Genomic DNA, 288358 nt, shown 5'->3' with positions numbered 1-288358 from the left:
CCCACGGCCACTCCTTGGCCTTGTTCCTGCACTTGTGCTCTGCTGTGCTGTGCAGTTCTCCAGGAATGTTTCCAAGGCTGATGGTTTAAAAACCAGGTGCGCTTTGGACACCTGTTAATTCTTCGAGCAGCCATTCTGAGAAGCTCAAGAGCATTTCTCAGCTCATTGTGAGGTGGTAGTGGTGGGGATGCACCTCCACAGCCCACCCTGTGCCTAAAGTCAACTTCTCTGGGCCACTACAAACCCATATCCCAACTCCAACCTGTAATCAAGTAGATAATTATCTGAAGAATTTAAATTTTTCATTCAAGTGTGGTGAGGAGCAGATGAATTAATTTAAGATGTACTATTATGTTTTCTAGAAAAATATGGATATACAATGCAAATGATTTGTAATGTGTGGATTTGTATTTCAGTAGGAGCCAGCGCAGTGACAAAGCAGCGGGACTGAAACTGGGGTATTATTTTCAGGAGACAGAGGCTGGGCAAGCATAAAATAGCTTTAGACAGTCCAACCAGTTTCTGTACAGTCTCTACTCGTGTGCTATTGGTGAAATGATTGACTTTTTCCCCTCTCCCCAGCCCCCACCCGGCTCTCACTGTATCACATTGACTTTGGGATGCACAAAACAGATTGAACAAAGCGAGTCATTAAGTTAAAATCCCCCCCGGGTAGGAGTGCAAGCAACTCAATTCCTGAAACCTGACTGAGGCAAGAGGAAGTAAATCAAAACAATCATGCAAATGTTTTATTCCAGAACATGTGCCCAGGGAACTGTCTGCTGGTGGTTGAAGGTCCCGTGTTTTATATAAAGGAAATCAGGTAAGCCTGAGTCTTGACTAAATAAAAAACATGAGAATAAGAATCACTGCCTGAAAAGTGGAAGGTAGTGAGGTAGTGATAGATGAGACATGTTTTTAGTGCCAGGCAACATTTTGAGGGGGTTGACATAGAATTATACAACCTGTCATTAAGATGATGAGGTGAGATAAGCTTTCATTAAAATTGGCACTTTAAGATACCACACAGCTTCTTCAGTTGTTTCCTATGCCAGTTAGGATACCTGATGACTTTGTTGTTACAGTACCTGCAAGCCATGAAACTGTTTCAGCAGACTCTCAGTTTAAGTTCCTGAGGAATAATATAGAACTTGTAAAAAAACCCCACCCCCCCATGCAAAATAACAACCAACTACACTGAAAAATCCTGTGATTTCTGGCTTATTTTTATTTGATTTGGAAATTCTCCCGATAATGCCATTAACAGGCCTTTTGCAATCATTGCCACTTTAGTTTTGGTTTCTTGGTTTGGTTTTTATTTTAATATTACTGGTTGTGGAAAGGGTGTTCATGCACAATACATGGCAGATTCAGGAACGCCAGTGCCTTAACTCTGATTTCAATGCACGAATTTCAATTCATGGCATGAATGAACTTTTAAAGACTTACAAAGCAGAGATTCCAAACTGGATGCAGTGTTTAAGCATTTCTCGGTGCTGGTGTGTGTGAGTGCTGGCTTTGTGGGTTTGTTTTGTTTTGTCAGTGCAGAGGGAGAGTTTTGTTACAAATATGAAACCTGGTAGAAATGCTGGGAGGAGTGATGTGACTGATTTCCCCACCTGCTTTGCTGCAGATGTGCTCCCAGTGATCTGAAAGTTGCTTCATCACTAATTATGGGAGACCTCAGTGCCACAACCCAGGGACAGCTTGGGGCCAGCACTTGAGTTCACATTTTTAATGATGCATCTGCCACTGCCTCCTCAGAGCTGATTTCATACTAATGTGGTAGGAAGGATGCTCACATTTGTGATCCCTGCTGCTGGACAGAATGAAAATATGCAATTTTGCGTGGAGGTAGAAACTACGTGTGTGTGTGTGTGTATATATATTTATTGTAAAACTGTGCCAGGATCTCTTTTTTTCCTTCTTTGGAAATCTGCACTACTCTCACTGATGTCACTCTTTCTACAGTTTTCCAGAGATAACAATTTGTACCTCCAAAGGCTTGTTTTTCACTTAGCACCACACTGACTCTTGCCAGGATTTAGTCAGGAAAAGAACTTCCCTGAAATATTGGAATTCTAACACGCTAGAGCTTCTTCTGAAATGCAGAAGGTAATTATTAATGTGTGTAGAATGTATCAAGGGATACAGAGCATGGAGGGAACTTGGGAAAACGGGCACCATTTCTGTTTATTCAGCTGTGCATTTTGGAGCCAGCTGGAACTGGCTCTGCTGAAGGTGGGGCAGCTCCTGCTGCCCTCTCACAAAAGTCACCCCTGCAGCCCCCACTGCAAAAACCTTGTCACATAAGCTAGACACACCAAGTTCCTTTGGAAACAGTGCAGCCAGTTATATTTCTGTAGACAGAATTTGTCTCTTCCCATCAGCATCAAACTGTGATGCTTTGTCATCACAATGACAGGACAGGAAGGGTTTGAGTCTCTGCAGAATTCGAAGTCAGGTTGTTGCCAGAAACATCCTCTTCCTTTGTACAGGACAAAATCTCAAATTGAGCATGAAAATGAAGGGAATAACAAGCAGGTGACAAAGTGGGTAGCAGATTTGGAGGAAGCAGTTTTCCTTGTCTGTTTTTGGACTGAGGTAAAGAGCTTTCTGTTGTAAAGAAATTCATTGTGAAATGAAAACCCCCTAAAAAACCCACAAACCTTATTGCTGTGGTTGGGTGTTGCTTTCCCCCTCCATTTGTTTTTTAGGATTCCAAAGGTAGAATTACTGAAAAACATTTTCTGTGCTGTTGAATTATTGGTAAGGAAAAACGAGGTTGCATCTGCATTAGAGTTGGCAAGACTTTCTTTTTTTGGTGCTGTTTTGTTGAGGGCTGAGGCTTTGCAAATAGTGATAACACATAATTACTTGGACACATTTGCCCTCTTGAGTGGGATGCTCACTGAGTGCTTCCTTCCTGTTGCAATTCTCTGTGGGGAAGAGGTCCACATTCTGCACAAAAAAATAATCTATCTGTTCTCTTAAGCTTGCAAACAACTCGGTGAAATGAACTGCTTTTTCTCCAGTAGTCCTGTGTTCTTTGAATAACATCTATTTTCAAGCTGCCATTAATTCTAGAAGGAAATGTATTGAATCAAATTTTTCTCACAAGAAAGCTTAGACTTTGTTTTTAGAGTTTAAGCAAATGGTGCTACAGCTTTTAGGCCAGTACATGTATGCAAGCCTTAATGTCAGGAGAATTGCAAATGCCAGAGATAATTTTGATGCTATTTCTCCACGGTATCTTAAATCACAGTACTGCTTAAATACAGTCCTTGAAGTTTTGGTTTTATTGAACCCAAACTGAGTTCTAAGATAACTTGATTTGCAGTCCACTTGAGAGCAAGGTATAAAAAGATCACATTTAGACAGAGTGTTTTTTAGTTCAATTATAAGAGATGAGGATTTCATTGGTAGTTTGGTAGCAGCAGAACACAGAATGGCACAATATTTAGGAGTGAAACCATTGTAAGTAACTGATCTGCCAAATAATTCTTTTTTATAAGCTGAAATGTAATTTCAATTCATACTTTTGTCAGAAGCTGAAATGTAATTTCATTTAAATATGGAGGGAGCTAGAATAGTATTGTTTGGATTTTAATTGGAGCCAGCCCTACAAGGTTTCTTCTTGCCTGTGATTAGACCATTCCTAGACCATTTTAGAAAGTGATCTGTCAGGAATCAATTTTACACTGCACTAATCAACTAATATTAAAGGTGATTCAGTAAAACACTGTGAATAACCTTGAAGAAATGGCAGCTGAGAACTTCACAGTGAAGTACATTTGCTATCATTATCAGCTGTTGAAAAATGTCTGAGATTAAACAGTGTTAAGAGTTAGAACAAGAAAGATGAAGAAGCAGATAGTCTTCTTTTTCTATAAATTGATGGCAGATTTGTCAACATTCCTTAGTTGGTGTATGCTGAATAGCTTCTATTTATGAAAAAAGATCCAAAGTTTAAAAAAAATCAGGAAATTTTTCCCATAAATCGTTGAGCTGAGTGATGCAATAAAGTCTCTGTATATAGTTCCATCAGTGACATACTCAGGAATGAGCTGAAAAGTTATTTCTGTGATGGAAAATGGTAGGCTTTTCATATGCTGTTTTTTGCTCAACAGGGTCTGTATACATATGAACTTATAGACAGTATGTAATATGTAGAAATTTTATGGCATTTAACCCTAAAATAAATATGAAGAGAAGACTGCCCAGTAAAACACTTTTGGTGGCCAAGGGGAGGTTATATCAGCAGAAATATGAATTGAGGAATGGAAGATGGAGCAAACATAGGGACAGTTGCTTAAATCACTTCTTTAAATCCTATGACATTTTAGATTAACTGAGCTGTTTGAAGCACTTTTACAATCCCAAATTTTCACTTGTTCCTTTCCATTCAAGTGCATATTATCTCCATTTCTGTAAATTTCTTCCCCCAAGATTCTTCCTTTTACAGTTTTTCACTTATTTTTCTGCTTGCCCTCTTTGCAGTCCATCCTGGCTGCATTCTCTGTATTTGCTGACCTGAAACACATAGATGCTGAAAAACTGTGCTGCTAGACCACAACTCTGTGCTCACTGCCAAACTCAAGGAAAGACAGCACTTCAGTGTCTGAAGTACAGCTTCCTCAAAGTGTAAATCTTTTTTTTACAGCTGTTTATTCACACCATAGATGGTGTGTGTGGGTATTCGTGCATAATCAGTCCAGGGGAACTATAACTGGCATATTTATTCCAATTAAAAATACGACTCCAGTTTCTGCTTGATTACTCTGGCCTTGCTGAAGAGATTATGAAAGCACAAAAGACCATAAGTTTGTCACTCAGGAGTGAGCCCTGCTCAGCATTATGTCGGAGCAGGGGTTTGCTGTGCAGGTTTTATATTTGACCTGACAGATGGTAGCGCTGCAAATGAGGCGGGTGGGACAAGTGGAGCAGCCAGGGTGCTGGTCCATCTGTGCTCACAGAACACCAGGATCCAGGCACCACCCCTCCAGTTTATCACTTCTACACTTGGTCTTTCCTAGGTGTGAACTTCAGGGCTGGCTCCTGGCTCAGGGCTCCTCACAGGCAAGGGAGCTGTGCTGAGAACGAGAAGGCAAACGGTGAGCAGCGGCTTGGGCTGAGCCTGGTACAAATCTGGTCACTTGCCTGCCAGAGTTGTTACTCTGAGGCACTCCAGTCTCAGCTATTTGCTATTCTGCACAGACTGTGGGAATCCAGGGCTTTCTGTGGGTGACACTTCCTCTAAACGAGCTTGTTGCAGCACTTGTCTTTGATATAAAAAGACTGATATCTCCTATGTTGGGTGGCTCTTTCTGAGCTGAGTCCTTTGCTGGGGGGACTGAACAGCCTGCCCTGCCTTGGTGGTCTTCTCAGGTATCATCCCCAGGGAAGAGCTGCCACCCTCCCTCACCCTTTTATGTATTTCCAGGTGTAGTGGATCATGGCTGAGTGATGCCAAGGGCTCTGCTCCCCAGCTGGTCCTCTGCTTTTATCACCAATGCTTTCTGTGTGCTTTAGTCTCCCTTCCTCTCTCCTTTAACTGAGATAGAGAATACGCAGACTGGTAAAAAGTCACTAAATCCCGTTTTTATCTTGACCTTGTATTAAACTCAAAGTTTTGTATAGCTTTTGGCAGAAAGTTGTGTGGAGTTTGCCTTTTTTTCTTTTTTTCTACATTTTAACTGAATTCTTTGGGATCTTTTCATACCTCAAACCTGGAGAGTGAAACTATATCAATCCTAAGCTTGAGAAGCATCGAGTCTCTGCACCGTCACTACATTTTATGCAGCTCCAAGTTTCAGCAGTTGGATTCAGATTTGTATATCACTAAATAAAGAGTTGGCCAAATTTATGGCAAACACGAGCCAGTTCAGTTCTGTAGGCAAGGAACTTTTGCTGATTTATTCTAACAGAATGGCAGGACCCAGCATTGTTTATGGGGTATCAGTGGACATAAAACACCTCATGAAAACATTGTTCAAGCTATGAGAACACTAAAGGTTAGTTCAGGCATGGGTATGAACAGAGGCTCTCCCTGAGGTGTTTCACATAGCGTTCTACAGAAAATAGGGTGAGATAGGGGGGGAAAAGAAAATCTAAAACTATGCAGGGGGAAAAACCCTAAAAAATGAAGTCTGTTGCCTACAAAGGAGTTTTTCCCAGTGCAGAGCTCAGTGATCAAGTAATATTTAAACTCCAACTTGAGGCCTCACATGGAAACTAAGAATGCCTCTTGCTGAATCTCTGCCTTGCTGTTCATCCCTTCTATCAAGGGTGAGAACTGTTTGAGGTTATTAATCATCTTAATCACGCTAATCTTAATAAATATACAAACCTGGACCATATAAAAAGAAATAATTCAAATTTGGTTTCAAAAAATCTAATAAAAGGAGGATAAACAGAAGGGAATTGGATTTTCAAGGAAAAAACATTTACAATGCTTTGTTGTCTGGTCCTGAAGTATAAATTGGAATTCTATAAGCAGCAGTGCAGTAGATGCATGAAGGTTTTCTTTGAAGGAAAATCTATATTGGAGACTTTAATTAATAGAACTGGAATGAGATGAGTTGCTTATTTGTAAAACAGAGCATGGTCTGGCTTTTAGAAGTGCAGTCTCAAGTATTTGTATCCATGTGGACTGGAGACTTTGGAAAGGAAGGTTTGTCTTCTACCTCTGCAGTGGGTGGGAGAAGATAGAACACCCACCACTGCTCTGTTTGAGTGTGGTTGTTTTCAGCTTCAGGGAAATGATACATCTTTCCACGTTACTTTTATAAATATCAAAAGAATTTTTAGTAAGTCTGATATGATCCAGAAATACTGAAGTGGAAAGGCAATATTCTTCCTTAAAAATTTAGGTATAATTTAGCTATAATTTAGAAAATAAAACCTATGTTTATGTGCAAAAATATGAAAAGATGTTTTTGGATTATTTTTGCCGTGCATGCTCAATCCAACAATCCAATTGAGAGGTTTGTGTCATGAATATTTTATTTCAATGCGTTTTTCTGAATTGATGAGTGAACAGACACATTGACTTGGCATAAATTTTATGTTGATAGACAAAAATGCTCACATTTTTAGTCCCTTAACCTTTAATAGCAGTTCAGCTAGTCTTTAATAATTCTTCACCTCTAAAAAATTAAAAATTAGAAAAAAAGTTGTTAAAAAGAATTCTTAAAACCAACTCTACACTAAAAGTGGGCACGAATCCTTTCCCTTACCTGCTGATGGTGTAGCCTTTGTACTTCGCAGAATTCCTTGGAGTGCTGTGTTGTTTCTTTAGTAGATATGAATGAAAGCGTACAATTCCATCTGGATTTTCTTTCTGCATGCTTTCCTTCAAGTCTCAGTTTAAAATCAAGCAACAAATCTAAAAAGTATGTGGTAGGAAAAGAATTCTTATCATTCATCAAACTTGAAGTAGAGTCTTTGCTAGCTGTTATATTTTTATGCCAGGTTTTGATCTGTGTGGTGGTGTGGTGTGATTTAACTGGATTTGAAAATGGACAAAAGTTAGACACGTTATAGATACAAAAACTCTGCAAGTAACATCTCTTTCATGGGTGGCTTACACAATTCACTTTCACAGAGGGCAGCAGATCAGCTATCACAGATTTCTGGAGACAAAGAATAAAAGCACCTTAACATCCTCTTCGCTGAGAGACGAGAGGTGTAAATCTTCAGTGACCCACAGCTGCTGGAGAACTGTGGGCAGAAGGCAGCACACTGGCACTCTGCACTCATCTGCTTGCCTCCTTCCTAAGTTGCCTTGCATCCCTGGAAATTGGCCACATGAGAATTGATGTTCTCGTGCCAAATGAGGATTCTCCTAATCTTGTGAGGGGTGGATAAACTTGCTTTAAGCTGATTTACGCCGGCAATATGCTCAAAACAGATGGAGAGCATCAGTGCCTGGATGTAAGTCTCCTAATGAACCCTGCCAAGCAAGGAACCCCCTGACACAAAATGCTGCAGAAGCTGCAGTTACACCAACCAGAACAGTGTTCAGTAGCAGCTGTACACCGAGGCAGGTTTTTATCTCTGCTACTTTCCTTGCAGCTGTTGTAAAAACTGGACAGAAGGTTCATTTCCCCCCGTGTGTTTTATTGCAGGAACACTCTTGCAAGGGTGTCATCCTTAGTTTACCTGATTTAGAGGAGTCTAAGAAAGACACTTGCTTTGGCATGTTCTAGATCAAGCAGATTGGCCTGTCTGCAGTTAGGAAGTATGAGAGAAGATCAGTTCAAGAGCTGTCATATTCTGATTTGTGATTAGATTTTATTTCTTAATATGGTTTCTGCAGCGCATACATATAACCTATCAAGTAATATAAATAGACATGCATTCCATTTCATACACAGCCAACTAATCATTTGAGACACTTGCATTTTATGCTTGATTTGAGTAGTAAACTGCTTTATTTCCTATGGTAAGACAACAGGGACATACTGGTTAATATAATTTTTAAAGTAGTTTTCTTATCAAGATGCAGGTAGAAGATTTTTTTTAAAATGCTAGCTTAATAATACTTGATTAGTTACCCTGACACCACACAGTGGCTGATGTCCTCTAAAAAGAGAAGAGTCAATTCAGTGTCTAACTATGCTTCAGCAGAGGTATTAAGAGTTGGAGTAACATTCTCCTTCTTATGCTATTTTACCTTAAGCTATTTGTGTGCAGTCTTTGACCTTCCAAAACAATATTGCAAATGAAATTAGCATTTGTGATGTTGGTCATTAGCTGCAAATTAATTTAAAAAAAAATTGTGAGGGGAAAAGATTCAAGGACAATGTTGGTTTTTAGATAGTTTTTCTGTGCTATCCTTGCCCAGGGTTTTGCATTGCGTCACTTAGCTCCTAGCTACTCTTGTTGCACCCTCATGGCTTTTAGATGATTATACACATGTAGTAAGCTTAAATATTTCAAAGACCCTAGCTTTTAGAGTCTCCTGGAACCTAGAACCTAAAACTGAAATTGTTACAGTGATTTTACTATTTTTTTTTTATTTAGAGAAAACAATGGCAGCATTGATCTTTTGGGGACCCTTTGTGTGTGTGTGTGTGTGTGTGTGCCCCCACCTCATGTTTCTCCCTGCACTCCCCCAAGGGAGGATTAATGTAAGATGTTGAGGACATTTCTTTTTTCTATGGCACAATAGCCTGTTGTTCACATGCAGAAGAGATGCCCGTTAATGACAAGTGGAATATTTGTCTTCCCACCAAGGCTGACACACAGTTTCAAAGGTCAAGCACTGTCTGATACTGCATTTACTGGCTTAAACTTTTCTTTTCCCACAGTGGATCAGTTTGTGTAACTACCCCAGCTGCTTTTCCATTTGCTGAAACGTGTCTGTAGCAGTTCTCCAGCTCCTTTGCTTCACTCAAATCTGAACACAGCACAGGCAGCTAATTAGTCTGTCCCGATAAATAAAGCAGTGCTTTATGGGAGACTGGGGCAGACCTGGGGAATCATGAATACATGCCTTGGCTTACAAGTTGATTTTTGTTCAAAGGCTTCAATTAAGTGTTTTGATCCTCACTTGGATTAATAGGTGAAAATGCAAAATGAGACCGAGCTGGGGAGTTGCGAGTGAGAATTTTTCCCCTTGTCTTACATTAGGTCAAATATTTCCACAATTCATAAATGTTTCTAGGATGTGCTTCAATTGAGGGACTTCAAGGAAAAGAATGTCCCATGGGAACAGCTGGGGGATGCTTGCCTATACCAAAAACCAAATCTTGTGCTGTGTTTTGAAGTGGTTGCCTCCACAGCAAGCACGAGCTGGTGAAAGGAGATTTGTCCTTTCCCTGTCCCCCTCATTAAGCAGCAGGTTCTGTCTGAGCACTTTGCACATCAGTCACACTGAGCCTTTTTCCCTTTCTGCATAGCTGTGGCAGCAGTGAGATAATGTCCTCTTGTATACAGGCAGGACAAAACTTGGTGAAGCATAAAATCTGTTATTTCCAACCAGCTTACTTTTGATGCAAAGAACAGCTTCCATTCTCACAGTAAGGGGACTAACTTGTCACTCACTGCAGCAATTTACCTGTTCCAAAAGGCACAGCAATTGTTCCCAAGCATGAAAGCAGGCACTGTTAAAACAGAAGTGACCAAAAGTGGATAAGATTAAATTAACACTATTTAGGAATAGGTCACCCAAATTGTTTTGAAGCTGTCATTGTTTAAATGTTTTGTCAAAAAAGCATTTACTTAGCAATAGAGAAGGAAAAATGTGGTATTAAAATTTAAGAAAAAAGGTTCAATCACAACTGTATTCAGAAGTACTTCAGGGTAAGATTTCAAGCAGTTAATGTCATGTCAGTGTGTTCCTTTATGCTTTTGAACAGTTCTTAAGTTGGGGGGTTGAAATTATGGTGTTTTAAAGAAAATGAATTATTTTTAGTTTATTTTTTTTTTATTGCACATAATTTTGCCAATGAAATGATGTGTCACTGACCCCCTTTTATAATATTGTTTGCTCAAGTGCAATAATGGCTTTTTCTTGCAGGCTGAGTGAGGCATCGACCTGTGAAGTATGAGTTAAAGTTCAAATTATGCAGCCTTTGTTCTTTGCTTCAGACTATCTGCTCTGAATATATAACACAGCCAGGAAGACATCAAATAAGATGTCTCAAAAACGTATTTTTCAGTTCTGAGGGTAGATCGGTATCTGGGCAGGAGAAAAGTGCAGTGTATTTTTTTTTTTCTTTAATCTACACAAGAACTTTACAGTGAGTTTTAGAAATGCATCTTACTTTATAGCCTATTTCTTTTCTCCTCTCTTTTTTAACAGATTAGCCTAAGTGTTAAACTGTACTAAGAGCAGTTAGAGGCATCAGTTGATTTATCTGTATAGACTATGTGGAAGTTCTTTCTGGTCAATAGGTTAAGACAGTAGAAAATTACAAGTAAGGATCTCCTAAGTATAAGAATGAACTATGGCAGGGAAAGGTCAGCACTGTGTCTACTCCAGCAGTGTGGTTTTTCCATCTATATGAGTTATATGTCTGTCATCAGAGCCAAGCCATGGAGCTTAAACAAATGTATAGCTGAGACTGGATATTAGAGAAGGGCTAGGAAGAAGGTAAATACTCTTCGTATTCTGACAATTCATTGCAGCTTCCACAGCAGGTTGATAATGTAGGCAGCCTCTCTCTCTTTCCTCTCCCATTGCCAGTAGGATCATGCAGGGTATTTGTTGGAAGATTGTATTTAAAACACCATAATCACATTACATATTCAGCAGCATCTTGATTTCCCTCAACAGCAGAACATTGCCATCCCTGGCACATTGATATGATCCACATGCAATCAGATGTATGGAGTAGCACCGTGTTCCTCAGAGGCCAGAACTGCTCTGAAGGCAAAGCCTCTGCACCCACCCTTGTCCATATGCAAATCTTGTCCCTATGGAGTTGTTATGCTGAGCCATTCTTGGCTCCAAGCTTTCCCAGTGCTGCTGAATGGAGATGCTCTTTCTTCACTGCCCAAAGCTGCCCACCAGTGAATTCCTCTGTATCTAGGTAGAAACTCCACTGCTGTTGAGGATCCTGGGAAACAGGATGCAAGGCTAAAACCCTTTCATGAAAATTAAGTGACCAAGCGGCTCAATACAGCCCTGTCTGTGAGGCTGCCAACTTGTGCCAGCTTTGGTCAACATTATTCTTTGCTCAGAGGTTCCTCAATTAGATCAGATTTTCTAAAACACTTTAGTCTTGTGGATCTATAAGAAAGGAGTGAAAACATTTTTAGGTGGTGTTGATGTGTTGTTATAGTAACTCCAAAAGTCTAGGAATCTGAGGCAAAACCCTTTAAACAGTTGGCCTCTTGCAATATCCCCATAGCCAAATGTTCCCATTGTGTTATTTCTACAGCACTATCTCCTTTGTTGGTGATTCAGTGATTTTTCAAATCCTCTATGCTTAGCACACATACTGAATGTAAATTATAAATAACTCTACTGGTCTGGCCAAAGGTTATCTCACCTGGTGTCTGCTGTCCAGCAGCATCCAAACAGAGGAGGCTAGGGAAGAATGGAAACCCTGATGATACTTCACCTGAGTCCTCTCCTTGTCTCCCAACCCCTCGTGTCTCAGAGCCTTCCTCATCCAGGAATGATTTCTAAGTATTAAGTCATCTTCATTGGATTCTGTTCCAGGAACATGGTCATTACTCTCTGAGCCCGTTAACTTTAATATCTAATATTAGATGAGATGAACTTAATCAGGAGATGGGTTAGAACTGGGTATACTGGATGAAGTAATGGAGTTATCTCACTAGGAGACTTTGGGAAATCATGTAATCTCTTTAAAGATTTAAAGTCCTTTCTTGTAAAATGTGACTAGTACTTACAAGTCTTGAAAGCATTTTCCCTCTCTGTACAATGAGCAAATAAAATATTATCCTTTTCCATCCTCATCTGTGTCTTCTATATCAAAGAAACTCTGTAAAAAGCATAAACATAAAAGGAGAAAATTTCTTCCATTTAGACAAATTGCTGAGAAAGGATGCAAGAAAGACTCCTGTGAGGTGGCATGCTTTTGCTTGAACTCCCTATTTTAAGTACCTAAATAACATTTCTACCCACACATTTGCGTCAGGTGTAGCCTAAGGCAAATTTGTAATTTCTGTATCCTTGTCCTAAAGAATCTATAAGTTGTGAAATTGGTTCTTCTCAGTATGCTTGGATAATTTACTCCATCCTGGAGCACATATTTTGAACTGTGAACAAAGGATATTTAAGAGCTGCTTTATGCTAGTGACAATATCTTAGAGAATAAGGCTGAAATTAGCCTTGTGCTGCAGAGTGTCGACTCTGCAAAAACTGCAGCAATGCTGCTGTTGAGTGAGGCACCTGCAGGAATCCTGAACACTCCTGAGTGCAGGCACTGGACATAAGGATACTGCTTCACAAGGATCCTATGAAAGCACTGAAATGGATTGCCTGGGAGGCTGTGTGGTCTCTGTCTCTGGAGTTTTTAAAAGTTCCAACAGGATAGTGCTGGACAGCCAGATCTGATCTCCTAGCTGACCTTACTCTGTAAGACCTCCTGAGATCCTTTCTAACTTGAATTACCCTTCAATACTATTCCACTTGGACAACAGAGACAACCAGATCATATCTCTCACATCTAGAATAGTCTCTGCTACTGCATTTAAAATAGAGAGTCAACAGATTTTTCACTGACAGTTCTTTTAGTAAAATAGTGACTCTGCTCTCACTTAATGATAGGTCTTGTCTATGGTGACCAGACTTAGGAGGGGTTTCCAGGATGTAGTCTGGGAATGTCAGAGAGGCCTTTGTCATCATTATGTAAAGTGCCTTAAGTGAGTTGGGATTGCAGAAATTATCTTCTTTCCGGTTAAACTACACTCTTGCTCAGAGTATTGATATTAGGAAAACTTCCACTCGGCATGTTAGTCTTTATTTTCCATTGCTGAAGGCTCACAGAATTTCACAGGCTCCAAACTATACTTGGAACAATTTTTCATTTCTGCTACTGAGCTGGATTCTGCTCTCTGAGCAGCCAAATTGCTGTTAACAGATTCTTTGAATGTTTCTAATCTGTTTTGATTCAAAACCAAAACAGATGAGCATAGCATAGCTTAAGTGTCAATTTAAAATAACCTGGCTGTCTTCAGTGTAATCTCCTGTGGTAGTTTAACTGCTGGTGGGGACTAACATCTTAATTTGCCGGGGCCGTCTCCAAAATAGCTGTGCAGATGTTTTGTGATGGGAAGAACAGCACTCAAACTTCCGCCTTAGAGGCCAAAATATTGACAGTACTGCTGCCCTCTCAGTTGCCAATCTTCTCCCTTCTTTTTCACAGTTTCTGGCTACCTTCCTCCTCACGTTCCTCTGTGAAAATATGACTACTCCTGTCTCTGTTACCAGGCATTTTGGGATAAGGAGTTCTATGTGTCAGCATTGCAGGCTGACTTGCTTCCCCAGAAGTGTAGTTAAAATAGTGTCTTGTCAACAGATCAAGTACATTGCTGAAATAAGTGGAAATAAGTATTCTTTGCTTTAAACCATCTGATCTGGATTAATTATCCATTGCAGTATCAAATCAAATAAAAGGCTCATGTTATTTTGCCAGTGTGGGCAGAATGAAACGTGATTGTTGCCCAGGGACAGCATAACCTCAAGACTAAATACATAAAGCAAAGAACTGACAAAGTGCTTTATTTCTTGAGTTTGCATTTTATAGGGGATAAAACCCTGAGGACCACATTACCTCTAAGAAGAATATTCCAAGCTTTGAGAGTGACTCTGAAACTTCATACTTCCGTTGCTGTGTGAAACATTTTTTAAGAAGGAACTACATGAGAAGCATACTCTATATTTTATTCATGCTGTCATCCTATGGAAGTCTAATATAGTTAATTAAAATTAAATTTGAAATGGTCACACAAGCATTACTTTGAGTTTGCTCTCTACTGTGTCTGACAGATCTATCATTCTGCATTGTTTGAAAAAAAATCAACAACAAAACAACAACAACAACAACAACTAACCCCCCAAGACTGTAATTTTAATGACAGAAATTGTATGCCCTGCTAGTCAGTCACCCAGCAAGTGAGAAGCAAGCCTTTTGCTTATCCCATCAGACAGCAGTTTAACAGATACTTCAGTAGTGGGAGGTAAAGGTTACATGGGCAGTTGAGTTTCAATTTACATTTTTAATAAAGGGCTGTGCCTATAAAGGCGGCTGGATTACTTTTTCTTTTCTTCAAGGGAATTGTCTTTTTGTCTGAGTTATGTATTGTGAGGAACAAAGGAAAAATGCTTGTCTCTTCTGGGCAGCATCCAGGTCTTCAGACCTGCACAAGTGCTTCAGTTGAAGTACAATTTCTTATTAATAACATTACTTTAAAACGCAATGACTGGCAATAAAATTAATCATGAACCTAACATTCAGAGTTGGTGACTTTCACTCCAAGTTGTTCTTAATGGCTTTGGGTGTGTTAAAATTGTCCCCAGAGTGGCAGCTCTGGAAGCTGCTCCCTGTCCATGTGCCCAGGGTTACAGAGCTGGGTGAGGCATTCCTGCCTTTCATTCCACCTCCTGCCTTTCAAAGCAGAGGGATAGTGGTCACTCTCCCTGGAATCAAATCAGGGCTAATGGAGTTATTAATTCATCCTTCAGAACAGGTATTTCTCTTGTCAATTTTAATTGCTGTACACTGTGACAGAAAACTAACTCCTGGATAGGTAGGAGCAGACATTTCAAACCTTGGCTAGCCCTGTCCTAAGTCTGCTGATAGAGATCAGTGGGAGCTTCAGCCCCAAATTCTAAAGCAAGATAAATGTTAATTGCTTTGAAATAATAAAGAGGAGTTATGTACTGCAATCTTATATAAAATATTGTTTAAACAGTTTTAAGGAAGCAAACTGAACAAAAGTAGGTACTTGAACAGTACCCTTAACATGGGTCTCCTTTTTGTGAGGGGAAAAAAATCGCAAACAGAATAAATAAAATGTAAGGCACTGCTTTTAACTAGAGCTCTCACAAATTCTCAGCATATCATTCTGAATATTGATTAAATTTCAATTTTTAAAAGACATAGATGTTAAAATGAAGTTTGTTCATGAGGGAGATTCATAGTTTACTCCTAGAAGCTGTGACTTTGTTGCCTTCCTGACAAACATGCTTTTTGTAAAAAAAAGCTAACAAAAAACCCCCCACAAAGACCTTTTGGAAGCCCTGCTGCCAGAACAGCAACATTTTCAAGCAATGTGTGAGATGGACACTTAAACAAGTCACACCTGAAAGCAGTGGGATGATCAGGTTATTTGGGGTCCCACTTCTGTGCAGGTAGAGAGCTCTCCTGCTCTTGTTAGCATCTCAGCTCTTTTCTGTTACATTTTATTGCTTCCCGTGGATTTAAGGTTCCTTTTTACCTGAAGCACAAGTGCAGTGTGTGTGTGGAGGGCATCCTTGGCTGCTCTCGCCATCCTCCTCAGCAGAACAGGCAGAGAGAAGATGGGGAAAAGCTTCTGGGTCAAAATAAGGACAGGGAGAGGATGCACCCATTTCTGTACTGGGCAAAACAGGCTCAGCTTGGGGAGGCTAAACATTTCCAGTGAAAATAGATTTGTATGGCATGAAAAATGAAGTTCATTTTTCCTGGCAGATTTTGAAAGGTTTGATAAAAGACAATAAGAGACAAACAATAAAGCAAAATATTATAATGGCTGGTGCTTGGCCTTCATCTAAGAGCACACCTGCTGTTTTGGAGACACCCCTTAAATTCATCACTCCTTGCATACTCATAGACCCATCATACATTTTTAAACTTTTTAATAAACTATTTTCTATATTCTAAGGACTGCTTTACATGGGTATTCCTTGAGTTTGTAGTTTTAAGAGTATGTGCGTTTTTTGTCTGTGGCTTTAATTTATTTTTAAAATCAGCTTTAATTTGGGCTGAAGTCTTCAATTTCTATAGCTGCTCGGTGGTGGTAGCTGGTATATCAATAGCAGGTGTTTTTAATGGGTATTATCCAACCAAGCAGGTCCTTCACTTACTACATTTATCAGCCTATGTTACTTCTGAAGAAAACTGTATCTCAAAAACCATTTCAACACCACACATATAGTACCCACCCTAACATTTGCGAAAAGCCAATACCGCAATATGTATTTATAACATACGGCGAAGTGAAAGCCAGATTAAAACATTAATTCCGAGCAGCGCAGGGGCCGGGCAGTGGGACCCATGACGCAGCTCCTCCTTCAGGCTGTCCGAGCGCTGTCGGCAGGGCGATCCCTGCTCAAACACGCCTTTGTCCCTTATCCCCCCGGCTCCTCCGATGTCACGGCCACTTGTCCCACTGCCCCTCACCCCCGGGTGCCCATTTTGAAATGTTTTTTTGGTGTTTTTTTGGGTTTTCCCGAGGCGCTGCCGTGGGGCCCGCGGGGCGGGCCGTGCCTCCCCTCACGCGGACTCGGCCTAGCGCCGGGCCCGATTATAAAAACTCGTCCCTCCGCCTGCTCGTTTAGGGACTTTCCACTCCACAGGTTCCAGAGAGAATTGTCTTTTTGTATCGCATATTCCTAGATAGTTTTGGATATATATTTTTAAGGCTCTATCCCTTAAAAGTGCTAAAATTTACAGCTTTTCCTATGAAAGGCAGCAATTGCTTGTGCTCCCGATTTTCTGTCTGCGCTGAGGCTGCGGGAAAAAGTTGTGATATCTTAAAAGCTGGGGAGCTGGAAATTTCAATTTTTGATTGAAAAGATGAGGCCTTGGTGTGCGTCACCTCTTCCCTGCTCCTGACAGAAACAACATCAGCACATTCACATAAAAGCAACATCGTTGTTGGGAGGGAAGACGTGCTTCCTTTTGCATCTTCCAAAAAACCAAAGCAAATACCGTGCAATCAAATAGAAACCCCAGAAACAATACCCGATTTAAATATGTGTTCCATTCCGCTCACCACCCCCCACAATTTTGGGGTATCTTAGCGTTGATATTCTGTGGGGAAACAAAACAAAACAAAACAAAAAAAACAACCAAAAAACCAACCAAAAAAAAAAAAAAAACAACACCGTTTCATGTTTTCATTAAAAAGGCTGACACAGGGAAAAAATTCTCTCATTTTTTCCAAAGCAGCATTTGTTCCTACGTCATTTACTTGATCAAAAAAGTTTTTTTCTTTTTAGTCTCATAGAAAATTCTCTGAACAGGGCCTTCTGTGAAGCAGTATTTATTTATGAATCGCACTTGCATCAACAAAATCAACATCTGCTGGAAATGCTTTGCAGATAGCTGCACCAGCGTCAATCATGTGAAAGTAGGTATCTTTTTATAGGCTGTCTTCTTGAACTTTCCTTTGAATTTTTGCATAAAATAAATTAGTACTTCCCTCAGTAAATGAGAAGATTGAAGCGGGTGGCTGTTCAAATCAACATGTTGTTATCATTAGGCACCTCAGATCCACGCTGCAGTGTGGATATGTTAGTAGTCTTTCCTCCTCACTCCCTCACACCTAATCATGAAGCTGTGTTAGGTGCATGATTTGCAGCTGAGCTGTAAAAGGGGCTTCAGTCTCCTCAGGCTGCCATGCAGGCACAGCTTCAGGCAGTCACTCTGGCCGTGGTGGGGCTGAACTAGGAGATGGAAAAATGCCCAATGAAATAATGTTCTGGTCAGACAAAGCAGCTCAGGGAAAGAAGTGTTTCCTTTTGTTCTGGATGTTGTTTAATCTTCTGGCACTTAGCTTACACAGAGCTTTGTGCAGTTTAGCTTTGATCAGCTTCAAATGTGGAAATAAAATCTGTGTTGGTTTCATGTCTCTCTCAGGGCGCTTTCCTGGTGTGCTTGGAATGAGGTGTTCACAACCTAATTTGAATCTGTTTTCCCTGCATTTGAATCCACCTATTCTTAACGTCTTTTTCTCTTTCATGCATTTATATCTGTGGCATGAAGAACCCATTCTTTAGAGTTTTGCTGAAAGAGAGTTGGAGAGTGTTTAAGGCAAGTTCATAACTCCTTTGAACTTAGTAGGATTTAACTGCTATGTTTTCATGTCAACTGTGATTGTTAGTGTGTCCTGGTTTTGGTTAAAAAGGCACCATCAATGGGTAATTGTTGTTTTTTAACAAGTCAGTCACATATATTTATACATATAGAGAGAGGTTATCTCTTGTCTTTGTAAATACGATGTTATTGAAGTATCCAGTGTCTTGAATCCTTGAGCCCAAATAGGAAACATAACAGGGAGGGGAAAAACTTGAGGCTCCCATTTACCAGATGCTCACAGATAACCTGCTTTCATGCTTCCCTGTTACATGTAGACCTTCTCAAATCCCCTGGGGCAAATAGCCTTTTCCTGCTATTAAATATTCAGAAAATTACAGGGATGCTATCAGGAATGTCAGAAGCACAAGTACAGCTGAAATAGCCTCTTGTCAAGTGTTTCATTGCCAGTGTTTTAGGAGTGGTCACACACGTGCTCCTGCAAGCCTGTCAGGGTGGAAGTGTACAGAGTAATAGATGCTGTTGTCCCAGGCAAGGCAAGAGAAATGATTTCATTCAGGCAGGGTTTGTTTTGCCTGGAGGGAGCAGTTCAGGACAAACAGTGATTTGGGGACATTATCAAGTCCCAAAGCTGGGAGTGTGATTTAATATGTTGTCTTTTCTTGAAACACCAAGGGAATGCATGCTGTTAGAATGCACAAGTTGCAGAAAGGAAGCACTAAAAACTTGCAGTTTGTGAGATAAGCAAGTTTCATCTTTAAGCATCTCCATAAACTTTGTGAAGAGAAACCACAGATCACTTCTGGAGTAGTACAGTTACAAAAGGGAAGAAAAAGGTAATGGAGTAGATAATTCTTAATATAGAAATATATTGAAACTGTTTAGACAAACTCCTTAATGAATAGGGTAGAGAAGATAAAAAGGAAATTGTGGTATTTTGTCACTGACTAGAGTTGGATGAGATTTACAGGTATTTCAGCCTAGCCTCATCAAGGTTGATACAAATGTGTATTGAAACTGACTTGCTGATATAAAAAAGCACTGAAATCAGTATTTTTCTGGAAGAAATAAAAGCCACTGATAATGATTTTAAAACAACAACAACAACTCTACATTGGAAAATGAGTATTTTTTTATCCAAGTGTTTTTTTTTTCAAATGTTTATAAAAGAAGGTTGTGTGAGGAAATTCCTCTTTTTTGTGCTGCCTGGATGGTTGGTGCAACTTGCATGAATGAATGTTACTTCAAGCCACTTCAGCTATAGAAAGGAAAAGCCCCAGAAGGCCTCAGTGTCTTTAAGTGATGTAAAGCTCTGTGTTGCTCTGAAAGCTATCTGTAAGGATAGATGATGCTGCATGTTAGGATGTACACTGGTGAAATTACTTTTTTATCTCTGTGCCTGTATCTCAGGCCTTATTCTGAGACTTATGGCCAGAGTTTGTGGTTTTGCCTCTTAAGTAGCAACGGCTTGTCCAAAAACTGCTGAAGTTGCTGAAAAAACTTATTTAAAATTGTGCTCAAGTGAGCCAGGTCTTGTAAAATCTTGAGTTGAAGCTGATGTCATGGAGCTTAGAGATATTAAATAGTTCACGGAAAACCTATCAACCTTCTTGCTATTTAGGACTGCAATCTACATATGGAACCCTTTTTAAAAATCTTTTTTTATCCTTTTCCTCAAGGGCCCTTCATTCAGAAGTGTGCTCCAGTGACTGATTTTAACACCTTCAGGTAAGAGAACCAATTCATTTTCTCTCTGAAAGGTAATTGTTGCCAAAAAAAAGAGAAAAAAATTATACCAGCTGCAATCACAACCCAAAAAGTAAAAAAAAAACCTTACAGCAATCACATTCATCAAGATCTTAAGGAGAGAGTATGATTGTCCCAAAAACTGCTTATGACTGGTAGAAAATGTGGAAATATTTGTCTAGTCTTTAGGTTTGCTTGTGTGTTGCTTTCAGTAGAACATTGTGGGCTTTTTATAACTCAGTTCCTTTACTGTGGGAGCAGCTCAGGAAAGCAGTGCCACGTGTGCCTCTCCCACAGCTGGATGAATGTCCCTCTCTCAGTAACACCTGCAGCAGCTCTGGCAGCCACATGTGTGTGTGACACACAAGAGGTGAGCCCCAAGTGTTCCAGAGGAGCATTTTGCATTTGGGATGCGTTTGGGATGTCAGTGAGGAATGCTTGTTGCAGTTCTCCATGTTTGGATGAGTTGGGAAGTGTGATTTGCCTTTCATAAACAGCTGGGTGGGATTATGTGTAAGTGCTAAAGTTGTTGCATGTAAACTCTTGTGACCCATCTGAAAATAAGAAAACTCCTGTAGAATGAAAATATGGTAATGTTTTCTGGAAAAGCAAATTTTAGAAGTTTTCTTCAGCTTTTGATAGCTCTGACTAGAGAATCTGCTGGGTTTTTAACCTATATGAAATTAGAATGCCAGGAAATAAGAATCCTTGAAAGATTCTGGGTTAAATAGATTTTGCCTCTTGGGTACAAAATGAAACAAGGACATGCAGGTTGTTTACCATGGTAACGCTTGGAACTGAAATCTTGGTTTAACTTGTGTTATTTCACAGTTGGATGAAAGAATACATTAAGAGAGATTCAAATCAGGATTTGGAGCACTGTGCTGCTTCTAGGGTAGCACAGGTCTAGGTGACTGGGCGGGGGGGGCACCAGAAGAAAAGTTCTTGCTAAACTTAACTTAGCCAGTACTGGTGTTGTTCAGCTCAGGGTGGCTGTGTGTGGTTGTGCAACCAATGGCTTTGCACCAAACCCATCTCTGATTAAGGCAACATCTGATCAGGCAAAATTAAGGTAGGGATTCATCCTGCTCTGCTATCAGCAATTCTAAACTACAATACAGCTGTGGTCTGTGAACCTATAAAATGCTGTAAAGCGAGGATAGGAGTGGACTGGAATGCCAAGTCAGGAGATGTATCCTACAAGGGATAGAATGCCACTATAAATCAATAATAATAATTCTAATACTGGAGAAGCGCAGTAGATATTGTCTGACCTCTGCTTTGTTAAAATTAATGGAAATTTCGTGATCAGATCCAATGAATAAACACTCCTGAAAGCCCTGTCCCTTGATGCCAGTTCCCTATCCACTTGGCATTGTTTAAATCTGCTGATGCTCTTATGAACTGCCTCAGGAGCTGGCTCTTCTGTTTTAATCCAATACACAATTGGACTGAGGTTTTCAAAGCAGATCATTGATTAAAACTGATGGGAAAAAGGGTTTCTAAGTTATCTGCATGTTTTGAAAATTTTAGCCTTTGGGTGTTAATGTGCAGTCTTTAATCTATCCTTAATCAAGTAGAATTCTCACAGGGACTTTTGCTTGACTAAAACTACACAGTTTGATCTTTTGGCAAGAAGGTTTTGCAGGAAACTGGTTGCAAGCAGAATTTGTGCAAGGAAACTTCTAAAGTGCACGAGAAAGGCACCTGTTCCCAGTTATAAGTAGCTAAATTCCTTTTGCTGATTGTGGTGGTGGGATTTTGGTGAGCAAGAATATAATAGCAGGTAATCTGAAGTGCAAATAAAATGGAATTAATTGCTTCACTTGACACTTTTGTGTGTTTCTGGTTGATGCTTTTTATTTCACAAAAAAATTTTCTTTCGTGTTTCATAATTTTAATTTTCAGTGACTGCTTCTTACAAAATAGAGACAATGTTTACAGGGTGGTGAACATAACTGTGTGTGCTGCTTCTGTTGCTGAAGAGGCATTCTCAGAAAGATGAGTGCCATCAGTAGTGGTGTATTCATCTGAATCTAAACTCCAGAATTCTGTGTGCCTGTATATTATTGCAAAGATAGTTGTGACTCAAACCAAAAGGCAACTCTACTGTTAAGAAAATGCAGTGTACAGGCTTGAAATAATGTTTTAAGTTTTCTTTTTGGCAGTTCAGATGATCCCTTATTTATTTTGAAGTGAGGCATTGCCACTCTTCAGATTTATGTTATGTAAAACAGTGAGAAAATTACATATATCAAGGGGGAAAAAAAGGCAACATGTTCTCCTGTGATTAGAATTCTGCAAGACAAGAATTTCCAAATTTATTCTCTTTTTCTGTGTGGAATAGTGGTGATTGGTGGCAACATCCCACTCTTGAACTCTGGAGAAAGTGTATAGGGACACTGTCTGACATAATGCAGTACTGTACTTAAAGTAGGCCTAACTCTTTTGTTATTTAAAGCACAGGGAAATTGCAATCCTGTAAATTCCAAAAAAATTCAAGAGATGCACTGCTTTCCTTACAGCTCCTGTGTACCAGTTGTGTGTTTGTTGGGGTTTTTTTGTTGTTTTGGTTTTTTTTTGTGTTCCATTGATACTTCTGGAGCCAGGCTCTAATTTTGCAAGTGCTTTGAACCATAGTTAACCTCATTTCTGTTGAGAAATGATTCTCAGTTAAAGGTACTTCTGAGAAGTGTCCACTGCCCTTTTGGATTCCTTCAGGACACTGAATGAGGGAAATCTCATAAAAGAAGTAAAAGAGCAGGAAACACTTGATTTAACAATGAAGTCTGTGCATGTGTAGCTCCCCTACAAAACTGTTTTTCCTAACAGCAGCACATCTTTTATTTCTAGAAGAGTTCCTTGTTTCTGGTGGTGATTTATCTGGGGAACTTCCCGAACAAATGTCCGGTGGGGAAGCGAAGAACCAGGTGGCATTTGTGATGAGATAGTTTTAAATTTTTCCTGCTGACAGCAGTGGCAAAGGTCTGTATCACACTTAAAATTTCCAGGGTTCTCCTGACCTGTGGCGTGATCCTGTCATACTTCTTGCTATGTCTTATCTGGCAAATCAGTGATAAAACCCAGCCACAAGATGGGGACTAGATTCAGCAGAATTCATCTCCATTTTTACCAAGTGCCGAAGTTGAGTCTTGATGAAGAAGTATTGAGGAAATTCATGCATTATTTATGTCTGTCTGTGTGGAGAATGATTTTCACAATATATTTGTGTACAGGAGTCCAAATGATGAATGGAAACAGAACAGTCACTTTATAAGGAAGAGACAAGGCTGGGAAAAAAGGCAGCTAGGAGATAATAAGGCTGAAAGTTGATATGATCAATGTTCACAGAATTGTGAAGGTTATGGGTAAAATTAATACAGAGTTGTTATTTCCCTATCCTGCAATGTTTGAGCTGCAGTGTATTGATGAAACTATTAGGAGTTTGGTTTAAAGCTTAGGAGAAAACACTTGGAATTCTGAGATTTATTGCCAGAGGAGGATGTGGAAGCAGATTCGAATTCATTGCCAACAAGTCCATGCAAAAACACCAAGGGAATATCAAGGGTGTACTTTCCAATATCTTTCACTTAATAAGATGCTAGTGAAACATCCCAACAGGGATATCCTTATGTTCCTGCATTTTTAATCTTCTGTATATTAAAAACTGTACCTATAGATAAACCCCAGGATTTGAAAGGAGATTTTCATTTCAGCTGGATTAATGCTTCAGTATTTCATGAGCAGAATAATAGGGAAGCCTTTCAAGAGGGGTGGTTTTAATCTGGAATGTGCAGCAGAAATCCACCATTCAATAATTCTTCAGCATATTGTATATGGATCAACAAAGGAATGCTAAGAAATTTTGAGGTGAATTTCTTGGTGAATCTAAATATGAGTGTGTTGGCATGGCAATCCTACCATCTTGCTGCTTTCCTCTTGCTGTCCCCAAAACAGGACACTAAAAATACAAAGCACATTGCAGCTGAGCTAGCTATGGGGCGTTTTGGTGGCTGGAGCATGGAGTCTTATTGTGGAACAGACATTTTTTCATAATCAAGCAGTAGCTGGTGTGTGTTTGGGAGCAGAACAATTGAGGAGACATCTTTGTCACCAGGAGCTTGTAACCCGCCTCTGTAGGACCACGGGCTGTTGTGTGATTGTAACAGAAGTTCAGTGTTCTCACCTGTCAAGCACCACTTCACAGAAAAGGTTAGTGTCTGGCTGTGTCTCATAATGGACATTCGTCTCTGGATCCCCTGAAATGGTGACAGCTCTGAAACAAGTGTTCTAGAGGGGGCTCTCAAGATATCAGAGATTAGATTTTCAAAAATCCTGTACGTTTTAATACTAATCGTTAATATCTGATTGTGTTAATTTTCTGTACAATGCATCCTTAGAGTTTGGCAGGTGATCTCAAAGCTGCTGTGGTCTTTTCTTCTGTAACTTTAACCTAAGCTCTATAAAGGTGAGGGCCTGTCCAGTCTTGGAAAACTTCAAGTGAACCTGATCAGCTTGTCATACTCATCTGATTTTCTTTGCTGTACTGCACTTTTATCTATCCCTGAGGCATCCTAATTTACAGCTCCTTTTTTTACAAGGCTATTAAAGAGATTTTGTTCAATGAGTTTGGTTTATGATCTGATGCTCTGAAACACTGGGTCAGACAGAACAGCACTACATCCACTGGAAATTGATTAGAGGTTTTTTGTTTGTTTTGGTTGTTTCAATATTTTTTTTTTCTGATTTGAAATTTGTCTGATAAATTAAGCAGTTGTTTTTTGGACTTTGCCACGTGATAAAGTGTGTAGATCAGGGGGGAACTGCAGCTTCCTGGGATTCACTGTATGCCACGGGTTTGGGTTTTCTTGCTGTTTCCTTTTATAGCAAAAAGAGGTGGGCCTCTGCCATTAAAAAGTGTATTAAGGATCAAAAATCCATGAAAGAAAAAGGTTGTTGAATTGAAGTTGAAAATATTTTTAATTAAATTGTCAGACTTTCATTAATGTGAGTAACAGAGATGATCCCTTACAGTGGGAGATTTTAATGAACCTTATTTATGGACTACATGAACACCCTGAAGTTTTTTTCCTTCATCCACCATTTGCTCATAGGACATAAGACTCCTGTTTCTCTAGTGGTGGTCAGATGGAATCTTTTTCAGCTCTGACAGAAAGATTTGTGACTTTGAATCAGTGATTCTGGCTGCAAGTAAAACCTGAATGAATTGCTTGGACCAGAGAACAATTGACAGCTGTAGCACAAATCTGAGCCAAATGAACACTGAATATCTTGTGGTTGAGATTTCTGGTTGCAAAAAGCAGACAGTCCATCACAAGTCTCATATGTTTTCCTGGCAAAGCGGGAAGTTTTTTATAAAACTTTAATTAAGAGGAAACTAAATTCTCTAATGAGGTAACGGATAGGGTAGTAAGGGGATAAATTCTTGGGCACTTGATTTCTTACAGGAAAAATTCTGGTTTCTAACAAAGAATTCTGTAATAGTCAGAAATATCAGAGAATGCATGAACTCTCTGACAAAGCAGAGTAACTAAGTAATACTTGCTTACATAAAATACTGTCCTGGACATACTGGCAAAGGCTACAGAAGACATCTATATGTCTCCTTAGAAGCATGCAAGAGTTTTAAGACAAAGAAAAGAAATGTGTAGGGCAAGAAAATCCGTAATTGTGGCTGAAGGTCTGTTCTTACACTCCTGCATTCTTGAAGTCTGTCATGACATGGAATGAGGGTAATTTCTCTTACTATTCTGTAGCATGTCTGTTGGTAGCATTTAGTAATTTTCTGTAATTGTTGTCTAATTTGTCTCAGGTTATACATAGTCTAGCTAAATAAGAGAGCTTGAATAGGTGGGTCACCACAAAAAAAGGAGTAGTTAAAAGTATGGACAACTTTCTGACCTCCAGAATTGTGGTAGCATGAGCATTGGGTCCAGGCTTCTAGAAGCCATTCCTGAGCAACAAAGAAAACTTGTTTGGTTAAAAAGAACATGTTGTACATGTCATTCAGTTCTTAAATGAAAAAAAAATGTTGTTGACAACTGACAACTTGGATCCTTGTGTGTTACAGCTATTTCCCACTAAGAAATGATGTTTCAAATAACCTGGTACTTCAGGCTAGAGTGCCTTGTAAAAGCAGAAATATTGCCTGTGGCTGCATAATGGATGTTGAAAACTGTGTGGTTCTGTGACTGCCAGTCCCATTAGAGGCTCTGTAGAGATCAATAATTGCTGTGGCAAATCATGGCTTTCATGCTGGAAAACAGATGCTTTATAGACAATTAAAAAATAAAAAGGCCCACTTTTTCTAAATCAGAAAAGATTTATAACAAGTAATATTTTTGGTCATACACATTTGAATTAAATAATTCATTTACTTATGTTGAGATCTAAGTAGTAAAGTAGTACCTGTGCTCTGTAGCCAATGTGCTTTTTTTGTCCTTTACAGCTTTCATGTTACTGAAGCATTCTGCTGACCAGCGTCCTGCCTGCGACGCTTTGTGTCAAAATTCCATTTGTGTTTTAAGGTAATCATTACCTGGAGGGCATTTGTGACTGAAGGAGTCAGTGGGACTTCCTTTGTTTTATGTCCTGCTCTGGACAGACTAACAAGAGTATGGAAAGATTAAGTATGGCTCCAGTGGCAGGTGATCCCAGGGCTTAGGTTGGGACAGGTATTAATTAATAAAAGAATTAATGCTTGCTTCGGCAATAATTTGGCATTTTATTAAATTGTGATTCATACCAACTGCTCAGAGTCCCTGGAAGCAGGAGGATGGCTGGGCCTGGGCTGTCATGGGAGTGCTGTGCTCAGCCCTTACACTGGAGCTCTGTAAAGGTTTAGTGATTATATGTGTCAAAGATGCTTTCAGGAGGATTAGGAGCACCTCTATGGTTTGACAGGGAAAATGTGGCTCTGAATCTGCCAGAGGCTTTTCCAAAGGAAGATGTAGGACCTCCTTCCTTGAAACCCTCAAAATTCACGGAATCACAGAGTAGCTGGGGTTGGAAGGGACCTCTGGTCTAACCCAAAATTTAATGAGACAAGACCATAATAAGCAAGTCATTCAAGTTATCCTTAACTTATGCTTGAAGTTATCCCTGCTCTGATGAAGAGTAACAATAAGCAAAAGCATAACTTCTGCTATGAATTTGTAAAATCATAATAATTTCAAAATTCTCACAAACATCTATGAGGTTTCTGTTTGCTGCTTCTTGGGAATTCCCTCCATAGGAACTAAAAATCCTCCTACCCCCTCTGTTTGCAGACTACTAATCCAAGTCTGGATGCTATTTTGCTGTTCCTGGGAGAAAGAACCAAGCTACTTTTGTGCATCCTAAATGCTTGAACATGTGACTTTTATAAAAGAAAACAATATTTATGTCCTTTCCCGATGTTTCAGAGGAATAGCTTGTAAGATTGAAGGGAAATCCTGTAGCATGTGGACCTATTTTCAAAATTAAACAGATTTATGAAAAAAAAGAAAGAGTTACGACACACATTAAAAAAATAAAGCCCTGAAGCAAAGTAATCCATTATGAAATCCTTCAGTAAAAATATTCCTTTGATGTTAATTTTTATGGAAATATTGGCTAAAGTTGCATGTGCTTCCAGAGAGGTAGGATATGATTTTATGTTAGTTGTTAAACAGGTCATTAATATTCAGTGCCAAAGCCATTATTTTTCAGCAAGTAATGTAATTCCAAGCTGTCCAGAGAGAAGGAGTGAGTCTGTGGTGCACATGCTGAGAAATGCATGTTTGTCAAGGTATTGGGAGTTCCTGGGCACTGAAAATCACCATCCTGAGCATGTTCTATTCTAGTGCATTTTAATGAGCACTGCTGAAGCTCTGAATGGTCTGTCAGCACTTTTATTAGGCATCTTATTATTAGGGAGTTTATAGCTTGGCTGTAGAGCCCTTGCTGTAGGCTAAAAGTAGTTAAGTAATACTTTCAGAGCGCTGTTTTGTGCCAAATTTAATTCAGATAGCTTTGGGCATTTTCCATGTTCATATCAGAAGGCAATATTCAACTTCTGATTGAAAACTTTTGAAGCAGGGCAAGGCAAAATACAAATGGCCTAGACCTGCAGTTTCACTCACATGAGGCAGTAAGGCAGCTTAGTACAGCAGAATGCATTTTTCATGGAATAACCATATACAGAGATTGCAGCAGTGGGACTCAGTGCTTCAGGGTGAACGATGAAGTCCTTATTGAAACAGAATCCTGGTTTGCCTGGGTAGGGTCTTCAGAACCAGATATCCTGAGGCGGGCTGGGGAAGCTCTAAATGGGACAGAAGTAGATGACATTGTTTCAAATGAAAACTATTAATTTGAGATGCTGTTGAAACGTCCTGTTGCTTTTTTTTTTTTTTTTTCCTGAGTAGTACCCAGAGAACAGCTCAGCAGAGTAGGGAGCTTGCAAGAGTCTGTCTTCCCTTTGTTTGTGGAACAAATGCTCTCATTTCATACCCCAGCAATCACAGTTTTGCTGGGGCTGTTCTGCCAAGTCAAAGCAAAGAATTTTCAGGAGGAGGTGACAAAAAATCATTTTTGTCATCATTTTATTTTAACTTCAAGACCTTGGACATGGAAGTGTATTGCTCTTAAACTTAACAAAGATTGTTGTCAGACAAGTTGCATAAACCTGTTGCTAAAGAATCTAAGCTTTACAGGAAAAAAAAAGATAAAATATAGCAAGTTCTGTGAAAATGAGTGCTTGTTTTATTTCAATGCAACATGAGGGGCCAGATTGCCACATGGAGTACACGTTACTTCAGTAATTCTCACAAAGTCTTTCATCAGCTGCCAGTCACAGGCAAGTTCCTGAGGGTGAAAAAGTTTCCCCATGTTCTTGTCAGCAGTGGTATGTCTGGAGAAATTTTTCTGAACTGATTGGCAGTGCCTTCTGAACCAGCATGCTGTGGAAATCTCTGGTTGGTTAAAAAAGTTCTGTCACGTAGCAATGTCACCCTGGCCATGAGTCCCAGTCCATGCAGGCTACTTGGTGTCAATGGACACAACTGTGGAGCAAGTTCAAATAGAATGAAATAGCAGTTGGTAGAGGTAGACAGATTTTATTCACCTCTTGGTGATTTTTTTTTTTTTTGTCCATAAGGATTGGTCCCTGAAAGCATGGAATTCAAGGAAGAAAATCAGAAAGGAGTTCTTGCTCTATACATCTCTTTAATTTGCCTTTCTTCTTCATTGCTTCACCTGTGTCCCACCAACGGCAGCTGCCAGTTTCAGTGCAAACCATCACCTGGTAAATAGTTTCAGGTAGCTTCTGTGAGAATCCAGCTGCAGTGGAACATGAGTTATATTGAAATCCAATTTATGCAATTTTTGGCCAAAAGCTAATTTGTAAGTTTTTGCAGGTTAAATAATTGTTTTTAAAATTGGCAGTGAGTGAATATTAAAGGTGAAACCCAAGCCCCTCTGAACACAGCCAGGAATCTAATTCTGAAAATGTGGATGTGATTAATGTCATCAGGCTATTAAACATTCCAGCTGTGCTAAATGTTGGAAAATGTGAGAGTATCAGCCTCTTCAGTTCTTCCACTCTATTACAGTGGAGAGTCCTCTCTGTGGTAGCTTTCAGTTTGAACCATGGGTTATTCCTGTTGTTGAGTTTTCAGCAAACCTATGGGAAAATGTAACAGATAAAGGGCTCTGAAAGATTATTTAGTAGTCTTCCTTCTCCATAAAAACTAGGTTGGTGATGTTCAGATTTTGGTAACACCTTCAAAGTAAAGGAACTGTCAGTTGCAATTTAAAATATGCCTTTCCCCCTGTCCTGCTAAAGAAACTTGTTTATCCCACATCGAAGGCAGCTGCACTTACCTTCAAGTGGTTGCCTCAGTATATTCCTGCACAGAAAATCTAATGCGTGGCTGCTGAGCTGCATGGTTTATGAGAGCTCATCTACAATATGGAGAGTTTTTCACTCCATTGATTTGTGGAAACAGGACTGGTTTTTTGCATGAAGGGTTATTTTTGTCATGCATAAAGTGGGTTGCCTTTTTCTGTACATGTTTAAGGTTTCAATTAAATATCCAGCAGAACAAATATGAAGGTAGCAGAGGCAAAGATTCTTCAGTACAAACAACTAGAGCTAAAAGGTACTTACATCACAGGGTGTGATTCAATCTACAGCATTAATCTCTGTTCTATACCTAGAAAACATTTTTTCAAACTTGAGGTAATACTGTTATTTTTGAGCATTTTTAATGCTTTCCTGTCTTTGAGGGAAACCAGTCAACAGTTTTGGAAATGTTAGGGCTGGAGGAGGGGGACTGGCATACAGGGTGGTCATGTTTTTTGTGCTTCCTTAGGCAGTCAAGCTCAAAACGAGCAGGGAGATCTGTACTTACACCAAGTTTGATTACCTATTTCAAAGCCCAACTTTGTGTGGAAGCGCTTTGATAAATTTTTAAACAGCCTCACAGAAATTCTGGAAAAACATTTTTACTGCCTGTTACTTCAAAAAAGTAGTGCTCAATTAAGGTGTTTTTTCTTAAGTTAGTAGTTTTTGGTTGATTTATTTTGAAAATCAGAATGCTAACTTTTCATAATTACATCCTTGTTTCAGACATGATGATTGAGCATAAGAAAATTAAGGTAGGTGTTTTAATAATATGTATACTCATAGAATATGTGTATGAAGTCCACTGGGATAAAAGAACTATTGCTGTCGTTTTAAATAAATTATTGAAGCATAAGATGAACACCTTATTTACATCACTGCCGATCCTTATCAAGTCTGTCTCGCCTTTATGGATGTGCAGAAACAAATTCTATGCCTGACAGACACTCTCCAGGTGGGGTGATGTGAGGACAGAAAGGAAAAATGACATTCTGGTGGATATATACCCCTGCAGCTGCTAAGGACTAGCCAGAGAATATCAGGAAGAGAAAATTGATGAGATTACAAAAATAAAATAAATATGCCAGAGAGGTTTTTTTAAGTGCTGGTGAGACAATTAAAAAGGGTATGAAGAGAGTGGTTGATGATCTATACACAAGTTTTCCTGCTTTCAGGTGATGACAGATCTGCCAGCATCTGCACTGCCTGTTTGAAAGGGTCTAGAATTCATTTGTGCTTCTGAACTTGTAGTATTTATTGTTAACTTATATCTTACCTTTAACACCTGTAACTTTTCTGTTAGTCTGAAGTATGGCAAACTGTTCTTATATAAGCCCTGTAAACAATGCTGATTAGACAATGCCTCTTTTTCTAGCTCAGAAGCAGAAAGAACCATTAGGTTTATCCAACGTGACTTTTTACATCTCACAGTCCATTACATTTCATCCGGATACTGAAGACTGCAGTAAACAAGTAAATTAAGCCAATTAATCTGGGAGTTATTACTTTGTTCAACACTCTTGAGTACCAGGGATCAAGATGCATTTGCTGTCAAGTATCTGCAGCAGCCAAAAAAAATGGAGTGAGATATGCCTAGGTGGTATCAACTGCTGCTTGATAGATATTTCTGCTGCATTCCAGCTTCCCCTTAATCTGGGATCTCTATTAAAGGGGGTACCTGACATCTGGAGATGTTCTTATTTTTTTGTTATCAGCTAGGATTTCTTGAAACAATAATGGATGTCTCCAAAGGCAAGAGTAGTGATAATTCTTTGAATCTTTTTACTGGTCTTGTGACTTGGAGTCTGTGTTTGCCCCTTTCATTTGTAAAACAAGGATTTTTCAAAATTTATTTCAAGTGGTTCTGTACCATTTTATTGTAAATCCCTTCTTCCTTAGGTCTTTAAAATAATTACAAATTGGTGTTTTGCTTGTGTTTACTTGAGTCAGATGGTGTTACAGCACTTAGCTGCATTCTCTTTTTCTCAGCCTCTTATTCTTTCAGCTTCCCTGACAACCCTCAAAGACCTGTCCTATGGTAAGGGATTTTCTGAGCTTAGTTTTGAGATACTGCTCTTAGAGGAAGAAGGCAAACTCCCCAAAGAGAAAAAATAAGAATGCTAAAAACGAATGCAAAATGCATCTTAAACCTTTCCTAAATGATTGAAGGCACTGTAACGTCAGTGCCAGTGCAGGATGTGACTATCCAGTGCAACCACGAGGAGGATCATCAGGACAAAAGAAACATGGCCTCAAGCTGCAGGTTCACATTAAAATCTGCATTTGATTGAGGTTTGCTGGCAAAAAGAAGGCAGACCCTTAGTTCAGTTCTGTCTTTAAGACTTAAAATTTCATAGGTTATTCTTCCTAAAGGTTAAATAGAAATCCACCATTCTTGTTTCTGAGCAGAAGAATTGCTTTCAGCAGAGGCAAGCAAACTGAGAGAAAATAGGAAATGTCAAATAATTTGGTTTATGAGAAATTTTGGCTATTTCTGCTGTGTTGCGAATGCTCATAGTTTGAGATGGTCTAATTCACAGGTTACACCAACCTCACACCTCCACAAGCTGCTCTGGATCTAGGGAGAAAGGGAATGTTGTCATAATACAATCCATCTCTGTGGCTTTGCATACTTCATATTTCAGGAACTAGCTAAGAACAGTGGTAGCCTTAGTGTATGGCAGGAGTTGAGCCATTTCCCTCTGCAAGAACAGACATTGATTTATTTGACCACATTTTTCCCACTGGTTCACTAGTAGGACGTTCTCAGTTTGTGGCACAGTGAATGAAATTTGGGATTATAGAACTTTCTTCAACTATCTTAGGTTCATGACTGTAATTTTTCAAGACTTTAAAGTACTTTTGACAATTGGCAGCTAGCTCTACAATTTACCAGAAAAAGACCAGCACACTATGAGGAGACATTTAAATGCATATTTTTTATGTTCAAAATAAGTCCAATTATCATTCTTTGTATCACAGCAGGCACTTTACAGAATACTAATTTGTGAAAACAGAGAAAAGTGTGTCCATCAAGGAATATATTTTAAAAATCAATATAGCAAGTAGATGTGTATAACTTCACTGCATCTATTCTCTTTTGCCGTATGTTTTTATGTCCCCATTCTGTCAGTCTGCAGTTTTAAACAAACAGTTCCAAATGGCACTGATATTTTTGCTGAAAAGACAGAATCTGTAACCCTTCAGAGATTATATTAATAGCTGCAGCACTTTGCTGTACGTGGTATTTCAGCATTTTTCCTTCCATGCACAATCTAGGAGCACTAAATCTGTAATCACTAAGCATTTTTTTACCTTACTAAAAAGCATTGTTAAATTAAATGATGCATTATTAATAAGCATTCTTGAAAATGGAACCTAGGAAAGTTAATGCACTTTATATTCTATTACAAAGAATAAGCTGCACTGAGTTTCTCTGTCCACCTGTTCTGGCACTACAGTGCTTCCCTGTTTATTGTTCACATGGCTGAATATTTTAGCTTAACATTTTGCTGTCTGTTTGCTTATTCCTTTGCAAAAATAGGCACGTAGGCAAAGGAGCTCAAGGCCAGGTTGGATGGAGCCCTGAGCAACCGGGTTTAATTTTTATTCATAAATGTATCCAGTAGGTGTCTTTAGTTTTCAATTCATACATTAAAGCATAATAATCAAGTAATATTATAATACCCAAAGGTACTTTTCCAATCCTCTTTATTTTTGGGGTTGGAGAGTGTATTTTGAGGAAGGAATATTGTGTAAATTTTCCATGTTCTTCAGTATTACCTGGATCTTTTAAAGCCACTGCTGGAGCTTTGTGGTGCCAAGCCAGAGGGATCTTTGGATATTTTATATCAAAGTTTGGACGCAAGTGATTTATCAACAAATCAGTGCTTTAATGTGCCATTGATCAGAGAATGTAGTACGTGGAAATCTGTTAGGAGTTTTGCATCTTCTTTCTTCTTTTTATATTATGAAAACACTGGCATGGTTGATTTTAGGTTGGTTTCTGTGCAAAGAGGAATAATCCCTCTCTAGAGAGCTGGTAATGAAAAGGAGAACTGCTTGGAACATTTGCAATTTATGCAGCCTCATGGGAATGCATTTTGTATTTTGTAGACCCACCTGGGCAAATAAAGTAATTGCTCACTGTGGCAAATGTCTCCCAAATCCCACAGCTCTCAGGAGCTAGCAGTTTTTCATCTCAGATGGGTAACTGTCCCGAGTTTTAAACAGTCTGCTTACCTGGACTTTAACTTATGTGTTCAGTTCTCATTTTGCAGAATATATATTGTATAATACATACTATAGCTTGCGTCTTGTGGACTCATTCGATGGCTATTACATGTAAAGAGGAGATCCAAGATAGGGTTAAGATAAAGTCAGTTTGTCTTGTAAATGGAGTAGGCTGATGCTTTGGGGGAGATAGAGGTGTGAAACATTTAAAAAATATCTTTAAAAAGAAAGCATCAAAAAAGGGAAAACATTCTTTGCAAGGCTTTTCTTGTGTTAAAGAACACAATGCTTGTGTTTGAAAAACTTATATATGCTTGGACAGCATCGAGATTGTCCTTGTGCATGGACTTTTTGAAATGGTACCAAAGGAAATGTTACACAGCTAAAATATGATGAAGATATTTTTCTGTTTACCGGTTCAGTGGAAACCTATGATGTGTTGCTGTTTTCCTTGACTCTTTTCTTTAATATAAAGTTCTGAGTCCACATTAAACATATTATCTTCCAGAAGCATTTATAAACAGAGCAGTGCTTGGTGGTAGAATGAATGATGTGGTGATTCAAGCTTCTCTTTAGAGCTGTGTCTGGAGATAATCCAGGAAAATCCAGGTGTGCTAACAGTGCCAGAAAAGCTGGAGCAGATTTGCTGGAAGTTTTGTAGGCACTCCAAAACCACGGCTGTATTCTAGGCACTGGCTTTGCTGACTGCCTAGTGGTGAGTCTGATTTGGAGGCAGTAGACTTCCACAGGTCACTAAATAACTCCATTTCTTGGGGAAAGCTGTTAGGAATCTCCCTCTGTACTAAGGTTTATATATTAAATTAGTTAACTTACTGGTGTCCAGTATGATGCATTTCTGCTTCCCAATTTCCAAACAAGCCTTTTCACATGCTTGTGTAATACCTAGCAGCAGTAACAGGCATTATCCATAAGCAAACACCAGGAACAGATTGGTGCATTTGTATTTGTGCATTTGTACTGAGCTTTAGTTTGGAAATTTTTCTTCTTGCTGTCACATCATGAACTCTGGAGCTGAAGAAGTTTTCTGATTTGACCAGAAGGCTTTGTTTCGTTTCAACCAAACAAGCAAATCTCGGCACTACTGCAGCCCTTCATTTGTTAAAGGCAGAATTTCAGGTCAAAACAAGGAAAGGTGTCATGGTGTGTTCCCTTACCCCACAGAAGTTACAGTAGGCTGGGGGCTAATGCTAATATTCCCCAAGAGTTGGATATTCTGGTCCAAAAGCCAGCCTCTTCCTAATCTAAACACAAATTTAAGTCCTTAAACCTCCCTTTCCTGAGAGCTCTAAACAAAATTATCTCAGTTATGAGAATATAAGTGGGCACAGACTTAGCAGGTTTTAAAAGTCTCAACTTGGCTCCTCTGTAACATCTGAGATGTTTGCAGAAGGCAGGAAAACTGTTTATCTTTCCATCTCATCATGACTGTCCCTGTATTATATCGAGCAGCATTTTGCTCGAGAAGGCCAGCTGTGTAAATCTCTTGCTTGAAAGAGTAAACTTCATATTTAATGATTCCACACTGAGCTTTTGAAAAGTAAATGACGTGATTATTGTAGCACCAATCTTTTCAAGTTATGTCAATCAATTTCTTTGATTAAATGACAAATAATTTTCTTTGGTACTAAGCTATCCATAGAGCTTCCACTTTGTACTTCCACACTTTCTTTCGGAACCTTTTGGTGCAATGATGAAAGACCTGCTTTTGAGTGTTTTTGATGCCTTTCGACACCTTCTTCCCATTTCCTGTGGCTGTGCTATGCAGTGCAATCTGTCAAGGATAAATACTTGGCTAGAATAATAGTGGATTTTATTTACATTATTCTGTATGTCCTATAAATACGTAAGCAATTTAAAGAAATCTTGAAGGGCAGTGCCATTTATAATTCCATTTAACATGTCACTCAAGTCAAAAATGTCCCAGATGGTTTAGTTTGCCATGCTAAATAAAAATTAGAAGAGTTGTCAGGCAAGAATTTCCAATTTAAAAAGCTCAGCAGAAATGGAAAGTTAGAAGTTAAAAGGGAGCAAACCTCTCCAGAGAAGTTGTCTAAACAGCAAGTGGGTGATTGGTGCCTCTCAGGGAGGAGTCTCAGTATCACAGAATATTTTGGATTGAAAAGGACCTCTAAAGAACACCTAGTCCAGCACTAACTGCTCCTTTATCTCTTGGCTGTTCTCATCTTTACTGCACAAGATAAGCAGAACAAACAAATAAACCAAAGCATCAGGAGCAAACAGATGTTTTTTATTAAGGGAAAAAAGGGCATTTGTGTATAGAAATTGGCCAGGAATATAGAGCACTAGCCATGTACCCATGGAAGAAATTAAATGCTCTGTTATATCCACTCAAGATAGAAGAAATATGCAGGGTGCCTGGATGCAGACCCTGAGCTATTTTTTTCACACAGGTTCTCTATTTCTCTGTTGCTTATATTTGGGCCTGTAAGAGGAGTGCACAGTGCAAGGACAATGCCAGAGGCAAAAAAGAAGAGGAAGTGATGTGGTTGCAAGCAAACAATTCTAAGTTTATTCCTTTGCTGGAATCTATCTTCATGAAACAAACCTAGAAGTCCTAATAATCAATACAGAGACTATTTCTGTCAATAGAGAGAGTGTAACTATCAATATAGATTATTTTTCAGAATTATCAATGGTTATTTTTAAGTGTTAATAGATTATTTCTAAGAATTTATAAAGAAAATATAAGAATGAATACCTATTATTTGTAAGAATCAATACAGAGAGTATAAAAAACTATACAGAGTATTGTTAACTATCAGTACAGAGGCTTTTTCTAACAATCAATACAGAGTATTTCTAAGAATCAATAGAGAGAATATAACAACTATACAAATTATTCATAGGAATCATTATAGAGCTTATTGAATCAATACAGAGACTATTTCTAACAATCAATACAGAGTACTTATTACAACCAATAGGGAGCATTTCTAGCAATCAATACAAAGAGTATACCCATTATACAGATAAATTGTAAGGATCATTACAGACCCTATTTAATCAATGCAGAGACTATTTCTAACAATCAATACAGAGTATATTTCTAACAATCTATGCAAAAATGAAATAATGAACCTACTAAAGCACAAAGTTTTTGTTAGTGGAACAAGGTAATTTCAAGGGCAATAGGAGCAGTCTAATTCCAACTACATGCATTATCCTACAGTTCTGCCCATGGAGATGGAAATGGTCCTGAGCAGCACAAAGGGCTTGCCCAGGAAGGCGACTCCTTTGCAGGCTTTGCCCAGGAGCCCTGGGTCAGTGTGTCCTAGTCCTGTGTGCTCTGCTGTGGCTCTGTGACAGCGCTGCCTGCAGAGCACGAGCAGTGCAGGGATGACCAAGAGGAGCACAGTGCTCGTGTGTCGCTGGATCTTCCTCTCCAGGTGCAATGCAGGTGGTGCTGGAGCCTCCTGGGTGGCTTCCAGGTCTGCAATTTCCTTCTCCAAATGCATCTGATGCAGCTGAAATCTCAGCTCGCACACCTTCATCCTCTGGAGGCCTTCTTCCCTGGCCTCGGGAACAATGCTGTGCTTTTCCGAGTGCCACAGCGGCTGCTTGATGCCCACCACGGCCATCAGCACCGGGCACATCCACAGGATTCCCTCGCCCATGGCTGATCCTTCCTTGAAAGAGAGAGAAGGGAGGAAAAGAGCCAAGATTCGGACTATATTGCCCCAGGAAGCGAAGGGAAAGCAGCTCTGCCCTGGAGGAAAACTCTGCTGTCCTGGCTAGCCCTGCACAAAGGCTGGAGGCCAGAGGTTCTCTTCAGGGCACGCCTGGTGCTGCACGTTCCAAAGGCAGCTGCCCAAAGAGGCTTCAGGAGCACATGGGCAGGAGGAAGGGGAGCAAGGTGAACACACAGCGACACCAGCCCTGAGCAGCCAGCTTTGAGGAGAGAGAAGCTCAGCATTGCAGATGGCAGCACAAACCAAGCCCAGTGCCCGAAGGATGGTGAGAAGAGGAAGGGCCACCCAAGGAAGCTGCAGAAAGCCAATGGAGACCTTGGCCAGATGTTGCCCATATGTGCTGGGGGGACGGAATGCACAGCCCTGCATCCCAGCCGCTCCCACCACTTCTGACCCTGTCACTGTCTTGAGACAAGGCCTGATGGAATCCTGCTCGGTGTGGGCTGAGCTAGGGCTGGCAGCTGGATCCTTGAAGGGCTGGGTGTGAGGTCTGGGCTCCCTTGCCCTCCCAAAGGCCTTCCCATGGCCTCCACGGGCAGGGGATTCATCCACCCTGCCTCCCTCCTTGCCCCAGACCTGCTCTGAGCACTGTGTCAGCACAGATTCCCTTCTCCGTGTCTGTCCTCAGCTGCAGTGCCAGGCTGGGTCAGTGGGCTCTGCCCTGAGCTCCGAGCACCTCACAGGCTGCAGGGCTGCAGCTGCCGCTGCTTGGCCACCCCACAGCACCACTGTTGCAGCAGCACCAGCAGCAACACTGCCTGCAGCAGCTCCAGCACCAGCACTGTCTGCAGCAGCACCAACACTGCCTGCAGCAGCTCCAGCACCAGCACTGCCTGCAGCAGCTCCAGCACCAGCACTGCCTGCAGCAGCTCCAGCACCAGCACTGTCTTCAGCAGCACCAACACTGCCTGCAGCAGCACCAACACTGCCTGCAGCAGCTCCAGCACCAGCACTGTCTTCAGCAGCACCAACACTGCCTGCAGCAGCTCCAGCACCAGCACTGCCTGCAGAAGCACCAACACTGCCTGCAGCAGCTCCAGCACCAACACTGTCTTCAGCAGCACCAACACTGCCTGCAGCAGCTCCAGCACCAGCACTGCCTGCAGCAGCACCAACACTGCCTGCAGCAGCTCCAGCACCAGCACTGCCTGCGGCAGCTCCAGCACCAGCACTGTCTTCAGCAGCACCAACACTGCCTGCAGCAGCACCAACACTGCCTGCAGCAGCTCCAGCACCAGCACTGCCTGCAGCAGCACCAACACTGCCTGCAGCAGCTCCAGCACCAGCACTGCCTGCAGCAGCACCAACACTGCCTGCAGCAGCACCAACACTGCCTGCAGCAGCTCCAGCACCAGCACTGCCTGCAGAAGCACCAACACTGCCTGCAGCAGCTCCAGCACCAGCACTGCCTGCAGCAGCACCAACACTGCCTGCAGCAGCTCCAGCACCAGCACTGCCTGCAGCAGCACCAACACTGCCTGCAGCAGCACCAACACTGCCTGCAGCAGCTCCAGCACCAGCACTGCCTGCAGAAGCACCAACACTGCCTGCAGCAGCTCCAGCACCAGCACTGCCTGCAGCAGCACCAACACTGCCTGCAGCAGCTCCAGCACCAGCACTGCCTGCGGCAGCTCCAGCACCAGCACTGTCTTCAGCAGCACCAACACTGCCTGCAGCAGCACCAACACTGCCTGCAGCAGCTCCAGCACCAGCACTGCCTGCAGCAGCACCAACACTGCCTGCAGCAGCTCCAGCACCAGCACTGCCTGCAGAAGCACCAACACTGCCTGCAGCAGCTCCAGCACCAGCACTGCCTGCGGCAGCTCCAGCACCAACACTGCCTGCAGCAGCTCCAGCACCAACACTGCCTGCAGCAGCACCAACACTGCCTGCAGCAGCTCCAGCACCAGCACTGCCTGCAGCAGCTCCAGCACCAGCACTGCCTGCGGCAGCTCCAGCACCAGCACTGCCTGCAGCAGCTCCAGCACCAGCACTGCCTGCGGCAGCTCCAGCACCAGCACTGTCTGCAGCAGCACCAACACTGCCTGCAGCAGCTCCAGCACCAGCACTGCCTGCAGCAGCTCCAGCACCAGCACTGCCTGCAGCAGCACCAACACTGCCTGCAGCAGCTCCAGCACCAGCACTGCCTGCGGCAGCTCCAGCACCAGCACTGTCTTCAGCAGCACCAACACTGCCTGCAGCAGCACCAACACTGCCTGCAGCAGCTCCAGCACCAGCACTGCCTGCAGCAGCACCAACACTGCCTGCAGCAGCTCCAGCACCAGCACTGCCTGCAGCAGCACCAACACTGCCTGCAGCAGCACCAACACTGCCTGCAGCAGCTCCAGCACCAGCACTGCCTGCAGAAGCACCAACACTGCCTGCAGCAGCTCCAGCACCAGCACTGCCTGCAGCAGCACCAACACTGCCTGCAGCAGCTCCAGCACCAGCACTGCCTGCGGCAGCTCCAGCACCAGCACTGTCTTCAGCAGCACCAACACTGCCTGCAGCAGCACCAACACTGCCTGCAGCAGCTCCAGCACCAGCACTGCCTGCGGCAGCACCAACACTGCCTGCAGCAGCTCCAGCACCAGCACTGCCTGCAGAAGCACCAACACTGCCTGCAGCAGCTCCAGCACCAGCACTGCCTGCGGCAGCTCCAGCACCAACACTGCCTGCAGCAGCTCCAGCACCAACACTGCCTGCAGCAGCACCAACACTGCCTGCAGCAGCTCCAGCACCAGCACTGCCTGCAGCAGCTCCAGCACCAGCACTGCCTGCGGCAGCTCCAGCACCAGCACTGCCTGCGGCAGCTCCAGCACCAGCACTGCCTGCAGCAGCTCCAGCACCAGCACTGCCTGCGGCAGCTCCAGCACCAGCACTGTCTGCAGCAGCACCAACACTGCCTGCAGCAGCTCCAGCACCAGCACTGCCTGCAGCAGCACCAACACTGCCTGCAGCAGCTCCAGCACCAGCACTGCCTGCAGAAGCACCAACACTGCCTGCAGCAGCTCCAGCACCAACACTGTCTGCAGCAGCACCAACACTGCCTGCAGCAGCTCCAGCACCAGCACTGTCTTCAGCAGCACCAACACTGCCTGCAGCAGCTCCAGCACCAGCACTGCCTGCGGCAGCTCCAGCACCAGCACTGTCTTCAGCAGCACCAACACTGCCTGCAGCAGCACCAACACTGCCTGCAGCAGCTCCAGCACCAGCACTGCCTGCGGCAGCTCCAGCACCAGCACTGCCTGCAGAAGCACCAACACTGCCTGCAGCAGCTCCAGCACCAGCACTGCCTGCGGCAGCTCCAGCACCAGCACTGTCTGCAGCAGCACCAACACTGCCTGCAGCAGCTCCAGCACCAGCACTGCCTGCAGCAGCACCAGCACTGCCTGCGGCAGCTCCAGCACCAGCACTGTCTTCAGCATCACCAGCACTGCCTGCAGCAGCACCAACACTGCCTGCAGCAGCTCCAGCACCAGCACTGCCTGCAGCAGCACCAACACTGCCTGCAGCAGCTCCAGCACCAGCACTGCCTGCAGCAGCACCAACACTGCCTGCAGCAGCTCCAGCTCCAGCACTGCCTGCAGCAGCTCCAGCACCAGCACTGCCTGCAGCAGCTCCAGCTCCAGCACTGCCTGCAGCAGCTCCAGCACCAACACTGCCTGCAGCAGCTCCAGCTCCAGCACTGCCTGCGGCAGCTCCAGCACCAACACTGCCTGCAGCAGCTCCAGCTCCAGCACTGCCTGCAGCAGCTCCAGCACCAGCACTGCCTGCAGCAGCACCAACACTGCCTGCAGCAGCTCCAGCACCAGCACTGTCTTCAGCAGCTCCAGCACTGCCTGCAGCAGCTCCAGCTCCAGCACTGCCTGCGGCAGCTCCAGCACCAGCACTGCCTGCAGCAGTTGCCTCTCAACTATCAGTGTGCCTGCCCTGCTGCCCCTCCTGCTGGCACCTATGTTCTCTGGCTGTCCTGGAGACAGCCCTCAAGTCCGTCCATGCGGTCACAGAGATGGATTCCACACATGCGTTTCTCGAGCCATGGAATTCTGGCAGGGGCCTGGGCACCCACAGATTCTGCCTTCCACCTTGGATGTGAAGAGAATGCAGTGCAATGAGGTTCCTGATGGTCTGCCCTTGAGAAATGGTCTGGACAGTTTCAGTCTATTGCCTGTCTGTTGTCAATTTGGATGTGTGCTTCTGTCACAGTGAGCAGTGGTGCTCAGAGCACTGCAACCTTCCCAGAGAAGCGTCCTTAAAACCACGTCCTGGTGGCACAGGCACATCTGCTACCAAGTGATTGCAGCTCAGTTGTGAGCTGCTGCTGCAGGCAACAGTGAAGAAAAGAGACAGGAGCCTTCATGTGGGGTTCCATGGAGATCTTTATTGTTCTTCTGCAAAGGGGTCCAGGGAAGAAGACTGGCCAAGGAGGGCTGAGGGAGCAGGGTTTATACAGGGAAAGCAGGGGGCTGGGGAGAGCAACAGGGCCAATGATCTGAGGGTTCAGGGATGGAACAAAGGGGAAAGGGCTAATGGGGTGCAAAGTACGAGCACAGAACTGAAAAGCATTTTGGGAGAGATTTTCTTTTGCCATGACCACAAGAGGAGCCTGCCTAAGGGTTACCTCTTCAAGGGAAAACTCTGAGCTTCCTGTCTTAAGGGCTTTCCCTCCAGGGCAGGTCCAGAGCTTCTATTGGGCCCTGTGCCTCCACAGGCTTCTCTTGTTCAATCCTTCAGGTTCTTGCTCCTTGATGGTTTCCCTGGGGGAAACATACTCCAAGTATGCTCCAAAGTGTCAGGAGTGCCACAGCCCTGTGCCTGTCCCACAGCCCACCAAAGCCAGAGGGGGAACTGGCTTTTGATTTCAAGGAGTGCTGGAACATCCTACACTTAATTATCCCACTTATATTGAGGGTTCTCATATCTTGTTTATGTTGCAAAGCTCAGGTATCCACAGTTATCTTTCAGAAGCCTGTGACATATTCCATTGCAGGTATTCCATAGAAATACATATTATATTCAGGTATCTCAGAATTCCCATTTTCAGCTGAAAAACACGGATCTATTTAGTGATTTTTTTTTTTGCCTGAGACATTTTACTATCAAACTCAGTAAGTGCATGTGCACAGCATTTTGTAGAATTTCCAGGTATCTGGTTCAAAATAAATTTCTTCAAGTTGTCCTAGTAAAGAATAAATTTATAATGAGAATGAGTAAATACCATGCACAGGTTATGCTTGGATATATAAATCTCTGAATTACTTTTATTCTAAGATAAAAAGATACAGAGATGCTAAGGGTTTGGGGTTTTTTCTAAGGCAAATAATTGCTGAGCAGTTTTCCTTTGTACATGACTGAAAAGGCTACAAGGTTAAAGGTGCTCTCTGAAGGGGAATAAATCCGTGCCTTTGGAGCAGGTGTTGACTTTTCAACAGGATTTCAGAAGCATTCAGAACCCTTCCATTCTCCCTCATGAAATGTTATTATATTACTTATTTTCACTTATTTTTGCTTTATTTTCACTTTATTTTCATCTTTCTTAGTGCCTAACTAATTACATACCAAAGGAGAAGAAATGGCTCTTTCCTTATTATTCAATTTATTGAGGAGGCCTGAAGGGTTAGGGAAATTTTAGAGCTCACTTTTGTAAATAATCTTTCAAACTAGGAGTGAAGTTCAAGGAGGAGCAGCTTGACATCTATGGCAGTGCTACCCAAACTAGTAGAGAGATGAGTGTTTGGAAGGGAAAAGGTTGAAATCCTTGAACTTAGTATCCAGTTGAGTTCAACAGGTCCAGTTTGTCAGGTTTACATGTGCTGAAGATCTAGTATCCCATTTCTTCATTTTGTGTGGAACAATGCACATTTGATGACTTCCAGTAAGACATGGAACCAAAACAAAGGAATTATAATCATGAGTCTGTACAGCTGTATGTGTGAGACAGAATCCATACTTTTCCACTCATAGGTTATTCAGAAGTTGGCTTAAATGTTTTATTTTGACTGATGTCCAGCTGTGGAATTTTTTGACATCTGTGTGTTTTAGACATTGATTTCTTGTGGCTTTCTAATGATTTTCAGTAGCTGAAAGTGAATTAGAATAGCAACTAGAAAGAAATTACTTCTGTGTTTCAGCCTTGTCTCCAGTCTGTGTTTGCAATGATTGCTGTAGATTTCAAGAATGCATAGTCAGAGATTTTATTAATCAGTGCTCTTTATCTGACTTACATTCAGAGATTAACACAGTTTTTTCACTGTTTGATACTTGACTGTTACCAATAACCTAATTAAATCTTCTGCATTTGTTCTTTGTGTTGCGTTAGAGGAACTCCTTCATTTGTCGCTTTTTGTTTGGTTTTGTTTGTTTACCAAATTGTAATAGAACTGTACAGACACATGGCACTGCAACATTTTAGCAAGTTACATCCCATTATATATAGAAATTTTGTAATAAACAATTAAATTGTAGCAAAAAGTTCTGCAGAATGAGTTGAGTGAGGTAGGCACTTAGAAAAGCTTATTTGCTAATGTTGGAAAGCTTTCAACTGATTCTCTGGAAATGAGATCTAGCTTCAACTTTTAGAGGAACCACTGTCAAAATTTAAATTTTATGAAGAAAATTTGTGATTTCATTCTGCTTTTGCGGGGAAAATAATCTTACTGTAGAAGTTTTTATTTAAAAGTATTATTTATCATCAAAGCCTTTTTTTGCTGGATCCTAAAATGTAGCATAGAAAACACATAGACAATTTTTAAGGCAGTAATTATTCATAAAATTGATATCAGGACCTGTCTAACATTTGTTCTCTTATTCTCTCCCTTCCAATAGCTGCTCCCCAACCTCCATCTCAGGTGATGGAAAAAATGTTCTGTTCAACCATTATCAATGAGCTCTCTGTCACTAGGCTTTATCCACATATCTTCTTTTAGGAATGTTTTTCTTTCTTCTTTTTCTTGTGTATTTCATGTCTTTTTTTCTCACATATTATTGCCTTAATGATTTTTTTTTTTTTAATTTCTGGGTGACTGTTAGGAATTGTTGTCTGCCATTAGACAACATCACACTTTCAATATTTAAAAACAAACACTTTCAATATTTGAAAACAAAAAACTTCTGATGTAAGTATTGTGAATTAATTAAATTATTAATTAAAAGTAAATCTGTATGTTGCTCATATTATTGCTTTGTAATAAATGAAGGAGTTGCTTCTTCCTTATGTGAGGAACACCCAGGTAAATTCAGTGTATTGCCCTCTTCAAAGGCTAATGAATGCTAAAATAAGCCCAGAAAAATTTGGGAAGCTGTGTACCAGGTTAATTTGTGTCAAAACATGACAACTGAGACACATCATTTTGTAGGAGGTCTTGCACATCTTCTTTTGGAAATTTATAGATCTTATGGAGGTGTTTTTGAGACTGCAATGAGGGCAGAAAGAGGTATAAAAATAAAACATATTTAGCAGTTCCCAGTATATTGCTCTTGTCACTACTTATTTTATTTATGAGCCTATTGGACCCAAATACATACTCACTCTTACCTATGACAAACTGACAAGTGGGATATAAAAATGAAAGGTTTTTCCCTTAGCTGGTGGGTAAGGAATCATTGATCTTCCCTAAACTAACATTAATCTTGGAAAGGCAGCAAGAGGCTTATAGGTCTTCCATGGAGTTTGAAAGTGGTAAATTGGAAAACAAAAAACTAAAAACAAAAAGCAAAAAGCTTTTTTGTCCATATTCCTTGTCGTTGGGAATATTTTATGACCCTGTGGTTGCGAGTTGGTCATAACTTACAGTTCATTAAAGTTTTATGCTTGGATCATAACTATACACTCTTTAAAATAATTAACTTAGGCAGTGCTCTATAACATAATTGATTAGAAAACTAAACTTCCTTTGCTGCCTGTGTCATTAATAGAAACTTTCAGGTGATAATCTCTTAGACCATACTCTGAAATATTCCATATAACAATAATTACTGAGAAATTCCAAAATAGCAAAAGACAGTATCTTATTTTCTTGGCAGATCAGGTAATTTAAAAAACCACAAATGTGCGTAGAGGCAATTATTTTTAGCTTTCTGAAATCAAAACAGCAGGGCTTGGGAGCATGATATACACACATTTGGGGGTGTAGGTTGTGTGTTTTGATTGCCATGTCATCTAAATTCTTCTTCTGCATTTCCCATCTTCACTTCTGCAGGAAAATTTTATGTAACCTGTGATGGCTTTTGTGTTGTTATGAAGAAGGACCTGAACTGGTAAAACTGAATTTAGATTCCAGCTAGGACACAGTCTTTTTTGAAGAAACTGATAGCATTTAAAGTGTTATAAAATGAGCTTCTACGTGTTTGATAAGTCCTTATTACACAGTAAACACACGGACTTTGCTTTTAGCTCAAAACTCCTCTAGAACCTGGCAGCAGCAAATGCAAGAATTTTGTATCTTCTTGTCTCTACAATAAAAACAAGCCCCGCTCCCAGCCCCCCCAGTCTATCACATGGGCATAAACAGACTTTGCAGTTTAGCAACTTCCTCTGATTAGTAAAATGTGTAGGAAGAAACAACTTGTTCTTATGCAACTTGAGAACAATTTCTAAACTCTCATGTTTTTTTCTGACAGATGAATGAAACATCTTCCTGTAATTTGTCCGCTGTTTTCTGTCCACTAATGCTTGGGGTAGCTCATGCCTGTGCATGTAAAAGGGGTTATTCACCATATATCTGTGCTCTTTCATCATTCACCTCACACAACAACACACAAACAGCTCTTGAGTAAAATCTGGACATGCTGGCTGTGTGTCAGAAGAGTGGGAAACAGCTGAGAGTGAATAAAATGTCTTTCACTGCCCATTTTTGGCCCTGCTTTTTGGAAATATGACCATTGGATTGTAGCTTCACCTCCATTACTGAAGTCTTGTCCATCTTTTATAAATATCCCTTTTTAAGGTACTTTTAGGTTCTGGAATTTGCCATTGACTAAGACTTGGCTATCTTTGCATTTTTGAGTACCAGTTCAGAATGGAACTAGGTTTTCTTTATGTGGTAGGCCCTGATTCAAATGGAGGGAGTGTCTCACCCTGAAGCTGCCACATTGAAGTTCTGTGGTTGTTGGCTAGAGGGGACCAAAGATTGAGCCATTCCTGAGTTTAGCTTTGCAAATGGAATCAAGTAGATCTGGGAGAAGTTCAGGCTCCCCTATTTACCCTGTTTTAAAAAAGGGAAAGCAGACACAGAACCCCATTGCTCTCTACAAATACGTGAAGGGAGATTGCAGCAAAGTGAAGCCTGGTCACCTCTCCTGGGTTACAAGAAACAGGACAGGAGGAAATGGCCTCAAGTTGTGCCAGGGAAGGCTAAAATTGAGGGTTAGGAAAAATTTCCCCACTGAAAAAGTGGTCAGGCATTGGAACGGGCTGCCCAGGGTGGAGTCACTGTCCCTGGAGGGATTTATAACACATGTAGGTGTGACACTTAGGGATGTACTTCAGTGGGATTTGGCAATGCTGGGTTAATGATTGGACTCAGTGATGTTAGAGGAGTTTTCCAACCTTTTTTACACATTCAAATTTTCCATTTTCCTCACTGTTGCGGTGTGAGGCGGTGGGGAGGTGCCGCAGCCCTCCGAAAGCATCTCCATTAAAGGAGAAGCTACTTCAGTGGCACAGGCTCACTCACAGGGGAAGACAAAACCACACGCTCGGAATAACTCCTGGGCAACGAACTGATGCCTAGAGGAGCTGGAACAGAGGCTAGGCAGAGTTAATAGGAATAAAATGGGTATTTATTGAGGGACCGTCAAAGCCACACCCTGGCAGTACCAGTGCCACAGTCATGGCCCTGCCCAGATGGCTCCAAGATGGAAGTAAAAGAGGGCTTGGTCACGAGATCTCACATTTTTTATAGGTTGTAGTCCATTTGCATGCAAAAGTCAACTGTGCAATTAATAGCCTCTAATCATGAAGTTTCATCCTCCTTGCTTGCTCTCTTCTTTTCAAATTGTTTATGCTTAGGGCCTGAAGTTTGAAGAGATTGTCCTTGAGTCCCCAGCTGGAATAGGACTGTTTTGTCTTCACCACCTTGTGAAAAGATCCTAGGAACCCTTAATATAAAACTAAAAGCTGCGTGCTCAAGCAGAACAGAAAAACTTAAGGCATCAGAATGAAGGAGAGGCGAGAAGGGTCCTTGTGTAGGGTTCCACAGGGCAGGTTTATTCCAAGCACAAGCAAAGGGTCCTGGGACAAAGGCTGGGAGCAGTGGAGGGTCCAGGTTTAAAAACAGGGAACAGGGGGTGGAGCAGAGCATCAGGGCCAGTGGGCTGAGGGCTCAGGGGCAAGGCAAAGGCAGGGCCAAGGGGGTATTTTACCAGTAGGGTAAGGGGGGGTGGGACACTGCAGCTAAATGGGACCAGTGGGTGACCGGAGAAGGGAGAACATTCTAGGGATGTACGTATAAAGGGAAAAGGGGAGGGGAGGCCAATGGAGGGAAACAGGGCTGGGGTATATTAGTCTGAAACTGCAACGAGCTCTGGGCAGGGTGTAGTTTTTTCTCTGTTTTTAATGTCCCTCCAGCAACTCAGGGGATGTGGTGGTTTCTGCCCCTTGGGCAGGCTCCAGGACTCCCACAGCTCATCTCTCAGGCTGTTCTCGTGATTAAATTGTACACTACAATGAGTTCAAGTTAAGAGTTTAAATTAAAATAATTCAGTGTTTGCAAGATTATACAGTAAGTTACATATAAAACAATGTATATAATGTATGCTGTAGGATACCAAGTCATCTAATCCTAATCATGAATGTATTTATTTGGCCATACAGTAATGACTGCATAAAGAAAGAAACGTTTATAATTACAGCATGCTTTTCTGTGATGAACAGGGGCTGTAATATAACTCTGGAAATGTACATATTAATGGTTCCCATTGTTCATACATGAACAAAATATTTTGATGCTGGGGAATGAAATTCTTTTGACTTGCTAATTTGCAGGAAAATTTTGAGAGTTGATAGCATTTTCTTTCAATTATGAAGCACATAAAATGTTCCAAATGTGAACTGTGACTTCTACAGGGAAAGAAAGATGAAGAGATCAGTTTTGTATGGCTGGAAATTTACTCAATACTAAAACTTAATGGATTAAGAAATTTATAACAGTATGATTTCTCATCTTTTATTCATGTACAATTTTACTGAAGTATTCCCATCAGTCTGCTTTTTTCATTTCCCATATATTTACCTATACTTTCTCAAATAATGTAAAAATCTGTGGAAAAAAAGATTGCTAAATTATTTTTTGGAGAGAAAGAAAATGAATGTGAAAAAAAAGAGTGTTGGTAGTTTTGCTCTCTTATAAAAATATCAAAGAAATTAAAAGCTGGGGAGGCTGCTAGGTTTTGTCTCTGTATTTTCAATGTCTTTGTATTTCACATCACGTATCTCAGAACACCTTTGATTCTCAGTGCATTAAAAGCAGAACTTCTCTCCATATACCTCATTATGGGCACATAGATTCCTATTTCTAAATATTTTGCACTCCTAGGACTATCTGTTAATTGATAGACTGTACAACAAGAGCAAACCAGCACCTTGTGGCAATACGTTGGCCAAAGGAAAAGAATCAATTGCATACTGTGTGTTGGGAAAGGATGTTCATGGTGTTCTTCTGAAAGGGAGGAGAGGCAAAGTTATTTCACTGAATTATGTGTTACAAGGGTGAGACAACAGAACCAATCATTAAAAAATACCTGAATTACATTCATGTGGTCATTTTGAGGGCCTGAGGGGGGGAGGGAAAGCTTCACAGCAGTTATTTGTCATTGTGCAGAGACACAAACACACTTGACAGAGAAAAACAATAACAGTGAGTGATCTTTGCCTTGAGGCAGACAAACACCTTGCATGTCCATCACCTGGTGACTTCTGGTGGGGCAGGACAAGGCCAAGTGCTCAGAAAGAACCCAGGAGATGGTTTTTTCTCAGAAATAAAATGCTTCTTTCTTCAGTCTGGAGTGAACATCCTAAGAACATTCTAAGAATCCTTCACTGCCCGAAGAAGAAGGAGGTGTGCAGTTCTAAGGTGCTAAGTAAGTGTTGGACCAGGGTTATTTTGAGTTCTATAAATAATTGGTGAAAGACATAGGTGTTGGAGAGGAAGTTTGGTGTAATTAACAGATCAGCAGATGTCTGCATTCAAAAAGGAAGCGTGTTCTGTGGGAAAGATTTGTTTTTTACAACTATTTTTATACCCTGGGAAGGAGGTGGAGATGGGTAGAAGAAGGTCCTTATATTAGAATAGATCTGCAGTCCCATAATGATCCCTTTGGTCCAGATATTATCAGAAAAAAAAAAGGTGAAGAAAAGGAGGAAGCAGTTCAGTATAAAAATATGGAACAAATATGTGTGTGTCAGACATCCTTTCCAATGACAATCATGAATGGAACATGTGTTGCATGATAATCCTTTCTTACTTTTGGCTTTCAGTTTGAGTACTTCTCGTGCACCACGTTTGACTTTTTGAGGAACAAGCAAAAAATCTGATTGCTGATGAGCATAAAATATTGTGCTGGAATTAGAGAAAACTTAGTGTGTTACAGTGTTAAGCACTCTGAAATTGTTCAGTTATATATAAACCACACAACATAATAAGTATGAGTTTTTATGCTACATATCAATTCTTGCTTCCTGGGCTGTAGCTGGGACTTTATATGAGTACAGCTTGTTATTTTGAAACAGTAATTGTCTATTTTGGAATATTGTAAATCAAGATTTTCAAGGGAAAAGGAAAAAAAGCATTCTTTAATGGATGAATTGCAAAACTTTTCCAGCTCCACCTGTGTTTCTTGAATGTTTTGGAAACAAATTTCTAATAATGAGAGGAATATTTGGGATATTGTATGTTGGAATTCACTAGCTGTATATCAGCAGGATGCAGAGAAGACAGAACAGGCCCCTAAGGTGACTTAGGGTGAACCTGAAGACCAAAGTTTGGCTGCCTCACTACGTGATAGTTCTGTTCTTGTCATAGATGAGTTACTAAAGTAACCTTGAGCTTATTGATGTCCTTTAAATGGTCCAGGTCAATAGAGCTCAGCTGGTAGTCCCACTTTTTTTTTTTTTTTTTTTTGCATCAAGTTTGTTTTCTTGCTTTTATAAATAGAATGTTTTCAAGGTAGATATTAAGGCATTTATTTGTGGCCCCATTTTTTACATGTTCATTATCTGGGCATGCTGCTCACAAATCAGTACAAAGGTAGGTCAGGTTTTGGCCCAACTAAACATGAGAGATTCTTTTACAAGAATTTAAAAAGAACAGTCTTTAAAAATTGCAGAAAAACATTCCTTTACATGATGTTGTAATTTAGAAGAAAATGAGAAATTAATACTAATCATTACATCGTCGCATTCTGTGAGACTTCTAATTGCAAAAATTTATGTTAAACATTTCCAAGAAATTCATGGAATGAACTGCCCTAGTTTGTCTTGGCTTTCTGTAATATTTTTGCAGGAGATTTAGACAGTAATCAAATCCAGATCTCCTTTGTCTCAGAGAAAATACCGATTTCTCTTCTAAACAAAGCTAATCATTTTGAGATACTATTTTCATAGCTGTCATGACATCTGATCATGGGCCAGGCATTTTGTCATGTGCTGGGCAGGCAGAACAAAACCTTTGCTCCTAAAAACAGAGAACCTGAAGGTGGGTGGAAGAGAAACCCCCATATAAGCAGGTCTGTGTTGTGGTTTGACCACAGGCAGCAGCCCAGCCCCAGGGAGCCACTCACTCACTCTCCCACCCGTGGGACTGGGGAAAGAACTGGGAGGGTAAAAGCTACAAAACTCATGGGCTGAGGTAAGAGAGTTCAATAGGGAAAGCAAAAGCTCTGCACACAAACAGAGCAAAACAAGGAATTGATTCCCTGCTTCCCCAAGGGCACGCAGTTCAGCCATCTCCAGGAGAGCAGGGTCCCATCACAGGTAATGGTGACTTGGGAAGACAAATGCCATCATTCCAAATATCCCCCTTTTCCTCCTTCTTCCCCCTACTTTCTGTGACATCCCACGGTCTGGAATTTCCCTTTGGTCAGCTGGGGTCACCTGTCCTGGCTGTGTCCCCTCCCAGGCACCCCCAAGTCCCTCACCAGCGTGGCTTTACCAAAAGCAGAGAAGATCCTGGCTCTGTGCAAGCCCTGCTCAGCAACAACAAAAACATCTCTGTGTTACCAACCCCGAGTTCAGCACAAATCCAAACACAGCCACAGCAAAGAAAATTAACCCAGCCAAAACCAGCACAGCCAAGATCATGAAACAAATGCAAGAACTGGAGGAGAGCAGATGAGAGACCTTTCTGTCTTGTGGTGGAAGGAAAAGGTGGGAGAAGGGAAGGAAGGAGAGCAGAAGAAAAGGAACTAGAATGTTTAATCAATTCTAGTTTTGAAGAAACATGCAAAATTCTGTTTGGGGTGATAAGTGGAAGGTTGTTGGGGGAAGTGGAAGGTTGTTGGGGGTTGGTTCTCTCCCTTTTTTCCCTCTGTGGAATTTCCCCCATTGTCATGCTAAGATACCTGTTGACTGGGCCCTGGTGACCAGGGGGAGGGGACGGGAGGGAAGAAGCCCCACGAGATTCAAACAGCCAGAAGAGGAAGCGGAAGGCTGGGTCTCGGCCCATTTCCCCCGCGGAGTTCGGACGAGAAGGACGATCGCCGTCTGTGTCCCATCCCAGCGTCGGGAAACCACCATCGGACCCTGCCCGGCTGTCTTCTCGCTGTGAACTACCACCATCCAGCACTCTGCTGAGCACCGGGACCCACAGCGTGAGCGGAGAGCTCTCTCTCCATCTCTCTCTCCCCCTGGGACAGCTCTGCCATCACCCCCAGCCCTCCTGCAGCTCTGCGGGACCCGCCCGCCCCCAGCACCGGGAACTGCAGCTCAGGGAAAAGGTGCCTGCAGCCAAAAAACACTGGGACTGAGTTACTGTTCTGTTTGTGGGTAATTTCATAGCTGTTGTTGTTCTAGTTTGTCTTGTTAAATATACTAGTAAAGAACTGTTATTCCTACCCCCATATATTTGCTCTCTTAATTCCAAAATTATAATAATCAGAAGAATCACATTTTTTTTTCAGTCCAAAGGGAAGCTTCTGCTTTCCTTGGCAAACACCTGTCTTTCAAACCAGGACAAAGGTGCATTTGAAGAGGTGGTTTTACAGGAGACCTTATAGATGTGGAGTCTGATTAAGCCAGGTGGAGCAGAACAACTCAATCCAAAGAGCTGAGGGATGACCACACAGTTGACATCTGGTAGAGGTAGAGATGCTGAACCTTGATGAGTACAGGTGTGGTTACCTGGACTTGCTCTCTCCAGGGTCTTCTTGCTTCCTGCTAGCTTGAAGAATGAATTTTATGAGCCACCACAATCTGCCCAGATCATGGAAACTCCTTCCTGTAAAGAGGAAGAATGATGGAGAGAGCTGAGTGTGTAGTTACTGACAGCACTACACAAGAATAAGAGAGAATAAGAGCTACAGAGTTTGAAAAAACATAGGAGAAATGAAAGAAGTATTAAAAGCTTTAAGTGACACCAGATTGTGTAGATAGCTACAGTCTGACGCCCTGGCATGAAGCAAGAGGAAATTGCTGCAAATTATGAATTAAATGAGATAATAATGCCTATCAACTAATGAACTTCATAAAGGTGGCTACATTTATTTTAGAAATTGTTTTTAAAGTAGATGATCAGATCTGAAATGTGCAGCTTTGTTTATGCAGTTATTTTATACAGCTATCTTCTAGAAAGTCCAGGTGTGAATTTCTTTTCTTGCTTATTTTCACCCATCTTTAGTTACTGAGCTGATTACAAAGGCTTTTGAGAAGTTTTCCTCCCCAAGAAAATATTTTAAATTAATTTCAATCCTTTTGAATACCAGATTGTTTTCCTGCAGTAAAATATTATATTGACTATAATTGAATTCTGATGGCTTACTGCATGGCTTGCTTTTGAATGTTTACAAGTTACTAATATTTCCTTCTACAAGTTCATACATAATAAAGTAGTTGTGATTTCTTTGGGCTTCTAGAGATGGAAATCAGCCTGCTTGCATGAACTGGGACCAAGATGCTCTGCAACTTAAGAGCAAAATCACCAGTTACTGTGGGGAAAAGATTCTCAGTGGCTGAGTTTTTGAATTCATCTGGACAAGTGGGCACACATTGCATGGGGTATGAAGCAAAAATTTTTCAGAGTGCTAATTTTTGTTTTGCCCTATGCCGACTTCCCAATTCTATCCATGCATCATGTGAGTTACACTGTTACTGATTCTTTTAGTGAGAAAATCAAGTGACTTTTGTTAAGTTCAAAGATCAGCTAGTCCAGCTCTCACTTTTCCTTTCTCTCTTGGCTGTTCTCAACCTTACTACCCCAAGGTAAGGACAACAAGCAAACACCAAAGCATCACAACACAATAGTGGTGTTTCTCTTTTTATCTAGGGAAAAATGGGTGCCTGTCCACTTATCCATAGATAATGGGTAGGAATATAAATAGCTAGCCATGCTAGCATGGAATTCTCAAATAAAATGGCCTGAAGAGACAGACCTGCTCTGCTACATTGTCCCCAGAGAGCAGAAACTTGTAGGGATGGTTCTGAAGGACAGACTTAGCCCTTTAAACTACTGCTGCAAGTCTCCTGAAGAAGGCATTTCTTTATAACTGCAGTTCCCTTTTGATTAATCTTCTTGTCTTGCACATGCCTTATATTGCTTCCATAAGGACCTACGCCATTATCTTCACAGAAGTGAGGTCTATATTTCCCCACATATTTCTTTCTTCCCTTGGTAAAAACCAGGAGTTTCTGGCCTGTCTTGCTTGATTTCTTATGCACCACAATGTAGAGTCCTTATGCTCCTAAGAAAAGTGCTCCTAAAACGTGGCCAGCTCTGGTCAGCTCTGCTGGCTCTGAGGAGAGCTTCCCAGGAGATCTCATCCATTCATTCTTTAAACAACTACAAATACCTTCTTCTGAAATTCATAGTCCTGACTTTGCTCTTTGCCAGACCCGTGTTCCTTGAGATCAGGAACTCAGCCAGGGCATGGTCTCTACAGCCCAGGCTGCCTCCAGTCCTCATTCCTCTGATGAGTTCATCCATACCGTGGGCACCAGGTCCAGTAATACTCCTAGTCTGGTTTGTCTCATGCCTGGACCTGAAAGTTTTTCTTCTCGTTCTGAACAGCTGTATCTCTCTGCCAGGAGCTGGGTTGAAATCCCACATCACCATGAGATCTTGGGAGCGTGATGCTTCCTGCAGCTGAAGCAAGACCTGATTGACAGCTCACCCTGATCAGGGGGCCCGCAGTGGTCCCCAGTCACAAGGTGTGCTGTGCCTGATCCTTATTTTTCACCCACAGGCTCTCAGCCTATTTGTGGCTGCTCTTCCCAGCTATCCATTCCTTAACACCACCTGCAACACCTCTGCCCCTCCTTCCCAGCCTCTCCTAAAAAGAGCAGGTTCAGAAGCAGAGTACCATTTCAGCAGCTTCCAAAATGAGATTATGTAAATGCACGGTGCTGAGTTCACACCAGGCGACAGAGAATGCCGTGTTGTTTTTTCCCCTGGCTCATATGCACTGTGTAAATTTGAACTCCAAGTTTGTTGTTGGGTTGACACGCTCTTAATAAACAAATACTGGGATTTAATGAGCAAGGACGGAATGTAGAATATTGTAGGAGAAGCAAAACACAGGTATCAAAATTATTCTAATGGACAGTGAAGTCTTTGCAGCATCAAGGTAATATCCTGCACAAAGAGTCTCTGTAGGTAGCAGGATAATGTTCTTTGATGGTCTAACAGTTTCTCCTCCTCAGGGAGACCTTGTAAAAGAATCTTTGAAATGTTTGTATCCACCTATTTTCATATCCCTTGTCAGTTTTAGATGGTTCTTTTCAGTTTAGTTAAATGAATTTCACTTTTGACATATACTCTGAAGTGTAGTTCTACTCCATAAAAATGACACTATTGGGTCCTATATTTACTTTACTTCAGCAACTAAATGTCAAGTATATTTACTGTTGAAAGTGTTGCTTGATAAATCCCATATCTGAAAACTTGGGCTAGATTGTAAGATGCAGTGGTTTTTGTTCTTTTTTTAAAATCCATTTTCACTGATGCTGAAAAAGTTCTGCAAGAGAAATCATGCTGCTGGACTTGCAGAAGTACAGCTAACTAGAACTCATTGGATAACTGTTCTGGTGATGCCCAAGAAGGCAAATAAATCTATTTTCTTGCCCTTGTCTGGGCAAATAATGCAATGCAATGCAATGCAATGCAATGCAATGCAATACTATAATATAATATAATATAATATAATAGTGCTGGAGCTGTCTGGCTACAAATTTGCTGCTGATGGTGCTTGCATTGCCTTGATTAAAGAATGAAACTAGTCACAATAATTAGTCACCTTTAAAGAAATCATATGTTCAAAGAAACGTTTCTAAGCATGCTGCATCTGCTAATAATTAAACCAAAATATTTTGCTTAGCAGTTATTATAATGAGTTGTAATAAGAACAGATGTTTTTTAATTAACATACCGTGTTTTAAAGGGTTGGAAAACAAAGCCATGCAACAAGTATTGGTTCTTCAGTGTTTTTTAAAAGGCCCTGCTCATTGGGATTTTATAGCATACTTCCTACAGACATGGATGAGTTTTAAGTGAGCTGCACTGTTCCTGGTTTCCCAAATTTTACTTCATTTCTCATCAAAAAGCCTGATTTCTTAAAGAATCTGCAATCCAGGCATTCTCGATCATTTATCTTCCTATGTTTTGAAAGTCTCTGTCATTATACAGCAACTGCTGCCTTGCTGGTGTCAATCTGAGTTTTAGACTGGAACCTTTTTCAGAGGGTGTGGCATTTTAATGCCTTAGTCTTCCTCTGTCAGATTATTTTGGTTCTTTATACAATGAAATATCCCTTTAAATTAATTCACTTTGTTGGGGACAATCTATCTGTGAATGAGTGGATTAAAAAAAAAATGGTTCTTACCTAAGGAATAACATGTCTGTAACCGGGAAAGGTTTATCTGAAAGTAGGTAAACAAACCTGCATGATGGAGTTTGAAATTAACATCTTAATCTAAGAAACTGATCTTGCTGCTTTTCTGGCAAAAACTGTGTCCTGAGGCTGCTCCGAAAATATGGATTTCAGTGCATGGCTGATGCTGATGAACATGCTGAAGTGGAATTTGCTTTGTCTGATGAACTTTCTGATTTCAGTGCTCCTCATGTCAAGCTGACTAGTGGGAGTGATCCTGGTGTCTCCAAAATCTAGAAATAGATGTATGCTTTTCCACATATCTGGAAGTTGTGCTGAAAGACAGGTTGAGTGCATCAGAAGGTGAATCCTGTAGATAAAAATCAGGCTGTTGAGGTGAAAGTCTGTTTTGACCAAATAACCAGAAATATGGGAATGTGTCTGAGGGTTTGGTGTTTTTTAATTTGCTTTGATTATTCAAGTGAAAAATTGTAAATAGATATTGATCTCAGTGTGATCCCGTGTGCAATTGGTTAGTTGATATTTTCTATATTTATTCCTTCTTGGGGTGCAAGGAAGAGATGGAAAGTGAGTTCAGCACCTCGTGAAGCTCAATATAGTTTCGTATCTCATATCCCCTTATCAAAAACCCTGAGAGAACAGTTTGTGATATGGCCAGGTAATATAATAAGCTATTCAAACAGAGGGTAGCAACTCTGCCTGTGAACAGTTTGGGGTGGATTTTAGCATTTAAGTGAAATGCTCACCCATAAATGGTGCTGGATTGTTGTATATATTTCTTTAAAAATATCTAGAGTAATGTAACACTAGATGCTGTGAAGGAAGACACCTACACTGTTTGTCAGTGTATTCCCTCATTTCGGTTTCTGTATTCATTGGCTTTTTTATGGTTTCATGTGGAAAGTGGGCCTCAAAGGGAAGGAGCTTGGGATGGAAAATGTTACTCAGTGACACAGGAAATACCAAGTGGTAGCCAGACAGACATTAAATGCTTAATTTCTGTCTTGGAAATTGCTAGATAAGATTTATGTAACCTATAAAAAAATGAGACTTTTTGTATTAGGAATGGATACTGTTTGCCACAGGACTGGAGGGATCACCAAGGTCACTGGGGAGAGGAGAGAGGGCTTTTCAGAGCAGAACATTCCTCTCAGTGGGTGAGGTTTCAGCTGCTTCTTGCCCACACAACTTCTACCCCATTTTATTCCTCCCCCCCCCCCCCTTTCAGTCTTGACTAATTGATTTCAGCCAAACTGAGAAAGATGCTACTGTTGAAAATATTCAGAGAGAGGCAGCAAAATCCTCACAGCAGCTGATTTATGCTTACATTGAATCTCGTGCTTGTAGGGGCTGAGTTCTGCCAGCACAGAAATGTGTTCTGAAAAGCTAGCATTTTGTGTAGTTTATGATCCTGGTCTTGACTTTTCTAGGTAGGAGTTTCTCTTCTTGTTTCTGTTGATAGTGATGAATTAAGAATGAGTATACTCCTACAGGTATGTAATAAAATATACAAGAAATGCTCTGCAATGTGTCCAGGCAATGTTTTTACAGTCTAGAGCCTTTGAAATTTCACAGCTTTGCATCTCAGTTCATTAGAGATTAGAGTTCATTAGCACTTTTCACTTACTTAAAGCATGAAGGGGCATGAAAATGGAAATGCAGAGCAGACTGTGGATTGCTGTGATTATTCTTCTGTCTGTGGGAGCTTTCAGATTCAGTGCTGCTCACGGTAAAACAAAAGTGGTTTCTCTCCTGTACAAGCTGGAAATTTCCTTCTGAACAAACATTTTAAAGATTTTATTTGACTAGCGTGTCTTCCTTTAGCACTTCAGCATCATCAACTGCTTCTATATTTACAATGATTTTGGCTACACTTTGGGTTTGAACTTGACCCCCATGTTTGGATATTCTAGTGTATATGGAGACTTTCCACAACATTGACTTTTTCTCTGTATTTAGTACTTAGAAATCTTAAATATTTTTCTTTTAGAACATGCTGTGAGCAGCTACAACAGACCATTCTCCAGTTGCTCTGTATTTGTTCCTGTGCATATCATGTTGGAAGGAGCCCTTGCTAAAGCTACTCTGCACAATCACTGTGTGATTAGGAAGCATTTGAGCTTTGGATTCTCTGCTTCCTTTTGGATGGTCTGTCCACACAAATCTTTCTCTCAGTCTGCTGTATGTAAACCATCTGCTTTTCCTCTGAATTACTTGGAATATTTTAAAGTGCCTACTGGAAAACTTGGTTCCCTTTACAGGCAGCACTTAAAAACCCAAAGGCTTTCCCTATGATTTCTCACTGAGGGAAAACATTAGGACACAAGGCTTCATTAGAAAGTGAATTTATTTTTATTTCATTTAAAGAGGATCAGATTTAAAAGCCGGAGAATGGATGAATGTGTTTGCTCTATAATTAAACCACGTGAAATTAATAAAATTAACTTTTTTTCTATCATGCCTTTCTCCATTTCTAATTTACTGTCGGTTTTGCTGAAATACAGAGATTAAACGGTATATCCCATGTGAGGAATTACCTGATTTTCATACAGAAATATTTTTAGCTAAATGTTGGTGTAACTTCAGTGGGAAATTTCCTCAGAAATTAAGCAAATGGAAGCAACCTTTTTTCTCTCATTCTTAAAACGAAATCAGCTTTAAGCATGTACCATTTTTTGTTAAGCCGATGTGTTCAGTGTTGCTTTTTGTGCACTTACAGAACCGCTTATTAAGGTTCAGAAGGCAAATCCTGCTGTAATTTTAATTACTTCATATTGCAGCTCCTTCCCAGGAAACTTTGCTGCAGTGAATTGTGCTACATATGATGTTAAGCTAGAGTTGGCATACAGGAAAATTATGCACATTACACCACCCATGATTTTAATGCCACATAATAAATGACATGGTTCTCATGGAGGTTAGGAGGAGAGCAGCCCATTGTTTTACAGCACCAAATCTTGATCCTGTTAAAACCACTTTTAAAACCACCTTGCATTGGCTTGGTTCATACCAAGACCTGGATTGTGAATATTGGTAACTGTTCAACTACAGAACAGTCGCTCTAGAAGTATTTTCAGAATTAAAAAAATAAAAATCAAACAAACCCCAAACCTATAAAATAATAACCCAATAAAATACCATTCCCTCCTCCCCCCCCCCAAAAAAAATCACCCCAAAAAAATCCTTCAGTCCTTCAAAGGCTTTTTACCAGATCAATGATCTTGTATTTAAGGCAGAAAACAGAGCTACCCATCTTCTCCTGCAGGCAAGGTGGGGATAACTTTATATAGCTAAAATACAAGCTCATCTAGGAAGTTAAGGAAAAGGTGGCATAAAGATTCTTGGTAGCCTGCACAGGTGAAGGTCACAGGCCCTGCCTTAACAAAAGCTTGGAAAAAAAATGAATTTCAACAAGTGAGAAATTCTGCAGGTTAAAAAAAGGGCAAATACATCTTTATGGTAGCAAACATTTGCATATATGTTGTAGCAAATCACTGTTCCCAGTGCAAATGTTTCTTACAAAAATCACTTAATATCTCATTTTCCCCTTTGGTTTTACACCTTTATTATTATTTTACACTTGTCAATTTGCAGTAGATTTAGCTCAGCTCTCCTGCTTCAGAAGCAGAGGTAGATTGGTATCAGTTGAAAGAGCTTCAAAAGCAAATGCTGAATTATTCTGAATGTGAATGTCCCCCATGTGATTTGGAAAATTAATTATATCAAAGTTTATATGGAAAAAAAAATCTATTAAAGATTTGAAACTTAGTGGGACTTTTCCACTGTGATGAACAATTAGAGTTCTTTGGTTTTTAAATGTAGAAATTAAGAGTGACTATGAAATTTTCTTCTAATTCAACATCAATGTGCAAAAATGCAGCATGGTGTCTTGTGTTGTGAATTTACCCAAACACAAAATATTTTATGGGAGTCCAAACATTTAATGAAACTTTTGTTTTCTTGTTTTTCAGCTAAGAGAGCTCTGCAGAAATATTTCTACAGTTCCCAAGGTTTCTAAGATTCCTCTGGTTTAAGTCTTGACTTAAATTTAAGATTTCTAAACTTCAGTTTCCAAGTTTTCTTTAGTGTTTTTGGTGACTCTTGTGTAATGTTGTGGGATTTCTAGCAATTATAAACAAATGTAAAATTGGGGATTTTTTGGGAGGGGGATGTTGTTTATTTGTTTTTTAAATTTTACCAAGCTTATCAAACTTATTGCCGTCATGATATTTTGTGTAGTGTTGTGAGGTAAAAAATAGTTGCTGATATTGCTGTGATTTTGCAAATTCTTTCTCTTTTAAGGCTGGAGTTTTCATAAACAGACAGCACTGGTTTCCGTGGAGTAAAAACTAGAAATAATTTTTCAGTGAGAAGTAAATTGCAGCCCATTAGAAGAATGAGATTCTTTTTTATGCAGTCATCACAGACTGATACTGAAACTTCTAGCAATGTGGGAAAAAATATTGAAGCCTGTATTAATTAATTTGGAGTAATTAACAATAATGCAAGTTATGTTTGCTGTAGACTATGTAAATAGAATTTTGCTTTAGAATAATGTTCACTATAACTTGATGACAGTAATTTAATTTCCAGAGAGTCCAATAAAGATTAATTTTTGGTATTAAATAATTTCAGCAGTTGTTTATAGTTTTTTTTACAGGCAAAAGTTTTTAAGTCTTTCACATGCGTGGAATACATGTGTGGAAACACATATTTATGCCTTTTAAACAAGGAAGTGGTTTTAGTACTTCTCATTGCCATTTCCTAATTTTATGTTTCTCCCTTTTTTTTTTTCCTCTTTGCTGATTATTCTTTTTGTACAGAGAATATCTAAGTGGGAGAGAAATACAAGAATTTGGGGCATCGTATCCATCCATGGTGGTTATAACAGTTTGACCAGGCAGTGTGAGCCAAATATGCCTGTTTTATCTGAAACCTCATGGCAGGCTGCTCAACAGAGCAGTTTTGACATGAATTTTACTGTTGGCCTTGAATAATTCAGAAGCAGATATGGAACATTCTAGTATTGGCTAGAAAAGGATGTTGGCTGTCAATGAAGTTCTAAAAATCTTTTCTAATTAGATCAGTACGAAGAGCAAAAACAGAAAAAAATGGGTGTTAATTTTTAAATGAATAATTTTGTCTAATATCATTTCTGTTTCATATGAATAGTTGAATAACTGGGTTGTTTGAGCTGAAGTGCTTCAGAAAATGAATGCAAAATGTAACTGTGGTCTGAGAAGATACATAAAAATTCAGAAGGAGAGAAAAGAACTGTGTTGGTTTTGATCTGCAATACTTTTTCTGCATCATCTCATTTACAGCTGGCATCAGCCTCTCCAGAAAGGTAAATCCCCTGAGTGGAGCCTGTGATTAGTGATAAGCAAATGTCAGCAGGTGTTATGAACTCTATTATTAGTTGCTTCAACTCCTGAACCATTTCCCAGCCTTCTGAGGCTTTTATCAAGCCACTGACAGGTTGCCTGAAAATTAGGAAATTTAGAAGGGCTTTTAAAAGATGCAGGGCTAAAAAGAAGAAAAGTCTTCCAAGACAGGTAACAAGGATGTACATGAGCATTTGTGGAGCAGCCTTGGATAAAAGTGTTTTGGGAAAGGACATTGAAATGCAATGAAAAATGGGCAGTTACCTTTCACAAGCACTTTTTCAATTCTTAACCACTGGAATAGGAAAAAGAAAAACAAAAAACAAACTGAAGGCTTCACAGCACTCCTAGAAGCACTTCTTTTCCTGTTCCTTTTAAAAGATCATATTTCTGCCTATTCCACGTAAGAAAATACTGGAAATGGCATCCCTTCCCTTGAAAAACCTTTCTTTGAGAATAATGTGCTTTAAAGTCATTATTTTTTGGTAGTTACATTTGTTTTTTTCAGAAGTGAAAGCTGTGATTTTTCATTTGTGCTGGTTGACAGGGTGTTCTTAGCACACCCCTCTATAATGAAATTTATTTTGCAATTTCCCTTTCTAGGCTGCATAACTTTCTGACCCTTTGTGTTTCTAGACCAGACTACTCTGTGGAAATTTTCTTAGGAGGTGTTTTGTTCTAGAGTTAATGTTTCCTTCTTAAAGAATAACTGAATGAAGCAAGGCAGGGGCACTATGGTCATTTCTATGGTCACATTTTAGTGCAAGCTTAAGCTATACTGGTCAACTGTAACTTTTTTTTTAATGACCAAGTGACTTTAATTGGGGTTGGTTTTTATTATCACTGTTAATGTAAGAAGGCTGTATGAGTAAAGCTTTATTCCTTTAAAGCTGATTAAAAAAAAAAATAAAATCTCTGTTCTGTTTCACAGAAAATGTGTTGCTCAGAGTAAATTATCTGAATGAACTCATACGAACAAAATGAGAATCAAATCAACTCATTCGCTAGGCATCTATAGGGAATAAACTAATTTTTGAGCTTTTAGGCCATGTATAACTTTTTCCATTGCTTTTTATTTTTCTGGTAACACACTACTACTTTCAAGTTTCCATTATAACTGTCAGGATCAAAACAAAGCTGAAGTCTTACTTTAAGATTTTTCTTCTCTTTCAATTGGAAAGACCAAGAAATCTCTTAGGTCCTGTTCCTGTCACAATCTAAGACCTCTTGTACAAAAAATTTGAAGGATCTGAAGTGGTGTGTAGTGTTTCTATGACTAGAACATCCAGTCTAAACTCACCAATGAATAAAAAAATCCTAAGTATCATGAAAACTGTCTCATGTACCTTGTATTTCTTCCTTTGTGGCTCAAGGCTGGAAGACCAGTCCTGACATTTATTGGTAAAACTTGAAAGGTTTTTCATGCCAGGTCATTCTCGTGGTCTGTTCTGTCTGCAGATCAGAAATGTAGCAATGGATGAAAAGATCTTAGGGTATGCTATGATTTTTCAAGGCCGTTCATACTTCTTTAGCAATTAATCTTCTGACAACAGTCAAGCTAAGCAAGAAATGGGCTTGGATAGTACATGGATAAACTTGGATTTGCAAGAATTCAAAATCCCATAAATGGATTAAGTAACTGACTGCATCCCACTAAGGATTTAATTGTGGTCCATCCTTTTATACATGCTTATATACTTGACCATTTTTGCTAATCTTGCTCATAGCACCTAAAATTTATCTAAAGACTAAGTGACTTTTTGAGGCAGAAACCAAGAATTTCTTAGCAACATAGAACAGAAATAGCCTTGAGGGTAGAAAAAGAAAGGCTGGATTTGGGATGGAATGGGGGCAGGCAGGAAGCTGATGACCCTCATGGGGTTGGGGCAGCAGTTCAGGACCTCTGGTTCTGCAAGTTATGGGTTTTACCCACTGATGCTGCAGAGACCGTCTGCTTTGGTGCAGGGAGGAAGTAATCTCCTTCAGCAATTTCTCCTTCTCCTTCCTCTCTGAAGGATAAATTAATGAAACTTAGGGACTGGGGGTAAAAAATTTTGAGGGCTACAAACCTTGCTTCTCAATGGAGTAGAAACTTGTCCCTCTTCACAATTAGTGAACTATTTTTTTCTGGATGCGGAGTCCCTTAAGGTTTGGCAATACCATGGCATCATCAGGTATTTAAATCTTACATTTCCAAAGGCAGAAAAGCAGGAGCTGTGGGTGTTTCTTCCCCCCTCTCTTTTACTCCCTAATAAACAGCCTTTATGGCCAGGTTTGTGCAAGATTGGGATAAATGCCATCCATTCCAAGCCTCTTGGGATTACTCAATAAAACTGGGATGTCTAAGCTGTGAGAATAGGTTGTCTGCTTTGGAAAGACTTATTCTTTTCTTTGTGGACAAACAAAAATTGAATCTTGTCCAAAAAAAAAAAAAAAAAACAAAAAAACCTAAGGGAGTTGTTCAACTTAAGGTAGTTTTAATTTGAAGAGTTTCACAGCTGTACTATTTGTTCAAGGTGTTTACCAGGGAACAAAGTAGGTTATGAAAATTTGGGATTTTACACCAATGTTGGTAAAAAATTTCCAGATCCAGCATGGTAATAAGCATAAGGTTGATTTTTTCAGGGTAAGAATGATAAAAACCTCTTCCAGAATACAGGGATAATATGTTTTAATCTAAGAGGTGGCTGGAAAAAAATTTTGGCAAAAATAGTTTTATGTCTTTCAGATTAATTACTTTGCACTTCTATCATCTGTCATCTGACCTTTGTCTAGGTGTAAAAGATAAAAAACACTGTCTCTTACTTGAAGAAGGTGCTCAATTTATAGAGCTCATAATAAGAATAAACAATTTATGTTTGATGGACATAAATCCTAAATTTTTTTGAGATGTGGAAATTTTGAGCAATTCTCCCATATTTAGTCATGAACTCTAATTCTGGTTGTTTTTATTTTCTTTTTTTATTTTCTTTTTTTTTTTAATCCAGATTTTTTGATCTGCCCCTTAGAAATGTATCAGAACTATTAACTCATATTTTTAAAAAGTCTCTGGATCTGGAGACAAAGGATGAAAATGGTAATCAAACTGTTGAAAACAAGATGAGTCTCACAGTTTTGATTTTGTTATGATAGACTTATTCAAATATCCCATTTCCAAATACTGCACCTGAACTGTAATTCAGCTTTCGCTATTTTGTGGGCAGATTTGTTGAAATGGTTCCCACTGAGTTGCTTATTTATCTCATTTTCTGGGTATAATGTGTTAGGACATCAAAGAGAAGAAAATTCCAAGTGCAAGTGACTGATTCCTGGTTGCTACATCACTAAAATATTTTTGAGTGCAGCAGATTCCTTTCATTTTTGTGTAGTGGATAACTGTTTATGTCTGTTAAGCAGAAAGCAGGAGCTTCTGGAGGCTGTCAGGTTCTGGCACAGAATTCTTTAGCCTTTGGAAGCACTGAATCCCTCAAACATTAGTGGACTTCATCCCTGTCAAAAGATTTGGGGCTGGTAGAAGTATCCCCTCTTCACACCATAAGTGATGTCTTAAAATTTGAGAATCCTTCTCATGTTCTGTTGGGCCCTGAGTTGTAAGAGAGAGATTAAAGACACTTGGGGAGTCTCTAGGGAGGTAGTATTTTTTTCTTTTTTTTTTCTTTTTTTTTCTTTTTTTCTTTTTTTCCTTTTTCTTATTTTTTCTTTTTTTTCTTTTTTCTTTTTTTCTTCCCCCCCCCTCCCCCCCCCCCGCTCTTTCTAAATTTTAGAAAAGGACAATAGTAAAACTTAAGTCTGAAATCGGATGAAGATCAGGTTGAATGATGTCAGGTCAAATAATGGTAGATATGACTATGGGGCTAAGGAAAAAAGCAGTAATAGGTTGTTATGTGTGACCTGCCTAAATATCTTTGAGCCGTGATTGAAACAGAAATATGCAAATATTCTGTCGGGTTTGTGTGTATGCATGACTTGCTGGTATTGCCTAAATGCTGTTGTCTCCAGACTTCTGTTATATTTTTCAATCCCAGCCCCTCAATTTGCAATGACAATTTTTCTACGTCAGTCTTAAGGAAGTATAAAATTTGGCACCAGAATTTAGGACAGAATTTATTCCTGTCCTAAATGTCTGCAGCAGAATTTCTGGCTTTTCAGTACTCCCTGGGGGATGCTTCATTTTCCCTGAGGAAGCCTTAATGATGGAGATCATCTTCCCATTGTGGGACAAGGGTATAGAACTGTATTGGTGCCTCACAAAACTCCTGGAAACTTCAGGCACTAAGACTTAACTGTTGCTAAAATATATTTCCTGACATTCACCTAAAAATGTAGATTTCCTGCTGCATCCACTCTGCAGAATTAGCTGAGATTGACTTGTGTTAGGCATGCATATTAATTGAGGTCTATCTGCTGAAACTTTCATACAGCCTGAGTGGTTTTTTCATTATGAGTAATTTTGGGGAGTTTAGTTTTGTTCAGTTGGCTTATAAATGCAATTAGAATTAGCATATATCCCAAGAGCTGTAATATTTCTTCAGGGAATTAATTTTTCAAGTAAATAGAAATGCTTTGATTGTGTTCAATATTTGCACATTTAAATCTGAGCCTGGCTTTTCATCCTGGGAATCTAAACAAAGCCCAGCGTTTTTATGCTTTAGGAACATTTGTGCTCTAGAGCTGTACTTGTTCTCCAGAATAAGTTATTTGCAAACCCAAATACTGGAAGTTGAAATCCAAACATTTTCCTTGGTTTTTCTTTGCTCCTTATGCTTTCCTCTGAAAGTGCTAAATAGATGCAGACGTTTCTCAGGCTGCAGCCTAGTCTTTGTTGAAAGCTTTGGGGGATTTAACACAGTTTTCAGCAGAGCAGCCTCCAGCTTTTGGTATGTAAATAAGCTGCTGCTTAGCTCTTGTGTTTTGTAGTTTTGATATAACAATTAAGGAAAAATTACTTAAACGCAGCCTCCTGAATAAATGCCCTTTCTAGGAACTGGGAAAGTCAGAGAAGTTAAATTCTAAGCCACTAGGCAATTTGTGCTAAATACTGAATCATAAAACCACTGTAGGAGCTTGGGTCCCTCCGTGTTCCATGATCAAAGGAAGAATAGTCAGAAGTGTAATTAAAGAAGTGTTTGCTCCTTGTAATTTCAGGATTATTTTGACAAGCAAAATAAAAGTAATATGGTTGTTAACACTAAATATCGACTGCTTTGAGTAATAACTCTCCCAAAATAATTTCCCTAAGAATTTTCTCAAAAAGTGACGTAACATTTTAGTAGTCAATCCAGGATTGACCTGGATTTATTAAAACTTGTTTAAATACCTCATACCTATCTACTTTACAGAGCTATTAATGGGAAATACAGTAGACTTTAGACTGCTTTTTCTTGCATTGAGCTAAACCCCTTGTTCTGCCGTTTGCTGATTGATGTTCTGTAGAGCATAAATCCTCGATAACTAGAAGTGATTATCAGGTAGAAGATTTGCTATCCATAAGAAATTACCTTATTCATATGACAAAATTAATCATTACTACATACTATGACAATGTAGCAGTGAAGGTCACTTTGAAGATGCTTTTAACAGTCCAGTGAGGAAAAATTTGTAGAGGTGCATAGGCTAAATATATAATTTAACATAAAATTAAAATACGTATGTTTTTACCTTTATTCCTTTCCTGACAGTTGGTCACGTTCTGTGGTTCAGTCTGGCAATAGAATTCTCTGAAAAAACCTACAGAATTTAGTCTTTTCCCAGTTCAGGATGCCATTTCTGCAGCTTGACGCATGTGGTCCTTGGCTCTTACGAACTGGGCTCTGCTTTTCTTAGGATCAAAGACTCCTAATCCAGCATGTCAGAAACTTTGGGGAATAGCTACTCTTGCAATGGAATCATCTTGCATTTATGCCTAAATATTTCAGGCCAATGCATGACAGCAACAACAAAAAATAAAGAGGATAAATGATGTATCCAGAAAATATAACTCAGTGGGACAAACTGGTGAAACAATATTTTATAAAGAGAATGATTCAGTTGATATTTATGGTGGAGGTGTATATATATGCAACATCGTTAACTTTATTTCAAATACGCAAGATACTTCAAGTCTATCGGTTTTTTGCTTTAGAAGTGGGGATTTTTTGTGATGCTTGATTGGTATCTGGAGTCCCTAGGTGCATGATCTTGGTTTCTATTTAATGTATCTATGCATAAAGCAGGGAGAGTAGTACTATGAGAAAAATTGTAAATCAATGCAGCCTACTCAACATTACAGCATGTAATAATTTATTGGTCTGGGTTTCACTGGAACCCAGGTAGTTTATTATACCATTATCCAGTTGCACTCCTGAGCTTCTGATTTTCCGGAGTAATTTCTTTTAAACTTTAATCTTGTTTCTAAAAATTGCTGTGAAATTCTAGATTTGAGGAACTGACGCAGAACAGACACTGCCATTGCTTTCCTTGTCAAGCAAAGCACATAAAAATCCGGAATGAACTCTGCAGAAATCTGCACAATTACCAGTGCCACCGACTGTCTCTTGCATTAGGGCGACCTTGGAGTGAGAACATGAAATGAGGATTTAAAATAAAAAGCTCTTTATTGTTTCTGGTATCATTTTCATCAGCTCCAGTAGGAGGTAGAACGGGCTTTGAAGCTGGACTGAACTTGTCTGAAGACTCATTTGTACTCTGAAAGTTTGGCTTTTCCTGATTGTTCCTGCATTGCCTACCTGTGGCTGAAAGCACAAATGTTGGAATGCTGTGCTAGGAGTTACTGCTGTGGGTGGTGGTTACTCCTGAACAAAAACTGTTGTTTAAAAGCAAATCCACATGAGTGGTGTGCTTAATTTTACAGGCTCCAGGGTGAGATGAGCTGGAGAATTGCTCTTTGTTGCATCTCACTTCTCTCCCTTGGCATCCCTCCATAATGTTGTGTATCTACTTATTACATTTTATATTCAGAATCTGAATGAGCCAAAGAATGCTCTTCTCCAGCATCTCCCTCTGAGCACAGACACCTGAAACACCATGCTGCAAACACCACTTCACTGAGCACATTTCTGTGATGGACAAATCAATGTGCAGGGGGTCCTTGTGCTCCCTTTCATGAGAAACGGAATCAGACCAAAGAAAAAACACTATGGTGACAATCTGTCAGTGGAGTGCTGTTTGCCTTTGAGTTAAATGTTCATGCATGTAGCTCATACTCATGGTTGAAATGAGTGATTATTGTCAAAGCAATTTCGATGAGCAGGAAAACATAAATTATGTTGTTCTTATAACATCACTAACCTACAAATTCTGACATTGAGAAGAGATGCAATTAAAAATAACAATAGACGTGCAAAAAAGAGAATTATTACTGTTGTAACAGATCATTTATTTGAAACTATGCCCACAGTCTTCTGTGGAAATACTGTCTTCTGAGATAAATATATAAAAACCTTGTCAAAAAGTATTTCTAAACATTGTAAATTGGCTTATTCATAATATTTCATCCTGCTGTTGGAAGAACTGAAATTCAAAGAAGCCTTAAGTGACTTGTCTATGCTTAAACTGTTATATTGGAAGAAACTAATACTATGTCCTGTGTAGGGACTCAAAATTCCTTTCTATAGCCTAAGACTTATAGAGCAAGTATGGGCTGTCACTTGGCTATCCTTAATATTGAGCACCTTCATCTGGAAAGGCCAAAGATTAGACAGAAAGTTTATTCTGGTTCTTAGAAATTAAAGCCCTGCCTCAAGCAAACCTTGTGTTTCTCGTGCTAAGCACAAGCTCCATCAGAGTGAAATAAAATCCCACTTTGCACATGACCTGCTGGCTTGCCCCAGCAGTGCTTTGAAATAAATTTGGGGTTGCCCAAAAAGAGATTGTGGACTGAAGCTTTTTGTATCTTTTTAAGAGTTTCTCTGGAATGAGGTGAATTCTGGAACTGAAACACAGTTTCTAGGTGATGTTTTATGAACCCTGTGTTTTCCTTGGTGTGTGCGATTGTGTGTGACAAATAATCACGTTTTACAAAGGGACTATTTGACCCAGTCACTGAGGGTCTAAAGCTGGGGGAAATCAGCATCAAGGGTTGATCATTGCTCTAAGTATTGTTATTTCCAGCATCTTCCAGCTTTGCCTGGAAATAAAATATTGGAGGATTTCTTAAAAAAAAAAAATAAAAATGAAAGGGACACAAAGAAAAATGCACAGATCTTGCAAATGTGTTTTTTTATGGAGCACATCCTTATTTACAAAGGTGAATTTATTCTTCCATTTTAAAACCAACTTGTATTAGAGTTGGAAGAAAAAACCTGGTAGAGACCATTTTTAACCACATTCATGATCTTTTTTTAAAACTGATGTGTATTAAAGATTCATGGGAGTTAAAAAAATAGCAACGCCCCCCTCAAACAGACCCTGTGGTATCCGTCAAGGGATGCTGCTTTTAATTCCCCCTGCTCAGCCTGGTTTGCTTTAATTATCCATCCAGCTAGGAGACTGTTGCCATATGCACTTAACAACATTAAACAGAAATATATTCTGATGAAACTGAGATATTCCTGGTATCTAGTAACTGTGCAAAGCATGTGGCATACGTATTCCAAGTGGCTCGGGAGACAAGTGCCAGCCTTTTTGATTAGGAGCTTTCCTGCATTAATTCCTTCTGGAATTGCCCTGTTTTAAGAAACTGTTGTGGTATTGAGCTTGTTTATTATTCTGTGTTGTTTCTCATAACTAGACATCTTTAAGCATCTGGTGGGTGGGTGGCATTGACTGAGGATTTTGAGACTCTGTGTAATTCTGGCACCAAAGTCACCCTGTGGATTTAGCACTGTTTTTGTATAGGAGCCTGAAGTGACAGAACCCATAAATAATGTACAAAGCTGTACATTACAACAGAAGGATACAAAGTTATGCCTCCTGTTAGCATACAGTGGTCTTCTATTAAAAAAAAAGAAAAAAAAAAGAGAGAAGGAGCCATCTGAAAACGTGCAGTTTTGATATTTAGAGATTGGCTCACGGATGCATGCACATTTCTGCTTAGCTGTGGCCCAATGTACACCTACCAAATGGTGTAATTAGATGTTTTTATTTAAACGTCTGATGATAGAAGGTAGATTTTTAAAAGAATAGGCAAGATCCCTCTTAATCTGATGATAATATTTCCCTTTGGACTGGAGATGTTTGGGTTCCAGCTTTTTCTGGTTAACCAGTCACTGCCGATGAACTTGTCAGGCCATTAAAAAATACCTTGGCATTTTTCTCTTGCAGGTGCCATGGTCATCATGATTCTAACTTTGACTAATTTTTTGCAATCCCTGCCACCTCTGGCTGAAATGATGGACAGCTCTGAGCTCAAGTGTTTTCCAAGTCACCTTAGCCAGGCATGAATGAGGTTTAAAACTCTGAGGAAGTTCCATTTTTAGCACTGCTATGCACAACAATTTTATTCTGTAGTTTAGCATAAATAGTTTGTTTAGTTTCTTGCACATACTCTTGGAATGAACATATCTGGTCCTTTCCAAAATTCTGTTGCCTCACTGTTTCTACAACATTCGGCGTTGTTTTCTGCCTTCACTAAACATTCAGTGTGCACTTCAAGTTCTCTTTGCAGCAAGACTAATGTTTTAAGAACTAACTTATGTAATGGAGCATTTGCCTGCCATTACAACTCAAAATACAGCTTCCCCACATTTGGCAGAACATATGTTCTGGGGGAGGGACAATGGCGAAGACCTAAGGAAGTCTAAACATCTAAACAAGGAGTGAAACAAAGCAGCACAGTTCATTAGTGGAAAACCACTTGGGGCACCAGCTAGTCTAATTCTCCAGTGCTGTAGACAATTAAAATCCCAGATGAAGGTTTCCCTGGCAGCATTTCAGGGGAAGGCTTATATTTTCATTATGAGGGAGTACTCTTGAAAAATATCCTTAATTAGGTCAGGGCTGATTGAGGTTTCTTTAGCACAAGTTACAAGTGTTTTCTTCTTTTTATTTTTACTATTGTCAGTCTGTTTATTGCAATCTGTTACGTAAAAATTAGAAGGAAACTGATAATATGCAAAGAGTGATGATTTGGACGCTGGTTTGTTGCTCCACCATCTCTACTGAGCCATAGTCATTTTTTGACATTTAATTTTCACCTTTTCTGAAATACATTATTTTCCTTAGCTTTGGGAAGAGTCAGTAGTATAAGATGTCTTGATATCTTTTGTAGCTCAAAAATGTGCAATTCTGCAACAGCTGAATCATCAGAACCTTTTAAAAAGGGAAGATGGAATTTTTGCTGGGCATATTTTACCACCTAAGACTTATGTCCCCACAAACCCAGGCTCCTAAACACAGTTCCTTAAAATGTCATCAAGGGTGTTTGGTTTGGTGTGGATTCACTGCCTTTGTGAAATGTTAACCTGTTGTCAGGGATGGTTTGCCTTCCTTCCATTTCCAGGGAAGCCTTCTGATCAAACACAAAATCATAGGAAAAAAAACCTTAAAATCAGTCTTTAAGTTACAAGAATGGATTGAGATGCCTCCTATTAAAGTGAAGGTGGTTTGGCCATAATCTTGGAATCATTTCTGGCTGCCCCACATCCCAGAATGAGACATACTCCAGTCAGAGGTCTGGCACTCTTCCTTCATAGTTTTCAGATTACTGTGTATTATTAATCTGTTCTTTCTCTAAGGGGCTCTGAGACCACAATGACCTAAAAATTAACACAAAGTAACTTTGACACAAACGTCTCTTTTCTGAGAGTCTTTTGCCTTCACACCTCTGATCACTGAAGCTGGATCTTCTAAAAACCGTGTCTTCCTTTATTTCATATCTGACTCACCCAAAAGACCACCAGAAACACTCAGATACTGCAAATGAGTCCTGGAACTGAATATTCAGGGCTGCTATATTTTTATTTTTGTTTTACTCACCTTGCCACTGGTTCCTCCAGGCTGCACTTAATTTTATTTGACTTTGACAATCATTTTGTAGATCAGTTATAAATATGCTTTGTCAAATTCTTGTTCTGTGCTTACTGGCTTGACATGAAGCTTTGAGAACCACACAGTAAGAAGGTGCTGCTTAAAAAATGTGTTTCCCCAACTCATAAGGGTTTCTAGTTTTTTTCCAGGGTGGTATTTTTGGGTTTTGAATTTTTAAATGGTTAATGTGTACCTGTAGTGGTACCGCCTTTTATTATTTGGCATGTTATTTGTTGTAAAATCAAAGCATGATATTTATTTCTGTCTTTGGAAAAAAAAAAGTTGAAATGATGAAACAAACATTCGGACTGTTTCTAAATGCTAAATGTATTGATTTTCTTGGTAATTAAATAAATGCTTAGGCATCGATGACCAGCTACTGTAATGTCCTGCACTTGCTGTAGTAAATGCTGGTGTCTTTACAAAGGGAAGGTAAATCATGTTGTTTATTTTCACAAAGCAGTTAAGACTTTGTGTGTGTAGGAGTGCATTATTTAGCATCTGTGTCAGGTTGCACGAAGAAAGCACTGAAAAAATGAGATTATATAAAAAAATGCAACACAGCTAGGTTGTTAATTCTTTCAGGGGATGCTACTGATGTCTTTGCAGCTTTAGGTGCTCAAGTCTTACCCTCATACCTTTCATGATGATGCTTACTGGTATTCTCTAAGCATCATCTGTAAATGGGCTTCCAAAAGCTGTAACTTTATTAATATGTACTTTTAAAGGCATTTTTGAGCCCTGGTTCCCTTAGGCCACTAAGTCCAGGTGCACAGGTGGGTGTTACCTGCTCTTAGCTGACAGTTCCTTATTTTGGATTGTCTGTTCCCCTAGGAATCACAAAGCGTGGGGTTTTCTCTGGTTCTAGAAAAACCTGCTCATATTTGTGTTTTCCTCAGTATGTTTCAACAGCTGTAATTCAAGCCTATTTTCTGTTTCCTATGAGCCCTCACACATTGCATAAATTAAATTGTGAGAGCCATAAATTCTGACAATCAGTAGAGCAAAGGAATACTCTAAGAATTTGCCACTCCAGCAGCAATTTTAAGTCTAGTTTTCTCACAGAAAAGCATTTATGAGTGACCCATTTGTTTCCAGCTGTTCCTCATGATGCACGGTACCTTCTCTCGTAAACAAAGATTTTTCTAAATATTCCACAGCAATTTTTAAAAAACGTCATATTTCATCAAATATAATTTAGATTTTTCTTGTGTGTGAGAAATTTCTGCTTTAATAACCTGTTGTTCTTTTAGAGACATCTTCCCTGTTTCAGTGGGAGAATTTGTAAGGTGCAGGAACGTTCTTGTACTTTCAGTTTGGGTGGAACAGACCCAGTCAAGGAAATCACAGGTCCTTTTGTTAATCTTTTCACTTCCCACTACTTATTAAGATGCCCAAATGAAGGTATTGAGTTGGCACAGTATGTGTGGCTCTGACCTTTCATCTTGAAATTTGAGGGAAGTAGGAATGAGTGTCTAGGGAGAGCTAAGTCAGGCAGCATTTTGAGTCCCAAAAAGCTTTCCCTGCACTTTCAGGGTGTGAGATAGTTTTTTGCTTCAGAGGTTGTGAGTAGTCTCCCTATATGGTGATTTGTCCTTTGATGAAATGTCCAGGTAAAGACGATTATTTCATTATTTCAGCTTATTTCATTATTTTTTTCTCTAAATTTCAGCAATCCCAGGCTTTGGCTTTTTTAAAAAGGATATTGTTTCCATAGTTACAAGTTTAAATCACCTTTGATGCCATTACCTTTGTGCACATACCTTACAAAAGTATCTTGCTATGTTTTTAGACAGCTTCGATTTTCAAATAATTTCTGATATTCAAATAATTTCTGTTACAGAATTCTGAGGACAAGCTAAAATGTATTTTCTTTTCCAAATGCTTTATGATTTTCAAAAGCTCTTACCTATATGTCTAGAACTATTAGTAAACAAATTGCATGTATTATTTTTTCCTTATCTAGCAGTGGAAAACAATAATGTCCTGCTAGTGTGGTTGTGATTTACTCAGAGATAGACCAAGAGAGGTACTCTTGTGCATGCTATTATAAACCTTAGCACTTCAAAACAATCTGTTGAAAGTTTTATAGGCTGAGCAGTGCATTCTTTGCTATGAAATTCCATGGGATTGTTCCTGTGGTCCAATCACAGTCATCAATAGCACTTTTATCAATAGTTGTTATGATTAATTTCTCGTAAATGGGTCTACTGTGGAACATGATTTATATCACTGAGTGAAAGAACATAAAGACTTTCTTTTTATAAAATATTAGAAGTTTCACCTTGTGGCTTCTGGATTACTATCTCAAGTCATTTGTGGTGTACAAAAGGAGCAGAGGATGATTGGGGGTCCTTAATAATGGATCTAAGGAGTAGATACAAAATAGGAGAGATGTATTTATGTACCTCTTAGAGAACTAGCAAAACTTTTCTGTGTGAAAATTCCTTTTTTCACACATTTTACTAATGAAATCATTTAACTGCCAAGGGGAGAAGGATGCACCAACCCAACTGTAGATGTATTTCATCCCTGTGATAACATAATAGTTTGTTGACCTGAAAGTCAATTTAGGATTTTCTAGATCTTCATTCAAATAATTTGGGAAGCTGCCATCTTATGAAGTTTATTTTAGCACAAATTTACATGACTGGTAATTTTGGATCAGATTTCTGACAATTACAAAGACTTTTGAAGAGCAGTCTCTACAATAACTCTTTTAGGTGCATTTCCCTTAAGTTTGTTCTGACTAAAATAATAAAATGAACCTCTTCCATTTTCAGTCTGCAGTAATTGTAACTGCAGGAATGTTTTCTAATTCTTTTTTGTAATTTACACAGCAGTTATTAATGTAATTTTGTAATTTTAACTGCAGTCATTACTTATTAATGATTTAAAATTAACTATTAGCCATTAATTATTTTAAATTGATGATTAGACATAACTTTATTAATTAAAATATACATTATTTTGTAATGTACAACTATAAACATTATTATATTACATAATAGCAAGTTATTTATTTCTGATAATTGTTACCTGTAAATTTATTAATTATTAAATATTTTAATGCTGTTATTAATGTAATTTTAAAATTTTAACTGCAGTCCTGCTGAAGACATCCAGGTGAATCTGTGAATTGTTTCTTTGGTAGAGAGAAGTCTGTTTTGTGCTGGAAATTCTAAAAATACTGCAATGCACCAATGTCATACCATTTTCAACGGTTTGTTCTGCAGGTCTCTGTAAAAATTAATGAGGTATAGAATAGTAAATAATATCATTATTATTTTTGACTGCTGGAGCTTTTCAAAGGTTATGCCACATCAGTCTCACAAAGAACACTCTTCTTATAATTGCCAGGTACATTTGATAAGAAATACAGTTGATCTGGTTTTGATCAACAGTAATTCATTCAGCTGGAAAACTTCTACCCTATTTGAGTCCCACTGAAAGTGCTAATATTGAATGGGAGACAAGTGGTAGGTGAGGCTGGATTTGAAATGGAACAGAGTTTGTACTGGAAAACACTATTTTTTGAGTGTGATACGAATTTTGTGTGCAGACACCTGAGATTAGCTCAGTTAGAGCGTGGTGCTAGTAACACCATGGTCATGGCTTTGATCCCTGGATGGACCAATCACTTCAGATTTGGACTCAATGATCCTTGTGGTCCCTCCCAGTTCAAAAAACTCTGTGGTGTATTGGTCCACGTGCACACTTTTAATCTTGTTTTCTGTGTTTTATAACCAAAATATACAGAATGCAATTACAACTGACTCTGTTTCTGTAAATACTGTGTACCATATTGGGGTAAGATATGATCAATATTTAAATACTTATTTTCATGCATAATGCAGGGTCCATACAGCACAAGAGTTAATGGCCAAGAATGGACATTTGTTCATTTTTTTTAAAGAACATTTCCATTGAATCAGCTGAAAAAAAATAATTTTGGCTGCTAAGCTTGTTCTGATAAGCTCAGTTCCACAATGCAATTACCTCATATCCTTACATTTGAGAGTAAAGGACTACTGATTTCTCATTGACTCTTTCACCATAACCTTCTTGTGGGATTGTTTTACTCTAAGAAAACCTTGACTTTAACCAAAAATATGAAAAAAAAATAAATTAAAAGGTGGTTGTACTTGTTCATAAGGGAGAATACAATGCTTATGAATTATATTCATTGCCATTATTTGAGAGATTAGAAGTGAAATGAAACAGATTATTTGGAAAGAGAGGTTAGAAGTGAAATGAAACAATGTTTTGAAGGACAAGAAGCAAATTAAGCATATCGTACTAACAGCAGAAACTTTTAATTGTCTGCATTAAAAAGAAAAGTTGTTAGTATAAAACTTGGCTTTTTGGACACTGGTATTTTACACTTGACTTTCTTATGTGGCAATGTAAAGTAATGAAAAAATCTGAATGACTGGAGGGGATTGATGAAATATGGTATTATGTGATACTTTGCTTTGGGCTGGAGAAGCCAGGACACTTGGTAGTTTGAGAAATCCATGCCCTATCATCGCTTCTGTGATTTAATTTCATAAAGGAAAAAAAAAAGGCCGATATGTTTTGTAAATGTGTTGGATTCTAGGCTTGTTTTGTACAGTGGGGTTAGAGCAGTATACATAATTCTGTGTCCAGAATTTCCCTTGATAATTCTTCTGATTCATCCATGTACTGGTTTGAAAAGCAAAACCAGTGAGACTTCAAGTCAGTAATACAATTTTTAATAGGGAAGAGGAAAAAAAGAGAAAAAAAAAAACAAAATACATGCAATAATAAAAATAAAACCACTGACAGAGTCAGAATACAACCTGATACCCTGTCAGTCAGGGTGCTGGTGCAGTTTTCCTCCAAAGGGTCCAGTAATGATGTGGATAAAAGCCTGGTTCTTCCTCTGGAATCCAGTGGGAAAAGTCTGCCTTTGGCGTTCTAAAACTCAGTTTTTATCTAGGTAGGAAAGGCTTGGCTCGTCCTCCTGCCTGGAGCATCTCCCAGTGGGATGATGTAATCTTATCAGTTCTACAGTAGGACTCAATGGCCCATTAACAGAAGACATTTCCCACAGAGATAAGGATGATCACCCTCCTCAGATGGTAATAGAATATGTATGTTGTATTGTAAACCAGGACAATCCAGAACCATTCCATGGGAATTTTTGTCACTTTTCAGAACCAAAATCGGGATGGAGCCTGTCAGACTTCATTGTCTGCTCAGGCAAAGATGCGACCAGGGAAGCAGATTCTGAAAAAAATATAAAAATATATATAAATAAAAATATAGAAGCAATTTGCTCACTGTGCTTGTGGTTACTGCTGGATTGTGTGTCAGGGGACAGGACATCCTCTCCCAGCGCACCAGAGAACCTCTGGGGAGATAGATCCATCAGGCACATGGCTCCCAGCTGCCATTCCCAAGCATTTCCCAGCAAAGTGCATTTCTGGCTCTCTCTGCTCGTATCATTAAGGAAAAGTTGGAAAATACCTTCCAAAGATGAGCCTGCAAACTAAACCTCAACAAAATTTGGGACACCAGGACCCAGGAGCTTGCTGGAGACATTGCTTTATGGCATCCTCCAGGATTGCTCTTGCACACAAATTTCCCTTTATTCTGCAGGCTATAAAATCTCTCACCAATTCATCACTGTCCTCCTCTTTCCCTGGTGACGCCTTGGGTTTTAGTTTTTTTTATTTTTCAAAATTTCTGCTGCTTAGTGTGTAACTCTGAAACATCATATTAGGTGTAAGTTCTCTTCACATGGCTGTAGGACAAAACAAAACAATTCCTTCCACCTCCCTCCTTCCTCCCCTTTAGCATCCTCTGTACTTCATGGGTACCAATTACCTCTCTCCTTCATTTGAGATTCATTAGAGATCTTCTAATGAGTGTGTAGCCAACTAAACTCTGAGAAATCATTGTGAACATGCATTTAGCTTTGTAAAATAACACATTTTCAGACCTGCAGAAGGGCTGCTGTGTTGGAAAGCTTGGAGATTTTTTTTCAGCCATACCAGCTGCTCTGGGAAAATATATTTCCGCCTCCCACAAACCCTGTTCTGCATTACCAGCTTGCAATTTTAGCCTTGTATGCTGATGACAATTAAAATATGTCCACAGAGCCCACAATGAAGTACATTGTTAACATACCTTGGCCTATTTGATCTTCCATCTGTTTACCAAGCAAAAAAATGATAACTTTTAATGTGTAATAATTTTTTCTCATGCATATCCATATCCATATTTGAAATGTCTTCATATATGTATTTTTTATCTGCGTGCTGTCAGATAGTTTAGATTCCTTTTGAAATTACAGACACAAAACTTCCTTTGATATAAAAAATATGTGGGTCTGCAAATCTTCAGAAGATTTCGGAAAGCTCCTTTAATATTTGAGCTGGAAATCTGAGATTTAAAAAACTTTCTTGGAAAACTGTTGTTTGGGGTTTTTTTTGTTTTGCTTTGTTTTGTTTTTTGCAATATCCCCAGCTGCAGAATCTCTCTGCAGGGATTCTCTGCGACTATTTGTTCTTCGTCAGAGCTCCTGGTGATCCCTGGAATGTCTGGCAATACTTGGCATAATTTGAATTTCACAAATAAACTGAAAGAAAACTTTCCAAAAACCTTTCATTGTGCAAAAGGTGCCTTGAAACCACATTCTAATACTTGTGGAGCTTTAGCCATTGCAGTAATAATAGGCATTGTCTGTTCTTAGGTGATGGTTTTACCTGGAAGTGTTCTGCCACCCTGCCTGGGAAGGAACTGAGCTGCGGAGAGACGTGGTGACCTCAGTGGCAGAACAAACTCTGGAATCAAGTCTCCTCTTGGTCCTGCATTCTCAGCTGGGCCTGCTCTCTCCCAGGTGGGACTGTGTCAGATGAACTCTTCCCCTTTCAGAAACCATTGTGCCTCCAAATATTTAAATTTGCATCGGGCTGGAAGTAGAAGAAGCTGGTTTAGATTCCCAGGGAAGGGAAGTGTCAGCAATCCATAAACCACAGGAGTGCTGCACTTGGCAGCCTGAACAAACCTGCCAGCTAATGATGAAAGAAGATGCAGTGGTCTGGGGATGGCATGGGACAGTAAATATTTCCTTTAAAAGGAATGGCTATTGAATACAGCAGGAGAACACGGGGAAAATAAATTCGTAATGCGTAGCAGGAGGTTGTGGTAAAGAGCTTGCTTTGGGAGACAGTTCTCTTCTGCATATATCAGAGTGCTTGAAGTACAGCCCCTGTTCCCTAAAGTGTCAGCGAGTTCACTGATGGCATCACCATATCTTTATGATTTATTCTTGTTTTTGTCTGTCTTGATTTCACGGTCAGTGCTGGAAATCCCAAAGAATATTTCATCTTTCCCTTATTTGCTTGGCTGTGAGTTTTTATTGTTTTAACCTTCTGGGGTGGTTATTTTTCTGTTTAGTTTTGGTTTTGAGGGTTTTTTTTTTTTTGTCTCTGAAGATGATGTCATTCTTTCTTTTGGGCCTGTTGTGTTCATGGGATGTGCTACTGCATATTTTCCTTCCACATTTACAGTCTAATTAAGACCTATTCTAACCAGAGTTGACTGAAAATTTAATTACTTACAATATTCCTATAAAAATGTTTTTTGAAAAAGAAGATGGCTTGATTGAATAAATAATGGCCATGTGTAAAACTTGGTGTCTTTTTAAAAATTATTTGTCTAGATAGAAACCATTTATTTTCTTGGACAGTATAAGTTGATTTTTATGTTCTTCCTGGAAAAACACCCATTCTGAAAATTGGTAAAGGAAGGTTTTTTTCTGTATGCAAAATTTTATTTATGTTATAACTTTGAGAGCTCAGCTACTGGAAAAAATAGGAACTTTATCACATACCTCACGTCTTCAAGAAATACAAATGCAGAGTGAGCAGGTGAAAGCAACAGCAAATCTGTAGGTCTTGAGCAAATCAAAGACCAAAATTTGGTGGTAAGAAAACACTGAATAGCTGACTCTGAATAGCAAAAATGCCAAAAAGCTGAATTCAGTTTGGTTATTGTTTATTAGTATTTAACCAGATAGAGTCATGTTAGAGACACTGAGGTCAAAGCAGATACAGAAGAACATGCAATCATGTAAAATCAGTGACAGGTTATTCAGTAAATTACCAAGATGCTGAGTTTTAAGTTGGTATTGAGGTTTTAAATATTAACACAAACTCATACAGAGTTATTGTGTGGCTTAGCTGGAAGGAGCAGAGATGGAATTTGTAGGGCGGATTATTTTTTTTTTTTTTTCTGCCCTGTCTGTGGGGACTGGGAAGTTCCTAAAGGCAGAGGCTGCTGAGGAAGAAATTTGGTTGTAATTGGAGGGGATGTGACCTAGAAATGGCTGGTGCTGCAGGTTTGCAGCAGTGAATTTCCTTAAGGGTATATGAGGCTCATCCTGGGCTTGGAGGAACCAGTTGTTTATTCTGCTCTTGGGAGTTTTCAGGATTCCTAAGATAGATCTTGAGTAGCTGTGTGATAAAGGGAGAGATTTTTTTTCATACTATATTTATTTTCTGATGTTGGAAGGAGCCCCGAGTTAAATATTCCAAGAAGCCTGGGTCTTTCCTTAGCAAACCTCCTCCCCAAAATGGACTCTGTGTGGAAGATAAGCTTCTGTCAGCTTTTGATCTTGAAAAATCCATTCAAGAGTGGCCTTAGTTTAAATCACATTCTTCCTGTGTTATCCAGAGTGCTGCATAGACTTCTCTAGATCTTTTGCAGCATCTGTGCTCTTTCAAAACATATGTTTTGTCCCACAGTTTCCCAGCTGCATTGAGGTTTTGGTCCAGTTAAGCCCAGGGGGAGGCTGAACAGAGCTGTTCTCTCTGCCTCTGTTTCTCTCAGCATTGCAGTACCCCTCCAGTAATATATATGATGCTATTCTCATCATGTCAGGGACAACATATTTCTACAAAATGCCCTGGAAAAGAAAGCTCTCTTCATTGTCAGTGTGAAAATATGCTGAAGGCATGCATGACTGGACATGCAAATATAACGAGCTGCTGGGAAGTTTAATTTTGGAGATCTGTGGTATTGACTGACAGTGGTGTAAATGGCACAAACACCTCTGCAAACATTTGCTGTCATTACTTGTCACTGCTCAGGTTCTTAAGAGAAAAGAAGTCGAGAAGAGTGCTACAGATAAGTAAGAAATCATTTTAAGTGTCTCCAAAGCTCTTTACTTTGTCTAACAGGACAGCAGATATCTCTGGATCCCATTCTAAACACACTTCAGACAGCATGAACTGTATTAGAAAAGCCTCATTCTTGCTGTAGATAGAGGGGGATTTTAATAGCAACAGGGTTATTATTCCAACTAAATCAATAGAGGGAGTTTCTATCTTGTTTAAGAAAAACTGTCTGTGACTGCTGGAGCAGTGGGAGAGGGGAAAGATGCAAATTAGACTAATAGCTAAAGCTATAGGAAGACACAAAGGTCTGAAAATGAGATAGGCACCTTTGAAAGTACAAATTCCCTTCTTGCCCTCCCAGGCACCAAAGGTTCTATTACAGATGGTGTTGCAGTGTTGTTTCCCAGTAAATGAGAGCACTCTGCCGGAACAGCAGCATCCTCTGCCCTGGCATCTGTGAGAAAGGGAATATCTAGCCCATGAGGAAAAGTCAAAAGTCACTTTTGGTGATGTTGCTCAACTTATGTCTCTTAATTTGGTAGAGGTATTCAGAATTCACTTACTTCAAACTTTTGTTGGTAAGTGACCAAGAGCTTTTGGAGAGCTTTTGATCCCAATACAATTAATGTCTGAGGAGGAGAAGGAAAAGGCACCCTAGATCTGTCTCCAGAAAATCCATTCTAATTGATGCATCATCCTCAATCTCCTTTCTCTCATTTCAGCAGCAGTTCAACTTTAGAAGTCTAAAATTTCCATGAGGGACTGAGAGTGCTTTGAGAAGATTTAAATTTTCACAATGAGCAGCTTCCTGAAAGATGAGGATCTGAGGACTTGCAAACCAAGCAAGGAGCTGAAACCCATTTGTCTCTGACATTCTACAGGAATATTTTAATCACTAGCTCTTGTGGAAGAGCGGGTAACATTCCTGCCAGACATCTTGTGAAAGAGATGTATTCCCTTGTTATTATTATTACTGTATTTATTTATTCATAGAAAACACCAAAGCTCCTGGGGTTAGGGAGGTGAATCCTACAGCCCGGGGAAGTTATCAAGCACCTGATTGTTGTCAGATTTAGGGTACCTGCCACCCTGATGTTTTATTTTGGCTGGTTTTTTGGCCTCTGCTCTGTGAACTGGCTCTTTTAAGGGGTCTAATATTCATGTAGTCAGTTTAGATATTTACCTGAGGCACTTGTTTACTTTGAGGTCTAGAGTGCCTAAAATCAGGCGGTGTGTAGCCAAGCATTGCATTGCACATGGTTGCTTTGTAGACAATTCCCAAGACTTCAAACAACTAATTGAAATCAGAGAAGCAGAAGGAAAAAAAAAAAAAACACAACTATTAAATTCCCCCTATCATATCTTGCAGTCAGTGCAGGGATATTCTGCAGTGGTTTTTGCAGTCTTATAGAATGCCCCTTGAAAAAAATAGGCTCCTGTACTGGGGAAGCAGAAAGCAAGAAAGACTGCTGACATTGTGGAATGGTTTTTGTTTGTTAGGAAATCCCACTTTGTGGAGGTGAGGGGGAGGGGAGAGAGAGTCTCCTCCATCATTACAGCTCCATCAGGTGCAATATTATCCCAGTAATGATTGTTATGCCTAATAGTCATGGACAGCAACTTTATTCACCCTAGAAAGTGCACAAAGGAAAGCTGTGCCTCAGTCTCTGGGATACGAGGCTTCCCCTGTTAAATTTGCCATGGATGGTTGGGCTCATCAGTTTGCATGCATCTCTGACTGATACATCATGCTGGAAGCTCTAGGCAAACACACACTAATTAGTAGAACAAATAGAAAACCCCGAGGATGCCCATGCTTAATGACATTGCCCATACTCTAAGCCATCTCTACAACAAATTACTCATTTCATGGCTGTAGGCAGTGCAGGTCAATTTGTCTACATCAGTTGCTAAGTTGAAGCATTCACTTTTAGCAAGACACTGTGTTATGCCTTTCTAGGAAACTTTACTATGCTTTTGAACAACAAAGTACCACAAGTAACAGACCAGGCCATTTCAGGGATTAAAAAGTGAGAGACAAAATCTACTAGAAGCTAAGAGTCAAGAGATGCTGATGAATTAGTTACCATATAAAAGGCAAAAAAAAAAATCTGAAAAGGACTAAAAACACTTTGAGGAGTGTTGAGTTCGAACACAGCACTGGCCCAAAACAAAGGTGGATTGTGCAGTTCCTGCCAGGAATGCTTTAGTCAGGTAATTGCTTTTCAATCAATCTCAGCAAAAGAAATGAGAAGTCAAATATGGAGAATTAATCAAATTCTCAGGCATCTTTGACTGAGGAACCCACATAAAGCAAAGCTTGTTCTCATAAATGAATGAGGTGAAGATCATGGTCAAATGAGTCCCAAGAGTTTATGACATTGCTGAACTGTAGTCACTTAATTACCCACATGAACATGGGTCTTTGGAACCACGAAACTAAATATTCTGCGTAACTGTTCCAATTCAAGGCTTCAGTAGCAAAAGCAGGCTGAATATTGTTGCCTTAAAGATGATGGATCGATCTGCCCTCATACTGGCAGGTTGGCTGGGATGCAAACAGGGAAGGGAGCAGACTGAGTGGAAGCAGAGGACCTGGAGTATGAGAATGGAGATTCAGGAGTGCTCATTCTCCTTCCTCCAGCAGGATGAGAGGAACAGAAAAGGGCCCATGCGCTGCAAAGACCTCTTATCCTTCTCTAATCAAACTCTTTTCTCAACAGTGGAAGTCTCTGCAGTCAGCCCCAGCCACTGCAGCAGGTGTCTAAGCAGGCATGTCCTCACAAATAGGATTTTACCACTCAGTTTGGTACCAAGGCTTGGCTGCCACCTCTTCACAGACGTGGAGGGACATTGCCAGCAGCTCTGTGTTTGCAGCAAAAGCTAAAATCCCACCCAACCAATCCCATCTTTTTTAACATAATCTTTAGTGAGTGAAGAGTTTGAGGCTGTGACAGTTTATGTTTTTATAAGCGTGTAACAGAGAATGAAATATAAACAGGCTCCCAGTAGCAAAGCTCTTGGCAAGTAACCCCTTTCAGAAAATAAAGGTCCTGCATCCTCACAGATGCCTTAAATAAACACCTTTATTTGGCACACAACGCTAGATTGCTGGTAATCAACTTCCAAAGGTAGGTTTGGAACCCAAAAATTTGCAAATCTGATGCTAACAAACGCCTTAGTGGGTCCAGAAGGACTTCAAACTGCTTGCTGTTTCCCATACTGCTTGGAAGTTATGCATACATGCAGTTGTATTCACCCATCTGCTACAGTCCTGTCCTGGAGGAAGGGTTTAGAAAGGGATTTGTACCCGCATCTGTCATCCTGAAAGGATTCAGGTCCTGCTTGACCTTTCTTGCTTTCTCCCCCACTTACAAAGAAGTGGAGGGAGAGAAAGGGAAGGGCAGCACTTTATAGGATAGAAACCCTGGAGTTAGGAGCTCCAGGGGTCTAGGCTCACTTTCTTTTCCCCACCGTTGTAATCTTCTTTAGTGGATTTAGATAAGTCGTTCAGCGTCGTTGCGCCTCAGCGTGCCTCGTGTAGAGGCAAAACGACGAGCCCCGCTTTCTCCGCTTGGGATTTTCCCGAGCGCCGGGGCAGACCTCCCACGCTCACCGGGGTGAGCGGAGCTGCGCCCGGTGCTGTGCAGACCCAGCTCGTGTTTGTGCCGCAGCCACCTCCCCGCGCCTCTCTCCCTGCTCCCCGGTCCCCGAGGAGCTGCGGCCGATGCCAGCGCTCCGTCCGCAGGGGATGTTTGCCGTGTCTGCGGCTCCGGAGGGCGGAGGGGTGTCGGGAAATTCCTGGAGCCTCGTTATCCCTACGGCAACTATAGACTTTGGCAGGAATGCGAGTGATTAATTTCGGGTCTGTGGGCTCAGCTCTGCGCTGGGTGTCTGGGAGACAGCGGCGTCCCCTGCTCCGCTCTTTTCACCAAACCCCGCGAATTCAGCTCGCCTAAGCAAACACCGCCGAGCTGCTAATCACACGCTCTGAAAGAAAACAGCGCTTCGGTTCGGGGTCTGGGCAAGATCACACTTCCCTCCCTCCCTCCTCCCCTCTCCTTCCCTCCCGTCCCCTCCCTCTCTGCCCCCTCCCTCTCTGCCCCCTCCCTGCTTCTCCCCTCCCTCTCCCCGGCAGCAGCTCCGCTCCCTCCGGTCCGCCCTGGCAGCCTCACGCTGGGGCCGCTGCCGGCTGGGGCTGCCCGGGAGCGCTCGGCCGGTCCTGCCGTGCCCTGCCCAGCCCTGCCCAGCCCTGCCCAGCCCTGCCCAAGCCCCCCGTGCCCCCGGCCCGCTCCCGCCGCCGCCGCGGACACAAAAAGTTGTGCGGAGCGCTGAGGATGGGAGCGCATCATCTGCAGCCGCTGGCCCTGCGGCTCCTGGCGCTCACTTTCCCCTTGGTGGCGAAGGGTTTTCCTGACGAAACCTTGGAGAAAGCCGCGAAATCCGAGGGATATTGCAGTCGGATCCTGCGAGCCCAAGGCACCAGGAGGGAAGGGTACAATGAATTCAGCCTCAGGGTGGAGGGCGATCCAGAATTTTACAAGCCTGGAAACAGTTACCGGGGTAAGTCGGACATCCTCTGCATCCCATGCTAAGGAGAGTGGTGAGGAGAAGTGGCTCTGGAGCCGCGCCGTGTCTCTGCCTGTCATCTCCGGATCCCTCTTGGCGTGTGTGTGTGTGTAAGTGTGTGGGTTAAGGCAGGGTAATATTCCCCCACGCATTACTTTATTGGGGATGCTTCCATGACAAGTGAGAGGAGTTGGGTTTCAGTGTATCACTTTACTCCCAAGCATTCCTCATTAAGAGGAATTTCCTCTCTACCGGCTCGGCGCTCGCACAGGATCACAAGTTGCAGCGATGCAAAGCACGCTTTTCCCCGTTCACCCACTGTGGGATTTCTTCCTATCCCTTTAAATATGACCCGGTGCATGGGAGAAGCTTTAACGCTGAGCAGGAAGGAGAGGAAACTCGGAGCTAATCGTTCTTACCCTGAAATACGAATGTTAATATAATGAGTTAGCATATGGGCAAACATGATGCAGCACACTGCCAACTTCCCACATTTTCCACTTACGTTTATCCCACCACTTTCTTTCTTTTCTTATTTTTTTTTTCTTTCTGGGTAAATGAACAGATGGTTCAGACAGGAAAGAGGCAGAGACAGTTCTAACGACCTCTGTAAATAAGAGATGGAGGCATTCGTTCTTCCCTGAGCATGTCACATACAATCCTTGGAATGAACTTTCAGAGCACATTTGGGTGTATTTCACTAATTAATATTGGTCACTTTTCCTGCCTCGCTGTATCATGCCTTCAGAAATAAACCTTCGTGGAATGCACTGTTAACCTTGTATTTTAAAAGCACTTTAAAATGATTTTGGAATTTTTTGGGTACCATAACTAACAGACTTTAAAAAAAAAACTTACTGGGAGATTCTTCTAACTGTTTCTTAGATCCAGGGTAAAGAGCAATGTTTTCCCATTGCATGAACATGGGAGTCTTAGTATATACAGGGAGAAAAAAAGTGTGCCTGTAGCATAATCATTGTGTTTCTTCAAAGGCTGAGAAACACCTCTGCAGCAGTGGTTCACCTGTTTTGAGCACCAGTCTCTAACTTTGCATGCTACTGATTTGATTTTTTTCCCCCTAAACTAAAAATAAAAGATAGTTTCATTTTAACATGATGTGAGGAAATGCACATTACCCACGAGCTGGGTAGCTGTTCCAGACATTAGGATTAGTACTTTGAGTCTGAAAGATTTCATATGGCGTGTCAGCTTGACACATGTACTAAGCAAGACAAAGATGTGCTAAGTATTTTGATAGTGACAAACATGAACGTTCTTTAAAAGTTTTGGAATTCACTTCTGTGAAAATGTTACTGGACATTTTCAGTCATCCGCCAAAGAAGTTTCCATTACATGGAGATGTAGGAATAAAGAAACTCCCAGATGAATTAGCAGAACTAATTTTCTGGAGATATTAGGTCTTGGCATTAGGAACTCAATTAATAAAATCACATTAGGCTATTATAGCTGCTTGGAAGTGAGAAAATTACAGTTAATAGTAAAAAATTAAAATGTAGAACAGAATGTGTGCCTGTGTTTATGATACTTAGGACTGAAGTATTCATGTAGCACATTGGGGTGTGTAGATTGTTCTTTAAGGACACATTCCTGAATGGTTGGAAGAGCACAAATAAATGTTGCAGCAACATTTGTTGCAGGAGTTAAAACTGACGATATACAGAAAGTTTTGAGAATTTGCTTTCCAAGGCATTTCTACAGTCCGGCTCGAACTTTATTACTATTTTATGCAAAGGATAGAAAATCCAACTAATGATTAAAAGAATGAGATATTGTGACAGGTCTGTGGGGTTTTGTTTGTATTTATTTATCTGCAAATTACTCTATATGCAACATGACAGAAGACTTGCACAACTTCCTTAGCACTGGAGCCAGATATTCCTGTTTCCATGGCCCCTGCTTGAATTGATGCAATCTGGATCCTTGGCACGTTCTCCAGAGGGCTCTTGGAATAAACAAGTATTTTCAAGGTGGTTGATACAGGACTATGTACATACACATGTACATGCAAGGGTACACTCCACAGAAGTGTCAGTGTAGGGACATCCATTTACCTTCATGCCATGGTCGGTGTGACACATCAGCCTCAAACTTCAATGACTGGAGGAAACATCTCAGCACTCTTGCAGAGAGAAATCAGGAGACCACAGTTCACAGCTGCTGTTTGCCTCCGGGGTGGGTGGGATTTATGGCTCCCCTGCAGTTATTCACCTTCAGATCAATCAGAATCTATTTGCCCTGAGGGGGAGCCCTGGGTGGATCTGTGTGTAAGGAGCTGTGAAGCCTGGATTTTCCACCTCTGGAGCTGAGAGAGAAACAGCTGCCCTGAATAACTCCTGTGAGTGGGTATTCACTCCTCTGCCTGCCAAGGGGGTCCTCTCCTGTCAGACAATTGACAATGTCTCCCTGTAGGACCAGGTCTTCCCGCAGGACCAGCTTTGTGGGCATACCACCCTAGGGTCGAGGTTGTCTCCTCCCTGCTGGGTACCTTCAACCTTGATGGAGCTGCTCTCGCTTCCACTGAAGGTCAGAGTTCTGCATTCAGAGGCACAAATGAGCCTTAAGTTTGTATGGTGATACAGGGTAATGATCCTTGAAAATACTCAGTCCTGGCTTTATTGATTGCAGTTAGATTAATGATTGCATGAGATTTCCATGAAAAAAATGAGGTATGTTTCACGCTATTAAAATGTAAATAAACTTGCTTCTACAAAAAGGCAGTAGTATGCCCATTTCACACGCTAACATGCAGTAGACATACTTTCTGCCATGATATCATGAAGTTATTATTCTGAAGAAGAAAAGGACTACGAGACTAGTTATAATCCTTACATACACCTTCTGGGTGCATGCTGTCTCTGGTTTTAATGGGATTTCCACTTGTAGATCAGTTCATTTTCTCAGGTTTTGAGGAGAGGCTCATTTAAGGTGTTGTGCTCCATTGCTTTGGTTTGGGGACTTCTTCCATTTCTTTCTTCCCCCCTCAATGCGCAAACACTTTGCAAACAGGCACTCATTCCATAACTACATTAGCCATCCCCACGTTTCACAAAATACGGATGAAATTTGGAAGGTGTATTTGTTGGTACTTGTGCAATGTACAGCGCAGGATGTGCAGTTGAGTAGGATGAGAAAAGTCAGATTTCCTACCTGAAACCAAAGGAGCAACTGCTTTGATCACCCCACCTTCAGCCTGGGACAGTGGGGAAAGAGGAGCATGTTGAAGGCGTGTGCCAAAGTGCAACTTGTAAAGTAATTAGAGATTTGCCGGAGGGATGGAAGTAGATAAAAGTAACTGCTCATATGTAATCTTCCCTTTAAAGTGAAATCCTTAACTCTGAGGCTTGCACTGAGATTTAACTGATCCTTGCAGGAAGTTCATATCGTTCAGTGGAAGTTAATTCACGCGGACACGGTGTGAGCAGGACACAGCTGTGGTTTAAAATGGCAGAGTTTAGCCCAAGAACTCTCAGCTCCTAGGCGACAGAGCCGCTGCCATGTGAGAAACAGATGAGGTCTGACAGTGCTCCAGAGGCAGAGACTCCAGAAGAGGCACAGAACGAACTCTGGGTTTGGGAGCGCTGGGGATAAACCCTCGTGCTGTGGCGTCACCTGCGCGCATGGATAATTTCGACAGAAACGTTCCCAGCCCAGGTGTCACCCGCTCTTCTGGCCTAGCTCTGAGCTACCAAAACACACGTCCCTAAATGGGTGAGTCCCAAAGCACGGGCCCTAAATCCTGCCGTGCTCAGGTTGGGTCGCTGCCCTCCCGGTCCCTCCCTGTGTCCGTGTGTCCGTCCCCGCTGCTGGCGCAGCGCTCCCAGAGCAGCCGCGCAGGGATTGATGCCTTGGGTTTTAGCTTTTCTGTGTTTCAGAATCACTGCTGCTTAGTGTGTAACTCTGACACTTCATGTTAGGTGTTAGGGAGTTCTCTTCACAGGGTAGTGACAAAACAATTCCTTTCTACTAGAGAATCACAAACTGGTACCCAAAAAGCAGAAGCAACATCGAGGGACAGGGAAAAGCCAGGGGGCTGAGACTCCATAGCCTGGGGCTGTGCTTGGATAATTGACCCCAAGATGTAGAGGAACCAGAACTTACAAAAGTGTAAAAACTCCTGACCAGGACCCACCTTGGATTTGATTTGGGTGTATCCCCGGCCGGGCTCTTGCACTGCCCAAGGTGCATCCTTTCAATAAATACCGATTTTATTCCTTTTGCTCTGTCTAGTCTCTGTTCCAGCTCAGCCTTTCCAGGCAGCAGGATGGACCCGGCTGAACCCTCCGGCTGGGCTCGGTTTGTTTGAGTTTTGGGCTGGATGTGTTCCCGAGCCCAGCTGAGAGCGCAGCTGCCTGGATGCGGCTGCGGGGTGAGGGCAGCATCATCCTCCTGGACTTATCCGGGGTTAAAACCACTGCAACCACAGCAGGGGTATTGCTAAACCCAGGCATTCAAAAACCATGAGTCAGGCTTTGGAATTGCCTGCCTTTTGCCTTTTTTTCCCTCCCTAATGTTCCTGTATAGTTTCTGTGTTTTCTAGGTAGGTGCTCAGAATTTTGAAAACTGTTTGATCTGTAACTTTGTGAGGAAAATGTGTTGAGTCAACTCACAGCTGGATTCTCTGTCTGCTTGCACACATATTTATTTCCAGTGTAACCTTTTACTCACAGGGATTCAGTCTTTAATTGCATATGATATGGAAAAATTTGTTGCATGCAAAGGGCCTTTATGGCAGTTAATTTCTAAGAATTGCTGTTCAAGCAGGAGTAATGTGTTCATCTCTGTTGAGTTCAGCAGCGTGCTGTTCTCAGTTATTGCAACTAAGAGGCTGCCTGTGGGTTTTCATCTAGCCAGAGCTGCAGAAGTTTGCAAAATTGGGCTAATCATGCTAATTATTGGGCAGAAAATGAATTCATGAAATGGAGCAATACTCTGTAGAGTGAGCAGAAATTTTAATTACATTATGCTGCTATCCCACTTTGGAATATTATATGTGAAATTTTCTTTCTCCCCCAAAATCACAACATTTAACCTCATCATAAGGTTCCATGGAATGAAAAGTGTGTTGAAAATCCTGAGAGCTGGGGGACTTGCTATTGTGCCAATCACTACCCCAGCTTTGTACAGGTGTTTGCAGGTTTATAGGTCAAAGTGGGCCACTCGCACAAAAGTTTGAAAATTGAAATAAATATCTCCAATTTTTTTCCCACACATATAGTCAGAAAAGCTAGGCATTTGTACAAACACTGTTTTAGACCCAAACACAGCTGCATAATGCTAGACATTTTCAAATAGCCTTTTTATATTTTTCTGCTACTGAATTTCTAGATCCAAAAGCCCTCCATATGCTCTAAATGAACTCTGGGGCATATTTTGAAATCCATATCTTGTAAGGTCAATCTGTAATTTTTAGCAAGGTGATTCAAGCCCTTGCAGCCTATTTGTGTGAGAGGGAGTCTCTTGTGGGTGCTCTTCTATGGAGCAGTCTTGGTAGTTGCAGTTTGCTCTGAAAACTGTGGGTGGTCTTCAATTTTTATTGTGCCTGTCAGGGTTGGAGTGTGTGACAATAAAGTACTACAAGCACTCTGTTTGCATTATGCTTGAAGTAAAAGCTACTTAAAACATTAAGAGTTCAATTTTCTGTCGCTTTTAGTTTAGTTTAATTCTAGATTTTTTTTTTTTATTTGCCTAAAATTGACTCCTGTTTCAGGAAAGGGTTGCTGTAAGTTGTTGAAGAGAGTTTGGTAATTTCAAAAGTTCTGCCTACTTCTCCCTTTCTGATAGTGTTCAAAAGAGCCTCAGCTGAGGACCCTGATCTTATCACAGCTGGTTAGAGCATGGTGCTAAAAACGTGGGTTCACAACCTGTAGGGGCCATTCACTTAAGAGCTGTGCTTGAGCCCTCTGGGTCCCTTCCAACCCAGAATATCCCATAATTCTGTCTACTCAGGTGGTGCTTGGGTGCTGCTGGTGGTGAGCAGACAGGTCACCCAAATCTATCTTGCACTGGCATCAAATCAGGGATTTAATCCTGCTGCTGAGCATGGTAAAATCAGATTAGTCAGCATCACATTGCCTGTGCTCTGCTGGTGGATCCAGTGCTGTCCTCCTGGCCAGCACAGCTGTGTGAAGAAGGGTGTTTGCTGGCAGCACAACATTTAGGGGTCAGCTTCAGCCCGGAGTTTAATTCTGTGTCCTGTTTTGCCCCGAGGATGAGGTGGAGGAAGGACCTTTTTGAGAGCCCCCGTTTCCAGAAGCTGGAGTGCCCTGTTGAGTGTAGCTGAGCTGGAGCAGGCGATGTGGTCATCTGGCATTGCAGACAGAGAGACCTCCTGTGCACTAAAGTGCTTTGTCTGTGCTCGGAACTGGACAAAAAACAAGGTCAAATATTTAGGGATGCTCCTTTACATTTAACACCCCTTCACCCCACCCCACAAAACAGATGAAAACACCCCTCACACATGAAAAAACCCTGAAGTACAAAAACCCCTTGCACATGTGTCCCCAAACCACCACCAAAACCACCACCTCCTGTAGATCTGAGCAGATTATCAATCTGCTTTTAAAAAAAGAAGTGTGGAAAAAGAAAAAAGCTGAAGTATTTCATGCCAGTGTTTCTCAGTTTATGTGGAAACTTGGACTGAACATTTTGTGTTCTGGCTGACTTGGCTTCCCTGTTGTCAGCGCTCTAACTTCAGTTAATGCCAGCTTAGAACACGCACCTTTCAAGCTGTGAAATGATGTGCAAGCGGCTGATTTCACAATTAACGTGGTGTTTTTGTTATTTCTCTGTTCATCACATCCCAGTGACTCTTTCTGCTGCCACTCCTGCCTACTTCCGAGGGTTCACGCTGATCGCCCTCAAGGAAGGAAAAGAAGGGGACAAAGAGGAAGACCATGCAGGATCTTTCCAGGTGAGAGAACTTTCCTATGCCCTTTGGAGTCTTTGCTGATTGCCTGGCTCAGAGGGAGTTTTTATACACACAGCACAAATGTTGACGTGAGGACAGCATAGCATCTTTTATATTCCACGTGTGCTCAAGGACTCAAGTCCCCTGTACCTGCACTTCAGCTTGCCTTCACACATTCCTACAGTTAAAAATGAGCATCAGGTAGTTGAACTAGAGCCTAGGGGGACACCCGAACCTTTCATCCAAAGTGAATATCAAAATTCTCCTACTCATATTTTGGTTTTTGTGTTTCTTTGCCCTGGTGTTTTTGCCCACTGAGATGCAGAGTATGACTCTGAGAACTGTTCACCAGGGCTGTAATGACTGTTTCATCATTCATAAATTACATTCTGCTGTTTTATTTATGCTCAGTAGTACTTTACTTAATGAACACATTCAGTGGGATGAAATGTTTGTTACTAGATGGATTAGAATCCAGGATGAGTCACAAACTGGTATTTTCAGCTACTCTATGCAGGGAATTCTGGAAACTAAGAATATATCTAATATTTATGAAAGCAGGTAGAAATGATGGAAGTAGCTTTGATTCTCACATGTGGTATTGTTTGATGTTTGGCTTTCCAGGCTTAGAAATATTGTTGAGTTGTATTGATTGTAATTTACAGTATGTGTAATACTATTGATGGTAATTCTAATAATGGTTTCTAGGTGGAAGATTTCACTTGCCCCAGGTTTCAAGGTTTTCAAGGGAAATGCTCCAATTTTGGTGATCTGCAAGGAGACAGAAATTAACGTATTTTCCTATATTTCTTCTATATTTTTGTGTATAGCAAATATGATGTGCAAACTCAATAAGTAAGTAATTGCTTGGTTTTCCTACTGAGTTTGCTTAGAGGCCTCTGACTGGATTTGTACATTCTGTCAGAAAATCTAGAATAAGTGAGAACTTCTTTGAGGCTGGAATGACTCCATCTTCCTTAAAATGAAACAAAATCCTATTTGGGAGAAGTCCTTTTATTATGGACTTTTAATAAGGTCAGGTTTTTAAAGAGTTAGTATTGAAGGATCAGCTACTGCTAAGAAGTAGAAGCGATGCTTCATCTGTTTGAAAAGAAGCTTGTTACTATCAATTTGTTCCTTTCAGTTGTTAATATCTCTGTGGCTAATGGGAAAAATTTGGCCCGAGTTTTGTCTTTATGTCTAATTCACAGTGAGAAACTCACTGGGCTTTGCTGAAGTGCAGAGGCATTTTGAAGTTAGCAGAGTGGGAAGCAAATGGAAACTCTGTATAGATGAAAAAAAAAAAAGCCCAATGGATCTCAGTTGAGGAAAGATTGTTTAATTAAGTACATTGTATGGGTTGCAATCTGAAGTCAGTGTTCTTACTGGCAGGTGGGAGTCTCAAAGGTTATCCATAAGTGAGTTTGTGTATCTGTGGTTTAAACAGTACTCACCATGCTCATCCCACGTTAGCACAATTCCCTGAAGTTTACTCAGGTGGTGTCTGCCTGTTCTGCCTCCGTGGATACAGATGCAAGGTTCTCATTTCAGTATTCCAAGAATGCTTGCGGTGGTAAATACTGACATCCCTTGTACCACGGCTGGGTGGTACCAACCAGGAGAAAAAAGATGTTTGTTTCAGGTGTTTGCACTGTGTTTTTATTAGAGAGTGAAGATGCCAAGGGTGGCTAAACAGCCGTGCAGAGTAAGAAAAAGCTGTGCACAGCAATGTGAGTGCCACTCGCAGCTCTGTTTTCCCTGTGTTCAGATGGAGCATGTGTCATTCAACAGCGCAGCAGAACTCAGGGAAAATTCCTTAACGGTGGCATGAGACTAAATGCGGCTTTTGGGCTACACCTCTGCCTCCGTGAGACATATCCACTGTTCAGAGAGCAGTGAGAACAAAGCACTGCATGAAGCAATGCCTCATTCGCATCAGAAAACTTCCCAGTATAACCAGCATAGAATGAAACGGGAGCTGGCCGAATAAGACCTTCCTCCCGTGACTCAGAGACTGTAAAACACTCGACTTGCAGGCCTCTGAGTGCCACTTGCAAACTGCAAAGTGTGAGTTACAGCAGGTTTCGTGGGGCAAACCCGACTGCGCTCGCTCTGCTCGGGGCCAGACCCCGGGGTTGGGCTGAGCAGCAGGGCAGCAGAGCCCAGAGCTCCCCGGAGGAGCACCTGCCGGAGCAGCCAGGGGTAAGGAGGGGCTGACGTGCAGATTTTGGCATGGACGTGGTGCACGCATCCCAGGAGGGGGAAAGTGCAGTGTTCAGGGGTCACAGTCTGGCTGGAGCAGGGGGGTGCCCAGCAAGCAGCTGCTGTGAGCTCCCTGCCCATGGCTCACCTGCCCCTGTGTGACTGAGCTCACCAGGTACAGTCAGTTCTTCACTGATCATTGATCAGTTCTTCCTTGATCAGCTGCAGGCCTGTGAGCCTATACATAGCACAGCTGTTAAAATTCTTGTTTGGACAGGCATTTTTTTCTGTACGCTTTCTGGTTACTCCTATACCTGAGACCTTCAGAGGTCTCAAGTGTGGGGTGGGCTCCACCATTCTAAACGTGTTCTCCAGTGAGACTCCAAAATCTGGTTTTACTGTTTGTTTACTTAATGCAGCCAAACTGCCTTGGTTATTTTCTGTCCTTGTAGTACACACAGGACACAATCTAGCCTTAAAATCACTTTGTCTCCCCAAAACACACGTTAAATAGCTAAATTAAATATGGCCAGGGAATCCAAGATGCCAAATTCAGCCATAGAAATGTGGGGATACGGGGATAGGGCTATCCTTGTGCCAATGGTAATTGCACAGCTCAGGGTGGCCCTCTGAAAGCTGTGGGTATTTGTCCCACTGGCCTCTTTACACAAACCATTCCCAGCTCTTGCCATGTACACTGCTGATCCTTCTCTTTTGTAACGTTTAGCAACAGTCTGCAAATCGTTTGGGATGCAAATTAAATCCCAGGGCAGCAATCACCGCTGACTGACTACTGAGGAGTGTCTGTATGGGCCATTTTAATCCACATATGTATGCAATGTAATAGATTCGATCTGATAAATAATGTAGAATATTAGAAATGTAGTGCTAAGCCTCATCTCATCTATCTTCCTTGTTCTCTGAAGAAGGACAAATATTCCAAGAAAAATTTTGGTGGATGTTCTGTCAATCTGTTGTGAAGTGTTCAACAAGAAGAACAAATTCATCTCTCCAAGTTTAAATACTTCAATATATTATATTCAATAGAAAATTTAAGGAGATCTGTGTAGATCCTTTTCTAATATCCAAACTGAGCCTTCACTAATAGTGGTTAAATTGCTCTCTTATGAAGTTGTCTTCCTAAATTAAGAATTTTCTCGATACCTTATGAGGAAGGTAGTCTGAAGTTTCCTTTATTCTCCCTCCAATTCCACACACACTCTACCTGTTCCTTACTCAACTGTTCATATTTTCATTGTAGGCCATCTTCTTCCAGCCTGGCTTTTTCTGATGTCAGGTTGAGTTTCCAATCTTATTTTCCTCAGCATTGTACACAGGAGTCGATCTGGACTCTCAGCATAAAATCATAGAATTTGGATACAGTAATCCCTAGAGTGGCACAGCTTTGGAATGCCTGGTGTTCAGGAAGAATCTTCTCAGATTTTTGGTTTTTTTAGAATCTTCTCTGTGACTTTTTGTTCCTTTTTTTTTTATTATTATTTAATGTAGAGCTTCATCAGTTTTATCAAGGAATTTATGAGCTGCATTTCTGTCCTTCAAGATGCCATTCACTCCCCCAAAAGATGGTACTATTTGTGAACACACCTGACAATTAAACACTCAATATAAAAAACTGGTGTGCAAACATGATCTGTGTCTCTCATGTACAGTGATAAACTGAATCACAAAGACTCAAAATTAAGCACTTCCTTGTACTGTTTTGGCATAATCACTTGTTGGATTTGTATTTTTTTTACACCTGCATTTTTTGTGATAATTTAGTGTTAAATGTCTTCATCATAGTAGTTCTCCTGGAGGTGTTCCTCTTGCTTTTTTTTTTTTTTGCTTTTTTTTTTTTTTTTTGGCTCTAGAGTGAACCAGAAAAATTCTTAGTTTAGGCTGCTGAATTTAACGACCCACCTGTGCAAAAGCAATGTGAGAAAGTGAGCAAGCACAGCAGCAGCAGGAATGAAGGGTTCATTAATGGTGTGGCGTTTCTAAAAGCTTGAGGCTGTGCTGAAGAAGAAAACATTTAAGGAAAATCGGAATAGTCAGCTAAGTAAGGTGAGTAAGTGGTCCTTTATCTTTAGTCAACAATAGCCTGAGACAGTGGCCCAGACGTGCCCTTTGTTTTTGGTCACCCCATTCTTTTGATGCTGTTTAGTTGACTGATGTGCTCAGCGAGGCATTTAGATTAAAAGGTATTTTTACAACCTCAGAGAAAAGCAGCTCCTCTAATGCTGTGCTCCAGCGTTTTATAGGAATCCTACATCTTCTTGATACAGTGCATTTTGAAAGAAGCAGTCTTAAAAGGCTTTTAGCCATTTCAAATGATTTATTTTTGTATTTATAAGCAGAGGTTGTTTTATGGTTTTTAAAAGAATTAATGACGGCAATTATTTTTTAAGCTCTCCGTATTAAAAATTCAGGCATGCTTGGGTCATCTTGATGTTCTTTTAGGCTTGTATGTTTGGGTTTTTTAAAGCTTGTATCCCAATATAAACCCATGAGGCTACTTTGTAAATAGCTTATTCCAAGGGGTATAAATCAATGTAGTTTTCTTTAACAAGTGCCCAGAACTTCCAAGTATTTCAGTCATGTTTGCATTCTCTCCGTTCCCTGTCCCAGCATCTCATCACTGAAACAGAGTCTGTCATCTCACTGCTTAAAAGCATGAGGAGGTAATGATCCAAAGCTATAATTACAGGAGTATTTTACATAGGAAAGAATCAAATATGCCAGGTATAAGGATTTGTAGACTGAGCAGGTAGACATGGAATCTGAGTCTGAAAAATTTAAACCTCTTGTTCTTTTGCAGTTGCAAGAGTTGTTTCCGTATTCTCTTTCTCTAAAAGTCACTGCAAATATTACTCTAGGCACAACCCCCCTGTAAGTTATAAGGGAAAACCAAACTCTAGTTCACCTTTCCAGTAGGGTGGAATTGTTTAACCTTGATGAACACTTTCACACGTTTTTCTAGAACTCCAAGTTCCGTATCATGATATTCAGAGATTAAAAATGATCTTAAAAATCCATAAAGTAACTGCCGCTGCCAGTTTTAGCACTGTCAGGAAAATGTGAACACTTTGAGAGAGATTAAACAGAAATATCTCTGGTACACTGGAAAAACCTCAACGTGAGCCACTTACAGGCAAGATTTTGGTTAAGAAATTGTCTCAGGGGGTAGTTATGCCTGGCTTTGGAACAGTAAAAGGTAATATAAGAGAGTGATGAGCACCAGGAACCTGCAGGACAGAAGTAGCTCTGATGGTCATCATTTGCTGCTGGTGAGGCTGGAGAAAAACCAAACTGGATTCCAACTGTGCAGTTTTTGCTCCCTTCCTTTACATTTTTTGTTCTGGTTTCAGCTTGTGCTATGAATGAGACAAAAAATTAATCTTTACACTGCAATGTTTTTCAGGTTTTGCATGACCCAGCCCTGGTTTGTCACACCTTGGGCACTCCCCCAACTGATAGTGTACAGAGCTGCTGTGTCTTTTACAATAAATGATTCAAACTATAAAATTTTGTAGCCAAAATCGGAAAATACGAGAAATTTTGGATACTGTTCTGCTATGTATTTTATTAGAGTGGATCTTTGAACTACTAACACAGGTACAAAGAGGAAATAAATGTCAAATTGTACTTGCAATGTAACTTAGGTCGCTGCCGAATAAAAACAGGATTCAGTCTCTTAGGCTGGGCTCACTCTTCTGTTGTCAACTTGCTTATCTCAGCTTTACTGGAGTGCCTTTTCTAAGGGTTTTCTTGCTACATCGCTACCATCACTTTAAAAAACAACTTTTTTAGTTAATTTGGCTTTAGTTTATCTTCTGATATTGCTTTTTCTCCACCCTTTCCCTATCTCCCTGCTTGGCTGTGGAAAAAAACATCTAACTTCTGGCCACATAGTATTTAGTCTTCTATCTTTAATCTAATCTAATTTTTCCTCTTTTTTTTTTTTTTTTTTTTTTTTTTGTCTGCTGGGGAAGTGTTTTTTCTTGAGAATGACTTCAGATGATGATTGTGTCTCAGTAAGAGCTTATGTTTTTTGGAAAGGTTTATGCCTAAACAAATATTTAATTTGTGATAATTCAAGTTCTGTTTTGGAAAAATACCAGCCAAAACACAAACCAAAGAAACCCTATAAAAACACCAAAACCAGGAAGCATGCTTTTTGAGACTGGTTAGCTGAAACTCCAGGCTCCTCTTCAGATCCAAGGCTTATCAGAGTTGGGTTATCTCAAGTGTAACTTCTGCCCTGCCTTGCACACTGCCAATGCAGCAGAGCCAGACTACATCACTGTAAAATATCAGAATTGCCTAATTAAATCCCCCTCTTCAAGAAAAACACCTATTAGTTTATTCTGCTCTCTGGATTGGCATTAAACTGCGAGATGTCCTGGTTCTAAGAGGCTTCCAAAGAGACTCATTAAAGCTTTGCTTCCTAGAATTTGGCACTAGCACTTAAATCAGTCCTCAAGAGGGGAAATTACACTGGAAGCACTGCTCCCTTCTGCCTTGGAAATTCCAACCTGCTCTTCAGACACATCAGTGTTCAGAGTCCCATTCTGGGCCTCTTGGGGTTTGGGATTGTTCAATGCCTGAAGAGGGTTCTCTGCTCAGGTCTTGCTTCCAGTCTAGAGGCCAGTTTGGCATTTGCAATTGTCTCACCCTGAGACAAGGTCTGCATGCCTCTAGCTCCGTTTTGTCAAGCAGTAAAAGCTGTATGTTCTTCCCCAGGCAGTATTTAAGTGGACATATCTGTCTCAGTGACTCTAAGGGGATTTACTTCAAATATCCATTTATTTCCAGCCCAAGTAAACTGCCTAGCTCATTGTTATTCCCCTCTCAGATAATCTTTCTTCAGATGGTGGCACCTGGGCCATGTGAAATTTTACTAAAGACGTTTAACCCCTCTGGCAACAGCCAGAAGCTTTACAGATGCCATATGGCAGCTGTCATGGGTTATAACTCTGGATGTATGTAAGCTCCAGGTTCATTGAGACATCTATTCAGCAGCTCTTTCTTCAGTTAGAATGCTGCCATTAGGTTTTTCCTTCCTAGATTTCCCTTTTTGTCACCCATAATTCACCAGCTTCATCGAAGGCAGTCATCAATTACTGCGGTTTGTTTCTCCACTGAGAGAAAGCAGCATGCTTATCTCTCAGCTCCTATCCCCCTCTGAAATGCTCCAAGAATTACCTCTGATGTAGTTCTGCCATTCTGCAGCATCAGGAAACCTTCAGCATGACAGTTCCAATCAATGGGACCTTAGAGCAAGTGTTTGTTCTCTGCACTCCCACTTTGCATCAGGTTAGGAAGCATTTATCACGTATTCCCTCCTGATCTGGACTGTCTGAGCTATCACTGCCTGTAACCCTCCCTATGATAATGTGCATTTGGACGTGTGTGCTACCCCCAGAATGACACAGGGCTTTAACCGGAAGGGTTATTCTGGGAAAATGTGCTTATTCCTCCCCTTCTCTCCAAATAAGCACTGTCAGCTTCCAGCCTACAATGACAGGCTATAGACATATGGAATTATGTCCATGCCTGAGAGTCTTTTCTCATGCTGTGTTTTCTTTTCCCATCATGTGAATTGGGACAGTGGGGATAGAGGGGAGAAGGGTGATTTAAGGTGATGACAAAGGCTGAGGCTCAGCTTGGCAGTTTCCCCAGGTTATATGGACTATAAGGAAATCCTGTTGTCTGGACTTCTGCACAAATGCCAGTAGAAAGTCTCCCAATTAAATTCAATTTTATTTTTTTTCCCCCCTCCATTGTTTTGAGAGGTTTTGATGACTTAGAAGCAGAATGACTCTTTTAAATTCAGGAGTTTGCCCTCCTGGCTCATTCAGGAATGGCTGTTGTAGGCAAAATCCTTCCTCCAGGCTTCATGGTCAGTTCTCACTGCAACTTGCTGCTGAATTAATTGATGCTAGACTAAAAGTACTGCTCACTATGCCTGTTGTCTCGAGAACTGCTTCCTGAGTTCAGAAGGCACTTTTGCATCATTAAAATGAATGTAGTCTGTTCAGCTGTGGACTGCCCTGACAGTCCTCCTCCTCAGCTCTTGCCTTTCTAACGGTGGTGGTGAGCTCTCAGTGTTTGCCAAGGGTATTGTTTCAGCTCCCACTGCTGCCCTGAACAGTTGTAATTGATTATTGTCTTTGCTGTGATAGCTCTCTCATGACCTAACCACCCAGGCTCATTAGTCATCTGGTCACTGTGTATTTATCCTGCCTCAGAAGGAGGCAAGACCCGGTCAGGAAATGAGCATGTCTTTGGAGTCTGGTGCATTCAACACGTTTCACTTTTGGTGCTTTATCTCCACACACCTTCAGAGATGGTTTTGGTCATTTCACTTCATGCAGTTATGAATGGAAGTCTGTAATGATGTCCTCAGAATGATGTGCAGGGGCTCACACAGCTGAAAAATATGCCCTCTCATCCTAATCTCATCAGATGTTTTGCTTCAGTGCTAGCCTTTACTCAAGAGACTTTGCAGACATGTTTCTCATCAGGATGCTTTGTTTTCTGTTTTCTTAGAAAACTGTGCAGTAAGGCCAGGAGGTAGCTCTAAGAAGTTTTCTTTCCCTGACCAGGTTGAGGCTATTGGGAGTCCCAGACTGAAAAAGCCACATAATGTTGCTCTTCCTTTCATACTTTTACTTGTGTCATCTAGCACAATGCTGGACCACTTCAAGGTGAAGTTACCTTGTTCATCCCCATGAAGTCTGGGATTGTAATGGTATCTCTAGCTGAAAGTACTTGCACAGAAGGTTCTCTTCAGACATATAGACCAAATTCAGTCGTCAGAATTTCTCCTGGTCTGCTATCCCACATCCTGGTTTCCTTCAGTCATTGCTATCCACCTCAGCCAGCCCCTGCTTAATTATCACCTGAATGAGGTGCCCTTCCCTTTGAGCAAAGAGTTCAGGAAGCATTTGGACAACGCTCTTGGACGCGTGGTGGGACTTCTGGGATTGTCCTGTGCAGGGCTGGACTCAGTGATCCTTGTGTGTCCCTTCCATGTCAGCACATTCTGTGGTTCTGGGACCTTTCCTCTAATCCCAGCACCGATTCCAGCCTGTCCCCTGAATCTGCTCTGTGGGGATTTCCTGGCTAAGGTCATTGCTGCTCCAAGAGTAATGCTTTCGTGGAAAGCCTGGTAGGATGAGAATTTTGTTCTGGCAATCCTGCTGCCTGTGCAGGACCGACACCTCAATCAGCAGACGAAGCCAGGAGATAAGGGTGTCTCTGCCTTCCCCTTTCTCTGACTTGCTCCTTTTGCTCTGACCTTCCTCAATTCAAGGAGCACTCTTGCCTTCTAAGCTGGCTGAGCCACGTGCTTTCCTCAGTCTCTCATTTTTGTGTGTCTCTAGCAGGGAAAGGGCAGAGAACAGCCATGAGTACGTATGGCCTCACCACAGACCCTTCTGAGCCAGGCTGGTTCTCGAGCCATGGAATGGATGTTCCCATTCCAGGCACCAGCAGGACTGACTTACAAGAACTTGAGTTACTAATCAAGTTCTAAAAAGTCAAGGATTTATCTAGAAATAATATACCACCTGCCACTGTAGTTACATAGTTCTGTTTTCTGAAATTCTTCTTTACTCCTACTCCGAGTAGTTGTGTCTCAGAAAGGACCTGGTATTGGGAGTTGCCCAAAGTGGAAATCTGCATATGAACAATCATTGAAAAGGGACAGAAAATTTTCTTGTGACTAATTGTGTCCCTCAGAAGAAGACTATTTTTTTTTCACCTATCTATCTCAAATTATCCACCTTCTGCTCTGTTTTTCTCTCCTTTTTCACTTGCTGTGAGAAAAACTGAAAATCATATATTCAGCTTCACTTTTCTCATGTTTGCATAAGAGGCGGGATGTGAATGTACACAACATGTTCTGCAGAACCAGAGTTTTATGGATTTTGGTTTCAACGGGTATAGACAAGTGACTATATAATGAATACTGATATAGGCAACATATTTATACAAAGCCAGAATTGCTGGTAATTATGTTAAACTTTTGGCACAAAAATAATTATTTTACCAAGTAAATTCTCAAAAAGCAGTGTTTGCCAGAAGATACTTTGTATCTTTTATACATAGTTACGTTTGATTCTTAAGACACCATTGAAACTAATTTTCAGACGAGAATAGATCAAGGATAATGAAGAAATTCCCGATCCAGTTGCACAAAAGCTGACGTTTGGCTCTTGAGAATGCTTTTCATGGTAGTCAGTAATTAGAAAGGGAAATTCCCTGCTGGTATAGAGCTACCATTTTGTTCCCCTTTCCCTGCATTGTTGCTGGGGGTAGGGTTATTATGCAATCCCTGGCAAGCTCATCCTACCAGACTGCTCACTAATTTGTAGGCTGTAGGTGTAAATTGAAAAGCCTTCATCCTGCTTCTGTTTATTTCACAGATTGAACTGGGCTCCAATTATTCTCATCTATGTGAATTGAGGCACTGTTGCTGCTCTTGCCTCTTTTTTCTCCTTGTGGGTGGGCAGAGCTCGTTTGAACCTGCTTTTCTTTTCAAAAGAAACATCTAAAAGAATGAGTATGTAAGAGGTAGCTTTGGGACTTAGTGTTCTGTAACTTTCATGATTATATATCTCCTAGTGCTGTAGAGGTTCCTAAGGGCGTTGCCAGTGTTTATTCATTATTTGTCAGGCACACATCAGGGTTTGGTTCTCCTAGAACTCATTTAACACTTTTTTCTTTCTTATTTTTTTTTCCTTCCCTTTTTCCTCCTAATTTCAGCTGGATGAGTAAAGTTGACTCTGCTTGTATGGAAGACTTAATTATACCTGTTATTGCTCTCTTTAGCCTGTTTATCACAAACTTATTTTAGGTAACAGACTGATTTTATATAGGAAGAATACAGAGTAGAGGAGAGAGGGGACATAAAGTAGCAAACAAATAATGAAAATGGAGAAATACTTTTCAGTGCAACCTCTCTTGAGCAATAGGTCACTTTCCTAGGAAAATTTACTCCCTATTTTATGCCATTACATGAGGAATGCCTTCTGGAAACTTCAGGGAGGGATTTTAAATGGTTGCTAAGGCAGCAGTTTGCCTCTTATTGCTGTCCTTTTGCTCTGGCCTCTCTTTACATGATACTGTGGGAATCCCACATGTAGGAGTAAAGGAAAAAACTCCAGCCAGCAAATCACCCCCTCTCACTAATCCTTCCTTTTAAGAAAATCTGCCCACACATTGTGATAAATCCCAGATTAAGATAATCATAAATGTTTTCTGTATTAGCTGCAGTGAGGTTTTTGCCTGCGCGGAGATTCTTGGCTTCCTTTGGAATCTTTCAGTAACCCAGTTTTATTGTCCATAAAGGTTATACAAAGTGCTTCTATGAATTAGAATTGGTTTATGATTTATTTAGACACTGGGTTTATATAATGGCCTTAGCTTCAATACCGTGTGTTCCAAACAAGAATTTCTTAAACATGGTGTAAGATTTCCCCAAAAGATGAAAAAGACCCATGTGGTGCCTTCTCAAAACTCTCTATTTGTAATTTTTTCCCCCCTTTTAATTCATCTGATGTTCCACTGATTACATTCCTGGCAAAGTGAATTAAACCCACGTTTTAAACAGCCAGCTTTGTGCGTGGTGCAGATGTTATGCAACTGGCAGCTTTCACCGGGAGAACATTGTGTACATGGCAATGTGTTCTTTGGTTTCTGAACCCATTTGCCCCCTCTCTTCTGACTATGAGAGAGATTTGGGATTTCCTCTTGGGAGGAGCAAACTTGTGTAAAAGCTGGTCCTCGAGTTATACCATTTCTGATCATGTTTTTACATCTACATACATCTATTTATATATCTTTAGAGGACATCATGTCCTCTAAAAACTTGGGGTATGCCTGAGACTAATAAGCTAAATTTATGTAAATATAGAAAGGAATATTGCAGGATTAAAGACATGAAGAACACATAAAGGCAGGATAAAATTCTAAACTCATTGTTAAGATGCTTGATACATTCCCTTGAATTTTGAATAATAATAGCTAAATGTTTTTCCAGTTAAATTTACTTAGTCTTGTCCTAGTGATTTTCCCTAGTCAGTGCTCCATATTTGCACATTTATGGATATAGTACAGCTCTCAAATGTTATTTTATATTGTCGTTCTGATTAAGATTTTAAAGTTTTTACCTGGACTAAATTCCGTAACTATTTTTCCTAGAATGTGTATTTATGGTATCCATTTTACAGGAGATTAAATGTTGAAGGGACTTGCTCAAGATTACATATCACACTTGAGCCACGACTAAACTTCAGGGGCTCTGCTCTTCACATGCAGTGCTCACCTCCCAAGTCAGCAATGTTTCAATAATCTTCCATCTCCTTGCATGTAAATATTGTCCGTGTGAAAAATAACAAACACTTGTTAAATGTGTAACCTTCCAATCATGGGTGTGAAATATAATACAGAGATCTTAAAATAGGGGAGCACAGTCTGATTTTATATAATTTGGTAGGGACTGTAAAAATAATCCCAGTAATAATAGCTATTGTCCTGGTATGTATCAAAAAGATAAGCAAATCTTTCCTACTACAGGACTAAAGTGATAAAATCCCTCCAAATAATCTCTTAGCACTCTAGGCTTAGTCACTTAAATAAATGTGTTTGGATTCATACTATGTTTTAGTTCTTCCTGTTGTTTGGCACAGAATCAGAAACAGCAATGTTTACATGTATTTTGGATTACTAAACTGGATGGTGTAATGCCTGCTGTGCTCTGTATGACATGAAAATATTGTGGGGGTTTTTTTAAGTGAAAATAAGAAGTAATAAGAATCTCATCTATTAAATATGATTCCTTGCCTTTAATTTTAATACTTCTCTAATTACATTGTTCATATTCTGGAGATTAGCTGTCATTTATCAAGTGTTGTTATCTTCTGCAAAGTAATTTTTCTTTTAGATGTGGTTGAATTTCTGACCATCAGGGGCTGTTTTTCCCTTTCTGAACCATGTTTTGTTTCTATCCTTTTTGCTCAAGTTGTACTACAGTTGCATTCCTTATAGGTTTATTTTCTCAAGTAGCTTTGCAAAATTTGTATGATTAGTCTCCAAAAGATGGAAAAGCACAGAAAAAATAACAGATCCAGGGTGGTGCCTTTGAGCTTTGTACAGCTTTTCATTGAAATTTATTGAGAATAGTTCAGAATAATATTGAAACTATCAAATGCCTCTGAACAAACCTGGTGTGATTGATTGTCCCTAACACCTGAGATAGATTTCCTGTGTCACCACATTTCAGCTTTAGGAGTGAGAGATGGCTTGAGACTCCCTCCTCATGAGTTAGAGCTGACCTGCAGGGCAATATTCAGTTTCTGCAATGAAAAGATGAGTTATTTCTCGCTCTTCCATGCTCATGTTCTGCAAATGCTTAGATAGATGGGTTAGATTATTTCTGCCCCTCATGGTGAAATTCTCAGATAAAAACTCTCACAATTATACACTTCAGATACTCACATGGGAGTCAAGAAGAAAGGAACAGCAGTTTATATTCCTACACACCAACACATCATCTGTTTGAGAAGGTGGTTTTGTCTGGACTCATTTTTGGTGCTGCACTGTACAAGTGTTTTGGAGAGAAGCATGGTGAGGAAGTGAAGTCATCTGGCTGAAAGAAGCTTTGTTCCAGGCTGGAAAAACTACCTGTAGCAGATCAAGCGTAGCAAAAAAAAAAAAAAAAAAAAAAAAGGAAAGGAAAGGAACTGCAAAGGTAGAATTTGTAATGCATATAAAAAATGAGAGCAGTTCATTGCATGCCTACTTCATAAAATCGTGGAACAATGTAGCTTGAAAATTCATCTGATCCAAGGGAGTCTGGATTAAGTTATTTTACCCTTGTGCAGCTACTTCTTGAAAGCCTCCAGAGATGGAGACTCTACCATGGTCCTGTGGAGGCTGTTCAACTGATTGGTCATTCTCTGATTATTTTTTTTTCAATAGAATTGTAGAACAAGCTGAGTTATGAAGGACCCCTAAAAGAAAATTTATTTACCACCCTCTCGGTCTATAATTTCATAGATTGAATTTCTACTCATCCTAATGAAATTCCAAGTAAAACAACTTTATAACCTGGAGAAACATAATCATCAGAATTAAATCCCTTTGAGATTGAGATAAATTTGTGGGTTTTTTCTAATTTTTTTTTTATTGCCTTATGCATGTATGGTAAGATGAGAGTATGTTTTTTTCTAATTGGAAAGTCTGTCCACAACCACAGAATTGACACATACAAAGAAAACTGTTATTTCAAAACAAAATGTGCTTCTGTTTTCAGCAGGAGCTGAAAACTTAGTCTAATGCTTTTATATAAGAAATCAGCTGTCCCTTAAGCAGCCTGTCTTAGAAATTAATTTAGAACGTGTAAAAAATGTCAGAAGTAGATTTAACAAAATCCCTGCCTTTTATTATTTGGTTTAAAAAAATTGTTTTATGCGAAGGTCTTGACAAAATTTGTGGCCCATGTGTAATCTGGAAATACCAGTAAGTGAACACTTCATTCAGTGTATGGCCCTGAGATCAGCTCTGTTATTACAGTGTTGATCTGTGTAGAAGCAGAATTTGAGACACTAGCATTTCATTTCACAGCTCTATTTTTAGACTACTTCAGTTTGCAGAGAGATTAAGAATTTTATTGGAAACCTTTATCAAGTTTCTTTGTTATTCTACATTTTTTCAGAATCCCTTTTTGCATGATTATTTCCTTCAGAAGATATCTTATACTATGGGGAAATACACTGTTGTAGTCAAGACAATAGAAAGCCTTTTTGGAAGGAAAAAACCAAACAAACACAAAAGGCCCCAAAATCAAACCAAAGCACTGCCACACAGCCTCTCACACAGGCTCCTACAGCCACTGAAGCTTTTAGTTCCTTTTCTGTAACTTATGTCACTGTTAGGTTACCATAATGAACATTTAGTGCAAGACATTGTTCCAAATAGTGTCTAAACCATGTTTTAATGTGAGTTTTTCTTTTAGTCTCAGCACTTAACTGACTTGGACTTCAGTCAGCGTTTGAAGAGAACTTACCAAACTCTTGAAAAAAATCTGTTCTGCCCACGAGTGTCTCCTTTTGGCCAAACTATGGCTTTACTGTTGTCTGAGTGCAGTGTATCTTTCTGAATCAGAATCCTCTTATACTGGAAGGGGGAAAGCAGAACTTTTTGATTTCTTGGAAACCCTCGGCCTCCAGGTTTAATTTGCTGGAAGGGTGCTCAAGGTGATGTGAAATTTGGCTTTATAAAGCAGCAGGCAGGGGAATTGATATATAATATATTATATAATACATATATATATATATGTATTGTATATCAATTATATATAATTGATATATGATCAAATATAGAGCATATGATCTGTGATGCCCTCTAAGGAATTGGAGAAGCTGTGTATTTAATTCATCAACATATCAAAAGTACCAGGGGCCAGAGCCTGGATTATTCTTTTCTCTTGACTCTGTCTAGCATTCAGGCACACATTCACATGCACACACGAAGCTTGGTGGCTTTATAATTGCTCAAAACTCCTGTCGGTGCTGCCAGAAACCCCTCCTGACTTCCTGCAGCTCTTCTGCACCAGCAGCATTCCCGACCCAACAGTGGATGCAAACTGTTCAGCCAAAGATTTGAGAGCTTTTTTAAAGGAGGTAAACGCCTTCTTAAGTTTATCTGCACAAAGCCTATAGTTGCAGATCACTGGTATTTCTGCTGTAAGTGTGGTGTTAGCAGTGGATTAAGTCTCTCAGAAATAGATTATGTTCTGTACACAGTCATCCAAAGGCTACGAGAATTTGTGTGGAAGCAGCTTGAGCTAGGCTGGGATGTATATTTTGGCATTGAGACACTCAATGAATGAGGAACATGAATAGCACGTGTGCCAGAGCTGCTGATGCCTTAAAGCTCCAACACTGAGCAGGACAATAATGCTATTAAAAATATGTATTTTCTGTAATCCTTAAATCCCTTCTTAAGCAAGGTAGCTATTCTTGGCACTATGGTCATAATGCTGAGTAGTGTAATATTTTCTAAAATGAAGGGTAAATGAAAAGCCTGAACAAACTAAGTGACTGAGAAATGCTGATCCAGTAAAATGTGCAGACTCACATTTTACTATGCATTTCAAATGATCTTCGTCAATTCTGATGTTCCAAAGAGCAGAAGAGGCAATTCTATTGTACTTTGCTGCCTGTTGTCACGTTGTATTGCAGAGAAGTGTCATCTCTATGATATTATTATTAGTATTGATTATATTAGTAAAGAAGCCCCCTCTACCCTTCAGCCCATGTTGGATTTTTTTACTCCACAAAGCCATAATTAGAAAAGGCTCCTTTGGCTGGCAATTAAGGCTCTGACAAATGGAGAAGAGAGAACGGCTGGGGAGTGCAGCAGTCCCTTATCATCCCTCTGCAGGGACACACCTGACACACAGAAAGGTGCCTCCAGTGCTCGAGCTGTATATGTTGTTTGACCAGACTCTATAAACTTTCTTCCTTATCGGATTTTTATGTGCCTCCTCAAATTTAACGTTTCTTTTTCTTTGATCGACTGGCATTGCAACTGTGTTCTTATCTGGGATTTTGTTCCTGAAGTAAAAATGGCAGTTCCTGAGTTTTAAATTGGATTGACAGTGAACCTGAAGTTCCTTGCCAGAGAAATGTAAATGAGAAATGCCAGTGTGAGCAGAAGGTAAGGTCCATGTCTTCTGCTGTATGAGTCCACAGCAAATATTTCTCTGGTACCCACATTACTCATGCTTTGCTCCTCATGGGGCTAGAGATGTTGGTAATATACAACACTACAAGAAAGTTAATCTTATCAAAAGATAACAGCGTACTTAATTTCAAATGGCAGAGAAACCTCATCAGTATCACTTAACAGCAACTTTATGAAAGCACTGTACTGCAGCAGTTAGTCAGTAATGACTCTCACCCAGCCCATGTGGTTTGTTCTGATAGGAAGGTCACGTTTTCTTGACTGCCCTTAGTCAAACTTTCTAGACTGGTAATAGGAAGAGTGGATTTAGGGTTAGATCATGCTTTCTCTCAAGTATTGTTGCATTATGAACATAAAAGTGTCTTTTTTTTTTTTTTCTTCTTATTTAAATATCTTATTTGTGTGAGTGCTTGAAGCTTATTTTCAGGGTGAACTGAAGTTCTGGACCACTGAATTTAAAAGATGTTATTGATTGAACTTGAATGGTGACCAGAGGACCTTACTAATAAAATATCTATTAGGCACAGTGGAGGCACGTTCCTTCAAGCATTTATAAATGGCAATTTTGTGCAAAAATTCTGTGCCTTGACAGAAGCAAAGACACATGGGCTCAGGCAGATAACGACAGTCACTGCAGAAATTGAGTAAAATCCTGGTACTGGTATGAAAAGTTTCACATTGTTTTGATGAATCAAGGATGTGCTGACAAGACTTTAATTTGCATTCAGCGAAAATTCAAATGCTGAGTTTTGCTCACAGCAATTAGGTTGTCCTTCAGCTTTCCACGCACGTCCATAAATATAATTCTTCTTGATCCTGGATTCAGATACTGAACACTTTTTCATCAGAGTTTTTAATGGCCTTAAATTTTATGCTTCGCATAAGACCTGGAAGTTGGTTTACGTTCATATTTATAAATCTTTGGTTTGTGCTTGAGACAGAAGGAATCTGAATGAATTCTTTCACCACGTGGATTTGGAAAATGTGTTTGAAATATGCTTTATGCAGTGCTAGAATTTGGTTTAAATGCATGTGCCCTGGTTCAAGACAGCACAGAAGGCCGGGTCTGGGGAGGAGGCTCAGAGCCCTGTTTTGTTCCTTTTCGAACAAGGGCGGTTTTGGTGGTCAGAAATGAATGCAAAAGGAGTTTTCTGATTTATTTTTTGATTGAACATTTAAAAAAGTTCCATGTTAGCACTCCCGGAACTGATGCAATTGCAGTCCTGGACCAGCAAGGCAATGCTTGAGAAGGAATTCTTAATATTTTGGGGAAACATTCTGGTCTCTTGTCTCCCCAGAAAGAAACACCAATATGTTGGCTCTTTTAATTGAATATATTAATTTTCACAATTTTTTGGAGTGGGAAAACTTTTCATCCAGATATAATTTCCTGGTTGAAGTAGCGATGCAGCACAAGTTGGAGAAGGATTCTTACCTGGATGGGGAGGAGAAGGTTCAGGTGCCTGAGCCATTAGAGCAAGGATTGCCCCAGGGATGTTTGTAGCCCTAAAACATACTTCTCCACACAGCACCAGTGCCCTCCAGGACAGATTTCACTCCGCCTCTTTTCTTGCATCCCTCTGCTTTGTAAAATCAGTAAAACACTTCACTAGACCAGCAGGGATGAGGTTGGCTCTGTAACTTGGGGGGGAAGTTATACAAATAAACAGGGAGTTATAATAATAAGTTATAAAACTAAATTATAAAAATAAGCAGGGAGTTGAAGGCACATCAGTGCTTTTCACTACCTGACTGCCAGGCCAGTGTTTCCCCTTGGTTCAGGACAAACGAGAGGTAGAGCACAGAAGAGAACTGGCTGAAGGCACCTTTGTAAAATCTTTCACTGACAGTGAACAGCCTAATTCAAAAGGGATTTGTGAATCTGCATCCTCCATCTCACCAGCAGAGTCTTCCATCCTAGTCCCAGAGCACACTCCAACAGAATGTCTCAGCTTTTTGCAGGATAAATAAGAGAAATAAAGAAGAAGAAATAAAAATAAATAAGAAGAAAAATAAGTTTTGTCTTCTGATCACACTGTGCAGCCAAATGAAAACATAAACCATTTTCTCCCAAGCTAAGGTTCTTATTTTTTTTTTAGCGCTATTTAAATTTCCTTTTAAATGAGTTGTGCCACAATCCCTGGAAATGCTGAAAAAGTACTCTGGTGTAGAAGATGTAGTCATCAAACTGCAGCTCTGCCAGATTTGTTTTTGTTCTGCTTCCTGGGTTCTGTGAGCATCAATGCACCGAGCTGGGAGATCTTTGATAGAATTTGGCTGTTCTTTCCATGAAAGTGAGACAAAGGGTTGGTATACAGGGGGCCACTCCAACTTTATGTCTTCCATGGATTTCCCTGGCTCAAATTGTAGCTGACTTTCTAAGCTACTTTTCCATTTAATTTGAGCAGCTGGTGCATCACGGAAGAGGCTGAAGATCTGGAATCTCAGATTTAATCTCTTCCCAACGAGCTCCTGTTTATGAAGCTTGAGAACAATTGGAGGTGTGACAAGCTGTTAAGGATAATAAGTAAGTTATCACAGAGCATTTAAGATACTGGTTTGAAAAAGGAGCTCAGTGTCAACATCCCTGCCTCACAGACTACACTGAAGTGATTTGGAAAAGGTTGCTCAGCAATCCAAGTCACGTCTCACTTCCAGCCGAGGGTTGTGTGCACATTGCCTTGCTTTATATCACTTTCTTTTATGAGGCTGCAAAAGCACTTTGTTCTTTAAACAACTTCCCAAAGCTTTCCATCTATCCAGAAAATCGGATTAAAAGGCTCTTTTTAATGTGAGGTATCTAACTGTGTTATGTATATCTGGATATAGTGGTGGGGAATATATTTTGGAATTAGCAGCAGTTTTCTCTCTTTCCAGAAAAATGTGTGTATTATAGACTTGAATGAAAAGTCCTAACTGTACAGACTGAACAAGAAGTATATAAAATCCTTAAACTTTTACTTATTTCAAGTGATTTTTATCTAAAAACTGTTGATTTCTGTACAGTATCCTCTTCAGCAAGCAGTTCCTCCCAGGCTAAAGCAGTTGAGACATCATCTATCAAAAGCTATTTTTTACCTGATTGGAGTAGTGGCTGTTTTTTGCCAAATAAATAATGGCCACACTGAAATAGTTTGACAACAGAACACTGAGTATAAATAATGTCTCTGTGGATCTTTGTTGAGGTTTATTGTGGTTATATTCCCATCTGAAATGAGTGTGTTAGTTTTGTCATCTTGGAAGAACTGTTGGCACTCTGATCTCTCCATCACATGGAAGACAGAAATAAGAAATTTGTGAGAGCCCTAAATGGCGTGATCAATTTTTAAATTTTTTTAATTTTTTAAAATTTTTTAAACATTTTATTTTAAATTTTAAATGCTTTTTTATTTTCCATGATTTGATTTAATAGTCTACAGCTGCTATTTTGGGCTGGCCTTGCTCAGGTGTAGGGAACTGGCCAGTGGATTGACTAATGCTGACTCTGTTCCCAGGGGACTGCTAAGGGTCATCCCAGCATAGCCTTCATCCATGTCCCCATCATCCTCACTCTTTATTAATCTGGTTTAAGGCTGCATTGGGACAGCTTTGCTTCCCAGTCCTTGGAACAGAGTCTTGGAAGTAAAATGTCTTCGTTTTCATTTTACAATCATAAAATTTACTCTCTTTTCATCTGCTGTTTCATGCTTCCTAATTTAAACTACGCTTAGGCCGTAAAGCCCCCTATCATTTAAGAGAAGAGCAAATCCATTTCTTTAGCTACTGCCTGAATATAACAAAAAACTCCCTGTAACCCACAAATCAGTATGTTTGAATTGGTCAGCACAGAGTCTGACCTCAGTAAATTCACTCTAGATTTTGACCTAAGTTGATTAAATTGTACATTGAAGCGAGCCAAAAGTCCTGTTTCTTTGAACTAAAATTTTCAGTCGTTCCCAGAATCCATACACATAATTTCAAATACTGTAAAAGCTGCTGTGTAGACAGTAGGAAGGGAGTTAAGCCATTTGTCATGCAAGGCACAGAGTGACTCGTTGCTTTTGTACAAAGCATCACAGGAGTTCCTTTGCACCATTCCCTGGTGCTGGTGCCCTTGGTGCTGTGAGTAATTTGTATGCTCTGATGCTCCTGCCAGGGCACTCTTTTTGGCAAGAGCCAGCTGGGCCACTTTGGGTCTTTGTGTGCCAGGGTGTGAAAAGCAAGTTCAGTGCTCAAAACAATTCCCAGTTTCTGGTGAGCGTTGTTGGAGAGCACTGGGTGTGCTAAGGAGCTAGAATATTTGAAGGGATTTCAAAAGATGATAGGATTTGTGAAGATTTTTTGTCTTTCCCCTGCTGGAAATGAGTGTTTGCAAATTGCTTTTAAATATTAAATGATTTTCTTTAGTCGAAATAACTACTCCTTAAAGAAAATTATTGCTAGAACCCAATGTGATATATAGCTATGAGAATAATGACAGCTTTCTGTGCCTGGTATAGATTCTGTGTTAGGGATGGTAAAAACAATGTTATCTGGGAAAAGCTGGATTATCTGCCAACCCCCCTTCCCAGTAACACTGTCTGATAAAGTAGCCTGAGTCAGTTTACCAAACTGTTTTGATGGAGATGTTAATGTTGTAGTCAAGGAGGGAACTTCCTGGGAAACAAAGATGAAACTTTGGAGCTCAAGTCCCCTGTTAGTGACTACTTAGATGGAAACTGCCTCAATTCACAGCAGTCTGTGCTCATTCAGCTCTTGAGTTTTACTCACAGCATCAACTTAATTGGCCATTTTAATTGTACAGGCATAAGTCTTCAGTGCAGGCTTTATAATTCAGCATGTTACAACTTTAAGCTCACTAAGAGTGGTTCTGAAGCAAGAAAAACATACAGTATAGCATTTTACATTTACTAAATGCAGTCAAGCCACTGTTCCCTGTTTCTGGCAATACACATAACCTCTTTACTCTTTTCATATACATTAAGGAAAGAAGAAATAACTATTTTGTTAAGCTTCCCCTAGCCAGGCTTGGGCAGGAGAAGCTGTTTAGTGTGAAAGCTGGTGGTGTCTAGTGCTCCACCTTTACTGCACCTCAGGCTCTTGCCACCCTGAACTGCTTTCTTTCTCATTTTGTTTGAGCTGCACCTTGAAATAGACCCTGCAGCAGCCCTGCAGACCCTGCCTGCCCTGCAGGAATAAAATAGCTTGGGTTTGTTTGGACTGAAGAGCAAAGAACAGCAGATTCTTGATAGCAAAACACTTTTTCCTTCAGGTAGGGATTACAGAACTAAATTTGATTTCTAATGGCAACTTTGTGCAACATCTACGTGAAGTTTGTGCTAGGAGTTACCAGAAAGCAGTGATAATCCTCAAAAGTATTTTGACAGTGCCTTTCTTCAGTAAATCTGCACTTTTCTCAGTGCTTCAGAGAAACCCTAACCCTTGTCAAATCCCAGCCCTAGCCCTTCTCAGACATCTCCAGCCTTGTGGTGCGTTGTTAAGGGTGGCCACTCTCAGAGAGCCCAGCAGTGTTCAGTGGTTCTGTACAACTTTGAATCACAGTCTGCACCAAGACTGATTACTGGCACTGCATAAAATGTCCCAGTTCTGATTCTTCTGATTCTGAGCACAGCCTCTGAGAGAAATGCTGTGTCCTTTGGTCAGAAAATGTGGTTATGTGAAGCTTATCTTTGAGGAAGGGTTTTTAAACTAACTTTGTACACCATTAATTTTATGTTCCATATAATGAGGTCTGTTCTTTAGGTTAATCCCTAGAGGCCAAATATTATTGCTGTGACACAGACCAATGTTCTTTTTATAACTGGAAAGTTTCCTCAAGGAGAAGACAGCTTTGCAATATTCATATTAGCTCTTCCAGAGAAGAAATCTGCCCACAAAGATGCTTATCCTGTGAACTTCTGGTTGTGTTCTTTCTTTTTTTTCCCTTTAATTCCATTGTTCCAGCAGAATGCAGCTGCTCCAGTGAGTGGAAAGTGATGATGTGTCCAGAGAACAAGAAATGGTGCTGAAGGTCCTAGCCAGTGGTTTCAACTAAGGAAGCAGACACAAGCCAGTAGAGAGTGCATGAAAACTTCATCTCCTTTTGTACTCAGTACTAATCCCTTTCTTTGTAATGTATGGTATTTTGATTTTTTTTTAACCTTTTTTCCCCAATACTGATATAACCTTAAGGATAGAATTCTCATTTATTTGACTAATAGTTTATAGAAACCAGAAACAGCAAGCTTTGTCACTCAGCATGAAACATTCCAGTAATGAGAAAACAAGTTGTTCCTTTTTTTTTAACAACTAAACAGTTACCCAGTCCTGCTTTTCAGGAGCACCCAGAACCAGTTCTCAACCTCATCGGTGTTTGGAATATGCAAAGAATGTAAGACTGAACCTGGAGCTGGTAAATTTTCCCTTGTAGTATCCTTACTTTCATGTTTGTTGACCCGAGTTCAGCCAAATTCTACTTGTTGTGACACTTATTTGAATCTTAGTTAACTCAAATAACCTTGTTCAGGATTTATGCTAATTGTCCTGAAGGAATAAATTGATCAAATAATACCACAATCATAATGGGAAAAAACCCAAAAGGAAACCAAACCAAAATAAACAAACAAACCAAAACAAAACCAACAAAAAACAACCAATCAAAAAACCCGACAAGAAGACCCCAAAAAACCAAAGCAAGAAACAAACAAAACAAAACAACAAAAAAACCACAACCAGCCAAAATACCCTAACAAAAAGTTAAAAAAACCACCACACGAAAAAATTAACTAGAATATTAAAATCTAATGTAATAACATTTGTGGATTCAAAAGGATAAGTCACATAGAGATCCCTCCCTCTGGGGGTTCAGATTCTTTGGCCGAGTGTTTATTTTTTGGTTTTAGGATTTTTGTCCAACATGTGGATAATTTGCTGGCCTATTCTTGAAAATGTAAGGCTTCCCATTGCAGATAACCTGGGCTTTAGAAGCTATACTTTTGAAAATGCTATGTTTTAATGTGTGTGCCTTTCCCCAGCCAGATCTTTTCTCCATGCCTATGTGGTCTGACTTGGTTCCAGAAAAATAATCAGGATTGTATTACATGTCTCTTTTTTTTCCCCCAATTTGGCCAGGATGCTATTGCTTTTCTCCTGCATGGGAGTGTATTAATATCATCCACCACCCTAAAATATCATGTCATTTGTAATCCTGGAGTATAAATCAGGATTCCCTTCTTATCACTCCTAAGAAACTTTTTAGAAAGAATTGAACCTCCAGGGATACAGAAAGAAACCCCCCATCTTTTTAAGGAATGGATTTGAGATGGTTTATCTGAAATCCTAGAATCTGGAAAATTCTTGAGTTTATTATATATCGTAAGATTACTTTCTTTAATCATCTGAAATCAACTGGCATTCAAGCCTTTCCAACTAATTTAGGAGTTCTGTACTGTGTTATGTCAACATAGGAGTCTTTACTGAGAAGGCTTCTATCCAATTTTTCTTCAAAGGAATGCTTTTTGGAAGACCTCAGTGTTTTCCAGTAGACGCTCATTGCGTAAGTCTTCTGCTTTGATGCTTAGTGATGCAGGAAACTGTGATGTAGCCTTGAGGCTCAGCCACTTCCTGTCCTTCCAGGATCATGTTCTAAAATGCAACCAGAACTTTCAAATGAGTTTATTACAGAGATGTTTGAGAAAACTCTTTACTTGCTAATTTTCAGGGATTGAGTATACAGTAGAAGTGCAAAAAACATTTCCGTGTTAATTTGCTGCAGCTGGAACAAGGATGTGCTTCACTGTAATGGCTATCTAGAATCCAAACACATAGTTCAGCTTCTGCAGGCAAGTCAGCAGTGTGGCTTGTAATAACTTCTCACAGCTGCTCACTCCTTCCTTTGGTTGTTGGATTTGGTTTTGGGGTTCCTTGTGATTCCATTCGCTGCTGGGGAGAAAAGCAGGATGGATTCAACTTGGAATAAGAATTTTCTTAATGTGCAAATGCACAAAGACCTACATCATTGTAGGTCTACAGTGATGCCTGCTGGAGGAATGATCTTTAGGGATATGAAAGCAGCTAAGTTTTTTGTTAAATGAAAACAGTGGTTTTATTCTTGGAGAGCCCCAGCTCCTTTCAGTTGGGTTTCTCAAGAAGCATTCATTGGTGGAACGTCTGCCAGGCAAGAGCTCAACTGGATTGGGAAAAAGTTTCATTGGTGATTGTGGAATAGCTTGTGTCTGATCAATCCTATTCATACTTACGTGTAATTACATAAGCTTGACCTGGATTGAACATATTCTTAAAGTTTTTATCCAGGAATGTGACTTATACTGCAGCAGAGCTTTGCATCTGACAAGGGAGCCTGTGCAATTTGTACAGTAATTTGTAATATTTCCATTTTTTTTAGGAAAGCTGTCCTTTTAAAGAATTTTCTGATGACCCCCTAAGAGCCTTTTCAATGGGAATTATCATGCTTTTGTATAACATGCAATAGTATTTTATTGTGTATGAGATGGTACAAAATCACTCATTCTTCTCTCAGAGCTGCCACCAAAATTAGGTTTTGATTGAGAATGAATTACTGTGAGATAGGGATAAAAGGTCAGTTGATATGGTCCTGAAATAATTGAGACAACCTTTCTGAGAGATAAGCAGGTGCTTTTATTTCTCTGTTTTACTGATGCAGCAATAAGGCAGACGGAATAAGTGCAGTTGGTGGCCGGAGCAGAATTGTTGGTCGGGGATTTCTTGGTGCTCAGCTTGCACACATTAAATTGTATCCAGCAGAAGCAGAAACTCTGCAGTCAGCTTAAGCCTCCACTGGATCCCACACTTCCCACTGCTTCCTGTTAATTAAAACCCAGCAAATGTGCACACTGTGTTTGGTTACACAGATTCTACAGAGCGTTAAAAAACTTGAAGCATATTAATGGCTTTAAATTTAAAACTCATTAGCCACTGCTCTGTTGACCAGCTAAAGAGAGTTTCTCAGCACTCCTCTGTGCCAGCACCACTTCATCCTGCCATGCAAATACAGAAATGTTTGTTGGCTTAGCTAAAGATATTTGGGAATGCTGATGGTATCCTTGGGTGGGATAGCAAAGATGCCTGCTCACTAAAGCAGGTCTGGCCCAATTAAAGATAGTGCCTATCTTTTTTTTAGAATGCAAAGGAGTATTTTTTAATCAAAATACTTGTTTAATCTTATGTTTACTGCAGAAGATTTTATTCTTTTTTATGGTTTAATTGGTAAAAGTGTATGTTTGTGTGTGTGCGTGCTGTTAGAAGCAGGATTCTGAAGAAGCCCCTTCAGAGCTGAATCCTCCTATAAACTGATAAATTTAGCTTTTTTCCTCAAAATGGTAAGGTTTGCAATTCATTACCTGAATGTTGACCCAGTGCTGTGTGAATTGTGACTTCATCAAATCAAACAGGACCACTGAGCATTTGGAAGAGAAATTTTGCAATATCAGAGCATTGCCTATTTCCAGATACAATTTAACAGTTTCTGACGAAATTTTTTTGAGATCTGATGAACAGAAGGCTTAAAGTACAATCCATGAAACACATATGCAGTGAGAAAGATATTTTGACATGACACCTTTGAGTAAAATCCTTGGAGCACCTGTTCCAAATCTGCCTCTCTGGCTTTTGACTTGTACCATTTAAACTTTTCTGTTAACCACCAATCAATCAAAAAAGCAAAAATATCTGCAGTTTGGACTAAATAATGGATTATCAATCCTCTGAAACGATGAATATTTTATTGTTTTCAGTTCATTAATATTTACAGGAAGCTCCAGTAATCGGGAACCACAAAAGAAAAGGTTATTTGCAGCGATGCTCTGAAAGGTCTGAATTCTCCTACCCAGGACTTATTCTTCTGTCTTCATTTTGTGAGCTTGTGGTCTCCAATTCAGTGGCAGTCTGCACGTCCTAAATAAATTCACGGAAGTAATGCTGAGCTAGGCAGAGAGAATTATAAATATAAACCAGGAAGTGACAAAACACACATGAAAAACGTTGGCCGTGCATGTCCTCATCTTTTGCACTCTTCTCTTCACGTTTCCCTAGATCATAGATGAAGAAGAAACCCAGTTCATGAGCAATTGTCCCGTTGCTGTGACTGAGAGCACCCCGAGAAGGAGAACACGCATCCAGGTGTTTTGGACAGCTCCTCCCGCTGGGACAGGCTGTGTGATCCTCAAGTAAGTATCTTAAGGCATATGCAAGTGAAATTCAGTTAATAAGTTGAATATTTATTGGAAACAATGGAGTGCTTAGTTCCTTTATCCTCCTTGGATACATTTGGCCAAGTTTAGTTCTATTTGCACAGTGAAATGTTAGCAATTTAAGGCCTAAATATTCGAAAGGAACTCCAAGCCTTCAATAACCATTGAGTCAGCAACCTTAATTGAACTTGTTAGCCTTTAGTTTCACCTAAAAAAGGATGTAAAAAATTCTTAATTTTTAAGATCAAAACTGAGTCCCTCTGGTGGGTAAAAACTGTGCTCTTAGTCGAGATGAATAATAGGAATGTTCTGCAAAGTCATGTTTGTTTAAAGGGACCTTTATCAGAAGTACCAGATCTGTTTGTTTACAGGTGAATTCTTTGTTTTTAGACCTAGTGATCATTTACTGATATTTTACTTTATTACACACTCTCATGTGGAATCATGCTTTTCAGGCAGTAAATAAAGATAACTCTATGTTCACTTTTCTTCAGGGTCACTCATTGGTCTGTAGAACTAAAGAGTGCCAGAGAAATGTTGTCCCGTCTCTTAAGACTTTGTTTGCTGTATTTAATTGGACAAATTGGTTAATTATTCAAAGACAATGGGATTTCTTTGCTTGCTTTGAATCCATGTCTGGGAGAAGCCTTAAAAATTTCTAAGATGTGCCTTGCAGCAGACCAAAGTATTTCAAAGAGGCTTTTCAGTGCTGGGTATAGTGGCTTTTTAGGCTTTTAAGGAAGGGCTGTCACAAAGATTTTGCTGAAGATAGTTCAGAGCAGTTAAGGAAAATGTTTTATTAGAATTGCAATTGATTTCTGGGCAGGCTGTGAAACTGCCACCAGCAAAAATGGTCTGTGGCTTCTTTCCTTTCACCCTGTGCTTCGCTTCTCCTCTTGCAGATAGAAATGACATAGACTCTCTCCTCTTCCACATCCCTGAGGGTTGTCTAGCCTCAACTCTGGCTCTGGAACAGTCTCAAATCTTTGGCAGTGTGCTTCTACTTGGTGTTTCTTAGTTTCAGGGAAATAATTTTAAGAATCACCTGGTTTAATGTGTACTAAAGCAGCTCAAGAATACACTTACAGTCTCTACAGCACCCTCAGACAGGTGTACATCAGGCTGCAGTAAACCCTGTTGTAAATTTTGTTATGTTTAAGGATGGAATTTTTCAAGAGTTCTTTTGGCAATCCAGAAGATTCCTTGCTGAGCTTTTTTTCAGTAAAGCTCCTTGGTCTACCCCCCAGCCTTGACCCCCTCTTAGCTGCATACCCAATATTGCTTGAGGCACTTGCTATTTAAGTAAATTAATAATGTGATGATGTTCAATATGGCTTTTTAAAGAGGCAAGATTTAAACTTTAATCCAGCAATGATATTCAACAACACAAGTTGATGGATTATTTTTTTCATTACTGTCCTAAATAAAATTGCCATTACAAAAAAAACCAAACCAAAACAAAACAACAACAACAAAAAAAAAACCAAAACAAAAAAACCACCCCAAAACAACCAAAAAACCCAATAAAAGTAAAAAAAAAAAAAAAAAGAGAAATTAACTGAGATGTATACTTTTCTCACTGAAACTTAAACATCTGTGGCTGAAGTTGGTTCAGGGGCCTGTCTGAGACTTTTCAGAGAAGGAGTGCAGTAAAGTACCACCAACTGCAGGATCTTGATAAGTGTTTCTTCTCTCTCCTAACTGTTAGTCAGGTCATGCCGGGTGTTCAACACTGATTTTTTTTTTTTTTTTTGGTGAGGTACCTAAATTCTTGCAGAAAAGATAAGAGAGGCTCCAAAATGTAACAGTCAGAACTGCAGTGCTGATGTTCTGCACATGAAAGTATGAAATTGCCCCTGCCTGAAGGAGTGTGAAGGTTGAACCTGTGGCTTCCAACCTTCTCAGGCAGCTGGACGTGCATCAGTGGTGCCAGCAAAACACTGAAGTGCCAATAAAGAGCTAGATTAGCTGACTGCTACCAGTTCTCAAAACCCATTTGGCAAAACAAAAACTTGGAAATGCAGGTTGCAGGAAAAGGAAAGAATTTGGTGTTATGACCATCTATTTACAGTGTGCTGTGCGTGTCTTTGGGGTGTGTGTGCTGCTGGAAAGTGAAAGGAAGTTGTTAAGTACCTCTGGGGAAAAATTATATGAGAAATAAAGAAAAAAGCTTCCTCCCAGTGAATGCTTTGTTGAGCTCAGAAAGTGAGGAACAGCTCCGTGCCTAGGACTGTTTAAAGAAAGAATGACCATTATTAAGACTTGCTGATGCCAGAAATTAACCTCATAATGTGGCAGTTCTTTGTGCTGCAGTGCAGCCCTCCATGGCTCCACGCATAGCAATGACTTCTGGCATTAACCACATTTACATTTTCTCTTTTGCACATGAAGGCATCTGAAGTAGAGTTTGTAGTCAGCCTTCTTCACAAACCTTCTCTATGGTCCACTCCCATAGAATAGAATGGAAATAATTCGGAAATAATTTTTGGAACATCAGCACTAGAAATATTTTTTTCATAATTATCCTAGATGATAAAAGAAAATGTCTAAAAGCAGGTATTTTTAAGATTTTAGTCCAAACTCATAATGGAAAAATTCTGAAACCTTGAACTTTAGGGGAAACAAGCCCTCTGTATTTTTCTTTCTTCTGTATGTGATGGAAGTGCAAATATTTTTAAAATTGTCAATACATACCTGTTTAAATCCTTGAAGACTTTGATGACTTTGTTTCAGAATTTCAAAAAATGGTAACACTTTGGAGCCTGTTCTGGATCATGAGGATTTCCTTTTTCTCTGTCTCCTGATCTACTCACTTCAGTATACTGAAAAGTTAAATGTAGTTACAATGTAATGTAACTGATCAATAAAAACTTATTACAGTTTAGGTGCCAAATACTGTAATATTTTTTTTTTTTTTCTGGTGGAATAACTAAGTAGAGCATCTTCCAGGAAGCTTTTCCTGAACTAGCAGTGAGGTTTGAGAACGGGTTTTTTTCTGCAGTTTCTGGAGTCTGGTAGCTTTGGTAGAAGGACTTGCTCAGATTTGGGTAGTAGCCTTGCCAGCACCTTCTAGGCACAGTGCACATGATCAGTGTGGCTGTGACAAGTAGCAAATGACACAGAAAAATGGGAATCTGTAGCTGTAGGGTTCAGTAAGAGATCCTAAATTATTTGCCGTGTGCACGCCTGTGTGTAATGCTTGATTTCTGGGTGTCTGCAAAATACAAATCTGGGGGGGGGGAAAGGTGTTTGACTTATTGTCACAACTTTGCTTTCTAAAACATCTCTTTCTGTGTGAACACTTAGAACTGTGAGAAGAAAAAAGAAGATGGATTAGCATATGATGCTGTACTGTAATTGTTTAGTTGAGAATAATCCATGTATTTTCTTCATTCCCAACAAGAGATGACAGTGAAATACCCTAAAGGTTGGACTCCAAATTTGTCTATTTGGACCTTCCAGGCTGTCATGCTGTGCACAGTCTACTTGTTTGCATGTTCACAGTGCAACTTTCCATGTTCACAGTGCTCTCTTTTTCTCCCTATTTTCTTTCCCTTGTTCCTTGTGATCGATCCCACACCAACATGTCACATGTCAGGATGGGAGGGCCAGGTCATGCCTTCATCCTCTCATAAAAGTTTCTGTTTTAAACTTCACTTACTAGGTTTCTGAGCTCTTCAGAATGCATATGCTTTCTAGGATCTTTGAAAACCTACTGTTAAAACTATCTTGAGAAAAGTTTATATTTATGTTTGAAATGTGCAATTATACAGAAAATAATTACAGAGAAAATAATTGCATAGAAAATAGAGCAGTGGCAGAGCCTGATGGTGTTTGTATCATCACACGGAAGTAGAGAAATTTTCAGGGTTTTGAACCCTCTCCTCGTCAATCTATTTTAATATTTTGTTGAAGTGAGTAAGAACTTTTTAAAGAAACATCTTTTTTTATTTTTTTTTCCTGCGTATAAACTTTCATGCTTGGTTTAGCGTATTCTACTTTCCATAAAAAGTAGAACAGTACATATGCATTTATTTTTTTTAACCTGACAGCTAATATGCAGAGGCTGTTCTTAATTCTATAAAAAACCTCCAAGTTACGGAAATTTATCTTGTTAAACTAGGAAGGTATAAAGCATGGATTTGAAATAGTGATTTGTCCCATTGACCAGGAAAAGGACAATAAATGTTTATTGAAAGCCTCTTAGCAGTGATGGAAAATCACCACTTTTAGGTTGCTTTAAGCCCCAGGTTTTTAGATTCAGCTGGTTTGTTGTATTCCTCAAGACAGTGTCTCAGTTGAGTGTGGTACTGAGCAGGTGGGTAAAGGTCTGACCCAGCTGATTGGTGGGGAAATGGAGGAAAAACAGTTTTCTGCAAGTCCTTTAGACTTCTGTGATAGAATACAAGAGCAAAGAAAATCTTGTCAAGTTCTTAGCTTGTTGCATATTAAAATTGCATGGTAGGGAGAATCTTGTTAATACCCAGAGTAAATCTGTCAGCTGGTGTAGATCTCATGAAGAGTCAAGTACTGTGAGATGGTAATTATCTTCTCCTCCTTTAGCATTTGCTGCTTTTCACCGAGGCTGGGATTAATTGTTAAGTGCAGTAAATGATGGCCACATGCAGATAAGTTATATTCAATTTACCATTTAGAGAAGAAACCCCAGTTTGCAATTGGCTCTTGAACTCATTGAGTTCTCAGACAGCTCATGTGACTTGTATGGTAAATGTAGCAAAAGTTCCTGCAGACAAGTTATTTATTTCTGCTGTACGTATCGTGTTTAAACAACCAAAAAATTAAAATCTGCTGTCTGTAAATACTGTTCATTACTGTTAGCACTTGCAGAAATGCACTCTGTTCATCATTGTGTCTCTGCTGTTTGTGTCTGGAAATGTGTTCTGAGGGAACATGGAAAACGTTCCCATTCTCTAGGCAAATAGTTTAGAGTTCTTGAGGAAAAGTGTGGAGCTTCTTGTTTTCCTGAATATGTAATTATCATCATAATTTTAATTACATGGGCTCTTGTCGGCATATTGTCAGGGAGCAGAGGAATTTGCAGCCTTCTAAATAAAAACTATGGCATATTTAGTGTACATCAAGCAAAATCTTTGAGATAGTTGTGCTACGGGAGCAAAGCTGTCTTATCTGCCAGGACAATTCAGTTCCAGTCCATGGGTCTGGGACTTGGATATCACACTCAGTTTCCAGCCTCCTTGTGGATTCTGTCCTCTTCCTCTCACGCTTCTGAGGGTGAGTGAACTCCAGTTTTTGAGCATTTGCCTTTTGATTTCTTGTGACTTCAAGTGTTCTGTTTGTTCAGGTCACTTGGCCTGTCACTCTGAGTAAACCACTGTGCTGAAATGTGCTGTAGGAGAGACTAAAAGAAGAACCAAATGTCATAAAACCTCAGGTGTTCATAACTACATCCACACCCTGAAAGTGTCTTGTTGTGCAGCCAAATGTCTTCTCTACAGTCAAAAGTCACAATGAGATCCCTGGGCCAGAAACAGAGCACAAGGCACCTAGACAAGGAGGCCCAAAATCCACAAGAGCATCTCTTCGGTGTGTAAATGAATATGTGACCAAGTCATTAATACAGTGTTAGGAGGAGTGTTAACGAGGAATGCCAGACTGGGGTGCTCAGAATAAAAGGTGCTTCAGAATTAATCTCTCTTGCTGAAAGTGCTGTTACTATGACTCCCACAAAGCCAGCATTTCATAAATGTGCCTCTAACAGAAAGAAGTTCCAGTTGCTTTATCTGGGTGGAACCTGCAGTGCTTCTGAAACTGCTGCCAGTCATATAAAAACAACATCTGATAGATGATCATCTGAGCTGAACTTAAAAAACAATAAGGAGCAAAGGCTTATGTACAGTTACAGCTGAGAAATTTGCTTGCTACTTTTCATGCTTGTCCTAAATCCCTCATCAGTATCAATGAGCTGGCACAGGGAAGAGAACCTGGACGTGGTTTGAATTTATTCAGGTTACTTGACTAAGGTGATGAAGTTCTCTAGGTAGATTCTTTGCTCCTCTCTGATGTTTTCACCGCTAAAACATTTCCTTTTACTTGCTAGGGCCTACTTACCCCAATACATAGAATTTTTCTTGATACTTTTTGAAGCAGACGAGTACAATTGACGTGCTATGAGAAGTTCCCTATAAAATCGTGCCTCTACACCCTGCTTGTTTGATATTAAATTTGTTATTCTCTCTTTTCCATTCATCCTTTCAGATTGTCCAGACACTTGATGTCAACAGTTTTATCTGTTTATTAGAATACTAATAGTGGAGCAATTGAGCACACTTGTAAAGCATTTACTGACAGCTTTTCATAATAAGTAAATATAACAGCCAAGGAAAAAGAGAGACCAACCTGCCCTCCTTGCCTGGCAAGAGCTCTGTTTATGGAACAACAGAAGATAACAGTTTTCATATTATAAATACCTTTATTCTTTTTCCTAGTAGAATCAATGAGTCTTCTGCATGCAGAGAAATTTTTATAATTTCTGTACTACTTTTTAAAAAAAATCAAAATATTTATCTTCCAGTTAACTGCCATATAACAGCATCTTCTGAACTTCATTTCGATAGAGATAATAGCAATATAACTGTTATTGTTATAGAATTATTAATAATATTAATAATTATGTAATATTATATTTCATAGCTTAAATAGAAGACTTGATATTGAAACTTTAAGTATTTGTGCACAATTAAGATAGCAAACTAAGATATCTCCGTGCATCCTAACAGTCCAGAGAACAAACACAACCTTTGATAGATAGAAAATGTGCAATTTTCCATATGTGATCCTTTTGATGTGCCTTCATTTTACCCCATTCTTCACTTTTAGGAGATGTAGCAGAAATGTGCCCAGCTTTAAATGGCCAGGGGCATAGATTGGGAAAAAAACAGATTTAGGTCCATTCCTGTCCTTCAATGCTGGGTTGTTATGTACAGCTCAACTCAGTTTTCATTTTTTTCCTGTTTTCTCAAGAGCAGCTAGAGGCCAATGCCTCTTTATAAACCACTGCAGGATAGAAAAGCTTGTATTGCTGTCCTGGTTCCTTAAAAAATAAATTAAGTATTTTCTTCATCCAGCAATTTAATTTTTTTAGAATGAATGGGAAAAAAGTTTAAGCTTTTCAATGAAAGTAACTTAGAACCCTATATTTTATTTTATAGGTGAAACACCTCCAGAGAGTTTACTTGCGTTAGGAAGAAAGAGAAACCTGCATTTTTATATAGCTTCTATATTTATATCAGCTCAACTTTAGGTGTAAAAATACATATTTTATCTCAATATGTATGGTAGAAGGCCCCTGGATCTACTGCCACATCTACATTTAAAACCAAAAGCCATTTCACTTTCATTTTCTCACCGGTTTAATATTGTTCCTTTAACTTCACACTGGGAGCTTGTGAATTTGGAAAGTGTTATAAATGGATTTTCTTACAATTTTGTGTTCTTCTAAAAAATCTATTTTATGGTACAATAATTAAAGTAATCCCGTAAAATCTAATTAGGTTCATTTATATGGTGTTTTGTTTGTAAAGATGTAGTGTTGTAAAACAGCTTAATGGTTTTGCTAGTCAAGGATGGGCTTATTCCTTGAGGAGAGCAAAGCAATAGAAAAAAAAAGAAAAAAACAGAGTAGGGAGAAGGGTGGTGGTCCTTCTCTAGCAACAGGGGGAATGTAGTCATGGCTTTACTATGAAAGATAATATTTTAAAACTTTTTTGCACTCTACCTTGAAAATGCCTACAATAATTTCGTATTAAAAAAATAAAATCAGTGTTATGGCACATTTTGTGGTAAACTGAAGGCACGTGCAGTTACTTTCATTGGTCCAAAATATTTTTTTTCCCCACAAATGTCTTATTGTAAAACAAGCTGTTTTGTAAGAAAGAAAAAGATTGTGCATTGGTGTAGGAATTCTGGCATTGGAAAAGTTCAACATGCCTTTTGACAAGACACTGATATCAGTTACATTTTTGATCATCGTTGTGTTTTCTCCAGACTTTGTGGGGAAATACTTCAATAAAAATTAGTTGTTAAGGTTAACAGTGGACACAAACACAGTCAGACAGACAGACAGACAGACAGAGCCAGCCAGAATTCACCTATTTCTAATTTGGCGTTCTACACAACCACACGGGACATTGAAAACTTTCATTTTTATTTCCTAACCATTATCCACGCCGAGTTCCTCGGTCCTTCCAGATTCTCAGTGCTGTCCTAAGGACAACTGTGAGGCCAAACTGTGCAATTCAAAAAGTCCTGAGAAGTGGAAAATGAGGTACAGTGCTTTTGAACGTGTTGGAACCCAGAAACGTGGGAGTTTGGAGCTCTCTGTGCTTTCTGGCACTGACCCCATGGAGAACACTGCTTTTGACCTGAGGCCTTGGAGAAGGATTCCAAATGTGAGTGATGGAGTTAAAGTCACAGGTGTGTAGTTAAATAGAAGTGTGGGATTTCACACGGTGAATGAAGGGTTTGGAATTTGATGGTTTTAGAATAAATTAATAGGTATGGGACAAGATGGAGGATTTTGGGTGGTGTCTCCTTTCTGTGTTCTTCCTTCTTCTCCATGATTTCAGGCAGTAGATTTTGGTTGGACAGTTAGTGCTGCACGGAGGGTCACAGGAGTTTGGTTATTGGGTCAAAAGTATCACTAATATAGGTGTTATTTCTCTATTGGACTGTGTAGCTCTAGGAGACCTTGTAACTAGCTAGGTTCACCTCCCTTTTGCTCACTTTTAGCTGGTGGCTAGAAGTGTTGTAGAACTCTCTCTACTTTAGGTAAGATTTAATAAACAACCAAGTCCTACTTGCTGATCCCAAACTCGAAGATAAATACGGAAGCCATAAAAAGTGATTTCAGAAAGGACTTCAGTGAACTACTCAAGCCCTTCCTGTCTGACTTTACTGGATGATAGTAGGGTGTACTATGATCAAGCTTCCCCTGCGTCTGTGTGTTTACAAATCTAAATAGGTGGAGGAAAAATCAAGAAAATGGTTTTTTCAGTAGTTTTCCTCATTGACAAAATTTTCATCAGAGAAAGATAAATCCTCGATGATTTATTAATTCTATTTACATATCCTAGAGGAAAATGCAAAAGAGGATTTAAGATGTGTCAGGAGGGACATTCTGTGAAGTATCTTACACTGAAATCTGATTTTGTCTGATTTTTTGTCCCTGCAAGTGGGGAAATAAAACAGTAAACTGTGATTTCTTTCTGGTTGAGTCTCTAGGAGAGTTTGCATTTTCATAAATTTCAAAAAGTGGGATGGAGGGAAAAAACTCAGCCCTGTAATTTGCTTGTTGTTTGCTGTTTGTAATGAAAATCATTGTTAATTTAGGAGCCCGACAGCTGCAGGACATTTGCCATTCGGCAGCAGCTGTCAGTAGCACTCTGGTTTATTTTGCAAACAGATGTTTAATTTGACTTCAAGGCCATTGTCATTTTGTGAGGGGAAACAAAGAGAGAAAAGGAATAGAAATAATAAAAATAGTCATAATTTGATTTCCTTTCAAAACATAGTCACTGTTGATGACATCAGGAGCGTTGTCATTTTTTTTTACTGAATGTTTGAAATCAATTTTTTTACAATTGCCTGAAGTTATGCATGATAATTCATGTTAAAGAATTGATTTGTCTTGTGTCAGGAAGTGAAGGCTTTATTTTAATATAATGTGATACATTTTTAAAGTATGCCTTTTATTCATGAATCAAAATGTCATACTATTTCTGCAGGTCACAGATAAAGAGATTTTGGTCTCTATATTGAAACCAGCACTCCACTGGGCCCAAATATATTTTTCTTACTCTAGTGTGGTGGTGTTCTCATTGCACATCAGTGAATGTCAAGGGCAAAACGAGTACAGCAGTGATGAAAGGAGGTAATTAAAAAGATAAGTAGTGTAATGTGGATAATTTTTAGATTTAGTAACAAATTATTTTATCCAGTCTGTGCCTAATGATTGAGGCTTTAACAAAACCTGCTGTTACAACATTTTGGCAAGATCCTCCATTATTCACAATGTCTATTGACCCAGATAAAAGAATGTAGATAAGCAGTTCTCAATCCTAGAACACACTGCTAATTCCTAGACGTTGCAAAGTCTAATTTAAGTTAGTCATGAATGTGGCACAACTGGTCACTTTCTTCTCCATAATACAGTTAGTATTTCCAGTTTGTATTCTCTGAGGATATGTAAGTAATCCTGTAGTTAAATGTCAGAAGCGACACTGCACGTATGGGATGAAATTTTCATTAGAAAAAAATTTTCTTGCAGGCTGATGTAAGTATTTAGTGAAGTTTCTGCATGCCCACAGAAACCCAGAGCAGCTCTGCAGAGCACCTTTTGCAGTCGCAATTTCAAGCACAGCTCAATTACAGTATGAAAGGCAAATGGATGAATTAACAAGGTGCTGGATTCTGGCTATCCTTCCTTGGGTTGAATAGCACTTCAAGTCTCATGTGAGTTTCCATTTGTTAGCTTGAGAGTCCCTAAGATCAGTGTGTAATATCAGCAAGGGTCTCAGAACCTGAACACTGTATTTATCTTGATTCTTTGCTTCATGTGAAGCACCACAAAATCAATTCTGATTTGTTTTCTTAAAGGTGCAGCTATTTGTATTATTGCAGTTCTTTAGAAATTCTGAAAGGCAGAAAAACCACCCAGAAAAGGAATTGTTCTTTGCATGAACTGGCTGTGGAATTGATTGTTGCTGTCTTTCTCGTTACCTGGGTTGACAATTCTAAAGCTATTGTAAAAGGATTGAAACACTAAATTCAACCAATAATTGGGCAGGCCATTCCTTTCTTTTCCTTGCAGTAATTAGGTACCCACTTTTTCCATCTTTTCTACCTCATTAGACATGCATTAAGTATCTCTTCTATCTGAACAGCAGCAGCCTGAGCACTTTTTGCCCTGCTTTCCCGAAGAAATGTATTTGTTGCTCTATCAGTTCACTGCTCCAGCAGAATGTAGTTTGAAGTCTTGCAATGCACCAGAAAGCACATTTGATATTTTTTTAATGGTTTCTGGGTTTCATTTGCTGCAGAAAGGGCTGGGTTACAGGCCTGTGTCTAGGGAGGGACTCAGCTCTGCTCATTAGAGGGATAATGAGCTTGATGCTCTGTCACTGCTGTGTATGGAGCCCCATGATAACCTTAATATGAACCAACTCATTTAAGTTTTATAGATTACCTGTCCTAGGGTTTCATGCCATAGATTTCTCTGAAAATGGAATATATACTAGTTTTATATACAGAGAAATAAATTAGTGCTCTCTTGCAATGTAACTGCCTGGCGGTGATGGCTGAAGTTGATGTATGATGGTAGAAGAAGTTCATATAAAAAATACATTCCACATGCGAAGGCATTGAGGCACCGCCATCTCATAAAGAAGTTGTCTTGCTCATCAGTTTTAATTTAGACAGCAAAATATTAACAAAAGGCAATTATCTAATTCCTCTGAATTAATTGTGGCCAAAACATTGTCTTCAATGTGGTGAAGAAACACAAATAGTGAGCATTCTTCCTGCTTTTATAATAGTAACCTGTATGTCTGCCACACAATTCTACTCACAAAATACTAAATATGTTCAGGCAAGCAAGTAAAATAAAGCTAAACTGAAGAGAAGGCAAATTTGACAGGTACTTGGATATGTGTTATCTGCATTGTCTTTTCCAGTGAGCCACTTGGCTAAGTGAGAATAAAGTTCTAAGTCCTGTCCTTATAATTTTCTGGTTTTCCAGTGGCCACTCACACCTCATAAGAAATTCAGGCTTCAATTCCCTCCTGATTAAGTGAAACTGAAGCTGGTAATTGATTTCGGGAGGAGGTCTGTCAGGTGTCATTGGGGTGTCACCCAACAGAATCACAAGACTGTGGGACCCGTCTAGGTTTTCAAAGCATCCTCCACATCAGTACATCTGGTAATTTTACGGCTTTAGTTTGCAAAGTACACATTTTTTTTTCTGTCTCTTTTTCAGTTTGAATGTTTGATGAGAACAAACAACTCCCCACTGCAATAAACAAAGTCACATAGTTACACCTTATATGTTTGTCTAGAAGATCAGGAATTTTGTTCTCCTTGTGGTTTCAGTTTCAAAGCCTAGACCAGCATTTGGAAATGTTTAGATGGCACTGCTTGGTTGTCAACCTCAAATCCATGATGGATTCACCTGTGTCCCATACATGAGCCTGAAGGAGCAGCCTGGCTTTTCTCCACAAAGTCTGAACAATGAAAATCTCTATTTCCTCCTGTATCTATAATGACACTTGATGTATCTCAGTTATCCACATTAAAACATCTCCCTCTTGGAGTTTCTAATGGAGTTAAGAATCTAATTAACCACACTTTTGTTCCAAATAAAACTGGTAGGGCCGAATTCCAGTTCCTAGTCTATGGCTGCTTCTCACTATAAAGGGTGATTTATCATTCTAATCCTTGTCACTGCTGCTTGCTGCTGCTCACAGTGCTCCTTTAATAGTCTTATTCATGTGCTCTCCTTGTCCTGATGATTGAGGGAGATACAGACTCTGGATCTTTTGCTTAATCCCTGCTCCTCTAAGCCCAGTTGTAATCACTTCCTCTATGAAATGCTGACCTTTATCCGGATCAACGAGACTTCAGGAACCCCACTGAGGCAAAAAGCTTCTTGAGACTGGAAGGGTTTGTTTCCTCTCCCTGCTGCTGAATGTTGTTGTGTAGAAAATGCTAAAAATCACCGTGGAAAGGAATCACAATCTTCCAAGGAGTTTCACTACCCCAGAGTGATACTCTGGGGTGCAGGGGAGTTAGTGTTTATAATTTAAATATAATCACACCCACAGTCTGACAATCCACTGCTGCAGCAGAGAGATATTCCTGGACTTGGTTCTCACCCTTCCTATGCATGTCTTGGACAATTTTTGATCCATTTCCTAATCTGTTTCTGTACTCTTCAACACTGCCGTTTCCTTATCCCTGAGAGTGTTTTTCTGATTTTCATGTGTTTAGCAAATCTTCTTTCTCCATCATTCACTTGCTCTGCTGTAGCCAAAGTGCAATCAGTGCCCCTGGTGTTGGCAGCTAATCAGACACGAGAAGGTTGCACGATTTTGGCATTTTTAGGGCTGAAATGGGAAGAGCAAAGACCCTGATGTACAGGTTCCCTGCCACTGCATTCTCCAAAAACCTGTGTACCAAAGTCTGGCGACAATATTTGTTACAAATCCCCACTGCAAGGGATTTTGGCAAGCAGAGCCCTTGCATGAGCTCGAGGCATTGCTCCTAGCCACGGGCAGGTGTTAAACAATGGGTAGGTGGAGAAGCTTGCTGAAAACAGCCCTAACAATGTAGAAGAATTTCACGGGTTAATTCCATCTTCCTCGGATAATTACGTGTTCCATGAGCAGCGTGGTCTTTCAGCTGTTCCTTTAATACAATTTGAATTTGCCTTCTTCCCAATATACCACCCCTTCAGAGTGAGGGAAGTGGAGAAGCTACCAATAACAGGGCTGTTATTGGGTCCTTTATTTTCTTTCGTTTCTCTGCGCTCTTGCCTTTCAGCAGGAGCACCCAGCATCTCCTGGCATTCCGTGGCTGAGTGCTCAGCAGGCTGTGCAGTCCCAGCTGCCAGCGAGAGCTCCCACAGCAGCCCAGGTAGATGAGACTCATTGTGTCAGGTATTAATTCTTGACAGGTGAGGTCTGTGTCTCAGCTGCTCTAAAGAAATGACAGGTCTCTTCTGATGGCTCCAGTTCCACTCCTAAACCTCAAGTACTAAAGACACTGACTGCCTCAAAGACTTCCTCAGGGAAATACATTCATCTCAGTAAGGTCTTTTTTAAGAAGCAGTATTAAGCATTTTAATATTAAATTAAGTTATCTTTGTTTCAGTGGGTGTTAATTTGTTCCATTAATTGTGGCGTTCACCTTCAGGCTCCTGTCAGTTCAAATGAAGATTTTTTTCGGATTTGAAAACATCAAGTACTTTATTCCAATCTAGGTTTCTGCTCCTGACTATGCCCAAATCAGTATTTGATGAATGGGTGGGCTTTGTTAGGATATTGCTTTAGACAAATAATTTTTTTTTCAGTACAAGCAAATAATTTAATAATTTAAACATAATTTCAATATATGCCTAGTTGACAACCTTTTTAAAAATGGTAGGAGAATGACTGCTCTGTCATTTTTTTTGTTTTATTTTCAAATTCTTTTATTCATGCTTTATAAATATTAAAAATTTAGAACAATTTTTCTAAAGTTTAGGGGATTTTTCTGACTTCATTAACTGGGTGCTCATGATCATGCTTAATTTTTTTTTTTTTTTAATATATAAAAAAAGTGGTGGTTCTTTTTTTACTGCCCCAGCCTGGAGCGTGAAAAGGTGATTCAAGTGGGGAGGGGAATATGAGTAGAATATAAAGTTTAAAAGCAATACTTTAAAAGGGAAAATATGCTTTTACTGTGTCTCAGCTGTCCACATGGGCTGTGCAATAATGGCAAAATTATTATTATTATTAATATTAATATTAATATTAGAGGATGAGCAGTGACCTCAAGTCAAGTAGGGAACTTGGGGGCATATGTGAGGGGACATTTGAGATGTGGCCTTTGCCCATGTGCTTGGTTTTTTTCCCCATCCTGCTATATCAGGTAAAAAGGGACATGGTGTGAAAACCCAAAGAAATTAAATATTTCAGTTCCCTCTGCAAGTGGGTGAGTGTTGTACAGGTTGCAGAGATAAATGCAGAATAAGCATTTATTAAGCAGAAATAAGTTGCTTGATAAGGTTTGGGGTTTTTTTATTTATTTTGCTTTATTTTTCATTTTGTTTTTAGGATTTGTTGGTTAGCACACAAGTGCTTTGCATTGGTTCTTATCACAAGTTAGCTCAGTTATCAGGTAATTTGGGCCCACTAGCTTGAAAAAAACCCTGTAGTCCCACCTTTGGTAGATTGTTTCTATCCAAACTACAAAAGCACTACTTAGAAGATAAATCCATCCTCCAAAAACTCACTCCTATCCAATCTGTTCAGACTTTCCTTTGCAGTATGATTTATAATGCTTAGCTCTGAAATGCAAAGAGATTGCTGCAAAAAGTGGGGACAGTTGAAATCCCTAGTGAAGATATAGCCCATGAACAGCAGTGGGCTTTATATGATGTTGCTTTTTTGCTCTAGTTTATTTTAGTTTTTTTTTTTTGTTTGTTTGTTTGTTTTGCAAGTAACAGGTGTAGCACTCCTGTCTGAAATTATCGTGTCAGCAAGACCTTTTATCCTGAAGATTTGAGTTTAATATTTATGTCCCGTGGCCATTCAAGCAAAGAACAGGGAGATTTTTTGAGGAAAAATACAAGATTGCAGCATGTATAGCTGTGGTTTCTCACAGAGCTTTTTGTTGTACTATATTCATATATTGAATATGATGGCCAGATTAGTCCTGAAGTGCAGGTGTGGGGTGGCAGCCCCAGGTGTGACATGAAGGACACCAAAAGGATTTGGAAACAAGAGGAAATTTGCATGAAAAGCTTTAGAGAGCTTTGCTCTTGCTGTGGCATTTCTCTGAGTTGTATTTTCTGACAGTACACATGAAATGTTGAAAAAATAAAACTGAAGAAGGATACTCTGGTGTGTATTCGTGTACTGAAGTTTTTAGAAATGAATGGTTTTTTTGTTTTTCATGGGACTAATCTCTTGGAGAAGAGATCCTCATCTTCTGCAGGGATGTAAATGAGGAATTATGGCACTGGTAAACTTCATCTTAATATTACTGTGTTTTATCCAACACATGTCAAATATCAAGTCCAGTTGGTTTGTTTAAACTGTGTTAACAATACACTTAAACTAATGAACAAACCCCACAATATGACAGCAAAAAATGCATCTTTTGTTTTAACTTCTAAGTTATGCATTAAGAAATAAATAGTTTGCTGCAAACTTTTAGAATGTTGACCCTTGTCAGTGATGGCAGCTGCCAGATTCTGGTGTAGATGGAGCCTGTCCTGGCTGAGACAGCACACTTTCCTAACTGAAAATTATTTTGAAGAATGTGGTTGTCAAATGTCATGCCAGTGTAAAAATTGCTGGACATCTGTTGGCTACTGGGTTGTATAGGCTTTCATAGGTATTTTAATTTCTTTTTAATAAAAGTCTCCTAAATATTAGAAAAAGAAGTAAATGCTGTTGGCAAATGTCTGGGAGTTTGTGCTTCCCCTGACCTTTTAAGTGCTTGTCAGAAACACAGGGTTGTTCTTTTTTTAAGGACAACACAGAAGGAAATAAAATGGGAACATCCTAAATAATGCATTAGAATGACAAAACCCAGTGGCATCAACAAAATTACAGTAGATGCAAACTTGTGGTCACTTTCTTGTGTTAAAGTAAATGGTATATTTAGAAATTCTTTCTCTCCAAAAAAACCCCAACAAATCCAAAAAAGAAAGCAAACAACATCTTGTTAATTGTTCTCAGTAGCTTTCTGGGTGGGGAAACAACTTATCATACTGTAATTAAATCAGTGAGGCATGAAATAATTAAAGAAAATAATTTGGATAGCTAGAAGGGCAAGACAAGGTTAACTCACAGGTAGTAAAGAGCAGGAAAAGTGTCTTATCTGCACCTCAGTAGATTATTATTATTTCTCAACATCCAAGTAAAACTTGGGGTATCCTCACCAGCTCTAACAAAACCTGTTTTATTCAGATGTAACTCTAATATTGTACTTAATGGTTTTGATGTAAGCTTAAAAAATGTCATAGGAACAATTCTTGAAAATCCTCTTCCTTACTTCTTTTGTCACATGACTACACCCACACAGGTGATTTCAAATAAGGGTATTTCTTTTCATGCTAGGATTTGACAAAAGGAGTGAGGAAAACTATCTAAAGCTGTTTCTATGGAGAAAAAAAAAAACCAAAACCCTACCCCAAACTGACTCCTCGGTTTCTGGTATGAACTGGAGCAGTCCCAAGGCTGGCCTGAATTTTTATGGTTTATGACATTTCCTGTTTCTTAATATCCCAAATGCAATTTCTGTGTCTTTGGCAGAGCTTTTCACAGCAGGATGGTACAATAGTTGTGGACTTTCTTGTTCCATGGAAATCTTTCAAGGCACTTTTTTCCCACTGCTCTCAGATGTGGTCTGGCCAAACTGAGCCAGGACAGGGACATAGCAAAGTGGTATTGCCAAAGCAAATATTACAGAAGTAACCAGATATTCCTTCCTTTTCATGTGAGAACTAAAACCCAAAAATAATGACACTTTTTGGACAATTCATTTGGTTGGTTTTCTTTATTAAAGCAGGTGCTGTCAGGTGTAGAAAAGCCTGTACCTCACAGTTTTGCTGCTTAGTCTGGTGAATGGCAAAGCTTTAGCACAAATCCAAATCCTTGCCTTGAAGAAAATGGGAAACAAACAGGTTTTTTGAGTCAATTTAATTTCCTTTTTCCTTTATCCATCATTTTCTCATAGAAAGAAAAAAAGTCAACAAGAAAAACAAGGAATTGAAGATCCACCTTTATATGTTAATATAGGAGAGAAAGTTCCTGGATTGCTCTTTTCCCAGTAAATTCAGACAGCACTGAATATTTGAAGTTGTGGGAAGGATTTATGTAAATTAAACAGATGTGTACCTTGTGTAAATTCTTAAAAGCTTTCTTGCCTCTCTCTAGAAGTTCACCATTCCATTTTTAGCTGTTTTTTTTTTTTTTGTAAGCCTTGAAGCCAAAAGAAAGAATTCTTTGTCCAAAGATCAGAACTTTTATAGATTATAGATGAATAAGAGCTATGTCAAAAAAAAAAAGGGGGGGGTTGGGAGTAGCTATAAAATCTAGCAAGTACACTGAGCAGGTGTTTTGGTCTGTGTTCAGTCTAGAAGCTGAGTATTAAAAAAGTGAATATTTTAAAACGCTTTGTGATTATTTGTAGAGTTCTGTGCCTGCTTTTGATATTTATGCAGCCATATAATGTGCCCATCCTGGTGCATTTGGAATCAGTACAAAACCTCCTATTTAAATTATTTGCTCACCATATAGTTTCAAACACAGCTGAAGAGACAATGACTCAGAAAGCTGTGAAGCTTTTGTTATTAGAAAAGGAACTGTTCCCTTGACATTTCACAGTGACAAGCTAACTGCAGCAAAAAGAATAATACAAGTGCACTTCAGGCTTCAAACGATTTTTCTCTATTTTCCTTTTTTCTGAAATAACTGGTGACTGCTTCTCAAATACCCGCTAGCCCTTTGTTATCTGCAGAACCGAGATCTTTATCAAACATCTGCTTTTGTATTTGTTTGGATTAGGATAATAGAATAATTTAGATTGGAAGGGACTTCTGGAAGTCATTTAGTCTGTTCTCCTGCTTGAAGGAGGTGTTAAACATCGGTTTGATTGTAGCCACAGTAGGTTGCCAAGGCATGGATCTGGTCAAGTTTCGAGCATTTCCAGAGATGGGCATTGCACCAACTGTCCAGGCAGCCCATTCCAGGGTTAAATCTCTTTGATTGTCCTCATGGTGAGAGAGGTTCTCCTTGTATCTGCATGGCGTTTCCTGTGCCCCCATTTTCTGTCTCCTTGCAGTATAGCACCCAAAAAGTCTTTAAATTTGGCTTTGGCTTTCAGTTTGAAGGCTGGAAAGTTTGAGGAGCGTGCCACTGTCACAGCTTGGCCATTGGGCTCCTATTCCTTCCTAGCAGTACTTCTGCTAGTTGTGTTTGTTTCGTTTGGTTCCCCTTGATTTCTTGTTAGAAACCCTGACAAAGGTTTCTCAGAAAGTACTGAGAGTTTTTTGCACCCTTTTCAGGTTGATGTAAGAGGTTTGCAAAACCTCTTTGTCCTTCGTAAGGTGAAAAGAAGGATTCCTTCCTCTCCTACGCTGGCCTTGCACGGTGGCAATGAAAGCACAGCAAAATTGCATCTTATTTTTGATAATTTTATGGGTGGGACATTGTCAAAGGAAGGTTACATGACTGCAACAACACATCTAAGCATACACTGTCTCACTTTTCTTCTCACTTTTCCACTCCTAACCTGTCATGAGCGAGGAATAGTTCTAGAAGGATTAAGATAGTTATTTGAAGAATACTAATACTGAAGAAAGACAAGAAATTGGCCCTTGCTGTTGAGAGTGTTAAATACAAGTGATGGTACAAAATGTTGCTAGAAGAATGTGTACTTGTACTGGTAAACAAGGAAGCGTGCCAGCTCCCAAAGCGTGCTGTCCTCAGGAGGCTCTCTGTCCACAAATTGTCCCTGAATTTAACCAAAATCTGTTTTCCTATGGAAAGAAGAAAATGTTTACATGTGAATTAAATTGTTATAGTTAAAAATGGTCAAAGAAGGTGGTTAAAGTTTATTTGGCACTAAATATATCCAGCCCCCTGAAGTGAGGCACTGAGGCTTAGAAATTTACATTTTGTTTGAACCATAAGCCTCAATAAAATATTTCAGATTTAATTAATTTTAAAGCAGCTTGTCTTTTGGAACCTGTGAATTGCTTTCAAAGACTTTACCTTATGCCAGCTTTTTTCCTAACTTCTGTTTTACGTGATATTTGCACTGAGTTGCTGTCATATATCAGAAGTACTTATCTCTATAGAATGCCATGAAATTTCCTATGAACAGCTGCTCACTATAGCTGTGCTATTTTTTGACTGAAATTGAATACAACTACAGTATTTTAATATAAGATTTGATTGAAATATTGAATATGCTCAGTTGACTGTCATGAATTTCAAGAGCACAGGTCCTCACCATATGCCTGTGACCACTTCTCTAGAGGTAAGTATATTTCAGGTTTCTGTAAAATGTGATGAAATGAAAATGCAAGTAGAAATAAAAGTATCTTATCCTTAATCCCATGTTGTATTGTCAGTACAGGGAAGTATAACCATGTCTTAGCAGTAATTTATCAATAATTTTCTTTTTTTCTTTAAGGAATAAGCGTATTTCAAACTTTGTTTTTCTTCCCTTTACAGAGCCAGTATTGTGCAGAAGCGCATCATTTATTTTCAAGATGAGGGCTCTCTCACCAAAAAAATTTGTGAACAAGGTAAGGTAAAGTAAAATGTCTTTCTGACCTCCTCATTATCTTTTGCATTTTTCTCTTAAAACATTGTCTCAAACTAAAATTTGGAGGTCTTGGGCAGTTTCAGATTTGGGATCTTCCAATCAGTTATGTTTTTCCTTATCACATACAGTCCATCTCATACAACCTTCCTTTCCTCCCCCTAAATGTGATACTTGCAGCTTTTTACCTGCTCTGTATGTGATACCCATTGTTTTCCAGGGCACTTTGTTATTGAATCCTGGGCTATTTCATCCTTTCTTAAACCTAAAGGTTGCAGTTGGTTATTGCATCCCACTGGAGAATTCATTTACTTTGTCTGTTCAGAAATTTCAAGCCTACTGTGTTTTGAGAGCAGCTGAGGTTTGTCCTTATCAGGCAACAACCAGAAAGAAACCCCTTTTAGAATCTGAAGATAACTGAAATATGCATACCCTCTAGTTGAAAATTGTGAATTTAAATTATTTCATCCACTTATGGTACAGATATTTCAGGGTTGTTGTTTAGTCTAACAGTAAACTTTAAATAAATAAAAGAGAACAGACCATGTTTAACTCAGATTTATTTCCTGTAGTATTTATTGTGGCAGCTTCACTGTCCTCACTGGTTTGGAGCTGGGGCCATTTTCAATAATGGGAACTTTGTGTTTTTTCAGACTCGGCCTCGGAAGGTGTGACCGACAAACCAATTTTAGACTGTTGTGCCTGTGGTACTGCCAAATACAGGCTGACTTTTTATGGCAACTGGTCAGAAAAAACACATCCCAAAGATTTTCCACGTGAGTATCGCTCTTGTGCTGGTACCACACAGGGCCCTGGTGAGGGTTGGAGCTGGCTGTGTGACACAGCATCACTTATTTACAGCCGAGCAGTGCAAATTATGACATGTGTGGAGTCCTGCTGACACTCAGCATTGAAAATCAATGGGTCTTTCTGCACTATACATTAGAAGTACATCCTATTGATTTGCCTGACATTTTGAGCTAAGGTGTGTGTGAGATTGTGTTTGCGAGATATCTTTGTGGGGAGAAGGGTTCCTCTCTTTTTTTCTGATTGAAAGCTTAGAGTGGCTTATAAAGTAGAGGTAGGAAATGAGATTTTAAGACAAAGACCACAAAGGACAGGCAACACACTAATACTTTGATTTTTCAGCTGTGCCAATCTACGTAGTTCGTTTTACTTCAAAATATTTTGAATTACTTCAGTTAAATTTGGTGAGTTTTGAATCTTGCTGCCCAGGGACTTTAATTGTACATATAGATCTAAGAATATTCTGTCTTCTTTGTCTTGGTTGGTTGAATACCCAGATAAAAAACACCTTCTGAACTTGGCCTGTCTGGGTTTTTTACAGTCTGAACTACAGAATCAGTACTTTTGTTGCAAGTTTGCTTTCTGCAGTTACCCAAGTATGTATAAAAAACTGAAGTTACAAAATGGTGCATTATGCATTTGGTCTTTCCTTACTGACTCCACAGTCTGTGGGAGAAAAGGCCAGGAAAATATTTAAGAATATGAGTCACATTTACAGGTCTTTAAACTTTGTTATGTTTTCCGTGGCTGATGTTTATTATAGAGGCTTTTTATGTTGATTTAAAAATAATATTATTATTGCCACAGTGTCAGTGTATCCTCATATAACTCAAATATGGTTTGTATCAGCTCATGGATTTAACAGCCTAAGCAATGCTGCTTTGAGTTTTAAGCACAGCATTGTTCAAATACTATTGGTCAGCATAATACTGGGGAGATAAAATAAGCAAAGCCAATGCTTGCAGGAATGCTCTTTTAGGCTATTGGATGATGTAAATATCTGCTGAGTGTGAACTTTATGTGCACTATTTGCATGGACTCAGCTGGTGGCTGGAAATAGGCCGTGAGGAAAGGACTGAAAGGTATGAAGTTACTGTGGCTTGGTGATGTAATATTGGGGACAAATGGCCTTTTCTTTTACACCCAAGTCAGTGAACTCATGAGGGGTATGGCTGCATGATGGAAAATAAGCAGGTTGCAATTGTTTTCCTGCTGTCTTTCCCCAGGTACAAAATGGTGAATTAAATCAATATTTTACTTAAACTGGAGAAGTGAAAAAATTACCCATTTGGTACAGACATGATTAATCCCAGCAATAGCAGTTAATAAGATTTTGCATTAAAATTTCTGAAAGTTGAGGGAAAGATCTCATCCAGATATAGTGATATGAAAAATGAAACCTAGTCATTGGCATTAGTCTTGAAAATGTTGAGCTTGTGCAGTAACTGCCTTAAAAGAAAATGTTATTCCTTGTGGACTGTGGTAAATCACTAATTATTTTCCAAGCCACCACATAAAAAATTCTGCTCTATTCTTGTACCATCAGTAAGGTTGGAATAGAAAGCAGATCATAAGCTTTATATTTTGCATCCTTTCTTTATCTCCTGATTTGCTTTAAAAAACCCGGAAGAACATTTACTTTGTGCCAAGCATTTATTTTCTCTGGGTATCACCCATTTTTGACAACAGAAATCCACGTGCTCTTCATCATGATGTGATATGAGCACACCTATGAAATGTGTCAGAGGATAAATTCTCATTTTGTGATGGCACCTTGATTTTCCTACAAAAATACACATATAAGTGTATTGAGAAATTGAGAAACCACCCAAAGGTACAAGAATGAAGTGAGATAGCAACATTGGAAAGCTGGGGATGTTTGACAGGGTGCCACTGCATATTTGAGGAACAATTGCTGGATCTTAGAGCGAGAAGCCAGCTCCCAACATTGCAATCTCTTCAGCTGTGGAGGAGGGAAGGCTCAGTTCTGCTTTTTTCCACACATAGGTCACTGTAGTAGATTCGGCAAGCATCAGGACTGCTATAGTTCAGAGCTCTGGAAGTGTATTTTGGTCCAAGTTTAGGGCTAGGGAAGCTGTGAAGGCTCTGTTTGCTGCTGTGCTAGGCCATCTCCCTCATCTATCTATTCTGCTTCCTACATTTTTCTAGCTTTTTTCCCTTGCTGTTGGTCTTAGTTTTTTATTTCTAATCTATTTTCTACTCTCCCGTGATTAGGTTCCTGCATCTGACTTCATACAATTCCCTGCACTGTGCTTTTCCATTTCACTGTTCCACCTCTCACGTCTTAAATTTTCATTCCTTCTATTTACTTCATTATTCCTTTTTCATTCATTTATTCAGGCTGCAGCTGGTTTTACTGCTGCTCTCTACCTGTCGCATTGCAAAGGAATTTTGGAGCGCGATGTTAAACATTGTCTCGCTCCTTCATTCTGACTCTCATCTCCTGCAGTCTTTGCCTGGTTACCAGGCTGTCTGCTTGTGCGAGCAGTTCATTTTCTCACCCTTTTCCTTTAAGACCATATATCTGCAGAGGGTTACTTGACACTTAAGTGAATTCTTTTTTTATTTCCAGGACTGGAAACTTCTGTGACTCCTTATTTCTGCTTAATTCTCTTTTCAATTCCATCATGCATCCCGAACTTCTTTCTCTTTAAATATTGTTTTTTTCTTTTTCTTTTCTTGTTCAACAAAACAAGAAACAAGAAGGGAGATCCTTTTTCTTAGCTCTACAGCTCTTACATCATGAGAAATCTGAGCAAGAAAACTCAGTGAATATGGAAGTGAATACAGAAAAATGTACTTCTTCACTGCCGTCAGTAAGGAAAAACTTGCTTTTAAAACTGAGGTTGACTGCTGAAGTCTTCCCTTGCAGGTTTCCTTCTCAAAAACGTTTGACCTAGAAACTTAAAATTAAACTTCCTGAAGTGAGATCTTTGGTGAAGAAAAACTATTCTAAGCCTATTTGTTCTGGGGGGCTGCTTTATACTCGATGTGTCAGTCACTGGCTTGTTCTTAACACTCTGAAGATGTGTATTGGTGTAGTGAGAAGTTACAGCATGCAAAAGCCTCAACAGTGGGGACTTCTGAACTTCATCACAAATCAGGAACTGAACTTTGAGGCTGTCTCAATGGCGGTTTGATTGATTTTGTTTTGTTTTTTCCCCCGGGAAGGACGCACCAACCACTGGTCTGCCATCATCGGCAGCTCTCACTCCAAGAACTACATCCTGTGGGAGTATGGGGGATATGCCAGTGAAGGTGTCAAGCAAGTTGCAGAGCTGGGGTCCCCAGTGAAGATGGAGGAAGAAATTCGACAGCAGGTGGGTGCATTTTAGTGTACACTTTAAAAAAAAAAAAGGATCCTCCCTTGGCCTGGAAACAATTTGTCATTGACAATGTGTGCGAGCGTAATTTTGCTGAGTAATTCTCAGTTCAGTGCACAAGTTCTGTGTGTCTTTCTCCATCCATTCTTACCCTGGCAAGAGTTTTTGTCTAGGAAAGGACAATAAGATGCAGCATTCTGGACTTGGAAAATCTGTGTACCACATAGAGCATAAATCAGAGGTAGCGGAGTAAAACTTTTCAGGCTTAATTGTGAAGAGATTGATTTAAAAGAAAACTTCGAAGACAGAAAGCAATACCCCTGCCTTAAAGTGGTGAATGATTATTTATAATTTAAATTCACTTTGCAGAATGCTACATTTTGCTTCTTGATGCATCACCTAATTTTGTGTTGTACAAATATCTGAAGTGCTGTGTTTCCCTGTCCATCATTATTTATGTAGCACAAGCATTCTTTCCTTAATAATCCCTTTTACAAAGAAAATTATTCCTTAATATTGAAGATGTGCATAGCTCCCCCTGTACTTTTCTTCACTTTTTCTTCATTTTTGTGATCTTTCCTGTATTTAACACTTCTGAAGTCAGCAAAAATAAAAGCAGAGTTAAAGATTAAATTGTTGATTAATCATTCTCCCTTTTGGTAACTGTTGCATCCTAGAGCCGCAATATTTCGAGATGTGCAGGGTAGGTTGAATACAGGGTTACATGGAGAGATTAAAAAAAAAAATCAATTATATTTGTATAAAGAGCATAAAACAACCTCGAAGACTGTATTGAGAAAACTTGTATAGCAAAAAGCTTTGTGTTCTAAAAATAATTTGCTTTTTCATGATGCTTAAGTGTACATAATCAGGGTACAAGAACAGCTGGTGTATTTGACAAGAAACTCCCAAAGCCAAGAAAAATAAAATAAAACCAGCTTATAACTTAATATATGAAAATGACAGAAAAGGAATATGAAGGGGAGAAAACAATTTCAGCGTAGGGTGAAATGTGATCATGGATACATCATCTCTTTAAGCCATAATAAACCTTGGTATACCTGGAAATAGAAAGTAGGCTTGATGCTATGCAGAAAAGTGGCTGGATTTAAACCCAGCAATATAATATAAAGCCAAGTGGATTAAAATTGTAGCAGAGTATTGTATATACCACATGAAACTTGCCATTTTTGCTGCTCACTTGGGAAATCAATATTTTCTTGTAGTCGGCCCATGTGGAATGAAGAAAATCAGCAATTTTGTACCGAAGAAGATCATTTCTGTTACAGTCATGGTGAATACTTTATACATAGGGGCTTGGCACCTGTGGATTGGGACTGCACAAACATTAGGTGCTCTCCTGAAGCAGCAGGAGCAGGAGGAAGGTGTTGGGTGAGGAGCAAGCAGAGGTGCACTCGTGGAAGGTCACGCTGAGTACTGGGACAAGAGCAGAGAATGTGAAGGGGACATGGAAAAAAGTGAAAATCATGCCTCTCTTTCCAAACTGGCTTCTTTGTCGTTATGTGCCATATATTTACAAAAAGAGGATGTATTTATACCCTGGGTTCAAATCAGAGGAGGCTGTGACATTTAGAGTGCATCAAATAGGTAAATGGCTATAATTTCAGGAGCTGCTGAGATGGAGCATGAACTTAGTGAACAGTTAATTCCAGCATGGGGATGTCTGACTGGGTCAGACAATTCCTGCAGGAATTGCCCTGGCTCTCCTGGGTTGGTTTATCTGAGAAATCAGCTGGTATTCTGGCTGGATCTTACCTAGAACACTGCAGCATGTCATCAAATGCCACAGTGTTTTTGTTTAGTTGATTTTTTTTTTCCTTTTTAACATGTGCTTAAGCTGTACTAATATTTTCAAGAGATTTTGAGGTAAAATTCTACAACCAAGACAGCAGAGTAACGCAATGAGCTAATTTGCTGACATTCAAATCAGGCTGGTATTTTTCTTTTTTTTTTTCTTTTTATTGGTACTTTGTCCCTTGCAATATTCCTACCTGCCTTGAAATTTGATAATGTTGTTTCCTTCCCCACAAGTTGCAATCTACCTCAGGATCTAGTTCCTCATTTTCCATTTCTTATTTTACCTTTCTTTCCCCTCTCTGCTGTCTGACCAGCCTTATGTTGTGGGTGCATGGGAGGATGTAATTAATTAAAATCACTCTCCAAGCAGCTTTGATGTTTTTGGAAACACAGTAAAGGCAATTTTTGTTTAATTCTGGTACCTGGACTCAGAGCTCACTCACTGCAGTTAATGTACTTCTTCCAGAGCCACACTTGGATTTGGGAATCTGCTGTGTGCTAAGTTTTGTAGGCAGTTTCTTAGGTGAGCACATAGACAGATATTTATGTAACTGGCATCTGTCACTGACAGATTTTATATGACACTGAGGTTTTATTAAAGGAAAAAAAAAAAAACCAATCTAATTGTTTTTGCGTTTTATTACCAAAAATTTACGGTGCATGAAACAAACAGAAAGGTCTTTCTTACCAGGTGCTTTGTTAAGAAATGTCTTAATAATTATGTGTCATTAAATAAAAGGTCCTCAAGTGTGACCATTTTGCTGCATCATCATCAAGTTTTCTTCCTGACCCAGCACCTTGGGCTGTTCTGGTTGGTGCTGTCACTGTAAGGAGCCCACGTGGGGTTTTTGCATGGATGATCCTGTAAACTGTCTCTGGAGTTTGTTTATCTGGGAGAACTTAAAGGAACTAATCAGCCTTTTTGTTAAACTGTTCCTGGCAGCCTGGAAGGAACGCCAGGGCACATAAGAGTTTCACTCACACAATCTGTCAAGTGCTTGGGGTGTACAATGGGATAATGCATGCGTTAGACTTCAGGGGTTCTAAATGAACAGACAAAGGCTGGAAGAGGAATTATGTGAGGGGGAGAATGTGCACTGACCTCCCATATCTCTGAGATATATTCACACTTCCACTTTGCTTTGAGAAATTCTGATTTCTCCCGAACCCATTATTTGATCAATTAGCTCGTGGGAAATGAATGCAGGATTTGAAAGGGAAATTCTGCATTCAGATTGGGATTGCTGTGTTTAAACAAATGAACAAACAAACAAACAAGATGGTTAAAACATAAATCAGAAGGAGTAAAGTGTAATTCTAAATCTCTTATCCTAGGCTGATGAAAAAAGGCTAAAATAGAAACACTGTTTTAAATATCTCTCACCTTAAGAGAAATAATTTGGCTTTGCCTAATTATTTCTGAATAAACATTCAGTCATTTTGCCACCAATTCTTTTTTTAAACCAAGATAAGTAATATTTTGTAGCTTGCATATTTCTCCAGAAAATGCAGTGTGTACTCTCTGCAGGCTCCCCATGGACCCACAGGTGACATTGTTACAGGTTTGGTTTAATGCCCTCTGAAATGTTAGTCCGTGGGGTGACTTTTTAGATTGTCTTCATCAACCTCAGATGAAAGCTGAGTGTGCCTTCAGACCTTTCAGAACAGCAAGTTCTGGTTTCCAGGAAGATGCTTGTAAAGGTTTTAGACGCCGGGTAATTTAAATTGTGTGGGTGAACTGAAACAGCAAAAAATTTCTATGGAAAAGAAATGTAAAAACATGCAATTGTTATGACTCCATGCAAGCATTTATCTCTACAAAATAGTCCCAATTTGTATTTTTTTTTTAAATTTAAAAAAAGAGAGTAAAAATTAAAGAAAATTCATTGTTGGATTCATCATGATTGATTGATTTTTTTGAAAGCAATTTCAGTGTTTCAGTTGAATAATTATCGTTTTGTGGTCTGCTTTGCAAGGTACTGCTGTATTCTTCCACAGAAGGATGGGGTCATTAGATTTTCCTGGCTGAAGCTGGTAAATCACCTGAATTACAAAAAGGAATCTGCAGGATATTGATCACTATTTTATTAAAGCACTGGGCAAATTATTGTGTTTACTGAAACAAGCTCAAAAGTTTGCTGTTTGAATCAGCAGTTATTGTGTGCTTAGGGAGGTTAAAATCAGCCAGCCTGGGAGGTTCATCTCAGTTGACTTGTGCTTGACAGAGCAGCTGAAACTTCTCCCTGAACACTTCGCCTCAGAGACCAGGAAACCCCTGACAATAGCTGGGAATTAGTCTGGGAATTGCAGGGGGAAAAGTGATTTTTGTTGAAATAGTTCAGTCTGTGTTTGTTTAAAGGAGCTAAAAAATTAGTGACAACTTGGTGGCTTGGCCTTCATTGCAGGAGGAGTCTGAAACATGTGAAGGAATTTAGATGAACTGATATGGATATTCCTGCTGCTGTTGTTTCTCATGGGAACCAGAAGGACTTGGTTTGGTTTTGCCTGACCAAGCCTTTAGTGAATGACATCAACGTCCTACAGAGCCCTTTTCTCAGGGAGGGCATTTTTGTTCCCATCCAGATTCCACAGGCACCCTGTTGAAAAGACAGGAAAATTACTGTGGCCATAAAAGCTGATGTGAAAAGCATGGCTGCTGCTCTTCCAAACAGTCCAAAAGCCCTTTAGGTTTCTGTGTAAAGCCCACAGAAATTTTCAGTGGTTTTGGACTTGGTGTGGCTGTGAAGTAGCAGAACTCTGTCCCAGCATGATTTCCACTTTAGTTACAGCCTGACAGCATGGTTTTAATGGGGTATTTATTCTAATTCTGGGCAGATCGAGCTGCTCGGTCGTAAATTGGCTTCTAGACTTCTGTTTGCTCAGTTAGACTCCTCTGCTCTCTGTGCATACACCTCTGCTGTGAATTATGGCACTTTTTAATGCCTTTTGAAAAGGCTAGATGGTAGATTTATCATGCATTCCTTTTGGAAGACATACCTTTTATAATGATTCAAAATCTCTGGCATTTTGGTAATTAGAAATGTTGAAACCCTTGTATACTGTGCTAAATTTCATAAAGTATTTCTGCCAGGAAGAAATAGATGTCTTCTTATGTCATGAAGAGAAGCTTTATGTGCCAATAAATAACTCCTCCAACAGGGCTCAGAACACCTCTTCTAGGGGCGCTTCCATCTTTTCATAAACTTCTGTTGGAAACTGTAATTAGAATTATTCAGTTGGTGTTGCTTTCCTTAAAAAAAAAACCAAAAAATGTTCATCCCAACTCTATTATTTTTTAGTATCTAATGATAAAAAAGATGTGCTTCTCTAATAAAAAATGAACTGGTGCTGCATTCTGTGCCACAAAACATCTCTTCCTAGTCTGAAAGCCATTGAAAGTAATGACTCCTCCACGAAATTAAGTTCTGACAAACCATTTTTAAGTGGTGTGTTATTTTCTGGGCCAAAACATGAAAGATTCAACACACTTTTACTAGTTCAGCCAATAAAAACTGAATAGAAAAATATGTCTTTGAGTCCTCTGAAAATACCACCATGCTACAGATAAACTCTGAGTGATTAGAGCACAGTCCTTGTGCCACAGCTGCTCCACGTGTGGTTCTTCTGCCTGTAGGGTTGTGAGAGCTGGAAGATGTTGAGCACATTTTGTACAAAATGTCTTTTCTATTATTGTGGTCATCTCCCTTGTTTGGAACACAGGGCAAAATCTAATTTTGAACTTTTATTTAGCCTTTGGTGAAAACTTCAGCAAAATAGTGGCTGAGTTAATAATGTCTTTTTTTCTTCATTTCTTCCTGCCTTCCCTCATCCCTTGTCAGCTGAAGGGTTTCTTTCTGATAATAAACAGGGAGAGAGAACATTTGGAAAATGAAACTTTTTTTTTTTTTTAATTTTCTGTGCTTTTAACAGCCAGTGCTATTTGATTAATCAATAAGGCACCTTGATTTTTAAAACTCCACCTTGTGAGCTCTCATCTTGCTTAATGAATTCCAGAGGTTTCACACCTCTAACTTTTATGGGAGTCTTTGAGATTTTGCCCTCTGAATAATTACCCAGTAATTGATATGAAATAATTTGCATAACCAAACAATGACTTACGGTGTTAAGTTAGCTCAACATTTAATTTCTCCTTCATTTGCCTCATTACCTTGCTGCTTGTTTTCTTCTAATCATCACAGACCCTCCATTTCTGATAAAACAGGGAGAAACACTCCTTTTCTGTAAAATCCAGTAATCAGGTTCTCTTTGAATAAAAGATCTTCAAGCATTTTTTTTTTTTTTGCAGAAGGCAGACCCTTCAAGAATAAAAAAGCAGGCTTTACTCAAAGACCTGTCTTCTGAGTGAATTCTGATACTAAATTGTGTAGAAATGGGGCCTATATCAAAATTCCTACCCTTTTTTACATCTCTCTAATAGCTAAGAGGCCCATCAAAGCTTATGGAGATTTTCTCTGGCTCTTTGATATCTGTCTGGATCACAGCAAAACAATTCTAGAGGAGGAAACAATTGCTTCTGGTAGATCCACTCCTTTGGGTGGCATGCAATAATTTTAGCTCTCCAGCACACAGACCTAGAAGTCATAAAGAAATGTCACCTGTTTGGGACAATATGGTTGGATTGCTAGGCATTATTTGATAATTTTAGTATTTTAAAATATCTTGCCTTTTCATTTCCTGCAGGTAGATCTTGTCATGCTGTTCTGCCACAATATTATTACCATCCTGTAGCAGATTGATCCAGTGGAAAGATGTGATGAAATGGCTTTCAAATGATTTCCCTTCAGTCTATCACTGCAATATTTTTAAAACATGAGAATTTCAGATGATTCTTCTTGTCCTGCTGATACTGAGGGACAAGCACCACCTGACAGCAGAAGTTCAACGCTCCAAAACCAGACTTTGGTCGGAGAAATTTTGTTTAGTTTTGTTAACAGCAGCTGTTGTGGTTTGGAATGGCAGCTCCAAGTCCTGGCCCAGCAGAGCAGCTGCACGTGAGTGACCTTAGGGCACTCAGGAGTCATCTTGTAGAATATTGTAGAACAAGCAGAATGTTAAGTAACACAACATGCAGAAAAGGCAACACCAGTAATGCCGAGCTGTTTGTCAGGCATCCAGAGCAGATGGTTGGGCTCCTCCTTCTGTGGGGGACACTGCCCAAACTCCTGCGGACTTGAGCAAAGCCTGCTTTTAAAGGGTCAGAATGCCACTAAAAATTAAATTAAATTAGGGAGAGTCGATTTGTCTCCAAATACTTTGTCCTGCAGTGGCTCAAGCAGTAATTAAAATGCAGTGGCTGGGTAGCTGGTGGCATTCAGCTGCCTATTAAGGAGATGCTGCAAAGGCTAAACGAGGGTCTGCACCCTCATTAGCAGCATTTGTCAGGAACCACAGGATCTTCCTTGTTTTCTCCCTTGTTGCATCGTAAATATTGTTCAAAGGAACAGCATGCAGTAACAGCTGAGGCTGAAGAGTCCTACAGCTCATTTGACTTGCAAATGCTTAGTTATTCAAACAAATTTTCAATGAACAAAAACTAAGGAAATAACCCACAATGCAAAGTTTGTCATTCTGGGATTAACTTTTTTCTGGGCTTGTTTGCTTAGGAACCTCACTTCAGAACTCTCTGTTTCAAAAGCTTATTTCCACCTAAATTTCAGCAGAACACTTAGAAAAATGCTATGCACCAACATCATACATACGAACATTTCTTAGCCTGTGTCCTTTCCTATGGCAGCTCTTCTCAGATATCTAGATCACAGAGGCTGATTTAAAAATTTATTTACTGCATCTCATGTTCAGAGAATAGAAATGTTCAAGTATTATGTTACATCTGTATCAATATGTAATAGCTCAACTGGTTCAAGACACAGAATTGGGAGGATATTCATAAGTCTTTAAATGAAGCTTTGTTTTCCTAGATTGCTTTTCTAGCCTGAATCCAAAAGGACGCTAATGGGTTGTAGTTTCTGCCAGTCAAAACCAGAGGCAGGAATACTTATTTTTAATAGGTGGGGGGGGGGGGAGGTTAATGTTGTTGACTAGTCTTTAGCTCATGAAAGAATGACATAGTTGCAGATTGTGTGTTTCCTTGAAGTTCACCAGTCAAATCTGGATGGAAAATAACAGATTTATTTAGGGACTGGAATATCTGCTGCAACCTGAAACAGCTTCAAGGGTTAACTCAGGGCTCGGATGAAGATGTCTGATATTGTAATCAACTGCTGGTTACAAACTCTCTAGATTCCTTTTAAGATGATTTTTCTGGATTGTCCTTCAGTCAGCTCTCTCCTTTAAACTCATCTCAGCTTATTATATTCTTGCTTCAGTCAGTGATACCTTCAAATAAGTGCCCTCCCTTAGAGCATGGGGTGTATTCTGCTATTCCAGGAACATTCTGTGGAAAAAAAGCCATGCAGAAGTTACTGGAAAGGAGACAAGAGGAGAGAGGATCCTATGCAAGTTGTTACTGGCACTGACATTCATCACTATTTGATATCTTTGATGCCAGTATTTTAGCAGATGATATAAAACGTTGGGCTCAGAAGTAGGTATATTCATAACTAGAAATATTCCATAGGAAATTTGTTTTCAAATAAAACCGTGGAAATTTAAGGGAGATATTAGGCTGTACCACAACAAGGAAGTTGATGCTTTGCCTGGATAAACACCGAGTACCTCAAATGTTTATTTTCTGTCTGAGTGAGAAGAGGCCACCACTGTATCTGGAGTTGTCTCAGGGTGTTTAAACACCTTAGACCTCACCAGGACAGGAAGTCATCAAGTTTAGACAAATCAGTTTATACCTCTTAACACGGTTTCTTCTATCAAATACTCCTCAATCTTAGGAAACGACAAAACAATTAGCCAAGGGACTGCATAAATTAGTCTATATACAGAAATGGAATGCATCTTAATTGTTGTCTCTGCTATATACCCCTGTAAGTTGGCAATGCTAATTTTGATGTTGAGGATGCAATGATTCCCTCCTTCCTCTATAACTGAATTTTTGAGTAGTTTCAATACTTCTAGTGCATTCAAAACTTTAAAATACCCTTTTTAAGAATAAGTATTAACATAGAAACAGGTCTTTTTTCCAAATTTCATTTTTCAATTCTGTTAAAATATGGAAAAGGGGAAAAGAGTTCATTAAGAATGTTTAAATTATGGAGTGAAAGAACACTTGGGCTACACAATTATTGGTGTTATTTGTTCAATTATTGGTATTATTTGCAGTTTTGGGGGTTGTTTATTGGATATCTGACAGATTCACCTCTAAAGCGAGCAAGTGTTCAGAAAGAGTGAGTGCATTTGTACCTTAGGATGGTTTAAAGTTGGATGACATGAAATGAGATTTTAGTGCTCATGTTTGGATATATATTCCTGCATTAGTTGACAGTGGAGGGATAGGGGAAGAGGATGGATGATTTCTTGAAGAATTTAATTTTCAGCCTGCCTTAATCAGAACTGCAAATTTTCTGTGAGGGTAAGAGGAGTGAAGACAGGGGAAATGGGCAGTCGTGGGTTGGCAGAAGGTGGAAGGCAAACCCTTGTACTGCTAATCCAGTTTGACTCACATCCACTGACCCTTTGCAGTGCACTGTTTCTCGTTCCTTACATTTATGCTTCAAAACATCAAAAGCACAGCATTTCAGTGTTCTTCCAAAACAATTAATTCGGTTTAAATACTCCCCTGTATCATTGCTCTTACTCCACACTCACAGCTTTAGTTTCTCACAGCAATTTTCAGAACATGTGAATTTTTTGCTTTTGGTCCTCCAAAGCTGTGTGCAGCTCGTTCTGCCGAAAACTTAATGATGTAACTCATGCTTTTAAAATAAAAACCAAAGGAAGAAATAGATCTTTGTCATCATCAGCTAAAAGCAATATATACAAAACAGAATGTGTGTATATAAATATGTAAAATATACAAAGCCCTACATGCCCATTTAATATACATAGCTTAATGTTTAGGCATGAGGAAACTGTTTATAACAATTTTCTTACCCGTGTAAACTACATCAAAAGTCTGTAGCTAGACATAAAAACATAACCAGATCCACCATCTAAAATCTGCTTGTGCATCACCACCTCTTCCACTTTTATCAATCACTTGTCACTGATCAATAGACTGCCATGAATAGTTTGCTTTCTCAAACCCAAGATGCACACATCTCCCCAGTCTTTAGATTAAGAAAGGCATCAAGGAATTTAAAAGAAATTATTTGCCATTGAGGTTTACTGTGATATCTTCATTTCTCCTTGGCTTAGAAAAATCCATAATGCTGCAAAGAAATAAAAATCTCTTGGTTATTTAAATTATATGGCAAGACTTTGCACTGAAATACTCAGGAAACAGCTTGCATTGATGGAAAAGTGAAAACTGATTTTTTTAATGTATAAGAATTTGAGTCCCACACACAGACCTTCTTAGAATTGTAGTACAGAAGCTTTTTTCATTTTGCAAATGGAAATGCAATTTTTCTACATCCTATATAAATTCACTTTAATAATTGCTCCCTAAAATTAAGGTTTTCTATGTTACTAGTCAAACAAAAAGGTTTCATTTCAGTTATATAGGCAAGGAACTATACTCACAGTAGACACCTATTCATAAGATTAAAAAACCTGTCAGTAAATTAGCTGTCAACTGCCACTTTTGATATTTCCTGTTTCTTTTCCTCTCTCCATAAAATGTTGGGCAGAATTAGTGCACAACACATTCATGTCAATGATATTCCTGTTTCTTAATTCAGTCAGGATTAATTCAGACCATTGGGGCTTTTGTAGGCAAATTCAGAGTAGGAGAAAGATGGGGAGATACTTTAAAAGACATTTAATGACAGGAAAAGGGACAATGGCTTCAGGCTGAAAGAGAGTGGGTTTGAATTGGATGTTAGAAAAAAAATTCTCTGTCATAAGGGTGGAGAGGCTCTGGCGCAGGGTGCCCAGAGCAGCTGTGGCTGCCCCATCCCTGGGAGCGTTTAAAACCAGGTTGGATGGGGCTCTGAGCAGCCTGGGATAGTGGAAGGAGTCCCTGCCCATGGGAATGAGGTGATCTTTAATATCCCTTCTAACTGAAGCCATTCTGTGAAGATAAGAACCCAGAGTTCTCTGTCCTGAGAGCTGCTGAGCTGAGGCATCTTTCCCTGAATTCCTGCATGTGGTTTCAGTGCTCTTCAGACTCAGCTGAGAGGTTCCTCATCACTTTAATCACTTGAATCAGTTCTTCACATTTTCACAGCAGTCCCTGTGATTTTACTTGGGAAGCTGTGTGAACTTTCTCCTGGGAGCTGATGTGTGGGTTTTGGATGTACAGATCTTTTGGGCTGTGTCACCTCACGTCACTTGACGGGACAGAGGTCTAAGCCAAAATTACTGAAGAAGCTAAAACCTTCCCAAGTAAAATTCAAGTAATCATTTCAGGGTGAAATCCCAGGGGAGACAAATATCCATTTCGTTATGGGATAGTGTGTTTTCAGTTAAGCAGGGTCAGAGTTTATTAATATTTCTTTACCTGTTAGTTTAACCAAAAATTAGTGTCTGATTGCTTCAAAGAATTGCATTTATACTTTTTCAGTACCTTCAGGAGAAATGCCACTCTGTCTCAGCCCTTTTGCAACAGTGCTAAGGAAAGCAGATGGAAAAGTTCATTTTCACCGAACAAAATAAGGAGAAAGCCTGCGGTGTTCTATAGATACAAGTTGTTTTAAATGCTTCTCTTTTGAAAAGTTAATTATGTAATTGCTGCATTACTTAAGAGCTGAGAAGAACATATGTGTAATGAGCAGAATCTGAGTAGATTTTTAATGCATCTCTTTCAGCTCATCCTGTGGCTAGGAGTGCTTATTGAGATGTTCATTTGCAATAGATTACTGGTACTTTTTAGAAGTACTTTCCCACTCTCCATAATTGATGTATTAGTATATCCCCTAAGCATATTTTCCTGTTCATCTTTACTCCATTAAGATTAAACAGAATGGTCATTAGATCATAAAGCAATAACATATTCGCTTTGCTACTTACTGCAAAAAAGCTGTCAAATATAAAGATTGACTTTGCCTTCAGGTACATTTTTAATGGTCCTTTAAATACAGCCCTGAACCACTGTAATACACAGTAACAGATTAAGAACTTTATTCTTCAGGGGAAAGTCTATCTTAATTAGGTATCAGGCCCAGCATTTTTTGCCCAGCCCATGCTCTTCTCTGTGAGAGATTTTTATCCATGGTTATATGAATTCATGTCACAATTGCAATGCAGGTTAAAATCAGGGAGAAAATTTAGACTTCATTTCTTGCTATAGACTTTGTAATAGGTTTTAATTAAAATGTCAAAGATCACATTATCTATCTATCTATCTATCTATCTATATTGTTCAAATAGCAGTGGAGAATATAAGTATGCAAAGATATGAAAAAACCTAATTTTCAGTGTGTGCAAGCATAAATTGGATTTGAAAAGAGGTGTTCAATCATGAAACAAACCCCAAATTTTATGTCTAGAAATTCAGGCTTGCAGAATGGTGTTTGTTTCCCTTATTCACTGTAGTTCCTCATTACTTTACTCCAACACTCTCTTCTTCTAAGAGAGAAAAAGAGAATGTTGTAAATGGCAAAAGCAATTTTCAGAGGGTGCCAAGGAAGACAGAGGATACTTCTATTTTGTAATTGAATGCTAGCAGGTATAAAATACATTCAGCAGCATAACTGCAAAGCTCTTCTTGTCAGTAAGGGTCATATTTACTACCCACCAAGCTGCATATAATTTGTAAAAGAAGTATGGTATTAATGACTGGGTAATTATTATCAGGAGAAATTGCAGCTAGATTTATTTTATTGATAATACTTTTATTATTATTGTCGTGGCTCCAGAGTCATAGTGTTCCCAGATATTCAGAAAAATATCAATATTCACCAGGTTTGATTGTTACTGAGTGTGAGATCTCTCAGTCAGTGCTGGTTCTGCACCACTTTTTTGTCTGCCCTGAGATTACTGAAGTAATTAACAATTTCATAACCCGCAGAATTAGAATGTAAAGCTTTGGGATATTCTAGCTTATGTTTATTTTTTGTTTGAATGATGGTTCTAATGTCTGTAACACTTGAGATCTTCCAAGGGAAAAGCCCTTTTCCTCAGAAGTCTGGTGTGCCATAAAGGCATTCTGTGATTTGATTTTGTTGGGGATTCTCTTGGGAGTGGTGATCATGAAATTTGGAGGAAGGAGGGGTGTCAGCAGCCTTGGACTTGTGAAGGACAGACCTTGTCCTGTTTAGGAGAGTGGTTAAAAGAGTTCTTTAGGAGGCATTCCTGAAGGGCACAGGAGCCCAGGCAGGCTAGAGACGCTTCAGGAAGGAAATCTCCAAAGGCACAAGAGCAGGCCATTCCCCGTGCTGAAAGATGAGCTGGTGGGGACCACCAGCCTGGCTGAACAGAGAGCTTTGCCTGGAACTCAGGAAAAAGAGGAGAGCTTGAGACTTTTGGGAGAAGGGGTGAGCAGTTTGGGAGGACTACAAGGATTCTGCGTGGTTATGCAGGGCTAATTAACCTTTACAATAACAATTCTTTGCCATCAAACAACCATTTGCCTCCATCAGAGCTTCAGTTTTGTCACTGCAGGTGCCTTCCTGAGTGCTCCCAGAGCTGCAGGGCTGCCACAGTGGCAGCTGAGTGCTCTGAGTTGTGATTTCAGCCTCGGCCAGCCCGGGGTGACGCTGCTCTTGTGCCCTTGACTCGTGTTCCGACACGTCTGTTTTGCCTCGTGTGTTAGAAGCACTCAGCCTCGGCCTTCTGGCAAATGTTATTTCTCCCTTGGATCACTTTTCCTTGGGTGAAAGCACGTCCCGTCCCTCGCTCGTTATGTAAAACAGATAATTAGCTGATTACCCACGCTCCACTTAGCGGTGTGACTGGATATGTGTCACTCTTGCCAGTGGTGCAGAATAATCTTCAGGAGAGGGCAGTTTGCCCTGGAGATGCTCTTCTAGTGTCACCATCAGTGTCCTGCAGGCCCTGCTCGCCCTCTGCTGCGGTCCTGGTGTTGATCCCACTGTCTTTTTATGGTACTGGACACCTTCCTATGGCTCTTCTTTTTATGGCATTGCACATCTGCCTCCAGCTGACCTGACCCCATCACCCTCGTCCCCTCCTGTCAAAGGCTCTGACTGAGCTGCAGAAAGAGCCTTGAGCACCCCAGTGAGCTCCTCTGGAGACAAGGCCTGGAATTGCAATAAATAATCACGATAATTTGATCCTTTGGCACTTACCTGTGAATGTTTTTGGCTATGGCACTGCCAGTTCTTATGCTTTTGTTGTGCAAAGTAGAGGAAATTAGGTCTTTACCTGTTCAGTCCCACCTTTACTTTTCATCTTCTCTCTCCTTCTAATCTTTTATATTTGCACTAAAAGCATTTTAGAAAACATGCATGAACTCTTTCTGAAATTGTGTTCTAGGGTTCTCTCAAAGAGCACCTACGATTCTCCCTCAGTGTGTCCCATTATTTGGCCAATTGCTTTGTACTTTACTGTAGAACTTTCCAGAATTTAAAAGGCATATATCCTTTTCTTTAAACAGATGTTCAAATGAAGTGAAAGAATTCAGTTGCAAACCATTCATTCATCCATAATGTTACCTGAGAAAAATTTTCACCCTGTTTTTTTTTTCTGTGGAAGGTGTAATAAACTAGCTTGTAAATCCCTTGCCAGTTTTTATTTCGGCCTTTATGTCTTTATAACATCTGTTCCAGAAACAGCAGCTTTTGTTTCTATTCCAGTTTGTTTTGGCAAGTGTATACTGAAAAAAAAAAAAAAAGGATATTGTTAAATTTACAAGTAAATTATATTAATTCCTATATACTTCTAATAGGTTTTGACTGTCCAGATGGCAAATAAAACCTCTAACTTTTCCCATGTGCTGATGACTTTAAAAAGAAACAAAAATAGCAACACAAACACCAGCCCCCTCAAACAAATTCCAGTTAAATTAATGCTTTTTCTTACCTCTGTGCCACAGGTCTGGTTGATAAAACAGCAAAAATATCTTGTCATTTAAAGTAAATTATAGAGTTTTGTGATGCTGTAAAATTTAATTTTTAGCAGCAGAAGAGGTTGAGTCTTGTCCAGCTAACACAGCCCTGCCTTTGTGCTTGAAGCACCTGCAGCCAAACTTGCACTAAGAACAAAATCTGTGGTACATAGGGGTCTGAGAGGAGCAATAAACTCTCAATATCTCAATGCTTACAGCTGAAGATCTTTTTGTTTTTCTTCCCTGCTGCTGGTGTGGGATTAGCTGAATTCTGGTGGATGTTTTGAGCTGGACAGCAGTCCTGATGGCTGCTTGGTGTTTTCCTCTTAGATGACATCACTGCTTTTCCATTTGAAATCCATGTTGACCCAAGTTATTGTAAGAGATTAGGAAGAAGAACCTTAAATATAGAAAATTAAACTGATATCCAGTTTGGGACTAGGTGATTTCATTGAGCCACCACTACCCTCGACATTGGTTTTTCCTAGGAATAACCACTTTTCTCCTCTGAATTTTATCTATTTTTTTGAAAAAAGAGATTTTTCATCCCCTCCTTCTCATATCTGTTGGGAGAATAAATTAAAATATATTCATTTAGTGCATGTTGGTGAAACATATCAAAATGCAGGGCGAGGGGCTGGACTATAATTTTTTATACATTTTGCTTAACTAATGGCATCTTTAAAACAAGATTTTTTTCCCAGAGAGATATCCAGACATATTTTCTATTCACACAAGCTTCATCTAGTGGCTTCAGAGCATATTAAAACATTTAAGAAAATAAATTTCCTAATACTCGGACAAATTGGGTATAGAGCTTTTATTAGTGTAGAGTTGTTAAGTGCCTTGCATATGTTATAAGTAAGAGAGTAGAATGGAAATTAAATTTTGGACCAATTTAGGAACAAATAAATCAATAAGTATTTTTCACATTGTTGTCTCTCCATTGTGTGTTGTCTCCAAGACTGAATTGTGAAAGAGCAGCAGCGTGCCAGTTTTAAGTAAAAATTAAGTCAAAGGGTCTTTTCTTTGGCCACTGCCTTTGAATAGTGTTTTTGACTGCACAGGCCTTTTGGGGCTGCTTGAGACTAATCTCCAGTTAGGAGGTGAAAGAGCAAGTTTAATTTGCATGGGAAGTTGTTGCTTAAGAGTTAGTGAGAATATTGCCCAGTTAAACAGCATGTGGAATATATTTTCTTATTTGTTTTTTTGTATGAGGAAGCAGAAAGTCATCTTGACTTTTTTTCTGAGGCAGAAAACAGTTGGGATTCCTTGGCTCTCATGGATTCCATGCCATTGCTTCCCTCCACACTGGGCTCTGACATTCAGCCTGTGGATTCCCTGTGATGCCAGGCAGGACAGGGATCTCCTGGGACAGCCAGTGCTTCTGCAAAGCCTTCTAAAACATTGCCAAGTGCTTTTCATCTTCTGGAAAGGAAATCTGTGCTGCTCCTCTGGTTACCCCATGCAGGAGTGAAGGAGAGATGCATCATTCCAGTGTTTTAAGGCAAAAGGCAAACCATTCCATCACCATCTGAGGAGAAAAAGGAGATTCTGTAGGAATTAATTAAAATCCTATTAGAAATTCTGCTCATCTGCAAATGTTAATGAAAAGAGTTTGATGTGTCCTCTCCGTGATAGCTCGCACTTTATGATGCTGCCTTCATTTCTCCCAGTTTGTGAGGCATGAGGAAATGAGAAGGGCTCCAAGAAGAAGGATAATTCTATTTTCCTCACAGTGTGTGAGGAGAGAAAGGCTGCCATGTGTTGATGAGACCATCACTTTAATAGCAGCCATTTATCTCGGAATGCTTCCTGGAGGTAAACACAACGATCACTTTTAAAGTTAAAAGCATAATTCAGCCTGGTTATTTTCCCAATCCTGCTCTTATTGAGGTGGATTCGTTCACCTGGTCTATTTAAATGGTGATGAATGCAGAATATTTTTTTGAAGAATGCCTTTTATATTTCTTTCACCTTGATTTAGGATTCAAGAGCAAATTAAAAAGAAACGCCAAAAAACCAAAAAAAAAACAACGAAACCATACAACTCCCCATCTTTTGAAGTAAAAAGCTGATTGGGCCAAGTGGAAATACACAGGAAAAGTATTCCTCTTTATTCTTCAAAAGTTATTTTGCAGATGACAAAAAAAAAATCATGAGTTCTCCTCAGGAACGACACAGATCACTGCAATCAGTTTGGATTCTAGAAATAGTGCTGCTTTATACCCAGAGTAAACTGGTTGCTAAGGAATGGGTAGATTGAGCCTTTTCACATTAAAGCAAGGACTGTACCTGTGGGAGATTTTTATTAGGAGCTGGCTGTAGATGAAGTCAGTTTAGAGATAAAATTATTAGAAAAAGGCATTCATTATCCTCAAATCAAGAATACAGTGGTCCTGCAAGGACTTAGTCCAGTCTGATATAAGCCCTGATAATTACCTTTTCTGCAGCTATTTTGGCTGCTGGTGGAAGGGAACCACCAGCTTTTGCATCCATACCTTTCATTTAGTACTTAAGAGGGTTTAATATTCCAGTTTTTTCTTTTTTAATTTTTTTTTTATTTTAATCTTTTTTTTTTTTATTTTATTTTTTCCCCATTCCAATGAGATTTTGTACTTTCCTGTAGAGCAGCAGCAAGAAGCCCATCTTGTTTTTTTTTTTATTTTCCAAGTAAGGAGTCAGGCTGTTGTTCCCTTTCTTTTCCTTTTTTCTGGGACTCTGCTTATCCAGAGCTAGACCATAAAATGAAAATTGTGGTGTTTTTCAGTGAGTTTTGAGGATGTTGGTCTTTGGGTGTTGATTCACACTCGCTATTTCATCCACAAAATTAAACCTGGATCTTCTGAGCATTAAATTAAAAAGTTTCTCTCTTCAGATCTATTAAAAAAAAAAAAAAAAAAACTGTTTCAAGGGACAACTGTCCCATAAAGAAGACACTTTCACAGTCATGTAGGAAAATTTCTTGTCCTAAATTCAGATAAAGTTTCCAGGATGTCCATCAAAACATTTACCTGGTGGCAGTTTGGGTTTTCTTATACACATTTCCCAAAATTTCACCTGTAAATTTTGTACACGGGATGAAATGTTTATCAAAAAACTTTCAGTGAATTAATCATATTATTTCCATAATAATTTATTCCCTAAAATCCTCCTTCTTATGAAACAAGAAGTTTCAAACTAGAAGTTTGAGCTGTTGAAGTTTTCTGTTCCAAAACAAAAATACTGTTTAAAAATAGAGGAAAAAACCCAACCTTTTACATAATTCTCTGCTTACCATAGTGTTTTCCTTTAAGTTTTCACATTTACTTGACTTGAGTTACTGAGTTTAATAATGGTCAAGATGCAAGTATAGACGTGAAAATAAAGGGATGCTTAACACTGAGGAGAAATGTATTGATTTAATTAAATTCCTGTCGTATGCCCTAGGAAGAAATGTCAAATTAAAGCCAGTTATATTGGTTAGATATTTCAGATGTGACACAAATGAAGGCTTTATTAATTCCTAGGTTCCTAATTGTTTTATTTGCATCACAGCACACCATAGCTCTTGGATATGGCTCTGATCTCACCCCCCTGTAATTACTTAGGGCTTGGAGGAGAGAGAAACCCAAGCCTGCCTCATTAAGTGCTTGGTTTCTTTTAATAGCCATCCATTACCTGCAGGATTTATTTGATGACCTCCTGAAGACTCAGTTCAAAATGTCCTTTATCCTGTGGTACATCTTGAGGGCCAGGACATGTTCTTATCCCCAGTGTAGATTTGAAGAATTGGGCACAGATAAAGTGGTTTGTTGAAAGGTTGTATGCAAAATCTTTGGTTCTTGTATGCATCCATCCTAAGTTATTCACAGGATTTCATATTGGTAAAATATATTGCTTTTTTCCTGTTTGTTTGTTTTTCCTTTTTAATTTCCACAGTTTTGCTGTTAAATTGTACTTTATATGGTTCTCAAAGGATCATCTTAAAATGCACCATCACTAGCTTGTGGTGGAGCAGCATACAGAATCAGTGATTTCAAACAAACCCACACACTTCAAATTAAGAACATAAATATTTTATTTTTAAAATTGATGCTTTAAATGGGTTCCGATTTTCTTCCTAAATATTTTTTTTTGCTAGACTGATTTTTAATGTGATGGTAGAAAAACTATTTCATGCGTTGAAATGACCAGCAGGAAGAATATGAATGAAAAATGTCCCACCCACCCTATACGACCAACATTGAGGATCCAAAGATTTAATGTGGGATAGAAGAGAAACCAAAGCAATTTGGCTTCTAGAACAAGATTTATCTTGAGGAAGATAAAGGAAGGCCCTGTGGGAGATGATGCAAGACAGTTAAGGACAAGTCTGGTTCTGCTAAAGCAGTAAACTGCTAGATTTGTGCCACATTAATGAAAATTATACTGGCAAATTTCCTAACTTTGTAGAAGGAACTCACTTGGAGCCTTGATAGGCAGGATCCCCCCAAGCAAATATCCTGAATCACAGTCATGTATCAGCCTCTGCCTGCAGTGCTGATGCTCCAGAATCAACATTTCTCTCTTACCTTGGAAGCCATTCTTCCTTTCTTTATCCAGTGCACACATTCTTCTGAAAAGGAGTCTTGGTTGGTCAAAAGATTTTGGTTTTGTCTTGGTGTTTTGGGCTTTTTCTTTCTTTTTTTTTTTTTTTTTTTTTTTTTTTTTAGAAAATAAACAACTTGCAGCGTGCCAAACACAATTTATTTTAGGTTAAGCTCTCTGCAAATGTCAATAGATTTTTGTTTGAATCTCCCATGAGACCATTTCAGACCTGACAGCCCTGTCAATTTTAAGACAATAAAACCTAAAAAGAGCTATATACATTGGAGAGAATTATAATTATAAATTATAAATATATAAATGTGAGAATCTTATTGCGCTTAGCTGCAACTGTGACACAAGAAAATTTTCTCTGTATGTTTTCTTCCTCATCATCAAGCTTTTTAACTTCTGTGTTGACCTTGTAGTTGTGCCACTCCTGCCACCCTCGATCAAACAAATGAGTGAAGCCAGTGCTGAGCCCTGATTTTTCTTGGCACGTAAGGAAAATGTGGGGAGCAGTTGTGTGGATCCCCGCTTGGTTTTGTGCTGCTCCCAGCTCTGATCACCGCAGCACCTGAGCGTGTGGAGCTGCAAGCACAGCACATCTGCCTGTTCCTAGACCTCTAGCCTCACATTACGGACAGGAAAGGGTTTTACTTTTCCATGGAAGAGTTCCTACTGCATATAAGTCTCCCTACTAGCACTGATTCTGACCCTCAGAACCTCCGGCTTCCTGTGAAGTTAGACTTTTGTTTAAATGTTAATAACTTTTCAATGGTTTAGTGACACCGGTAGGGTAGCCTCTTTCAAATGCAAAATTGCGTCAATAAGGTGGAAGTGAATTTAATAGGCTTGATGGCACCTATAGAATAAAGCAGCTTGTCTGCGACCTCCTCATTAAGGTGTTTGCTGACAATGCAGACTAACAGCAGTAGGACATTAATACTACTGTGTAAGGAATTACTTTATTTTAAAAGACTTCAGCAAATTCTCATGCCTTTATCCATCCCCATTCTGCCTGAGTGCTAGAACCTGTCACTACTTCAAATACCTTATCTTCCTCCTTGACAGGGAATTTCTAAACATACATAAATCTGTGGACCTAATTGCTCTTGAGTATTTTTTTCAAACATGTTTTCCAGGAAACAGTCTGAACCATAAAAATGCTGAACCATTAAAGTGCCATGACTGTGAAGTTAAGGTGTTTATGCCATCTATACCTTCACTCTTTTCTTTAGATTTTGCTGTACCCACCTTCTTTTTGAAACAATTAGCATTTTGAATGCAAAACTAGTGAGCAGTTAGGCTGAAGTTTAATCACTTGTTTCTTCCGAGTCAGCTCTGGCTTTATCTCAAAACAGAGCAGCGCCTTGATGCAGCAGTGGAAGCTCATGGTTCATGCTGAAATGCTGTGGTTTGCATTATTTATGTGCAACACAACGTGTTCCCCCCCCTAAAATAGTTAAATAAGTAATTATTTCATGTTTACAATATAAATATATATCGATATACATCCATATATAATTTGGTCATCATTGTTATAATTAATAATAAATAAATAAGTACTTGGGAGGACCTGTAGTGCCTTGGGTGTGTCAGGAGTGTGTGTGGATGGATTTGAAAGGTGTGAGCCTGGTTTAAAGCACTTGGGCACAAATTTGGGCACAGTGGTTTTCCAAATGGAACCTGTTGGTGCCCATCAGCTTTTGCTGCTCTTGTGTTGGAATGGTGGGAAATGCCCTTAATGCAGTAATTTGCCAGAGACAATTGCAAAATTGGCTGAGAGTGAGCAACTTTCAGGGAGTGATATTCTCATCATGCCACATATGCTGTATTAACAGATGATAATAACCGAAGCAAGATTGAAATAGTCTAAGGTGAACCTTAATATTTATGAACTCTGTCAAAAAGTGAAAAAAAACCTCAATTACAAGAAAAACCTAGCACAGGAAAATAAACTTTTGAGTTATACATAGCTCTTCCTGACTTAACAAAATCCAGAGAGGGAGTTTGAGTTAAAAAAAAAAAAGGTAGCTATGAGAATGTGCTATGTGATAGTACTTAAAATTAATATATTATAGATTGAGCAGGAGTATGGTCAGCCTTATTAAGGGAAATGCCTGGTGCCTTTTATTTTCCTCTAGAGCTTCTTCTTTGATTTCAAGAAGACTTCTCTGGCACTTTACAAAATTGGTTTTTCCTGCTGTTACAGCTAGAATTAGTGTTATTGTCTGGTTTTGTATCACTAATTCTTCATTTTGGCAGATCACAACACAGGTGTTAACACTGGCTATAAGGTGAAATGTGAGGGCTCAACACTGTTGGTCTCATTTTAAAACATAAATATTGAAATAAAAAACAAAAAAATAGATATAAATATATTTTTACGTGTATAATAAAGTTGCTTTTTCTTCAGAAATGTTTACACTTTTCAAATTTTTAACTTAAAATATTTCTTCAGAGTAATTAAAAGAGAAACAGTGAAAAGCTTTTGGTCATGGAACTTCATTGTGCCATGTAATTTAGGATACAACACCTTTCTTCCTTTATTATCTTCAGTCACTGTAGGTTTTTCTGGTTTTATCATTGTAACTTTTTCTGGTTTTATCTTGTAGGTTTTTCTGGTTTTATCTGATCATATATAATGGCAAAAACGTTAATGGTTTGGAATAGAACTCCTTGGAATAAACAGAATTTTCTTTATGGCTATCAAATGCCTTAACTCTGTTTCCATAATTTAACTATCTTCCAAACCTATTTATTGTTTTGTATATTCCACAACAAGTTAGTGTTGTCCCTTAATCATACAGTTCTAATATAATGTACAGTTTTAACCAGAAAACAAAAGGAAGGAAGGAATTATTTTCTGTGTCACGAAAATAATTTTAAAATCAATTTGTAAGAACAGGAGAAAATGAGGTTTAGGAGAACTAGAAACTTCCTCTTTCTGCAAGTTTATATTTCCAGTTATTGGGCTACAAATAAAAGGAGTGGATTTTTTCCTTAAAAAAAAAATTAAAAGTCACCCAAATCCTTGATATTTTGAGTAAGACCTTGAAGACTGTAATAGCTTTCAAAAAACTGCAAGATTTTCAACTGCGTGTAACCTCCCATCTGTCCATATTTTACACCCTTCTTTGCTCTTTAAACAAGTCTCTGAACCCAAGACTAATCTCTTCACAAAGTATTTTAGTGTAAAATATGACGAGGAAGCAGCTTGCCTCCTGCTGGCTCCAATATTTTATATATGTGTATATATATATATATATCTTCAGTGCAGTGTGGTCCCTTCCTTAAGCTGTTGAATTTCAGATTCCTCACAGCGTGCACGGTGTTCTGCACCTCTCAATTACAGAGGCCAAGCCCTGGGGGACGCAGATGAGACCTCAGCTTCTCAAAGGACCTGAATGCTTGTTTTCCTTTGTGGCACACACTCATTCTTCCTTAGCATGGATCTTGAACTGTAACACCACGGTTGAAATATCTGAAAAGCCTCGATGTTCATTTTTAGATTGGTTTCCTAAGAAACTGAGGCTTACGTGACTGCGCTGTTCATCTGTCAGCTGCAACTCTGAAAACTACTGAGCAAACCCGAACAAAGGGTGGAGAGTGGAAACGAATTTGTGTAAGGTGGAGATAATTAGGGAAGATTGTTAGGAGGTTAGTGGGGAAAGATGCAGATGAGTTACCTTCCTGAGAGAGAAGGGCACGACACAGAGACATGCTGCCTTTCAGGCTCTCTACTTGCTGAAGCAAACTTCAAGCTTGCCTTCTTGCTGTAGTCACGTTCAGCCACTTGTTATGTTAATATTTCCTATCAGAACAATATAAAACACTTTCCTGAAGTGCCAGTGAAGGATGCCTGCTTTTTCCCCCCCTCATATTTCTAAGAGGAGCTTGAGCTATTAGAAAATCTTCCACTGCTCTCACTTTTCTGTGTAAGTAATCTCATTTGGAACTTTGCTGGCATGAGCAAAGTCAGAGCAGTCAGAGCTCTGTCAGCTCAGGATGAATCCCCATCATGGAACTGGTTTGCTAAGAGGGACTGAGGTAAAATAAACCCATCTCCCAGACAAACCAAAGGGGTCTCAGGCTTTTATTGGGGTAATAAAAATGGAATCTTTAAAAAAGAAAGTGCTTCAGCTTCTGTTGGTTTCTGTCCTTCTGTTGGTTTCTGTCCTTCTGTTGAAGGATGGACCTGGTTCAGATGGTGGCCATCTCATGAAATGGGTATTGTCAGGTTGATGTCAGAGAGCCTGTTCGATTGACATATGGCTTCCTCAATTGCCTCAAAACCAATAAAAATTTGTGACTCTCTGTCTTCATGAATTCTCCATGCATCACCAACAAATATTTTTCCATTTTCCTTGCGTATTCTGAAGAATTATGGAACATTGCTGTTTATCTCCAAAAATGCAGAATGGCAAAATTATGGACCCCAACTGTTAATGTCATAGCTCAGGTTTTATTATGCTGCTTGTGCTTCAGGTAACAACTTTGGATTCCTTTAGTCAGCATGTTCAGGTCATCTTATAATTTGCAGCTATATCAGTAACATTTCTCACGATTTAAGTCTCCTCAGTGATTGGACTGTGGCTGTACTCTAGATGGTTGAGTTTAGGGATCAAGGTTTTAGTCATTAGCAAAAATAGAACTATAGTAAGCTACTGATTTAAACCAGGAAGTGGTTAAATCTAAAATGCTGCTGGTCATTAGAGTAAGCCTGTTAATTTCTTTTTTGCAATCTCATTTTCTCAGCTTTTTAAATGTTCCTTTCTTGGTCGTTAAAGTCAATGTGGAACCTCGGGTTTGCTACTGCCTTCCATTCTGTATGTTGAGTGTGCCTAAAGTTGTGTCACTCCTGGTGCTGGGTCTTCTCCTTTTCATTTATGACCAAATAACCAAACAGACATCTTGTCCTGCCATCATTACTGCCAACCTGAAAATCAGAGATTCTTGGAAGATGTAAGTGAAATATTTTATTTTCCTAGCATCATCATGTTGTACAAGCTTTAAAATTTTGGTCTTAAGCAGTCATTTCATAACTTAATCATGCCCTAGAGAGCCCATGACACTTTCAAACACCAGGTTTCATTGTGCAGCATTTAATATTCATGAAGTCTCTACCAATCCTATTTATTTTCCTATTCTGTCTTTTGATAAATATTATTTTCTCCTTCATTCTTTTACCTACTGCAGTATTCATAGGAATAGTAACTATCTTGTTCCTGGCTTTATCCATTGGATTTTATATTAATTGCCCCATTTTGTTCTATATCACACTGAAACTTTATTTCTTTATTAAATAATTGACAAAATCTCCATTGCTCTCTTCGTAATTTTCCTTTTGGAGTACATCCCATGGCATGTGTGTATATATATATATATATATGTATATATAACAATAATATGTTGTTTAATTTCATCTAAGATCATAAATACAGGCTGTCCTATCTCCCAGAATAAAGGTGTTTTTTCTCAGTGTTTTACTGAAGGTGGGAGTCATCCTGTTTCTCTAGAATAGACAGCAGAGACTTTATCTAATAGGATTATTGACTACCTGTAACTGCAGCTTTTCTGCACACTTATGCTTTTCCAAAGCACTTATTTGGTGTTGGACCGTTTTATATTTTAGAGATAACATTTTTTTTTGTTATTTGAATGCCTGATAAGATTAGCCCAAGTGCCAAAAATTACTTATTTTTCTGTTAGTTTGCTGTTGACTGCCAGACTGATGCTCAGTGCATTGAGCATTCATAGTTTTACTCAGGGCTCCTGCAAAACCACTTATGGAAATAAATATTCACAGCCTGCCTTGCTTTCTCGGTTTCCTCCAAGCAGGTCTGGGCAGGAAATCTAAAAATGCAAGGATAATCTGTCACCCTGGAGGTGGGAAAGAGAACCTGGGGAAACAGAGCTAGGAAGCCCAAGTTTGCTTTCTCTACTTTATCTTGTGGTCAGACAATAAAGTACCCTGGTTTTGTTTCCCTTCTGTAAGGAGCCAACTGTAGAAATCATGCAGATTTATTAATTGAAGAACCTTAATGCAGTCATAAATGACATTTATTGCAGCCATACATGGCAAGAAATAATCAAACCAGTGTAAAAGTTGCAATGTGATAAATTTGGCCTAGTAGGAATTCTTGTAGTATTACTTTTTGGTTATGCCTTTTAAAATTGTTTTTATGTAGCCTGCAATTTTGTCATAGATATCTTGTTTTCTTACTTACTTGTTTTCTTACTTTTAGAATCATGCAATCATTTAGGTAGGAAAAAAACTTTAAGGTGGAGTACAACCATGTGGTCCCTTATTTCTTCATTTGTCATTAATCAATCTGGTCAAATAAATAATTGCGAAAAAAATAACCCAAACTCTTTTAAGGCTTAACCAAATTATATTTCTAAGAGTATTAGTACGCAGAAGTCACCGTACTAATGAAATTTAAAGCTTTAATTGCAATAAACTGGAAGAAAAAAGCTGCTAATAATTCTCTTTTTTTGGATGCTTGTTACATGCTGAGGAATCCACTGGTCAGTAAAAAATCTGTGTAAAATATCCTTAATTAAATATTAGGAAAATAGTACAGTTGGATGCTACTGGTAGATGAGGCTTTCTGGTAAAGGAATTAATATATTATGACATATTTAGGAAAACCTTGAAGATGCCAAATATTTGGTCTGTTAATTCATAAGAACTTAAACCCATTGGATTAATTAGTATTAATTACATCTTTACAATGCAGGGAATAAACTGTGCTTTTATTGCCAAATAATAAACATGGAATCAATGAAATTTTATAATATCTGTCAGGGGATGCTCTAGGGAAACAAGAAATTGTTTTATTTTTGGAATAAAAGGAAAGAAATTCTGATCAAATTTTACAAGCATAAGACAAGCCCTGCGTTGAACAACTGAATTTCTAATAGCAAAGCTGCTTAGTTCTGTAGGCTAAATATGCTATAAAGACAGTGGTTTATTATTTTAGTCCTAGTGATGCTCTATTTTAGTGCTGAACCAAAAGAAAGAGGAACACATTCTCATTATTCTCTGAATTGTATGCAATATTTTTGCATATCATGAGGAAAAAGGAAAAGGAAAATCTGTTGAAAAGAAGAGAGAGGAAAATGTGGCAGGAGATGTGGCATTTTAGATCATTTCATCCTGTCACGCAATTTCAATGTTTAAATGAATAAAAGCACATTTACTATAATGCATCAGAGACAATGCTCCTAAGGACAAAACTTTCATTGGTATGGTTTTATTCAAAGAATTACTGATTTTAATTTTAATGAAGGTACACTTTCCTGGTCCATTTGTAACTAGGTGAAAGTCCACTTTCATAGCAAGGAGAGTGTTATGAATTGTCAACAGCCTCCTTGCAATGAATGATAGCCCTAATCCCTGAGGTAAAGAAGATTTCTCCTTAGCCCAGTGCAGGAAGCTTAGTTGGAGAGCTTTACCCCATCAGAGCTATCTCAGCTGGGCTGTTTTTCTCCTGTGTCCTATTGTCGTGTATGAGCACCAGGGAAGCTTCTCCGAATTTCTGTGAAGAAAAATGGCAGCAGTGGCATGAAAGCAGCTCAAGTGTGCCTAACACATCTTGACAGAACAAAGGAAAATTGAACCCTGCATGGTAATGTGTATGTGGCATCCCTGTATGGCTTTTGGGGGTCCTAGAGCCTGATGGCCAGTCCAGGGAGATTCCCATGCTTCTTCCTTGGTCCCTCCTCGTCAGCCAGTTCTGCCTCCCAAAATCTCAGCAATTATTTTTAATTCTTGCTCATTTAATCCTCCTATCTCCTCCTGAGCAGATCACCTCTCTTCCTACAGCAGCTCAGCCAGGATATTTTGCTGATGCTCATTCTGGGGAGCAGGTCCATGATCATCCCAACGAGGATTACTTCAGAAGGGACAAAAGGAAAGAGGACAAAGAGAACCACAGGGGCACAAAATAGCAACTGCTTGGGTACATGTAAACCCCTGGATCCCACTGGGCACCTGCCAGGGAGGGGGAAACTCAGTAGAGTTAATTGGAAAAGCTAATTCAGCATTTTCACATGGAGAAGGCTGATTTACAGGGGCTCTGAGCAGAGGTGAGTGCTGGGTCATCCTGCCCTGCTGCATCACACAATCCCCTCTCCGCCATTTCCTCAACAAGGAATTTTTCCTGGGGGTTGGTCTCTAAAACCAGCTCTGATAGGGACTATCCAAATTTCCTGCTTCCCGCCTAACATAAAAAAACAAAATTGTGACTTTTTTTTTTTTTTTTTGAGGATATTTTAGGAGAACTCTGCCCCGGGCATGCAGCAGCTCTCATCAGGAATGGAGGGATATGAGGATCATGGAGTAGGTGAGGTTTCCTCTGCACCTAGAGGAGTTAAAAGCCATATAAAGTGAAGCAGCCCACCTTGAGATCCTGTCTAGAGTGGCTGTAGGGGACACTGCCTGTTCCTGTGTTCCTCTGCTTGTCTTTCATTTAAAAAGTAGAAATATATAAAGCCAAATCTTGTTTTATCCTCATGTGAGGAAAAGAAATCTTGCAGTTTTATTCTGTCACAATTGATTTATGCTCAAGCCCAAACCTTGAACTTTCACAGGCAACATGACAAAAATATGAAAGTCTGATGTTCCTGTGTGGCAGGTTCTTTGAGGTCTGCTCATTTCAGAAGACAGGGCTAATTTGAGGAACCCTGTGCCAGGTTGTAGATGGCACTAAGAGACTCCATTGAGGCCGACTGCAAAGTTCTCACAGGGACCTGCTGGGGTTTGGTCTGGCCGTGGTTTCTGTGTGGATCTGCCCACCTGAGACTCTTGCTCAGTAGCTGCAGCTGAGGATAACCAAATAATGATTCCACTTTCAAACAAGCTTTGAAAATACCTCTTTTCTCGTTCTTTTTAAACAGGGCAGTCTACACAGAGCAACCCTGCACAGCTGTTTATTAGCAAGCCATGCAAAACACTAAAATCAAAGAGTGAGGCTTCATAAAGAGACAGAGTTTCCTCATGACACCTAATCCACCAGAAACAATTAATGAGCACAAACAGCCAGCTCTGAAACCCTTCAAAAAGGCTGTGCGCTGCTGCAGTTCTGTCCAAATCCATCTTGTTTGCACTGCCATGTGAGTTTTAGCTCGAGCTTCAGGAGCAGAGTGTTTTACAGTCACAGAGGTTAATGCAGATTCTCTTGATGACTTTTCATGTTTTGTCACATTTTCTCGTGCTGCTCCCAAGAAGACAGTGCATCTTCATTCCTGTGACAGGGCAGGTGCCAGCTGAAAGGGAGCAGAGCTTGTGCTTATCTGTTGATACCTTGGTGGGAATAGAGAATTTGTGAAATTCTTCTTGCCTGTGAGAGGAGCAGAGGCATTTTCCTTCTCTCCTCTCAATTCACTTTTCAATCTCAATAGCTTATTGGAATGACAGGGTATCAAAACGTCTGGAAAGCTAAAACCATACATCAAGCATCTCTGTGTTGCAGAGGTCTGACAGTGCCAACAGAATAGATGGATTTTATATAATCTCTGTCTCCTGGAAAGAATAAAAGGAAAATTTTATAGGCTTGACCTGTGATCTCAGAGAAATAGTTGGAGTTTTGTCTGGGTGGCTTGGCAGAATTGGGTGCACTGAACACTGTTCCACTTGGTATTTAATAAGCAGAAATGCCCCATGTAGAAGAGTAGTTGTGAACATTCAGTTAAACATGAAGGAAATCTTAAGAGCAATGGTCCTGTTTCTTAGATCTGGATTTAATTCCAGTTGCTGATCTTGTTTCAGGAATTTTAGTTTCATTGCCTCACTGCCTCTGACATGTTGATAAGCTGGGCATCTGAAAGAATCGAGATAACTTCCCTCACCTCTTAGTTTTCACTGAGACTCAGGAGAGCTTCCCATGTTTCCTATTTTCTCTTTTCAACTGAAGTGAATTATTTGCTGCCTCTTTACCTCCACCCACCACCTCCAGTTGACACAACAAAGTGTAATATACATGCAGCCCATGGAATTCCTGGGATGCTGCCCCTAAGAGAGAAGGAGCACAGTTGGAAAAATGGATCCTATCATCCACAGACTCAAAGGAGCTCATTGCCTCTGCTGCCTGCTTCTTTCCTACCACTTCCTTGCAGTGGATGCAATGGCAGATAGAATTCTGAACTTGCAGTCTGGGGATAGAGATGGGGGGATGTTTTTAGGAGGACCAAGTTGCTCCAGCAGATCTTTATCTCACACTGCACAGCTTCTCCTATGACCAGCTCGGTGTGAAAATCGTTTCAGTGTCAGGGTAGCTGGGAATGCAGAGCTGAGAGTGGTAAGAATGGATCACCCAAATAAAAACATCCTAGGAGAAGTGAGTGCTGGACATGTGCAAAAGATCTGCATGTATGTGGAAAATTGCAGGAGTAACACGCGTGTCTGTCAAAGATGCTTATGGTGTTGAATTGAAGCAGAAGTATATGCAATGTGTCTGTGAACAAGGAGGTTTGGGGAGCTGCTAAATTATGCATTTTCAGGTTAAATTGCTACTTAGTGCTAGAGCTTGGCTTATGGAAGATGCAAATATGCAGCATCTGTGTAAGCTTTGCCATGGAGGAAGGATGATGTAATGTGCAGGGCATGTTGGAAATCAATATTTCCTCATGCAGTGTAAAAATTACACTGAGTCAGTTTATCAAAATAGATTTTTCTACTTACTGCTAAGAGTGCTTGTTGCTAAGTTTGTTGTAGAGCCATATTTAGGAAATAAGATCATGAGTGAGTTGAGGGAATTATGCTAAAAGGAGTCTACGGTGCAGAGTACCAATATCTAATAGATGGAAAAAGCCATTAGTAAAAAATGTTTCTTAATTACTTCACCACAGAGCATAAAAGCATTATTTTTGAAAGAAGAAGCCTAGGAGATTTTTTCTGTCTGATCTTTTGCCCTGGAGATGCTTTGTGCAGCCTGACTCTGTTTCTTACCTGACTGCTGTTCACCACCTACTCTGGGGGTACAGCACCAGTTCTGGTAAACTGCCCCCAGTAGTTATGTTTCTCTCAAGTTAGGTTTTTCTCTGCCAGCATTGCTGCTGAAATAATATTTGGAAAGTTGGGAACAAATTAAGGGTGTGTGGTAAAATCAAAAGTAACAATTTCTCCTCACAGACAGTTAAAACATCTTAAATAATTATGTGAGGATTTACTTAGGCTGGAAAACACTGGCTCCTCATCATAATCTGTTTGTTTCTTCCACTTGCCACAAGCATTCAAGGACTGGTATTAATTAAAGTACTTCTAAATGGGATATTACTACTGAGTACAGTATGAATAGGTTTATTTTTCTGCATTGCTGTTCCATTCATTTTGTATCTGCCTTGCCTTTTACAAGCTAATTTGATGTATATTACTCCTTTACTATATATAACTCTTTCAATGATTTGCAGAGCAGTATAAAAAATTTATGCTCATTTTTTTGTGTGTGTGCTGCCTTAAAGCATGGTACACAAGCCTATTGGGAAGATGGAAGTGGAGTATCCTTTATAGGCATATATCAAGTCCTAATGGGATTTCCTGAGTTCTCAGAATTCATTTTGCAATGTTGTTTATATTGGAAAAAAAAAAACAAGCCAAAACAAACAATCAAACAAACAAAAACAAAACAAAAACAAAAAACCCCAAACAAACAAACAAACAAACAAAAAAAAAAACGTTCTTCAGAAGGTGTCATATTGATAAATATAAGTTTTTCTTTTGTCCCACCAAATTCATAAATGATTTGTCCTGGGCTTGAGAATTCCCTGAGCTCTCAGTTAAACGGAGCTCTCTCCTAATGCTAAACAAATGCTGTTCTTGACTGCTTCATGCCTCTGAAAGAACAATGAGAAATGAGGAAGGGAATGGGAGGGACTTTCAGCATCTTCTTTTGCAGAGCCACATGCTGATTTACAAATATTTCAAATAACTGCTTGCCTAACCGGCTATTGTTTTCAAGTATTTCTCATTCTTGTTGTGCACTCACAGTTATTTAGTTTTTGTTTTCACTTTGCAGAGGGGAGGTCGGAGGGAGGTTCTGCTTGTAGAGCCTGGAGCTATCTCAATAAATGAATTTAACAGAGCCAGTACAAAATGAGCTTGTTGTAAGCAGGCAGCTCTCTCAGAGCCAGGGATGAATTTCTGTGGTTTCTAAATAAGCAAAGTCTGTTCCAACAAACAGGCCGTCGTGGCTCTCCCATGGAGGCAGATTGCAGCTGCTGCAGGATTTTCTTACAGCACAGGAGAAACTTCTCTGTCCATACATAAGAGAAGCAAAAAGTCTCTTGTTTGCTTGGAGGTTATGGCTTCCTAATTGCAGATGAGGAGACACTATGATTTACTGCTTTCTTACTTCATAGCACACTAACTTGTGTTTATGTAATGTTTGGATGGGGAGCTCCAAGCTCTTAGCAACAATTGTGCTGGAGCAGCTGAACTAACCTACACTGGAAAGAATCAAAACCATAGTGATTTACTGATCTTTTTTTTTTTTTTTTTTTTTTTTTCCCCAGTATTGGAAAGATTTAAAGAATCAGGAGAAGATTTGTAATAATATTTTACATCTTTTCAATTCAGAAGTATCCTCCATTGTAACAAGCATTTCCTACATCTGCATTTTTAGAGTTAGAGAAAATAGGCTTTGATCTTAACAAATAAAGTGTGTTTTACACTTAATTAATGGTATTCAGTGGTAAGTTTCTGTCCCTACCATCTTAAAGGAAATAATACAGAATTTCCTAGGAAGTTATGTTTGTGATTTGAAAAAGATCTGCTTGTGGATCAATATTTAATGATCCGGATCTCATGTCTAAGCAGCATCTCATGTGTCTGGCAGACCTTCTGGTTCACATCTTCAGTTTCACATTTGAAGTTAAGGGAGGAAACATCTATCCCTAATGAGCAAACTAATAGTGATTTAGGAAGGTTTTGAAAGGACTGTGAAATTAAAAAAGAACCTGTGGAAGACAAGAGTCTGAGCTGAAGGAGTACTAAATCTTTAACTCCTTTACAACAAGATTTAAAGGAAAAAATGTATGTTGGATTTTCTCCCCAGTGGTATATGATTATGACTATCTTTTTTGGAGGCAAAATTATTTTTTTCAGAGATTTATGAAACACAGTCTATAGAGACACTGTGAAGAAATGATGTCAAAGTAGGAGTCTAAACTTTTGGCTTTACCTTTGAAAAATAAATCCCTGGTAGCAAAGCTGGATGAAAAACTGAGTAGGTCATGGAGCAGGCACACGCCTTTTATAAGCAAATAAATGCAGATCTATCTAGAAAGATGCACTCCCATGGTGTTGTAAACTTCTAATTTTGAAAAATGGTATCAAGACCAAAATATCACTTGAGGCTTATTCAGGCTATTGGTATCATCACTTTGTTTCATCCTGTACAAAAACAGCAGCAACAGTAGACTTTATTAAGAATTGTGTTAACATATGAGATGGAGTAAAATATTTCTCATTTTCTGAAGTATCCCTGCAGTGTTAACAGCAAGGAGAAGTAATAAAAAGTAATTTATTGCACAAATGCCACTCTGAATACACCCAGTAGAACTTCAGATGAAAAATGGACTTTGTTTATATATATATATATATATATATATATATATATATATATATATATATATAAATTCTCATCATTACTGCACATAAAAAAGTTATATTGGCTCACATGGCCCTCACTGTTTCCTAGTAAAACCTTAACTTTCTGGTCATTCTAGACTCAATAGCTGCTCTCTCAACTGCTCTTTTTCTTCTTGACATAAAGTCTTCAAAACAGAAAAATCAACTGCGCCAATCTCCTTTTCTTCCCCTTCTTAACTCTTTTTCAGTATTCCTTGACCCCTACCTTATTGATTCACTGTTAGTGACCAAGATTCAAATTAAAGAATGAAGAGAAATATCTTCATAGAGTCAGAGTTGTTTCCTTTCACATTTATTAAGACTTGCATAATCTTGCATTATTTAGAATCTGTGTTACATATAGTTTTATTAAAATGAGCAACAAGATGATTGCTCCATACACAGATTGACCTAAACTAGATACCTGCATTTATTTTGATTCCCAAACCTGAGAATACACTTGTGTTGTTTAGTTAAAAATTCTGGTTTTAGCTTTCAATTTGTACAGTGTTTCCAGAGCTGGCAGAGCCTGCCTCTGCTATATATCTTTCTTGTACTCTGTGTTTTATACGCCTACTGAGATCCTGTACTACAATTACTGCCATATGGGAAAGGAAGTTTAATTTTACAGTGGAAATCCAGCGCTGGGTAATCACATTGCCTGCCCAGGAGCAAAATCATCCAATTAGATCTATCAAGCAAATCTCAGATAAGTAGCAGAGGCTGTGATTTTTCTGAGATTATCTCCAGATACACTAATGTTATCCTCAAGGTTCTTCCACGTGGAGATGTTGTTTGGAATTTGCAATCCTTTTCCAGCTTGCCACCGAGGAATTGGAAGAAGAACGGGAAAGGGCAGTGTTGTGGGCATTTTAGCCCTTCTTGTCTATCCAATCTATTGAGTTTCAACTTTTCCATTCTGGAACTGAGTGACACAGGGGTCAGTGCAAAAGGGACGTGGCCAGTGTCAGGCTTGGCTCTTGGTTTGGGTAAGGAATAACCCTGCCCTGGCTGCTGGGACCTGGGAGAGCACAAGCTGCCATGTCCCTGAGTCCTGCTGGCTCTCAGCAGATGGAGCAGGGTGTGTGAGGCTCTGCTGGGAGCTGGACGGGCAGCACTCAGGTAGTGGGATGTGACAGGGGATGTGACAGGGGATGTGACACGCCGTGCGTGCGTCCTCAGCACCGTGGTGATCCAGGGACTGCTCCCTGCAGGATTCAGCTGACAGTGATGCCTAAAGAGGCTGCCTGGAGCAGGGGCTGGACAGAGATAAAGGAATAAAGTAGGGATTTATTAAAAGCCCTTCAAAGGACTCACCTTGGGCAGTGCAAGAGCCTGGCCATGGCTACACCCAGGATAGATGGTGTGTCAGGAGTTCTCACACTTTTATAAGTTTTGGTCCATTCCCATATTGGGGTTCATTGTCCAATTCCAGCTCCAGGTTCTGCAGTCCCACCCTCCCAGATTCTCCCCTCAATTCTCTGCCCTTTGCACTTTTTGGGGCTGAAGCTGCAGCGCTGTCCTTGGTTCTGGGGCTGGAATAGGATTGTTTTGTGTGACTGAGCTGTGAGGAGAGCTTGCTGACACTTGATGTGAAGTTCAGAGTCACACCCCAATGCAGTGCAGAATCTGGAAAATATGAAAGCTGAAACGTAAGGCTTTAATGGCTCCTCAAACTCAGCACAGCAGCTGATGACAGGTACAACAGCCATATGTTTCTTGCCTAATTACAGGAAAAGTTGCCCACATGCCTAAAGTTAGTCAGGGCAATCACAGGGATGCTGAGCAGCACAGGAGGGAGATGTTGGTGGACCAGGGACAGCAGTGCTTTAATTAATGCTGTGTGGATTGCACGAGTACCTGTCAGCCAGGAAGGGCTGCAGAGCCCCTCTTCTGCAGCACTGAGGAACTTGTCCACAGGAGTTGATGCCCAACAGATCTGCCTGGTGGGAGTTTCCTCTGTGATGTGCCTTCCCACTCACTGTGTCTGCTGAGGGGAAGTCAGATCCCACAGCTGAGAGCAGAAGGAGCATCCCCAGCGATGCTCACAGGAATACAGACATGCAGCACTGATCCAAGGAGATCAACTACTGAGCACCTACCAGCATCTTAAAGCAACCCCTCACAGCCAAGCTCCTACCCACTGGAGGCACTCATTCAGAGACCCTTTGCAGAACCACTGAATTCACTGAATCACAGAATGACCAGGTTGGAAGAGACCTCCAAGATCATCGAGTCCAGCCCATGCCCCAACACCTCAACTCACCCATGGCACCGAGTGCCACATCCAGTCTTTTTTAAACACGTCCAGGGATGGTGACTCCACCACCTCCCCAGGCAGACCATCCCAGTACTTTAATCACTCTTTCAGTAAAGAACTTTTCCCTAATATCCAGCCTGTATTTCCCTTGGTGCAGCTTAAGCTGTGTCTTCTGGTTCTGTCGGTGCTGCCTGGTGACAGAGACCAATCCCCCCTGGCTACAAACACCTTTAGGGAGCTGTAGAGAGTGATAAGGTCACCCCTGAGTTTCCTTTTCTCCAGGCTGAACAACCCCAGCTCCCTCAGTCATTCCTCACAGGGTTTGTGTTCCAAGCCCCTCACCAGCCTCTTTCCCTCCTCTGGACATGCTCCAGCCCCTCCATGTCCTTCCCAAGCTGAGGGGACAGAACTGGACACGGCACTCGAGGTGTGACCTCACCAGTGCTGAGTACAGGGGAACAGTGACCTCCCTGCTCCTGCTGGCCACACCATTCCTGACACAGGCCAGGGGCCATTGGCCTTTTGGCCACCAGGACACACTGCTGGCTCGTGTCCAGCTGCTGTCCATCAGTGCCCCAGGTCCTTTTCTGCCTGGGCACTGTCCAGCCACTCTGTCCCCAGCCTACAGTGCTGCAGGGGTTATTGTGTCTGAAATGCAGGACTCAGCACTTGGACTTGTTTACCTTGAAAACAGTCATTTTTCTTCTATAATTATATATCTAGCCATAAACTTTTTTATATAATTGCAAGATGCATTTTGTGTCTTTCCTTCTGCTGGAGTTTTATACTCACAGGCAAGCAGCAGGTCTTACACATGTAAGCACGCCCATGTGGGAATATTTCAAATTATTTGTTTTTCTTTTAAAAGCACTTTAATTATTTGACTTAGGTTATGATAATTTACAGCAACCTGTTTAGCCAACATAGAGAACATCAAAAGAAGCCTGAGGTCCTCTGCAGACATCAGCTTTGCTTTACCACAGAAAAACTGGAGAGCAAATCTCTGCACTGGAGAACAGCTCTGAGTGGTAGCTGTTTTGGAAATATTTCACTGCACTTTTCACTCCAAAACCACAAGCCCCAAATCTCTGTTGAACCAGAAGTGATCTTATCCTGGAGGAGTTTTCAAAATAAGCTGCCTTTTGACCAAACTGGCAGCCTCTCTGCAGGGCTGCTGCTGCAGCAGTGGTGGGGGCATGTCTCACCATGTTGTGTTGGCTTAACATCAGCCTTTGGTTTTAAGGACATTCATGGTGGTTTGAAGGAAAAAAAAAAGATATTGTAGGCTGTGATATGGAAGACATTTTGTGTAACTTGAAAAATAAGCTTTAAATGCTCTTAGTGCAACTCAGAAAAGCATTTTTGTGCTTGTTTAATGTATTTATTCAAACCTACAGAGAGGTAAAGGTAAGGGTGAGAGAGGTTTAATTAAGGCTCTCAGCCACCTGAAGGACTTAATCAGAGCTGGATAATGCGAGGGGGTTTTGCATTATTGAAGAAAATAAATATTTTTTTCCTAATTTTGGATAGATGTGTCCAATGCCTGTATGGTACCACTACGTAACAGGCTCCTGCACAGGATTCATTCATATTTGAAAGGGGCAATGACAGACTGAGGAAATCTGCAGTTAGAATGTTTTTCTCTCAGAAGAAAGTACAAGACAGATCATGGAAGATAGAGGGGTATATACATATATATATAGATAGAGCTTTTATGTGAGGAAAGCTCTTAAGGTTCTAAATTCTCTTGTGTCGTCTGAAAGGAAAAAAAAACAACATTGTGTAAATTGGTTCTTAGAACTTCACATCTTCCTTTTCTTCAATTTTTTGCTTCATGTAAATATATGGCCACCCAGCACACACAGAGACAGCTATATAAACATTTAATGCTGCAATTTCAATGACTTTTATTGCTTAACAGGACAGATGCCAAAAAACCTCACCAACTTTCCTAAGTTAAAGTTGTGCAATATCCAATAGACAAAGATGGCACAGAAAAGGATTTTGTCACCCATAAATAACAGAGAAATCTAGAATCTGCTACTATTGTGCAAACATTTTACTTTAAATAAAATACATTATCTAACTAGCCAGCTCCAAGCTACCTACCAGCAGCTAATTTCCACACAAATGAAAATCAGTTCTCTTCATTCTTTTCCTCAGATTGTGTTTCCACTGTGATTTATACTTCTGGATCAGTGTTTACATATTGCAGCCCAGTTCTTTTGGAAATCTTTAAAAACTGTTAAAACCTGTTGCATTGTAGACATAGCATGTTGAGTGGGAGAGCTGCAAAGTATTTGCTGAATAAAGACAGTATTTCAGTAATATTTTCTTTGAAAATCAAACAGCTTTGTGACATTTTTGGTCATTATGCCTCCTGTTTCTAAATTATTCTAAGATTATTTTTTTCCCATTTAAAAATTGATTTAGTGAATGGCACTGAGGCCATTAGGATCTTGGGTTTGGGACAAAGTGCTGCAGGTTGGAGCTGCTCCTGCACTGAGATGAAGAGGTCTTTCCTGGCCTTTTGTGGAGGAGGATTCTGTGATGCACTGCAGAACTGCCCAGATTTATTCTGCTGGGTGCATGGGCTGGACTGGGAGGAAGCACTGAAGCCAAAACTGTGAGTTTGAGAGTCGAGCTGGGTGACACCTGCTATGTTGAGGGGCCATTCTTCTACAAGCCCAAGTGTATCCAAGCCTTCTACATGTAGAATTGTAACATACAGGAAATTAAAAGCCTTAGTGCCAAAGGTATAACATTGCCAGGGATCATACATTTTAAAAATACTTGTGTTCGTGCTATACTCAAGTTTTCCCTGATGCTTGTTTTGAAAGGAGCTGGGTATGTTTTTCCCATACTGCATTAGGTAATGCTCTGTGTGAATAACAAGGGTAAAGTGTGGTGTTTAAAGTTTTAGGATTCATTTTCCTGCACTATTTTTGCTCTTTAGTACATTTGAGCTCTAGAGATGTATGCTATAGACTAAAAAGCCCTACAGGAGACTGAATCATGCATGAACTTCATACAACTTTCTGTTTGAACTTCATAGATTTCTTGTCTTTCTCATCAGAATGATCAGTGTTTGACTGAAATGTTGGCAGGCAGGGAGCAGAAATTGTGCCAACTGATGCTAACATTTCAACAACAGCAGGAGAACAAAATAAAAGACAATAAAAGAAAGAATAGCTGGAGAATATGCTGTTTTTCTGGAATTATGTCTTTTCTCAGAGTGCTCAGTTCTCCTTGAGCTGAGGCTGCTTGCAGTCATTTCCTAATGTGTGAGCACAGCCAGGCTTGAAACTGTTTTAGGCTTCAGCTTCCAACTGCTCCATTTGTCTCCAGCCTGACAAGGTAGCATGGTAACCATTGTATTAAGCCACAAGAGGAAAACTCGTGAGATAAATTGTGGCTTTTCCCTCTGTTCTTTATTCTGTATTCTTTATTCTGTATTCTCTATTCTGTAACCATGTAGAGCAGGCACTGTAAATGTGTTTGATGGAGTTTGTGGTTCCCAGCACATGGGGATGATGAAGTGACGTTGGTTACAGTTTGTTGTGACAAATATTTGTATTAGTGCAGCTTTATCATCTGTCCCTGCAGCTCACAAAAAGCAATAATACCAATATTAATAAGGTGTTCATGACTTGCATTAAGCAGACCAATGGTTCAGCCTATGGAGGGCTATGCAGAGGCTGAGGATTTTACTAGTGATGCTGATTCCCTCACCAAACTCAGAATATAATCCCTGTGTGCCTTCCCCCAGATAAAACCTCACTGCTTTTGTTTCCTTTATTTGCCATGCAGCCTGTTACTTCCTGAGCGTGTTCAGGGTTACATGTTTTGAAATAAGATATCTCCAAAAAAGCCCAACCTGCTTAAAAGAAGAAAGTGTTATCTGGCAGTATTGGATAAAGATAATTCCTGCCTTTTCTATTACAACAATATATCTTTATAAGTGGTCCTGAGTCATAGTGCAGCATTTCTCAGTCATTGAATTTCTGGTCTCCAGATAGATGAAGTTATTATTTTTGGTTCGGTCTTGCCCTGATGTGCAATTCTGTGCTATTCCAAGTAAATGTGACCCATTCATATTTAACTGGTGCAGTCTAAAGCCTGAATTTGTTATGGATATTGGACTGACTTTTATAATGAACTTTTCTTTTAATACATTGAGTGACATGTAAAGATATGTGAATGTGGGCCTAAACCTTACAGTTAGGAAATCAGGCTATAAACAATGCTGGCTTTACCTGCCTGATCCCAAATATAGTTAAACAATTTATTCCTGCTATGTGTAAATTTGTTCAAATGTCCTGCTCTCTGTTGTTCCAGTGGGGATGTTTTTATTTGTTCTTGCTTTTAGTTGTTCCTTTCAAAATCTAAAATATTAAAGTCCATCAGTCAAAATTTTGCATTCTAAATTGAGATTTCCATCAACATTGTAATTAGAAGCTAACCAGGTACTCATGTAATAAGCAACAACACCTCTTAAATCAGTGTGTACTTTACAATAAAAAAAAAAAAAAAGAAAAAAAAAAAGAAAAGCACTCTTTATTCCTCACTGACTTATACCAAGGGAGGCATCTTTAAAGATTTGATTGTCTATAGGAATATTCAGGAAATCTCTGTCTTCTGAAACAGCTGCTTGATACCAAGGACAATGTCAGTGCCAGTTTTACAGTGTCAGATTTTATTTAAAGCTGTTTAGAATTCACCACTTATTCCCACTGATATTTCAACAGGTTTAGTTTGTAAAAATTGGATTGTAGCATCTAAATTTTTTTCATGTTCTTATCTAGAAGGTTTTCCTTACAAAATCATTTTGAAAAGATATGTTTGAGTTCTAACGTTTTCTTTCAACAAGAACTAAGTATAATGGAAGAATGGAAGTGAAAAGCCAGGATGACACATTTGGATAAATAATGAAATGCAGTTCTCAGATAGTTTAAGTGAACCAAAATGAAATCTGAATGAAAGAAAAAAGAATGGCTGTCCGTGGAAGCATTAACTGAGGTAAATGAAATGTGCAGCATACTAAGGGGACTCATAAGGAATTTTACAAACAAGTAAATCACATGGGGAAAAAAAAAAGAAGTTGAATATATGTTTCTGTAAGAGAGACCTCTGAATATTGCTAGACAGTTAAGCTGAAATGGATCCAAGTCTCTTCATTGGTTTTCACTGGAGACAGGATAAAGACATTGTATTCTTGGCAAGCATTTTATGTGAAACTTTGTTATATTAAGTATTATGTCCTGATTGATATGTCTAAATTACAATAAGTCATTGTCCCTGAATTATAACTGAGAAAGGTTTTGAATGGAGTCACAAGGATGCTAAAAAATGGGCATGAGGTTTCATTGTCAGTCAACTTTCTGGAAGAAAAACACTGAAAGGGTCAGATTTATACATAGTGTAAAACTTCCTTTGTTATTTGTTACTTTCTTTTTTGTTAATTTGAGAAATTAATCAGTAATACATAATATCTAAGAAAGCCCACAAGCAGTGTTAGAAATAAGTCACGGGGCTGGGCAGACATTGCACCCCTGTGCTGGAAATGTGGAATTCATTGCTGTGATCTTTCTAAGTCCCGTTCTAAAAAAATATTTCCAAACTTGTGATGAATGTTTATTTTTATATACACATTTGGCCCAACTATACAGCATAGCATAAAAGAAGCATACTGAGATTTGGACCTTAATTGCCTGGGCTTATGAAGCAAAACTGTCTCCTAGAGGCTGCAGAATTATCCTCCCGGGGTTTGTTATATGTTTTTGTGGAGGACCAGGCTCTCCTCACACAGGTCTGGATTTATTGGAGCATCTGTTTCAGTGCTCTTGGCAGTAATTACTCAGAGACACCACGAGACCTCCTTGCCATTAGCTCTGCTGGTAATTGGTGACAAGTCAAATGACTGAAATTTCCCTGCTTTTTTGGGGGGACCAGCAGGAAGCTGCTGTAACATAGACAGCCTCTCCTTTTTTTTTATTTTTTTTTTTCTGAAGCCATATCTGACACACAAGAGATGCTTATCCATGCACACCTACTGTCTTTTCTTCCCTTGCTACCTTTCAGCTTTATGGCTTATGTCCATCTTATCTTTTCCGTAACACTGACAATTTTCAACTTCATTTTGAATATCTTTATTCAAATGCAGATTTTGTCTTTGTAGCTGGGACCAAGTGGAAGGCATCTTTGAAGAAATGCTAATAAGAGTGCTGTGGTAAGGCACTGCTTCTTAGACATACCTTCCTTCTTAAGAACATTTCTTTGAAATCTAGACTGAAAAAATATAAACCATTTTGCTCTTATCAACTTTTCTTTAATGTGCTCAGAATAAGATGCCTGAATAAACCAGAAGATTGATAGGTGATAGTGGACTACTCCTTTACTGTGCTGAATGTGGGTGGGTCTGCTTTAGTGCAGTCCAGAAGGGAATTTTGAAAGAAACAGCTCTATGTTCCTTTTCTTCTTCTTTATAATTTAGCTGATTAGCATCCTGCATTTGCTGGAGTGGCACAGCAGCCCTGAGCACGTGATAAACAATGCTAAAACTTGGTTTATCCTCTGCAAGGCAGAGGTGCAGGATACTCCATCAAAGGAATTACTTGGCTGGGAAGTGATACCAGGGTGGCTTGAAATCCAGTACAGAGAAAATTTCTTTTTTCAGAAAAAGGAAAAGAGAATGCAAAACCTGTAAATGAGACTCTTGGGTGAAATTGGAGAGAACCTAAATAACTGTTGGTCCTGAAAATAAAAGGTCTTGAAAGATTCTGTCTCTTGCAAGACAGAGAGGAAACTTTCTTCAGTGAGAAAAGATCAGCTGAAAAGGAAAATGTCACACACAAATCTGCTCACGAGTCACTGTGATTTGCTGCATTTGCCAAGTTACATGAGCATACTCAACAATTTTAAGACAGCTTTAAGGCTACAGAAAATTCCTAATATCTTTATTATTCTCTCTTAACAGCAGGTAAAGTCCTTTTAACTGTATTTGGTATCATTTTTCATGAGAACCCATTAGAGTTAAATTGATACAATTCTAGAGATAGCTCAGTCATCCCAAATAATTTCTGTCTGATGCTCAAGCCTTTGGTAGCATACTTTGAGTTTGAATTCAATTCTGGGGAGACACTGAGCATGTTAATTAGATTCTCTTTGTGCTCTAAGAGGGAGGAAAAGCAGAAGGGATAATTTTTAACATTTCACTTGAGCCATGTTTGCAGTGCACATTCCTCTTTCCTACAATATTACATGGAATTACAGGTAGAAATTTCTAGAATTGACAACTTCACTGTGCTGTTTGAATTTGCTAAAGGTGTATGTGGCCTTTGGATAATTTGCATTGAGTGTAGAGTGTTTTTTAAAAACTAAATTTTTAAAAAATATTAGCCTTGTGCCTTGTGTAAATGTTAATGCGTCTGGGTGCTACAGGCACGGGAACTTGACTGAGACAAAAGTACTGAGCACATCAGCTAAGCAAGGGAAAATATTTATGTTAGTTGATCCTTGTTTGCACAGCCTCGACGCTTTCTTCCAAATCAGTTTGTACAAAGAGGGCAACAACAGCATCAGCAGTTTCAGGGAGGAGGAGGAGGAGGGAGGCCAAGGGCTTTGTCTGCCTTTCTCACAGGCACTGGGGCTGAGTGCCAGGAGGTATCCCCCAAATCCCCCCTGGCACTGGCGCTGTAGCAGCACTGGGTGCGTCAGCAGGTGCACTGGAGCAGATGAGGACAAACACTTTTCTGCAAACCTTACTGGGGCTTAGACGAGAGCCAGAGAGTAAAGACCTCCCTGCATCATCCTGCTCATGCTCCCAACTCTGATGCCAAGAGGAGAAGTGAGGTAGAACAAAACAAATTCCCTCATTACGGATCCAAAGAAAAAGGAAATACAGCCCATGAAAGGAACAAAAGTGGTATTTATGGTGATGCCTGCCAAGGAGCTCAATTTGCAGTGGTTGGTAACACATGGAGGTACCAGAAAAGCACAGAAGAAGTGCAGGGAGGAAAGAGAGAGCAAGTTGTAACCTCTGGAACCTGCCCACAGTGAAGAGCTGGGAGAAGGAGGTGGCTCAGCTTGATGCCTAAAGAGGAGACCTGGAGCAGGGGCTGGACAGAGTTAAAGGAATAAAGTAGGGATTTATTAAAAGCCCTTCAAAGGATTCACCTTGGGTAGTGCAAGAGCCTGGCCATGGCTACACCCAAGATGGAGCCTGAGTCAGGAGTTCTCACACTTTTATAAGTTTTGGTCCATTCCCATATTGGGGTTCATTGTCCAATTCCAGCTCCAGGTTCTGCAGTCCCACCCTCCCAGATTCTCCCCTCAATTCTCTGCTCTTTGCACTTTTTAGGGCTGAAGCTGCAGCGCTGTCCTTGGTTCTGGGGCTGGAAAAGGATTGTTTTGTGTGACTGAGCTGTGAACAGAACTTGCTGACACTTGATGTGAAGTTCAGAGTCACACCCCAATGCAGTGCAGAATGTGGGAAATATGAAAGATAAAATTTGAGGCATCAAGCTGAGCACAGGCTTCCTGCAGAGCTGCCTTCCCCTGCCACACCTAGAGAGGGAGTCCAGGCACTCACCACCAGCAGAAGCATTATGGGTCTGCAAGGAAAAAGGGATCTGACGGCTGTGAGAAGAACTGGCAGTAGGAAGGCTCAGAAAAAATTAAGCCCCAGATGAAAGAGAATTGAGGTCAAAACAGGAACAGATGTGTGCTAAAAATAGTAGGACAAGGAAAAGATAAATGCAAAGGTCCTTGCCAGTAGACAGATATTTACCAGGAGGGAAAGACATCTTATTAAAGGAGAGATAGAAAAGCAGTGATAATACAAAGGGGGGAAAAATTGCAGTACAAATTAAGAAGCCTCTTCTTTTAATTTAAGTTATTCTTATTTAGTTCTAACTATATCACCCCTTGAATCCTCAACCTGCATTATTACTCAGAAAAGCAATGAACCTTATATAGGGGGCACCAGTGTAGATGCTACTGAGCACCTCTGCAAACTTGAGATAATGACATTAAGGGAATTAATAGAGTTAAAGTACAGCCTACATTTAGTTCTAATTAGACAAAAGATAGCAGCCAAATTGCCACTAAAATTTAGATAGAAAACTCAAACAAGTCATGGAAATTGTGGAGATACGTAACTTCTGGGTTTAGTACAGTTCCCTGAAATCTCCCTAATTCTCCATTTTGCTGGTTTTTTTCCCAAGAATTTCATGTAGTCTGGGGAACCAGACCTCAGGCACCCCTGCATTTGAGCCCCCAGCAGGTACCAGGCTGGCCAAGCAGTTTTCATGTGGCACTTCTGGGAGTAGGAAGTTGTTTCTGGAAAAAGGGACAGGGAATGAAAGTGAACTTTCCTTCCAAGAGCGGCAGAAAGAAAGAACCGTAAGCAACCCTGTCAAAGTCCTTCAGCCTTTTCCTCCCACAAACACAAAAATGTGTAGCAGGAAGAGTATCAGCAGTGGGCATTTCCCTTTGGGTTTCCAGGTGGAGTCAGTGCACTCACCAGTCTGGTTGTGGAATTCCAAGGGTGGGTGTGCAGTAACCAGTGACTATCAAGCAGTATGGATCATGGCATTTCCAATGAACTCCTCAAAAACCATCCTATGATTCCCAAATACCTGATTTTCTCGTTTCACTCAAGTTGTTTTTTAAAACAGAGCAGATCTGAGTTGCAGCCCCGAGAGCATTCCTTCAGTGGAACATGAGGAAAACAAACTGACCTTGGGAATAGGTTGTGGTTGCTTGCTGAGAAACAGCAGTTTGAAATGCTGCTTTGCATATATGGTTTGCATAGATAAATATTCTGCAATAGCAAGAAGAACAGATCTTTTTTCCTCTGTCTTAATGAACATCGATGAACAAAGATTTCATTTTATTTCGTTACTATTTTTATCCCATGCTCTGTTTTCTAAGAGTTAGGTGACAGTAGTCTTACATGATTTTTTTTATACTCTCTTTCCATTATATTCTCATGTTTACAGCAGACTTTCTCCTGTTCTTCCTTCTAGCAGTTTTGTTATTATTCTGCCTTTAAATTCTTTCAAGTGATTTTCAGTGAGCTGGTTGTGTGGTCCTTCATCAGGTATAAAGAGAGCACTTGGCAGATTCTCTGCAAGTAAAAATAACATTTTGGTTTTTATGGCAGTGCTCTAAAAAGCAAAATATAGTACGTTGGTCCCAATTAACAAAATTACGTTGCTAATTATCTCACCCGAATTGTTGGTCTAGATATATGTTTTTCACTTTACATGGGAAGGTTTTCCTTACTAATTTTTCTTTATTTCTGGCAATTCATTAGCAGCCAATCCATAAGCAGTCTTACCCATTTCATGGACCTCATTTCAAGGGGAAGGGTAGACCACAGCAAAAGCTATTCATGACTTACCTCTGTCCTCCTGCCTGAATTTCTAATCCCCTTTTTACTTGTCTCTGAGCCCACATGTCATTTCCCCTGTATTAATGATTCCACAGCTTCTTTTAGCTGCTATTGTGTTGTTTATATGGAAAAAGTATGTGTGGGTGTAATTATAGGCAGCCCTCAAAAGTAGCTAATGTAAAAATTTGGATTCTTGGGGGGTTTTCCAGTTTTTTTTTTTTTATTTCCTGTAAGAGGCCAAACCTGTCCATGAACAATGCATGGATCACAGGGAGGGAAGGCAGGAGGTAGCACATAAATTTGAGACTGTGACAGGGGGAGGGTAGAGGCAATTATCTTCCAGAAAAGCACAAGATGTGAGAAGTACAGCCTTGGTGCTTCCCACTTCTGCTTTGCAAGGCGATGTGATAGGGGACAAATACAAGGTGTGGTTTTGGGCAGGGGAGGGTGAGATGAAGCTGCTAAGGAGAGGCAGAGAGCAGAGCCTTCAGCAGGCTGACATAAAGAAGAGGTAAAAATAGCACTAAGATTTTTTTAGTAACAGCTTTGCTAAAGAGTTGTCCAAAAGGACGTGTAGCATAGGTAGGGAAAATTCAAAAGCAAATAACCCTGGTAAAGCACTTGTGTGAAAGGGTAGGAGGACAAAAGGGAACCAAGAAATGACCCCTAGGTGTCAAAAGAATGATGAGGGCCATTATGGAGCACAGCAACATGTATGTATGCATTTGTACATCCACTAAAATTCCTGTATTTGCTCCTTGATCAAATATGCAAAGGTAACAAGATGCAACACAAACCCAGAGGATCCCTGAGTTGAAGGCTGCATTGTGGTCCCATTACTAATTCACAAAATTGACTGTTTGCAAATATTTCACTGACAGAACTTTCTGTAATCGTATTTGTGGCTTATTAGTCTGAGACATTTTATTTAGTTAAGGGGAAGTCATTGACGTGGGACTCTTGCTGCCTCTGTTCCCTCACCAATTCTATTCTATTTAAACAAATTTCTGAAAGAGCTGCTGAATAAGTGAGTCATTTTAAAAACTGAGTAAAGATGAACAAAAGTAGTTCTTTAAGCTTGTGACTTCACAGTTAGGTATGTTAAGTGAAACATAAAGCCTGTAATGGAGTCGAGTTTCAATATTTAATTTGCCACCAGTGCAACCCAAGTCTCTCAGGCACTTCTTGGATCCACCTTTCAGGACTCATCCAGTCCTGTTTGGGCCACTGAGCTGGGAGCATTATCTGTGCCTACACCCAACTGCAGGGGCAACAGCAATCTTTAATTGATTACACATTTTCAGTGTAGCACTGGGTGGACTGAAGAGGAAGCCTGGTCCCACTTCCAGAGAAGTGGAGCACTGGTTTGCATTTTGTTTCCAGCACCACCAAACCCCCTGCCTCAGCACTGGGACTCAGGTGACCTCCTCTCCAAGGCAGAAACAAAATCTATTGGTTGGGAAGGCACACCTGCTGAGTTGGCTTAACTCTTTGGTGCTCCCTGAGTTTTGAGTGCTAAACTCTTTGATGTGAACGACCGAGTGTCCGGTCAACCTCTGTGCACAGCCCAAACTGCCTCAGGGAAGGATTGTATCCAGTATTATTCATATTCTTTTTTTGTTCAGTTGGGCTAGAATTAATATTTTCAGTGTAGTTCCTCACATGGAGAGTGTTTGTGATTACCTATTCCTTAAAAAAAAATGTTACAGCCTTAGGAGAAAGTCACTGCTGAAGATTTCCTTGTGTAAGTCTTAATCATATTTTTTGGTAGTGGGTTCATCCTGCCTGCACTCTGAAAGCAGTCTCTGTAAAGCTCTATGTGCTCATTTGTAGTGAGTGTTCGGAGAGAATTTCAATGGATTTCAGGGGAAATTTTCAATGGATTTCAGAAATGTCTGAAGTGTAAGGAAAGGGATTTTAAAACTGGCATGCCATACGTAGGACACAAAGCTTCTGTGACATCTGTGAGCAGACAACATTTAGGTGAGAAAACTCATCTTAAAAGAGAATTAATTTATAGAGAAGCATCAGAGATTCATACTTCACACAATATATTGCTGTAACAGTTTTCACAGATATATTTGTAGTTTTCAGTCTTTTGACTTTGCCATTCATCCACTGTGCAAGTTTTCATTAAAAATTCTTTTAAAATTAAATTGTGTTCTGAAATATGGGCAGAGTTCTGGACTCATTCTCAGTTATTGATTTCTGTGTTAATATATGTTAACTGTAGAGAAAAGGCCTTTTCTTCCCATTTGCTTACCTGCAATTTGCGTGCAGTCTCACATGTCTTTAATGTCTATATTCCCCTGCACTATATAAAACCATCCTTGACACTGAGCAATCTGATTTTTTCCTAGATTATGGCCCTGATTTCACTGAGCTACAGACCTTGCTAGTTTGGCTAACTCAATATCAAACAAGAAATTTGTGAATGCTTCTGTTAATATGAAGCAGACAGGCACAAGTTTGCTCAGATCTTTAACAGAGGGAAGAGAAATGATGAGCAAAATGCATTCTTAATTCTTCAATCATAAGATCGGACTCTGAGCTCCCCAGGGAAGCAGACTCACTGAGTGAAGCTGTCAGATGTTTACAGCTCAGCTCTTGAGAGCAGAGGCATATATAATTGAAATTATGTTTCAGGGGGATCTGTCAAAGTATTTTTGGCATATGGAATAACATTCACTTAGTGAACGATTTGGAACCGCTGTCTCTTTCGTCCCATTAAGCATCCAGATGTTCCACATGTTTATGTTCTTATTTGCAAGGTAGAGAAACACCATTGCCACTGCAGAATAAAGCATGGAAATTGAAACGAGGCAGATATTTGCTACCTGTGTGCTGATTATGTACTGCCTCTTTGGGGTAAGATGGCAATGCAAATATTTGCAAGGGAGATACACTTTCTATAAAATTTTTAAATTTCTCTATATTAAATTCTCATAATGATCTGGCTTGCCATAAAATTTTATTTCCATATAGGAATTATAATGGTGTGTGTAAAGCATACAGAAATGACACAAAATGCTACAACACATGACTCGTAATTAAATGACAACTCTCTTATTAGGGTGATGGATATCTGAGGAAACTGAAGTAAAACAGCAATGCCACCGATAGCCCTAGATCCAACTGGAATTCAGCTAAGACAGCAGTGCTGGGAAATGGTACATCATCAACTGGGACATGATTGCCATTTGAGAAATGAGTTTTGCATCCTCAAATTCCTCACTCATCTCCACAGCTTTACAACTAATGCCTGGGGCAGCCTCTTGGAGGAAATGCCAATGTTTAAAAATTCTGGTGATACACTCTTCTCTGCCTAGTATAAGTAAGTCATCCTGCTTCTGGAAAGTTGAGATGGAAAAACTGAACTGCATAAGGGAACATAAAATCCCCAGCTCAGCTGGCCATCCTCTGGGAATGGGGTTAGTGACTAGAGGAATAGTGAGACTCAAACTTTAGGACAAGCAGGTCACCATCTTTCACAGGCAAAAAAAATATAGCATAATGAATATTAATGCAATATGACATAATATGACATAATATGATGTAGTATAATATAATATTGTGTTACAATATAATATAATATATTTTGATGTAATAGCTGCTGAATGTATTTTATATTTAGGTCTAGAAATGTCAGAAACTTGGATCTGTAGATGAAGAGTTTCTGGAGTCAGAATTTTGTCTCTGTTTTTTCCAAAGCTCAGTGGAGCACAAGGCTTAGAGCGTTTTGGCACACAGATGGCAACAGAAGGCTTGATGCAAGGGAGTTTTAAATACATGGAATGAATACTGCTGAAGTAATCTAACAGTGAAGTAGGAGGCCCTAATTCCATATCTCTTGTTCTTATCTCACGTGAAGAATCCCTTCACTGCACAGTTCCTACCATAACAAATAACTTGGCATTTGATGTTCTTATAGAGGCTGTGACCTGAAAGTAGCAAAGCTGTTTTCCTGTTTAACATCTGTTTGCACAGCCCACAGAATCTTCCAAACCCTCAATTTTGAACAAAAATAATCATACCCTAAATACTTCAAGTCCCGATAAAACTGCCCTATATTAAATATGCCTCATATTAAATATGAGATATTCTCAGATTTAATTGCCTTCCTGGTAGAAACTTGCACCTTATTTCAGAGCTGAATTTCTCCCACAGCAGCTTTCAGACTTTGGACATTCTTATGGCTTTTTTTTTGCCCAGATTGGATAAGCCATGTTTTTGGACTCTGTAGCCTGTCCAGAAACCCGCTATCTGCACACCATGCAGAAATGTTAAACCAGCTGCTCCCAGCTCCAGGGAAGCTGTTCCATTTGTCAGGATGCACAAAGCACGGGAGGAGATTTCCATCAGTCTCCTGCTCCTTCCATGGAATCGTGTGGGAGCCTGGGGATGCCTCCAGAGGCTTTTTCCTTGGGCACCTGCCGGGGGCAGGCGTGCCAGTGCTTCCATAAAGACAGGAACCAGCTCTGCCAGGAGGATTTCCAGGGGCCCCAACTGTGCCCAAACACCCTCCTTGCATGAAGCAGGGGCTGCTGACATCCTGTCTCTGTTGGTGGCAAGGACTTGCATTTTCCAGTTTCTTCTCAGGTCTAATTTTTCAGGGTCTTGCTTGTCACAGAGGGAAGGTGTCTCTGGAGCCAGGGATGTCCAGAGGCAGGTGGATGAGTCTGCCTCTGCAGGGGAGTGACTCGTTCAGGGCTTGGCACTAAACCCTGCCAGAGAGGAAAGCAGCTCTGGAGCTCAGCCAGGAGCTCAGCTCAGCTCCAGGAAGGTCGAGGAAGCAGCCAGGATGTTGCTGGGACTGCAGCTGGCCATGGGCATTTTGGCCACTTGACAACTGGAAACAGCCCAGAGTAGCTCCTTCTTCTAATTCTACTTCTTCTTCTCCTTCTTCTCCTTCTTCTCCTCCTTCTCCTCCTTCTTCTCCTCCTCCTCCTCATCCTCCTCCTCCTCCTCCTCCTCCTTTAATTTTCTAGTCAAAGCTGTTTAGCACACTTGTATTTGATCTGAATTTCTTAGAGGATTAGGACCATCAAACCAGTATATCCAGTATTGCCAATTTAAGAAGATGATTGCTAGTTGAAGAAATAAATTAGTTTTTGAAGGGAAGTACCCTTTCTCAAAAGAAAATGTCAATGTCAATATCTGTAGTCTGCATGCATTTAGAAAGAACAATGCTAGTGGGAAAATATTGTTTTCTCCTTGTTATTACTGAGTAGATGTAATATAGAAATCTGACTATTATTGTAGTTTGTGTTAGCTGTATGAAACCAAGCATTAAGACAAAGAGCAAACTTTCTAGTCCTTATTTATTAAATTTCATCACTAAGAAGTGCCAGTGAATTTTTTCTGCCTGGTAAATAGGGGCAATATATCCTCTCAGAATTGAGCTCCAAACTTATCTCAGCTTAAGACAGTCTGGCAAGGAAAAGTATTTCAGGTGCTGCATTTCTTTCATGCCAGTGATTACACTGGGCAGCACTCTTGATTTAAACTTTAAATCACCTAAGTGAAAGTGCAAGGCTTCTAAAAAAAAAAAAGTGTTTATACATACATACATATATATATATGTATATATATAGGATTTGTCTGTAACTAGAAAACAGAAAAAAATGCAAGAAATCATTTTTAGATTTCTCAGATACAGTGCTGGGCACATCTAAGATGTGTTAGAAGTAGAAAAAAAAAAGCAAGCTACTCTATTCTTTGCTAGAATATTTTTTACCAACTTTCTGCAGGAGGGATTTACTGTAGCCAGTTATGCCAGGAATTCAGAAATTCTAACTTTCTGTAACTCAGCTGTTTCATGCTGGAGTGGTTCCTGGAGCAGCAGGGAGATTTTTATAAATACATGGTGCAGCAGATATTGTTGTTATGTTATGTTATGTTATGTTATGCTATGCTATGTTATGTTATGTTATGTTATGTTATGTTATGTTATGTTATGTTATATTATATTATATTATATTATATTATATTATATTACCCAATGAAAATGGATTCCCCATCTCTGCCTGAGATAATCACAGGAAAAGTGAGTGGTAGTGAAATGCCATTAAGTCTGGTGCTGCCACACACTGGGGATCTTTAACTCCTGCTACATTTTTTTTAACTCCATAAAGGCAGAATAAAGTCAGGGGTGCATTGTCTGCAACAGTTTGGAAATAGCCTGTATTTCTCAGTTCCTCTTGTGCTCGATAAAGAAATATGGCAGTGGTCCATGGCTGATCTTGTTGTCAGAGTAATGATGTGGTACAGTCTGGTTGGTTGTGCTTAAGTACTGATAAATAAACATATCCTTATTATTCCCTCTACTTTCCCACCCCTGCTATGAGGTTCAGGATTCAGGGCATTCACATGTCCAGCTTTATGTATTGTGTGTCTAAAAAGGTTGGCATTAAGTTATACAAAAGTGAATGCAGAAAACCAGCAAAAAATAAGACTCTTCTGAGTCTTAATCTCTCTTTTTTTTCTTTCTCTCTCTCTCTCTTTTCTGGACACCTACAAAACACTAACACCTCTTTGAGATGCTCTTGCTGCAATTCAGCTTTTCATTCCTCCTCTCCTTCCGTTTCTTCCATTCACCTATTTTTTTTTCCCTCTCTTTTGAAAAGACAGGAGAAGTAAAAGCCCCTTTGGAGAGTTTGAAAATATTTGGGGTGATAAAACAGAGAAAATTGAAGCAGGCAAATCTTTCTTAGTCCTTGGGTAACTGGAATAAAACGACAAGTCCTGTTCCAGAATTTTGCCCTGTCACTGGCAGGGCTTCTCTCCAAACCTCTAACTCAGGTCTTCATATCAGAGAGCACTTTGGGGACTGGAAAGATGGGCACTGCAGGCTGGGACATGTGGATTTTGGTCTGATTGTCATCTCTTTCTTGCTTCCAAGTTACTTTCTAAAAGATACTTGTTTAGAAGTTGTCTCAAAGCAAATTGATGAAGGCAGTAAAGAGCCTTACTTCTGGAGAAGATTAATTATTTGAACATGTTTCAAATGAATTTGGGTCAAATGCCAGTCTCATTGATTGCTCTTTGCAACATATAAATACAATTTGAGATATTTTTGGCTTAAGAGCTGACGTGCTTTGATTTTAAGTAGTGAGTGGGTCGCCTCCTTAACTCCACAGGACAAGAAATAGTCATGACTCAAACCTGGCTACCCTGACACACATAACTTCCCTTTCCACAAGAGCCAGTTGCTTTTGTGTGCTAATGTGAGCATCATGTTTTACAGTTCCATCTTTCTGCCTTGATGTTGCCACCACCAATATTCTGCTTGATACCCTGATCATCAGATTTGTAATGAGCAAATAGTATTCTTGCTTAAACAATACAGTTGCTTAAAATGCACATAAAGAGGGGTTTGTGATAAGTTTTCAAATCAAGAATTTGGGCTCTGAGGAGAAGGAATGTATTGTACAACCTGCTCACACCCTTGAAAAACTGAGTAGAACTTTCAGGACTAGGTTGCAAGTTGTAAAGTTCAGCAGTGCTGCCAAAAAAATTAAATCCTATTTTTGTTTATGTCAATGACAACCAGAGAATGTGTTTGGCCTTTTAAATAGATTTAAGCTTCTTGAATCACGGGAATGGCATTTGATGAGACAAGGAGAGAAATAAAGAAGATAAGGTCAAGAAGGATTGTCCTTTATTCTTTCAAAGTGAAGTAATTTAATTGTTTTAATTTGCAAAAAGATGCAAGATACAATTTGTTCATTTAGATAATGAAATAAAAAGTCCTAATGAAAATCTTGAACGTATTTGCTGAACACGCTTAATATTTTCCTAGCAGATATGACAGGAATTTCCAAATGTTTCTTTTAATGTATTTTTGATAAGACTGTTTTTCCTAGTTCTCATAGTACTTTACTGTTAACACTTCCTTTTTTCCCCCCCTTTTGTGTGAATCTTTAAATGGTGGGTGCAGAGATATGTTGAAAAAAGTGCTATACCCCACCACATGGGATCTTAAGTAAAGAAAAAAGTCTTGTTCTCTTTGCAAACTTCCAAGGTATCTTCCTAAACTAAAGGAGATGTTTTAATGTTCTTGGCTATGAACTTATAACCATCAGAAAAGCTCTTTTTCTTTTCAAATACATTGGGGAGAAGGCAAAGCATATCCCCCCGCCCTCCCCTTAAAAAGCTTTTGTAAAACTTTTATTATCAGCTCTTATCCATTTTGTAAGCTTTTAGGTGGTACATTTGGTTCTGAATTATGACTAGTATTGGCCTAAACCTTTGAATTTCCTCTTGTGAACCACACTGCCATTAAATAACAAAAACTAGTAAAACTGGGTCTCCACTCTTAAAACAATAAAAAAATTATTTGACGAAAGTGTACCACAAAAGCTGACAGCAATCAAGGTTTGTCTTCATTAATGACATTTGTCTGCCATAATAAGTTATGTTATAAAAATGGTGCCTTGGAAGACAGGAAAGGAGCCCAAATGAGCAATTAGGAGTCCAATAAAAACGTGTGTTTCCTTCATAGCTTTATGGGCTCATTTTCAGGCCATTAGGCTGCAGATACATTTATTTGGCTGGTGAACATTTCATGTGAAAATTCTGAACTTGATGAGCTATTTATTAAACTCATTCTTTCTAACTGGCAGTATAATTATGCAAGGGATTATTGTCTTTTCATTTATTTTTCTGGAATGATTAGCTTGTGATGCTATAAAACTCATTTATGAGAGTGACTGATATTTATAATGTTTTAATTAAATTTGGATTGGGAAGCAAATAGGAAAATTTACATTCAACATATATGGTTGTGTCAGACATGTTCGACAGCACTTGTCTTTTTATTAGCTTAGAATAATTAGTTGGGGTATTTATGTGCTAATATTACCTAATTAACTCAGCAGCAAGGTAATTAATTTATTTAATGGCTGTCCAAGAAAAAGAATAGTGTTGTAGTATAGTAAGTTACTTTCATTTCACTAGATTCTTCTTGGTTAAATGGTTTTTCAGATAGGTATTGTTTCTTAAAAGGATTCAGACAATATATCTGTTTTATTGGAGAGGGCAATTTTTGCATTTTACCCATGATAAAACAAGGTCCAGTGTAAAACATGCAGGGATAGAGCAGAGGGTTTGGATGCTCTTCCTTTTCAAAGGAGCTCGTAGGTAAGGGGTGCTCCATCCATCAACAGCAGTTGTAGTTATTCCATTGCTTCTAAATTCCAAGTTAGAAAAAATAAATTTTAAAAAATTCCCTCATTGCAACATCAGTGAGCAACACATTGCGTGAGGATGTTGGGCACTGAGCAGATATTTAACCAAAACAAGAGAATATTCAGCACCATGACCTCCCAAACTATGCATGCTTTTCCCCATTCATTCCTTTTCTATCGGCTTGGACTATCTCCCCTGAAAGATTTAACGTGTCCTGTGGAGTCCTGTGTCAGTAACCACGTGTTTAAAAGTCAGGCAGGTGTCACACCTGGTCTTTCTGTTGGCTTGGAATCTGAGCACCACGAGCTTTATTTAATTGTTTAATTGTCCTTTAATTGTTAGAGAAGGTGATTTCCATCCAGTGGCGGAATGCAGGGCTGGTGCTTGTATGCCACAAGCCTTGCAGCATGGTGCTTTGGACTGGGGGCTCTCTCACTTCATTTGGTCCTTTTTAAAGAGCATTAGTTTATTTTCCTCTCCTAACAAATGTGCAAATTCATGTCAGATCACTTCCTAAGAGTTCTGTGCAGTAAGATTTACTCATTAGTCAAGTAGTAGCAGTAGGTGAGAGATTGTTGCATCAAATGGCAAGCAGAAAAAAAGGAAGGGTTGGGAAAAGCAGCACGGACAAATGGCTAAAGGACTTAAATTACCAGCTGTCACTGAACTCTGAAAAGTGGTTCTGTGAAAAGGATATGGGCATCTCTGGCTCTCAAGGACATCTGGGCAGTTTGGAGGAGGGAAGAAATATATCCACTCCGATGGCTTTTTGACTTTACAGGCCAAAAGGTCAGCCCAGAAACCTGCAGATTGCCCAATTAGACCTGAGCAGCTCCTTACTAAGATCCCTGCTAAGCTTTAAAAAAATGCTTTTCTGTGTTTTCTACTGTTTTCTAGTGCCAGCTTTGGCACTGTCATTGGGAAAGTTGCTGCCCTGAAGGAGCTCTCAACTCCACACTTCTATTAACTCACATAACCTCTCTCATACCTTTCCTCACAGATGTTTTATTTTTGTTTTCCCCAGTAAATGACCCACATCAGAGGCCATCTCACTCCTTGCAGTTGTTTAAACACCATCCTGGAAGCAAATTGTGTGCTAGTGTTGATCTTTCATAGTTTATCATGATCAGAAAACCTTGTCATGCCTTTTTATCTGCAGCTAGTGAGTTCCAAATGATATATAATATATATATCATAATAATTCATACACCATCCTGTCTCAGTGCCTAATTAAAAAAACTGATGACTTAAATTCATCAGTGTTTCTGCCAGTCTCTGAAATAACCTCTCACTTTTGTCATTACTTCACTGAGAAGTTCCTTGGTTGATTCCTAAGCCAAGGAATAATCTAATCTAAGGACCTGCAAGTGAGAAAGTTCTATTTCTAATTTATGTAGAGGTGGAGAGGTTGTTTCAGAATGCAAGGTTAATAATTAGGCCCTTCTTACTTGAGCCATTGGGATCTTGTTTGTTTTTCTGGGGTTTTGATGGGTTTCTGTGCACTCCAGATTTGAGAAATAGCTGCTACCCAAAGTATTTTCACTGTCAAGGTGCAAAGAATGGGAACCAATTAATCCCATAACATTTCTGCAAAGAAAATTGATAATTCCAGTGTCCTAAATCTTCCTTTTTATCTTTTTATCTTATCTGGATTGTTTTGCATTTTTTAAAAATTTTTTTCTCACACTTCTTTTCGCTTTTTAAATTTTTTTTTGTCACGTGGAAGCGACTCCACATAACAAGGTGACAAATACTGCAGTTTCCTTTTTCCTGCTTGTTATTTACCAGATTATACACAAAAATCTGAATTTGTAGTCTTCATGGATCATCTTAGTTAATAAATTACAGTTTCCTAAGCCATTTCCAGAATTATTTTTCTGGGGTCCTCTTCTTTGGAGTGTATATTCCACATGCTTTGTTCCTAAAATCCAGGTTTTTACATTTCAATGTGTTTAGAAACCTCTGCAGTGAATGAATCAAACTAAACAAGTGATCCTTGCAGTACAGGTGATCTGTCCTTGACTTTCTGCAGCATGCTGCCAAATTTTGCATCGTATGAAAATTCTTCATCAAGATTTCAATTTTTTTTTCTCCCAAGTTGCCTCTCTGGTTATACACAGACCTCATTCTTCAGGAGCTGGGAAAGGAGGGAATCTGCAGATCGGAGCATGTTATCTGTATCAGCACATTATAAACTTTCCTAGTATTGAGTTTGAGAATGCAGAATGGTTATGCATTAAGTTTAATAACAGTGTGATCAAAGATGCCATGTATTATTTATAATTTTCTAAAGTGCAAGTGTCTCTCATGCCAATTTTTAGTGAATTTCCATATTCTCTTGCTACTAGGAAAATACCAGTACCCTCACTTTATTGCCTAGATAAATATTTCAGTAATGCAGTGCATGTTTTGCACTGCCACTGGAGTAGATTGTAGAGTCCTCAATAAGTGGCAGCTCCAGGCATGGGTGGCATCTCAAAACCTTTTTATTTTTCCATACACACATTTCAGAACCTTTCACCAGTGAGGTCACTGATTGTTTAACAAGAATATTGCACCTCAGAAATAAATTATCCAGCATCAGAAAGCTGAGTTATTTCTTTGCTCTGAATGTTGCTGCCAGGTCTGGGCTGGTGATGGGCTGGGTTAGGGAAATGATGCCACCTTCCCATGTTCTCCAGCTTGTTGATGGCTTTTTTGTCTCTTCATTTTTGTGTTACAGCCACCCACTGGCAGAACATTTGTGAGAAATATAGATGCATTTTTTCTCTGGGTAAATTGATAGCTCAGGGTTATTTGTGGTTTTTTGTGTGTTGTTTTTTTTGGAGGTTTTTGTGGAGGGTTTTTGTTTGTGCAGGTTTTTTTTGTTGGTTGGTTGGTTTTTTAGTTTGTTTGGTTTTTTTTGTCCACATGTATCAGTGCTTCATTGTTAAGGAGCATTTAAAGTTAGGATAGTAGGAAAAATACCAACAGAACCAACATAAGAATGAAGAGATATCATTACTAAAATATCATAGATATATTAATATCTTAAAAATATTTAGATATTCACATACAAAATAGTGCCTCTATCCCTTTGTAGCCTTTAAAAAAGGCTTCTGTTCAGTATCCCATCCCCTGTGTGTACCTAGCTGTGCCAGGGGAGCATCCTTCTGCACGTTCCAAACTTCAGAACCCGAGCAGTCTCCTTCCCAGAGCCACAGCACCCGAGTGTGGAGTAGCCTGATGGTTTCTGCTCCCTCCTGTTGTGCTTGCAGTGGGCTGGGGGCGGGTGGAGCAGGGTCTGTATTTTTAAATAGCAGTGGTTGACACCTCTTGTAAATGCTTCCAGTGGCAGCAGCACATGAACACAGTGACTAACAGTGCCTGACAATTTCAGTTTTGCTGCGCTCACAGCTTTGACAGGCCTTGACTTTGTGCCAATTCAGTCGGAAACAGCCTTTATATCCCTTTTGCCCCACTGGCTTTCCAGATTGTCTCTCTTTTATTTTTTATTTTCTTTCCTAACCACGCATTTCTTTCCCTCACAACTCTGCTATCTCTGGGGTAGTGGCCACAATCGCCCCTTCCCCACAAGTTGTGGCCATCTGTGCTGTCTCCACAGTTAAATCTTTGAGACATATTCTGAAGAAACAGAAGAGAATGACACAATAACAACGTTAAATGATCTTTTTCCTCAGTAATTTTTAAATAAAAGCATCTGACTTGAACCTTACTTGTAATTGTTTGGTTCTTCTAAATATTCAGAGTAAAGTTAACCTGTCCATTAACAGCCTCCACTGCGAGCGTGTCCCCCTCTCTTTTCCCTGAATGTGGCATTTCTGTGTCCCCTCAGCCTGTTTAGATGACATGGACCCCCAGAGATGAACAGTAGAGATTTTTCCTTTTTCTGATTCCAGGCATGATGTGCATATAAAACAGGCAAAACTCTCAGAACTTATTTGTTGAAGAAAACCACATTTTATCACAAAAATAAAGGAAAAGTCAAGGGCCAAGGCTGAAGTTCTCACTAATTCATCATATCTCCTTTTCAAGTTGAAGCCCACGAGTGTCTATAAATATTTCTAATTGTCACTGGAGGAAATAAGGTTACTGAAGTGGGTCAGAGCACTTGAGCTCCTGGGTCCCAGCTCAAATGGGCAGCTAGCAGGAACTGTAGCTCTTCACAAGCTCGACTAAAATGAGCTGCTGATGTCAACTTATTTTTAAATAGTCAAGTATGCACAATGCAAATCTCATTATCTCCTCTCTTCTGCTTTCTGGGACTACAAAGGCTGCCCTGGCACCAGGGATTGAGTTATTATTTCTTTGCTCTGAATGTTGCTGCCAGGTCTGGGCTGGTGATGGGCTGGGTTAGAGAAATGATGCCACCTTCCCATGTTCTCCAGCTTGTAGATGGCTTTTTTATCTCCTCATTGTTGTCTTATAGACACCCACTGGCAGAACATTCGTGAGAAATATAGATGCATTATTTCTCTGGGTAAATTGATAGCTCAGGGTTACTTGTTTTTGTGGGATTTTTTTTTTTTTTGTGAGTTGTTTGGGTGTTTTTTTTATTTTGTTGTTGTTGGTTGGTTGGTTTTTTAGTTTGTTTCTTTTTTCTTTTTTCTTTTTTTTTCCCACATACATCAGTACTTAGTTGTTAAGGAGTAGTTAAAGATTTAAGATAGGATAGTAGGAAAAATACCAAAGGAACCAACATAAGCTCCCCCTCCCCACAGATTACATTAATTTCTGAGCATTTATGGTTTCTTTTAAATCAACAGAATGATCTTTACTCATGTCAGAGGCATAGTTCTCAATATGGATATTTTCTAAAGGAAGATTTTGAAGTGAGAGCAGAATCCACAGCAGCTGATCCCAGCAGGAGTGGTCAGTTGCTAAAACTCATTTTCCTTTGACAATCAAATACCTTCTTAGGTCTTCTGGAATGAAAGAATGGAAGAACAAAGAATACCTGAGGAAACATTGTGGAACCTATCAAAATAATGGCTGCTTATTGGGAAAAAAACCAGTTTTAGAATAAAAAACATGTCTGAACTATTGGTACTCCATAATCATTTGTGCAATAGCCTAAAAACTGCCATCTGGCACAGAGAATAATGAATACAAACAATATGTTCACAGGGAGGAATTTTATTAGCATCACTCTGGTGAAATGGCTGGATGTGGCTTCCCATTTGCCATGGTTTTTAAAAATTATCTGCTTTCTAGTTGCAGTGATAAAAGACATGAAGGCAAATGAACAGGAGTTTTAAGAGGACCTTTGTAGTATTCGTAATTTGGAATTTCTCAGAAGAAACCTGCTGGGAGTGCTAAGATAATTTGGGCAGTGCACTCAAGGCATCTGTCTCGATTCTCTTGTAGGATTTCCCATCCCTGAGGGACACCTACACCATGTCTGTGCTCACTATTGTCAGCAGATTTTCATCCCCATAGGACATTCTCCAAAGGATGGATGCAGGATGAGCATTTCTTTGGATAGGCACAAGAGAGATTCAAACAACATTCCATTACGTGGAGATTTGCAATCTAAGTCACTCTTTAATTGCATATCATCTCCACTTGATCATCTCCACTCTATTAATAAACATTTAAACGTTCAGGACAGTCTGGCCTTCACACACATGAAAGCTGAATATGAACTTCACACATTTATATACATTTTTCCTTGGTGTTGCATCTGTGCTCCAGTTTTGAACTACTTTTTCATGTTACTCTGGATCAGTACAGAATTGTGCTTTGTAGATATTTGATTTTGAAATCTAAGGCTTTTCTGAGAGAGATATATTGGATACTCGTTCACGTTAAAGTTCAAGTAGAGTTTTATGGGGAGTAATAATGAAATTATATTGAAGTAGAATGAAGAATTCCAAACATTTTATAGACCTGAGCTCTGGTAAATTCAATTCCAGTTTCATTTGAATGAGTTTTCTGGCCCATTGGAGCTGTAATTTGTTAGGCACGATTAATACTCTTCTAATTATAATTTTTATGCAGGACCAAATATATATTATATTGAAGTAAAAATTAATAATTAACTGCACTAAAATGTCAGATCAAAACCTCTGATTATAAAACAAAGCTAGTATCTTTTCTTGTTACATTTATATGGACAGAAGCAGCTGTCCTGGGGTACCTACAATTTATGTCTTATTCTCAAAATGACAAATTTCTATATAATTTAATTTAGTTTGCTAGAAATATTTGATTTTTCAGTTTTTTTTTCAATGTAAATAAGTTCATATAAAAGCCAACTGACAACTGGCTTTTCTTGGATCTTCTAGAACTCGTTCCAGTAAGGGCCATTGCAGATTTGAAGCTGTTAAAAAAACATAATTTTTTCTATGCAAACCTCTGCCTGTAGCTGGAGCAGCAGTTAATTCTCATTAATGATAATTAAAGAAAGAGTTACACTTGATTGGATTTTCCAGATGTTTTTTTATATTTGGGTAGTTCTGAGGATCAGACGGACAAAGCTCATTCACAGCTCTTCAACATATTGAAAATATTCTCAAATTGCACACCAATTAAACCAGATTGTTGGTGAAGGTTCCTCCATGCATTGTTCCTGAGATCAAATGAAGATCTCTTTGTAGTGGCAGAGAGGAACTGAGATGCCTTGTTGTAACTGCACTGTAAATAATATTAATATTAATAATCATCATCATCGTCATCATCATCATCATCATCGTCGTCATCATCATCATCATCATCATCATCATCATCAGGTTCCTTGTGCTCCGTGTCCATCCTGCCTATCCATGTGGTGTGGGAATAAGGCACTCAGAAACACCAGAGTTAAAATATGCCAGAAGAATTCTTTTCAGTCACATACAGGGCAAAATGTCTTCAAGAGAATGGAAATGGATTTTTTGGTGGAAATGTTTTGAATTCTAAATGGAATCCTAGATGAGGCTGACAGAAAAATGTTCTAGTTAACATTTGATAACAACTGTAAATGAAATATTTAATTATGAGCATAAGACAACAGCTACGTCTGTAACCTTTTTGCAGCTAGGCTGGTATCACTTTGCCTGTCTTTGACAAGAAAATTAATTGTGTTGCTGAAATGTGAATTTAAAGCTGTTGAGTGTCCTTTGTTTTTCTGCAGCACTAGTTTATACGCTATAAATATCTAGTTGAATACAACTAGATGAGATCTGAGCAATGCTTTCCATTACCTCTACCTGTGCCACAAGGTTTCTGGTTCCTGGTGAGCTTGGTGTCCCCCAGGACCCCTGGGATTGCTGCTGCAGAGGAACTTTCCAGCCAGTCAGGCCACTCACTCTGCCCTGGTGCATGGGGTCGTTTCTCCCAGGGCACAACACTTTGTATTTCCATTCTTTGAACTTTACCAAGCCCATTTCTCCAGCCTGTGCTTCCCACCCATGGGCTGTCGTCCCCCCCCCCCCGTCCTTCCCATTGTGTGACAGCAGGGATGGGCCAGCCACTCCTGTGCCTCTCAGGATTGTATTTTCCAAGCACAGTAACATTCATTTTCAGGTTTATATTTTATACACAAAATATTTTTTTATGCAATACCCCTGGAGTAAAAAAAGATTTCTATAGGATGGGAAAGGATTACACTTACCTTTTAGAAACTGGTTGTGGTGGGAGAAAAGCATCTAAATGCCTTTATGAATACTGCTGCAGTTTGAGCAGGGTAATTCCTGTTTCAGAATTGACATCTTCCTTCACTAAAATGTCATTGTTTTGGTCTTGACTGCCTTATTTTTCATAATGCCTTAGGCTGTTCGTACCTCAGACCCCAAAAGCTGTTAAAAATATGATTATCTCCACAGAAAATCAGTTAGCAGTCTGAAAATATATCAGGTTAAAGACTTTGATTTCCTTGTTGAAGACATTTTTAAAAAATATCTTTTTCAATTGTTTCACTTTCACTTTACACTCTCCAGAGTATCAAAAAGAGGCTGTTCTGTTTTATTGCTCATTCCACAAAGAAAGACATTTAAAACAAACATGGTTGCAGTTTACAGAAGTCATCTTTAGTTGTTCCCAGGAAGAGAGGGGCTGTTCACACACGAGAACAGTTTACATTTATAAGAGAACTATTTCAAAAGGACTCGTGTCCTCCTCCGGTACAAGAAACCAGGGAGGGCTGTGGAGATGATAGTTTTGGGTTTTTTTCGGATGTGCATTACAGATCTATTCAGTGGCTAATTTGAGGATATGTCCATTAAATTTTTCCACCTGTGTTGCATGGTGAAGCACATGGAGGCTTTGTGCTCTCCTGGTGTGTCGTTATGTCAGGCAAAAAATGATCCTTGACCCATCTGCTCCCTGCAGCTGGAATATACTTAATTGAAAAGTACAATTGGGAAAAAAAAAAAAAAAAAAAAGGCCATCAAAATCCCCAAGGCCCTATTACCCCATCTATCCAGTGTCTCTGAGGTGAACTAATGGAAGCTGCTACTGACAAAGAGCTGAGAAAGGAGCAATAACTCCAGGCAAGAGCTGTCAAACCTGGTCACTCCTTGAGGCTCCTAAAGGCATCCTCAGAGTGGAAGGAGCCTTGTGGGGACTGCTGCAACCCCTAGATTTTAGCAAATACCGTCATTCCACCTGCAGAATGGAATAAAGGGAAAACCTCTCATCTCACACAAGCCAGCTTTTCTGCAACAGCTGGGAAGTTTTTGTCATTGCTTCAATTTATAAATGTTTTTTAGATTGCTGTCTGTAAGCGGTGTCTCAGTCCATATGGATGCACAGCATCTTCTGTTGGGTTTTTTTTCATTGTTGGAAAGCAGCCTTAGCTCATTGGGGTGTTTCTGGAATGCTGTAACAAACAATAAGGGATTGTAATAGCGCAGTCTAATATAATGTAACTACATAATAAACACTATAAAAATCAACATTATGGTTTAAGTGGCTGCTGCACTTAAACCCAGCAATAGCTGAAATCTAGGGTCACTGGCATTTCTGAAGAAAAATGCCCTTAAATGAAGCAATGACTAAAAATAACCTTAAAAAAATGCCTATAAAACCTAATTTGGGTTGAAAACAGTTCAAATCAACCTCAAAAACTTCCTGCTCTTTCAGTGTTTGGTTACAGTTTTGAGTGTGCAGGCAAAGAACATTCCACACAGAAAGAAGAACAAATGTGATAAAAAGGACTTTGGGGGATGTTTGCAGTCTTCCAGTCTCAGAGCTGTTATGGTCAGAGGAGTTATGCAAAGTCACAGGAGCTGCCAACAAGTCAGATATTTTCTAATTCAACATATGGCTGATGGTTTATTTTTGTTTTCCGCTCCTTTGGCTTTTTAATATATTTGTTTTTCTACTCTTTTTTTTTTCTTTTAATTGGGAGGTTTATTTGGCTTATATGTATGGCTCATCACTAATGCATTTTAATATTTACTGCATCATCTGGGAAAAATAGAATATGAAAAGCTATGTAAATCTGTTTATAAACATGTTACTGAGCACAGCTCCTTGCCAAGGGGGAAGCATCCAAGATGTTTTAATTGACAGCCCAGTTCAAGCACACACATCTCATTTGTGGATATCTCCATGTAGGAACAGCACTGCCATTTATCCTCACCTCTCCACGGAATCCATTTGCAGCATTATAAATTGGGACACACATGGATGGTAGGTACACTGAGTGCACAGCCATAATCAATGTTCATTTTCATGAGCGAGGTACGACCTAATCAGTCACAGAGCAGAACAAAGAGGAGGTTGTGGTGTGTTGTGTCACTCAGGGAATGACCAGCTGTGGAAAAAAAATTAATTTCCAGTGGATTTTAAAAGGTCAAAATAACGAAGTATCAAGTTGAAGAGTTCAGCTATTTATTTTTTCTCAGACTAAAAAAATTGAAAGCTTTTTACCTTTCTTCAGAGAGCAGAATGATTTTGAGTCAAATGAGGCAACTGAATATTTAAAAACTGTCAACAAAACACATTGTTAAGCATTCACACATTTGTTAGGATCTATGAATGTAGCTAATTTCCTATGCAACATTCAACACGATTTTTTTTTTTTATTTTCAGGCAATTTTGTATTTAAATGCGATAAATAGTGCTTTCTGGGCTGACAGGGGAAAACAGTTTTATTCGTTCATGGCAGAGGGATGCAGGACAAAATTTTCCAATACAAAAATTGTGAAATACTGTTTTCAGTAAGATTTTTACTCATTGGAAATCTGTGTTCCCAACCGCAGAGTTCACATGTCTTTTTATTTAACTAGTTCATTCTCTAAGGGACAGATTTTCGGGCATACATATAACCTGACCATACATATAACATTATTTACATGTATATAAACTCCCCATTACTGCCAACATATCAAGAAAATTGACTCTGTGGGGTTAAGTACTGAAAGTATTATTTTTCATCAGCCAAAGTCAAGAGCAATTTTTTTTTTTTTTTTTTTTTTTTTACAAGTAGGGGTTTTTCAAAACCCCCAGTCAGAAATTTGCTTGGCATCACTTGGATGTAGGCATATGAAATTTTGGTGGGGATTTGGCTGGCAGGGTGCACTCTTCATGTAAGGCAGAGCTTCTCAAAAACCCCACAGATCTTCCAAACCAAGGCCACTCTCACACGGTGTCCTTGTGCACCATTCTAATTGTGTGTCTCCACGCTATTTAGATGCTCAAAGAGACAGAAATGGAGCTTGCTTTTCAGCCATGCATAATATAGATAATCATCCTGCCTCCCACATCTCTTTTGCATGCTATTTAAATGAGACTATTGCCTACTTTTTAGTCAATTTTAAGCCAAAATATCTAGTGGTTTAATAACAGCTGTTTCTCTTTAAAACATACTTAGAAATCCTGTTTAGGGTGCTAATTTGCTTAAGGATGGAGCCAAAGTACATTTTCTGTTTAATAAGAACTCTTTTTGCATGTTAATCTCCTCATCAACAGTAATAGGGTATGGATATATAGAGGCAGGGTAGTGTTTTTTTAAGAGGGGGCATTCCTAAGTACTAGCAGAGGATTTTGTAAAATGTGTGAAGCATTTTAAGCATTTTAAGATGCTCCTCACCTAGTCAAAAAAGCCTGATCTCTGTGGCATCTGTGGGCCACTGGAATAGCAACTGAACTCAGAGTGGCCTGAAATAAGCAGGGCAGTCCAAGACAGCCACATCAATGTTCAGCAGCACAATATTTGCATTCTCAGTGAACTGGAATATTCACTCCACTTCTACCAGGATGTTTTGTGTTGGGGCTTTTTTTTTTTTTTTTTTGTTGTTGGCGTGTTTGTTTTCCAAAAAGCGGGGCAGTAATGGCTGTCTTCAACTCCCAGAAAACTGGCCAGGGAAATGGAAGAGCCTCAAATTCAGGCAAGGCTCCCAGTGTTGCAAGAAGCCCACGATTCTGGGCAGCTGCTACGGCCAACAGGCAGCTTGGAGAGCCAGAGCATCAACCTCATTTCAACTCCATGGCAGGGAGCCAAACAATCCCAAAGTTATGGCCTGAGTGAGGAGCTGAGTCCCCATCAGGAGCACGTGCAGTGTGCTCCTGGATTTGTCAGGTCTTTGAGTAGCAGCCTTTAAGAGCAAATTAAGCAAGATCCCAAGCTCCCAAGCAGCTTGCTGGATGGGAAGCCGAGCATATTTCCAGCAGAAAGCTGCCCAAGTTTGGGAGAAATTCATCACAACTAATATGTGTTTCTACAATCTCTTTTGATTTCAGCAAATTAGCATTGTTTCACTGGAAAACTGTCATCCAGCTTAATGACGTTAACCCTTGATTTACCCAGTGTCTTGGACATTTTTCCAAATTCCTTGTTCTGCTACGAATACCACTCAACGAGGAATAACAAGTTGCACTATGAAAGGATAATTATAACATAATGCCTTACCATGTCTTTAACATATTGCTTTAATCAAAATGCACTCTTCTTCTCCCTCCTCTCTTTCTGCTCCTGTCTCCCTCAGAGTTCCTGAATCTGGGATGTGAACTTGTCACTCCTGACAGCAGCGCGTGCTTGTGGCTTTAGATGACATGGCAAAATCCTGTGTTTATTGTGCAAGTGACTCACCCTTTCTGCCAGTCCCAGTTTCTGGTGTTTAACTGGACAAGGTGTTCTTTGATGGGCTAGACTGGCTGAAAACCCCTCTGTCCACACGGGGAACTGCTGACCAGTGTCAGGAATGTGGGGGATTGAGGCACGTAGAGATGCTTCCCCTGCAGGAGCGGTGGTTTGGGCACACCAGGGGCTGCCTGCAATGGCCTGAGATGACTCCAAACCCACAGGAGTTTCAGCAGGGATTTAATCAGGGGCTAAGGATGACCCACAGCCAGGTTCTGTGAAGTGGAACCTGTGTGTCTCTCCTGCTGCTTGGTGGCCGCAGCCTCGTGCACAAATGCCCAGACTGACTTCAAACTTGGTCACCTGTGGCAGCAAAGAGATGTGCACAAACTAATTCATCCTGCAGAAAGAAACCATCACCTGCCCCTCAGCTTAAATACTCTTGGACAATCGACAGGGACAAAGCAAGGGAATTAGGAAGGAACTCTGTTGCCATACCTACAAAGCCATTAATTCCTAAATAGTTTCACATATAGAAACCTTCTTTCATTTCTGCTTTACCAAGTGTTATTGATTTTTGCTGTTGCAGCAGTGCCTTAAAGACCTGACCAGTGCCTCTAGGTATAGATGTGTTATATTTTTATAGGCCTGCAAGACAGAGATAATCCATGCCCTAGGCAGCTATCAAGTCAAAAACAACAGGTTATTAAAAAATACATGGGGAGAAAAGGGGAGTAATCAGGTAGGTAAACCTGCACACAAACCAGTAGACAAAAATAATACTGAAATGGGAAGATGAGGTCACTATTTCTCTCATGCCACGTGTGAAAATTAATTAATGTTAATCACTGCAGTATTATGAGATAAAGCAGTGATTTTAGTGCTTAGGATGAGAATGTTTCATTAACAGAAGGCTCATTTGTTCTTGCATCAGGCATGCAGCAGGCTGCTGTAGGCCCATCAAATACCATCTTGGTAATGTATCCACGCTGGGTTGTTTACATGATGTTTTGAGATTTTCATTAGCTCAGGCAAGGTAGCAGGGATAGCATTTTTAATGCTATTAGAAGTGTCTAAAACAAAAAGCAGGAAGTCACATTTTATTCTGCACTGCAGCAATTATTCAAAGCTGAAAGGACTGCTAATAGGACTGCTTGGAATGAGGCTCCACAGAGGAAGGCAGTGGAACTTATTGGGGTTAATTCCAGCTAACAATATTGTTTTGATAACCACTACCTGTGGCATGTTTATACAAGCCTCCCAGGTCAGATCCACTCCTCCTGGAAATCCCTGTTCCAGTTGTCTTTGCTCAGCAGCAGAGAGAGATCTGCACCCTTTAAATGTCTGTTCTTACTCTGCCTTAGAGCACTGGCATATTGATTTGAATTTTTAAATCTCGTTTGTTCAATTAGTGTAATTTCATATGAATATTTCTTCTTTGTCTTCCTTTCCCCTGCAGTTCTGTCACAACTCAGTCACTTGGGAGCCCTGGGGGTGTCAAAGCCTAAATCCCTGACAGCACAACCATAAAGGGGTCAAGGCAATCAGTGAGTTGGATCAGTGGTGGCATCCCAGAAAAATGCTACCAAGAGTGATGAGAGCCCATTTCTAAGGCTCAGTTTTCAGTCCTGTGCCGAGTGTGAACATATCTTTGCACCTCTGTTTCATGCACAGGTTATCTGTGGATTTAGGATATGCAGAGACTGGATCAGGACCTGCAGAACTGAGGTGTACATGCACAAGCTGCATCTTTGTATTTTAGAGTAGAACACCTTGATGTTCACTGATTCAATGCATTCATGGAATAAATATCTTCTCTTTATTTCTTTAAAAGTCACGCCTACCCCTTCTTCTGTCTCAATACAGACTCGTCTTCCAGTTTTCATGCATGCTGTTTTCCATGCTCCCATAGCAAAAGAAGGAATTTCTTATAAAAGTTCAGTTTGCAAAAAACCCCTTGTTATAATAAATAAAGAAAGGCAAATACTTGAATGGTGACATTTATGCAGTGCTTATGTGAAGTACAGTAGAAAAGAAGCCAATCATTTTCTATTCATTATTGTTTGAAATAGCATCATGTGTGTAAACAGAGCCCTGTTTATACAAACAATTCAATAAAAGCACTCACATATGCTATAATTCCTGATAAAATTACATGTTTATGCTACACAGTAGATTGGCTGAATGCACGTTGGAAATTACAGCACTTTAAGTGCAGGTTAAAATGTGTTATTGAAAAGTTTATTTTATGTTTTGTATATAAAATAGCCGAATTATAACAGTAGTGCTAACTTTTAAATACTATTAATAGCTAGTGCTCTGTTATTTCATTAAACAGAGATCTGGTTCTCCTAAAATCATCTCTCAGGCTGTTAGAATGGTTATTTTCTTTTTAAGGCAATGTGTTAGAAGTACCCTACTGCACATTATTCTGCACAAGAGCAGCTGTAATTCAAGAGTTACTTCTCCATTCCCCAGACAATAAGAACTTTATAACAAGAACTTTGCCTCACAGATATGTGAGTATAATGAATAAATGACAACTTCTTACCAGATAACAATATTATATTCTTTATTGTGCTTGGGCCCTCACATACAAAGCAGCCAAGAAATGTCAAACAGTTAGATAAATGAGCTCTTAGTGAATTTTAGTTCTCTGGAAGCCTGCACGCATAGTTGAGAACAACCTCTGTGAGATAAAACACAGCTCACCCCTGAGGCAGATGTTGCAGAAGCAATGTGTGGATGGGAAGATAAGACTGCAGAAGGTGTTAACCAGCTCCATGCTAATTGATGAGTTGCCATTGCTGAGAAGAGATTGTCCTGCAGACCCCCAGCCATCAGCTGCCTGCTGGGCTAGATGGAAATCAGTGGGATGAATTCAGTAGGGGATTATTTCAGGCATTTTGTTTAACAATGACTCCTGAAGTTATAATGTATTCCAGAAGAAGCTGTACTCCAAAGATGAATAAGCAATTGATTATTTTTGCTGAAGTTATTTTAAGAAAAGCTATCTCCCACTAAGATGGAAAATCCTGTCTTCCAGCATTGCAAGCTAATAGTGATCTTGGTCTTCCTTCAATCACACCTTAATAATAGCAGCAATAGCTTGTGGTGATTTTAAGAACTGGGTTTTCCAAAGCCAAATTCCTTGTAAGGCATTTCAGTTTCACAGCCTGGAATACATGCCCGAGTTTTTGGAAAAGCACAGTACAAAGATGGGTCTCTTGCTTCTCAAGAGAGCAAGGGTGCATCCAGGGCATTTATGTGAAAATAGAAGCAAATGTCAATTCCTAAGTGAATATAACAGTGACTCCTGTTAGATGTGTCTTCTGAGACTGTGTGTTCTGTGAGATGTGGAAGTCAGACTAATGGATGGCAGCACGTTCCACTGCAATTGGCTCTCCAATTGAGAGGCTGAAGACTACTCTGCCTTTTCCCCGGTCTCTTTACGGAATGGTATTTTCTGTATCACAGAAATCCATAGCAATCATTTTGCCAGGAATCCCTTTGGACTAAGTGGATCCACTATTTCTCTTCCTTTTAAAATTTTCTCAGACAGATGTCAGCAATAACCTCAATACTTCTCTGAATCCTTCCTTTTTCTTCTTTTTCTCTGTAAATGAATCAAGGTGAAATCATTTTTGAAGCTGTTCAGAACATCCAGATGTGGCCTAATAAAAGGGAGAAAAGGATGTGATCTCCCTGAATTTGCCATAATTCTTTTAATCTTGCTGGTTACAAATCTACTTCCATTTTATGCATCTACCTGGATGGTTCTCTGATCCTGAAATACCATGGGTGACCATGATGTGGAACCTTGCCATCTAAAAGCACAAAAGTTGCAAATACTTGTGAGCTGCTTAACACATCCATTTTATTTTGTTAGGCTCGGAGCCCAAAATGCTCCAGGAACTTTCCAAACACAGAGATGGATCCTGTCTTTGACTTAGTGTCATTGGTAACAAAAAATTCAATGGCATTTTGTTGATGCATTTGTCTCAATACAACCCCACATTAAGGAGTTCATCATAAATCCATGTGGCTGAAATTCTGTATTCACTGCAATAGCCACAAAGCTCTTTTTTTTTTTGCATTCAATGTGTTGTTCTGGCAGAAAAATCTGTGAACATGGCCATGGAAACTTGCTGAATATCCTTTTCTTTTCCCCCTAGCACGTTAATGAAATAGAATGAGAAATCATGATGTTTGAATTTATTTTTTTTAATGATTATGCTTCAGATAATTAATTCATAAGTCATTTCTAGGCTCTAGAGGCTCCCGTGACACATCAGAGCTAATGTTGTTGTTAAGTTAATGGAACTAAGTGGAATGTAGGTGGTAAAGATTCTGAAATGTGCATTCACTGTACATTCATGAAGCCTTCTGTGGGCTGCAGAGTGATGGAGCTCCTAAATACCTCTCCCCTTGTTTACCTAGGTAAGCAAACAGATGCAAACCCAAAACATGCAGGGTTTCAATTCTGTAAGAATGAATTCTGCAAGAACTCCCTGCTCAAGGGATCACAGCAGGAACAAGTGCTTGACCTCTTGTCTTTAATAACAAAAGTTAGATTCTCTCCTTAGAAATGCAGATAAATATTTATATCTGAAAGGAGGAGTTGGACCCAAACCAGAGCTGAGTACATGGTTAGCATTTATCTGAGGCTTGTTCCTCACTGTCAGTCCTTGGCTGAAGAATGGAAGGAACAGAAAAAGACTTTCAGAATGACAAAAATAGTTGGAAAAAATAGGAAAAAAAAATAATTACAGACCACTCTGAAGTTACCCTTGCACTGCACTGGGTTTGTTTTGGCAGATAAACAGAATCAGAAGAAACAGTGACTGCAGATTTTATTTGGCTACTTTTCAATTCTTCATATCCAGTTAAAAAAGAAAAAATTAGAAAAATGTACAATACCTCGTTGTTCATTCAGCCAGATTAACAGTGGCCAGTAGCATAGAAACTGAAAGCAATTCCCTGATCTGGGGCTGGTGGACAAATTTATCATTTGTGATCATAACGTTTCCGCGTCGTGAAAGTGCATCAAATATTTAATAGAACTACATAAATATTTTTAATACCTGATGCTTCACATATGTGTGAAAGAAACATTATACAGTGCATTCCCAGGATATTTTTTTCATGAAGTATTTCCTAAAATCAACCCAACAGAACATGGATAAACCTGTACCTTCCACATTCACCAACATGTTTTTGCTTCCCACTTCCATATCCTTCAGTGCATTTTTGCAATGGATTGTGATGTTTTTGGTTTTGCTGATTATAATCTCTCCCTGGAGAAATACCAGCTTACCTGTATGCTCAATATTTCCCCAGATGCAGCATGAATGTGCTCCTGCAGACAAATTGCATACATATATCAGAGGCCAAAAAAGGACCTTCTCCTAAATTCCAATCCCTAGTCTTTAATTTAGGCGAGCATTTGATTCAGGACTTGTCTTTGCAGCTGAAATAGAAAACCAGTAAAGGAGTCTCTCAGGTTTTTGGAAGAGAGACAGAAATAATCTTATCTTTGTACTATTCCTGCTGGTCTTTTTAGCAAGAATCTCCCAAGAATGCTCAGCTAGGAGACACTTCAAGGAAATGATGCCCTTTATCATCACACTGAAATGTAAAACATTTGGGAAGTGTGGTGATATTTTCATCAAGTATGTTATTGTCAGAAATTCTTTCATTAAGGAATTGTGAATTAGCTTATTTTCCCTGCTCAGATGCTGAAGTTTCATTTATTTGAACACTGCCTTTAAAGCAGCTATTAAGAAAACAATAGGACCCCTCACCTAAAATAAAATAATATAATTAAAAAGTAAATTGCTGCTGACAACAAAATGTATTTAAAAGCAGCTGCAGTCAATAAGATGGTTGGATTTTAGTTCACAAAAATGAAAGGCATGCACCCACATGGGACCAATAATGCTAGGTGATTTATTGTAGAAGAGTTGTGCTGAACAAAGCAGGACAAATGTGGACCTGAAAGTAGAAAAGTAAACTGTAAATATTCAAGACTTTTTGTAAGTTCTTGTAGAGCCATAGGAAGCAGTGATTAGGAGAAGTCTTTGAGAAGGATTTTGGAACTGGTCAGGAAGAGAGAGGCATTCAGGGCAGTTGAGAAATCCCTGCCCTGCCCCTGGAAAATGGAAAAGAACTACATGTAAAACAAGTGGGAAGTAAAAAAATCCTAATTACTTCAGAAGTCTAATCATATCTTATAAAGTGTTACATTCAGATTCACCTGGTCGTGCTTATAGCAAGTAATAGCTTCTTCAAAAAGAGTCATAATTTTTGTATAATCCAGTTACTTTAGAACTACACTAACATAATTCATGAACAATATCTGGCCTTTCAAATGCTCTTTCCTGTTGTATAGAGCAATTCTGACTCAGAAAATGAATAATTGATAATGTGGAAGCCTGCAAGCAATTGGGATCTTTTCAGATCTTTGAGTCAGACGGAGATTTACTTTCATTTCTAAAATGAGCAGAACATTTTGGAGAAATTGAAGCTGGGTGGTTCAGAGCATTAAACCTTGGCTCAGTAGAAGTGGGTTTTGTTCCCAGAGTTTTCACAAACGTTTGTCTGATTGGAGGAAGGTCTACAGGAAGAAATAATGCTAAAAATTTCAGGTAATTCTAAAGTTTGAACACTGACTGTGTTTAATTAATTAATCAGCTGGGTGGTAGGGGAGAAAAACCATGTGAGACAGCAGGAGCTGTTCATCAGCACAGAGTACTGCGTCTAAGTTCCCAGACTTTGAAGATATTTTGTTGATTTTCCTGACTATCAGACTAGATCTTAACTGATGACTAGATTTTTTTTTTTTCCTGAGTGTAGGATTTCTTTCTAGATCATATTCAATCTTCTCTTTTATTTCATTTGCAGAGTTCCTGTGAAACCTTATGTCTTCTGTTTGGCTTTTATAACAGCAAATAACACTGTAGGAAGTCTACTGGTGTGCAGAAGACTTTGTTTTGGCTGTCAAGAATGAATGGAGTGGCAAAAGGTCACTTGTTTTCTGACTGGGGTAGAGATGGATGAGGGTGAATTCATAGCTGGAAAGAAATTTTTGAAGGCTGATTATTTTTTTCAAGCATAGACTGTGGTGCAATTAATCAAGAACAGGGTGAGAGATAGCAGGTGCCCAGCTTTTTGGATGGTACTGGGGGAAAGGAATTCTTTACAATTTTTGTGTCCCTTCCTTAGATAAGTGTCCTCATTTATAAGCCAGTTCGAACCAGGTGCATATGAAAGGAGATCCATTAGCTCTTCAAGGCTGTGCCTGCTCAAGGTCTGGTTTACAGTGTGCCTTTTAGGTTGCTTTTACACGGATTTTGGCTTTGTGAAAAACACAGTTGGAACCATAAATTATCCTTATTTGTTCGTTAGTTTACACAAAATTAATGTAGTTAATGGGTGTCTCAGACAACTCGACTGTGCTCGCTGGGTTAATCAATGTTTTAAGCACCAATTCAGATTGATTGTGGATGGTGCCACGCTTGCATGCAGCTGCTTTGGTTTTCAGGAAGGGGAGCAGCAAGTCATGCAGTGTAGGAGAGAAAGCTCGGTGTCTCCACTTTACCTGTGGATTACCTGGTGTCACTTCAGAGTTTTTACATCAGAGCAGGGACAGTGTCATTGTCAGGCTTATTCTGGCAAGGCCTGTGGTGTCATCATGGTGCTGAGGTTGGTGCTGGAGCCTTGGCAGTCAGACAGACAAACATTGGTCAGGGGGCTTGGAAAAAATACTTTTTGAACTGTAAGTGGTGTATTTGTCCTGCCAGCTTTTCTGTAGTTTGTGTGCACAATGCTCCAAGCAGGAGAGCTCCAGAACTCTGTCATTTTAAAGCATTTTAATATTCTTTGAGGCAAGGTGCCATGAAAATACAAAGTGCTATTAATTGGCTCGTAAGAGTTGAGAGAATGCAGTAGTAATTGTGTATTAAATAGACTCCCAGCATTTACTGTGGTGCAGCAGCTCAGCAACTCTGAGCAAACATTTCCACCAGTTCATTTCAGTGTGCAACTGCAGTGGCAGGAGAAGGCAGGAGGGGACAGCCCTGGGAATGTTGGGGGTTTGGCATTAGAAGCATGCATGCTGAAAACATTCATTCTGAATAACCACGGGGTGATGTGTTCTTAAAGTCACTCCAGTGGAGAGAGTAATAAAACATGGCGTTTACCAGGCTTTGCTGCTCCAGTCATTAACCCCTTTGGAAGTTATAACGTGGCTGTTCTAATCTCTTTAGAGATTGATAAAAAGAAAATAACCTAATTTTGTTTTAGGGCATAACAAAGGATTTTAATAAAGTGGCCCAATGCCTGGAGCTAGGACTTCAGTGGGAGCAGTCTGGCCTGGTGCTTTTTTTGTACAAGTAAAATGGTGAATGATGGTGGTGTCCAGTGCTCTTCTGGAAATCCCTCTGCAGAAGCCTGGTATGAGAGAGGATTTGAGGGAGACAAAGTAAAAGATGAGGAAAATGAATGTCTGTAAATAGTACCCCTGATTTAAGAGAACTGAGCACAGTTCTAACACTGGACAATCCTGATCATGGAGTTACTAGAAAAGAGTTTATTAGAGACCCAAAGGAATACAAATGGGATGATCACATCAGAAATATGTACTTTACTATGGGAATGAGAACTACCGAGGTTTATTAAACATGCAATTACTGTGACTTTTTTGGGGGCTGAACATGCCATGGAATATTTAAAATGCCTGGTTTGTGGCATAAGAATGCACTGCGTCATTTCATGATAACATGGCTTAACAGCTAAGCTGCGAAATTTGAACCTAATTTCAGAACATCAACTTTAAAGATAAGCATACAAACAGGTGAGTGTGCAAACCATTTCAGAACAACCACGTGAAGTAACAAAGGATGCACCTCACAATAAGCATTTTGAGGAGCACAGAGGTGACAGGCCTTAGGGCATGTCCTGCCAGTCAGTGATATCTCACAGCTAAGACTGAAATACTTACATTTATCCTCACCCCACTGCAGTGATTGTTTCTAAGTTCTTACATTTAGAGGTAACACTGTGAGTACAGTAAAATAAAAATAAAAGTAAAACAAAATAACTACATGAGTGCTGCACTCAGCAATTTGAAGTCCATGGGCTTTTCCAGAGCCCTTTAGAGATGTTCCTTAAGACAAACACCTTTCTTCATGTCTGGCTTATTACAGAGACAACATCAACCATTTATATATCTGGTTACTACAGGATGACATGCAGCACTGTGGCTCCGGGGTTTAACTCTTAGTTTTCTCTTTTGGTTTTTGCATTTCTAAATAAGAAAACAGAGACCCAAACAGTACTTTCTACAGTGGAATTAATATCTCTCCCCTAGTATGTTAATTATATTGAATGCAGATGTCACTCCAGTAGCATCTCCTACAGTATTTAATTCTGTATGGTGTAATTCCTGTTTTGACATTAATTCTACACGGTGGCACATGTAAAGTGTAGTCATATTAACTGACGTAAAGATACCTGAAGCTCTTTAAGCAACAAGTGTTGTGGGCACCAGGTAGGGAGATAACCTTCCTCTCACTTCCCACACCGCTCTGGGGGAACAGTTAGTGCTAAATAGCTTACAAAAACATGCAAACAAACCAACAGCCAAACAAGGCCACAAGAAAATGCCATTTCCCTGCTGTTTAACTGCTGGAAAGCAAGAGTGAACCCCCACAGACAGATGACAACATTACCCACGCTCAGACCTCTGGAATTTCTAAGTAGCAAGGAAATTTCCAGGGCCAGTCTCAGTTTCTGGATTTGCCCCTGTTGTTGTGGATGGGGAGATGCTGTTCTTGCAAGAGAGAAGCAAGAGTGCTAACAAGGTGCAATGATAAATTGCTCCAGTGGTTTTAACAAGGTCCACCTGAGTATTTATTGCACCGAGGATGAAGTCAGAACATGCTGGGGGGTGGGAAGGGGTGGAAAGTTGATTTCCCTAAAATAATATTGATTTCCAAACTATAGAAAATATAATCCGTGGTAGGATCCTCAATCCCTTAACTTCCTCAAAAGCTATATTTATGTTGGGTTTTTTGGTGAGTCATGGTTTGGGGTTTTTTGGAAGAAATGGTAAAGGGTGGCTTAGACACGCTATCTTTACTGAGGGGAAATGAAGCTGTTGTGATTACCTCTGTACAGCAGCTGAAGTGCATTTAGAAAATTTTATTGTACATCCTAAATGGAATAAAGCCCCTACATCGATTTGTCAAAGTGCTATCAAGGGTCAGGAAAGCTCTCCCTCCTCCTGAGCTAATTTGCTGGACTTATCTTAAACCCCTTGCTATTATCCAAATAATTATTTCTCCTCTGCTCAAGCTCCTACATTTGGCTAATGTGTGAGCAAAGCATCAGGAAGAATAATCGTGACACCTGGAGTCTCACTGCCAGCACTTAGCAGGTGACAGAATTGTTCTGTGCCCCCATTCCCTGGGCTGCTTCTCAGAACAGCCCCAGCCTTCTCCTGAGGTTTCCTGTTTATATTTAAGCAGTTGAGTTTCACTTATTCCTAGCATGCCCAAGAGCCTGTCTCAGTGCTTTTTTATCATTGACTGTTTTGCAACTATTTCAAGGAGCCTTAGCAGAAAAAAAAAAAAAATAAATAGCTGTAGGTACCTGAATGTGAATCTGATGGGTGAACCTAGTGATTTAAACCAGTTTTATTATTATCTCTGGTGACTGCAGGTTTTGTCTTGCCACTCAGTTGCATGCAGCTGCTTTATTGCACACAGAGTGTGTTGGATGCTTCTCTGGTGTCCAATCTTTGGAGAGTTTAAAATAGCAGTAGCTTTATAGCACTTAGATTTAAAGGCTAGGTTAGCCTAAAGGATCGATGGAATTGGGAAAGTTAAAACAGGAGGAGGTCCAAAAGGGTGTGTGTTGGATAAACCTCTTAAGCAGAGGGTTGGAGTTGCACCACTTAAGGTCAGCTTCAGAATCTAGTTTGATCCCCTGCTTTAAAAAGTGGCCATTGTGAACTGCAGTAAAAAGATTTTCCCCTGGGTTTGGCAAAGTAGTTTAGGGTCCCAGAATGGTTCTGTTGTGGTAGAGACAGCAAAGCATTTCGATGTAGAAGGAAGCAAATCGTGCAGTAGAAAATCAACATGCAATCAAGAACTGGATTCTTGAGGGAGACTCTTTTCTAAGGCATGTGCTCAGGCAGAGCAAATGAGAGCTCAGATCCTCAGAGCATACCTAGGGCTCATTACCACACACGGCTAAGCTTTATGGTGTGCAAAACATGAATTATTGCTTTACTGGGAGCACCCCAGCTTATGGAACTGCACCTTGAGAGAAAATAAACCAGCACATCTGATTTTCCATGTTGCCATTAGCAACAGCTCTGTTAGCAATTGCAGCCCACGTTCACCTCCTGGAAACTCCACCTCAGTGAAAGAAGCCCTGCAGGACAGCTAGTGCAGCAGCGTGGGAAAGCAAAGTGAGGCACTGCTGCTGCGATAGAAACTTAGATTGACAACGAACACGCTTCTTTTTGCATCCCCTCCGAGGAATCTTTTAAAAAGTCGGGGGTTTATAATTCCTATAATACCCTTAGGAAGTTTATTTTAAAGCACACAGTGTCAGCTGAGAGCTGTGCAAATGCCATCCTGAAATGGTGAAGCTTTAACACATATTTCCATATTTTCAGGGAAATACGGACAAAACTCCACATTGGGGGGAAATGTTCAGCCTTATTATCTGACAGAGAGGTTTTTCTCTGTAGAAGTGAATACAAAACTGCTAAGCATCCCCTTGAGGCAAGCTTTCCTGTACAGCACAGCACTTAAGCTGGGACTGTCTGAGGTGCTGGGTTATTTGCTCTCCTGCAGCAGCGATGTTTTCAAGCAGTAACACTTCAGAAACGGATTTAAATGCTCAGCTTTCCTTCCATTTTTATTCAATTTCACCCCAGCAGTATTTCTTTATCTATCTCAAGCCCAGAATTGGGTTGTTAGCAATTGACTGGTTATTATTAAAAGCCTGGAATTTCCCCCAGACTTTCATAATTGGTGAACTGAAAAACTCAGAATTTTATTACCTGAAACGACATTACCTATTTTTCAAGGAAAATAAACAAGACTTTTTAATTAAAGAAATGGCTATTTGTATTTGTGGGAAATATTGAATTTGCAGGTGCTATGATCAAAAAATGAATTCCATTCAAGCATGTTTATATATCTTATAATATGTGTGGTTTTCTCAGCTGCCACAAAATTGCTCTCATAAACATAGAGAAGTCAAAATAATGGGCAAACTCAATTCTGGTATAATTCCACTGGCTGAAATGCATTTTTGCTGTTGCTTATGATAATTCCAAACCTGTGCTACTGGCTTTAAGTATAATCTGCCTGGATCTAAGTCAGTCATATATTTAAACAGGATTTAGTTTTCATCAAATAATAAAAATAAGTCTTTGTCTTTAATTGTGGGTGTTTTTTCCTCTCAAATGAAGCAATTTGTGACTAAAAGCATAACCTTTTCAAAAATGTTCTTTTGTAAGGACTGGGATAAAAACAACAATAGTTGTACATACTTTCCTAGAAACATCTCTGCATGTTGAACTGCATCTCAGCGCTGCTTTTTTCACAAAAATGTTTTGTTATTACACAAAAATTACCTGCTTCCTTTTTCTTTTGAAGTTTTTACAAATTTCAGAAGTGAGCCTACATCAGCGTCCCTTTTCATTCAAATACATCTGCAAAACTGAGGTAGGAAAGTTTTCTACAGATTTTATCAACAGGAGAAAACATGCCATACCTTGATTAATATGCCATGGAAATCCATCATTTTTAAGCATTAATTAAGGCTCAGGTATTTTCCATTAGATAATACTTTAAAGGCAAGATTGGGTTTTTATTCTTCTCTGTGATTTCTGTGTGTCTGCACACACTGGAGGTGGAATAAGTGCAATTTATAACAATCACAGAAGACTGATCAGATTTTAAGAGCACCCAACAATCCCTCCAAAGCACTACATCATTCCAATTTTTATAGCATTTGGTTCCCCCACAGAAATGTGCAATACACTTTTTCATTCCTACTTTATCTCTTTCTCCTTTAATAACAAATTATTTTTGAGGGGAAGGATAATCCTACAGGGGAAGATGCTATCCTAGAACTCCGATATGTAGGGTGTTTTTTTCCAGGAGACATTCAATTCATCATCTGGGAACTGAAGATAATGTTGCTTTTTCTACTATTTGTGAGTCTTGTGAAAATGAACCCACTGCGGATAGAAAGGCATTCAGAGGAATGTTGTGGAAGGAATTAAATGTTCTCTGTTCTCAAACAAAGGAATGAATGCCAAGCAGCAGCAGTATGAAATGAGTGAAATTGAGCTCTGGCCCAAACCAGGTGTTTTTCATTCCCACAGTTCATTGGCTCTGGCTCTGACTCAAATTGACTCTGATTTTGATGTCAGATAACACATTAATTTGTTTAGCTGAGCTGAATCATATCATCATTGCAAAGTGCTAAGTGGTCTGTACAGTGATAGTTCCCAACGTTATTTGGCAGAGCTAAAATAAAAATAGTAGTAAAACTTACAAAAATAGCCTGGGAATAGTATGGCATAGATGCTAATCATGTTGGTTGCCAAAAAGTAGCAGCAGCACATGGAATAACTTACAGGACTTTCTAGATCCTACTAATCTCCCTTTAATTCCAAAGGTATTCGGATCATACTTAAAACTTTTCCTGAAAGCTTTCATTACTTTTGAAATGGCTTTTACCCTTCTAACGTGTTGTTTTAAGTCCCCTTGCTTGAGAAGGAGTTCAAACCGAGTTCTGTCTTTAGTGCTGCCTTTTTGAGCCATGTCCCACTTTCTGTTTTTGAAGTGAGGAAACGCTTCTAATCTTTTGTAGGTGCACAGTAAAAGGTTTTAACTTAGCAGTGGATTTATACCACAGGGTTCTGTGTGTTGTCTTTTAATTACTTTATTCTTCATGAGCATTCATTTATGCATTGCAGGAACAAATGGATGTAAAGGAAAGGATGAATTTTTACCAGCTTCAGAGTAACAGTAAGGCTGCCAGCATCAGAATGGCATTATCAGCCTTTTAAAATCATGCTATTAGGACTTTTTGGACTACTTTTGTGGGGGACAGCAGGTGAATCAAATACTCAGCCCCAGCTTGAGCACCAGTGTAGAAAGTGGGTGTGGAAAAAAGGAGAGTCAATTGCAATTTTTTGCATGTTTTAATTTAGGCCACAATCCAAATCAAATTGAAGTTGATCTGGAAAGCACTTGGGCCCCACTGGACTTCTTGAGCAAGTTTTAAGCATGTAGAGAAGGAGCCATTCTACTTCAAATGGAAGCTGGAATCCCGTAATTGTACATAAACCACAAATTGCACAAGCAGCTTCAGGAGACAGACCGAGTTCTGTCGGTGTCTATGTCTAACCACACTGGAGGGATTTTCATCAGCTCCAAGCCGAAGCTCTGGTGCCTTCCCTTCAACTTCTGGCAGTGTAACATTTTGACACTCCATTATTTTTCAAACAATCTCATTTTCTTTGCCAAAATGTAAGAGTTTCATTACTTTGAATTATTTCCTCCAAGATAATTACAAAATTGATGACAACTTGCAACATACCACAGCGAAATATCCCAGTTCTCTTTTCCATATTTTGGTGGGAATTTGAATCTTTGTTTGCTTAAATTAATTTAATTAAAGCAAAACTTTGGGAATATAAAGAGAAGAGTAAAACAGGTACAAATAAAGGACAGCAAACACTAAGAAAAATGAATAAAATTATATTATATTTTTATGATATAAAAAAAAGTGGTGTTTTATACCTCTACAAAAAAGTCTGTGCAGTTGGCTTTTTCGAGGCAGTTGGGTTACATCAACTGGTCATTTATTATTAATTTGTGGGTTTCTGCTCAGGCACTTCATATCCTCTCTGCTTCTACCATCTGCCAGTAATTACAGCTGAAGAGGTTGGCCAGCAAATCCAAGCACAGTATCTTTTCCACAGATTGATCTCCATCCATGGATTCTTCACAAGGTTGTGAATTCCTGGGTATCATCAGTTTCAAATTCCTCATGTTTATCCTCAAAAATGTGGAAGCCAGCTGGAGGGTCTGGAGACAGAGGAAGGTCCCTGGTTTCTGGAGGAGATTCCCAGCCTGGGCATCCCTGCAGGAGGCTGGGGAGGTGCAGGACAGTGGCCACACGTGGGGCAAGTGGGGCTGGCATCCCCAGGCCTGGCAGCCAGACCTCACTAGAAACACTGGGAACGTGCATGACAGAGACACCTGAATAATTATAATATCAGTCTGCAGTAGTAATGGCTGAACTCGAGTTGTATCTTAATCCTTTCTAATTGGCAAGGGGCTCTATGTATGAAAAATGTGTATTTTCATTCCAGGCTCAACAGAACACCTGATTCTGCAATACATTTTTTTTTTTTTAATTTTGATTCAGGAGGTGTCCCTGAATTCAGTGCTTGTATTTTTTTTTTTTTTTTTAATTCTAAGTTTTTATTCAGGAGATGTCCCTGAATTCAGTGTTTGTATCTGAATTTCCACCTCCCTTAAAATTTCAGGGATGTCTGAATACACCATACATTGTTCCTGATTGCCCTCCCTCTGCACTTACTACTGAGCTGTTAGTCATTGCTTGTCTACTCCTGGTGTTAATTTTTAATTCGAATAGCACATGTTGAAATGCTTTCAGACATGACTGATTTTGATACCAGTGACATAATTGCTTCCTGCTATTAGATAAGCAGTGCATTACTTTAATAAACGGAACCATCTATGCTCATGACAGACTTTGGTTGGGATGTAAAATGCACAGTTAATAATTTTGAATGCAAATCTCTTCTCAAGGGAAGAAGATATGCCTGACTAGAAAGTTTTAGGATATTGAAACAAGGAAAATTAAAAATTAAGGAAAATTTTGTTGCCAGGGACAGACAATGTCCTTTAACTTCAAGATTTAACTTAATTAATTTAATCATTTACTTTTTAAACCACTTAGAGTGCAAAACTGTCTCTACTTTTGTAAGCATGGAGGTGAGAAGAAGGCTGCCCTGGATGAACCTGGATGTGATGAATCTCTCCTGCGTGGACCAGGCAGGGAGAAGTGTTGGGCTCACTCAGGGTGTGCCTGCCCCCAAGGATCTGCCTGCTGGCATAGCCCTGCTGCCTGCTGTTTGATTGCTCCCTGCCATCACAAAATTCTCTTTTTTCTACCTGTATCAGTAGTGTGGGAGCTTGGTAAAATATCTTTATACTTACTTGCCATTGTAGAGTTGGATTTTCAGCTGTCTTAGCTCAGGATGCTTCGTGTAGTATAGGATTTTTTCCAGGCATCTGCATTTGTTAAAGTGATTTCCAAAAAGCGGCTTTTCCGTCCACTCAGGCTAAGGGAGGGGTCATGTCACGTTTATATTCCTGAGGCTGAAAGCCTCCTGTGTCACAGAGAGGGCCCTTAATGCTCTTGCTTTGGTAAAAAGAGGGGCTCAGAAAATACTGAGAGTGGTAGAAACAACCAGTGGAGCCTGTTTTCTTTGAACTGGAGGGTGCACGGGCTAGGGCTAGTCTGGGGTGTCAGAACTATTGCTGTCAAGCAAGAAATGGCACTGCTATCACTAAACTGAAAGGTTGGCTCTGCTGGAAGTGCCAATTACTGGTAATATAGGAAGTGAGTTTCTCGGTCTAATTGGGAAATGTTTTTAAAAGAAGGCAGAAATCACGGGAGTGAATCGTGAGCTTTGTGTCCCTCCAGGGGAATTACTGGTGTGGACTCCTAAGGGAGATGGGGCAAATGCTTCTAAAGAAATGTGATAGATGTCTTTTGGGCATCTGAGCCTTGGTAATGGCCTCCTGCCTTTGTCCCGAGTTTATTGTAGCAATATAAAGTTTAAAAGTGCTGATGCAAGGATTACAACAGACTTTAGGAAATACTTTTTGTGCAGTGCTTTGTGGGCTTTCCCAGATGGCTGCTACGTTTCACCCTGTGATTTTCACATGCACAAGTGGGGAGCAAAGAGGACGTGCTACCAGTGCAGTGAATTCACCCTGGAGCCTTTGGGAGCCTTCCGTACATCCTTCCATACATATGGATAATAAATAACACATCATACAAGCTCACAGTGTGTGCTAGGTTGCCCAGAGCAGCAGTCTCTGGGTTTTGTCTGTAGATCTTTCATGTATTAAGAGCAATGTTTTTCTGTCCTTGCTTTGTATCAAGCTGGCAGATTCCTGGTGGAATCTTTCCCTGAGCTCATGATGCCAAATCACCATCGTCCGCAAACTGCTGCTGGTGTTTAAAGCTCGTGGCCACAGTTTGACCTAGTGCCTTGCACTTCTTTTCCTGCTGTAAAAACAAGTTGCTCTCATGGTAAAAATGTCCTTTGTCTCTTCACAGAGCGATGAGGTTCTGACAGTCATCAAGGCCAAGGCACAGTGGCCAGCCTGGCAGCCTCTGAATGTGTAAGTAAGTAGGGCATTGTCTGTCTCAAGAGCTTTGTGTTGGGTAAAGAAATAACCTAAAAGTTTGTTGATAGATGATTTCGATGAGTTTTTCATCCTTTTTTTTTTATGGTGGTCAGTGTTTTGTTTCCTTGTTTTGTTTTTTTTTTGTTTGTTTGTTTGTTTGTTTTTTCCCACATCTGCTTCTCTCTTTCTTTCCTCTTTAGCATCTCTTCATTTTTAACACACTTTGGTTGGCAAGCTGGGGCAGCAGGACTATCCCATGGAGTTTGTGCCTCCCACATATAAATAGTGATGTTTATTCAATGCTTTCTCAAATATGTTATACTGCTCTGCATGCGGTAGCAGAATTTTTTGGCAGCATTTTGTCTCACTCTGCAATGCACTGTTACAGCAAATCCTCATCCACCAACAAAAAACTCTCAAAGGACTAATTCTGCAAAGTCCCAGTCTGAAACACTCCATGATGGCCTCCTGATCCTGATCCATAAGCGTGGTTGTTTCACCAAGTGAGGCAGGAATTTGCTTCCCAGGATCCTGACTCTGGGCTCTCCGGCACTTAGTAGAAAAGAGGAGAAAACTAATTTTTCAGGATGCTCTTGAATTTCCTGATGGCCCTTCAGGGGGGGTGTCAGAGCAGGGCTGGTGGTTCCTGGATAACTTACCTACATTGAACCCAAAGTTCATGGTCATTATCCAAGCCCAAATGAGTGAGACCTACAAGAAGTGACTAAAGATGAGAACACGGTAAAAGGGATCTGAGCTGACAGCAAAATCCTTGGAGAAGCAGGGCAGTTAGTTTACTGCAAGACTGTGCAGAAGAATAGTTCTGTTTCCTATTTCCTGGAAGCAGTTAGTAAAGTACTGTATCTGATGTTGTCACCTCTATTTCAGAAAGTATGTGAAAACTTGAAGGTTAGTTAAAAAAGAAAACAAACCACAAACATGCAAAAGAGTTTTCAGAAAACATCCCCTACCCTAGAGGCTCTAGAAACTCTTAAGAAGCTTAGGATTTAAGCTATTCACTTTATCCCTTTCCCCTCTGAAAAAAAAAAAAAAAAAAAAAAAAAAAAAGAGGTTAGGAGGTGAACTCAGCTTAAATAGTGAAAAGATTTCTGATAGCTGATCCCTCTTTAATCTAGTTAAAAACCACAACCCAACAAACAAATGAAAAAAGAAAGCCAATACCAAAGTATCAAAGTATGAAATCCCTCCTAGCATGGAATCTAAGGAAATTCATGAAAAGGAAATTGTCTGGGAAGAGACTTTACCAACCTCGAGAGCAGCTTACCTGAGCATCAGATGGATTTTCCATTACTGGAATATATTTTAACCCTGAGACAGGGTTGTAGGCTTTGCACAGGAACTGCAGGTTGGGCTTTTTTGGTCTGTGTAATGCAGGAAGTCACAGCAATGGCTTAAAATAAATTCCTTATTTACGGTCTTGTCCTGGGAGTTCCCAGGGTCTGGATTTGGCAGTGTTTGCCATGCAGCAGCTGTGGAAAGCACTTTCTTCCTTGCTGCCTTCTTTCCATTCACTCCAAATTAAGACTTTAAAATGGAAACTTTTTCATTGTTCTGCTCTGATGAGTTCTCGATGTGAAACAAGCCATTTATTTTTTCATTCCGACTTCAGTCCTAAAGCAGCACCTGTGTCTGAGGTTTCTCTTTCCAAAGTGAACAATGCCACCTGGAGCTGGCTGCTGTGGCTGCCTGGGAGCCTTTGGCATAGAGCAGGTTTGTATTTTGTTCACACAAAGGTGGAGAGGGGATCTCCTGCTCTGAAGTCTCAATACATCACCTTGGATATATTACATCACAACGATTAATGCTAATTAAAGTGTCTTGCCCCGATCATAATTCCTAATTTTATACAGCCCCAAGAAACTTCACAAGAGTCTGAATGTGAACAACTTCAGATGCTTTCTAAAGCATGTTCTTCTTTCACAGACATGCCTGCAAATGTTTTTGCAACATCCTCCACGTTTTTCCAGTCAATTCTTACCTTTTCTCTATGGCAGTTTTCACCTTTCAGTAACATCAAAAATAATAAATCTTGGTATTTTTGCTTCCAAACACTTTGCAGGCGTTCCCCTAACCCTTCAATTTACAGGTAGTGTTTGATTTTTGGTTTTTTAAACAGTATTTTTTATCATATTTTGACATGGTGTCCTGCTTTTTGATTCCACTTAAAAATGTGATCTAAGCTTTACAAGAAAAAATTTTCAATATTCTTTGACTGTGGTTGATTTCACATTTTCTAGAGTGGATTATCCTTCTTGGAATTTAGATTAGAGCTGTGCAAGTATTGAATAATGAGTCCTCAAGATAAACACTTCTTTCTATTATTCTACACAGCACAACCATCTTACTAATCAAGAATTGACTAAAATCCATGAATATTTTATTTTTTGCATAATCCTTGGTTATGAATGTAATGGATAATAGGGTGTGATAGTAGTGCCAAAGTGGCATTACAATGTGCCATGATAAGCACAGCACAAAAACCCTCCCAAACGTGCTTCACAGCAGTTATAAAATGCAGGATAATGTTTTTATGGAGGTATGTAGTGTCAAAAGTTGGAAAATTCAGCCTGCTCTCACTGCAAAGTTTGCCTCATGATTCTGTGTCATCTCCCAGTGTGACATAATGTGGAAACAGCATCCTACCAAACTTCACTGCCCTGTTTTTTGTACATCATCTCCTCAATGTGCCTGCTCTTTGTCACTGGTTTCTATTTTTATTTTAATTCCTATCACTCACCTTCATTGTGAGTGATCCTTGATTCAGTTTCTTAACTCAGCATGCAGAAAACTCTCCTGAGTTTTTCCATAGAGGAGACAGCTTTGGGTGATATTTGTGAAGCAGTCTTGTGGTTGCCTAAGTGAAAGAGCATCACTGGTAGCACGAGAGGGATGAGTGCCAGACTGAGTAATAAAACATTTTGCTGTTGTTCATATTTGAATCACTGAGTCATGTGTCTGAAATTCTGATTTTAAAGTACTCTCAGGGAGTGCGTTCTTCCTTGAGCACGTTGGTATCAGTCTCCAGCACTCTGTCAAATCAAAGTAGTTTTTCTTATCTTTCTTGTATAAAGAAGTGCACAGCTCATTGCTCCCCTTCCTCATGGCCATGTTTCAGGGAGAGTCAAATTTTATTTTCACACCCAGCTGCAAATCATTGGCCTTTGGCAGTATGGAGGATAAAATATATCAAAACCAGATAGTACCACTGGTGTCCAAATCTGCATATCTGGCACCTGCAAAATAAACAAGCCATGACAGAACAATGTGGGATAAAGAAGGCAAGACTTTTAAAGTTCATATACATCAAATAATTCACTGGGAGCTTTTAAAACTTTTTCAATTTTTTCCTTAATTCCCTTTCCCAAAATATATGCCATCTTTTTTGTTTGTTTTGTTCTTGTTTGTATTTTTTTTTTGTTACTCCTTTATTCCTTTTATTTCAAATCTGGACACAAAAGGAGAAGTATTTGAATTGTAATTCTTGTGTCTAATCACTTTTTTATATTCCCTGTAAACCAGGGTAGCATACAACCCTATGCAACACTGTGCAATCTGAAATTCCATGCACATGTACAGCCTACCACTGATAAATTCAAACACGGGTCCCACACAGGATGGAAATTATTCTCCAATATGCAAATTTGAAGTGTAGTAGGTCAACCTATAGAAAACTTATTTCAATGAAAAATTCAAGGAATTTTATCTTGGCAAACAACATGGTGAGAGTACTTGACATATTAAGAGGTTAGCTTTTATGAAGTGTACACAAGAATTTTCGTACTTCTCTCTCGCTTTTTTTTTAATACAAAACCTCTTTTTCTTTCCAACTTTTTATTGCCTCCATCCATTCTTAGTTACAATCAATGTACCTTGAAGTGAAATCTTGAGCCCAAATCTGACTTTTCCTCACCCATTTAAGCAGCTCTTTTTCATTTATTTTGAGATTACCTGAGAACCCTGCAGTAAGAACTTGTGAAACAGCAGAAAAGGAGGCCTGGTCCTCTATAATTCCTATGGATGGAAGGATTTAATTCAAAGTTTATAAGTTAGTATGGTTACCTCATCATGCCCTAAAATTATCCCATCCACCTCTTTCCCTTTTAAGCTTTTCATAACTATGATCTCTTTTCTCTGACCACAAGGATGTTAGGGCTATTTTTCCTGGCTTGCATGGAGGATATCAGGAAATGGGACAGCATCATCCAAATATGGGGGTTTAGCATTGTTATAGGTAATGTGACTTAAACTGTTCCAGAAATCAAAGACTAGTCTCTAGAAAGTTGGTGGAGAAAAGAAAAACTGTTCTGATCAGAAATAAGTTTGAGTTGATCAAAGAAGCTAGAGGGGAAAATGCTGACATACTCGGCTGCATTTTCCTTCCTTTATTCTTGAATAAAAACTCTTTCAGTCTTCCAGAATTCTTCTGTCACCATTTGACAAAGAATGTCTGGTGTACAAAGTTTTGATGCTGCAGTGGGTTTGCTCTGATCAATACGTTTCCATTACAGCATTTGGCCATTGAAAGCCAAGCCACAGATGTGTGTATTTGGGCTTTCTGGATTGGTTTCCTTCTCACTTTACTTTTATTTTGCATAAATTTTCAATTTCTGCTGGGTTTTTTTTCTTACTTCACTGTAATTTTGCTGCTGGTCCTGTGCCCATGCAACTTTTCTTCCTTTAAACAGCCTCCACCTTTAGATCACTCAATGATGTGATGTTGTTAGATGTTGTTAGACAGAGAAGTTCCCAGGTCAGAGTTACAGTCTTCTGAAATTAAATAAAATAAAATTTCTCCTTTTCCTACTCTTCTTTGATAAGCTCAATTCATTGTGCTCTAAGCAACTAATTCAGGTCCTGAGGTGCTTACATACTAAAATAGCTATTAGTAACATTACCATGTGCATAAAAAAATACAACCAACAGCCCCACGTTCTGTTCCTGGAGAACAGAAATGTCTTGCTCTATTTCTATTTTTCTTCTAAACTCCTTTACAATACTTCAACCAGAATGCATGAATTAGGTGAATTTGAAAAGGAAACACTTAGATTTGTCTCCTGGTTTTGACTGCTATTTACTGCATTCAACTTAAAAACCACAAAGTCGCTGTTTAACCAAAGGTGGACTTTTAAAGTAAAGTATAATTTGCTTGCATCTAGTTAAAATTTATTTTCTATTACTTGCTTAATTTTTCTCCACTGAAAATAGGAGAAAATCACAACATTGGCATTAAATTCAAAATAAATGGAGCAGTTCTTCAGAGTTAAAAGTTTCAACCAGACATTTCTCTTTGTGATATCTTATAAAATCAATATGTGATTTGAGGAATATTTTTAAGACTTTCAGAAAATCAGATAAAATGAATCTTATTTTTCAGGATTTAGGAAATTGATCTGTGTATATGTCTGCAGAATTTGAGAAATTAATTTACCAATTCATCTGTGTGAATTATCTATTTCTCTCTAAGCTGCATACGTGGATAAAATATGTTCATATAAACCACAACAAAAGCTGGTATTTTCCTCTTAATAAGACCTTTATTTTAAAAAAAAATTTGTAGGCTGAAATCAAAATCAGTACTTTGTTGTTCTACCTACATTTGGAGTGATTTGGAGAGATTAATGTGGACACTGTTGGAGGAAAAAGAAACAGATGTACAGAGTGGATTTGTGGCCTTGATCTGTGATTTTACTGGAGGAAAAAAAGATTTATTTTTTTTTATCTCCCTCTTTAATTTTTGCCTCAGATTTTGGTGAAACCAAGCTGCTTATTCCCTTGTATCATGTTTTAATTTTGAGACAGTCCACTGCATTTTTTTATTATAAATAAATTTTAATCAGCATTAAGAGGGGAAAATTCAAATCAATGCACCTTTCATCTTTGATAACAGAGAGACTTTAGATGAAAAATAATTAAATACCCAGAGCCCTGCAGAGTGGAGAGCTGTCAATGTCAGAACTAATGTAAGTTAATTCTGGGAATTATTCTTCCTAGAATGTCTTATTAAGCATTAATAGAACTATCCACATGTACCACACCAAATTCCTCAGAGCTTGGAAACTAAAATTCATTGGGAAATTTCTACCAGTTCCTATCCATCCATTTGAAATATTTGAAATTGTGCCTTTATTTATTTTAAAATATTATGAAGTCACAAAATTTAGTTTTGCATTAGGTGAGTAAATTCTGAGGTTGGTTTCTCATTTTCAGTTGATGCAACCCTTGTGTTATCTCATTAAGAGTGATGAAATTATTTCCTGGCTTGCCATGCAATAAATAAATAGCTGCCCATTAATAGGTGATATTGGCATCAGAATGTAATTTATAAAAATGTACAACAGAAATGAGTAAATGATTCAGTTGCTCAATTAATCAAGTCCTCATACTACCCAACAAAGATTTTAAAAAAACCCAAAAGCCCACATTTGAAGGTGCACACTTGTGTTTGGGTTTAAATGGCATTCAGAAAGGCAAAATACAGATGAACTGCAATTAACCAACTGTAAGGGGCATTGTCTAAATTACATTTGTTATTGTCTCCAAAGGGATAAGAACAGCTGATATCATAGTCCTTTAATCATCTCTGCATTGGATGTCATCAGTATTTGGTTATACAAATTGATTATAAACACTGTTCCACCTAATGATTTGAAAAATAAATCACACATGGATAATTTTTTCTTGTGTGACTAAGAGTCAACAGAGGGTTATATAAAAACAAGGAAGATTATTAATTATTGCTCCTTCTTATATTCTTTATAATGCTTGTTTTTCATGCTTGTTAGACATTTTCTCCTAGGTGAATACTGCATTAATCAGGTTTCCACTTCCTCTGTACTTACAAAATGGTAAAGCTTGTGCATTTTCTTGCCTTCCAAGATTTTATATCCTTCCACAGCTGCATTTAACCCATTGAACACCTTATGGTGTGCCTGTGGTTGAATTACCTTGAAGTATTTTTAATAAAAAAAAAGAGTATTAACTCTAGTTATAAAAGTAACAGCATCACTCCCTAGAGTGAAGTGGACAGCATGAACAGCTCAAAAAGAAGAGCTGATTTAAAACTAAAGTATAAATTCAGTGCTAAAGTAGAACCCATCTGTTGCCTGAAGCAAACTTTAATGAACTTTTAGGGGTTCTTGGGGGCAAAAATATCTTCTGTTGTTAATTGCAGCTAATAGCTTGCAGCAGCAAAAGCTCTCTGACCAGAAGGGTGTAAACATGGCTTGGTACATGGTTGGGAAGTCGGCCAAAATCCCCAAACCAGTCACTGCCATTCGAGCAGCATCATCACTGTGCCTGACCTGCTCTGAATTCACAAAAACATCGTTCCCATCAACAGCAGCAGCATCCAGGGCAGCAAAGCTTCAAGCAAAGAAATAATGACATTTGCACAAGCCCATCTCATTGATAACAAGCCATCAGGAGCAAGGAAAACTGAAAGGAAATCCAACTGCTGGCAGCTAAGGCGTGAAGAATGGAAACGAGAGCGGGCTGATGAATTGTCTGAGCTGCAAATTCATTCTCAGTGGCTCGCCGTTGTAACGAGTGAGATGTGGTTATATTTGACACCTCATTGGATTTATGTTATCCTAAAAGAAAATGCCTTTTTTTTTTTCCCCCCTGGAGAGTTATGATATGGTTTTCCCTTGACAGATTAGTTGATTTAAATTTTGAGATGCTTGAAAGTATTTTTAAAATTCCCTAAGTAGCTCTCTCTAGCTCCAGATATGCTGTTATAATAAAAGTTGTATTGCTATGTTGTATGGGCCATATTTTCCCTTCAACAGGCACTCTGGGAATATTTTAAAAAGATTTTATGTGAGGTATGACTCGTCTAAACCTAAACCTTTCCATGCTAAGTATGCAGATTGAAATTTTCGTGCCAAGCTGGAGGAAAATATGTTTGCCTTCTGTTTAGAATGTTCCAATAGCTGTTTATTGATTGAGGCTTTGTGTTGCTGTCCTTTGGAAAAATGACTTGACAATCAATGAGTTGAAAAACTCCTCCAGATCGGACCAAGTTGAATGAAGGCACAGAAATCTCAGGGTTCCTGTGATTGCTTGGCAACATCTGGTAGCTCATCATTCCTTCAGAAACTGATCTCATCTGAGATGGCACAAGTGGATGAACACAAATTCTGCAGAGGCCACAGTGAAATCCCAGGAAATGCAGTGAGAACTACATCGGAATGCAAAGCTCAGGCTGATGCGGGAGATATTTTTGAATTGAAGCTTTTAGCAATGAAAAACAATTTGTAATAGTTAAAAGTGAGATGTTTTGGTGAAACTGGAGGAAGAAGTGGAGCAGCACATGCGTATTGGCATTTGGACCCTGTATCACAGCGGAATTACTCTTGCAAGACATAACCAGGACCTGAATTTATATAATTCATAAACAGATGTAAATGTGAAAACCTCATTCCTTATAACAATAATGATGCTTTCCTTACATCAACTACAAGTAAGAAAAAAAAAACTTGAAACCCCAAAACTAAAAAAAAAATTGTTAAATTCAAGCTGGTTTCCTCAGAAACTAACTTTTTTAGAGTAAATAAAGGGAATATGACAAAGGCACAAAGAAGCCATTTGTGAGAGGACAAATTAAAAGTACTTCAACTAAAGTAAAAATCTTGTTCAGATTTTTGTGCTCAATTTTTGGGTGAGATCTTTTGCCATAGCTGTGTGGCACAAACGCTTCCTCACTGGGTGTTATGCAGTGATGATGAAAACTCTTTGTCTTTTAAAAACTCAGGTTTCACAGGCAATTCCTCAGAAGGGAGCATGAGTGCAATCTTTAAAAAAAAATATTTCTGGCTTTGGATTTTCAGTAGATCTAATTAGACATAAGCTTTGAAAGCAACAATTAATACTCCCAGAACTTTTTAGTCATTCTATGGTACTCACTCCTGTGAAAAGATATTTCAAGAAAAAAGAAAATACCATGTTCTGGTAGCTCTGATCTTTCTAATGTCATCTTTTATGAATGTGGATGCACAACTGGAGCATTAAAAGTCATATTAACTTTACTGTTTCATGATATGCATCCCAGGAATTTAATACAACGATGGCCTGCAAGGATTTCTGTTGCTTTCCCACAGATATGTTGTCCTATAAAGCCTTTATATTTTTATTCTTGCAAGGCAACATTTTGTTTCAATGGTGCCACTGGAGCCTGTGTCTTCACTTTTTATTTCTGTAAATCTCTGGAGGGTCTTTTTTCCCCCCTGGAATCCCTATCTCTCTTGTCATCTCCCACTGTCACATTGTGCTGTCTACCCTAAAATGGGGTAAGAGCCAATATCTGTCAATCCTGCTGGAAATTAAGTTTCCTTCCCCAAAATGACAGTATGGCACCAGCAAACATTTTCAAAGTTTGGAGGCTTTGTGTACAAAATGACAGGAATGAGGAGGCCAGACAGAGTCTCTTGTTTCTATGGTAACACAATGATGTGTCTGGCTCAGCTATTTTCTCCTTTTATGATTTTATAGATAACTGGGATTCATCCAGTGAAGTTTAATATTGTCAAAAATAGAATCCTAACCCCCAATCTAATCAGAAACAGTAATGCAGAAAGGACAATCCAATATATAAAAAAACCCCAAAATACAGGGGAAAAGTCAGCTGTGGCTTTTGATAACATGAAGAGAAACACATAAATTTCTCTGGAGCTTGAAATAGTTCTGAGTGCTCCAGCTCTGCATTTGGCTAATGCAGAAAATGAGTGTCAGAAAACTTCCTGTGCTTCATCATTCCTTCCTGCTGCAACTCGTCCTTTCACACTGTTGGTGTCCTGTCCTACAGACCCCAAACCCTCAGGTGATCCCCACCTGTCTGACTTTGGAAGGTTGAGTGGTGTCCCTGAACTCCTGACAGCTGGATGCAGGAGAAGTTTTTGTTGAATTAACAGATTATCCATCAGCAAACCTAATCAAAGCAGTTTTCTTAAAAGGCTTTGACTTCAAAATGGAAGCTTTCGTGTAAGAATTGGACCTAAATGGAACATTTTTTTCTTTCATCTTGAAAAGATAAATTCTGTTTAGTGCTTTAGGGTTTCTTTAAATATAAGTTATATTTTTTTTCCACAAAGTAGACATATTTGTCACACAAACCCCCAAAATATGAGAAGATACATCTCAGCCATGATATGTGTTTTAAAAATACAATAACAGGTGCTTTTATTTGAGTCAGGGTGAGATTGGGCTCAAAGTGTATGTATATATTGGGATAATTAATGTAAGATAAAATCTTTAATCTTATTAATTTCCATTTATTGATACTTCAGGAACTTCACAGGAGTGAATGAACCCAACAACACACCCTGCCCTCATGACTTGGTTGCTCTATTTTAATGTCTCTACAGAGCTCCATTTAAATGAGAAAATAACTCAGTCTCTTTTTTTTCCCAGACATCAGGACAAAACACTGCTGAGTTGTGTTTTAGCAGCTCAAGGCAACAAATTTCTGCTTCTGTTGGCATCCATTGCCATGCTCTTGTGAAGTCCCCTGTTACCTGAATCCATGTCAGCTGAGTGCCATTCAGAGTTATATACATTTATTAAGTGATGACTAAAAAAATTCCAAAAACTACATCACACTTATAAAGAAGAATTGCCTTAAGTGTAATGGGTATTACTGAGACCTAGGGGAACTTCATTGTCTGACAGATGGTCTGACACCCACATTAAGAAATTCATAACCCAATCTCAAAGGAAAAAAAAAGTTCTAGGTAAGAACATATGTGTTTGTTGAAAAAGAAAAAAAAATTGTATCGATTATGTTTTAGTCAGAGCAAGCACATATGGCAGCTCCATTTTCTGTCACCATTTATTTTCTACTTAAAATTCAAATGTTACTAGGCAAGAGAAGAATTTGAGTATTAAAACATAGAAAAGAATTAACTAAGAACAATCCCTGCAAGAAGTTTATACTCATTGTTCATGGAAATTAATGGCCATCCAGTTAAATCAAACTTCCTCATCCCATTCTGCAAGCATCTCATCCCTTACTTTTTTTTTTTCTCTACATGTTCCTCCCATTGGTCGTTACAGTTTTATGATTATTTCCCAACCATCTGCTGTATTTCCTTGAGCCAAAATAATTTCCCTTTGTAATATGGTGAGTAATCACATCAGCATCATTTCCATGCAATTACACGTGTACTCACTAATCCTGCCTCCTCTTTCTTGTGTAAGTACTCACTGGGTAACTGGGGTGATTTGCCATTTCAGTTTCTAGTGAGCACAACTCTATCTGCAAAATTTCAACGTGCTAATTGTTGCCCCTTTGCATTTTGTTATTAATGAAGTGATAATTAAATAATTTACTCTAGTTCCCATCTCCAGACACCAAAAGGCACGTGCCTGTGGTATGGAAGGAGATGCTGGATGAACTGGGCTGTGCATTGTATTAATTAAGATGCTGGGCATCTTCAGAGGTTACACTGGGACTGGGGAAATGCAAAATGCAATTCCCCCCTTAGGATATCTGCAAATCAATGGGTTTTGAGAAATAGGATAGTATTGGTTTAAAATTCTCTGAAGGCTTTCGAAGGAGTATCCCCATTTTTTAGGTATTCCAGTCAATAGCCTCATGGTATCTTTTGTTCCATGGAGATGCTTGCTGTAATCTAGTACCCACAATGAGTGAAGTTGGTAGCAAATCAGAGTTCATTGCTAAGCAGATCATAAATAGAACCGTGCTGATTATCTGATGTTGTTAAGGGGAAGCAGAGGATCAGACCTCGGGCTGTGGTGGTTTTCTCATGCCAGGCTGAAGAGCTGCTCTGCCCCTGCAGTTTCTCAGGCCAGGTTTCTCAGGGTTAGCAGACCAGCCAGGTGAAAAGAGGAGGCAGATACAAAGCAGCAGTGCTCTTACAACTCTCCCTGGGATTTCCTTTGTAAATACAGCTGTAATTACTCCAGGCAGACAATTTGTAGTCCCAAAGCTCCTGGGAAACAAAGAGAAATTTTCTGAATCCATCCAGTGACACCTGAAACATGGTTTGCTTGTAAATGTACAGTAAATAATCTAAGAAGACACAAAGCTCTTCTAAGCAGGAGTAAATATTACATAACCACACCTTGTTTGTGACAAACTGCAAAGAACACACACAAAAATTCACAGGAGCTGCAGTCCTAACTTGAGGTGCCTGAGGTTTTCTTGCAGTGTAGAAAAGCTGCTCACATTTATTGCTCACATCATTAAGGTATGCCTGTCAATGCGTGAAGGCATTAAATCAAATAGCTGATGTGTTAATGAGTAAATATTTCATTATTATCTACAGTAGCAATGCAGGCATGCTTAGAGGACAATAGGAAACTGCCTGTAACATGCCTGCACAGAGTCCTTTCCTTTTGTAATGCTTTCTAAAAGCACTCAGATTAATGGTATTTTAGAGCAGCATTTGTTCTGATGTGTGGTTTAAATGCCAGTGGTAATGATATAATCCCCTAGTTCAATATCTAATACCATGCACACCCCTTTTAACTGGTTGTAGCAGCATTCCCATTTTAAAATTCTGGCACACAGCAAGGTAAAAGGTTTTTATGTAGGGGTTTCACAGTCCCAATGCTAAATGCACAAGAAGTTTTCTGTCTTTCTTCATTCTCTCCTTGTGAAATAAAATAGCCAAACTCCTACTGTCACCTCCTCTCTTTTGGTGCTCAGAGAAACCAACAGCTTGACATTAATGTGTTTTTCAACTTTTTAAATGGGTGTCACTCAAATTTCATTGATTCAGTGCTGATGTTATTGTAGCTTTCCTTTCTCTGGCCCTTTTGGGACAGACACAAGTTTAAATTTCTCATTACTAAAATGCTAACCTGCCCTGCATTTAATCAGAACTAAAGATTCTCCCCCTCCTTATGTGCAACCTGGAATCCTGGGTGTATGTTCAGGTGTTGATCTCTGTGCATAAAACTTCATTGTCCACGCAGTGATAGTAATTTCCATCACTTCATAAATGGCTTTCTCAGTAATAAAACATCTAAATATGCCATCTATTTTTTTTCCTGTTAGTTGCAAACTTCTAAGAGCATTTTCCATTCACTTTGAGATCTTAATTCTCTTCTTTGAAGCTGCTTCACTTTTCAGGGTGTTCTGATTTAAAATGTGCTCAATAAAACAGATGTTGTGTAGGTGCTGCTGGTAGGAAGTTCAAGGGTGTGAAGTGTGTTTCCATGCTCATGGTGTTATTTGTATCAACAGCAAAAGGTCCTAAAAATGAGTAAACAGGAATGTTCATCCTGGAAATTGTGCATGTGATGCAGTGCAAGTCTCTAAAATAAATGAAAGATGCTACTTTTGCTTACTAGATGTAAAATGGAAAGTCCATTGGGTATTTCTGAAAATATTCAGTTTTCAATCAGCTGGACACTTAATTAAAAAAAAATGGTTTCTGATCATGAAGACCACTGAGATGAAAGCAGTGGCAATGTGGTCCACAGTGCTTTCAACTCTCTGCCTCTGATCAGACTTAGAATAATTTCTCTGTTTCCACTTTTTTCTTCCTATTTGAAAAGGCTACTGCACCATCCCGGCCACAAGTGAGATCAGATCCTGGTGCACTCAAATAAATCCAAGTTCCAGACCCTAAAAGTGGGGTTAGGGTGATTATGCCTTAACACAGCTCTGGAGAGGTGTAAGCTATTCCCAACAACCTTACACTCCATATAGTTATTCAGTCCATGGCATATGTCAGATTTTTTCCCCGGTATAAAATCTATAATACTGCCTGAATTAGAATTCAGTTTCAAACAAGGGTAAAATCTCAACCCTATAAATGGTCTTATTACACAAAAACCAAAAAGACAAAAAGAACAAAAAACAGTAAAACAAACAAACAAAAAAAAAAACCTAACCAACCCAAAAAAAAAGAAAGTGTATGTGCTCAGGCTGCCTTTTGCTTCTTCTTTTACTTGCTAATCACTTCTTTTACTTTGCTCATCTAATATTAAACCAAAAGTAACCACAAAGTTTTATTCTCCCAATTATAATTCTTTGCTCTTTTTATTCAGCAGCTCTACACAACCACCTTCCTTATGCATGCTCTCTTGCCTTTCTCATGGACCTGAGCAGAACACAACAATATTGATTCAACACTCAAAAATGTGTCTTGTAGCAACCTGAGTTTTCTGTTGGTTTGTCAAAGACTTCCTTAACCCCCACTCCCAGCAGTGATAGCAACTGGGTTGTCACTTAGGGAGAAAACCTGTGAAGCAAAATCATGTTTGTGCTCTTTCAGCCTTAAAAGAGGAAAAAAACAACCAACCAAACAAACAAAAACCAACCAAACAAACAAACAAAAACCCCCACAACAACAATAACAATTTAAAAAAAATTAAAACCCACGGTCCAATACACCACAAAATGCAAACACACAAAAATGGGGAGGGAAAAAGCCACCTTTTTCTTACACTGCTCAGTATATGGCATCTCTGTAGCTGGAGATCCTAATCCTGCTAACAAAACTAAAATTGGATGGAAATAAAGGAAAGGGAAGGGATAACATGAGGATGCAGAATGCTGCCTGGGACTTGTGCTGGGTGACAGGAATTGCCAGCAGGCTGTCAGGCTCACAGTGGAAAGGTTGTGTCTGCTTCAGCCAAGGAAAGCAGGGATCCCCTGCCCCTTGGGGCTCTCAAGGCTCTCACCTGGCACTTTCCTAATGCTCAGGATTTGCTCTGCAGCTCTCATTTAGACTTTCCTTTACCAGACATGCTCAACTTGTTGCAGAACACTTTCTAAAATTTTTAAAGAGAAAAAAGATGATCCAAATTCCTGTTTTACCCGAAGTGTTGACAATTCAAAACTAAAAAAAGTTGGGTTTAGGGTGTACTGAATATATTTTTGCACTGGTTTCCTTCATGGAGATCCACAGTGCAGTCTTAGGGCATCTGAGCCAGATGTGTTGCTGGGGGGATGCAGAAAGAATTTAGGTTCCTGCCAGCTTCATGAATCTGTCATTCATGTGGATACTGGAAACAGCTGGAATTTGTCAGATTATTAAAAAGCTAACACACCCCCCCCCTCCCAGAGTTTTCCTGTGTCATAAGCCCAGGCTGTGCCTATCCCTCCACCTGGGCAGAAGTTATGGGTGGTGCCTTAGAGCAGTCCATTTCCCCTTCATTACAGCAACTCAGGAAGGACTCTGGATCTGGATGTTGGACAACATTAAACAACTGTTGTTCAAGCTGGTATCCATAATCCTTACAAGTATTTGGGAGAGGAGAGGGAGAGGAGAGGGAGAGGGAGAGGGAGAGGAGAGGAGAGGAGAGGAGAGGAGAGGAGAGGAGAGGAGAGGAGAGGAGAGGAGAGGAGAGGAGAGGAGAGGAGAGGAGAGGAGAGGAGAGGAGAGGAGAGGAGAGGAGAGGAGAGGAGAGGAGAGGAGAGGAGAGGAGAGGAGAGGAGAGGAGAGGAGAGGAGAGGAGAGGAGAGGAGAGGAGAGGAGAGGAGAGGAGCCTCCATTTGTCCTGTATGAATTTTCAATTTCTGTTTTAACTTGTTACAGGATAAAATACAGTAAAATGACCATAACATTATCTAACTGCCCTAACAAAGGAGCAGAAGCTAGGTCATTTTTGGCAAAGTGCTCTGAATTGGAAAATTATGTCGGGCTCAAGTTTACTGATTTTTAACACCTGCAAAGTCTTGGAGGCAGAGTAACTCTCACATTGAAGTGTTCCTTAACGGGGTTTAAACATTGATATAGTTATAATTTAAATACAAATATAATTTAAATACATACACATTTTTATTTATATTAACATTATGATGAATACTATGTTCTGCCATGTCCATGTTAGACATATTCTCCATCTGAAGATCAGCTACACAAACACACATCTCTCTGTTATTTTACAGTGCATTGCTTACCCTGTTTGAAATATAGAATTCCTACAGGGAATTCATAGAAATCCTTGTAATGCAGTAAATCCTTTAGCTACTTCAAGTCAGTTAATAGGCTTTTTAAGTCTAATCATGGCTCTGTGCTTGACAAATGTATCAGGATACAGCATTCACTGAGGGAAGTTGATACTGTCATTCATTCATTCATTTATGGCTTTGCATTAGAGAAACTGAAATCAGACTTCTATCTCCAATAGAAAAATAAACACAAGTAATTTGCATTTCTTTCTGGGAAAGGCAGGACTATTGACATCAAATACTTAGCAACTCTTTTACTCAGAGTCTTTAATTCAATGTAAGACAATTTACACAGTAAGAAACAACTTCTAGACTCTGGAACAGAAGTGGCCAGAACATTTTACACATAAGCAAATTCTTCTTAACTTGCCTCTTAAAGGGGAACTAAACACGCTGGTTTTTAGATATCTTAGTTTTGAAACTGTGTGATAAAAAACTCATTATCTTTGAGGAGTTCTGGTTTTCTTCATGTACTGAGAGTGCTTTGAGCCATAAAAAAATCCACAAATAAATACCACATTTTTATAAGCATTTATAGGAAGAATAAATTCCTTATGACTACAGTAGAACAGTGTCTGTGCACTATTATGCATGCATGGGCATTATTATTGGTTACCTAACTATAATAGGAAGGACAAATAAGACTGTAAAAATGTCTCACATTTAAAATAAATGTGGTCTTTAAATGCTCTGAACCAGTGTACTTTGGCATAAAATTGAAAAGAAAAAAAAGCAATAAAACCTCGACTGGACTCTGTTAACCCAAGTTCTGTAGCTGAAGAAAATTTGCATTGACATCAGGCCAGAATTTAGAACAGAATTACCAAAATAATATTTTAAATAATTCTGCATTTGTTGTTTCTCACGAGAAAAATGCCATGAAAGGTTCCTGCCCTTCATCTGCAAACAGAAACCTTCAGTGATTTTAAATAATGAAATTTATAAATTTTATTTGTAAAACTTTATAAAATTCATAAATAAATTTTATTTATAAAATCGGGGCTGATTTTATTGCCATTGGCACAGGAATGTGGGAGCTGCTGTCAGCATGGCAGGGTGATACAGCAGGGGTGGTTCAGCAGATCCTTCCCCAGGGATGCCTGACAAAGGGATGCACAGGGGCATTCCCACATCCTCTGCCAAAAACTTGGCTGAACCCTCCAGGCTTCGGTGACCTCCATCTCTCACTTCCACAAGCATTAAGACTTTATTAATGGGTTCTTACAGTAGCACTTCCGAGAAATGTTGGCGTTAGAACTGACATTAGCTGGGTAAAAAGAAACCCAGCAATCAAGGTATTTCTCTGCTATTTTAGTCTGGATTTTTGACAGACATTTTTATTCTCATTATCCCACTAATGCACAAGCACACTGCTACAGCACACTGCTATTATATTTCTGCATCTATTAAATTCACCTATTAAAGTGCAAACCTCCTTGGATGATGCTGAAGCCTCCTGGATGCAATTCTCTCTGGCAGCAAACCCTGTTCAGTTATTAATACTCTTCTCCGGGTTTGCAGGAGAGCTGCTCCCTCTGCTGAGTTCTCCGTGGATCGGCACAGGCACCTGATGTCCTTCCTCACCATGCTGGGCCCCAGCCCTGACTGGAATGTGGGGCTCTCTGCTGAGGATCTCTGCACCAAGGACTGCGGCTGGGTCCAGAAAGTCGTGCAGGATTTGATCCCCTGGGATGCTGGCACCGACAGCGGCGTCACCTACGAGGTACAGGCACCATCTGTCATTTCTTCACACGTGTCACCTCGCAGCAGTGGAGTAGGAAAGCAGCTTGATCCATGGTGATGCTGTCCATGCCTTTATACTTTCTACCCTACTAAATTTTTTTCTTAAAGTGAAATAAAATTCATTTAAACAGATGTTAGCTACATTTCACTCTCAGTTGTTTCGATGCCTCAAGTTTCATCTTCCATGTTTCCCAGATTCTGCACTGCACTGGGGTGTGACTCTGAACTTCACATCAAGTGTCAGCAAGTTCTCCTCACAGCTCAGTCACACAAAACAATCCTTTTCCAGCCCCAGAACCAAGGACAGCGCTGCAGCTTCAGCCCCAAAAAGTGCAAAGGGCAGAGAATTGAGGAGAGAATCTGGGAGGGTGGGACTGCAGAACCTGGAGCTGGAATTGGACAATGAACCCCAATATGGGAACGGACCAAAACTTATAAAAGTGTGAAAACTCCTGACACACCATCTATCCTGGGTGTAGCCATGGCCAGGCTCTTGCACTGCCCAAGGTGAATCCTTTGAAGGGCTTTTAATAAATCCCTACTTTATCACTGTCCAGCCTCTGCTCCAGGCAGCCTCTCCAAGGCATCAGTTTTGCCCGAGTTCCTTCAGCGTTAGCACTGACAGGACAATATGACATTCACCTGGGGAATTGTTAGCACAGAATGACAGGATGGGTAAGGTTGGAAGGAAGCCCAGTGGATCATCTGATCCAATCTCCCTATTTAAGCAGGGTCATGCTAGAGCAGATTATAGGACTCTGTACAGTTCTTGAATATCTGCAGTAAGGGAGGCTCTGCAGCCACTCTGGGCAGTCTTTTCCAGGGATTGATCACAGCGCAGTAAAGAATTTCTCATTTCTGCTCACCTATTTTGTTTATCTGTTGAATAAATAGAGGGCTTTGGCCACAAGCAAACCTTTGGGTCCCCACCCCCTTTTGTAGAGACCTAAGCAGTGCTATCAGCAGCTCCATCAGCTCAAGTTTGGGGCTGTTTCAATCCCCTGCCAACTGTTCTGCTTGGCACAGAAAACTTCAATTATTTCTTACAGCAAAGCAGAACAAAACCACCAGCAACAGAACCAAAACAAACAAAAACCCCACAAAAACAAAACAAAACAAATCCCCATACCAGTAAGTATGGATGCACCAAGTTCACCTCACATTGGAATTTTGCAGTTTAGCATTTCAGAGAAGCTTTAATTACTATTGGGTTCTTTTTTAACATTTTTTTCTTTTTTTACTGCAGTCTCCTAACAAACCTACAGTGCCTCAGGAGAAGATCAGACCTCTTACAAGCTTAGATCATCCTCAAAGCCCATTTTATGATCCAGAAGGAGGATCTATCAAGCTGGTGGCCAGAGTTGTCATTGAGAGAATTGCACGAAAGGTAGAATATATATATATATAAGCAAAATTCTCAAGCAAGCAAAAATCCATTTGGTAAACCAAAAAAATAATCAATTCTTTCTCCACCTCCCTTCCAAATCTACACTCCTCAACCTACCCACAGCAAAGATAATGGCAGAAAAAATATTAAGCTGTCTTAAAGTATTAGTTCTCCTACTTCTGGCAGTTATTTCATCTGCTCAGTTGGAGATTTTCTTTATGTATGCCTAGGAATTTGAAGAGAAAAAGGTGCTGCAGACACAGTAGTGCCTCACTATGTACTGGTTTAACCCCTCATGGATGCGTTTCCTCTCTTCACAACAATTTTTTTGCAGGGGGAGCAGTGCAATATCGTTCCTGATAACATAGATGATATTGTGGCAGATCTAGCACCAGAGGAAAAAGAAGAAGGTACGTTTGAAATTAGCTGGTGTGTTACTAATAATTTATACTTTGTTCCATTCCCCGGTGTGATTTGTAGATAAGGTACAAAACTGACTTAGGAGTAAAAATTCCACTCAGACAGTGATTTAGGTTTTCATCTCTTCTGGTCTCTTCTATCAGCCTTTCCTTGTACAGAAAAGAAATTGTATATATACCTAGAAGATTGCAATAACAATACAGGCAATAAAAGAGAGAAGACTTTTGGGGTTCAAATAACTATACATATTTTTAAAGAAAGTTGGCAGTTGGCAATTATTTTTTCTTCTGGGCTAAAACAGAGAAGAGAGAATGCAGAGGGAAATAATGTGTCCTATTAGAATCTAAAATAATTATTGGGCAAGTAAAGGGAAGAAGAACAGAAGGACATTTTTAACATGCAATGCCTTTCCTCACTTTTCAGATGATACCCCTGAGACCTGCATATACTCAAACTGGTCCCCATGGTCGGCCTGCAGCTCCTCTACCTGTGAAAAGGGCAAGAGGATGAGGCAGAGAATGCTTAAAGCTCAGCTGGACCTCAGTGTGCCCTGCCCAGACACCCAAGACTTTCAGCCCTGCATGGGTCCGGGCTGCAGTGATGAAGGTAACCAGGAATGGAAGGTGGAGCAGGAGAATTCCTTGTAAAATTCACTCTTCCTTCAAAGTTCTCGAGGATGTGGGTTGCTGTAGTACGGCTTGAGTTGTGGCCAAGTGAAAAGTGCTGGAGAACATGAGTGGAAGCTGTCTGTGGTGGATTCTGCATCTCAGCAGTGTCAGGGCGTGGAGTGCACAGAGGGACAAAGGAGAGTGAGGGATGCAGTGGAGGAGAGGACAGGAGAGCCTGGAAGGCAGCGCTGAAGGGATGCTGCACACGGGCTCTGCCAACGCCCACAGCTGAACACTCTCTGTGTTTCAGATGGCTCCACCTGCATGATGTCTGACTGGATTACGTGGTCCCCCTGCAGCGTCTCCTGCGGGATGGGGACGAGATCCAGGGAGAGATACGTCAAGCAGTTCCCTGAGGATGGCTCCATGTGCAAAGTGCCTACTGAAGAGACTGAGAAGTGTGTTGTGAATGAGGAATGCTGTAAGTATCTCATTCAGTTTCAGAAAACCCACCCAACAGCAGGAGCACTGCCCAAATCATTTTTTATGAGTCTTACTGGGGTCCCACAGAGCTCCATCTTAGGCCTGTGCTCTTCAGTACCTTAATTATGACATGGATGCAAGACTGGAAGAGATACTGGGCAAATTCCCAGATGATCCAAAGCTGGGAGGAGCTGCTGACTCCCTCCAAAGCAGAGAGGCCCTGCAGAGAGACCTCAATAAATTAAAGAACTGGGCAGTCACCAACCACAAGGAGTTTAACAAGGACAAGGGCTGGATTCTGCACCTGGGATGGAGCAGCCCGGGATGTACAGACAGGCTGGGATGGAAAGCAGTGCTGGGGAAAGGGACCCGGGGCTCCTGGTCCATGGCAAGCTGAATGTGAGCCAGCAGTGCCCTGGAGCCAGGAGGGACATCCCTGAGCCGGGGGCATCAGGCACAGCATCGCCAGCAGGGCCAGGGAGGGGACTGTGCTGCTCTGCTCTGCTCTGAGCGGGGCAGCCCCAGCCGGATGCCGGGGGCCACAATACAAAAAGAGTTATTAAACCATTAGAGAGTGCCCAAAGGAGGCCACGAGGATGGTAAAGGCTCCGGAGGAGAAGCCCTGTGAGGAGCAGCTGAGGGCACCGGGTCTGCTCAGCCTGGAGGAGTCTGAGGTCAGACCTCGGTGCAGTCACAATTTCCCCACGAGGGGCAGGCACTGATCTCTGCTCTGTGTGAACAGTGACAGGACCCAAGGCAGTGGCCTGAAGCTGAGTCAGGGGAGGTTTAGGCTGGATATCAGGAAAAATCTGGACATTAAAACAGGGTCCTCAGAGAAGTGGTAACAACTCCAAGCCTGTGTAAGTTCAAGAAGCATTTGGAAGTAGTCTCAGGGACATGGTGTGACTCTTGGGGATGACCCTGTGCGGTGCCAGGGGCTGGACTCGATGACCCTTGGGGTCCCTTCCAACTCAGCTGATGCTGTGATGCCCGTGAACGACTTTCTGTGTCCCCTTTGAACAGCTCCCAGCAGCTGCCTTGTCACTGAATGGGGGGAGTGGGACGAATGCAGTGCCAGCTGTGGCACCGGGATGAAGAGGAGGCATAGAATGATCAAGATGACTCCTGCTGATGGATCCATGTGCAAGGCAGAAACCACTGAGGCAGAGAAATGCATGATGCCCGAGTGCCGTGAGTTCCTCTGTCCTGCTCTAAAAACAAACATAATTTCTGACACAGGGCCCCAGCACACCAAGCACACAGCTAAACCAGAAGCAATGCTGTCCTATAAATACATATTATGGTATTGGCTTTTCACAAATATTAGAGTAAATACTGTATGTATAGTGTCAAAATAGTTTTTAAGATATAGTTTTCTTTAAAAGTAACATAAGTTAATAAAGTGTCTTTGTAGTAAGTAAACTACCTGCTTAGTTAAACAACACCCAGTAAAAACACCTGATACTAATATACCAATTACCAACACCAATACCAATTGGTATACCAATACCAATTACCATCTATAAAAATTAAAAACCACAGCCCAAATTAAAACTAAGAAAAAATTAATTAAAATCACAACCAAAAAACACACATGCTCTAAAAAAAACATATTAAACAGTTCCTAAAATTTAAAAAATAATTTATGAAAAGTTTAAAAATGTATAATAAAGCTATAAATATACAACAGACTAATAAATTTAAGAAGTATCTCCAAAACAACAAGTATGCTCTTAGCTAAATGCCAAGCACCCAGCCATTATAACCTTTTGCTTTACTGTTTGTCTGTTATTGTCTTTTATTAAACCTTTTAAAATCTGCCCAAAAAAATAAACCTTGTTTTTTACACAACGCGTTGTCCCAGCACACAAAGAGCACAGCTAAACCAGAAGCAATGCTGCTTTGCCTAGTCCTCCTTAAAATTAGGAAGAAAATCTTAGGGGTTGTGCATTAAGTAGCACATTCACTGACAGGGTGAGAGCATCAATAGAAAATGTTCAGTGGTATCCTGTTGTATGACCCACACAGTGGTGTGTGTGTGTCAGCAATCCATACCTAAACAACTCTGAGTTATGCAGTATGAGGTGTATTTGTCCATAAGGCTAGGATAAAACAAATAAAACAGTGCCCTCCCCTTTTAACCCATTAAAAGTTCAGAAATTGAGGTGTTTCTTTGGTGCAATCAGCCAGCCACACCCTTACTGTCACTATTAATTTCTTAGGGAATATTGCATTTTCATCAGAGACAATAATTTAAAAATTTTTTTGGTAGACTAACTATGGAAGCTTCACTTTTTGGACTAAATTAAGTTGACTTCTGTTCACTGCAACAATTTTTTTTTCCTTTTTTTTTCTTTTTTTCCCCAGGAGTTATGATTGAAACATAGCTCCTTAAACTATTTATTCTCCAAATGCACTGAGACCCAGCAGATATAACTTAAATAAAGAAAAAGATAGCAAATATATTTAAATCAAGCAAACCTTTCAATTTAATATCAAGTTTTCTGAGCTTCTTCAGCAGCACCATTCTGCTTGTGACAAGAAGTATAATTGGCTGATGACAGATAAAACGCAGCACATTTTCCACCTGTATTATTTTCAAAACGTATACCTTCATAACCTATTTATAAGAAGAAAATGTTAAAAATAAAAATTCATTACCTTTTTATTTCCTACCAGATACCATCCCCTGCCTGCTCTCTCCCTGGTCTGAGTGGAGTGACTGCAGTGTAACCTGTGGGAAGGGAATGAGAACAAGGCAGAGGATGCTGAAATCTGCTGCTGAGCTGGGAGACTGCAACGAGGAGCTGGAACAAGCAGAGAAATGCATGCTGCCAGAATGCCGTAAGTGTGGAAAATTCCCTGGGAAGAGGAGGCTAATTATGTGTCAAAATCTATGGATCAAATCTCTATCACCAGTTCTTAGCATCCCTTCTTAGATAGGCAGGGTATCAACTGTGCATTGTTAAAAATTATTATTATTATTATTATTATTATTATTATTATTATTATTATTTACTTTCAGCAACTGAGACCTGAAATATGACCAGCTTGCCCTACTTCAGCCCATGCTAATTCCCAATATTTCTGTGGGAATACAGCTCTGCATGTTTAACACACTACAGCTCCAAGGCAACCCCCTAGCAGGAAATAAGTCAGAATTATAAAACATGGTTTATCACTCAAATGCAGACCATGTGCCAGGAAAGAAAGAAGAGTTTGAAATCACTTGTGTGATTCTTTTAGCTCAAAAAGAGCACAAAAGAGGTGGAGAAATCCACCTTTGATACACCTCTGAATGGTATCACTCTGCAACCTGCTACTGGATGGTGAGGAGGCAGCTGCAGAGAACTTTTTACCTTACTCCATTAAAATCCCCCATTTCTTCGGTAAAGCAAATTTCTAGTTGCTTTTCAGTCTTTGTGAAGTGTGATAGCCTAAGGCACTGCTGAATGAATGAGATATGATTGCTTTTAGCATCCTGTTGCCAGCTGGTTTATGAGGTTTTATCACAAATTACATTATTTTTCACAGAAAGTATTGGTTTAAAAGGCTTTTACACTGTAATTGCTCATTCAGCTTTTCTTAAATAATGTGAAATATCATTTTGATTATTATTCATTGGGGCTGTAAGTGTTAAGCAGTGCTGAGAGATAAAAACTTTCAAGATATAATGGCATTAGTGAATGTGGCTTATTGCATAACACTGCCAGCAAAGCGAGGCTCAGATCTCAGAGGCAGCAAATTCTTTTTAAATATAACTCAATTTTCAACAGCTTTCCATTACAGAACTGACAGATGGGTGGGGAAATTGAAGAAGGCACAGGAGAATTATTTATATGTTCTTTGTAATTTTAGTGATCTGCCAGCACCACTCTTGAAGAAGAAATCGAAGAGCGTGTCAAATAACACTTCTGCTAGAAATGGACTCAGAAAATTTTGACATGGCAGCCTCCAAACAATTGCTGAGAGGACTGGAGGCTTAAGTAGAGTTCACGTAGTTGGGGTGTAAAGATTCATCAACACACCTGTGTTTAGATCTCATGGATTTTGTGTCATTCTTTTGGTGTTTCTCATTCCCTGCAGCCATCGACTGTGAGCTGACTGAGTGGTCCCAGTGGTCTGAGTGCAACACCTCCTGTGGCAAGGGCCACATGATCAGGACAAGGATGATTAAAATAGAGCCCCAGTTTGGGGGAGCAGCTTGCCCTGAGACCGTCCAGCGTGCAAAATGCAGAGTGAGGAAGTGCCTGAGGGGAGCAGGGATGGAAAAAAGGCGCTGGAAGGAGGCCCGGGAGAAAAGGAGAAGCGAGCAAGCAAAGAAGAATTTGGACAGTGAGCAATATCCAGGTGAGCGTGGAACCACTTTCAGTATGTCCATGGCTTTTCTGTGTGGCAGGAGTCTGTGAGAGCATCTTCAGCACTTCAGTCAAGGCAAAGTTTTAGCCATGCAATAAAATCCAGCCACTTTCAGTGCTTGCCCATCACCAAAATCACCCAGCCTAAGCTTAGGGCACCATGGAGAAAGCTCCACATCATCTGTCTGTGCCCCAGCACTAAGGGTATTTTAGCTACTCCACACAAAAGTGTGAGAAAGTTTCAAGTTTACACCTGGCTGATTGCAGTTTCTGCAGATCTGGGTAGTAATCTTTACATCCAGTTAGCTTCGAGCATTTAAAAATATTTATTCCTGCATCCGAATTGCTGAATTTCAGAACTGAACTAATTTCCACCTCAGCAGTCTGATTCAGACTCGGGCTGATCCAAGAGATCTGCTCAAACTGCTCTTCCAATGGAGGATAGTATCATCAAGTACTGGTTCCTCAAATCAACAAAACATATCTTGTGGAATAATTAACATTAACTGGATAGGAATTACTGCTAAATTGTGGCTCATGCTTGTCTGACATTTAACAATTTCATAATTTTATCTGTCTTTTGTACTGAAGATGTTAAATTTCTTTTTACTTTTTCCAGTGTTTGATACTACTGAAAAGTTAATCAAATCACTTATTTTTTCCAGTTTGTAGGCTGAAACCATGGACTGCTTGGACAGAATGTTCTACCCTCTGCGGAGGTGGAATTCAGGAGCGCTACATGCTGGTAAAGAAGAGGTCCAAAAGCACTCAGTTTACCAGCTGCAAAGACAAAAAGGAGCTAAGAGCATGTAATGTCCATCCTTGTTAACAAAACACAAGGTTCCAATGATGCATTCTGAGCTAAATGGAAAGTCAACCTTGGTTTGTTTTTTTAGAACAACAACAGCAAAATATAAAGTGTATATTAGTTTTCATTTTTGCAGTGTGGTTTGCTTTTTAGTCTTGCTGGTGCAAGAAAAATATTTTATAAATATTTCCTCACGGATCTATGCTGAGAGTAAGTCTTTGGTACTCCAGCCAGCCCTTAATGCATAAAAATAGTAAAGTCATGGTGAGTTATTTAACTAAAATGCAGACACATCTGTGGACATGGAATAGCCATACAGAAATACCACTTGCAAAGACATGGGATGCATGCATATTGACAGAACTAAGTTAAAGTGACAGAAAGTTTCATCTGTGGGAGGATTTCTCTCTAGATTTGATTTTGAAAATCCAAAGCAGTGCCTCTGTGAATATACAACTATGCCAAGGAGTAATTTCAGTAATACTGGTTCAATGACCTTAAAGGTGCATGTTTATCTTTTTACACTATTGAGTTAAGCTGATAGATATTATTATTGTTATAATCCTAAACACTTTTTTTCACATGGATGCTGTGGTCCATGCAAGAAAGTCTGTTTTCCTTCCAAACTTAAACAGGAAATAATTTTTGCATCTCAGTTGTGATGTCTGTCCACCACACAATCACAGTCAAGATGTCACGTAAAGAAAACATGCAAATATCATAATATGTGTACAGTCCACCATTGCCTGTCAAAATGGACACAGAACTAGTAGAAATTGGTCCAGAGTGTAGCAACAGCTGTGCCACAGGATGTCTTCCACATGAGAGACACTAAAAGATCAGATTCAGTTTCACAAGGATCTTATTCAGAGGTGAAGAGGGAGACAGGTTTATAATCAAACAAAAATGGTAGAGGAAAGGTGGGCCAGGCTCTCACGCATCCCTTAAAACTGAAATGAGACTCTGAAAGGAAACAATGAAGGTCTTTTTCAAAAACTGATTATAGATTGGCACAAGATACAAAATATGTTTACGGAAGGGTCGTTTATGTCTTTTTTAATCAGAGCATGGGGTAATCTAAAAATTACTAAATTTTTGAGAATTACCCGTTTGTGGATACCCTATCCGGGTTAAATGCCCTTACTGACTACTTGAGTGATTAAAAAACTGCTTGAGATTAGAAAATACCTCCTCACTCTTCTAATTGCTGTTTTACCCCACCTCCTACAGAATTCAGCTCTCATCTCCACAGAGTCAGGTGTAATCAGGGAGACCCTTGGGCCCCACTTGCTATTGGAATACAATATTTTCTTGTAGTTTAATGTTCCTGTAATAATCTAACATTAAGAGGGGAAGGTCATGGGTTACCTTTTGGTCCAGTCAAGGCAGCACACCCCAATGTCTCTACAGAAGTAACAGCAGTGCACTGAAAATAAAGATTGTTGATGCCGACTCTTAAGCTTGAGAGAAATGAAAGGAAAGAATTTTTTTTAATTGTCTCTAAACCAGCCTTAAGTAATTTGCTCACTTCCTTAACACTTGGTCACTACCCTGAGGACTTGACAGCTGCGTTTTAAATATTGCTGTGCACCACAACCCTCTGAGCTGTTCATCTTCCCCACCACCACCACCCTGGGGATCTTCTGTTCCTGAACAGCTCACTGGGCTGGTGGCATTAATTGTGGGGCTGTTCATCAGCATTTGTCCACTGAACACTACAAGGGCTGCTCAGGACTTCCACAGCCTCATCCCACCCCCTCTCAAGGTATTTCACTGCTTTCTGCAGATTTGGAGTGAAGGAAAGACATGAAGAACAATGGAACCAACAGTAGTGCGAAGTGTCTCCTGCTGCTGCTAAATTAAATGGGTCCATACCCATAGCCAACCAAACCAGGAGAAAAAAAAATACAAGAAGATTTTAATGCTAAAACCAAACATTTTACTTTTTGCACAGCTTGGCTCACTTACTAATATTAATTCAGATATTTTGCCTCCTTGTGCCTGTTCAAAACTCGTTCAGTTTATGTCTCTACAGCACTGCCATTACAGCATAGCAGCAAGACTGTCCCTTGCTAATGCATTTAGGGTCTTACATCTCACTTTTGTGACCAATAAAGAAAACCCAATGAAAAAAGCAGTGGAATGATATAGGTACTGGAGGGGTGACCAGCTGAGCATCTTTTGGGTGAAGAAACTGCAGAGAAGGGCCACAGTGATCAATGCCAGGGGCTCAGCCAGGGCAGAGCCGCATCCCTGGGTGAGCTGGCAGAGGGTGTCCCAGCTGAGGCCATTCACTCAGCAAAGTAATCTTTGGCCATAAAATGTGTGGCAGAGTGTTTTTAAAGGCTCTGAAGGGTCTGTGAGCCTGGGAAAGAGGGAGCAGAAGTTTCTACTGAATGGAAAAAATTGCTGAGTTCAGGAACCAGATTTATGTCATCAACCCTTAGCACTTGTTCAAGCTTATCTTGCAAAACCGTGCCTGTTTCAGCAAATAATCAATGAAACCCAGAGTTGAGTTTTCATTTTCACATTTGTTCCAGTTCATCAACCTGTTTTGTCTACTAAATATTCCCTTTGCCGAAGGCCACGTGGTCCAAATACACTTATAGAAAAAATACAACACCTTTCTGAACATGCTCACAAAATTGTCCATTAAAACAATCTGGCATTCTTTTCTCTGTGCTTCTTGCTAATTTGATTCTCCACATCCTTTTTTTTTATTTTTTCCCTCTCTCTTTCTCTCTTAGAAGGCTGTTCAGTGTGATTTCTAGTCATTTCTCTTAGGCTCATTAAAGTTCTGAATGTTGCAAATTGCTTTTCCCCCCACCTTGTTAATAGAAAAATGACAAGGTAATTGCACCGGGTCAGAAATGTGTGCCCACTCCTATGTATGTTCAGCTGCTCACACTTATTTATCTGTTGAAGCATTTTACAGATCAACTTGTCTTTCTTCTTACTTGATACAAGAGAAACACTTAGGCTTGTTACATTTTGTAAAAAAAGAAACACGAACAAAAACAAACTAAGAAAAAAAAAGAGAGGTTGATTTTCTATTCAGAAAAAAAATAAAGAAAAAGCTCTGATATACAATATGTAGAAGTCTTGCATTGTTACTGTAAACTTTCTAGTAGTGTAATAGGCACTGGTTATCAGTCAATAAAAATAAGAACTATTATCGTTCTGATGTCCTGAATAATCCTGCTGAACTCAAAGCACAGATGTCACCCCAGTTTTGTAGACCTCAACTACCAGATCTTAGCATTGTGCGTACATTTTGTTTTTTTTTTTTTAATACACAAATGATGGAATCTTTACACATAATAAAAAAGAAAAGTTAGGGGCTTAACAAATGTACAGTAGGACTCTGTGCAGCATATGAGTTAAACGAAGTTTTGTTTGATTGCATTTTTAGATTTCCTTTGTTGTTTTTGTTTGCTGTGGAATTATGAAAAAGCTATCATGAACATTTCTTACCAAAGTCTTGTGTAGATGTTTTGTAGCTGTCTGCCTAACACATTATTATTATTATTGTTGTTGTTACTATTATTATTATTATTATTATTATTATTATTATTATTTTGGAATAAAGACATCTTTACTATGATTTTTACACTTGTATGAGATTCTGTTCAACTAAAATGATTATGTACACCAAGAAAACATTTATTAATATGAGTCGAATCATGTTCTTATTTACATTTTACTCCCATTCATGGAAACAGGATATCAGGAGTAAGTGGATTTTACTAGAACCTGTTGTTCTTTCCACTTGTAAGTTGTTTGCATCAAGGTCTTTGCCAAATAGTTTGTTGCTCCTTTGAACTCACAGGGTAACTTAGGAACATCACATAATGTATTTGTGTATCTCTCACATGTGGGTTTTGCTGCTGTTGTCAGTTTTTAATAAAAGAGAAACTATTTAAAAGAACACATTTTAAAGCCTCGCTGTACATGAAAGGAAAAATCATTAAAAATAAGCTCACAAAAAGTCTGAGATTTTGTGAAACTTCCAACTGATCTTTTGTGCTACTGAAAAACTGTTTGGGGACACTGCGGGTCCGAGTGTGCCACTGATAATCACTCAGAAATCATGGGGGTGAGGGGGGCCACACAACAATGCTGCTGCTCTAGAAATGTCTGTAACATCTGCAGCCAGCTAAGAGCAACCAGTGTGTTCACAAAAAACCCCTCTATCCTAAAACTGTAGTGTATCCTGAGGGGAAGCTGGAGGTACTATTTCAAATATGCTAAAGCCCCTAAAACTCTGGAAATCACATTTGAGGCACTTAGTGTTCTTTGCTCCATGTGCAAACCCATTTAATATTTTTATTGCAGCACTTTCAACCATATGATGCAGCCACTTCACGTAGTGTTGTGCAAAACAAAGCAATTGTCTTGAGTTGAATGATGCTAGGTTCTGTGTCTTTGTCCTGGTTTGAAAGACAGGCGTCTGCTAAGAAGAAAGGAGGCAGGAGCCTCTCTTGAAATGGAAAATGTAAACCCCCTCCCTCCAAATTATTGTCATTTTGAAATCAAGGTGCTCTCAGGCAGAGATGGAAATAGGAATAATAGTTCTTTACTAGGAAAAATTAAAATAAAAATACGGCATTACAGAAAAAAAAAGGAAAAAAAACCCAAACAAACCCAAAACCCTGCCAGAGTCAGAATACCACCTGACACCCCATCAGTCAGTCAGGGTGTTGGAGCAGTCCCATTAAATGGTGGCTGCATCCTCCTGCAGTGACAGATGTGGTTCTGTTGGAGCAGTGCTCCTCTAGAAGGTGCAGTTTTCCTCTAAAGGTCCAGTGGTGATGAAGATGGGCCTCATTTTTCTCTGGAATCCAGTGGGAAAAGGCTGCTGTGATGTTCCAAATCTCACATTTTTATCTGTGAAGGAATGCCTTGGCTCCTCCCCCTGGGTGGAGCATCTCCCAATGGGATGATGGAATTTTATCAGTCATGCAGTGGGACTCAATGGCCCATTAACAGGAGATATCTCCTGGAGGAAGGATGGGTGGTGGAAAAGATAAAGAACACTGCCCCAGCTGGTTTTAACAGCTGGTGATAGAATACACAGCCCTGGTCACATCCTGCCTTGCAAGCCAAGACAGTCCTCTGCTTTCCAAAAGACAGAACAGTTTGTGCCATAACTGATGGACATATTGCCTGCTCAGCAGGCAATGACAGTTTTCACATGTGGTCCAGGCATCTTAATGCACCCAAAATGTTAGTGCTGGGAGCTCTGCATTCTCATCTTTCTCCCTGAAGCCCTCAGGAGCCTCAGTTGCTCTGCCATCAGTAATAAATTTGCAATCACTGGGACAGGAAAGCCCTCCCTCTCTGTATAAGTAGCACATTTGCACAAGGAGCAGAAATTAAGCCTCTCATAACTCACAGTTTGCTTCCATTACATGGCAGGTTATTTTGAGAAAGGTCTTTTAAATTATATATTTTATATACATTTCAAAGAAAGACCAAGACCCTTAAACCCTCACCCAACATGGTTGAAGTGCAAAAAAGCACCCCAAAGCAGTCTGGTGTTTACCAAACCAGCTGTGTGTAACTAAAGTGGCTTTTTATCTGAAAAAGACAGACAGAGCATGTGCATATAAAGATAAAGAGCAAAGATGTCTCTGTCACAGAACCTTTCCAAGCAATGCTCTCCTTCCCACTGCTGCTGCCAAAAATATTGTGATATTATAAGGAGAATATACAGAAGTAGCCAGTGGCACTTCAACAAAGTCTCCTTAAGTAACCTCTCCAGATACATCTAATGAGGCTGGGATTAGGATTTATATTTCTTCAAAAGCACTGAGCCAAGGAAGCTGATAAAAACATGAGTGGCAGATCCCACATTTCACTCTTAAACCTCGAGGTATCACATAATACTTTATCCATATAAATCAGAAGTTAAAAGGTAAAAAAAACAAGTCTTTTACTTACAGTGTCCTTAAGACCATTCAGGCAGTGAAAGAACCAAAGCAGTGTCTAGAAAACACCAAGTTAGATTATAAGTAAAAAAATTTGCAAATGGTCCATGTCATGATTTCAAAGTGCATAATGATTATGAATGGTAAAATATAATTTTATAGTAATTACATAAAAAGATACCCAGAAAACAAGGTGCACAGTTATAGAAACTCACAGTTTCTTGCAGTGCTCCCAGAGCAAACAAGCAGCTGTAATATTTAAAAAACCAAAATATATGCACTCGTTCTCAAATATCTTCACTGATGGAAAAGAAACTTTTCTCAAGCAATCTACTTGTGAACACATAGTTCTATATTTTTTTGCTACATTTCAACTTCCGTTTCACATGCACTTTAAATGTCAGAAATGAGGACAAATATCTGTAAATGGATCATTCCCGGAGGACACAGCAGTGCACGGAGGAATCAATGCATTCACACACAAAAATACTTGAAATGTCTTTTCTGGAGAAATAAAATGAAATCCCACTAGATGGCACTGGCAGCCAACACAGACAGCTGTGTGTGTGTGGCTTAAAAAAAAATAAATGAAAAATAAATAAATAAAATAAAATAAAATAAAATAAAATAAAATAATAAAATAAAATAAAATAAAATAAAATAAAATAAAATAAAATAAAATAAAATAAAATAAAATAACTACCGAACAAAACATAAACCCCAAGCAAGCAGAGCCTGTGTGCAGAAGGAGAAAATTTCAAGGATTTCAAACACTCCTGCAAGAGAGGGCAGGGAGAGGAGGTTTGAAGCCAGCCTCTCTGAGTCTCTGTGCCAGGGTGAAGGTACTGGTGACCCAGCAGAGCTGGGGGCTGTAGCCAGGATTCTCAAGGGCTAGAGAGAAGGAAAACAGCTTGGCTGAGCCCAGGGTTGGAATTACAGATGGAATTTTGAGGCCACTGTGATCCAGAAGTCACTTTGGTGCCCAGTTTCTTCTCTGGCAAGATTTCCAGTACTGAGACAGCAAAGCGCCCGTTAGAGTTGTGGTGATGTTATTTTATTCCCTGATATTGTATAAAGATGAGTATTTTTGAGGTGGATACATTTTAGAACTGCCAAGAAAGCTGCACAGAAATGCAGCCCCAGCCTTCTCCTGCTTAATTTGATTGCAATGGGCAGCTCCATCTCACAGTCCTCCTACCCACACAAAATCTTTTCTGTGCTCCGATAAAGCAGACCTTACAGTTCTGGAAAGTTGGTTTTTTTGTTTTTTGTTTTTTTCCTTCTTGAAAAGCCTGTAGGTTGTAGGCCATCACAGTCTTTGTGGAGAAGGATTACTGTGCCACGTGCAATGATTCTCCACACCACTAAAAGTTGGCCAAGTTTGTTAGTTTGCCATTCACCATAAATAATGCAAAGATATGAAAATCTGCAATACTTATTTCATCCAGGTCATGAGCCATTTCCCAAGTGATGCAGGCAGCATCAACTCCCTGCCCTCCTGTAGGCAGGGATTGCAGCACATGCTGGGATGTATTCCATCAGAAACATCCCAGCTGGAACCAAGCCACGATGGCCCAAAGGCTGGGCTGTGTCCCAGCAGGGATTTCAGGCTCAGGACAGGTACTCATCCAGTGTTCCCTGAAAGTTTTGCAGCTCTGAATCACAGAAGGGAAAATAAACATTAAAAAAAGTAATATTTTTGGAGGTTAAATAAAACTTTTAAAAAAACTTCCTACGGGACTACCAAATTAGAGACATTTTTGCTGCAGCTGAAATTGAAAAGTTTAAGTGCATTATTTGATTCCACATGAGCTAAATGTTTCAAACCAGCTTTTTCTCTTTATTCACACTAAAGTGTATTTTAAAATTGGAGTGGTCTTACAAGTCAAGAAGACAACAGCCTTGTCTATTTTGATGGAATTTGAAAAAGGTTTCAGCATGAATCACCTATAAAACCATAACATTTCAAGCTCTTTATCAAAAAAGAAAAAAATATTATTTTTTTTTTATTTTTGTCAATCAGGGTAAAAAAAATCAAAATTTCAATTTTCAATAAGAGCAATAGGTACTCATATTATTCCAAGTACCTGTGACAAACTAATTCTATTTTGTAAAAGTCACTGCTCTGCTAATTAACATACAAATTTTCACTGCTGATTACAACACACAGTACTCAAAGAATACTCCTAATATTTTTATTTTAAGGACTACAAAAAAAACCCTCATTTTCTTATTTTCGAGTTTAAAATATAAAATATAACTGCCAGCCAACTCAATATTCCTTTAAAATAACAGGTTTCTCACCGAGATTTCTTTTTTCACTTTATATTTAGACCATTAGCTGAAAAAAAACGGTATGCACTGGCTTACAGAGAGCATCTTGCCTACCACACTTCAAGAAGGGCAAAGTTGTTGAAGCAGTAATTTGTGAGCAGAGCTGTACTTCCATAAATTCTTTTGTGGCCTTAGGGATAATAGGACACCTGAGAAATTGGTTTGAGCCACAGAATTTGCTTCCTTTATGAATTGCTAGAAAGTGAAACGCTGCATTTATTCTAAAGTACTATTAAAAAAAAAATGTTCAGAACTTGGTATTTCTAACTTCTATAATTTTAAATGCATTCATAATTGAAGAAGATTGCTCTCAGATAAATCTTTTACAGCTTTGCATTGCTGGGTTGGCCAATCCCAGAACACTTTCTCTAAGAAGGGACAACTCAGTTATACATGTCAAGATGTACCTTCGGAGTGTTTAATTCATTCCAGGAAAAAATAATTGCAATTAACGCCTCGAATTCCTCCACGTGACAGCTGGAGGCTGTTTCCAGAAGAGAGATGTGCAGACAAATCCCACGGGCTGTGTCCAGCCCGGAGCTGCTGCAGCGCGGCTGCGGGCGGCAGCACCAGAGCATCATTTCCAGCACAGGATGCTGAGCTCTTCCCCAGCCTCCCACGCTCCACCAGAGGCTCCGGCAGTTCTGGGAGATGAGCAGCAGTGGGCAGAGCTGCCCATGGAACAGCAGAGCCCTGTTGGGATCCACGCTTTTGGGCTCAGCCACAAAAACCCAGGCACAGCGAGCAAATGGGACGGTGCCAAAGCTGATGGGCAGGGCAGTCCTTCGGACTCTGCTGATGGCAGCTCTGACTTGGAACGGACTCCTTACACATTCCAAAGTGTGCCCAGCATCCCTCGAGAGCAAGGTTTCTCCTTTAATCAAGACGGCGCTCCGCAGCAAAGTCACTTTGGTGTAGGCCTGAAAAAGAACCCGAATTGTTCAAACCATCGTTACTGTCATGCTTAAGCTTTAGGTGTGCAGCCCACAGAACATCCCTGCGAGAACAGGTCAGGCTCTGAAACCTCTTGCTGAGTATTTTGGAAGAGGCAGGCCTCTCCAAACGATCCCATAAATAAAAGCAGGAAATTGATTGCTCAGCCCTCAGTTTTCAAATTTCCCCTTTGGTCCGTGGTCTTCCCTGAGCTGCTCCTGCTGGCATGAAGGGATTAGGCTGGATCAAGTGGGAACTGGGTGACAGAACTGCAGCTAAGCCAGGGCAAAGCACAGTGTCATCAGAGCAAACTTTGCTTGTGACACAACAAAACATGTTCCCTCTTCCCTCCCCTCAGATCCAGTAAGACCAGAATGCTACAAAAGCAAGAACGAGGTTGCTATGACTACTATAAATTAACATCACCACTTTCTCCTTAACATTTTCCCTCTTCAAAATCTAGTTTCTGATCATAGGAGCATTAATCTAAAATTTTCTGTCGTGGAACCAATTTAAAACATATGTAGGATTCTTCAGGCATTTCAATAAATCATTTAAGAGAATACAGAAACACAGAACTGTTTACCTTGGAAAAGGTCTCTCAGATCACCAGGTATTGCTTTGCTCACAGTTAATTTTTACACCCCACCATGGATTGTAGCAGGGATTTAGGATTTAGCAGGGAGAATTCATTTGTAGAGGATTGTCAACAATTTCTTTTCCCACTTTTTTTGCATTGGATCAGGTATTGTTCTCTGGTGTGTAGATTATGTAAAAGGTTTTGCACTGTTTTTACACCTTTACATGCTCACTGTGTATTTCTTCGGTGTAATAATAATAATAATAATAGTAATAATAATAATAATCATAATATCTGAAAACCTCTTCAAAAAAAAAAAGGTACTTCCCTGTAGAAAAGAGAACTGACAAACTGAATTGGTCACACTTTCTTCCCAAAACAGGGTTAAGGTTATGCATGTTTGGCATCCTGTTAGTAAATTGCATTACATTATCTCTGTTTGGTACAGTGAAATTGCAAATTAACCCCCTCTAAAAGTGGGTCAGCTCCCATCACCTGAAGGATCAGCATTGTGTGATCAATCTTAATACTGTTATCAAGTAATCTGCAGGAAAGTGCTGGGCAGACAGTGCACTCTGACTCCTGCCCAGGGCTCCTGCTCTGTGATTAATGGGGCTGCTATTCCCCATTTGAGCCCTGAGAAGTTACACCTGTCCTCCACCCGGGCAGGCTTCGTCTGGAACTCATGGAAGCACTGAAAATCACCATGGGAAAAAAAGAGGAAAAATGTTCTCAGTAATTATAGGAAGAGTTGCTGGAAGTTCACATTTCAGACTGACATCCACATCCTTTCAGTGCCTCCAGATCTGCACAATCCTTTTTACATGTACAACTCTGAATTTATGTTTACAATTAAAGGTGATTTCTGCTATTATATGAGTATCCAATTTGAAAAAAGAACAAAACCTATTGTCTGAAGATCAGCCTAAGCTAGGCTGCAGTCATCCAAGTACTGGATGGTAAATCTGTGTGGGCAATGGATATTTGTGTGACACTATTTATTTAAGCCATGGATTTTTGCCCCATAATATTTTCTGGAGAGTTTGCTGGCTGAATCACTGTTGATTTACTGCCATATGTGAGCCATCTCTTTTGACTGCTGCAGCTCCTCTTGACACAGAAGGGCAGGAGCAGGCTCCCAGCTTCTCAAGATCTCAGTCTGCCCTTTAGGTGGGGTTTATACACGACAATGTCTTCGTTTTAAATGCAGCTGTGAGCATTTGTTATTGACCAACATAATTATGAAATAGTTCCTCTGGTTTGTTGTTTCACATCATGAAATGCTGGGTGGATAAAAAGGCTCAATGACCTTGACACCTCCTTGGTTTTGAATGACTACCAGTCCACCCCACCTTGCACAGCATTTTTGGGGGTTAAATTGGGTTCTGGGCACCACTCTGGCTTAAAATGGAAGCAAAAACTGAGGGGCTGCAGGTTACTGCCCTGGAGCAGGGACAAACTGGGGCTGTACCAAGAGTCTTGAACTGATACTGCCCCAGAACACCTTGCTGTGTGTATTTTATAAACATGTGGTAGATAGCACCCATCATGTGGAGGAAGAATCATAGGCATGCAAAATCTAACTTACATGTAAAATATAGACAATATAAATACATATAAATCTTCCGTATAAAATATAACTTGTATATTAATAAGAACCCAGAGCTGTTTGCTCCGTCTACTCCAGCATTTGCAATAACAATGGCAATGAACAATGCAAGGACAGGAACAGGGAGGATTTTTACCTCATAATTAAATTCCGAGGCACTATATTGTCGTGCACAGCTGCAATTTGTTTTATTTTACTGACAGATATTATTTCCTGATAGTTTTTTTTCCAAGCAGCTCACTGGCTGGTGGTGCCACATGCTGGCATTTTACAGCTATAGCCACACAGAGGGCAGAAGAGCCCACACATTCCCTGCCCTCCAAAAAGCCCTTTTAGAATAAAGAACGTGATGGTTCAGCTCTGGAAAAACATTTCCTCCAAAAATCTCACCAACAAAATAATGGCTGGGTGCTTTCAAGGTAATTTTGGTATTTTCTCAGGCCACGCTCGGGTTAATGTTCATAACTTTGTTCAGTATTTTCCCTCCATGAGTCTGTGGAAGCCAAACTGCTCAGTGACTTCAGCAAGATTTCAATGTCCAAGAGGAAATAAAGACCACTTCTTGTGCTTTATCTGCTCTTTCAGAAACTCTTCAGGATCCTCTCTTACTGTTTTTGGGTTTTAATATTTAAAGAAATGGTAATCAATCTCTCTGGAAGCCCTATAAAACTGAGTGTATGTCTGGCTGCAAAAAAAACAAAAAGCAGAAATCGTACAAAAATATAACATTCACATGGCTGATACTTAACTTTTCAACAATTTCATAATTCCTTATCTCTCCAAGTTACACATTTGCCACAGCCAAGAGATGACTAAAATTATTTGACTGAATTTCACAACTTTGCAGATAATAACTGAGAACAGCAGGCAAAATTGCAGCACAAAAAAAAAAAAAAAAGCCCCAAACATTTTTCCTCCCCTCCTCAACAGGACTTTATCTCAGCAGCTTGCCACACAAAATAAACAAACCTTCCCAGAGCAAAAAAAAAAAAAAAAAAAAAGCAGCCTGGATCTCATGATTTTTAAACTAAGGCACGTGAGGGGTTTGTTTTTGCTGATCTAAATCCACTTCCAAGGTTTTTATGGAACACGAGAGCCCCGTGGAAAGTTCTTGCAGTAACATTGAATGGACTTTGCCTCGTGTGTGCTGGAAAAGGAGGGCTCTAAATGCACAGAGCTGGCCCTGCAAGATGGATTCACATGAATTTGGAGGTAAAAACTGCAGAAATGCAGCCCCAACCCTTCCCCTCCCACGAGGTGCTGGCTCCCACCAGAACCACCACATTCTACACATCTGCCCTGTTTCCAGCACAGCTGGATTTTGGAAGTTCTTTCAGAAGGAGGAAGGGAAAGAGCTGCAGGTTGTGCTGGCACCAGGGAGGAGGCAGGAAATCCAAGTAGAAAGCACATGGAGAGGGCTCAGCTTCCCAACCTGCTCTCCCCAGGACTGGGGAAAAGGCTGGCATCACAGATGGAGCAGGGAGAAGCTTCCCTGGAGCGGCTCAGCAAAGAGCCAGGCTCCCTCATCCCAGCCCTCCCCACAGCCCTGTGCTGAGCCCAGGGCTGAACCATCTGTGCTAGATCCCCACAGCAACAATCTCCTGTTTTAGTTGGCCATAAAGTTGGAAAAAAACAGAAGGAAAAAAAAAGAGAATAAAGCGTAACAAAAGCCAAAGAAGTGACAAAACAGATTTAAAGGGCTGGGGGAAACGGAGCAAATGCCTAATAAATATCATTTTAATATCTCCTTACACCAGTGAATTGACAGGCAAAACCAAGGATGACTCAGATATTTCTCAAATTTTGTTTAAAACCGAGCTGTTACTCACGAATCACTTGATTTTATTTTTCTAGAGAGCCTTTGGTTTTGTTCTGTTGTGTGCACACTTCACACAGGGATCGCTTCATTTTACACAGAACCACAACAAAGTGCTGAGCCTTCCCATGATCTGCCTCTATACCCTGGGCAGATTTGGTGGCTACAAAAAGTGTTTTCATAATATATCCTTTAATTTGTAACCACTTTGGCTGGAGGGAAGAATGGTTATTTCTTTAACATTTTTCCAAGAGCAGAACTTATTGCTCTTCTACATTCGCATCCTCCTCCCACCCCAGGGCATTTCATTGTCAATGTTGGACATGATGTTTTTGTTGTCCTTGGAGTTTTTTGGAGCTTTTGTTTGTATTTTGTTTGTTTGTTTAGGGGGTTCTGTTGTTGGCTTTTTTGGTTTTTTGTTTGGCAGTTTAAAGTTTAACATCACAATGAGGTAAAAGGAAGTTTTGGCCTCATGGGATAACTTCACTGACTCCAGTGGAAGACCAGCAAAGATCAATCTGATCTACTGCATTCTATAAAAATAAAAATAAAAATTAAAATTAAAATTAAAATAAAAATTAAAATTAAAATTAAAAATAAAAATAAAAATAAAAATAAAAATAAAAATCACATAAATTTTATATGAGTTATAAATGCAACATACTGGATCCCACAGAAACTAAATTATAAAAGGAGGAATTAAAACCCCATTAATCCTGATATGGGCTGCCATTCCAAGGTGGATCAGGTACAGCTTTTTTTGCCTCAGATTTCAAATGTCCTGTTTTCATTTGGATCCCCCTAGGGCAACAGAAATACTTTTCCCTTCTCCTCTAGTTAAACAATTTCTACTTGTCTTCCCAGAACTACAGCATGCAAAAACCCAGCATTCTTCATTAAAAATAAACAGGACTTCCCTACAATAATACCCTGCTTTTCTCTTAGAATAAACCCAGGAAAGGATTTCTACTTCATGTTAGCTGCTTTGAGCACCCTGCTCTGGTGGAAGTTGTCCCTGCCCATTGCAGGAGAAGTGGAAAAAGGTGAAATTTAAGGTCCCTCCTAATCCAAGCCATTCTATGATTTTGCTAAGAATTAGAGAACTGAAACATTACATCCATTTCTGCCTTTTGCCAGCTCTGCTCCATCTGTGTTTTGACCCTGTACATTTTATAAACATGTGAACTTGTGAGGAAATGTGAATAATTTCATGGTCCAATATGACAAAACCGGCCACTCCAAAAAAAATGGGAAGCGGAAAGAAGAAGGAAGCACTGGAGGGGTGAGAGTCTGTGGAAGGAGGTGGTGGAGATGCTCTGCTTTTTAGATGATGGAACCACAACAGAAAGTCAACATTTCAGGCCACCCACTCCCTGTCTCTGACCTCCCCTGTGTGACATCAACCTACATCTGTGTCAGGATATATTTTGAAGCTGTCCTAGAATGATGTCATGCAATAACCAGCCCTCTATAAATATGGTTCTTGTCATCACCAATGAAACAAAATTAGCTTTTATGGCAGACAAGAGCTTTTAACCCAGCCAGTGACGTGATCAGAGAGGAAAGGAGAGAATAAATCTTGGGCCCTTCAAATGCAACACAGGTTTAAGTGCAAATCTGGAGCGCCTTAAAAGCAGAACCACAACTTACATATTACTAGGAAAAGAGTTGGGAGAGTGGAGAATTCTTTTTCCTAAAACAGTATCAGCAGGGAGACAATATAATCCTGGAAGAGGTAATGAGGAAGCACTGAAGGAATAGCTCATAGTTCTATCACATAAAAGGCAGGCAAATTATTCTTCTGGTGTCTTAAATCCTAGATAAAACTGGATTCTATCCATTTGTCTCCTGGCATACTCAGGCAGCAGTTCATCCACTTCAGTTTCCATCACTTATAGCGAAATTTTCTCCTCTCTCCTTTCTTCTCTTGAATTCTTTAATTCAGGTGCTGCGAGGGCAGGAGAGAAGAAGGGAAGGATTATGCTGAGGGGAGTATACAAAGTTGTAAAGATTTTCATATGTGTATAAGAGCATAAAACAAGCACTGGAAAACAACAGAATCTGAATCTGAACCACAGCTGCTTTATATATATATATATACACACACACACATAGGTGTTGTTTCTCCTGTGAGAGTGGTCCTGATGCACTCCTCCTCTGCTCCACAGATCATTTTAATTCAAGCATTAATAGGTCTCAGACTGTCAAATCCAGAGTATCTAGACCCAGCCCCTGTCAAAGTCTGGATCTCCACACACTCACACTCCCTTATGCTTTGCTCAGTCTGTTACTGAGTTAATTAAACACAGCAGCTACTCCTAAAGGCTCGTGTGAATCAGCTGCATCCTTCAGGGTGCAGGCAGGGCTGCTGGGCTCTGTCACAGCCCCAGGTGCTGAGCTCAGCTGTCCCTGTCCCCACGTGCAGCTCACGTCCATCCTCTGCTGCCACAGGCCACCAGCTCCTCTTTGTCACCAGCAGGAGACCCGGCTGCAAGGACAAGGCACTGAGCTTCCAGCTTTGCTTGTATTCATGGCAGAAATTTCACCTTGACCAAATCCAGAAAAGTGGATTTTGCAGCTGTCAAAAAATACCCAGCTACTCTGTTGTGCTTCCCCAACTGCTGTTCCAAAGAAGCTGTGTTTTCTCTCTGAACCTGGAATATTGCTTGCAGTGCTACAGAAAAACATGCTCAGATGATTTTTTTTCATATTTTTAAGTACACGGGCATCCTCACATTGTACACATTTCCCCCATTTCCAAGGCAATTGGATTTTGGTGGGTGATTCATATAACAGTGGCTTCAGCTTAACCCCTTTGAGTGCATCCATCATTTTTGGGTAGGATCATAAGTAATGGTGCCTCTCAAAACATAAATACCATACTTGAGTGAGACACTCATCTGTTATGTACATGTTTTCCATCCAAATAACTTCGCCTAATAACTCATGAAAGCCTTTACTAGAGGAAAATGATGAGATTAAACATGATGCTTTTTGATACGCTTGCTCCCTTTCCATCTCAGAGGAACAGTATTAGCTAAAGCCATTCATTTTGTCTAAAGGGATCTCTATAATGCTTCATCTGCTAAACAATTTCATTAAATTCTCCGTCCCTGGGAGAAATGAGGTGCAATTTAAAGCAGCCAGGGAGTTTTAGCTGCCCTTATCACTACAGGGGTGCAGCAATTCCATATGTATTCAGTCTAACATCAATGAGATGATCTGTGTGTTACAGGACCTCCCAGGATGTGACTCGTGAGGCTGAACTCGTGAAGAACAAACTGCTGTACTCTCCCCACTGCCATTTGTCACAGCATTTCAGAAATTCTGGTACCAGACAAGTACTGGCCAGCAATAATTACAGCTGCATAAATGAAAAAACAATTCAAACCAAAAAGGCCATGCCACCACCAAATCTCAAGCCCCATTCCACAGTTTGCTCTTTTCCAGACACTGGTTTCAGAAGGCTGGAGAAGGGATGAGGCAGCTTTCATCACACCAAGTAAATTGGGGAATACTTTTCCAGCCAAAGTGAGAATGCAGAGGTGGAAAGCTCTCTGCTGTGGTACGAACATCCAGAATTTTGGCATCACCAACATTTTCAGAGGTTGGTTTGCTGTGAAAAAGTAGGTTATAATGTTGTGTAAGGAAGGTTCAGGAGGTGCTTGTTGATGGTTTTGAAGACAGTGTTAAATACCGTGACTTCCATAGACAATACAGGAGTAAACAAGTAACCCTACCTTCAAAAAGCATGGTGTGCTGTGCATACATCAGAAGTTAAATCCTACTTGACTGTGAAGATACTGCATCTTTCATCTCATAAAGCAGCAGGAAGCAATGGGTTCTGGAAAAAAATATATATTTGTTGGAAAACTGCCAGTCTACCTTGCATAGAATGGGTTCAACAGACACAGGCATTGGCCTTACAAGTGCCACAGACAGGATTGCACAAACCAGAGGCTTTTTTTGGAGCCAGGGCAGCTCAAACTCCCTTTGTAAGACCCAGTCACTCAACCCAGCCCTTTTACCCAGGTCATTCTCCTGCTGTTTTGTGCGCACCACTTGGGGAGGCAGCAGAGGGATCAGCTCCCCACCAGGGTAGGGAAACCTGCTGCAGCTGTGGATCACAGGAGGGAAAAAAGAACTCTGCTCTCGAGTTATAATCCCCTACAGGGTCTGGGGCTGCTCAAATATTCTCATATCATTGCTGCAGGGCCTGTTTTGGGGTTTGTTTTTTTCTTTTTCCCTTCTCTCTGTAAATCAAATGCATGGTTTCATCTCTGCTTCCAGTTTGAAGTGCACAGAAAGTTTTCGTGATGCCCACACAAACGTTCCCATACTGAATATTTAAATACAGGAGCAGTATCCACATCAGTCACTACAGCAAATCATGCCCTCGTGAGGATGCACAGCACTTTAGAATCCAGCAAAGTTTCTGCAACATTTTATAAAGGACAGACAGTGCCACACCAGAACAAACAGCAGTTTTATTCTAATGAAATAAATACTGCCCTTGGCAGCAGGATTTGACCAAATCCTGTATCAGAGCTGCCTCAAGGAGAGCACCCACATCCTCAGCAGCACCCTGACTGAAGAAACCCTCTCCCATCCACCCATGGAAGAAGGGCTCTTGGATTTGAAATGCTGCACAACTGAGCAAGAACCACCCCGGGAAGCTTTTGAAGGTGCTAAAGATAAATAATTCCGAACAGGGATTTGCAATGGAAGCTTCTGTATGTTTCTCAGTAGCTGAGTACAGCTGGCCAAAAGTAGGTTTGGGGGAGGGGGAGTAAATCCTGAAATAACAGAATAAGGAAGTCTTTAGAAAAGCTGAAGATACGACAGCTGAAAAAGATTCTGAAAATACTGAAAATAACAGAGTTCAAGGAAAGGGGAACAACAGGAATAGTGCTATGCACTTGCACATACATTTTCTTTTTTGAAACCCTCAGTCTGGGGAGAAAAAAACTATCCTGAATGAATAGTGCTCACCACTCTCCTGTCCTGATTTTTAAGATTCTGGCTGGAGGTCAGCATTAAGCAGGGCACCGTGACACCCAGAGCTCCAGCCAAAGGACATTCCCACTGCAACTCAGCGGGATTTTCTTAGAGTTTCATGCAGCGTGTGTAATATATTATGATACAGTTTTCTATCTGCAACATTCCTGAAACATTATTTGACATAGTTCTTCTGTGTTAATTATCTGTCCAGGATCACTCTCTCTGTCCTCATACACATCATCTTGCAGAGTGGGTTTCAGAGTCAAATTCTGGTCTTGGTATGGGTGTTTTTAACAATAATACAGAGTATTATTACTCTGTACAGAACAGAGATGCTTTTGGAGAACACAAGAGAAGCTCATACTGTGGTTGTACAAGTTCCTTCATATCCATGCCTTTTGATCAGAAAAAATCTGCAGAAAGAGCTTTTCTTATCCAGGTGCTCTTCAGTTGCTGATGCCCTGAGAACCATTGAACAGCACACCCATTTCCCTCAGATCCCACATCCTGAACCTGAACTGAGGGCTGACACTGCTAACACACACCTGTGTCACAAGGATGAGCCCCCAAAACACAGGGTGCACGTTCCTGGTCCTACATCAGGCAATAAAGGCCACACGAAGCTCCTACACTCAGCAGAATTTTCTCTCTCGTTTTCGGAAAGCTTTCAGAGCCAAATTCACCGTCCCCCCCAGGCACCACAAGTTACCTACCTGAGAAGACCCAGGCTGTGCGAGCCAGGGAACACAGGAGTGTGCAGGCAGGAAACAGCTCATGTTCTGGAATCAGCTAATTCCCATTCCAAAATGCCCAGCCCTGGCTGCAGCAGCCCTGGAATGAGAAATGTTCTGCCGAAGGTCACAGAGCCACCAGAGATGCCCTTTGGCACCAGCCTCTGTGCCTGCATCCCTGTGCCCAGCCCCTCACCGGATCTTCTCTTCTGCTCTCCTTATTTTTAACCTCTTCTTGCCTTTGACCATTTCCCACTTCATTCCGTGAGCCACCCTGTCCCATTCCCCGTGGTTTCTGTGTCCAGCTGAAGGATGAAAACACCCCTAAAACATCAGGATCTTACAGTCTGAATCAGGACGGTGTCTTCCAAGCTGTGTGGTGTATTTTCCTGTACCAGATTTAGTTTCATACATGAGATTGTAGCACACATTTAGTGCAACACAGCAATGAAACTCCTGTCTCCTTTATTAACACCCCTTCCACTCACTTTTTCTGCTTTGCTTCCTACTCTGTGTTCCTCTGGGTGGAGGAAGGAAACTGTATTGGGCTTTTCTTCCCCCTCCAAGAGAAATCCAGGTTCCACCTCAATAATGTTTCTGTCATTTTTTGACAGATACTTAAGATAGCAGAATTTATACCAGTCAAAGTTTAACAAGAATGCAAACTTTCTTATTGAAAGAATACCATCTAAATGGAAGCATATAATGTAAATCTTCGGTGCAGTAGGAATCCCACATTTTAAACACTGGATATTTTCTTGAAGGGGAGAAAGCTTTCCACTGCCTGGCCAAAACTCACAGAAATTATTGAATCTACTGAAATGAAGCACGGAGCCACAAAAAACACCTCATTATTCCTCCTGAGCACTGTTCAAACACCACTATTTACCTCTGAGGCTGTAACAAAATTGCATGTTTCTGCCCTGGCAGGAGGAGCCTTCCAGAGTCAATATTCATTTTGCTGTGGGGGAAACACATTTAATCTCCACACAAGCTCCCTGTAATTTTATTATACTCATTTCTGAGACGATGTGTTGGGCAAATAGCAGCAGCTCCATCTATGTGCAGTGCTAGCAGGAAGCTGATGGCTGAGAGCAGCAATTTGCAAATCAGCTTTTTGAAAATGAAGGTAGGAGCAGAGCAGCATCTCAGTGCCCTGAGCAGATCCTGAGAATCCCCCCTTGAACCTCTTGCCTGAGTTTCACACGAGCTCAGCACCAAGTTGTGCCTTCTCTCTCTCTCTCCTCATATAGGCATATTTTTATTTTTAAATTATAATTTTAATATATTAGTTATTTTTTTTAAATTATAGACATAATTTTTATTTAATTCAATATCATCTCCAAGCAAGGATGTGAGGGGTTTTAATTTAGGCACTGAACAAACACAGAGATGGAAGGAAAGATATTTTTCAGAGGAGTATAATTATCCAGGCCAACAAATCTGGGGAAGAACTGGAGGGGAGAGTGGTGCCACCCAATTCACTCACACAAATGTATAAAGCTGAATTTTGCTAATGGCTTTACAGACTTCTTGAGAGAAAACACTGATTTACTGACTGCTTCTGATGGTGATATCATATTAATCATATCCTTCTCCTCCAATTAAAGGTTTTATATTGCAATAACACTGTAATGACAAGTAAAAAAAAAAAGGCATAGAAAATTAAGGCCAACCTGATTGGAATGTACAAGAAGATAAGCACACATTATATCAATTTTATATAGTGGGAGTTGCTAACTTGGCAATTCAGTTGCTGTGTCAGGGGCTGTGTCATTAATAATTAGGTGATTAAAATGAAACAAATACTCTCACTTCTGGAGTTAGACAAAGAAACAGCTCTGAAGTGGAAAAGCAGAATTATAATGTTTATATTTTCCTCAAATCTCTGATAAAGTCAGTGCATGGACTAAATTTTGGCAGTAATTTCTTCTTTTACATCTGTATCACATGTGCCTGTCTTCACTTTTCATTATTACTGCTAAAACTGCATTATAAAAAGGACAGAGGAGAAATAAAACTGGAAAATTTGATGAAGTACAAATTACATCATTTTGCCTTCAACGTCTTAATCTCTTTAAAATTAAGGCCTCCTGTTAAACTAGCAGTGCCTGTCATTGCACTGCCTGAGAAAAATGAAAAATATGCAGAGGACCCATGTCTGCTATCCCACTTTCCAAAAAGCAGCCACAGTGAATTTAAGGAGCAGTAAAACTTCAGCAGGCTTGGTCCCCACAGTTAGAGGGATGAGGGATTTTTTTCCTGCTGTGCTGTCTCAGAGCTTCTCTGTTTCAGAGACTCTCTTCTTTCTTTTCAGAAGTCATGAAAAATTTAGAAAGCCCCACAGATTCAATGCACTTTCTAAATATTCCAGGGGTTTATTAAAATATAGAACCTGTCATAAAATCACTTAGGTTGGAAAAGACCTTCAAATCTTCAATAAATCTGACCCATCCCTAGAACCTTCCCTGCTCCTGGATCCTTCAACAATATCTGCAACAGAAATATGATATCTATTTCTATTTCTATTTCTATTTCTATTTCCATTTATTATATATTATATAGCATATAGCATATAATGCAAAATTAATATTACACATATCATATAGTATATAGTATATAGTATATACTATATACTATATACTATATACTATATATTATATACTGTATATTATATACTGTATATTATATAATATATTATATATTGTATATTATATATTATATATTATATGCTTTATACTTATATACTATGTATTATATATTATATATTGTATATTATATATTATATATTATATGCTTTATACTTATTATATATTATGTATTATATGTTAATTATATATTGTATATTATTATATATCTCAAGTTTTGACATTCCACAGTTTTATTCTCAGCTGGTACAGTGAAGGAACAAGAAACACGCTTTTTAATTCCAGGTTAAAATGGAAGAAATCTTAAACTAACAGTTGTTTTTCCTCACATAAACAAGGGGTTAAAACAAAAAACAAAAAAACCAAACCCTAATGAGGAAGCTGAAGGAGCAGTGCACTAGGGCAAAAGACAATAATTGGATGCGAAAGTTTGAGAAAGAAAGATCTCAGTACAGGTGTTGTTTCGTTGTTCTGCCCTTAAAATGTTACAGGGACTCTGAGAAGTTATCTGCTAAACAGAACATCATAATCTTCCAGCAGCAGACCATTATTTAAATTTTCTGTGTTATTCCATTACCATATGGCAGGTAACTCAGGACATAGTGTAATGAAAATTAAAATAAAAAGGGGACTTTCCATGAAAATTTGAAAGATGATATCAGATCATATGACCAATGTCACAAACTATTATTTTAAAATTATAAATACTTTTTATAAAAAAGTATAACCTTAATCTAAGATTTGAACAAAACTAGTATAAAAAAGCAAAAATATTTATGAGCCATTACGATCACTATTGTCTGCTTCTTCTTATTTTTTTTTTTTTTTTAATGGAATAGGGACATATTCATCCAGTTTACAAATGCAAAACTTCAAGGGAAACCAAGAGCAAAGAGTAGAACTCCTGGATTTTTGACCTAATTCAGCCCATGTCTACTGGGAAAAGGGCAGAAAAAGGGGTGTCCCTCTAGCAAAGTAAATAAATAAAAACAGCCATCTGTTTTGGGTTGTTACCCCTCTTTATGAATAAATCTAGCATAAACTGAACAGCTCAGCAGAAATTTTAATCTTATACAAACAAAAAAGGATTTGGTTCATACATCCAGACTTTTGTCAAATGACAAATGAACCAGCTTCTGAAGCCTGGAAGAGCAGAGGGAAACACAAATGATGAACAATCCCTGAGACAAAGGAAGCTAAACTCAGATTACTTCAATTTTCTGAAAGGTTTCGGCAAAGGTTATACAGAATTTCAAATACAGAAAGCAAATAGGATGAGAACTGGCATTTTTGCTGGCATTTCTAGCATTTACTAATTTGGGTATGTACACACTGGGAAATCTCTGCATAGTTTCACTACTCGAATCCATTGATGGAAGGTGAATTGACATTTTTGGTCAGTCAATTTGCTTTTAGTTCAGAAATAAGGTTTCTTCAAATTCTGCTAAGAACTGCAAGGGAAAAATGGAGGAAGAACAGATGATTTGTGTTTCTGCCTTCTGTTGAAGATGGGAGATTTTTTTTTCCTACTCTATCAAAGAATAAGAGAAGATAATGTTAGAGCACACAGCAGTCACACAGAGCAGAGGTCATTTTTCTAGATTTTTGGTTGGTTTTTTTTGGAGTATTTGTGGGCTTTTTTGGTTTTTTTTTTTTTTTGTTTGTTTTGGTTGGCTCAGTTAGATCTTATTGGTTTTTTGTTTGCTTGGGGTTTTTAGGGTTTTGTTTGTTTTGGGTTTTGTTTCTGTTTTTTGGTTTTGGGGGCTTTGTACAAGTCACCATTGTGATATAGTTCAGATGCTCTTCATTCCCATTTGGGAGGTATAAGTAGGACACCCAAATACAAGAGAACTCTTGGAATAAGACCTCCAAAACCTCAGAACATATTTGTTTGTTACATTATTTCCAAAGGCAATAGCTCACAATACGTGAAAACAAAGTGGAACTAAAATTCCCATGATGTTAAGGAAAAACAGGCAATGTTCCACTCATTTATTTAAAAACAAACAAAAAACACAAAACAAAACAAACAAACAAACACCCCCCCGCAAAAAACAGCAAATCTAAAATTCTGCCGAAACCTATTACTTACTTATATATAATGAGGCAAGTTTTGTGAAGTTTGGAGATCAGTGGTGTCAGTAATGCAGAGTTCATTGTCTCTCCAGCTCATAGTTTAAAAAGGTCATTTTTATGATTTTCTTTGATCTCTGTAGATTGTCCCTCTTTCTGTCAGAGCCCACTGGAAATTTCACTGATGAGAAAATTGTAGAATTAATAGATTCAACATGAAACTTGATTAAAAACTGCCCACTGGATTTCAAGAGCAGAAACACAAGGAATACTCAATTGTCTTGCTGGAATTAATTTAATTTGGGGAGGAATACTTTGTACAAAGACTGGATTCAGGAAATTCTGTTATGTTCACACTGGGAAATTTCCTTTTAAGGAACCCATGAGAATCTGCACTGGAGGAAAAGCCCAAAAGAGCAGGGTATCTGGAAAAAAATAATTTTCATGCTTTTTAAAACTTTTTTTACCACCCAGAGCACCCTGTATATATGCATTTTCAGGGCATGGAAGAGATCATGCATTTTTGCTTCTAGGAGAGAAAAAATAAAAATAGAGAAAGAAAAAAAACTAAAAATTGAAGTAATCCCCAGCACTTTCAGTTCTAATTTGTCAGATTATCTTGGCACAAAGTAGATAATAAATCACGACCCAGAAGTTTTGTTGTTTTTTTTTTTTTTCCATTTAAGATGCCTCTTCTGGAGGGTTCTTTCCTTCTGATTAAGGATCTGAATGTTTCAACTGCCCTGATTACGAAGCGCCGAGGAGCTCAGGGCACCACAGCATCCTCCAGGAGCTCTTCAGCACAGCCACAAAGCCTGCAGGGACTGCAGGAGGTGACAAAGGCATGGGCCAGGGCTGCCTGCAAAACCCAGGCAGGGCAGTGCCCATCTTCCCTCCCGCAGGCAGCACCTTCAGCTAAAAGAGCATTGAGGTAATCCACATTTAGCTTCAAATCATGCAACCTCTTCTTTTCCAAAGGGACATCATCCCTGTGTGCTCTGTCCAAGCTCTATTTTGTCAGGCAGCCCTGCCAGTGATAGCAGCAAAGACAAGAAATCCATCTTTCTTCCAAAAGCGTTTTTGGGAAAATGAAGAGAGGCTGTTTCTGCTGGCTGCAGCCTCCCCGTCCGTGGGCCTGAGGTTTCCCCTTCTGCTGGCTCTTTGGCAGCAGGAATCACACTGGGAACAGTCTGACTGCTGCAAGTCTGCTCTGCCTGTTCATATAAAAAACACAAATTAGCATGTGATTCTTCTACATGTAATGGAAGCAAATTGTCTGGAAGAAATCCTGCAGCTACTCACTTTACAATTTACCTGAGACAAAGATTTATTTCCAGTCAGAAACAACACAGTGATTTTTTGACAAGGGTGACTGTGGAACTGCAGGAGTCTGTACAAGGAAAAGCTGGAACCAAGGGAAAACAAACACACATTTACAGAAGGAACACTGATTTTACAGAATTTTGGAGTCTCAGTATCTGGGTTTAACTGCTGTAATAGTTTTGACATCACTGTAACATTTGAAGAAGCCCTCTTTTATTAAGGAAAGAACCAAAATAATTTTAGTCCCTGTAACAAAATTAAAATCCTTTTCCAAGCAAAGTTTCCTTTGAACAAAAAGGTGAACAAGACTCCATAAACCCTCCCAAAGATTGATCCTGTTTCTGTCAGCCTGACTTATATGAAAGGCCTTCAGCCACATCAGCCAGGCACAGACTGAAGAGGGGAAGCCAAGCAGAAATTAAGGAGGTCCTGGTGAGTTTGCTTCCAGATCCCAACAGGAAAACCACAGCACAGTCAGGACATTATGTGTGCACAGCCACAAGACCTTGTGGATCTAGTTTTTGATCAAGTAGGTTTACTCTGAGTTCAGACCATTTGAGCAACATATATACAAAGAAAATAAGCAAAATATATTTTAAAAAAATATAACCAACCAACCAACCAACCCCAAAACCCTAAAACCCCCCCTCAAACTAATTTCATATTTTCACATATGACTATTCCACAAATAAATATATTTTTAAGGGACAGTTAGAGTAAATATTACCAACCTTCATCTCTCTATGTTGTGAATCATATAACCCATTTTTTTAGTGCAGATCTATAAGGGAAAATTGGTAAGCACAATTAGCTGTACAGAAGCAAAGAGGCTAAGGGATTACAGTTTACTGTCACATTAACAACCACCTGAGCATGAGCACATTAGAGTAACTCTATTCCATTGGATCCTAAAACCATCTCCTCCTGTCTCCTGTCCCCAGGAATGGGAAAAACGTTCAGGCTGTGCTGCTTTCTCCAGCACACCCTGCCTGCCTTGCCTGTGCAGCAAGGAAAAGGATAATGGCATGTCTGGGCTTTCTCTGCACTGACTAGTGACATCTTGGCTTTAAAATGGGAATATTATCCCTGGCCTTTAACATCCCTGGTTTTGCATTTCACACACCTATCCTCCCATATGTACACTTGGAGCAGGGTCCCAAAGAGGTGTGAGCTGTGAGTTCTTAAAACAGAAGCTAATTTTTGGATGAAGGTCAGTATCTACTTACAGGCTGTTTCAGCTGGAGATAAAAGGTGTTTAAAATAAAGAGTTTGTCAGCATATCAGGCCAGGTTTGTATCAGTCTCAGGGCCCATCCACGGAGTATGTTAACAGGGGCCAAGGATAGCCCAGTAAAAATGAAATCCCCCCTGATGAAAAGAAAGCAACATCAGTTTCACTAAACCAGGAGGAGAAAACTCCACCTTTTCCACTTGCCCAATTCTCTTTGGTTTCTTTTTAGTTTTAAGACGCTGTAGCTGAAGTTTATACATCACGTCACATCACTTCACCTCAGGGAACCTGAGAACAAGAGCGAACATTAGGAAGTTTATGCATTTACTCATGCACTGAAAAAAACGCACAATTATTTAGATGTGCACAGGGGTTAATTTTTACTGATTTTCTCCTGTGTACTTATCCCATGGAAATCTCCAGCAAATTACAGGCATGGACATGGACACACTCCAACAGGCAAAAGGCTGGAATCTCAGAAATCAGTGTAATTCTGAACACAACTGGTCAGCACCAAGAGCAGAGTTTTGCACAGGCTGAAAGGGTTCCTACCTGCTGAACAACCCAACAGCCTGGCCAGGGCTGCTGCTGACAATTCTCAGCAGTAAAAGCAGCTGTTAAATCTTGAATTGATTTGAAGTCAGGCTCAATAAATTCAGAAAAGAGGTACAAAGATGTTTTCAAAGAGGACGAGCAAGTGAGTCAATTTTTAATTACTTATCAAGGAGGGGTTTTCAGTAGAGGTCATCTTTGCAACTACGCAAAGCAATAAATATAATAGATTTTGTTTTCATGACAAACACCCAGGATTTGACGGGAGTACAGAGATCAAAAATGGCTTGCTTTGACCAATATTTATGTAACATTCTGCTTCCATCACACAGACAGAAAAGACATGAACATAACATTCTCTTCTTAAAGGAAATAATCTGTGTATTTACATTCAAACAAAAATAATAAGACCTGTTCAAGCCATCTTAAAACTTCACTCCGATCACACAAAGACAGGCTTTGATCAAGTTCTGGCACTGGTACAGTGAGTTCAGCTGCTGGAAGATTCTGCAAGTCATTACTTGTAGCTCTCCTCGTTCATTCTCACATTTAATCCTCCTGCATCGACCCAGAGAGTGGGAATCAATAGCGACAAAGCGATGGACCAAAATTATCACTGGGGCCACTGTGTTTGATGGCACTCACTGCTGGAGGTTCTGCCTTGCCTTGGACCTGGAGTTTACCCTGGGTGCCTTGGACCTGCAGTGATGCCTTGGAGAGGCTGCCTGGAGCAGAGGCTGGACAGAGTTAAAGTAGGGATTTATTAAAAGCCCTTCAAAGGATTCACCTTGGGCAGTGCAAGAGCTTGGCCACGGCTGCACCCAAGATGGAGCCTGAGTCAGGAGTTTTCACACTTTTATAAGTTTTGGTCCGTTCCCATATTGGGGTTCATTGTCCAATTCCAGCTCCAGGTTCTGCAGTCCCACCCTCCCAGATTCTCCCCTCAATTCTCTGCCCTTTGCACTTTTTGGGGGCTGAAGCTGCAGCGCTGTCCTTGGTTCTGGGGCTGGAATAGGATTGTTTTGTGTGACTGAGCTGTGAGGAGAACTTGCTGACACTTGATGTGAAGTTCAGAGTCACACCCCAATGCAGTGCAGAATCTGGAAAATATGAAAGCTGAAACGTAAGGCATCAGGAGTTTATCCTGCTGTGTTCTGTAAGCAGAGGGCAGCACTGCCTGGCAGGAGCAGCAGTGCTGGACAAGGCAGTGATGTCCACACCACCTGCAGTGAATTTTGAGATGTGATTTCCTCTCTCCACCAGCAGGCAATTCCTCATTTTATGCTAAGGGTAATCCAGAAATCCTTTACCCACTGCCTACCACCAGCTGTCTCTGTGACCAGGAGACTTTAATGCACCCTGAAATGTAAATAACACACATCACACAAACAGCTTCTCTCAAAATCTTGGGTCTGGCTTGATCAAGGGCTTCCAGGACACCACAAATAGCTTTTAATGAATTTTAGCGTGGCCAGAGGACATCCTTGGAGCCACTAAGCCCTTCACACAGCCATCATTACAGGACCAGATGGCTCTTGACCTCCAGCTGCACACCACCAGCACCAAACCTGGGCTGCCACAACCTGACAGCACCAGAGTGCTCTGCACAAGGCAGCAGAATAAATCAGACCCACCGTAGAGCAGCCCTGCAGGGTTGCTTTCAGCAGATAACAGGGTATTTTTATTTCCAGAACAACAGGAAATGGAGATTTTGAGGCTAAGAGAAAGCATATCAAAATGAGAAGCTTCTGCTCCTGAATAACTCTTTATGCTAAAGCTGGATCAGCTTCAATAACAAATAACTGGGGAAAAGAGACTTCCAGAAAACCTAGAAAAGATGTGACATGACACCCCAGCAGAGGAAAAGAAGTGATCTGTGAGAGAATGGAGAAGGGAACATTTTACATTATTGCATGTTGTTATACATTGTTCTCCTGTGCACAGCTGAGCTCTCGGATTATGCCAAAGTGGAGTTGAACCCCGACTTTCAGTCCTTCCCTCTTCTGGACATGTGAAGGATTGGTATCCTTACCCCAGAGCATGAAATCTGGGAATGAATGCTTGTACTCAGCAGAGAGATTGCAGAACATGTCAGCACCAATAATGCTGTCTGCCACCTTGGTGAAACATCCCCACGTATTTTGAAATGCACTTCCATGACAGACTGGCTTGGCAGGGCCAAAACCAGTTTAGTTGATTATTTTCAGTACATATTCCCTCAGCACTCAAAAGATTTCAAAACCTGACAACCTATTACTGAGAAGTATATCCTTTCTGATGAGAAGATCTAAGACTCTGAATTTGGAATTTTTTTCTGTGTTACTAAAATTAAAAACATTGAGAATGAAAAGTTTCAATTAAGTCAATCCCCATTTTAACATTTCACACTGTCAATTTTTATACTCTGAACCAAAAAATGTCACTAAATCAGTGTAAGGGAAATAAGAAATAGATAGCTAGCAGAACCTAACTGTAAATACCACAACAATACGCAATGCTCCTGTGGTTTGGCAAATATAATCTGTTGATTTAATTCTCCCTTATGAAGTAGACTGTCTGAAAAAAAAATTGCAGAGTAATCAATTGAAAAATAATCAATAAATAACTTAAAAGATATTCAAACTTGAAAATGAAGTACTGAACATATTGCCCCTCATTGCTAGAAGAAGCTACCAGAAATCAAATACACTTTTACCCTTTTGAGGGTGAGCTCTGCCATAAAGAAAAGTCGTCAGGTGCAATTGTTTTTAATTTTATTTAAGCATTTTTAATATAAAGCCTGAAACTTGGAGTATTTAACATTTCATTCTAAATGCTTACCAGGACTCTGAGATTTTTGAGTTCAACTTCAAAGACCAGCACTTGCTTTCAAAGCTTTTTAAAGCATGATGAAGCTACACGATTTAGGTGGGTGAGGGAAGACCCCAGCAAAAAAAAAAAAAAAAAAAATCAGCTTTTGAGTAACACAGGGAGGAATCAACTCCCAGTTTGAATTCCAAATTTTCCAGGTATCTAAACTTGCAGTCTCCCAACACCCCCGTCACTGCTTTTTGCTTTTTCGGGAAAACCAACTTGACTATTTCTTGGGAAGCACACAAAGAGGGAACTGGAGACTGCTGAGACACAGGACTTGCTCAGACCTGGGGGATGCCTCGAGCAAAACTCTCTCTCCATAGGATGTATTTTCCCACTTCAGGTCTTTTGATCCTGCCTTGCCATGAGGACACAGCCCCAAGAGCTGTAACACCAAGTGCCTTCCCCAGCCCCTTCATCCCTCAGACTCCTGCAGGTGGTGGAGGGAGGGAGAATTATTTCCAGAGGAGCCTGCTGCTGTTTCACTGCCTCGACCCAATCTCAAACCACCGAGCTGCTACATCAAAGATCATTCCACTACCTCCACTTTTAGTCAATTTATGAAGAGTGCACTCTGTGCACTTTTTTTAACGCAGACCAAAGGCACCAAGCTCCAGCAGATGGCACAGAAATATGTGCACTCCCAGTGCACAGAGCCAGGCTCCTGGGGCTCTGATTCCATGGCAATGAGTTAATTTTCATTCCTGCTCTCTCTCAACTCATTTAAAGTAGGTGCTCACAGGCTGGTCTGCACTCCTGCTGCCTTGAAATGCTCTTCAGATCTGCCTAACCTTATTCTGATGTGCCTAACCTCATTCTGCAGCACCTCTTCCACCACAATTTAAGTTCACGCAAAAACCACCTTATAGTCTGTGTTCTAAATCTGGGTTCTGGATTCTGTGATTCTACAATCAATACTTAAATTCAAGATAATCTGGATTTTTATTTTGCCTTGTTTTGCAGTCAGCACTTAATCCATGTAATCATTTACATTTCGATATAAAATTCTTAAAGTACAAAAAAAGATCATCTCAGTTAAAAAGAAAATAGCTTACCTGTGCTTATTAAGTAATTAATAAATAGATAATAAATAAATAATATATGTTGACTAAATAAATAAAAAAATAATGTTGATGTATTTTTTTTCCAAACATATCCAGGAATATCCAATTCAATTTCTAATCCCAAACCCACCAAGATATTTAAAGAATTGCACTCCAGTGTTGCAGAGCATTCTGGATACAGGACCATTTGTGCAGAGACTATTTATTAAGTTCTGGTTTGGAAGACTCACTACAGGGAAAAGCAAAGTCATGCCAGGGTGTGGCTGGTTTGATAAGTAATGGAGGAGATTTCCTATTACAGAGCTCTATTATTCCTTCAGCATAAAGTGCAGCACAGGGAGAAAGCTACAAACAGGGGGAAATAAGTTTGTCCTAGTGGAGAGACAGGCAGATTGGCTCCTCCAAGGGGGCAGGACTGGGGCTTATAGCAGGGCTCACAGTCCCCTGGCCAGCCCTGCACTGCCAACGAGTGATGACACAGCACACAACTGTGTGAGTTCATCTTGAAAAACATTTTTCATTTTTTGTGATTTCATCTGAAAAACAATCCAATGGATGAGATGGCATTGCTCTTCTGCAGGCTCCAAGGTTCAGCTGCTTGCAGAACACCACGCTGCTAGGCAAGGATCTCGAAAAGGAGTTTTTTATGAAAATGTAATGCATTTAAAAACTTAAAATTTTACTTTGTTCAGTTCTGTTTTTGTAACACCCCTCCCCCCCCCCCCCCCCCCCCACCCAGGGTTCAGGCACCTTGTATTTTGTCAGTTCTACCTCTCCAGCCATCTGCCACTGTCACCAGCTTCATTTCTGAGGGGGAGCGTGGGGATGTGATGGAATCACGCTCTAGAGCTCTTTGAACGATTCAGTGTTGTCTGGGTATCCCTTTGTCATCTATCATCCAGAAATTTATACTGCTCTTCAGATCAATCAAAGGAATTAAAGCTCTTCAGGACATAATTTCTTTCCCTGCAATTTCTTTTCCTGGCAAAAGAAAGAAGAAATTCAATCTGTTTTCCCTGAAAGTCCAAAAAAGTATTACACCACACGCTCATGCTCAGACAACTGAACATAAAGGTGTCTGGCTCTATATATCTTAATTTTCCTCTCCTGGAATCAAGAGCAATCATTGTATGGATACGGTGTACCTGTAAAAGCATGTTCAAAGCGATCCTGGGCTGAGGCAGAGATCATTTCCTTTTGATGCAGTACAATGCAATCAACATCTGTGGGAAACAAAAGCCTCTCTAAGGGCTTACAGAACACAAACAAAAGAGCAGCCCGAGGGGCAGATAATCAGTTTACACAGAACTCACTGCACCCGTGTTATCGAGATGGAAAACAGCAGCAGGAATCAGGCTGAAGTGAAATTCCATTTTAGGATTGCTGAGTGCATGACCCAAGAGGGCACACTGCACCCAGAGCCAATCCCCTCGGCAGGCTGCTGGTGCCACTTGTCACCTGGGCAGGAAAAGGGCTGAGCAGGCACTGCCAGGTCCCTTTTCTGTCACTTGAACTGTCACAGAGTCCCCCAGGAGAATCCGGTAGCAACTAAAAGGACCTGGAGGATGAAGCACTTTGGAAACCGCCTGCAAACTGTAATTTGAAACACTCCCAGCTCATCTCCTGCCTGCTGCCACCAGCAGCCCCTGTGTCTGTCACCACCCTGGTCTGGTGGCACTGATGCCTGGAGAGGCTGCCTGGAACAGAGGCTGGACAGAGTTAAAGGAATAAAGTAGGGATTTATTAAAAGCCCTTCAAAGGATTCACCTTGGGCAGTGCAAGAGCCTGGCCATGGCTACACCCAGGATAGATGGTGTGTCAGGAGTTTTCACACTTTTATAAGTTTTGGTCCGTTCCCATATTGGGGTTCATTGTCCAATTCCAGCTCCAGGTTCTGCAGTCCCACGCTCCCAGATTCTCCCCTCAATTCTCTGCCCTTTGCACTTTTTGGGGCTGAAGCTGCAGCGGTGTCCTTGGTCCTGGGGCTGGAATAGGATTG

At 39.7% G+C, this 288358-nt stretch overlaps 1 protein-coding gene across 1 annotated transcript; it reads left to right on the top strand.

Annotated features, from left to right (window-relative positions):
* The first annotated feature begins 86972 nt into the window (after positions 1 to 86972).
* On the top strand, positions 86973 to 255703 carry SPON1 (spondin 1). The gene is made up of 16 exons (XM_062494983.1): positions 86973 to 87198; positions 94029 to 94135; positions 121142 to 121275; positions 141285 to 141358; positions 142029 to 142151; positions 145375 to 145523; positions 229859 to 229923; positions 247397 to 247598; positions 248865 to 249005; positions 249340 to 249415; positions 249849 to 250031; positions 250344 to 250514; positions 251540 to 251707; positions 253196 to 253360; positions 254603 to 254866; positions 255540 to 255703. Exons 1-16 carry the CDS (start codon positions 86973 to 86975, stop codon positions 255701 to 255703), a joined length of 2412 nt encoding a protein of 803 aa, XP_062350967.1.
* Positions 255704 to 288358: the final 32655 nt, after the last annotated feature.

Source organism: Cinclus cinclus, chromosome 6 (genome assembly GCF_963662255.1).
Source record: "Cinclus cinclus chromosome 6, bCinCin1.1, whole genome shotgun sequence".
Taxonomy (NCBI): Eukaryota; Metazoa; Chordata; class Aves; order Passeriformes; family Cinclidae; genus Cinclus; species Cinclus cinclus.
This window is presented reverse-complemented; position numbering and strand designations above follow the sequence as displayed.

Bases quoted from the DNA above. Each gene is read 5' to 3' on its own strand.
- SPON1 (XM_062494983.1), top strand. From the start codon at position 86,973: ATGGGAGCGCATCATCTGCAGCCGCTGGCCCTGCGGCTCCTGGCGCTC. The intron at 145,524-229,858 runs GTGGGTGCATTT...GTCTCTTCACAG, and splicing joins AGGAAGAAATTCGACAGCAG to AGCGATGAGGTTCTGACAGT. The intron at 247,599-248,864 runs GTACAGGCACCA...TTTTTACTGCAG, and splicing joins ACAGCGGCGTCACCTACGAG to TCTCCTAACAAACCTACAGT.